This window comes from Myxocyprinus asiaticus, chromosome 11 (genome assembly GCF_019703515.2).
Source record: "Myxocyprinus asiaticus isolate MX2 ecotype Aquarium Trade chromosome 11, UBuf_Myxa_2, whole genome shotgun sequence".
Classification (NCBI taxonomy): domain Eukaryota; kingdom Metazoa; phylum Chordata; class Actinopteri; order Cypriniformes; family Catostomidae; genus Myxocyprinus; species Myxocyprinus asiaticus.
Window position 1 is genome coordinate 30,956,327 of NC_059354.1, and position 281,578 is coordinate 31,237,904.

The following is a 281,578-nucleotide window of genomic DNA, read 5'->3' on the forward strand; positions in this document are numbered from 1 at the left end:
ACATTATATGCAATTTATTAGTTTTGCAAATTATTCAAACCTCATCAACCCCTTTTTAACTTTTACCATTTCACCTAAGAGACACACGAAAGCTGCAAGACCGAAACGAAGTGTTGACTGATTTAAGAGCAGAGAAAAAAATAGGAATTCCCGTTTCCCCCCACCATTTAAATATTGTAATCCTAAAGAGATTCTCGAATGTCTCTGGTCTGTTATGACCTCATCGCTGCATCCCTGCGCACGTCACTGTACATATATTTAGCCGACTGTTGCCAGGCGAATAGAGAGATGAAAAGTGAAATTGCCTACTTTAACCTACTTTACAAAAATAAATCTTACATAACTTCAAGTAAACTGAATACCCGAATGTATTAATATATAGCCTACTGTAGGTTATATAGCACTCTGAAGCCTGCAGATATAGGCTACAGCCGAAAAATAGGAAGCTCACTCTGAAATGGCGCCAATGTGTTATGTAATCTTTCTTCTTCGATTTTCTATAAACTAATTTAATATTGTCTCTTTGTAATAATGAGACCGTTTTCAATCTAAAATATATCAATTTTATACAAATAACATATATGTTATTTTAAGGGGGAATAAAAAGGCAGTGACAAACACATGTCCATTTTTTTCTGTTTTAATGACTGTGATTCAAATTGTCTTTAATGTTTTGGTTTTGCATTGTTACGTTTCATCTCTTCAGAGGAACTGACGATGCATTGAAAAGGCTATACACAGTTGGAACTTAAATCCACTGTTTTCTCCTGTTTCTTAAAAAGTTGAAAATCTGTTTATAATATATGCCACTAGAGAAATGTTAATATCTATCTATACATACATATATCTGCACATTTGCGACTAGAATTATGCTCAATTATTTTTTACTTTTTTTGTTAAAATAAATAACATTGCATACGTCAAAAACAACAACTTATTTAATAAAACATAAAAGGCTATTTTTGTGCCCTATAACAAAACAACAAAAGGTGAACATGGATTGTTCTGTTTCTTTCTTGCAGACACTGAAGAGGAAAATCCGTTTTAATTAGGGTAAAGCAATGCAAGAATTGATATTAGAGTTTATATTGTCACTATATTTAAAAAGTTCCATTTGGATTTCTTTTTTTCTTCTTCATTTTATTATTTTTTAATATTCTATTTTATGCCCCATGCACTGTCATGTCGCGCATACAACTTTGCATGATATAAATGGAAGCATCAGCACTTAGGTTATAGTTGTAAATGTTACAAAACTCTATAGCTTCAAATTCTGATGTTTTGGGAAAGAAATAGATATAAAATATTTTTCCATAACAAATGTTAACCTTTATTCAAATAAATTTCCCTGCATTTGAGATAGAAAGGGGCCGTCCGGACTTGAAACATATTTTTTCTATAGCAGGCTATTAAGAGAGCATGACAGTCACCAGATGTATGAACTCAATTTTGAGTGCTGGAAGATTATTAAAGTAAAATCTATTTGATCCAACTCTAAGTTGTCCCGACTCACGCGCGCTTCAATATACAGTCGGCCTTTTTTTCCTTTGGAGTTTCACCCAAACACATTGACCAGTAACATGAAGTAGCCTAATGCAAAATCAGTCTAATCACAATTAATTAAATAAAGACAAATTACTGTCCACTCATTTGTGACCGTGGCGGAGGGTTTAACCCGTTTAAAAGACATCAGAATTGAAATAGCCTATAGCCTCCATTTTTACTTTCAGCCACACACTAACAGGGATTTCTAGAGAGCATCATCCCACAATAAAAAAGGTGAGGGCGGCAAATGAAATAATGAAAATGTGGTTGTCTATTTCAAATTAAGCCTAATAAAACGCATCCATTAGAAATGCGTCTGCCACAAGCTGTTCATATCAAATCATCTATTTGCTTAAATCACGTCAATAACATACATTTATTCCATTAGAATTCACACTTAATTTGATTTTATCCTGACAAACTTTACCACTAAATCTTTAAAATTGGTGTTTCGCCATAAATGCATCATTTAAGACAGCTCTATGATACTGTGTAGCCCACTGTTCCTACATTGTCACATTATGACCATCTTTAATTAATATCGAAAAGTAGGCTATCATATGACTAAAATGAAGCATCAGAGATGAATTCGACGTGTGTCAAAAGTGGTCGTGTTACGAGTTAAGGGCAACAACGGTTTAGCTAATGGCAAATTAAACACAAACATAACGTCATTTCTTTATTGCCAAGGATACAAGATGTGACAGACGCATCATTCAGACATAGAAACCACAAATGCTCAAAAGGGGCCTTATAAAAGTATATTCAGATCAGAGCCAAAGTTACATATTTTGACCTCGGAGGAAAACAATCATTTTATGTTCCAGCAGGCTAATACATGATAAGCATTAATCAAAATGCAAGTTTCATTCAAATCGTGGTCACGTGCTGTCGATTTACTTCTATAGCAAAGGTGATGCGTATTTAATAAAAATAACGGCAAGTATTTCGATGATATCAGAGCTTTGCATTGCGTGATACGGTCCCTTTCTCCTTTTTTTTTTTTCATTCCGACTCAAAAAGCTAGGATTAAACTAAATGTCATTGTTCTGAAAATTATTTTGTATTAGTAGGCCATTATATATAATCTACGGACAAATACTTACGCAACTACTTTTTTCTGTTGACACGAAATGACACTAAACCGTCTATTAGTACAACTACCGGAATGACTGACAAATAAATTGGCCTCAACAGAAATTCTGGGTTATTAGCGCTTTAAAATACATGGAGGCTAATATTAATATTTAATAAATATGATACACGTGCAGTACGGAGACTTTTCTTTTTTATATACAATTGGAGGAATCTCCCTGTGAGTAAGACTAATATTTATATGCAGTCCATTACAACAACCGGATTTAACAACCGTTAAAAATTGCTTTTATAAAAAATAAAATTGTAAAAAAAATTCCTTGGAATGATAAAGAAGTTAAAAATGAGTATGCCACAAGTCACAGTTTTTCCCCCTTTCTTTTATTATTCCATTCGATTATTTCTTTGCATTGACAGAAAAATTATTTTCAACAGCATATTTAGTAAAATCTTACTGATTTCAGAAGAATATCTAATGTAAAACAGATCTGAAAATTAAAACTGAAAAAGAAAAAAATGATACAGTATACATTTACATATTGAGGACAGCAAACAGTTAAAAAAAAAAAAAAAATTTGGCATAAACAGAGAAAATGAAAACTGTCAACTGATTAAACAAAAATCTACTGAAACTGTCACCTTCACTTTTTCCAATGAAAACTAATCACTGTGTCTATCTTTACCTTAGAGCATTCAGATTGCTCCAGTGAAGCTGAGCGTTGTCCTGACTTCTGTATGTTGGATTGATGATTCAGTCCATGAAGGTATTCCAGTAACAGTGAGTCAGCCACTACCAGTACTGGCTAGGCCCTGGTAGCTGTTAAAAAAAAAAGACGATGTGCACATGCTGCTTGGTGACTTCTTGCTTCAGCAGCACGAGCAATATTGGAGGCATTGGCCAAGGAGTAACTCCAATATTTACATGCTGCTAAAGCAAGACAACACATGCATACGCGTTCACACATACACACTCTCTTTCCTGCTGTGTAGGTCCTAGGAACTGATGCTGCAGCACATCACGGCCTGCATCTCTGTATCACCACAAACCATTCTGTGCTGCTACACCACCACCTAGAGAGGGTCCCTTTCTCTCTCTTGCTCTTAATCACAAACACTCACACCTTCAGCAACATGACCAAGCACTGCCAGAATCAGAGCGAGTGACTCTTCTCTCCTCTCTCTTTCCATCTTTCTTTCCCTCTGCAGGGCTTGAGGTTTTCCAGGACTCCTTCTGAAACACAGAAGAGAGTAGGATGCTTGAGTGAGACAGACAGTAGCTGGATGTGAAGCTGCCAGTTTGAAGTAAAATACTTACTGTGATTACCACTATGTTTGCCTACAAACTATAATATGTGTAGTTTGTACATTTGTGTGGAGGTCATGGTAATTAAATGTACAATGAAGTGATTATATTTTGCAGAATTACGAGCTCACTAATCATGTCAGTGCATGTATGAAATGTAAGTATTATGCCATGAAACTTCATGCTGCACCAAGTACCAAGTTCTGGACCAAACTGAATCACCAAATTTTAAACATCTTGCTTTGCACTTTAAACACACTGTTGTTTTGCCTTGTTTATAATTAATATTTTTTTTGGGACAGGACACAGGAGAGGACTCAAAAGTTAAACATTTTCAGAATTTTTGATTTTACATTACCCATGCGCTTACATTATCCTTTATCCATAATTTCTATAGACCAGGCTTGATGGAGCTCATGGCAGAAACAATTCTCAGCACCCTATATTATACCAAGACCTGGCCTGTTGCTACTCATCAAAATGCAACATCAAGGAAACATGCAACAAGCACAATTGTCTTCTAGACCAAACTGGATTTAGTCTAACCTCCAAGATGATGTCTGATTCAGCACTGAAAACATCCAGCCTACTAATCATCTTCAACATCGGAATCAACCTGCCACCAGATTTCCAAAGTGGTATCGAATCCAACATCAGTATATACCTCCACTAGACCAAAACATATAAGGAATCTGTTGTCCTATTTGTATCAATTTTTTAATGTTAAAAATCTTTAATGTTAAGTGTTTACCATGTGGGAGTCGACGAGAGACATCATTAATATGTTTGAACACCTCAATATGAAGTACTAGTAATATTAGTAATTAGTAATATTTGGACTGAATACATGTAACTGGCATTTTAATACTAAATGCAGTAACCAAGCAGCAGTTCCTTGACATATCAGCTTTGTGAACACCTAGAAACCAGTTATGAAGTAAATAAAAAAAAAATTTCATCAGCCATTGGAGAATTCTGAACAATCATTCCAGTAAATTGCCTGCCAAATAGTACCAAATGGTTGAGCAATGAACTGTGGCAGAAGGTGGAAGCTCCTGCATGCCACATGACCACTTTATTTTAAAGCCAACATTATAAATACAATAATAATTAAAATTATGTATTAGCTAGTTGTTATCCACTGTTATACATTTATTCAACTGTATTTTTTGGAAAAGCGAAGGATGGCAATAAAAACTTAATTATGATACTGTATAAAAATAACAGTAATACAAATATTCATGGTAATGAATTTGTGAAAAGATTTTTAAGCAAATAAATGATAGTCTAAACTATCACGCTTTCTTTATTAGGAATCTTAAGAGGCTTGCTAACAGAAAGGTTACAACCTTACTAACATAATCATGGAATTTGGGTCACTGATGCAACACGGCTTCACGGTCAAGACACAGGCCATTGTCAAAATGCAACATTATTGATATCTATGGCTTGGCTCCTGATTAAATTGCTGACCACAGAACACTTTGCATTGTTTCTTTTATTTAAAAAAAGTAATACGGGAGATTCTGACAGCAAAAACTAAAACCTACCTGGCCCCAATAAAAGCCTACAGCCTATTTGTGCTATAAGATTGACAGTAATGCAACTAGACCCTCAAGATCTCCTGCACATGGCATGGTCAATGCTAAATTAATAATAAGAGCCTATGACCTGCATGTGATATTGACAACATATTTGTCATGGCTTCTAAACAAGAGCTGGCATTTGAAATAATTTTTTTTGCCAACATTTACTTAAGTTTAAGCACATCAGAAGCAAAAATAAAACTACCCCACACATTATTTCAATTAATTTACACTTTCACAGAATCTGGAGCCAAATCTCTTCTACCCGAAAAATGAGCAATTTGTTGGTGTTGGTATTTACCCAATACAGAATAATGACCTTGGCAGACAAATACAGACCAATCAATTATCCAATTATTTTCACATACTATACATTCTATCAAGTTTAAAAACGGCTTTACACTTTGCTAGTGCAAACAACCTCTGTGTCGATCTAAAGCAGACATTTAATTGCTTAAAGGGGATTTTATAGCTTTAATACCACGATGGCTTGCCAGATGTCAACTGCTTAAAATTATTCAATGGGACTACAGCACCTGAACTGCTCAGTCTCTTTAAAAAGACGTTTTAGCATCTCTCTTAAAACAATTAACACAACATATCAGTCAAACTGCTCAGACGCTATTGCAGTGATTTTTTTTTAATTAATATTATTTTTTGCTTCAACATCACAGTAAGTCAAATTCTGAGGGTAAAAAGGACATCACATAGACTTTATAGCCACATCTACAGCACTTAAGATCTGATGCAACAGACTGCAGTAAAACTAGATTAAAATAATCTAAACAACACATATTTAAAACAAAACCTATAGTTAGTTTAACAGTAAGTGTATAAGTTAAAGCTGGTGTAAAATATGTGAATGTGTGTTGCTTATGTCTTCAGATATTTCTGGAGTGTGTGTGTGTGTGTGTGTGTGGTGTCACAGTATTATTTAAGGCAGTTAAACCTTAAATGCCCCTTTACATGTACCTTTCCATTGAAGCTCAATTTGTATTTACCCAAACAAACAAAAAACACTACACACACAAATAGGCCTGATTAACTGTCTGCCTGGTCCAGTAGCATATAATGGCATTCTAAAGACATAAAAGGTGTGAAATTTACATTTACATTTCTGACTTTGAAATCCACTCTATTTTTTATTTTATTTAGATGGCAACTAGAGATGGACATGTGGCACTAAAACTGACTGAGAAAATGTTTACCTCCTTTCTTTGACTGCCCCGGTCTCTCTCCTTCCCCCTCTCTGCCTCACACAGCAAGCCTCATGTAAGATATTACAACTGGGTATCTTTTCAGGAAGTATCTGACCACATGAATTTTTATCATGGAGAAAAAAAATGGCAATCAGACAACTATCAAGAGTTTAGAAAGAGAGACCGGAAAACAAACAAACACAAATACAGTGTAGTTAGAGAAAGAGACAGATGCAATAACGTTTTATACTCTATAATTCAAACATATTTAAAAATGCGTTCTTTTTGAGCTTGGTGAATCTGTATTTAAGATGGTTAAAGAATGGTAATTTGCTGAAATATATTTGTAAAAAATAATGCCATTAAGAGGGGGAAAAAACAGTAAAGTTCTTTTAGTGTGTAGTTGGTCTTGCCTCCATTTTGGTGTTTAATCTTGAAGACTTGCTACATTGTAATCCCACAAAATAAATGCATGTTATGTGCACCATATTATGCCATAATTTTAAATTGTGCTGTAATTATATAATTTGATTATATACACAACAGTGCATCAGAACAAAACTCTCCCTTATAATCTGAAAAATGGTCATGTGTGTGTGTGTGTGTGTGTGAGTGAGTGAGGAGAACCTTCAGGGCGCCGGAATGAGTGTGTGTGATAAGAGGGGGTGTGAATGAATGTATAACTTTTAACCTTTCTCTGCTTGTGTTCAACTGAGATCGCATGACCTCAGGGTCAAAGGGTATCACCTTCCACTCCTCAATCAACATCAGCATCTGACATGCTCACACACTCCGAGACTCGCGCTCCGAACAGGAAACCCTCCCAACTAATTATTTTGTCATAGTTGAATGGTCAAAACAAAATTTAGCAAGACCACAGTTTTATTTTTGCAAGTATAACTTCAGATCACATTATAAGGACAAAAAGTGAACTTTGTTAATAAAAAAGAAAACAATACAAAATACAAAAAATAAAATAAAATAAAAAAAATCATTGAAAGCAAATAATATCCACCCTACATTCAGCAAAAACCTGTAATGTAGCTACACTCCTGTACTTGCAGTAGTGATAGAAGTGTGTGTGTTGTTTTTGCAATGTAAAAAAAAAAAAAAGAAAAAAAAAGAAAAAAAAAGGGGTAAATATTTAGTTAAAGAAAGAATGACAGCCGGCAAGCCTGCACACCTGTCTGACACTGCTGCACACCTGTCTGACATTGCTGCACCCGAGTAAGGCATGGTGGAGCTACACACAGCAACACACACTTGTACCCTGACTGCAACCTCTCACTGTTACACACACACTTACTGACCAAAGAAAACTCACAACTCTACAAACAAACAGCATCTACAACAGCTCGCATCCAACAAAAAACTAAACTGTATCATTAGCCAAGCGAGATGCTCTAATCAGTTAATATCTGTTCTGTAGTTCTCAGAGTTCAGGCTGGCTTGCTTTTCACACAAAAATTAAATAAATAAAATAAAAAAACAGCTTTCACATACATACACACACACTACTTTCCCTATAATCATTAAAAGAGCATGGGTGATGTCACAGAAACATTCTGTGTGCCTGTGACCGCACATTTGCAGCTGCACATTACAATGGGCCAAAACAAGTAGAACACTAGGGTTTCCAAAAAAAAAAAAAAAAAAAAAAAAAACAACCTCACTTTGTGTCATGTCACCATTTTTAACAGTTTATTATTCCACATAACTTGGCAAATTCTGAACACCTTGGTGTGGTGTAAAAACACCTTTTAGGCTTTCGTCTCATAAAATTAACCACACAATTAAAGGATTAATAAGTCCCATAATAAAAAGTGTGTGTTTAGACTCTGGTCAGGAGATTTGAAGTGTACGACTTCATTTCCTGCAAGTTCATGTTTACACTCTCACACTTGTAACCATACAAAGCATGACTGCCTCAATGCATTCTCTTAACTGGCCATTTAATTCTTTACACCTCGCATTTTAAATTAAATCATTTATGTTTTTGCTTTTAAAACTCACAGCAGAGCTGGCACCATGAGAATTTGACTTTTTCTTCATCCAAAGGCCAGTCCTGGTTACAGAGAAATGTCACAATCTCTTGTCTTGACATGTTTTCTTGACAATATGTTCAAACATATTTGAAATTCTTTCATCAAGATTAACTGGCCCACTATAACAGTCATCTGGTTTTTTTTTACATTAACTGCCTTACAATATATATGTCTCTAAGATTGCAGACCAAAAGGTAGAGGACAAGTGAATGAACACACAATTATCAAAATCTACAAGTGGAGAACTGGTACTATTTCTTCCAATCTCTTAAATGAGACAAGGACAAAAAAAAAAAAAAAAGTGCATAAAATACAACTCGCACCAAAATCTGGTATAGATGAGTGATGCATATCAACTCAATGCATAAAGTGTGACCTACCTAACATAACCTGTAAGTTAATTGATCACCCATCATGATGGCAATTGATCAGGCCTATTTTGTCAGTTTTATGGAGTGCATTCATTTTAGCTGCATATGCAGGATTAGGCTTTAAAGTGTTTCTAATAGTCAACATACAGAGCTGGACTTAAATGGCATTTACAAAGTTTAAATATAGATATTACAATATGACCTACCACTAGTAATAATAATGTAATTATGGAGCCCATTGTTTGTCGACTTCGTAAAATATAATATGGGAATTATGACAAATTTGTTTATTGAGTGTTCAAAAAAACAAAACCCATTGCAACTGTTAAAATAATTATTATAGTATTAGAACTTCTACACTAAAAGACTAAGGGACATTTGAGTGTATGATGTGCCTGTTGATTGCAAACTGCACTGTTGCGAACATGATAGAGAGAACGTTGTGGTTTACTTGTGGGGGTTTCCCTACGGTCCCAGGCAGGATCAACTCATAGGACAAAAAACTGCCAGGAAATTAAAAACAACACAAAACACTCTTAGTGCTAATGCAGAAAAAAATTAAAAATAAAAAAAAATTTTAAAAAAAAGAGTATAGGGTGTTTTTATTTATTGACTCTCAATATAATAATATTCAGTACTGAGCTATGCTGATTAAAAAAAACAACAACAACAACAACAATATCAGGAAATTAAAAATTACAGAAAATAAAGCACTCTTAGGACTGGTGTGAAGGTATTTTTTTACTCTCTCTGAAAAATACTGGGCTACTACTAATAATTTAGTACTGTGCTATATTGACCATGCAAAATAACATTTTATTTTTTTCTTTTACATTAAAACCATGTGCATCTCTCTCTGTACAAGACAGTTTGCAAAATCTACTTGACTCTCTATTTGAATCAAACTGTTTGTTAGTTTTTTTTACTTGACCAAATATATTTTCTATTACTAATGTCATTTCTAATACTAGTATGCAAAGAAATCTTGGTTGCACCTCAAATGCAAATTCTCTGCAATGGTAACATTAAGACTGACGGTTTGTGTTAGGTCATTTATGCTGTTATGTATATATTTTGTTATAATGTAAAGTTTCTGTTACAGGGCTGTGCTGATTTCTGGTGTAACCAGTGTCACTAATTCTTTATGAATAGCCATTAAACAACTGACTCCAAAATAACACATATTATGCTATTTAGGCTAAAACAGACAGCATTTAAACTTTTCAGACATAGTAGATAGGCCTAAAAAGTCAGTCCCTCTATTAAAAACCACATGTCTAAATGCTAGAAAGTCTTTCATCTGGTGTGTTAAAAGAAATCCTGTATTTTAAAACACAATGTAAAAGCTGTACACACTTTTCATACTACAAAGTTTAGGGTGATGAATTTAATTATCCAGATTACATCTCTCTGATTCTCTGAGCTCACTGGCCTTGTACAGATTTTATTTTTTAGCCTGTTTGGGTTCAAACTGACCCTTGGGCTTCTTGCAGGGTTAACCTCCATGACATCACATGATATGGTAAGGCCTTTACATCAATCAACACAATTAGGGGGTTAAAACACCATGATAATGACTTCATGACCTTTCAGCATGTGACCTCTAACAAAAGTGGCCAAAGTGCCACTTTCCATTAAGTTGTGGGTTTTCACTATGGAGTCGAGTGCAATGTAAAAACACCACCAGAATTACTTTAAGAGCATATAAAGGGGGAACATCTGCGTTAGTGCAAGAACTGAGGTGCATACGCTGACACAAAGCTTTTTATGAATCCTCTGCAAAATAAGCGACTGCCGATAAACGATTCGCCGTCTCTCTCACTCACACACACACACACACACACACACACGTTTATATAGTTTCACCTAATATCACTCTAAATGATGATCAGCAAGCGTTTTCGTGGAAGCTGACATTATTGAATACAATTTTAACAAACACCTGAAACAACGATGAACAGCCGCACTTCACTGTTATACAACTAGGCCTTAAATTATTCGACAATGCAACTTTGTATGTCATTTCAATTTATAGGCCTGCATCGGGCTTCTTGTATATAAAAGTATGAATACGTGTCCATAATACTTAGTGTAATTGCAAGGGGAAATGTAACAGTAAAGTTGAGAGTCTGATGGCGCAATCGCGTGGTACTGTAAATCACCACATTATGACGTGTGTGTTCGATCGAGATGAAACTGTTCGACGAACTAATCAAACTCACTTTCGTCTATTCGGGGTTGTCTTCTTCATTACCGTCTACAACCTCAATTTACTTTTGTTAGTCAGAAATCACAGCACTATTTTCTCCACTTTGGAGGTTACCTGTCTAATATTTTAATCAAGACTCTACAACATGAATCTTTGAATCGTTACATGTAATAAACAAAATAAATCATATTCTTAGTATGCAAAACGTCACACTTACCTTAAACACCTGAACACTGTAATCTTTGTAAATCCATCAAAAAATCTTTCGCAACGGAAAATTCAAGACGGCGCACCATTTTGTATATAGTTAATGTAAAAATAAAAAATAAAAATAAAAAAACGGGAAGAAAATAAATCTGTACACTGGTCACCACCGCTTATTTCAAGAAGAGAGAAAAACGGAGAAGAATCGGACAGTGCTGTTCTGATCCCGGTGTATCGCTCGCTGATAGGCTGTCGGGCTCGCCGGTCGTCTCGCTCTCATCACCAATCCCGCTCAAACACAACGTTTAAAAAATGCACAAAACCACCTCACTCCACCAAGCAACACACACCAATCCATTCCTCATCGCATGCGCTAATTTTCCAAATTTTTTACAGATTTTTCCGAGTCGTCCGTGTATTTGTAGGATTTTTTCGAATAATAAAAATAATAATGTTTCGTTTCCATAGCGCGGCTCCAATCGGACGCCCCTTCTCGGTTTGAGATGCTAGCCGGATTAGCCTGCTAGCTCATTTCAGTCTTCACTTCACTGTTTGTAGTCACTTCACACCGTTTTTTGTGTCTCCCCCGCTCAGTCACAGGGAAGCAACTACCTCAAATTTGTGCTCAATTTAAGGAAAAAATATCCCTCCTTTGCTGTCCGAAACAAAAAGAAAAAGTATTCCCACGCTCACATTACTGGACTGCCGTACGGAGCCTCTTTGAGCAGCTGCTGATGCTGTAGCTGCTCACTCGAAAATGGCGCCGAAAGCTCCAGTCTTCATTCAAATTGGCCGGAGCCTCCCCCTGCCCGCATTGGGCATGCCGGGACCTAGAGCACCACGCCGGATTGGTCGAGACGAAATGCACCCTCAAACCGGCTAGCAACCCAGAACCCACGCACAATTACACCGCCAACGGAGCACGGTTTAACCGTAACTCTGCCGGCCCGTGACTGAAACAGAGAATGTTATGGAGAGCGATTGTTGCATTTGCAATGACCTATCGGCTTTACACCATTGATAGTTTAAGACGAGTGTACTTGGCGGTACAACGCTATGATGAAACCAACCTAGAAACTACAGCTGATCTGATTCGTATACGGTCAACTCATTTAAATGTACATGAAATGTACGTATTTTCTGCATGGGATTTTCCAACGCCGTAGTGCGAGTGTATGGCAAAGCTATGACGCGATGTACGATTTTTCTTCAAGCTTGAATTTAATAGTGAAATCAAACATTTGTATGGGATTAGCTGTTTAGATTTTTGCATGTTTCATTATAGTCTCTAATGACCTGTTTAAAACGTGCATGTGCAATTACTCGAAGATATGCACCGAGAAGCCGAAGCAAACGATCACACTAGATGTAGCTTGGCAACAGACTCTTCGCTTTACTAGTACAGCAGGCAGAGCAACTGCGAACTGCGTCACTCACACCACCAGCAGCGTGAAGGTTGATTGGGAGAAGAAAGAAACTGCGCTCCATCTGTCAAATCCGCCCCTTTCAGATTACTGCCGACTGCATCATGCGGATAGTGACTAAAAATTTGACACCACTTTGTAGCTATTTGACGATCAACCTCTGATGATTCATTTGAAAAGATTTAAAATATCTGGCGGCTATGTGACTATATTTCTTTCTAAACACCAGCCTTATTTTACCAGGATGAACTAAAAATGTACAAACCAAGACTAGTTTACATTTACTCTTAAAGGCATAGTTCACCCATCACAAATGTGTAACTTTTTTTCTTCTGCAGAACACAAAGATACAGAACAAAGAAAGAACATCTCAGCTCTGTAGGTCCATACAATGCAAGTGAATGGTGGCGAGAACTTTGAAGCTCCAAAAAGCAAACAAAGGCAGCATAAAAGTAATCCATATGACTCCAGTGGTTAAATCTTAATCTTCAGGAGAGATGTGATAGGTGTGGATGAGAAACAGATCAATATTCATTTTCATTTTTTACTATAAATCTCCACTTTCACTTCCACATTCTTCTTGTTTTGTTTTGTTGGCGATTCATTTTCTTTGTGCACATCTCCACTTACTGGTCGGGGCTGGAGATTTATATTAAAAAAACAAGGATTTAAACACTGGAGTCATATAGATCACTTTTATGCTGCCTTTATATGCTATTTTGAAGCTTTAAAGTTCTGGCCACCATTTACTTGTATTGTATGGACCTACAAAGCTAAAGTATTCTTCTAAAAATCTTCATTTGTGTTCTGCAGAAGAAAGAAAGTCATACACATTTAGGATGGTCTGAGCGTGAGTAAATGATGAGAGAATTTTCATTTTTGGGTGAACTATCCCTTTAAGAGTCTGGGGTAAATGGCTTCAAAATGTAGAATTTTTTGCTATCTTGAGGACTTTAGTTTAAAATATGCTCTAGTCAGCCTATGTGAGCACAAACTGCCCACTTTTCAGCTATAATAAATCGTCGGCATCATTGTATCATACATACAGTATATCCTATATTTAGGCACACCTACATAATCTCAAATAATGCTGTTGACATAAATAGCCATGAAACATCTGAGAGACATTTAAGAGTGGCTTCCCACAATGTCAACACAATGTGTACAGTATGTGTAAGTCTAATGTATTATCAATGGATGTAGATAGTGAGATAAGGAATTTTGGTAACACTTTATTTTACAGTGTCCTTATTACACATATTACATGTATTGACTATAGTAATAACAGTCAATTATGCATAATTATAAGCAACTAACCCTAAACCAAACCCTTACCCTGACCCTAAACCAATAGTAAGTAAATGTTGTTAATCAGTAATAATCAGTCATTAATTGTGTAATTACACTGTAACAAGGACACTGTAAAATAAAGTGTAACTGGAATTTTGACCTCTTTTATGTACAGACAAGCTGGTAAGGACAGGAAGTGTGTCAACAGCAAAAGAAGTAAGAAAATAATTGTTCTGTACTTATCAACCATGGATGACTTCACTGTTAGACCTTGCCATACTTTTTTACAGTAACTAACTGGCAACACTTGTGGGAGCGCATTCAACGACTGCTACCGCGGCCTTAGATAATGTGTAAAGTGTGAGAAAGGACAGCCAGTGGACCCCCCCAGGAGTGTTGGCCCTGACTTGCCAGCTACTGTAAAAAACCTGATTACAGTAAACTACTGCAATTGCTGTGCATAGTTATTTGCTGTTTACTGTAATTGGTACCTGAGGTATATTAGCCAAAATGCTACTGTGTATACTGAATAGTAAGCACACCTCATGAGCCTCTATTAAAGTGAAAACCTTTATGGTCAATTGTATGCCTTCTCCAATGAATTCCCCCGTATCTCTTAAAGGTTTGTCTAACTTTATCTGAACATTTAAAGGTAGATATACTAACCTTGATAACTTTATCCAAACATTTAAAGGTGGATATACTAACCTTGATACACTACACAGTGTGCTCACTTGTTTTTTTGGCCATCCTTATCCTAAAGGCCAAAGTATACTTAGTTTGTCTACTTTGGTGATCCCTCCGCGCACAGTATTCATGACGCAAATCTCGTCATAAGCACCTTCCGTTGAATGTACTAAAAGAGTATTGCCAAACAGTGGTAGTGCACATGCATCGAACATCTTCGCATTCGTTCACGGTCAGAAGATTATACTTTGAAAGGCAACGCATACTTCGGTTGTTCGCGTTGGTGATCACTCCACGCACAGTATGCATGAAAAAAATTTCGTCCGCATGGCCCAGATTTTCTTGACATGCGACAGTCCTCGTCTGTGCGCATCGTTGGCGTATGCTCCTGCCACTGACTGTACAAAAAGAGTATCGCAAAGCAGTTGTAGTGCTCATGTGGCCAGCGTGTTCGTATTCGCTCCCAGTCAGAAGAGTATACTTTGAAAGCCAATGTGGTCGAACAACCGCGATCTGATCCAGAATGGACAAAAACGAAGTATACGCAGGACTTAAGATAGTACAATTACATTTTAATTTGTCCAAATATTGTTTTGATGTATATCCACACAACTCTTGGCCATTGTTAGTTCCATTCCAAACAACACTTTGAACTGCAACAAAACCTCAATGTTTAAGATGAAGTATACCATAAGTTTCTCTCAATACGGTTACATTTTATTTGTTTTGTGTCCAAAACCTTGTTTAAACTCTTTTCTTTTCCTCCCACCATCATAGCAGGACACTTTTTAAACATCTGAATAGTAGAATCACCATCCAGAACTTTCAAGGTATCACCGAAGTCACTATTATAAGTCAAAACTCGATCTTCTCCAAAACTCATCCACGTCGTATGCTTCTTAATAAAATCACCTAGTACTGTACTTAAAATAATTTACCTTTGTTCTTCCAACACAATTGTGGAAGTGACCAACCCCCGCTAAATTTACTTCTACAAAAAATAGATAGTTTATTAACCTTTCTTTGTAAACATCTAGAACTTTTCCTTTTAAAAATGCAGAAAGAGCATGCTTCGTGTTTTGATCCGTGACAGTTTTCATATCCTATCAAAAGAGAAAGTAACAAAGCGGGCTGCAGGCAAGTCCAGACAAGCGAGTCAATCTTCACGGATGTCCCGCCTCTCAAAGGCAGCCCTCCGATGATGTAACGCTTTCCAAATATAGCGTGTTGCAGAAGCGACAGAGCCACGCCATTGGTGCAGCTCACTGTCAATCAGAGTACGTCACGAGGCTAGTGTTATTATTGTAAACTGGGTGCTCGCTTTCCACGGGCTCTCAGGTCCCGAGTGCTACGCGCTTCTTTGTTCACTTGCTGGCTGAGAAGATCAACAGGACAAAAGACTACTCAAGAAAACTCATTATACATGACACAGACCTCCTGTAATAGTTTGCGAAAAACAAGTTAAAACAAGCATATTAATAAGGTCCTCAATCAAACTTGTTAGAAACTTCTAAATGACACATAGACAGGCACGTATAGCAATACTTGTTCAAGTTTTGACAAGTAGTGTTTTTTTATTTAATATGGTATTGCTTAATCTAAGTGATGTTCTTGATTCACGGAATACAACAATTTAACGACTTTTAGAATAGCAACAACATGAAGTGAAACAGCGATGCAGTTAAGAGTAAAAACATTTTGACAAATATGTTGACACCGATAGCTCAGTGACGTCTACTCCCACTCCTGCGCATAACAGCGTGTGGCATCATTGTTTCAACAAAAACATGAGCTTAACACAACTCAAGAGTTTTGCCTTCTATTGTTGCACCGACATCGGAGTTGCAACAGTTAACAAAATGCTAAAGCATCTATTGAAATAGTTATGTTAAAGTCTTAATAGCCGTTCACACACACACACACACACACACACACACACACACACACACACACACACACACACACACACACACACAGTGCGGATAGACTGAACAGTACCTAAAAGTTGACATTGATGGCACTTACCTAACGCGCCGGGGGACATTTGAGGATGTGTATGAAGGCATCACTTGACTTAAGGGGATGTTCAACTAAGTATTGACTATTACCTCCCCAAGCAGGTTAACACATTTCAATTCGCACCACAGTTTCAGTTTATTTTCTGTCCTTTCACAAGGTATCGAGGAAGTTCTTTTGTTCCAGTATTTATACACAGCGTCAAAGTTGCGCGTTGAGGAGGCGGAGCGGCAGCTCTGCGCGAAAGGAAGAAAAAAGATCGAGCGCTAGAGCTCGACCGTAGATACTCAAGACTCAGACCCTGCGACCCAGCCTTACAAAAAAAAAAAAAAAAAAGAAAAAAAAAAAAAGCACTGGTTCAGATGAGGTCACGTGCTGCAGAGCGGAGACCGAGTCCTGTGTCATAACTGCTCTAGACAACATGAGAGGGCCAGTCGCAGCGCGCGCCCCCAGCACTGCGTGCGAGCAATTCTTTACCTTCAGCTGCGCGACAGACACCAAGTGCAAGTTCAGATGACTCGACTTTACATATGGTCAAGTCTTCTTCCAGTGAGACATTTAATCGAATTTATGATAGAGATGCGGAAACTTCCGAGTTCGACCATGTTTTTCTCTTCGATTTGATACGTTAAAAATCAAAGTATTTTCCTTAGAACATATTCAGCAATTATTAAAGGATAATACATCGTTTGATTCAAAATATGAGGTTGATTTTTTTTATTTATTTTTTTTATACAGTGCCTGCATCAGTTGTGTCTTGTATGAGAAAGTAAAAAGATAGAACTCACTACGATTTGAAACAGCTGTTTTCTACTATTGGGTGGTGTTCGGTTATACCTGCGGTGCATAGTGTGTTCAACTAAAGCAACTGTGCAACTAAAGCCTGTCGAAAATCGTTAGATGCTGAGCCCCACATTGGGGCTACAGCATCAGAAACAGCATGCGCGACCTTTAAATAGTAGGAAGTAAAGCAAGACTATTTAAGCACATATGTTTTTGGCTTAATCTTTCATATTTAGCACTAAACCTTTGATGGTTTAAAAAGGTTAACGTTAAGGATAACATATTTCTGCCGTCCCATCTTTGTGAATTATTAATATATCCTTATTCAGATAACCAGGTTCACCTTAATGTAGGCTATGTTTTATTTATATGTAAAAAGCAGTAAACGACATTCCTCCTTAGATTATTAAAATGCAAACTTTTTGGGCATGCAAAGACATTGATTTCGAAAGTTAGGGTAACAGTAATCCAGCAGCTATAAACAAACAACAAAGGGGATTCGTACAATTAAAATCGGTGTGCTGTGCTAAATGTTGCATTTAATTTGAAAATTTAATTTGAAGGATTTAACGCCACGTGCCATCCAAAATAACTGTTACCTTAACTTCCTAAGGAAGTTAATTTGAAAGTGGGGCTATTTATACCAGGGAAAAACACACGGCCTGTTGACACAGCTGAGGTGAGGTTTTCAGCATTTTCCAACCTTTCCTCTACTCTCTCTCAAACGAGCAAATACAGGTTGACGATTCACTACGTGGGTGTAGGTGATTTTACGATGAAGTAAAATAGATAGGCTAAACAGGTATCCAGCAAAATAGCTTAATCTGATAAATTTAGACAAAATAGCTTAATCTGATAAATCTAAACAATGCAACGCAAAATAGTTAAGCTTTATGCCGTGTTATCACGGAAAAATGCCAGATATAGTTTTCTGTTTTCGTTAAGATTAGTCAGTTTTTTTTTTAATTACTATTTTGTTTGATTAGTGAATCAAATCATCTTGACCAATTCCATACCTAAACCGTCATCATCAGTCGTGTCTGCTGGTATTTTATAGTCTACTTGAGATGTTTTAAATAATAATAATAAAATAAAAATGTTTGAGCGTTAAAACTCTGCTTGATTTCAAGCTGCTGTAGAACAAATTAAAATGTAGACTAACAAATTCCCTCCTTCGACGAATTAATTAATATATATATATATATATATATATATATATATATATATATATATATATATATATATATATATATATATATATATATATATATAAATAAAAAAACCGCCTCTGCTAATAACCAACGAATTTCTTCGTATTTTTTCACTTACCAGTGAATCAGTTCCTTTTGCAGTTTTAAAGTGTCAAAATGCATGTGTTAATAATCCATTGGCACATCCGTAGCCTATAGCTGGCGTTCAACGTTTTAAATAAAGTAAATGTAGTCAAATAACAAACTTATTTATTAAATATCAGTATTGCTTCAATCTGGAATCACACTCAAAGATTGAAATGTTGACAGCACTGCACAAAATGGTAGGCTATAGGTTTGTTTTCTATGCATGGACGCCCCAGACTGCTTCTCCAAGATTTAACGTGCAAATATTTGTTTTAGACTTTACGACTCAATTTTGGGATGCTCATGAGGTTGAAACAAAACCCTCGTTCGTATTATAATTACGAAGAATGCTATTTGCTGTCGCGCTGAATGTCGTGAAAAATCCGATATTCCCTATATGATTCATTAGACCTCGAGTGACCTGTAATGCGAAAAGACACGACCATCCCACATAGCTAATTCCTCGAAAATGAAAACCAACGATTAGTTCATTGCAACTTATATGCAACGCTTCTTAGCCTCAATAATTTACTCACCCATCGATAAACTGCCAGATGTTTCTCACATTAACAAGGAAGCGCGTGCCTATTTTCAGTTGATGAGTGATGGTGTAATATTACATGTTGTTTGGGACTCATTCCTAAATACCCTGTGATATGAGCGTGTTTGTGAACTGATGTGAAGAGATTACTTAAGCAACTTCTGTAATTCAGTTTGGGGTGTACAGTTGAAGTCAGAAGTTTACATACACTTAGGCTGAAGTCATTAAAACTAATTTTTTAACCACTCCACAGATTTAATATTAGCAAACTATAGTTTTGGCAAGTCGTTTAGGACATCTACTTTGTGCATGACCCGAGTAATTTTTTCAACAATTGTTTACAGACAGATTGTTTCACTTTTAATTGACTTTATCACAATTCCAGTGGGTCAGAAGTTTACATTCACTAAGTTAACTGTGCCGTTAAGCAGCTTGGAAAATTCCAGAAAATGATGTCAAGCCTTTAGACAATTAGCCAATTAGCTTCTGATAGGAGGTGTACTGAATTGGAGGTGTACCTGTGGATGTATTTTAAGGCCTGCCTTCAAACTCAGTGCCTCTTTGCTTTACATCATGGGAAAATCTAAAGAAATTAGCCAAGACCTCAGAGAAAAAAAAAAAAAAAAAAAATGGTGGACCTCCACAAGTCTGCTTCATCCTTGGGAGCAATTTTCAAATGCCTGAAGGCACCACGTTCATCAGTACAAACAGTTTTACACAAGTATAAACACCATGGGACCACGCAGCCATCATAATGCTCAGGAAGGAGACACATTCTGTCTCTTAGAGATGAACATAGTTTTGTACAAAAAGTGCAAATCAATCCCAGAACAATAGCAAAGGACCTTGTGAGGAAATAGGTACAAGTATCTATATCCACATTAAAACGAGTCCTATATCGACATAACCTGAAAGGCTGCTCAGCAAGGAAGAAGCCAATGTTCCAAAACTGCCATAAAAAAGCCAGACTACAGTTTGCAAGTGCACATGGGGACAAAGATTTATTTTTTGGAGAAATTTCCTCTGGTCTCATGAAACAAAAATGGAACTTTTTGCCCATAATGACCAGCGTTATGTTTGGAGGAAAAAGGGTGAGGCTTGCAAGCCGAAGAACACCATCCCAACCGGGAAGTATGGGGGTGGCAGCATCATGTTGTGGGGGTGCTTTTTTGCAGGAGGGACTGGTGCACTTCACAAAATAGACGGCATCATGAGGAAGGAAAAATATGTGGATATATTAAAGCAACATCTCAAGACATCAGCCATGAAGTTAAAGCTCGGTCGCAAATGTGTCTTCTAAATGGACAGTGACCCCAAGCATAAGTTTTGGCAAAATGGCTTAAGGATAACAAAGTCAAGGTATTGGAGTAGCCATCAGATAGCCCTGACCTCAATCTGATTGAAAATTTGTGGGCAGAACTGAAAAAGCGTGTGCAAGCAAGGAGACCTTCAAACCTGACTCAGTTACACCAGTTCTGTCTGGAGGAATGGGCCAAAATTCCAGCAACTTATTGTGAGAAGCTTGTGGAAGGCTACCCAGAACATTAGACCCAAGTTAAACAATTTAAAGGCAATTCTACCAAATACTACCAAATTGTATGTAAACTTCTGACCCACTGGGAATGTGATGAAAGAAGTAAAAGCGGAAATAAATCATTCTCTCTATTATTATTCTGACATTTCACATTCTTAAAATAAAGTAGTGATCCTAACTGACCTAAGACAGGGAATGTTTTCTATGATTAAATGTCAGGAAAGGTGTATGTAAACTTCTGACTTCAACTGTATGTTGTGAGTAAAACTTTCACCAAACCCCAGTAAAATGTAATTATTTTCTTTTTCCTGCAGTGTTGTGGGAGCAAGTGTGTGTGCAATGTATTGTGGTGTGTTTGCTTAATTTTGCATGTGTGGGTGGAGGTAAGGCTCAGATGCAAAATTAGAATCATTATTCTGATCTCCTCTGTAAAGTCTGTTGATCACTCCAACAAACAGACCAACAAGTCAGGTGTGCCTGTGTTGCTGAACCATGCATGAGCTTCTTTCCAACCAGCTTTCATTCTACCTCTTAAAACATCTTAGAACACACGTTGCATAAAAATGGCCTCTGTGTCTCTAAGGAAAGGGGAAAAGAGAAATTCAGTGGATGAGGGGGTGCTAAAACATTTCTTTTAGACCGAGATTAGTAAGAGTTGTTATAGATGGATTTAATATATGAAGAAAGCTTTCAGAGCCTTCTCTTCTCTTCTCTTCTCTTTTCTTTTCTTCTCTTCTCTTCTCTATACATAATCATTGATTTCATATTACTTAACCCTATCTCTGATCATCCTACATGAACTCTGTTTTTTATAGCATTTTGTCTATGTATTGCACTTTATTTTACATTTAGCACTTTTATTGAAATGTCTTGGAACAATGTCTAGAAGCTTTTTGTGGGTAATGAACTAACAATTAATTCGCAATGTTTGCTATAGATGGGTGTGGGCTACTAACAACTTTGAGATCGTCATTCCATGCATTTTATAAGACATTGACGCCATCTTGAGGCAACTGATAGAAACGGTAATGATTTTTAAAAAGAGGTTGATATGTTCAGTGAAATATTTGAACATTTTGTGCTGCAGTTGGTTGATTAAATTAAAAGCTTGATCAACAGGTAATCTGCAGCGTGATCTATGTTAATAATTAGCACGAATGTAATATGTGTGATAATAGGCTAACAACAGATTAAATTGATCATTGTAAATGTATAATTATGCGACATCTCAGGTGTGTTGACGTTTAAATAAATATAATTTTACACATGAAATTATTAAACAATGCGAAGACTATTAAGGAGGATGCTCCAACTTTAATTTTCAAGGCTCTGAAACAAATGTGCTAGTATGTCTTTAAGGAATTCTGGAAGAACGTACTATTTTTTGAGGGGCGGCTGTAGAAGCGATTTCAAATGAGGTGCTGTTTGCTAAGTTTTGGCAAAGTTTGCGAAGAGACACACTGGATCAGATACATTTTTAGTCTAGAATTGTGAAAGGTATTATGTTGTAAAGCCATACTTAATATAGCAGCGGAATAAAACATTACTCCGAGTTTTCACGCCCCTATCTCAACTGTAAACAACATTTGCCGCCATTTCTCTGGAGGTGGTGAACCCACTGGTGCTGCGCTCTCATATTAGACAGACAAGCAGTTTTACAATTTAACACCTAGTCCTTGAAATGACTACTAAAAAGAAACGCTCTGCGCACACCGATGGCGACAGCTGGGTTGTCATTGCGCCAGGTACGCTACATTTACTGTGTTGCATGCTACACGTGGTTTTGCAAAAAAGTTGCTGCTGACTGCTTTCGTGAATTGACGTTGTTAAAGTCTTTAAAGTTTTTTTTATTTATTATATATAACTGAGGATTAATTGCTATGTCTTTCACCCAAAAATGATCATAATTTACTCTCTCATGTTGATCCAAACCTGTATGACTTTCTCAGGTGGATCACAGAAGGAGATGTTAGGCAGAATGACAGCTTCAGTCACCATTGACTTTCATTACATCTTTATATATATCAGTAAGAGTGAATGGTGACTGTCAGTTCCTAATAGTTTGCTTCAATTCATTGTCTCCATTTCATAAAGGAGAAAAGTAATGAGTTCGAAACAACATGAGAATGAGTAGATGGTGACATACTAAGAAAAAAAAAAAGAAAACGTCCTCACTTTCAACTGCTTTTATTTTTATGTGTAAATATTTGTATGAACAAAGATTCAACAACTAAAACATAATCTGAACAAGTTTCACAGACATGTGACCAACAGAAATTGAATAATGTGTCCCTGAACAAAAGGGGGATCAAAAGTAACAGTCAGTATCTGGTGTGGCCACCAGCTGCATTAAGTACTGCAGTGCATCTCCTCCTCATGGACTGCACCAGATTTGCCAGTTCTTGCTGTGAGATGTTACCCCACTCTTCCACCAAGGCACTTGCAATTTCCCAGACATTTCTGGGGGGAATGGCCCTAGCCCTCACCCTCCAATCGAACAGGTCCCAGACGTGCTCAATGGGATTGAGATCTGGGCTCGTCGCTGGCCATGGCAGAACACGGACATTCCTGTCTTGCAGGAAATCAGGCACAGAACGAGCAGTATGGGTGGAGGCATTGTCATGCTGGAAGGCCATGTTAGGATGAGCCTGCAGGAAGGGTACCACATGAGGGAGGAGGATGTCTTCCCTGTAACGCACAGCGTTTGCGTTGGCCTGCAATGACAATAAGCTCAGTCCGATGATGCGGTGACACACCGCCCCAGACCATGACAGACCCTCCACCTCCAAATCGATCCTGCTCCAGAGTACAGGCCTCGGTGTAACGCTCATTCCTTCAACAATAAACGCGAGTCCAACCATCACCCCTGGTGAGACAAAACCGTTACTCGTCAGTGAAGAACACTTTTTGCCAGTCCTGTCTGGTCCAGCGAAGATGGGTTTGTGCCCATAGGCGACGTTGTTGGTGGTGATGTTTGGTAAGGACCTGCCTTTCAACAGGCCTACAAGCCCTCAGTCCAGCCTCTCTCAGCCTATTGTGGACAGTCTGAGCACAGATGGAGGGATTGTGCGTTCCTGGTGCAACTCGGATTGTTGTTGTTGCCATCCTGTACCTGTCCCACAGGTGTGATATTCGAATGTACCGATCCTGTGCAGGTGTTGTTACACATGGTCTGCCACTGCAAGGACGATCAGCTGTCCTTCCCGTCTCCCTGTAGCGCTGTCTTAGGCGTCTCACAGTACGGACATTGCAATTTATTGCCCTGGCCACATCTGCAGTCCTCGTGCCTCCATGCAGCATGCCTAAGGCACATTCACTCAGATGAGCAGGGACCCTGGGCATCTTTCTTTTGGTGTTTTTCAGAGTCAATAGAAAGGTCTCTTTAGTGTCCTCAGTTTTTATAACTGTGACTTTAATTGCCTACCATCTGTAAGCTGTTAGTGTCTTAACGACCGTTCCACAGGTGCATGTTCATTAATTGTTTATGGTTCATTGAACAAGCATGGAAAACATTGTTTAAACCCTTTACAATAAAGATCTGTAAAGTTATTTGGATTTGTACAAAAGTATCTTTAAAATGCAGTGTCCTGAAAAGGGGATGTTTATTTTTTTGCTGAGTTTATTTAATTTTGTGGGTGAACTATCCCTTTAATATGACAAATGTTTTAAGTATGAACATGATCAGTTCAGTGCTTAGGAAGGATAAGTGAAGTGTAACCTTTAATACTATCTAAAGCTGCATGCTGTATTGTTATGCGCTTGAGAAATAAAAGTTGGATTGATTCTCTTTCAGATTCAGTACTGGACACAGGCAGTTCTGCAGACAATGATCCAACATTTATCAAACTAAAGAATCCTGCTACAGGTTGCTCATCCTACTTATATTTAGTGCTACTATACCAGTTTGATTCATTGTAACTCCAACTGCAACTGACTGAGAGTTCTTTCATTGTAAATGAATATAGGAAGTTCTTCACTGTACCTGTTTGGCAGTGGTGATGTCAGTGTTTATGAGGTAAAGGCCTTTAATGAAGAATTCCGGTCTTGGTTTATCGGACAGACAGTACAAAGAGGTAAGCTCACCTCACAAAAAGTTGACCATGATCATGGATTTTTTGTTGCTCAGTTGAATTACTGTTGTTGTTGAATTGTTGCTTAAATGGACTAATGGCTGTCTTATGCCTGCATGTGCTCAGATGGTAGACTGCTGTATGTGACTCCCATTGATACTTTATTTCTACTGTTGCCATACATTAAGAGTGCTGCCACTGAGGTAAACAAATAATTTAAATATAAAAACAAAAGCACTCTCAGATGTCTTTGTGCAGTGAGCAGTGTCACCCTTCTTATAGGGAAAGTTCCAGCCATTGAAGCAGATGGTGAAGGATGCGGATTTCCCTGGATGCACTAGGCTTCTGAAATGCAAACAGGGATTGGATTCCCTTCATCATGTGGCAGATGAGAAAGGTGTTTCTATGTATAAATGTGACGGCATATAGATAGCTAAATAATTTACATATATAGTGTTGTGGTACAATATGCATATTTTGCACCCATTGGATAATATCCAGATTGAAACTGTTTTTCAGAGGTTGGTGTTCTGAAGTTCCACAGATATAACCAGGAGAAGACCATGGAGTGGCTTAAGAAAAAGGTTCTTACAAGTTGAAACATATTTTACAATCAAGTGATGTCAAGAAAATTGATCTTGGTGTTTAATGTAAAGTTGCTAATTACTGCAGGTTGTTGATGTGAAAACCATATCCCACCAACTTTATCTGTTGAATAATTGCTAGCTTGTTTGGACTTAATATTCTGTGTTATATCTGAAAGAGATTTTGAAATATTTATCTCAGGTTCAAAGGACAGAACACACACTCAAAAAGAGCAATATATCTGTTGGTGGAGGAGTGAAGTCCAGCACATTTGTCAGAGTCAAACAGGAAGCAGATGCTACAGAAGGTGAAAAAAAGGGGTGAATTAGTAGGGGTGGAGCATGCTTGTGTGCAGTATTATTTTGGCCTGATAAATTTTGGTTAGGGTTTTTTCAAAATCCCTAAACCGAGACCAAAATTTCTAACACTAACTCCTCTTTGAGCTTTTAAGCTACATCCACCAAACTCGGCACAGACCTTCAGAATGTTCTGAAATAGTGTGCTGTGTCTTTTCTAACTAAACGGGCTCACGGTTTTTGCTCAGATAAAGATAATGGAAAAATCCCATAAAGTTACATTGACAGAATGTTCATAATGGGCCAACTTACACTGATCAGCCACAACAGTAAAACCACCTGCCTATTATTTTGTAGGTTCCCCTCGTGCTGCCAAAACAGCACCAACCCACATCTCAGAATAGCATTCTTAGATGATATTCTTCTCACCACAATTGTACTGAGCGGTTATCTGAGTTACCGTAGACTTTGTCAGTTCGAACCAGTCTGGCCATTCTCTATTGACCTCTCTCATCAACAAGGCATTTCCATCCACAAAACTGCCACTCACTGGATGATTTTGGAATATTTTAAGATATCAGGAAGTTAAAGCTCAGTCACAAATGGGTCTTCCAAATGGGCAATGACCACAAGCATACCTCCAAAGTTGAGGCAAAATGGCTTAAGGACAAAGTCAAGGTATTTGAGTGGCCATCACATAGCCCTGACCTCAATCCGATAGAAAATTTGTGGGCAGAATTGAAAAAGCATGTGCAAGCAAGGAGGCCATTTCTTTCTGGAGGAATGGGCCAAAATTCCAGCAAATTATTGTGAGAAGCATGTGGAAGGCTACCCACAACATTTGACCCAAGTTAATCAATCTAAAGGCAATGCTACCAAATACTAACAAATTGTATATAAACGTCTGACCCACAGGGAATATGATGAAAGAAATAAAAGCTGAAATAAATCATTCTCTCTACTATTATTCTGACATTTCACATTCTTAAAATAATGATCCTAACTGATCTAAGACAGGGAATGTTTTCTATGAATAAATGACAGGAATTGTGAAAAACTGAGTTTAAATTGATTTCCCCATTCAAGTATATAGGCACTGTACTTGTATGCCACTTTTACATAGAAAAATAGCGGCCCAGCCTGCCCAGGAGCAATCCAAATATGGCCGCTGAGTGGACTGACTTTGTTCATACTCAGATTGTCAAAAATTCTAATGTAAACAAACCCACTAAAAGCCTTTAATCTGCTATACATTGTGCTCTCTCTCTCTCTCTCTCTCTCTCTCTCTCTCTCGCTCTCTCTCTCTCTCGCTCTATCCATCTATCTACCTGTCTGGCTTGCTGGCTGATTGTCTTACTGTAATATCTGTATAACCATCAAACTTAAAACCTTTAAAACTAGTTTAAACTCTCAAACAAGGCTTTGTCAAGCCAACATCTACAAGTTTGTCTTGACAAACTTTACCTCTCTAGTTTGCTAATAGGATTCTATTTGTAATCATTTCAGAGGACTACTTGCATTATGCACATGGTCTCATATCAGAGTACATCAGTGAAGACCTGAGCAAAGATCTCCTCAAGCATCTGCAGTATGTACAGGGACACTCTGTAAAGCAGCATGCACTCATAGTATATACACTTGCATTCAAGTGTTTTCATACGTTGGTAACTCAGTAATGGCATGTCACTGCTTATGTAATATATTTATACTTTAACCATGTTATTACATTTACATAGGTATAATATTGTTTTTGTCTCTCATGTTAAAAGGTTGCCTGAGATATCCAGCCCTAAAGAGACAGTGCCTCCCTCTAAGGTAAATCTTTTTGCTAGAAATACCAGCGTTTTGTGCTTAACTAATCTGCATTTTACTGTCATGATTGAATGTTAATGATGTCTGGTCCTGCTTTACTTGATTTATTGCTTTGTAAGTCATAGCTGCTTGTGATTTCGTAATTTTTTCCGATTTCTATCTCTTTAACTCAGTCAGCTTTAGTCATCGGTTCAAAATGGCACCATAATGCCTTGCTTCTGAATGGAGGTTAGAACAGTGGTGTAGTTGTTCACTTAGATGTTAAATATCAGTTGGTGGTCTTTATGGTGTTGTGACGGCTGTCTTCCATTTGTTAGAAACAAAAACTGACAGATAAACCAGTAGAAGCCGGAGAAGACTACACCAAGTTCAACAGTGCAGACTTTGCACGAAAAGTGAGTTAGAAGCACAGACACAGTGATGATAGTAGTAATGATACCAGCAGTGAAAGAAACATCATGAAACACTATGAAACACAAACCATGTTAAGCTTACTGTGTTTGTCTCTCTCTGTCTTTTTCTCATTGTCTGCATTAAAAATCATTAAAAAATAATTTGGCAGTTCAAGCTTCATATGTTCATATTTCCCACTTAAATGAGTTAATTACAATCATTAAAATATGGTTGATGTTATTTCAGGCTCCAAAAAAGATGACTGCGGCTCAGAAGACTCTTGCCAAAGTTGACAAAACTGGTATGAAGAGCATGACAGCGTTCTTCAGCCCCAAAGTTAAGCAAGAGAAGAACTAAGTGAGTGTCAATGTGTTTATTTTTTGCTAATAAAGTTACTAAAAAAGACATTGTACTCTAGTCTTTCATTTATTTACTGCTCTGCATGTGCTGTATATAATACAGTGCTTCTGTGCAAAATGATAACACATTATTTGCATATGATGTGAAGTGTGATAGTTTCAGTTTTGAGCTTAATTTTATTAATTGTAATTTCTTGTTAAAATATATTGCACCTGTTTCAGTGTAAGGTGTATTGTGAGGTTTGATTTGCTTTTGTTATGGTTTCTTTATGTAATACCCAATTTCTTGCTTCCTTTTTTTAAAGAAACAAACTGCCCCTTTTAGCTTTGGATTCAAACACATTAGTTTCACTATAAGTTTTAAAGTAAACATTTTCTTTTTTAAAAATCGCACAATCTGTCTCGCTAGTAGAGTAAATTCATAGCTTGAATAATTTTTTAGTTAAAGGGATAGTTCACCCAAAAATGAAAATTCTGTCATTATTTACTCACCCTTGTGTTGTTCTAAAGCAATATTACTTTCTCGGTACACAAAATTTATTATGCCCTCTGTCATACAATGGGAGTGGATGGTGACCACCTCTTGAAGCTTCAAAAGGATACCAAAGTATAACTCTTAAAATTATTCCATGTGACTCATGCCTTGTTTTGAAGGCATACAACATATGGTGAGAAATAAAACAAAATCTAATGAATTATTTGTGAAAATCTTGACTGACCATTGCTCTCCCCTGCACATTCATGAGTGGGTACGAGAGCCCCCTGCTCATGAGATGGGCAGTTCAAGTAAAAAATCACTTCGTATACCACAACAATTGTACAAACCCACCAACCAAGGAACTTTGTATCGGTTTCATTGTTTTGGATTTGGATTTTTATATAAAGAATCATGGCCACTGCAAATTAGCCACAAAATTTGTACTGTACTACACTGTACATCAGCCAGAACCAGAATGAACAAATGTAGAAACTACAAATGTCAATTTTGCATTCAGTTTATTAAATTATTGGTAGGTAGTGTTTAATTGTGTTTCTTATCAACTATCGTAACCAGGCAGTAAAGACCTGGCCCCTTGGCCTTGATGTGTTGTACATCATCCATCCTTATTAGCTGACTGGTTCATCAGTTAAGTCATCCTTTGATTTGAGTTATTGTGATGAAGAAATTTCATTTCCATTCCAAATTTGCTTTGATGGAATCAGTGTAAGATGATTTTCCTGTATCTAGCAGAGTGGTTACCAGTGTTGCCAACTTAGCGACTTTGTCACTAGATTTAGCGACTTTTCAGACCCCTTTAGTGACTTTTTTTTTCTAAAAAGCACCTAGTGACAAATCTAGCGACTTTTTGGACAAATCTTAGCTACTTTCTGTAGAAGAGTCGCCAGTATTGCCGCGCGAGCGCGATGTTTTGCTTTCCTGCTGCAGGCATACCTCTCTCTGTCTACTCCGTTCAGTGAGTGGCAGACAGAGGAGCAGCACATTCAGTTGACCGCACGGCAGCTGACACAGACGTGAATGAGCTGCACATGTGCAAACAGAGTTGCCAAAGGCCAATCAATAATCTGTATGGTTTGCTCCTCCTTTGTTTTAATTTAAACAATTTAATTTGACCATTATTTTTCTTGCTTATCACTCACTGTTACCCAGACGGAGGCTGTGCGCTGTGTGAGAGAAAAAATAAGACATTCTGTCGCTTCTAACTTTCTCTCTGAGTGATCATTTTACATGTAAATATAGACAAAATCACAGCACAGCCGTTGTCTTTAACTTATGTTGTAAAATCAGGATTTTAGCAGTGCAGAGCAGCAGCTTGGAAATTGCTTGGAAGTGACTACTGGTTAACATGTAGTCTTAATGGGTGGCGTTTCAGTCACTATTTCATACTCGTTCCATTGTCTGACAACAGAAACAGAACAAATATGTACATGAGAACAGCTTTATTGGGAATTCGGCTGTATTAAAATACAGTATGTGAGCACAGATAGTAGGAGAGAAGCAAACAGATGTAAAGGGCTGACACAAGACAGAATGCAAATACGACGTGATGACATAATGAATATGCTAATTAACGCATGACATCATCTAGCTACTTTTAGCGACTTTTTTAGCAGGCTTTAGCTACTTTTCATTGAAAGTAATTGGCAACACTGGTGGTTATGCTCTGTTAATGGCCTTAAGGGTTTGCTGTTGAGATCTGAAAAAGAGACTGATCTGCTGTGGATAATTTATGAAGATAGTGCATTGAGTACGCTCTAAAACACTGACATTACGTCACAGATCTTGTATCCATATACCACAACACATCTCTGTGTAGTTTTACCCTATGGGCTGAGTCAGTCTTCTCAGGGTGGCCCTTAGTTTTTATTCCCAGTTCAACCTCACAGTGCACAACTCTTGGTCATACATGAAAAAGTTTAAGTTCAGGGCCCTAAACCTGGAACGTAACAGTGCTGCACCAGTGGAGTCTTTTAAGCAGCTAGTCTTTCTTCTTTAGCTTGGGTTTGAAACGCAGTGTCTGAAAGGCACTCTCCACAACTTTTGGCAGGTGGATAGGGTTCCGTTGCAGACATCTCCTACTACCGGTGCTCCCCTTGTCTCCCTTCCGCTGGGCTTTCTGCCCAGGGCTGATATCTGAAGACTTGGGCTGTGACTCTGTCAGAGAGATTCGACGAGGGTCCCGCAGCACCCAGTTAGAATGAAGGTCATGCTCACATGTACTGGTTGCCACTAAGGAGAGATTTAAATGGGTGGAGGGAGAGAATCAGACATAGAACAAACACTATATTCAACAGAAGGCCGAAAAGAACAAAATACTTCCAATTTGACCAGTGAGGTTAATTAAAAATAGTTGGGATTCCTCCTTTTAAAGGAATTGGGATTCAATACAAGTTAAGCTCAATTGACAGAATTTGTAGCATAATCCTGGTTATCACAAATTCATTTTTTAAAATAAATAAAAAAATCTAAAATCTGGGCTACAGTGAGGCAACCAATTTATGGTGGAAATGAATGGGGCCGATCTGTAAACATTAAAATACTCCCCGTTTCAAAATTATAACCACAACACATAAACAACATGCGTGTTAATATGATTTTAGTGTGATAAAATTGCTTGCATCCAGTTTTACAACTTCGTTGCCATGACGACATAACAGTAACCCTAAAATGACCTTTAAAACAATAATTTAAACAACTTTACAGCTCTTTACAGTTAAGTTAACAAGAATTAATGTAAGTGCTTTTATAAAATTATAAGATCCCTTTTCTGCCTTTAAACCCTCCAAAAATTGGCCCCCATTCACTTATTGCAAGTACTTCATTGTAACCTCAATCTTTGTTGTCTTTAAAGAAAAGGAGGGAAGAGTCAAAAAAAATGTTTGTTTTTTTTTGTGGTAATCAACATTATGCTATAAATGCTATTGATTGAGCTTAACTTAAACTGAACCCAGAATATTCCTTAACATTGAGAATGCTTTAAGTTTTCCATTAAATTTCATTCAATTCGTAGACTGCATCTTCTCAGCTGCCTCCACAATAATTGTAATAATGTCATTTAAATATTTAAAGAAATATTCTGGGTTCAATTCAAGTTAAGCTCAATCGACAGCATTTGTAGCATAATGTTGATTACCACAACAATTTATTTCGATTCATCCCTGCTTTTCTTTAAAAAAAAGCAAAACAATTGAGGTTACAGGGAGGCACTTACAATGGAAGTGAATGTGGCCAATTATGAGGGTTTAAAGGCAGAAATTTGAAGCTTATAATTTTATAAAAGCACTTACATTAACTCTTCTGTTAAACCTCATGTAATATTTAAGCTGTAAAGTTGTTTGAATCATCATTTTTACAATCATTTTAGGGTTTGTTGACGTTACATCGTCATGGTAATGAAGTTGTAAAATTGGCTATAACTTTACACAGAAAAGGTTAGTAAGTAATTTATCACTCTAATATCATGTTACATGCATATTGTTTATGTCTTGTGGCTAAATCTTTGAAACGTGTATTTTAATGTTCAAAAATTGGCCCTCATTCACTTCCATTGTAAGTGCCTCACTGTAACCTCGATTTCCGTTTTTTTAATTTTATTTATTTATTTTTATAGTAGAGATGGGAGGCCTGAGTAGCTCAGTGAGTGTTGACGCTGACTACCACCCCTGGAGTCACGAGTTTGAATCCAGTGCGTGCCGAGTGACTCCAGCCAGGACTCCTAAGCAACCAAATTGGCCCGGTTGCTAGGGAGGGTAGAGTTACATGGGGTAGCATCCTCGTGGTCGTGATTAGGGGTTCTCACTCTCAAAGGGGTGTGTGGTAAGTTGTGCGTGGATCGCGGAGAGTAGCATGAGCCTCCACATGCTTCGAGTCTCCGCTGTGTCAAGCACAACGAGCCACGTGATAAGATGTGTGGACTGACTGTCTCAGAAGCGGAGGCAACTGAGACTTGTCCTCCGCCACCGGATTGAAGTGAGTAAGCGCGCCACCATGAGGACCTACTAAGTAGTGGGAATTGGACATTCCAAATTGGGAGAAAAGGGGATGATAAAAAATAAAATAAAATAAAAACATAGGAGAGACGAGGAAAAATAAATATTTGTGGTAATCAATATTGTGCCACAAATGCTGTTGATTGAGCTTAACTTGTATTGAACCCGGAATAATCCTTTCCACGCTCACCTATAAAGTCCACGTCTGCATGGCCATTATCAACATGTGGTTTTCGATTGGGCTCTGGGTCACAGCTTGCAATGACTGTATCAAAAAACTGGAGTGTGTCTTCCTCATTTGGGATAGGTGGAGCAGAAGGTTCCGGCCTTGAAATCTTTATCCAGGAGATAGGTGTTATGAATATTGTTAGTTGCATTGCTGATTTAGACAGTAATGCCCTTCATGATTAACATTTTTTGCAAAGTACAGATGAAGCACCAAACTAAAACCATTGTATCTCATGTCTCAATATTTCTGATGTAGGCATATTGAAATGACTTGTTAAAAATGAATAATTACAGTATAATCTTCTGACCAAAATATAAAATCACCACTTCAAATATTAGGTTTTGTTGTCATAGTGCCAGCATACACAAGTCAATGTCAGTATAAAGTTCTACTACCACCGACGTTGAAAACTATTGCACTAATTTTCTCACCTGTGTGACTCTATTGTTCGGTGGCTGGGGTGCGGGTTTCTTGTGAGATGCGCTATCTTTCCGTTCGCCATTCTTGAGGTCGCCGATACTCTTGGTGTATTGACGTCTGAGTGCGACCAGTTCCTGTAAGTAATCCAAGCAGTTCTGGTTCTGGGAATATAGCCATATTCGGTCCTCGCGGCTCTGGTAGTAGTACAGGGCCATACTGGACTCGACACTCACGACGCTCACGCTCCGCTTTAGCGTGGAGTCCTGCTGCACGCGACTGCTCTCTCCGACCACGAGCATCGACGTACTCCGGACCAGTTTCACTGTGCACGCACTATGGTAGTCCTCCTTTGGCCTGAACCCGTCCCGCGCGCGATGGCCATTGTTCGGACGGAACACTGCGTTGATTTTCTTAAACATTATGCTCACCTTCTGGGTGCTGTTGCGTCGTGGTTAAATATCTGGGCTTGTGACTGAAAGCATGTAGGTTCAAACCACACGAGGTGTCTATCACCATTGTGCCCTTGACACTAGACTTTCTCGAAGGGACCTATAATTGTAATGTAATCCACTTTACATAAAATCATAATGCTAAATTACTTAACCAGAGTTCTTAATAAGCTATACATAATCACTACTTAATGAAAATCAATCGGTTCTTTTTCTTCATATCCCTTTCCACTCTGGCCCAAATACCTTTTCTACACGTGAAATCTTACTTCATATCTTCGTCAACACCGCTCAGAGTAAAAATGGGAGTTTTGTTGGTTGATCTTGTCCAGGGTGCTGAACTCCTATATTGATCTAAATGGCTTGAAGACACGATTACAGGCGATGACCATTTCCTATCCGTAAGAAAGAATATGGTAGGTTTCTGATGCAGCCATGGTAACGGTGCATTTGTAACCCTATGCTAAAAATTAATAATTAATCCACCTTAGACAGATTAGGTTACACACATAAGATTTGCTGGGCATTACAGGCAATATCCAGGATGTACCTTACATAATTTACCATAGTAACCATGATTCCTGCCAAAATACCTTACTTACTACAGTGATACTCAATTGGTAGCAGCCAATGAGCTTCAGTCATTGATCAATAATTCAAATTAGTACAATTAGTCGCAAAACTGAGTATATCAATATCCACATAATACAATGACCAATCAACAACAATATAAATTTACAAAAAAAAAAAAAAAAAAAAAAAAAAAAACACTATTTACACACTTAACAAATGTCATGCACTCAATTATTATTATTATTATTATTATTATTATTTCATCTAAATTGATAATGAGACAAGATAAACAAGTTAAAACTCACATAATTACCCCAGATGATGGAGCATGCACAATATGAAGAGTGAATTTTCAAAAAACCTCATAAAAAAAGGAGTTAAATCCAATTCGCCATTTAAACCCGGATACATTGTGGCACGTAATGAGTGGATCCAAAAAGACTCCCTTTGTAGTAAATGTTTTAATCTAAACAAGGATCCCTTAATCAACACTTTCAAAAAACGAGACTTGTGGATAGAAATTACTTAATAAAGAAAAATCACAGACCCTTCAAATCAACTTTATTTTGTTACTCAATATAGTACAGAGGCATACAAAATAAAAAAACATCATAAAAAGAAATTGGGATATATAGTACAAAGTTATCATATATTAAGGGAAGTGTTTCCTGAGCCACCAACAGTCAGTTTTAGACGAGCACCTAACATTCGGGACATCTTGGTACGTAGTTATCTTCTTCCTCCTTTGTCGCAAAACTGGCTTACCCAACCTATAGGTACATACCCATGTGGACATGGTAATCATTGTAATGTATTAAAAATAAAAACCTTCCCCGATGTACATAAGGGTATTACTTATGATATGAGACATTTTGCATTTTGAAACTTTCTATGTTGGCTGTACAAAACGACACCTAAAAGATCGATTGGCTGAACATAAGCACACTATTAGACCAACGAATGAAATTTATCCTAAATTAAAACATTTACTACAAAGGAAGTCTTTTTGGATCCACTCATTATGTGTCAGTGTATCCGGGTATAAATGCTGAATTGGATTTAACTCCCTTTTTACGAGGTTTTTTGAAAATTCAGTGGACTCGATCCCTCTTCATGTTGTGCGTGCTCTACCCTCTGGGGTAATTATGTGATTTTTAACTTGTTTAAAATATGTATATTTTTGTTGATTTGGTTGTATTATGTGGATATTTATATACTCAGTTTTATTGATCAATGAATGAAGCTCATTGGCTGCTGCCAATTGAGTATCACTTAAATAAGGAACTGGTTAAATAAGGAACTGCCGATTTGCGTTGAATTTTTAATGTTTTGTTGCCTATTAAATAAACACTCTGCACTGGAGATTGATTGCCTTGTTCTTTTGCTGTCAATTGGCATTTGATGTTTTGATAGTAACCCCATGTGGCAATGAGTACCTCTCCTTGTGATTCTTTTCGGATACATTTTTAAACCTAAGTAGCAGTATACATTTTCTATTCCTATTATTGTATGTATTTGTATTTATTTATTTGGAATTTTGTGACGTGAACCTTTTTTTGCGATAACGTATAACATGCGAGTAAGGGCAGCCGGTGGAGTTTCTGGTGCTCCCCTAGGGAGTTGGTGCCCTACGCAGACTGCATAATATGTGTATAGGGAGCGGCGGTATCAGCAGTTACAGAAATACTCAAACCACCCAGTCTGGCACCAAAAATCATGCCATGGTCGAAACCACTGAGATCACATTTTTTTCCCCATTCTGATGGTTAATATGAACATTAAATGAAGCCCCTGACCCGTATCTGCATGATTTTATGCATTGCACTGCTGACACATGATTGGCTGATTAGATAATCCCATGAATAAGTAGGTGTACAAGTGTATTTAATAAAGTGATCGGTCAGTGTATATACAGTATATATACACTAGCGGCCAAAAGTTTGGAATAATGTACAGATTTTGCTGTTTTGGAAGGAAATTGGTACTTTAATTCACCAAAGTGGCATTCAACTGATCACAAAGTATAGTCAGGACATTACTGATGTAAAAAAACAGCACCATCACTATTTGAAAAAAGTCATTTTTGATCAAATCTAGACAGACCCCATTTCTAGCAGCCATCACTCAAACACCTTATCCTTGAGTAATCATGCTACATTGCTAATTTGGTACTAGAAAATCATTTGCCATTATATCAAACACAGTTTAAAGCTATTTGGTTCATTAAATGAAGCTTAATTTTTTAAGTCTTTGTGTTTGTTTTTGAGCTGCCACAGTATGCAATAGACTGGCATGTCTTAAGGTCAATATTAGGTCAAAAATGGCAGAAAAAAAAAAAAAAGAAACAGCTTTCTCTAGAAACTCATCAGTCAATCATTGTTTTGAGGAATGAAGGCTATACAATGCTTGAAATTGCCAAAAAACTGAAGATTTCATACAAAGGTGTACATTACAGTCTTCAAAGACAAAGGACAACTGGCTCTAACAAGGACAGAAAGAGATGTGGAAGGCCCAGATGTACAACTAAACAAGAGTATATGTACATCAGAGTCTCTAGTTTGAGAAACAGATGCTTCACATGTCCTCAGCTGACAGCTTCATTGAATTCTACCCACTCAACACCAGTTTCATGTACAACAGTAAAGAGAAGACTCAGGTGCAGGCCTTATGGGAAGAATTGCAAAGAAAAAGCCACTTTTGAAACAGAAAAACAAAAAGAAAAGGTTAGAGTGGGCAAAGAAACAGATATTGGTTCAACAGATAATTGGAAAAGAGTGTTATGGATCTTAAACCCATTGAGCTTTTGTGGGATCAGCTAGACTGTAAGGTGCGTGAGAAGTTCCCAGCAAGACAGGCACATCTATGGCAAGTGCTACAGGAAGCGTGAGGTGAAATGCCACCTGAGTATCTGGACAAACTGACAGCTAGAATGCCAAGGATCTGCAAAGCTGTCATTGCTGCACGTGGAGGATTTTTTTGTTGATCAGAACTCTTTAAGTAGTTTAAGAATTTCTGAATTTTGTTTTTCAAACTGTAATAATAATTTTTCACTTTATTAATGTCCTGACTATACACTGTGATAAGTTGAATGACACTTTGGTGAATAAAAGTACCAGTTTCTTTCTTTAAGAGCAAAATCTGTACATTATTCCAAACTTTTGGCCGCCAGTGTGTGTTTGTGTGTGTGTGTGTGTGTGTGTATATATATATATATATATATATATATATATATATATATATAAAAGAAAAAAATATTTCTTGGTTTTAGGAGGACATTTGGCACTTTAATATAGAAACACTACATTTGGTCACCAGTCTCAACAAAAAGAGTACTGATAAACTGCAAAACAGTTTAAAGAGGTCAAATCATATACATTTTTATTATTATTTTTTTTTCTGAGGTCCACTTGTAATGTAAGTGAAATTTTTGTGCCAATACAATAATGTAGCCATCCTCCTTATAACCATGGAGGTCTATAATACCTGGAGAGTGTAATCTGTTAACATTCCCATTCATCTCAATGGCAAATGCTCGGCTGGCGCATGCGGCCCAATTCATGGTCTTTTTGGACTGGGCAGGAAGTTTTGAGTTCTGAAAGTTAAGGTATGTTTACATAGTACAATACAATATTTTATCTCAAACGATCAAGGAAAAATTTATTCCTCATGATTGTTCATTATTCCGTCATCTTGTGTTTTATTTTATATCGAATTCTTGTTTAACTCTGTGGTCAACATGTTTTTTGTTTAGCACAGTAACTGAAGATTTAAATTAGACTTTTATTTCCCTCACAAAGAGGGATAGCATCTCAAGATCATTTTAAATACATTTAGTAGAGGTTGTGCTTGTTTACTTGTTTGTTTTAATTATTAGATAATCTTTCATTTTCTTACATTTTATATACAGATCATCACATGAACAATGAACGTCACTGCACAGCATTTTGTGACCCACCCTTTAGCTCATTAGCCCAGGCCACATAGACTGAGATGCATTCAGTTTAAGTGGTAATCTGGTGGTTTAAATTACATTGGAATCGATTATTTGGTTTCAGTGGGGAAGTGATGACTCATTGTTACATAACAAAATCTACATTTCCTACTGCATGGAACAGACTTCAGATTAAAACAACAAGACAAACTTTTAATGCAAGCAAAAAAAAAAAACAAAAAAAAAATCACATTATTATTTATCACTGTTCTGGCATTGCTCTGTTATTGTATGGCCTGAATTAGAGATACAGAACATGAAGATACAGGGTTACTGAAATCTGATATTTCAAATAGCTGCAGGTGCAAACCCTGATGAGTTACATATTTAAGGAAATGTGCTGCATAAAGGAAATGTGCTGCATACAGATGTACTTTCTCTCATGAAACTGCAAAATATAACTCTTCTTCTCACAAGGCATACAGCTGTATAAAGTTGTGTGAGAGAGACAGAGAGTACTGATAAACTGCAAAACAGTTTAAAAAGGGCAAATCATAAATGTTTAGTTTTTTCGTGAGGTCCACTTGTTATGCAAGTGAAGTTTTTGTGCCAGTACACAGTCATAATGTAGCCATCCTCCTTATAAACATGGAGGTCTATAATACCTGGAGTGTAATCTCAATATTATTTTAAATACATTTTGTAGCAGTTGTGCTTGTTTACTTGTTTGTTGATATCAGATAATCTTTCATTTTCTTACATTTTATATACAGATCATCACATGAACAATGAACGTCACTGCACAGCATTTTGTGACCCACCCTTTAGCTCATTAGCCCAGGCCACATAGACTGAGATGCATTCAATTTAAGTGGTAATCTGGTGGTTTAAATTACATTGGAATCGATTATTTGGTTTCTGTGGGGAAGCGATGACTCGTTGTTACATAACAAAATCTACATTTCCCACTATATGGAACAGACTTCAAATTAAAATGTAAAATAATTGAAACAAGACAACTTGAAAAAAAAAAAAAAGTCACATTATTATTTATCACTGTTCTATCAGGAAGACTCACAGACTTGAGTGAAATTTAAGATGACATTTATTTGATGAATATAAAACAGAAATGTAATGTCTCTCTTTGGTGTAAGCCCGTCTGTCGGTCTGAAGAAGTTGTACTTGGAACCGTCATATCCTGCCAGAGATAGGAGGCAGGGGCGAGGAGTCTACCCCCGTGCAGGACGGGACTAAACTGGTGGTGGTGGAGGTTGCCATGTTAGCACACTGAAACAGCAATGTGATAGATTGTGAGCAGACTTATAAAGCATTGGCTTACATGTGATTGGCTAGGAGTTACTTAGCTAATGGTGCGATGATGTCCAGCTGCTAGTCTTCCCGCTAGAACTACGCTGCGCTTACATTTCTAGCATTGCTCTGTTATTGTATGGCCTGAATTGAAGATACAGAACATGAAGATACAAGGTTACTGAAATCTGAAATTTCAAATTTGCTGAAATTTGCTGCAGGTGCAAACCCTGATGAGTTATATATTTAAGGAAATGTGCTGCATACAGATGTACTTTTTCTCATGAACCTGCAAAATATAACTCTTCTTCTCACAAGGCATACAGCTGTGTAAAGTTGTGTGAGAGAGAGACAGAGAGAGAAAGAAAATTGAAGAGAAACTGAGAATTGCAAATAGTGCAGCAATGTTTCGCTAAATGCCCACAACAGCACAAATGTTTATAATTATTTTCTAATTTATTATTCTCTTATTGACAAGAAATACTAATAACTGGCACAGAATTGACCTTTTATATATTTATAGTTAATATATTCCTTCCATCAGGGATATTATCCATTACCTCCTTGCTCAAGCAGGAAATCTAGGGGAAACACAGCAAAGAGGGTGGGGTCTGCTCACTTGAGATGGTAGAGATGTGGGTATTTTCCAGTGCTGCTGTAATGAAAATACTCATTCCATGGTTATGCCTAATAGTACATTAAGAAAAACTGTTTTAAGCTGAACCACATCAGTAATAAACATGACAAGCTTTCACCGTGTCAAGATGCACCAACCAATAACTGTTTCACATAAATAGACCTAAAAATGATTTCAAATTGAAATTGAAATGTACATGGAAGACCGAAATCTCATCACACTCGATGCTTTCACTTCCTCCTTCAGTGGAGCATAAAACTGAAGAACTATAGCATAGGTTTCACTTACAATGAAACAACCAATTACAGACCTAGAGACCCAGACCTAACTGCAAATAGCTAGGGGTGCAGTCAAGCACAACATACAGAGATTCTTCAGTGAAAAAGAAGGTAAGCTTTGGAGAAGTTAAATCTTTTGGATTGGTAGATGATCTCAGTAAATGCAGTTTAAAAGACAAATTATATCTAATCTGGGGGTGGTCCTTTGGACCAAGCATGAATAATAGCACTTTAACTTCTGTGTCTGTCTATCTACAGATGCTGTGTGAAAGTAAGCTGTGGATTTTGATGGTTTGCCCTGAAACAGAATGTGCAAAACCTTCAGCATGCTGCACACTCGCAGCACCATCATCACCTCCACTGAGCTATCACCTTTCAGCCCAAATCCCAGTCCACTCACCTCAAGAGCAGCACACCAAAACAACCCAGTGTGATGCCCATCTTTCCTCTACAACCCCTGTGGCAGGACGGCAACTGTCTCTCAGTGTGGACATCCCCAGGCAGGCAGACTCACCAGAGGCCGAGGCCTTTTTGGTGCCCTCTAGCTGCCACAGCATCTGTCAGCACTACAGCGATTTACACATTGCTGGTGGCCAGGTACTGCCTCTGAGCCCCAGTGCAGGTGATGTGCAGGGCAGTCACAGCCAGGACCTCCAGCCTGGGCCCTTCCTGATGTCTGGAGATGTCCCTATCCCCTCCCTCCTGCCTCCTTTGGTCCATGAGTACCGGAGCTCAAGGCGCTGGAGGGAAGAGAGTGGCCGTGAGCGTGCCTCTCTTCTGCAGTTTGCTCAGCCCCTCTCTAACTCCCAGCTCAATGGCTACCTGGAACAGAAACTTCTGGAGCTGTACAGGCAGTACCTGACAGAGGGGCCTGCGGGGACGAGGCCGGTCATGGCCTCTGAGCTACTGCAGACCAGCCTGGACCAGATGACTCTACAACTGAGCCGTGAGCAGAACATGGAGACAGCACGAGCCAAAGACATGCTGCTTAGCTGTCTTCTGAAAGTCACCAGCAGTTATCAGTCCAGTGAGATCAGCACCCCTCTACTGCAGATCTCCACTGAGACAAAGTGAGTTTGAAAGGAGGCAGAAGTGGGAAATAAAAGACAGTGGGGAGGTAGATGAAAGTTTGCTAAAGAAACGAAAGTTGTGGCAGTTCTTCATATTGTCTTTCAAAAGTACAATGCAATAGCTTGAAATGAGAATGCTAAAGTGATAGTTCACCCAAAAATAAAAATTTGGTTTCTGTCATTATTTACTCACTCTCATGATGTTCCAAACCAGTATGACTTTCATCCGAGGAACACAAATGATGTTTTGCAGAATGTTATGGATACTCTCAGTCACCTTTCACCTTTGCATTTTTTTTTCCCCATATAATGAAAGCGAATGGTGACTGAGTGAATATTTTGTTAGCCTAATGCCTCACAGCCTAACATCTTTTATGTTTCACAGAACAAAAGGAAGTCATACAGGTTTTGAATAAAATGCAGATGAGTAAATGACAGAATTTTAAATTTTGGGTGAACTAAATTTTCAGTTGTAATGATGTTGATCATTGTCATAACACATTTGATTCAAAATCTAAATTTGAAACATAGCCTCTGCATATGCACACATGCACGTTCCATAGCCAAGAGACAATAATGTATATGAAATAAAATAAATACTGATCAAAGGGTGTTCACTGTTCCTCTGAGTCCATTGTAACTTTGCAAGTTTTATTTTTTTATTTTTTTTATAAGAAAACAAGAGGCATTTTACATCTTTTCAAAACTTTCAACTGGTGTTGCAGTAAGGTGTTTATATTTTTATGCTGTGATAAATTTAAGATACAGATTCTCTTTCTCACAAAGGGGATTCTGAGGCTAGGTAAGACAACATATATTATTATTATGTATTTAATAATATTAAAGCTTTGTAATCATGAATTGATTCACAGTTGTCATCAACTTTTTAGCTGATTTCAACTTATTGCAGATGACTTTACAAGTATGATCTTCAGAGGTGAAACTTTGCAACCAACAACATGTTAGATCCAGTCTCTTTACTAGACCTCTCTCTCTATCAGAAGATCTCCAAATACCAGTTGTGCCTGATATCCAAAACCAGTCAACATCAACAGCTTATGTTAACTCAACAAATTCAACAAGTGTTATTATATCAAGCAGAGACAATGAAAAATTGCTGCTTTACAACATTGTCCCGTGAGTTGAAGACCTTGAATTGGAGACATTATCTCCGTATCTCTAACTTGTAAAGACAATATAGCACACAACATTAGAGTAAACAAAAATACAGTTATAATGTAGAGTAAGAAATAATGTAAAAAATTTAATAAGCGGTAATATATAACGTTAATAAAAAAGTGAGTAAATATACAGTATAAGAAATTATAGAAAAGAATGAAAGAAATAACATAAATGAACAACATGTTCTTTGCTTTTGAAGCCATATCACACACTCAGGATGCTTTTAAAACTCAAACTAGATCTTTAGATCATTCAACCCAGATATGGAAATGCTCTTGCAGTAAACCTGTGTGTAAAAGTGTCTATTGGTTAGAGGGTTCAAAAACATCTTTCCTCTCTTCTCTACTGTGTGGCTTTGGTGAAATGCATGCTGTATATTTACATTTGTTTTACCATAGACTAATTGTTAATGATAAAATTTGTCCAAGTGAAATTAAAAAGCAATCAGAGCACATGGTGAAATATTGTGTGTGTGTTTGTACCTGTGAGTGAAAATGAGATCAGCAGGAAAGGTGAAGAGAAAGAGATTGATAAGGAATTCAATTACTTTTTTCAAACACAGTGACTGTTTACAAGATGAAGAATATACAGTATATATACACTGATCAGCCACAACATTTAAACCACCTGCCTAATTTTGTGTAGGTCCCCCTCGTGCCACCAAAACAGTGCCAATCCGCTTCTCAGAAAAGCATTCTGATGATATTCTTCTAGCCACAATTATACAGAGTGGTTATCTGAGAACTCTGTCAGTTCAAACCAGCCTGGCCATTCTCTGTTGACCTCTCATCAACAAGGCATTTCTGTCCACAGAACTGCTGCTCACTGGATGTTTTTTTTTGTTTTTGGCACCATTCTGAGTAAATTCTAGAGACTGTTGTGTGTGAAAATCCCAGGAGATCAACAGTTACAAAAATACCCAAACCAGCCCATCTGGAACCATCAATCATGCCACGCTCCAAATCACTGAGATCATATTTTTTTGTTCATTCTGATGGTTGATGTGAAATTAACTGAAGCTCCTGACCCGTATCTGCATTATTTTATGCACTGCTGCCACATGATTGGCTGATTACATAATCGCATGGATGATTGTTGGTGCTAGACAGGCTGGTTTGAGTATTTCTGTAACTGCTGATCTCCTGGGATTTTCACACACAACAGTCTCTGGTGCCAAAAACAAAAAACATCCAGTGAAGAGCAGTTCTGTGGATGGAAATGCCTTGTTGATGAGAGAGGTCAACAGAGAATGATCAGACTGGTTCGAACTGACAAAGTCTACGGTAACTCAAATAACCACTCTGTACAGTTGTGGTGAGAAGAATAACATGCTATTCTGAGATGTGGGTTGGTGCTGTTTTGGCGGCATGAGGGGGACCTACACAATATTAGGCAGGTGATTTTAATGTTGTGGCTGATCAGTGTATAGGTTACTGCATATACCCGGGTTTTCTCTCAGACACAAAATCAATAGCAACAATAGAGGGAGATATTTTGGTTTGCGAGATTTATGACATTGGATCTTTTAAATAAATTCAATAGCTTTTTCCTGAACACGGAAGTGTTAAACTATTCATAAAGGCTACCTGTTTTCGCTTTCCGGTCTCCAGTGTTTTCACTTGCCTCGGTGTGTTCTTAGTGGACAAACAATATTTAGCATCTTAAATTAGTAAAAGTTGCCCCAAAAGCATGTTTTAACATTGCTTCTTATGGAGACTGGAAACAGAAAACAGTCCAGCAGCAATCAGAATCATCATGGCGCCGCCGAGTGGTTGGTCAGGAAACCCGTGTTTGTGTTCGTGAACTGACCACATGGGATGATTGTCAGTACAAAACCGGTCAATTAAAAGTGAAAATGCCCTATTTCACTCCAAAAAAAACAAAAACATTTTGCATATAGAAATTGAAGCCTATATTTAGGGTCATTATTTTTTACATTTAGGCTATGGCATTCACCACATTTTATCCAATTCACATTACCGCTTATTCCAATATGGATTAAATTAATTATTTTCCTCAAAATTCCACAAACAATACCCCATAATGACAATGTGAAAGAAGTTTGTTTGAAATCTTTGCAAATGTATTAAAAATAAAAAATGAAAAAAATCACATGTACATAAGTATTCACAGCCTTTGCCATGACACTCAAAATTGAGCTCAGGTGCATCCTGTTTCAACTAATCATCCTTGAGATGTTTCTACAACTTGACTGGAGTCCACCTGTGGTAAATTCAGTTGATTGGACATAATTTGGAAAGGCACACACCTGTCTATATAAGGTCCCACAGTTAACAGTGCATGTCAGAGCACAAACCAAGCCATGAAGTCCAAGGAATTGTCTGTAGACCGCCGAGACAGGATTGTATCGAGGCACAGATCTGGGGAAGGGTACAGAAATATTTCTGCAGCATTGAAGGTCCCAATGAGCACAGTGGCCTCCATCATCTGTAAACGGAAGAAGTCTGGAATCACCAGGACTCTTCCTAGAGCTGGCCGCCTGGCCAAACTGAGTGATCGGGGGAGAAGGGCCTTAGTCAGGGAGGTGACCAAGAACCCGATGGCCACTCTAACAGAGCTCCAGCGTTTCTCTGTGGAAAGAGGAGAACCTTCCAGAAGAACAACCATCTCTGCAGCACTCCACCAATCAGGCCTGTATGGTACAGCGGCCAGACGGAAGCCACTCCTCAGTAAAGGGCACATGACAGCCCGCCTGGAGTTTGCCCAAAGGCACCTGAAGGACTCTCAGACCATGAGAAACAAAGACTGAACTCTTTGGCCTGAATGGCAAGCGTCATGTCTGGAGGAAACCAGGCACCACTCATCACCTAGCCAATACCATCCCTACAGTGAAGCATGGTGGTGGCAGCATCATGCTGTGGGGATGTTTTTCAGCGGCAGGAATTGGGAGACAAGTCAGGATCGAGGGAAAGATGAATGCAGCAATGTACAGAGACATCCTTGATGAAAACCTGCTCCAGAGTGCTCTGGACCTCAGACTGGGGCGACGGTTCATCTTCCAATAGGACAATGATCCTAAGCACACAGCCAAGATAACAAAGGAGTGGCTACGGGACAACTCTGTGAATGTCCTTGAGTGGCCCAGCCAGAGCCCAGACTTGAACCCGATTGAACATCTCTGGAGAGATCTGAAAATGGCTGTGCACCGACGCTCCCTATCCAACCTGATGGAGCTTGAGAGGTCCTGCAAAGAAGAATGGGAGAAACTGCCCAATAATAGGTGTGCCAAGCTTGTAGCATCATACTCAAAAAGACTTGAGGCTGTAATTGGTGCCAAAGGTGCTTCAACAAAGTATTGAGCAAAGGCTGTGAATACTTATGTACATGTGTTTTTTTTTTTTTTTTTTTTTAATAAATTTGCAAAGATTTCAAACAAACTTCTTTCATGTTGTCATTATGGGGTATTGTTTGTAGAATTTTGAGGAAAATAATGAATGTTATCCATTTTGGAATAAGGCTGTAACATAACAAAATGTGGAAAAAGTGAAGCGCTGTGAATACTTTCCGGATGCACTGTATATATATATATATAATAGCTAGCAGGTTTTTCTCTCAGACATAAATTTACCATACCAAAACTTGCTTTTTGTGTTGTGACGTCACTGTACACTGTGAAAAAACATTAAAAAGAAAATGATTGTGCCACTAGAGTGACATTACACATTATCTGTTATTAATAACAGTAAATATAGGGTAAACATCTAGCATCCATGCACAGACTATGTAGAGATAGATGATAATTAACTAAGCACCTTTTTCAGAAGTAGTGACAGTGATGTGGTGATTGATTCTAATGATGATGATCTGTCTCCACTTACCAGCAATATTTTAAAAAGTGAACAGTCCCACAGAAATTCTATCCCTATCCGTGATAGCAGCAAATACTTATCTCACAAGAGTTGATAAGAATGAGGAGTAACATCAAGAAATACCTTAATCGTTATGTGTCAAATTTGAATACGCTAGCTAGCACAGATGATATTTGATAGCAACAATAGAGGGAGATATTTTCAGTGAATGGGTTTGTAATTAAGATTATTTTCATTTCTGAATGAACTACTCCTTTAAAAAGTGAAATTAATTTTAAATACTACATATATGTGCACATTTTAGTAGTCTCAACTTTAAGAAGTGACTTTTGACCTGAGCACAACTATTATTCATTATGACAGAACATACATCTTAGCCCGCAGAGCCAAAGAGTGTTAAACGAAAGCTAACTTTTTCTGTAACTTCATGTCAAGAAAAAAAACTGTGATTTACAGAGATTCTTAACTATTAATACACAATTTAACCTCTGATTGAATTCTAACTAAGTCTGGTTTACAGAAGAATTCACTGGTAAGATCACCAAAGGAGAAATGTTACAGCCAACATCAATAAAAAGGAAACACTTTCTCAATAAATGTGCATGTAAAAGAGTGTACATGTGTGGAAGTGAAAGAGTCAGAGAATGACAGCTTTCCACTGTCCCAGCCCAGCTGAACACTGATCCTCTTAAGTTTCTCTTTCACTGGAAGGACAGTTGGTGATTTAGATGGAATATGTGCCTTATATCCAACACAGAAATGCCCCACAAGCCAGATTCCAGATTTAATATATATATATATATATATATATATATATATATATATATATATATATATATATATATATTTTATCCTCTTTTTCTCCCCAATATGGAATGCCCAATTCCCACTACTTAGTAGGTCCTCATGGTGGCGCGTTTACTCACCTTAAATTGTGTGGCGGAGGACAAGTCTCAGTTGCCTCCGCTTCTGAGACAGTCAATCTGCACATCTTATCACAGCACGGGAGGCTCATGCAACTCTCCGAGATCCACGCACAACTTACCACATGTCCCACTGAGAGCGAGAACTCCTACTCGTGACCACGAGGAGGTTATCCCATGTGACTCTACCCTCCCTAGCAACCGGGACAATTTGGTTGCTTAGGAGACCTGGCTGGAGTCACTCAGCACGCCTTGGACTTGAACTTGCGACTCCAGGGGTGGTAGTCAGCGTCAATACTCACTGAGCTAACCAGGCCCCGAGGTAACCTATTTTTAAGGCCATGGAGGTCCATGTTTATTTAGTATCCCTGACTTAGACAATTCTAGTTCTAGTGGGACGGCGCCTATAGCCAGCTGTAAATTATTAAAGCAAAACAAACGTACGTATTTTTAATATTTTAAGATTTGTAAGCTAAATAGGCATTCCATCTTTAATTTAACTTTTACAGAGTTGGTTTTACAGAGGAATTTACTTGTAAGATTACCAAAGGAGAAATGTTACAGCCAACACCGAAAAATGGCAATGCTCTCTCAGTAAACCTGTGTGTGAAAGAGTGTATGTGTGTGTTAGTGAAAGCGTCAGAGAATGACAGCTTTCCACTGTCCCAGTCCAGCTGAACTCTGATCCTCTGAAGTTTCTCTTTCACTGGAAGGATAGTTGGTGATTTAGGTGGAATATGTGCCTTATATTCACCACAGAAATGCCCCACAAGCCAGATTCCACTCTTTGAGAATATTTTATTCTTCCTCTGGGCAGATTCTGCCATCACACCGAGGAACCAGCCTGTGCTGTCTCCGACCTCAACATCCCAGCAGTGAGTCCCTGAGTCAAAACCCTCTGAGCCCAGAACACATGCAAACATATCAAATCTCTCTGGATTATCAGGAAGCATCTGTTCCTCATCACTGTATCTCACACTGGTCAGATCATCAGTTAAAATAAGATTACAGTGAGCAGTGTTGGGGTCCAAAGTCACAGGAGCTGAAGAGAGATGACAGATATAAACACATGCATAAAATAAGACAATAAGATGATTCTGATAAAAAAGATTAATTCTTGTATACTGTACTCACCATATTCAACAGTTTCCTGCATCTTCTGTAACACAGAAAACTTCAGGTTGCTCAGGTGTTTTGGCACATTGATCAGAATTCCTGAAATGCTCTCTGGATCTGGCAATCTACACTGGGATCTGGAAAAACACTGACAAGTCAGTGATGCTGTGGGTTTGGTTTCATAACAACAGAGGAGAGAAACAACAGACACAATCCAAACCTTTTCATGGTGGCCTCATAGTTCTGTAAAAACAAAGGCAGACTGTACAGTGAAAATGAATTTGAGCTTATTTTTACAAATGGCATTTATGATTTTGCATTTGTGCCCAGTATGATGAATACTGCAACTGCTATTTGTTCTAAAAATGGTCATGCTCCATACTTGTATAAATAAAACATCTTCAGCTCTCATCTCCTCCTCTATGGCTCTGATTGTGGCTGAAAGAGATGAAATCTCTTTATTCATCTTCTCAATCTTCTCCTTTACCATCTTAGTCTTCTGCTTTTCTTCCTTCCTCACTTTTGTTATCCTTGTCGTCTCTTCAACACATAGAAACTGGTGAAGTTTTTCAAACTCCTCCTTAATCTGCCTCTCTATGTTTTGGGCCTGAAACTGAAACAAAACACATTGTAGAAAAAGATGGGTAAATGATTTAATGCTCATTTTTTGTCCAGATTTATTGAGATTTTCAAAAATACATAAAAAAATGCAATTCACACAAAACAATTACTTACTTCAGTGATGAACATGTTTTGAATTACTAAATTCAAAGGCTTAAATTACAAAATGTCATGTGGTGTCACTGTCCAGAGACAGTAATAAAATAAATAAATCAGTCTCATTAAAGATTAAATTCTTGGAAAAAAAGAAAAAGAAAAGATAAATTTTTGCATGAGTAGTGAGTAGTAATCTTTCATTATTATATAAAAAAAAAAAAGTGGAACAATTTTGTTTTAAAATATTATTAGTATTTGAAAATCGTTTGTCCGACCAAATCATGTGGTGTAACCAACATGTAGGTTACTATTTTGTTGTCATGTGAAAAAAACAAAAAACAAAAAACAAAACATAAAACAGAGAGGAACCCTTTAGACATTCATGACTGTGTGACATTTGAAAATACATGAGATATTTTGACATTTTTATGAAAAGGCACATTTTGTTCAGGTCATATTGAGAAACACTTGATATTCTTGACTTAAAAATGCATGACATTTGTAAAAAAAAAAAAAAAAAAAAAAAAAAAAGAAAGAAAGAAAAAAAACGTTTTTCCTTTAAAATGTATGATTAATGGAAAAGTGACTAATTTTCCATGTGTTCTGAAGGAATTCAATGAATTTTGGGAGAGAACAGACCAAAATACTGTTACTCCTTTTTCACTGTACATCTTTCTATTACAGTCTCTAGGCACGTTCATGATTTCAAGCTCGATTACACTTCCTAGTGCTTGATGCATGCACAGAGCTCTAGGAACTAGTTAATCAAGCTTGAAATCATGATCGCCAAAGAGACTGCTGATGTCAAGATTTATAGTGAAAAAGTAGTTATATTTTGGTCTGTTCTCACCCAAAATCCAATGGATCGCTTCAAAAGGTGTGGATTAATCTGGAGTCATATGGATTACTTTATAATGCCTTTATGTATAGCTTGAAAATTTGGTCACCATTCACTTGTATTGTTTGGACCTACAGACTGATGTTAATCTTCAATAAAATCTCTTGGTGTTCCGTGGAAAAAACAACATTATACAAGTTTGAGGCTACATACATTTTTGGGTGAACTATTCCTTTAGTTGTGTATACTCTTGTATTCAGGAAAGTTTTTTAATACCTTACTTAATGGTTACACCTCATGACATTTTTAAAATCAGTCAATGAATCAATTTTTGTGGAAAATGCTATAAATGCATTTTTTTTTTTTTTTTTTGTAATTAATAAAACCAAACTGGACACAAAGATTACATTTCAACGAACTTTCACATGTTTTAAACTAGATTTTTATAAGATTTCTCATTTTAATAACCTCAGACAACATTATTTGACACTGACCCAGATGAAGGTAAAAGCTAAAGTATAGGCTATTTATTAATACACATTCTTGAAGCAGCAGTTTTGTACAACCTGAAATCACATTGTTTGATTCTTACCTTAATAAGTTTAGCAGTTTGATCTAAAGTATTTTGAAATTCCTTAAATATTCTTAGCTTGGTCTGTAAAGGCTTTAGTGCAGTTTTGAGGTTCTCCTGGAAAACAAAATGAACATGTCAGTATAAAATTCCCTTTCCCAGTCCCAGCTAGTGTATCACAATATAAGCTAACTAACTTAAACTTAAAGCTACACTATGTAAGATTTTTTTTTTAGAAATAAAAATAAAAATAAAAAAATAAATAAAAAAAAAATAATTAATGATCAAATATACCAACAATCCATCTTCCAAACCATGTTTTTGCCTTACCCTGATTCACTATGGTAAGCATATAATAATTATTAGGGCCCAAACACTGAAAGTGCAGAGACCCTATTGTTCTTCTAAGGATTATTATTATTGTTATTAGGGCACAAGCGCTGAAAGTGCAGAGACCCTATTGTTCTTCTAAGGATTATTATTAGGGCCCCAAGCACTTAAAGTGTGGAGACCCTATTGTTCTTCTAAGGATTATTTAGGGCCCAAGCACTGAAAATGCGGAGGCCCTATTGTTCTTCTAAGGATTATAAGGACCCAAGCACTGAAAGTGCGGAGACCCTATTGTTCTTCTAAAGATTCTTCTTTTCAAGGTTTTCAATACTGTTGGGGTACTTAACATGCGTGAAATCTCTTGAAAGTTTGCACATACATCAGGGTTGTCGGCCATTAGGGCTGGGCAAACCTAGAAGATGGGCATGTTCGGGGGGCTCTGTAGCACATCCCTTTTGAGTTACAGTCACCAAACTTTGTACACATATAGATCTCAATCCGGACAACTTTTGCGCTGACAGTCATAAGCTCTGCCCAACAGGAAGTCGGCCATTTTGGATTGTTTGAAAAATGCATGCTCTGTAATTTGTAATAATTCTCCTAAGGATTTCATGTTACAGGTACCAAATGTTTGCGACATCATGTGAAGACACTGACGATGCTAAATTGCAAACAGATTTTTTATATATCCAACGGTGTTGCCATGGCAATGCAATAAAATGGGGAAAAGGAAGTGTCTCATTTTCTGCGTGCATCGTGTGATTTACATAAAAATTGAGCCAATTACACTGATGTGGCTATTGTGGGTCACGGTTATAGCGCCACCAACTGGCGGAAGTGTGGCACTTTTAACAGACTTTGAAATATCCCTCTTATATTTACCTGAATTGCTGAATAAGGTCAAGACAGTGCAGATTTACAATTCTGAAGGGATTCTTAATATCTTAAACAGTGTTGCCATGGCAACACTTTAAATGTCATTATTCCTTTTTATGTATATTCACATGTTTTTGAGGTACTTGGCATGCTTGAATTTTCATGATATTTTGCACACACATCAGAGTTGTCAGCCATTAGGCCTGGGCAAATGTTAACATATGGGCATGGCTGGGGAGCTCTGTAGCACCACCTTTTGACAAAAGTGGTGGGGTCAATTTCATCTATGGTCACCAAACTTGCTACATATATTGTTCTCATCAAGCCGAGCAACTTTCAAAATTCCAGTCATTAGCTCCGGCCAACAGGAAGTCAGCCATTTTGAATTGAATATGCAATTTTTTGGGAAAATTGCATGCCTGAACTTTTGAATACTCCTCTTAAGGGATTCATGTGACTGGCACCAAACTTAGACAATATTATGCTGATGTAAAATTGTAAAGGGATATTTGATATCTTAAATACTGTTGCATTAGCAATATATTGTGCAAGTGAAAGCAGTTTTTAAAGTGAAATAAAAAAGCTTTAAAAAATTTTCTGTGAATTTTACTGCACAAACGTTTTATTTTTTATATAAATAAAATATAATAAAAATATTAATTGAAATGTAAAAATACTAGAAAATCAAAGCCATATGTCTAACCCAGTTCTGAGTGGCAATTAACTTGTTCAGACGCAGTACCAGAAATGTCCAACAGAGGACAGCCAAGCTCCATTGTTGTATGATTCCAAAAAAACACTTCTCAGTCCCTCCAGGATTTTGCTGGTCATGTCTTGAAGGGATCCCTCTTTTGTAGGTTATGTATAGTTTAAGTATGTGTAACTACATTCATCAGTTAACTATGTTTATCAAAACAACGACATATAAAGTTAAAGATCAGTTTAAGATGGATAGCAAAATAACAAGAGCATGCTCATGAACTACTTTTAATTTTAAACAACATAAGTGTTAATTATACAGTATTAAGGAGATAGCAACATATGTGCCACAGTGATGTACTTGAGGAATCGAGAATGGGCAGCAAGCGCTCCTCGTTGCTGCGAATTCTGCAGTTTGCGCTCTTTTACAGTTGAATCCCATAGAAAAATGCAAACAAATGTGTCCCCACTCAGGATATACATCCACTGAGGTGCGGATGCAATCTTTGTTAATTAAAATATAAAGTTCCATATTGGCGGATAAAACCCTAAACCTTGTATGCAATGGGCGAATTAATTACCACTAGACCACCCCAGTCAGACTACTTTTACCAGCACTGATTGATGTACTTCTCCACTGACTTACAATATCTCATGACCGACAATAGCACACATAGAGATTAAGTTATCAAATGTATTATGTTAAATATTTATTTTAGAACCTGAATTGATCATCAAGAATGACTTTTTATCAAAGTAGACCATTTAAAATTATCTTTTACTAGCGCTCATCGTTGCTGTGCGACTTCAAATGCCATGTACCATGAGCATGCCATTGTTATTTTGCTAGCCATCTTAAACTGATCTTTAATTTTATGTCGTTCTTTCGATAAACATAGTTAGCTGATGAACACAGTTACACATACTTAGATTATACATAGCAGACTGCACATGTGCGAGAAGTTGATGAAAGAGGGTTCCCTTCTAGACACAACTGAATTTGAGATCTTGCAAATTCAACAAATTTCTGCATTATTTGTGGTAGCTGCCAGTTTTTATAATTCCCACAAATTTTCCTCAAAAAAACGTAAATCTGAGGGAATCCATTTGTATCATCTCCATAGTAACAGTGTAAGCGTCTCCTCCATGTTGTACGTTCACTATTAAAATCCTTCTAAACTTTCACAAGACCGCAGACAGCACACATACATCACAGCTAGCATTTAATCTTCACCCTGCATGCTGCGAATGAGACACAAAAACTCGCCTTTATACAAAGAATCCCTAACATTCACTTAAAATCCCCATTAGTTGTGTAATAGAATGTAATTAGAATTTTAAGTGCTATTAATACAGTAGGCTACTAATCTGAAAATGGCAATATATGCTGAACACTTGTATGCTGAAAGTAAATGTTCATATATATTTTTAGTGATATAAAAATCAGTTATATAGATATATGCAACATACAGAATATGACAACATAACAAAAATGTCATTGTGGAATTTTAATGAGTAAATAAATGATCAAAAATAGAATCAGAATGAGCTTTATTGTCAAGTATGCTTACAGATACAAGGAATTTGTCTTGGTGACAGAAGCTTCCAGTGCACAAACAATACAACAACAAGACAGAGATAATAATAAAAAAATAGAATAAAAATTGGATAGAAAGTATATATAGAAAATACACAATAAGACAAAACATTTATATATATATATATATGCGTATGTACAAATGCAATTCTGTTATATACAGATGCAAGGGAATGTATGGCAGAAGAGGTAAGATATGTTGGATAAAAATAAACAGACTAGGCTGTGTATGGGGCAGTTTTAACTGTTCATGAGATGGATAGCCTGAGGGAAAAAACTGTTCCTGTGCCTGACGGTTCTGGTGCTCAGTATCGCCATCCAGAAGGCAACTGTTCAAAAAGGTAGTGGGCTGGGAGAGTGGGATCCAGAGTGATTTTTCCAGCCCTTTTCCTCACTCTGGAAGTATACAGTTCTTGAAGGGAGGGCAAGGGGCAACCAATAATCCTCTCAGCAGTCTGAACTGTCCTTTGTAGTCTTCTGATGTCAAGACTACATCGTAGCTGAACCAAACAAGACAGTTAATGAAGTACAGAGGACAGACTCAATGACTGCTGAGTAGAACTGTATCGGCAGCGCCTGTGGCAGGTTGAACTTTCTCATCTGGTGAAAGAAGTACAACCTCTGCAGAGCCTTTTTCACAGTGGAGAAAATATGGGTCTCCCACTTCAGGTTCTGTGAGATGGTAGTGCCCAGGAATCTGAATGACTCCACTGCTGCCACAGTGCTGTTTAGAATGGTGAGCGGGGTCAATGTTGGTGTGTTCCTCCTAAAGTCCATTATCATCTCAAGTGTTTTGAGCGAGTTCAGCTCCAGGTTGTTTTGACTGCACCAGTGAGCCAGCTGTTTAACCTCCCTTCTGTACACAGACTCATCATCTTGCATGAGGCCGATGACAGTAGTGTCGTCTGCAAACTCAGGAGTTTGACAGAGGGGTCCCTGGCGGTGCAGTCATGGAGAAGAGTAGTGGGGAGAGCACACATCCCAGGGGGGGCACCAGTGCTGATCGTACATGTGCTGGAAGTGAATTTCCCTTGTCTCACTAGCTGCTGCCTGTCTGTCAGAAAGCTGGTGATCCACTGACAGATAGACGTGGGAACAGAGAGTTGGTGTAATTAAGTCCAGAGAATAGCTGGGATGATGGTGTTGAAAGCCTAACTGAAGTCCACAAAAAGGATCCTTGCATATGTCCCTGGTCTGTCCAGATGTTGCAGGATATGATGCAATCCCATGTTGACTGCATCATCCACAGACCTGTTTGCTCGATAAGCAAATTGAAGGGGATCTAGAAACGGTCCTGTGATGTCCTTCAGGTGGGCCAACGCTGGTCTCTCAAATGACTTCATGATCACAGACGTCAGAGCGACGGGTCTGTAGTCATTAAGTCCTGTGATTTTAGGTTTCTTTGGGACAGGGATGATGGTGAAGCGTTTGAAGCAGCAGGGAACTTTACACTGCTCCAGTGATCTATTGAAGATCTGTGTGAAGGTGGGGGCCAGCTGGTCAGCACAGGATTTGAGACAAGTGGGTGAAACATCATCTGGGCCCTGTGCTTTCCTTGTCTTTTTTTTTTCTGGAAGACACGGCACACCTCCTTTTCACATATCTTAAATGCAGGTTGAGTAGCAGGAGGGGGGAGGAGGGGGGTAGCAGGAGGTGTTGATGTTTGTGTGAAGTGAAGGTCAGAGCGGGTGTGGGGTGTGAGCCTGTGCCTTTCAATCTACAGTAAAACACATTCAAGTCGTCAGCCAGTTGTTGGTTCCCTACGTGTTGGGGGATGGTGTCTTGAAGTCAATAAAGTCTTTTAGGCCTCTCCACACTGATGCAGGGTTGTTAGATGAAAACTTGTTTTTCAGCTTATCAGAGTAGCTTCTTTTAGTCACTCTGATTTCCTTATTCAGTGTGTTCCTGGCCTGATTGTACAAGATTTTATCCCCACTTCTGTAAGCATCCTCTTTGGCATGACAAAGCTGCCTGAGTTTTGCTGTAAACCATGGTTTGTCATTGTTGTATGTTAAATAAGTCCTAGTAGTAGGAATGCACATATCCTCACTGAAACTGATATATGATCTCACAGTATCTGTGAGCTTGGTGTCTGCAGCCCCAAATACACTCCAATTAGTGCAGTCAAAGCGGGCTTGTAGTTCCAGCTTTGCTTCATTGTTCCATCTTTTTACAGTCTTTACTACAGGTTTAGTTGATTTTAGTTTCTGCCTGTAGGTTGGAAGAAGATGAACCAGACAGTGATCAGAGAGTCCCAAAGCTGCTCTAGGGTCAGAGTGATATGCATCCTTTATTGTTGTGTAGTAATAATCCAATGTATTTCTGTCTCTGGTGGGGCATGCAATGTGCTGTCTGTATTTTGGCAGTTCACGGTTGAGGTTAGCTTTATTAAAATCTCCCAGTATAATAAATAAGTGAGTCTGGGTATTGTTGTTCCATGTCTGTGATCTGATCAGCCAGCTGTTGTAGTGCTGCATTCACGCATGAGTGTGGAGGAATATAAACACTCACTAGAATAAACGAGGAAAACTCCCACGGCATGTAGAAAGGCTTACAGTTGATAAAGAGTGCTTCCAAATTAGGACAGCACATCTTCTTTAATGTTGTTACATCTGTACATCAACTTTCATTGATGTAAAAGCATGTTCCACCACCTCTCGTTTTCCCCAGTAATGCCGCAATGTGATCCGCTCTGAACAGCTGAAATCCCGGCAGATGTAACACGCTGTCCGTACTGGCTTAACTCAGCCAGGTTTCTGTGAAGCACAATGCAGCAGAATTTGAGAAGTCCTTGTTTGTACGGGTGAGGAGATGTAGTTCGTCCATTTTGTTAGGAAGCAGTGTTGTAGTACTTGAGATCGGTCTTTTTGAAGGTCTTGGTCTTGTCTCGGTCTCAGACAAAGAGGACTCTGGATTTTATTTCAAGACCGGTCAAGATTACAGCTGTGGGGATATCACTAAATTGCCTGTGCATTGTCTGATTTATTTGTTAGCATCATTACTGTGATTGGATGTAAAACTTCCTGCTTCAAATGCAAGCAATAACTTGACTAATTTCTAATTTGAAATGTTTGTTACTGTTAACAGCTGTCACCCCTCCCCGCCCCCCTTCACACGCACTCCAAGAAAGTTAATGCAGGAAACAGGAGAAGAAACTGTGGCTGTCTGAGAGATGTGAGCCAAATCTTCTGTAATACAATTTGGCTACCTAAACCAGTGTTTCCTAACCACTGTGTCCACTAGTGTGCTGTGAAAGATTGTTAGGTGTGCCATGGAAAATTATCAGATTCCTCAAAATAAATAAATACAGTTTTTTCCCGGTATTTTAGTGAAGGCATAGAGATGGTAGAAGAGATTTAAAGTTGCCAATTCAGTATATTTTCCATTACAAAGTATTTTATGCAACCAGTTTAAATATTTTGTCCTTTATTGTTCTAACAAACTTTAGTCCGCTATCAAACGCAGCTCCTCACATGCCCACAAAATGAAGCTTCATCATCACACTTGTAGTAAAAACATTCAGTCAGTGAACCGAATGAATGAATAGGATACAACAGGTGTACTGTTTTACTCAAAGACTAAAAGCTGTTTATTTGTGCACAGTATAGAGTTACAGATATTACGAACAGATGTGGCTTACTTGTCGCGTTTCTCTCATGAAACATAAAAAGAATGTGAGAAACTGTTACATACGATTACTAAAAGCAAATTCTCCTATTTTAAACAAGTCCAAAAACACAGTGATTCGATGTGTAGATTCTGAGGTACTGTAAACTTCACAGAGCGCGTTTGACATCTGAACCAGTGAATGGAGGCCGGGCGGCTGCTCTTGGGTCCTATAGTGCCTGCCGGATCCAACCTCTGTCCGTGCGACTTATGTTTTTTTTTTCTCTCCATCAACAACACGATTTTGACCCAGTGCGACTTATAGTCAGGTGCGGCTTCATTTTCGGAAAATACAGTAAATAAATAAATAAATAAATAAATAAATAAATAAATTATTTGCTGTGCCGTTGCAAGAATTAATTTGCAAGAACAAATCTACAAATTGGAAAAGACACAAATTTGTTGGTTTTTCATTATCCAATTAGCGCTCTTGGCATCTGTGACCTCATTATACAGTGTACCTATGTTACTAGCGTTTTTTGCATAGCCGAATTTCAAACATTATGAGTTCACGCTACTAAGACAGACAGAATACATGGACAAGTTCTTGAAAAGGAAAACTATTGACGATGGTTATGTGGGGTAGTGGTGTGCCATGGGATTATTTAATTGTAAAAAGTGTGCCGTGGCAGAAAAAAGGTTGTGAAACACTGACCTAAACCATGAGTTCATCTGCAAAAAAGCGTCCAAAAGAAAACACACAGCGGTATTTAAATTCTGCAATGCAATGCTTACCAAGATGGCTGGGACCACGTCAAACTTTTATCGGCACTTAGAAAGGAAGCATAAAGAAAGATAAGCTAAGTGTAAGTGTTGCCAACAAAGCTAGCTAGCTAATGTTATCAATCTGCCTCTTGCTGCATTCTATTCAACTCGGAAAGTTACTATATTGTTTAAGAAAAGACAGAGAAAAGTGAAGACTTGGGTATTGAATAATTGTTTGATATATTTTGTACTTAATGATGGTTTCTAGGGGAAGAGTCATCCAGAAAACCCTGATGTGATGCACAAAAATGTTATTGTTTTACGTGGATGGTAAAACTTGGAAAAGGAGCATTGAATAAAGATGGTTGATTTCAGCTCCTTAGTGTTTGTTTATATTTGTTTGCTCACAGAAAACAAAGGAAAATTCACACATATACAGTTCACCTCTGCAATGCCTTTTGATATCAACACATTTCTCATGGTACACTGAGACACACACACACACACACACACACACACACACACACACACGGCAATAAAAGTGGTGAATTGTTTTCTGTGGGTGCTTTTATGGGAATGTAGATCTTTCAGATCAATTTGAGGAGTGCCTATGGTTTGCATGTTCCAGATTTTATCATAGGTGTGTCATGCAGTGTGGGACTCGTACTGGTCTGGTCTTGACTCGGCCTCGCCCTGCCTTGGTCAGGGTTGCTGCAGAGATTCTAAAATAACATTTAAGACTTTTTAAGACCTGAACAAATAAAATTAATACTGTATCCCCATACCAAAACAAACCCACACAATATCAAAATATATCATGTATCACAGACTCTTACTTAAACAGGCAGGGGCACACATTCAACATGGCCTTAACATTGCTTATCAGTAAAACAGGGTAGGCTATATGCAAGTTTAAAATACTCAAGACATGTTTCCACATACTGTATATATCATATTAAAATTGGTTTATGTACCATTACATAAATAAATACAAATAAGAGGTTGACCAATACTGGATTTCGCTGATATGATAATGTGTTTAAAGGCAATTAATCTGCCAATAGTTTTTAAAATTGGTAGCCTATAATAAATGTTCTGAGTCTTTCCTTCCTGTGATGGGGAGGGTCAGACAGAGGATACAAGAGTCCAAACTGAATTAAATTCCAGATGCAGTTTATGGTGCAACACATATACTAATAACCAAGTATATGTAAATTAATTATGTATAATAAAATAACAAAAAAATAAAAATTTGATTCATAGCACGGAACTTTTAACTTTAAAGGCTGAAATACACAGAGGACTCTTATTTTGAAATGTCTGCGCATCACTGATTCTAGCTGCTCATTTAAACGGATAATGGAAATAAAATGAATACTCCTACAATAATCTACAACGTATTACAATATAAACAATTAAAAGTAAACATTGTCATATTTCATCAACATTAAATCATCAACAGTTGATCATTAGTGATCGCTTGTCATAAATTTCCGATATGGCCTTATGATTGCGGACTGCTCAGCAACAGCTGGAAACAATCACAAGCTCCCGTGTGCTTGGAGAAAATACATTAGTCATGTTTTCACTTTGAAGGATGCAGCGCACGCATTTATTTAATTAGATCGTATTCTTCTGAAGTTTGATATTCATATTAGGTCATATCAGGATTCTGTCTTATTGCCTCCAAATTTAAGACATCTTTAAGCGATAATATAACCTTTGTTGTATCATTTAAGATATTTAAGACGTTTTATGACCTTACATTTTGGAAAACTGAATTTAAGACATTTTAAGATTTCTTAAGGATCCGTGGGAACCCTGTTGGTCTTGGTTTCAATCCCTCAAAGTCTTGGTCTTGGTTTAGGTGGTCTTGACTACAACACTGTTAGGAAGAGAGCAGAGATTCGCTAGATGTACACTCAGCAGCACTGTTGGAGCTTGACCTGTGCGCCAGCTCGCTTTCCTTGCTTTCATCTCATAGTAAGCTTAAACCACACAGCTGCGCCTCCGACTAAAATGTCCAGCAAAATGTCAGAACAGTCCAAAACCGGAAAAAGATTGTCTGGTACGTGCTGATGAAAGCAGTTTGTCCCTGGTAAAACTGATTGCAAAAATATTACTACAGGCAAACAAACAAAAACAACAAAATGATTGGAGAGCGGGTCTGCCATCAGCGGAGCCATCTTGAATCTCTAATTATACTGTATTTGTTTGTATATGGCCATATACCAGATTTAAATATCAGACAATGTAATAATGGTAACAGGCCTAATTATTGAATCCTCATTTGTGTTTTTAGTTTACAGATTTATTGCACATTTATTTTAACCTTAGATACGTTTTCTTGCATTCTCTGAGGCAGAAAAGTTTAATACAAAAATAATGAAGGGTCTTCCAGTACCCACAGGTTTCACCTAAATATATGGTATTTTTGTGTGCATTTTTTTTTTTTTTGGTTGCTAACTGCATATTCAGGTATTATGAACTGAAATATTCACATATAATTGCATTTACAATGCAATTACAGTTTCTGTTGATTGCTTTAGTACTATTATCGCAAGTATGTGGTAAAACTTCACAACTTTTAGTACATAACTCCAAACTCATCACACTTGTAATGCAGCCAGTCTTTCATTCAAAACTTGCCAGTGTGCATTAATTTGGATTGTAAACATCTCTTACCACACATCCATTGCTTCAAAATATAAGTTTTACATGAAATGTCATGAGAACATATGGTTTAATCACCAAAACACAACATAATAATATCTTTTCAGTTTAGTCATTTTAACTACCAGTGAATCCAATAACAAACAATGCAAGATACATGTTACAAATTGCCCTAAGAAGTGCTGAAAGTAATATACTACAATACTGTAAAAGACAGATTACACAGTTTTCACATTAGGCAATACACTTACATTACCCAACGTTTACAGAATCTATCATTTCCATTATATCCATCCTATGTGTAATCAAGTTGTGATCAATGAAGACATCCTCTACAATCATTTGGGCAAATTGTGTTTTTCAGATATAATTGTAAAATAGGTATACTCTCTATAATCAAATGTACACAGTTAAATAAAACAAATTAACTAAATGAAAACAAAACATAACATTTAGCACACATTACATTAATTTGGATCAAGCCTGTCTTGAGCATTTGGCCGTAGATTCTCATCCACATCACAATGAATGTCACCATTGTTCATGCACCTTGGGAAAAACCTTTTGGCATGGTGAATCCATGCTTGACATTGGTCTACACCGATGTCATCACATGCCTCATCCATGGCCTAAAGGAGGGTGGTGTGCTCAAGGGATTGGCGATCATAGACCTTCCACCTCCATGCTGAAAAAAATTCCTCACTAGGGTTAAGGAAAGGAGAGTATGGGGGCAGGTAGAGGGTCATGAATTGGGGGATGTGCCTGAAACCATGCTTGAACCACCTCTGCATGGTGGAACCTGACATTGTCCCACACAATTACATAGATGACCCCTTCACCTTGACAGGCCGGCTCAATTTCACTGAGAAACTCAATGAGATGTGCAGCATTGGAGGAGCCAAGTAATGGCCTACGTCCTACCACACCATCTTCAGAGATAGCTGCGCACATGGAGATGTTTCTTTCACGTTGTCAAGGCACTTGGACAGTGGCCCGTTGGCCGATGAGGTTCCGTCCAAGCAACGAGTTTTGGACAGGTTAAAGCCTGCTTCATCAACAAAAATGTACTTGTGATGGTTCACATCAGCATCAAGCATCATCATCCTCTAAAAAATATATTTCGGTTAGTTGTTTTTACAGTGTAGTTCCAATACACATATGAAGTATCCAAGACTTTCACCCACTGTTGCACTTGTGTATATGGTTGTGTGACAATAAAAGTGATTTGATTTGAAGTAGGCGATGCATCAAATAGTAACAGTAATACAGTATATAGTGCTGTACCTGAATATACTCAGCCCTCAGTTGTTTCACCCGGTCATTGCTTCTCTCAAAAGGCACCAGGTAAATGTGTTTCATTGATACCTGGTGCCTCTTCAAAAGGCGGGCTACTGTTAGTAGGCTGATGGATGCCACATTGGCAAAGGTGTCATTGTTCTCCTCAATTGCCTGCTTTATTTCCGACAGCCATATATCATTCCTGGCCCTCACCATTTCCATCACTGCCCACTCCTGCTGGTCAGTCAGCACACGGCCACCACTATGGGGTTTTCTGTCAATTCTAAACATAGAACAGAGTATACTGTCAATAGATCATACTGTAAGAATACTGTAACATGTTTTATGAATTTACATACATTACAATTTACTGTAAATGTAATGGTAAAGCATAGTATATATCCTCCAGACTTACTGGTTTTCTTGGCAAAAAGTTCGGATGATAGACTTGACAGTTGATCTTTTTAGATTCAGATCAACTAATCTGGTAGCCTCTGCCATATTAAGGCCTCAGTTCACCACATGATCAACGCTGATGGCCCAGACTTCATTAGAGACAACAGTTCTGCCTCCCTCTCTCTGACGACCAACCCTTCGACGGGCTGTAGGAAATTCAGAAGTGAAGACCAGGAGACTCGGGTACGTCTTCAGCAGAATTCTTTATTGAGAACATGCTGTGTGGCGCTGCAGTCATCAAGTCCAATTAAGTGAGACTTACATTGTAGTTTCATAGACATTTTGGTGGGCAGTCCTTCAAGTGAAGACAAAATACTCAGTTGATGACCGTTAACAAAGTATGTAAAGGAAGTAAACAGTTGTAAGAACCCACCCCAGACCCTGGAGTGTCACCAGCCCTTAATCCAATCAGCATAACTATATCACTTAGACCACTTCATTATCATAGACATAAAGCAAAGCTCACATCTAAAGCACTGTCTTTACATTTGACTCAGACATTAACCATGGTCGTCAGTTCAGGGATTGGGATGGAGACATCAAGGGCCATCAAATGTGATAGCCTCAGTCACCAATGCCCATTTGACTCAAAATGAGGTGAATAGGAGCTGGCAGAGACCTCCACTTAGCAACTCTGTTTAACATATAATGCAGCTGATGCTGTTGCTTCTCTCTATTCTATCAAAACATAGTAATTTTAAATTTATGTTTCCACAGGCCCCATGCCCACATCTCTGACCTCTCTGTTGGTGCCCATACCCACCTCTCTGTTTGTGCCCATGCCCACCTCTCTGTTTGTGCCCATGCCCACCTCTCTGACAGATCCCTTGTCCATGAGCTCTTCATATTCCTTGCTGTCTATCCTGCTCCATGTTGAAAGAAATTGGCATTGTTTACACCCCCCCCCCTTATATAGTGACCAATTGTGGTTACCACTATGTGAAATCAATCAGCAATAATGAGTATTCATTATGTGTGGTTACATGTAATTTAGATGTTCATACAAACACACATTTTATTTGTGTAGTTCTCAAAATACATAAGCTGTATATAGCTGACAAACCAATTTAAAATCTATAGGTTTACCAAACGGTTCAGTGATTAACCATTAAGAGCAGTTGGATTAAGTGTTGGTCAAATGTATTTACACAAATCAGAAGAGAAACATATCAAAAGTATTGTGAGCATTGCATTGTGAAAGACAATTTCTTCATATGAAAGGTATTTCTTTGATGACACTGATTGGGTGGGTTGAAAAAGTTACTGCGTAATTTTGTGTGTTGTACTTGGTCAATTGAACATGTGATTACATGTTTGAAAAAACAGCCTTTCTGATGATCTGCTTTTAGTTTTACCACATACTTGCGATAATAGTACCAAAGCAATCAACAAAAACTGTAACACAATTAAAGAGGTATATAGTGATGATTTGCAAGTTTTCACTGCAAAAAAACCCCCAAAAATGCAGCAAATTTCATCGCAAAATTTGAAAAAGCCTCAGCAAATTTCTTGGCCTTGTGGGCTGATTACATTGAAGTGTCTATTTGGGACAAGGTCATAGCGCCACCAACTGGCGGAAGTGTGGCACTTTTAACAGACTTTGAAATATCCCTCTTTTGTTTACCTGAATTGCTTCAATTTTTTTAGAATAATGTCAAGACAGTGCAAATTTAAAATTCTGAAGGGATTCTTGATATCTTACAGTTTTTCTGAATTGCTAAAACACTAAACCCCATTCTCTGAACCAAATGCTCAGTGGCCTAAACCCATTTGTCGAATCAGTCACTCTTTTTTCAAAACTAAAACACATTTCACAGTGATGCACTTGTGTTGCAAAATGGTAAACACAGGCAGCAAAAGTTATACACAACTACAACACAGTTGTCATTGTTTTCACACAAAACTCAAAATTGTTCACACTTGTTTCTAATGATGTGAAAACGTGATGCTGAGGCAGAATTAATCTCTCATTGACTTTGATTTTGCAGTTGCATAACACTGAGTTAGTGTACTGTAATTTGTTTTTCATTTAGAGTGTTCTTTGGGGTTTTGCAGTTGGTCTACTGTATTTTTACAGTATGCAAGTGCTGAATATACTGACATTCAATACTGTATTACTTGCTGTATTTACAGTATACAATATATTCACTGTACTACTGTAAGTTGTGATTACTATATGAAGTTCCTAAATGTAAGTTCAGGAGGAGCGAGCCCATCTAATCTTTCAATTAACAGCCAGAGTATATAAGCAGCTGCTTACCTCTCTTTGGTCTCAGCTGTTTCCAGCATTTGGCCCCGCCCACCCACGACAGATCCATGGTTTTCTACCCTGCCTTTCTTCCTTTTTAATCATTACTTGCCGAAGCAGATCCTATTGCGTTGAGGCTGCCTCCGCAAAACTGGCCACTGCTTCGCCATATACCAGTGCTACCACTTCATATGACCGTGCATAGGTACTTTCATCTTAACTGTCTTCATTTATTCCCACACGCTTGATTGTTTAAATCCCATTCTAGTGCACAGGTGTTTCCTCTTAGTGGCGCTTCAGTGGTCTCTCTCCCTCTCGCTTTCTCTCTCTGATTTTCTGGGAGTAGTACGGAGTATCTCCTCACAAAACTATTGCAATGCAGATACATCAACCATAAAAGACGTATACTGTACAACAGGTGGTGTTCATACAGTACTCCTAAGGAGTGAATGGCCACAGTTGAATAATGATTGCAGCACAAATGTGCTGTCCACGTGCCACAACTGTGGTGTCTTTTGGGTCATGCAACAAACTCCCACAACACCACAAAGCAGTGCAAATTTACTGTACAGGTGCCGCAACTGTGGCGTCTTTCGGATCATGTGACAAACTCCCACAACACCACAAAGCAGCGCAAATGTGCTGTCCAGGTGCCACAACTGCGGTGTCTTTTAGGCCATGCGTCTAAACCTCCGCCATGTGACAAACTGCAGTGTGAGATTTCATGTCATTTCACTCCGTAGGCTCTCCCGTTCGAGTGCAGCGGTGATGCAGTAATCTTAAGAGCCTTTAGTATTTCCCGTTAGCCTTCGCATTGGCATTTCTTTCGCTCATGGTTAAAATGAGCCCAACACATAATAAATAGAGCCTGATATAACCTCCAAAATAACCTTGTGCTTTCTTACAGGCATGTGTAAACGTAATAAAGCCATGTGTGCCCCACTTGATTCTGCTGCAGAAGCACCCCACTTGGTACCACCGCAGCAGTGCCCAACTTGGTACTGCCGCAGCAGTGCCCCAATTGGTACTGCCGCAGCAGTGCCCCACTTGATACTGTGCCGCAGCACCTGACCACGCTCGATACTGCCACAGGAGCTCCTGCCTATGGTCGATACCGCCACAGCAGCTCCTGCCTATGGTCGATACCGCCACAGCAGTACCCCTTTCGCTTTTGATATTGCCACAGTAGTGCCTCGACATGACAAACGTAATAAAGTTATGTTTTCATAACTAACCTTTTTCTTCCCTTACAAGTGTATATAAATTTATGTATTCCAAACTAACCATTTGCTTCCATTACAGGCAAGTACAAACATAATTGTCATGTTTTTTTTCCTAACTAACCGTTGCTTCCCTTACAGGGGTTTTTAAATGTAATAAAGTAATTTGTGCCCCACCTGATACTGCCGCAGCAATGCCCCGCCCATGCCAAATCTAATAAAGTTATGTATTCCTAACTAACCATTTGCTTCCCCTACAGGCGCGTACAAACGTAATTGTCATGTTTTTCCTAACTAAACTTTTAGTTCCCTTGCAGGTGTGTATAAATATAATGGTTATATTTTCTTAACTAACCTTTCAGGTGCTTCCCTTACAGGCGCATACACGGAGTTATTTCTATTTTCTCCATAGGCGCTTTCAATGTCTAAGTTCCATACTTTTATAGAAGTGCATCTACAGCAATGGAAACACAGCAGCGCTCCCACAGGAGCTCCTTCACTATGCCCCCAAATACTCAATCCACTGCCGCAGCAGTAGTTTATACTCCGCTCCCGCAGGAGCCCCTCCCCCTTTTTACTATTCCATCTCTTCTACTCCACTGCCACGGCATTGCCTTAACTCTGCTCCCGCAGGAGGCCCACTTTACTCTACTGCCGCAGCAGTGTTTTACCATGCTTCCGCTAAAGCCCTCTGTCTTCGCTTCACAGCAGCTGTAACGAACATTACAGCTGCGGTCACCATCTCCTCCTGTTCATTTCAAGCACCAAATTTCCCTGTCTCTGGGAAGACCTTTGTATGAGGCTAACACCGCAAGTGAGTTGATCTGACAGTATACCTATGGTACAACTCCCTATCATCGTACACAGGTCCTTTATTCTAAACCTTCCACCCGGATTGGGCCCTTACGTGAGGCTGCTTCCGTAAACTGGCTGATTAGATGCAATATATCAATGGTACAGCCCCCTATAGCTGCATAAATGTCCTTCGTCTAAACCTTCCACCCAGAGCAGGCCCTTGCGTGAGGCTACCTCCACAAGCCGGCTGTTTCTTATTCTCACCCATTTGGGGGGGGGGGGTTAAACATTGTGCATAATAAACAGTTCTACTACAGCCTTGGGGGGGGGGGGGGGTAAATTTAGAGCTTGAGTTGAAGCTGCTTCCTCGAGCCCCTCCAAATAAATTTAACCTTAATAGATTAAAGATTATATGGGCAAATGAACTCGTGAAATTAAGTTCCTAAATGTAAGTTCGGGAGGAGCGAGCCCATCTAATCTTTCAATTAACAGCCAGAGTATATAAACAGCTGCTTACCTCTCTTCGGTCTCAGCTGTTTCCAGCATCCCTCCACCTCCACCTTTACCTTTACTAGGCATCATGCCCCATGTAATCATCTCCTATTAAAGGAATAGTTCACCCAAAAATGAAAATTTGCTGATAATTTACTCACCCTCAGGTCATCCAAGATGTATCTGAGTTTCTTTCTTCATCAAAACAGAATTTAAGATTTTTAGGATTTCATTTCAGGCCTCTTCCTTTAAAAGTGAATGTACTAAATTTTTGACGGTCCAAAATGCATATTTAGGGTGCATCAAAATAATCCACACGACTCCAGTCAACAAATAAAGTTCTTCTGAACCCAAACGATTGATTATTTTTAGAAACAAAACAATACTTATATACTTTTTAACTACAAATGTTCACTTCCGTACATCTCTGTGATGTGTGCTCATGAGAGGGATAACGTAAGCTTGTTGGTAAGGTCACGCGTCACGTGGAGGAGGAGGCAGGAAGCACGTCATTGTTTACAAGAGAAACTTGCACAGACCACAGACCAAGCACCGTTCACAAACCAAAACAATTTCAAAACAATATAAGATCAAATATAATTTCCAAGTGGGAGGCGTGACAATGACAAAGTTTTCACACATACCTGAGTTCGCTGGAAAAACAGCACGGGCACAGCCAATCAATTCAGATATCGACCCTTTGTTTCTTTGGATGGTCTGAAATCCTCAGGGGTAAAATGTTCATTGCACAACCTCCAATATTTGAGAGTATGCAGGGGTGTACCGATATCCAGGTTCAGCGCGATAAGCCAGAGCTTCAATAGCACATGATCATGTATAGGCAATCGATGAAAAGTTAATATTTTTCCGGCGTGCATTTTCTTTGGGGTTTCTGAAGGTTGAAGCATTCAGGATACACACACCAAACGACCATTTTGAACAATACACTTATACAAATACAAATCTACAGCAAAGACCATTAAACTTTTGTACAGCGCTACTTCTCTTGTAAACAATGACGCGCTTCCTGCCTCCTCCTCCACGTGATGCGTGACCTTACCAACGAGCTTACATCATCCCTCTCATGAGCACAAATCACAGAAATGTATGAAGGGAATATTTGTAGTTAAAAATTATATAAATATTGTTTTGTTTCTAAAAATAATCAATCGTTTGGGTTCAGAAGAACTTTATTTGTTGACTGGAGTCAACATAATGTGGATTATTTTAATGCACCCTAAATATGCATTTTGGACCGTCAAAAAATGGAGGACATTCACTTGCATTGCTTAAAAGAGGAGGCCTGAAATGAAATCCTAAAAATCTTAAATTCTATTTTGATGAAGAAAGAAACTCAGATACATCTTGGATGGCCTGAGGGTGAGTAAATTATCAGCAAATTTTCATTTTTTGGGTGAACTATTCATTTAATAGTCCCGGGGGGGTAAATTTAGAGCTCAAGTTGAAGCTGCTTCCTCGAGCCCCTCCACCGTGGACAGCAAGCCAAATAAGTTTAACCTTAATAGATTAAAGATTATACGGGCAAACAAACTCGTGAAACTTTTTTGACAGTAATTACAAAATCTATATACAATAAAGAAAAAATTCTGTAACTACATTCCCTGGATGCTGTGTTCTCCATTTTCTGATGTAGTGTCTAATTTTTGACTTGCTGTGTGTATCTGAAAGCATTGTTTGATTCTGAGCACAGATTAAATGGTTTTGAGATGATTGTTTGATTTTGCCGAAGAGTCAGGGGCTCTGTGAATGTAGTTTGAAGATTTGGTTTTGTGCATAAAGTTGTGAGAAAATGGGTGAAGGTTTCAATAAATGTGTTTTAGCAATTCAGAAAAACTGTAAACAGTGTTGCCATGGCAATTAATTAAATGTCATTATTCCTTTTTATGTATATTCACATGTTTTTGAGGTACTTGGCATGCATGACTTTTCATGATATTTTGCACACACATCCATTAGGCCTGGGCAAAAGTTAACATATAGGCGTGGCTGGGAAGCTCTGTAGCTCCCCTTTTGACAAAAGTGGTGGGGTCAGTTTCTTCTACGGTCACCAAACTTGCTACATATATTGTTCTCATCAAGCCGGACAACTTTCAAAATTACAGTCATTAGCTCTGCCCAACAGGAAGTCGGCCATTTTGGATTGAATGTGCATTTTTTGAAAATTGCATGCCCTGAACTTTTGAATACTCCTCCTAGGGGATTCATGTGATTGTCACCAAATTTAGGCAATATTATTCCAAGACATTGAAGATGCTAAATTGCGAATGGAATTTTGATATATTGAACGGTGTTGCCAATGCGAGGCAATAAATTAAAGGCAAAAATTTGAAACAGGAATTGTCTCATATCTTCTGTGTGCATTGTTTGATTTAGATAAAAATTGATCTGTATGTTTGGCCTTGGGGGCCGATCGCATCGATTTGGCTATTGTGGGTCACGGCCATAGCGCCACCAACTACATTTACATTTCCCAAATCGCTTCAAAATCGTTTAATGTCAGAACTAGTGCCCGACCGATATATATCGGTCAGCCAATATTATCGGCCGATATTAGACTTTCACTGATATATCGGTATCGGTGTATATGTTGACCGATATGCGCAGATATGAAAACTTTTTTCAGAACATATAATGCAGAAAACAATGATTTAGAATTGGTGTCATAACGTAGTTTGTCCAGCAGAGCGCGCTACGACTCCATTGTTTACAGAGCTGACTCTGAACTGACGGTAGCTCTGCACACAAGGTGGAGTTAAGCGGTGTGGAGTTAAGCGGTGTCTTCTCGGTAAGCTGCTAACTAGTTTGTGAAATACATACTGGAAAGTCAATAAACAATGACCCCATCATTTTCCCTTTTCAATATAACTAATATAACGTTAACCCTGTCCCTGACAACCATGTCACTCATGTTTATCACATCTGTTTGTTATGATAGCCAGCTATAGTTTGTTAGTGCAGTAAGTAATGTAGCAGAAAGGTAAACATCAGAGCATCTTCTTGCAGCTCAGCAGACAATAGTGCAGTGGTGGATTGTGTCTGTTGAGTGTTGATTTCACACTACGTTGTTACCTATTTGGTGAGACGCAATGCTGGTCCATCTTTTACTCTCCGTGACAATGAGCTTATAGCTAACTAGTTAACCACGTAGCTACTTTCATTGCTTGTCAGATGAGTGGAAGCTAATATGTAAACACGTATTCACCAAACTGTTTTGTTTAGGATTCACAGTTTGGTACCCCCTTCAACCAAACAATTCCAGTCGTTGCATTTATAAAATGTAGTATTTTAAAGTCTGGTTTTCCACTGTTGAAAGTTTCCCCTGAACTTGTATAGCAGAATATGGTGTAACGCCACTGTTTATCTCGTCTCGGCAGGTGTAAATGCTTCGTTTTACAACCTGCCCCTAATTGACTGGCAGTATTAATATAGTCAGCATTTGACTGACACTAAACAGTACTGATGTTTATTTAGCTATTTATTTTATTTGAATGTATTCTTTATTTTACTGGTCAGCATTTGACTGATACTAAACATACAGTACTGATGTTTATTTAGCTATTTATTTTATTTGAATGTATTATTTATTTTAATGGTCAGCAACTGACTGATACTGAACATACAGTACTAATGTTTATTAAGCTATTTACTGTATTTTTATTTATTCTTAATTTTCTCAGTGTTCATTTCTAGAATTTGCCGACAATGTATAATAATAATGTCAAATATTCTTTGATAAAAATATTTAAGAAAGCAGCCTTCTGAGTACCTTTGCATAGTCATATCAGTGCAAAATCGGTGAACAATCCACACAGAAAAGGTCTGTTTTCATTTCTGTCTCTGTTTCAATCCCATATCGGTCTAGCTCTAGTCAGAACACTGCTGATTAAAATTCTTGAAGGGATTCCAGATATGTTAAATAGTGTTGCCATGGCAACCCATTAAATATTATTATTTTTATCTTCTAGCACTTGTCTTGCTTAACCCTTATATTCTCTGTTTATGTTTTACTTTAAAAGGTATTGGGGGGTCAAATTTGACCCCACACACTAACAGTGTGATTGTACAGAAATTAGTATTTTGTTTTAAAAAAATTTTTTTTTTTTTTTTTACAAATATTATATCACTATGTTCAGTTATTTAAAAACTCTAAATTTGTGCTGGCTTTTTTTTTGTTGTTGCCTGATTTACCTCAAAATTACTAAATTATCCTATTAATTTGCATATAAAAATAAGAAATTATGTAAAAATTATGTTAAATTCACTTCAGTGAACATCTATATTACTCAGTTATATATATAGAGATTATGTCATGTGTTAGGGGTGTTAGGGGCGGATTGCTGCCATCTCCTGGTAAGAAAAAAAAACCTTTTTACATAAAATTAAGTGGAATTATGTCTGGTTGTGGCAAACTGATTATTATTATTATTATTATTTTTTAATCTTACCTTACCTCTTACCTAAATAATGCATTTAGATGTATATTTATATGTTTTAATAATACATTTATATATTTTTAGTTATGTATATTTAGTATATATAGTTCTAACCAAGCCGGCAACTTTTATAATTATAGTCATTAGCTTCGCCCAACAGGAAGTTGGCCATTTTGGATTTTCTGAAAATCGCAAGCTCTGAACTTTTAAATACTCCTACTAGAGGATTCATGTGACAAGCACCAAATTTGTGCAACACCATGCCAAGACATTGTAGATGCTAAATTGTGAACGGATTTTTGATATTTTGAACGGTGTCGCCATGGCGAAGCAATAAATTGATGGCTAAAAAGGCAAAACAGGAAGTTCCTTATATCTTCTGTGTGCATTGTATAATTTTGATGAAAATTCAGCTCTATGCTTGATAACAGTAGTTGATCACATTTATGGGGATATTATGGGTCATGGTCATAGTGCCACCAACTGGCAGCATGAAGTATGGCACTTTTAACAGACTTTGAAATAGCCCTCTTATGTTTACACGAATTGCTTCAAAATTCTTTAGAATAATGTCAAGACACTGCTGACGTAAATTTGTAAAGGGATATTTGATATCTTAATTCTGTTGCCATGGCAATGCATTAATTGTTATAATTCCTATATTTGGGTGTTTCTGAGGCACTTGGCATGCTTAAAATTTTGCACACACATCAGAGTTGTTGGCCGTTAGGTCTGGGCAAAAGTTCACACATGGGCGCATGGGGGGCTCTGTAGCATCCCCTTTAAATTGGGTGTGTAAGACGGCCTCTGTAGCACCCCAATTTTCACCTACAGTCACCAAAACTGGTACATATAAAGTTCTCATCAAGTTGGACAACTTTCATAATTACAGTCATTAGGTCCACCCAACAGGAATTCAATTTGTTGAATATTGCAGTCTCTGAACTTTTAAATAATCCTCCTAGGTGATTCATGAGACTGTCACCACATTTAGACAACATTATGCCAAGACATTTAAGATGCTAATTTGCAAACAGATTTTGAATTATCGAATGGTGTTGCTATGGTGAGGCATTAAATTAATGGCGAAAAATGGGAAACAGGAAGTGTGTCATATCTTCAATGTATGATTTAGATCAAAATGTTTGTTAAGAGAGATGTATGTTAAGTCTTGAGGGCTAATCACATGGATTTGACTCTTTTGGGTCACGGTCATAGCGCCACCACCTGGCAGCAGGAAGTGTGGCTCTTACAACAGACTTTAAAATAGTCCTCTTATATTTACTCAAATTTCTTCAAAATGGTCAATGCATTGTTTTCCAAAAGCCACCGTGTGGAAATGAACCAGTTGTGCTTTGGCCCGTCATCACTGCTTGCAGCTATATTTTATATTTTTGAGCTGTCGGGAAGGATTTGGCGGGAAATTGCATACTTCTGTCAGTCATCCGGGTGTGCTTATGGCATGTCTGTAAATAAAGAAAAGAAGGTCCGGAGGTACTACAGCGCATGTATGTGTGTGGTGATCGGTGTGGTAGAAATCTGAAGCTGAAAGCTTGTAGCCACAACAAATGAGCGACATTGACCATGGATCATTCAAAAAGGGCCGCCATATGGGAACGGTCAAGAGCCGTCTGTCACATGAAAGTAAAACATCAAAGTAAATTGACAGATACGGTCTGGAGTCTTTTCCAGCCAGCTTTCAGATTATCTGATTTACCATAAACTTTGGGCAATATTTTAGATGATATAAAAATTCCTGACAGTGTTCCTCCACAAGTTACTTGCAGTTCTATGCTTAATCCGCTAGAGGGCAAAAAGTAACATGGTGTAGCTTTAAAGGGATAGATTACCAAAAAATGAAAATTCTCTCATTATTTACTCACCCAAAAGGACTTAAATGTTGATTTGTTTCTCACCCACACCTACTGATGGCAAAATGAAGCTTTCTGAAGCAATGGGGCTTTAAATACAAATGTACTGAAACTGGGTTCATTACTCAAAGCTTCTGTACATGGTTCAATAAACTGCCATCTGGTGGACAAAAAAATAAAGCACACCCAGTAAACCTCTATGGTTGATGGTATTATTTGGTTTTGAAGCAATACAATTTTATATCAGCGCTATACAGTACGTTGTATTCGTGTTTTGTTCACTTAAGTATTTATAAATACCCTGTACTCCAAGGCTCAAGCAAGGGCTTTGTTTATATAATACAATTAAGTTACTGTTATGTTCAAAAAGTAAAAATCCACCATATGAGAGTAATTCTTCTTTTGGCTGCTCCAGTTAGGGGACGTCACAGCAGACCATCCATGATCCACATGTTTGACTTGACACAGGTTGTACGCCAGATGCCCTTTCTGATGCATCCCCCAGTGGCTGGGGTACTCTCACTCACACCAACGGGGCAATTTAGAGTCTCCAATTCACTTAACCTGCATGTTTTTGGACTTGTGGGGGGAAACCGGAGCACCCGGAGGAAACCCACGCGAACACGTGGAGAACATGCAAACTCCACACATAAAGGCCCAGTTGAGCCAGGACTCGAACCCGGGACCTTCCATATGACAGTAAATCAATTATTAGTATACTAATGAAAATGAATAAGTGAACATGTAGGAGGAAAAAAATATGCTTGTGGGCTGGGCAGTAATATTTTTTAACTGGGAATGATGTGTCTGAACTAGGTTTAAAGCAATTCATGGGGACTTTAAACCTGTGATCAGATTTTTACTAATTTTGAACCAGACACCGAAGCAGTCACATGATTTTCAACTGAATGAAGCTATGGATGTCACAGATCACGTGGTTTTGGCAAAGATTTCATGGTCCGATTCAGTGCTTCAATGTGAAATGTAGGGCCGGAACGACACGTCGACGTATTCGATGACGTCGACTACGTAAATATGTCGATTTGCATGGACTGCGTCGATGTGTCGCACTGTTTACGTTCATACCCAATGATGGCAGCTCCGGCTCCCAGGCATGCTGAAAATGAGACTTTATCCCAAAAAGCTTGAACCCGATCATCAAAAGTGTGGGAATTCTTTAAACATAGACCTAATGAAATGGTGCTCTGCATGCTTTTGTAAAAGTTAAATGGCCTACCACAGCAGCACAAGTGCTATGCACGAGCATCTAAAAAGAAAACATCCTGGGGCTCTCTGACATCAAAAGCTGTTTTGTAAGCTGTTTGTTTATGTGCATATAGACCTATGAAACTAAACGATGTAGATTTACATTAACGTTACGCTCTAAGTCGGTGTAAGCAACAGTTTACAAATAAATAATACAAGTGCATTTCCGATTACAACTGGCATTAGCCATTGAAGTAAATCATACACGACACTATTCATGGTAACTAATGGTGGAATATAGTAAACAACATCTTTCCTAATCAGGCCTACACTGCATAAATCTTAACTTTTGTGATGAATAGTATCATTAGGTAAAAATGAATTCATAGATTTCATATTAAAATGTGTCACTGATTTTATTTTGTGTCTCAGGAAGAGACAAAGCTGTGTGCAAGATTTTTTTCCTTAAAAAGGATGCCACTGTATGCACGCCCCCCATGGCCGCTGGACTCTCTTATAGCATTCTCAACATGATTGTCAAGGATATGAGAACCCTTTCTATTGTGGAGGGTCAGGGCTTCTGTGAGATGGTCAACACATTTTACCCAGGGTATACACTTCCTTCCAGGGCCCACTTTACTAAACTGATGGAGAGGAAATATGAAGAGACCCTTGAGAGAGTGAAAGCTTCACTCAAAGAGGTCAAAACAAAATCACTCTCACCACAGATGCATGGACAAGTATTGCCACTGAGGCATACTTAGACTTCACCTGCCACTTTATTAATGAAGACTGGGAGCTGACTTCATATAACCTGACCACAGTGTCACTTGAAGAGCGACATACAGCTGAAAATATAGAAATTTGGTATATCCATGAGTAAAGTAATGGTTGTTGTACATGACAATGCTGCTAATTTTGTTGCTGCTCTAAGGATGCTTGAAGAGAGGCATGGGGTTACTTCTCTCAGGTGTGTTGGCCATACACTACAGTTAGTTGTCAACCATGCTATGAAGGATGCCCAGATCAGCAAAGCACTCAGTGCTGCAAGACGCCTGGTAGAACATTTCAAGAAGAGTGAGTGGCCAGCACCAAGCTCAAAGCAAAGCAGCTACAAATGGGTACTCCTGAACATAAACTAATACAAGATGTATCAGTAAGATGGAACAGTTCATTCCACATGATCAGCCGCCTGCTGGAACAGAGGTGGCCCGTGACAGCAACCCTTTCAGACCCTGAAGTCACACAGCGAGGGAAGCACTTCATGGATCTGAAGAGTGATCAGTGGAGCCTACTTGAAGGACTGGAACAAGTCCTAAAGCCCTTTGAGTGTGCCACTGTCTTCCTGAGTGGAGAGGCTTATGTCACTGTTTCTGCTCTACCTCCGCTGGTGAAAGGCCTCCAAAAGTCCACACAGAGCACTTCATTTGAGACCACACCTCTCAAGGCTTTCCAGGCTGCTGCAGCACAGGAGATGACTTCAAGATGGGAGCTGGATGATGCACAAAATGTATGCATTATTGCAGCTGCCCTTGACCCAAGATTTCGCAAACTAAAGTTCCTGCCAGTAGAGGAGAGCCTAAAAGTGCAAGTCAAAGTTCAAGCTATTGCACTGCAAGCAAAGAGAAGGGATAGACAGGAAACACAGCAACATCACAGTGTGGAACAGGATGATTCTGCAAGAACCAAACCACCAGTTTCAGAGAGGAGGCCAGTGTTTCTGCTGGACACTTTGCTCGGCTCAGATTCAGATGAGCACAGCAACAGTGAGGAAGACAATGGGCATGTTTAAGATGATGATACAAACACTGAAATGGTGAGGAATGATGTACTGATATAGTTTGGAGAACCACCTATCCCAAAAAGTGAGAATACACTAAAATGGTGGAAGGCAAATGAAGCAAGTTTTCCTACCTTGGCCATCCTGGTAAAGTCATACTTGCCTGTCCCTGCAACATCAACCCCATCTGAACGCCTTTTCTCAGATGCAGGGAACATTGTGACTAAGAAAAGAGCAAGCCTGACTGCAGAGCATGTAGACATGCTTACATTCCTCCACTGTAATGCTACCTGAACTCCTCTTGCTGACCCTTTAGTATTGAGAATAGTTCAATATTGAGGTCAGTGCTGATTCAGATTTTTTTTTTTTTTAGGTTATCAACTTCTTTTGAACTAATCAACATTTCAATTACTAATAAATATATATATTTTTTTTAACTATTTATATTGGGCTGAATTTATGTTGGACTTATGGACATTTGTATTATTGATGGATGCCTTTTAATTCTTGGCACTTAATTTTTTTATTGTGGGAATTTTGTTTTATTTGTAAAGTATTTTTATGAGAAAATGTTTGAATAAAACTTTGAAAGATTAATGGCAGAAGTTACGGTTATTATTTATTGGTAAGTTAACCAAAGGATTAATCAACTAATCAGAAAATAATCGATAAATTTATTGGGGGAAAAATATTGTTAGATTAATCGACTAATCAGAAAAAAATAATAGATAAATGAATCGATTGAAAAAATAATCGTTAGTTGCAGCCTTAGTGAAATGTGTCATTTTTTGACACAAGCTTTGATGATTCGGTGTCGAACATCCTATACACTACCCACACCAATTATATTTCTTCTAAATAGTGCCCGACCGATATCATCGGCCGATATTAGACTTTATCGGTATCTGCGTATATTTTACTGATATGAAAACTTTTTTCAGAATATATAATGCAGAAAACAATGCTTTAGAAATGGTGTCATTACACAGTTTGTCTAGCAGAGTGCGCTCCGACTCAACTGTTTACAGAGCTGACTCTGAGCTGACGGTGGCTCTGCAGACAGGGCGGGTTGAGCTGTGTGTAGGTAAGTTGTTAACTAGTTTGTGAAATGCATACTGGAAAGTTAATAAACAATGACCCCATCATTTTCCCTTTTCAATATTACTAATTTAACGTTAACCCTGTCCCTGACAACCATGTCACTCATGTCTGTTTACTGTTAGCCAGCTATAGTTAGTCAGTGCAGTAAGTAATGTAGCAGATTTAAAGGTAAACATCAGAGCATCTTTTTGCAGCTCAGCAGACAACAGTGCGGTAGTGGATTGTGTCTGCTGAGTGTTGATTTCATGCTATGCTGTTACCTAGTTGGTGAGACACAATGCTGGAAAGTAAAATAAACAACGTCCGTCTTTTACTCTCCGTGAAAAGGAGCTTATAGCTAACTAGCTAATCACATAGCTACTTTCATTGTTGTCAGCTGAGTGGAAGATAATGTGTAAACATGTATTCACCAAACTGTTTTGTTCAGGATTCACAGTTTGGTACCTCCTTCAAACGAACAATTCCAGTCATTGCATTTACAAAATGTAATATTTAAAAGTCTGGTTTTCCACCGTTGAAAGTTTGCCCTGAACCTGTATAGCAGAATACGGTGTAACACCGCTGCTTATCTGTTTAACTTGAATCGGCAGTATTAATATAGTCAGCATTTGACTGATACTAAACAGTAACACTGATGTTTATGTAGCTATTTATTTTATTTTTATTTATTCTTTATTTTAATGGTCAGCATTTGACTGATACTAAACAGTAATACTGATGTTTATTTAGCTATTTATTTTATTTTTATTTATTCTTTATATTAATGGTCAGCAATTGACTGATACTAAACAGTAATACTGATGTTTATTTAGCTATATATTTTATTTTTATTTATTCTTTATATTAATGGTCAGCAATTGACTGATACTAAACAGTAATACTGATGTTTATTTAGCTATATATTTTATTTGAATTGATTCTTTATTTTAATGGTCAGCATTTGACTGATACTAAACAGTACTTATGTTTATTTAGCTATTTTATTTGTATTTATTATTTATTTAAATGGTCAGCCACTGACTGATACTAAACATACAGTACTGATGTTTATTAAGCTATTTATTGTATTTTTATTTATTCTTAATTTTCTCAGTGTTCATTTCTAGAATTTGTTGACAATGTATAATAATAATGTCAAATATTCTTTGATAAAAATATTTAAGAAAGCAGCCTTCTGAGTACCTTTGCATAGTCATATCAGTGCAAAATCAGTGAAAAATCCACATAGAAAAGGTCTGTTTTCATTCCAGCTCAAAAATTAAATATATTGGCCACCATATCGGTAATCTGTGAATTTTCCCTCTCTAAAATCGGTATCGGTCTCAAAAATCCCATAACAGTCGGGCTCTACTTCGACATGGATTTAACCACTGGAGTGTCATTAATTTTATGCTGCCTTTATGTGCTTTTGGTGCTTCAAAATAGTGGTTTTGGTGCACCCATTCCCTTGCATTGTATTGACCTACAGAGCTGAAATATCCTTCTAAACATTTTCAATTGTGGGTGAACTATCCCTTTAATGTAATTAGAACAACAAAATTCCTGCTGACTTTAAAAATGCAATAATGTTTCCCTTTCCTAGACGATTAATGCAAGTAGTATTTTTATTTTTTTCTCTCTACAGAAAACACCCATAGAGTTTCTGTTTACTCTCTATTAAGGGACTTCCAAAAAGTTTGTATTGTCAGATACCTTTGCTGTTGTTGTGTCTCCGGTGACTGTGGACTGTAACGATGTGTATGCTGTATTGTTATCATTACACGGTGTGTCGACCACTTCCCGTCGTCTCTTCACTTCTAATGTAGTCGTTGGTGTTGCACACCGTTTCTCTCTGGTCTTCATCCACATATCGGTAATAAGCATTTTTATTCTTTGTGAGTCTTTAGATACGCGACCGTATCTCAGTAAAAGAGTTTTGCATGAGCTGCAGACTGCCAGTGTTGTGTCCTGAAGTTTGCCAACAAACTCCTCCAAAACAACCGTGTAATCCGCTTTGTTTGTAAGCTTATGTCCGTGAAATAGTCTGTATTTATTACATCTTGATGGGCTGAAACCCAGATCACAAAGTCTACACGCATTTGCTGCTGTCATTGGAGTTACATGTACAACGTTTGACTGAACGTCCTGTTCCATGATTTGAAGAAGATGCTACTACAGCTTCTTCTTTCGTTTTGTTTCAGAGTGGTGTGGTGGTGCATTACCGCCGCCTACCTGTGCACAAACCGTTTTCTATGAGACACAACGTTGACTTCCACAAGGGGGCACTGCAAGGCTAGAAAACAGCCATTTTTCGTTTACTTTTTTGGTCTCGATGCATACGTTTGTACACTAAAACACATACATTCATTCCAAAGACTTGACAATCTTGTGACAATCCCTACTGTTGCTTCAGCTGGAAAATAATTTACACGTGACCGAGTAATGACACAAATAATCTTTAATAGATATTGAATTAAAAATACACAGTGAAGAATTTAAATGGTAGAATTCAGGGGTGTCATGCATGCCCTTTCAAACCATGCCCCCTCAAATGTTAAGCAGGTGCACAGGTGTTTTTTATTTAAAGCAAAAGAAGTATTTAAAAATCGGAGAAAAAGACAAAAGTACAGAAAAGTGTAGGCTACTTACCTTCTTTCAAGAGGGCACAAATTACAATCCCATGAAGTATTGCAAATTACATATTTGAATTTAAAATGTCAAAATTTTAAACTATAGATTTAAAGTTGTTGATTATACTGTATGTATATAAACAATATATGTATATTTTATTGCAAAATATTCAGATATTTGCAAGTATATAAGTAGTTTCTAGTTTGAGAGTGTAAGGAGACCGACTCGATTGCATCATTCACAGTGCATTATGGAAGTGGGCTGTGGCTATCGGGCTTGTTTGGTGGGCTTTGCTGGTTGGAATTCTCTGACAGGTGGATCTTTTTCTCCTGGATCATGGATATTGTAGTTTTTTCCCCCAGGAATTGTGCTATTAAACACAGTTTAAAACAATGAAATTGAAATAACGCAGACTGCTTAAACAGATGCATATACCATTGATTAACAACCTCATATAGTTCAAGTTAGTTCTGTCTTTAAATGTTTATAAGTTATCATTAAAGATCTATCTGCCTAGGTAGACAATGAAAGGGATTTTTTCTTCCGGAACCCACAATTAGCCAATTAGTGAAAAAAGCTGTGGAAGAGGCACTGCATCTATTCAGTTTTTAATCCAAATTTCACCATTACCAATCAAAGAAACAAAATAACCAGTGAAAAAAGGTTCCTGAAAATAACTCTTGTGTCAGGTGTGACGGCTTTAAATAATATTTTTCCTATTTTTATTTAACAGTTCTACCAAAAATTTAGTCATCACCAACTCACCCTCATGCCATTCGAAACAAATATTTTTTCCCCATACCCACAAAAATATTTAGCAGAATGTCAGGCATGTTGTGTTTTCCTGTGCAATAACACTGCATAGAAATTGAGGCTGTCAAGCTCCTGAAAGTACAAAACTACCATAAAAATAGTCCTTAGCTTTGAGGAACAGACCAGAATTTAAGGCCTGGAAATTTTCATTTGAGACTGTTATTTGCAGTGACACAAAGGCCAAGGCAACATGGTGATGCCTGTGCACATGGTGCTTTTATTTTTGCAAAATATCTTTAAAAACCTCTTGATTTTGAAGAGTCCTTTTAAATGTCATAGGGGGTATGCTGTTTTTCATTAAGATTTCTTTAATTAGCCTGGTATGTATTTGATTTGGAGAAATGTTTTTATTTTGTAATACATCACGTACCTTTTCAAACTATTACAGTGTTCCTATAACACCATGTAACACCACTGACAAAAGAGCATGTCAGCTGATGGTAAATAAAATAAAATGTTAATATCCTTTAATTATTTAATGTGACATTGAAAAAATCTTGAGAAAAAGATACATTTTCAGAATGATATGCCACCGCAATTGTTGAATATCCAATCTCCCTAATTTTACATTTTTGTGCCTCTTAAAAACATTGCTGATTGGTATTATAGTCTAGTGATTAAACTAGAAAAGGAAAGTTCCTCAAGGCAAACTCTAACATTGAAAAATGTTGACTTGACAAAGCCTTAAAGGAATAGTTCACCTAAAAATTCTCTCATTATTTACTCACCCTCATGCCATCCCAGATGTGTATGACTTTCTTTCTTCTGCAGAACACAAATGAAGATTTTTGATATGATATGTGTGGGTGAGAAACAGATCAATATTTAATTCCTTTTTACTATAAATTTACTTTCACACAGGCCTCCTACGCACTAGAGTTCTTCTTCTATTTTTGCCAGTTCATATTTTGGATGAACTATTCATTTAAAACTAAGATTAAACTAATTTTAAAAGCTTCAAGTATAAAGGTTCTAGATAAATCTATAACTATATGGACAGCTCTAGGAAGAATTACAGTCAGAAATTTTCAATGGAAGTCAACTGGATCACCAGCTTTTGATAATCAGTTAGGGGAAAACCATTAGTCTGATCAGTTAGAAAAGATGCTACACACACTCTCGGGTTAGGGACTTTGAAAAAAAAAAATGTCTGAGTTATTGATCACATTAAAACAAGTCTATAGACTTTATCACGCAAAGTCATGTCAAGTCATGTCAATGTCATGTTTGAAGTAATACAGAAGCCAGTGCATATGAGATATCTCTCTTTGATTTTTTTATTTAAAAAGGAGGTCATATACCAAGGAATCAGTTTGATGAAAGGGGTTTTACCTATTCAACTGCAGTATCCAGTATTATATAACTTGCTCAAGTTTTTAGCAACTCACCTTGGGCTGTTACCTTGTGTGTTGCATACAGGGAAGCCTCTCAGGCTTTATTCCAGGCCTAATGTTTCCAACCAAGCAAAAGCACACAATTTCACTGACCAGTTTCTAGTGGTTCGTGACTTTACTGTACACAGTGAGAAACAATATAAAAAGAAAAATGATTGTGCTTCTAGAGAGATTCCACATTCTCTCTGTGATAGCCGTTGTTCATAATACAGTAAATATTCAAATAAGAATACACAGCTAGTCTCTATGCATACTCAAGAGGTAAACATTCATACACAATCCTAATTATTTCATAAACAACTTTTTTTTTGCAACTGAATTTGTAAAAAAACAAAAAACAAAGTAAGACAGAAAGCAAATTATGGAATAGTTTCAGATATTTTAAAAAATATTTTTTTATAGTTAGACCTCTTTCAAACCTCTTGATTCTGACATTATGATTCTAGCTTTGTGTTTTTCCCCTTTAGAGTCAGTACATGCTGCCATTAGGAAAGATACAACAAATATATAGTGTTTACTTTGGGAATGTATTGAATCACATTGTATGTGTTCAAGCAGAGTTTTTAAATTTTACACTCTAAACGAGAATGCAAGTATACAGGTCTGTGTTCCTCTATGAAATATGCCAGCATGTATTGAGTTACACAGCAGCTAGAGGAGAAAAAGACAAGCATTTAACCTGTGAGTTAAGACATTAGACTGAGAGTTAAACAGATTAGAAATGTGAAGAAGCTGAAAAGGTCTGTTGGTGGGTCAAAAGTCCTAAACTATCAATAAGTGAAAGATCGAACAAAACATAAAAATGCAATTGATTATTGTTTCATAATCTCTCTCTCTCTCTCTTTTTTTTTTCACAAATGAGAACAATGTAACAAACTGTAGAAAATACCCAGATTCACATATAAGAGTCCTCAGTCCCATTGTCCCAGTGACCCTGTGGTATTAGGGAGAAACAGCACTCTTCAGATATAAAAATAGTTTTCTTGTCATTTAAAATCCCCTTCAGTATTTGAGAAAGGGTGCTGTTCCTTTTGCACATCGGCTGAAAGAAGAAAGCACCGCTCTCTGACCACCTCTATTAACCCCTTTAAGCTTTCATATATTTTGCATAATTTGTGATATATTTCTTTACAATTTTTGCAATTAAAACCATAAATACATCCCTTAACATTGGACAACAGAAATAGAGACAGAACAAAAGGCAGTAGCTTTCAAGCAAAATGACATTAGTAGAATCAAACAAGGAATATTTTAAGTCCATTTAAAAAAAGGCAGATAACGACAAAACAAATCTCAATCAAATGTCCATGTCAAACCTAAAAAAGAGGTAAAAAAAGCATTGAGTGTTAAAAATAAAGACGGCATGATCAAACTGAACATGGAGACAGGAAGACAGTGGTGCTACAAATATAATGCTAACATTTACACAAGACCCTGTATACCTCTGTGTGGTGTGACTTTGTATTCTCAGTTCACGCCAACAGCCCCAGCTAGCTAAGACTGGTATGGCACTATGTAATCACTTGCTGCTGGAGCAATGCCCAAAAGAAGATTTAGCGGCTAACACATCCTCAAACCCACTTACCGCTGACAGAATTATCATTTTGCTCACAAGAACCCACTAACCTCAGTGTGTCCTGTGCTGTATGCCAGTGACATCATCTTATTTAGTGTCCTGTGAGCCAGGTCTGGACTGGCATAAACTGGCTATATCAGCCCAAACTGGGTATGTTCGCTGTCTTGCTCTTGGTATTACCAGATCACGCTGGAGATGCTTGTCTCTCTAGGCAGCAGTGGGAGCATCGCGTTGTTGCCGTGGTGCTCATCCAGGCTGTGTTGCCGCAGGGTCTTGTTGTTGACGGGCCGTTGCCCGTTGAGGAGGGTGAGGGGCAGATTGCAGTAGGTGTGCTGTGGTGGCAGCGTGCCTCCGGCCGTGAAAGGCAGCTCGTAGTCATAGCTGTGGTAGTACGAGTGTTTCTGGCGTGCCAGTGAATGCGAGCGGTACGAGCTCCGCAGGGACGGCCGCAGCTCGGGGTGAGCTGGAGCCATGGCGGCCGATGTCGCTGTCGCCATGGAGATGGCCGAGATGGTCTGCAGGTCGGCGAAGGGGCCGGGTTCGCTGGCGTCCAGCGTGTGGTTGGTGAGGGTTTGCTGGGGTCGGCGGTAGGGCATGGTGTAGCGGAGCTGCTTCCAGAAACGTGAGCCGGGCTTGTTGCTCTGGGGGCCGTTCCAGTGCACCACACTCAGGCATTTAATGGATTGTTTTAACTCCTCCACGTCCTGGTAGTTTATGACTGCTCGCAGATCAGCACACTCAATTAAGATCACTTTAATGTCCCCTGAAACCAGAGAGTTGCGCAGACGAGACTCCAGCTCAAATATACTCCATCCGCGGCGTAGCACGTAGCTCGGAGTCAGAACGATGATCAGACGTTTGCTCATGTCTATACAGCGGGATACATCCTCTATGTATGCTACAGAAAATAAAAATGACAGAGAAATAAAAAAAAACTGTAAGATGAATATTGTGCATGCTGCAAAAAAATATTTTTCTTAATCAGTATTTTGTCTTCAAGTAAAAATATCTAAAAAAACAAACAAGATAAACTTACTTGAGAAACAAGTGCATAGAATATTCAGATATGTTTCAGAGAATATATATTGAATTTAGTTGTTTTATTACTGTTTTAAGGGGATAGTTCACCCAAAAATGAAAATCCTCACATCATTTACTCACCCTCATGCCATTCCAGATGTGTATGACTTTCTTTCTTCTTCTGAACACAAACGGAGATTTTTAGAGGTATATCTCAGCACTGTAGGTCCACACAATGCAAGTGAATGGTGATCAGACAATTGTAGCTCCAAAAATCTCAAAGGAAACATAGAAGTAGTCCATATGACTCCAGTGTTTAAATCCATATCTTCAGAAGCGATATAATAGGTGTGGGTGAAAAAAATAACAATATTTAAGTCCTTTTTTACTCTAAATCTCCACTTTCACTTTCAGATGTGAAAGTGAAACTAAATAGGCACCACATGTGACTTTCAGATGTAAAAGTGAAAGTGGAGATTTAGAGTAAAAAAGGACAGAAATTTTGATCTGTTTCTCACCTACACCTATTATATTGCTTCTGAAGATATGGATTTAAAAACTGTCATATGGATTACTCTTATGTTTCCTTCATGTGATTTTTGGAGCTACAAAGATCTGATCACCATTCACTTGCATTGTGAGAACATACAGAGCTGATATATTCTTCTAAAAATCTTTGTATGTGTTCAGCAGAATAAAGAAAGTCAAAAGGTCCTTACCCACCTACAGTCCTGGTACTTTTCCCTTAGTAACTTTCTAGATAAGAACTCTTACGAGGAATGGAACGCCCAAGAAGACTTTCCCCTGTTGCAGGAAAGTACCATCGTAGTGACGTCATCTAGTATCGACCATTTTTTTTCTGACGTTATTTGAACGTGCGTTTCAATAGCAACAACAACAACACGATTTTTTTTTTTTACAATAAAGGCTTTTATGACTCAGCATAAACTACTGTACTGAAATACTCACTCATTGACTTAAAAAAGACGTCTTGATGCAAGTTAACCACACAGTAACAGGCTCGCAATACTTCCCTCATGTAAACTAGATTTAATGACGGTTTAGTGTATAATAAAGTTCAATTACCCACTCTCGATAAACATCTGATTATTTATATCTGTCATCCCAGGAAAAAGTCGATGTAGTAATCCAAAATTCACTTTATTTTCTGTATGGTCACACAGTACAGATGCGATGAAAACTCATATTGTGTCTCCCCATGAAGTCACGCACACACATACATACATGTGTGAAACAGGCCATTCTCTTTGGATACTTTGTTATATTTTATTTCTGTTAAGGGAATTGTAAAATTAGCACAATCCTCTGAGTAGCAGGTTATCAGCTAGTTGTGCACTAATGGTGGCTGTGGAACTCCTCTCCTTTTTTAATGCAGGTTTTTGTCCAATCACAGGCTGCAGCACCACCCACAGTCTCACAGTCCCTATACGCCCCAAAGGTATCTACCCCGGAGTAGGAGCTAAAAATGTCCTCTAAAACGGCTTCGAGGAACTATAGTTCCTTAGGTGGGAAAGCGTCGAAAAACACTACTCTCGGGAAAAAGTACCTAAAACAGGCTTTGGTACCGCCAGTGAAAGGCCCTATAGACATGGGATGGTATGAGGGTGAGTAAATCATTTTTGGGTGAACTATCCCTTTAAGCATAAATCTAACAAAATATTGTGAGGTTTATGTTTAAAACAAAACAAAAAAAATTGGTTAGAACAAAATTCAAGATAATTCAAGACACATTCTCTCAAAACAAGTTTTTTTTATCTTGCACTATTTTGATTCTTAAGCAAATGTATTTTGTTTTAATGATGTTTAGATTTATTAACTGAAAAACAAGACAAAAATACTGATAAAGAAAATTATTATTTGCAGTGCAATGCATCTGATTATATAGGGAATGAAAATTAAAAACAAAACAGACAATACAAGACAAACTCACACTTAAGACACAACAACCACAGTCATTCATGAACAGATCAAAGACCAATCTACATGCAGAATTAATGTGTGTTGTGTGCACTGTACATGTGTGCTCAGGTGTCAGTGCTTTTGCATTAAAATAAAGCTGTACCTCTAAGAAGATGTGTGTCATCCTGGTAATGTTCACTGCTCAAACCTGGACATAAACATTCAAGCTTTCAGACACGGCACACATACAGAGCAAAAAAACTTAACACAGGCATCAAATAATGATGCAAACAAAAACATAAAACAGTGTCATGTTAACAGGTTCTGATGGCTTGCAATGACAAATAAAAAACGATTTATTTTTAAAAGCATTATGAAACTACCAGCCACTATTTGAGAATATTAAATAAATTCTTGTTTTTTTTTTTCTTCTAAAGAAAGTTTTCACAAAGATGTTTTAAAAATAAACTAAGCTATTTTCCAGTCAACATAAGGTGTTCTGCTTATATTAATGCTGATGAGCAAGTTTAATTAGACTTTAATTACAAATGATTTCATTACTTTGTAGTCCATATTAGAAAGCAAGGTAAATCCAGCGCACTCCTAACATGTTTATGAGCTGAAAATGTCACACTCGATTATGAATTAAAAAGGACTTTTCATTCGTTCAGAATAATGAGTGTTGTTTGTGAAATCCGTGTCTAAGCCACTTTCTTTTGTGATAATTGTGGTTTCCAGAATACGCTCCTAAAACTTTGCAAGCAATAATCCATTTCCCGGTGAAAATGTTTTAAACATTTAATGAGAAAAACATTTACAATCACACTAACCAAGACATAACCACACACACACAAAACACTCATTCTGCACATACTGCTGGTAGGGATTAGGTCTCGGTCTGGTATGAAGAGTTTGTAGCCATAGTGTTTCTCCAGGACATCCGGGAGGATCTCAAGAGCAAAGCGCTCCTCCTCCTGTAATTCCCGACCCCACTGATCCAGCTCTACCTTACTGTAGGACAGGTATGCATCATACTCTTTATTATCTGAGGGAGAAGGGAAGAAAAAAATAATCTGAATATGTTTTACATTACAATATTTCCTTAAGAGGAAATATTATACTAGTTTGCACCCACAAAACCAAGGAAGTCTTAGAAAAGATACAATGAATGGAAAAATAACCCATACATCCAATCACAAAGATAAGAATGATGGGTAAAACAGTCTTATACAAACTACAAATAAAATGTCAAATGCACTTCACTGTCAGTTACAAAGCACATTTCCCCCTTATCACTCCATATCTATTCAAAAGGATGGCCCACTGGCCCAGGGCCAGTCTGAAAAAGTTTCAGGCCAGTTGACAGAACTTATACTTGCCTTATCATGCCAGTTCTGCGTTGTTGCTACATGTTACGATTGTTGATCTTATAATTGTGTTTTGTTTTTTATGCTTTGCATACATAGGATTTGTTTTGTATTACATTTTTATTTTTTTATTATTTTGCGAATTCTGCTGAATTAATCTTCTGACCCAGGTAACATTATCTAGCTGAAATACATAGAGAAGGTTTTGCTGACTTTGTGAGAACTATTTGTGATGGTCATGGAGACTTCAGTAAGAATTAGTTGAAAATGAAAAACAATCAGTAATGTTTTGCATCGTATGCCATTGTTTTCCAGCAAAACTAGTTTATTGTAAAGAAAACGTAACATGTAATGTGAAATACACATATTATTTCTGGCACATTTACAATACATATATTGGTTAAATGGTTAAATCCATTTATTCTGAAGCGATTTGATAGGTGTGGGTGAGAAACAGATCAATATTTAAGTCCTTTTTTTTTTTTTTTTTTACAATAAATTCTCCTCCCTGCTCATTCAATTCCCACTTTACATTCTCATTCTCCTTCTGTTTTTGGTGATTCACATTCTTCATGCATATCGCTCCCTAATGGGCAGGGAAGAGAGTTTATGACAAAAAATGTCTTGAATATTGATCTGTTTCTCACCCACACCTATCATATTGTGTCTGAACACATGGATTTAACCACTGGAGTCATATATATTACTTTTATGCTCCCTTTATGTGGATTTTGGAATCCATTCGCTTGCATTGTGAGGACCTACATAGCTGAGATATTCTTCTAAATAACTTAATTTGTGTTCTGCAGAAGAAAGAAAGTCATACACATCTGGGATGGCATGAGGGTGAGTATATCATGAGAAGTTTCATTTTTGGATGAACTATGAACTATTAAGTTGATCCCTGAAGTATAACAGCTGTCAATCAAAATGCTTCCTCTGAACACATGAAACCCAACATAAGACTTCTTGAAAATTCTTAATAAAAACAATTTAAAAGACTTTTTTTCTTTTTTTCTTTTTTTTTTTAATCATGAATAAGGCTTACAATTCAACACACGGCATAAAACATTCAGGAACACCAGGATTTCAAAATCAAAATTATGTGAAAGAAAGAAAAAAGGAAGAAAGTGAAGAGTTTTATCAATAGTATAATATACAGTTACAGTTATGATCTTCTTCAGTAATAATCAGAAATTAATAATGTAAATGCTGCAGTGCTATACTCAGTAGGGGAAGGTGTGTGCAGTGTTTACCTCCATCTGTATCCTCCCCTCCAAAATGATGCCTGTAGCAGAGCAGCAGCTCAATTCTGTAGCACTTATATAAAGACAATAACAAGGCCAACAGCAGCAGAATCGCACCCAACCCACCAGCCAGCTCCACAGTGTACATCAGCTCTACTGATAGACAAGAGAGATACAGAACAACAAATGATTATAAAGTTCTCTAAACTGACAATGTATCCTTGAAAACATAAATATTAGCATAGCATACATTTGAACTATTTAGCCCCATGCAAATAGCGGGATCATATGGTAATGCCAAGGTACTTTGTTATATACCATGGTACTGCAGGATTACCATATTCATGTATCATTGGTTTTAGATGGTACTCCAAAGTACTTCTAGGAGTAACTTGGTATCACTATGGTACCATTTCCAAAGCTACTTTTTCTGTACTGTACACTATAATATAATGACTTCCATGCTGAAAAGGCCAACAAATGTTATGCTGGGATGGTGGTGTGCTGGTGTCCCCACCATGGTTCTTAAAGGGATAGTTCACCCAAAACTTAAAATTTTCTCATCATTTACACACCCTCATGCCATCCCAGATGTGTATGATTTCTTTCTTCTGCTGAACACAAATGAAGATTTTTAGAAGAATATTTCATCTCTGTAGGTTCTCACAATGCAAGTGAATGAGTATTAAAATGTTTAAGCTCCCAAAAACACATAAAGGCAGCATAAAAGTAATCCATAAGACTCCAGTGGTTAAATCTATATTTTCATAAGTGATATTATAGGTGTGGGTGAGAAACAGATAAATATTTAAAGGAATATTGTGGGTTCAATACAAGTTGAGCTCAGCTGACAGCATTTGTGGCATAATGTTGATTACCAAAATCAATTTTGACTCGTCCCTCCTTTTTGAGGTTACAGTGAGGCACTCTCAATGGACGTGAATGTGGGCAATTTTTGGAGGGTTTAAAGGCAGAAATGTGAAGCTTGTAATTTTATAAAAGCACTTACATAAAATCTTCTAAAACGCAGGTATTATTTGAGCTGTAAAGTTGTTTAAATTGTAATTTTGACAGTCATTTTAGGGTTTCTTGACGTTATAATCTCATGGCAACAAAGTTGTACAATTGGCTTTAACTTTACAAACAAAAGGTTAGTAAGCGATTTTATCACACTAAAATCATGTTAACACAGATATTGTTCATGTGTTTTTGGTATACTTTTAAAAAAGTGAGTATTTTAACGTTCAAAAATTGGCCACATTCACTTCTCACCGACACCTACATTTACATTTATGCATTTGACTCTTACAGTGCACTTATTACAGGGACAGTCCCCCCGGAGCAATCTGGAGTTAAGTGCCTTGCTCAAGTACACAATGGTGGTGGCTGTGTGGATCAAACTGACAACCTTCTGATTACCAGTTCTGTGCTTTAGCCCACTATGCCACCACCACCTAGATTTTGCTTTATTTAAAGAAAAGTACCATTATATTTTGTGGTAATCAATATTATGCCACAAATGCTGCCAATTGAGCTTAACTATTCCTTTAAGTCCTTTTTAATAATACATTTTCCTCCCTGCCCAGTAGGTGGCGATATGCACGAAGAATGCGAATCATTAAAAGAAGAATGTGAAAGTGGAGATTGATAGTCAAAAATTACTTGTTGATCTGTTTCTCAACCACACCTATAGTATTGCTTCTGAAGACATACTGTATATTTAACCACTGGAGTCGTATGGATTACTTTTATGCTGCCTTTATGTGCTTTTTGGAGCTTTAAAGTTTTGGTCACCATTTACTTGCATTGTATGGACTTACAGAGCTGAGATATTCTTCTTAAAATATTCATTTGTTTTCAGAAAAAGAAAGTCATATACATCTGTGATGGCATGAGGGTGAGTAAACGATGAGACAATTTTCATTTTTGGGAGAACCATATCTAGTAAGTTACAGTAAGTAACTAAACCAGCAAGACTTCCGTAGGGGCTGTTAAAAGTGAATGCATTCTTGTGCTAAATTAAAGTTGATGCAGTGCAATGAATTGAACAACACTGGAGTGTCAAGGTGCATTTTTAAAAGTGAATGTTCTTTTTACTTGACACAAGTACACACAGCTCTCCAGCGTGAGTCGCTGAAAAAACAGATGTACGTACAGACGTACGTCTAGTACGTTTACATAGAAAAACAACTGAAAAACAGCAGATGGATGCAAAAACATGTTTGGTGTGAATGGCCACCTTAGTCAACCTGTTTTGCAGAAAGACCATGTTGGTCGACCAGCTTTACTAACCAAGTTTTTCTGGTGAATACTAGTGTGGCAATGCTGTTCAAATTGCAATATCAGCACCTAACCAGCATAAATAAGCAGGGTTGATTTAAAGCAGACTGAATTCACACACTAAATTTGTTTATAAAAGAAAAAAGAAAACATACACAAGTGGAGAGAAAAAATAAATGACTTCAGAATGATTAGGTGCTAATGATGTTCATATTGTTTAGAGCTCCTCTGTGAATCAGCTACAGCTAATGGAGGAAAACACATAAGATACACTCAAATGCTTCAGAGACGCTGAAAGATTCTCAACCTGTGTGTATGTGTGTGCTCAGCGATGAGCTGAACAAGAGAGGGTGTGCATATGAGAGATTTGGTTTGTTTGTGTGAGTGTGTGTTTTGAGATTATCTGCAGGAGTGTGTGTGTATAGCTGAGATGAGTTGAAAGAAGATGTGTGTGTATTCATTTGTGTATGTGTGTGAGAGAGAAGAGAACAGTTGAATGAGGTTTGAGCTGGGCTGAGAGGGAGAGAATGTGTCTGAACTGCTGAAGTTGTCTCCTCCTCTGAACTGCCATTAAAAGAGAAGATAGAATGCCTTCAAAGCAGCTTTTGCAAAAAGAGAGTGAATTTTAGATGCTGATGTATTTCCCTAAAGGAGGGCAAGAAAGAGACAAACAGAGAAGATGAAGATGACATGGGAACATGCTGTGCTGTTTTTGTAAAGAAATCCCAGAGTACAAAAAAACAAACAATATTTAACCCCAAAATGAAAATTCTGTCATCATTTACTCACCCTCATGTCATTCTAAACCTGTTTGACTTTTCTTTTTTTGAGGAACACAAAAGGAGCAGTTTTGACAAAGGTCTGAGCTGCTCTTTTCCATGCAATAAAAGCATACAGTGACTAGGGCCTGTCAAGCTCCAAAAAATAAACAAAAAGCACCACAAATTTATCATTAAGGTACATAAAATCTCTCAAATCTCAGTTGCACATACACATATTAAAACTGGTTTAATGTCAATGACAGTAAACACTATTGGTTTTCACTTGTCTCATGACTGGACGTGACATGCCAAGCTTGAATATGTGGAAGTGTCAATGAAATTCTACTGCTACACCATAGAGAAAGATTTTCAGTGAATAAAAACTTACATTTATCGTATGACTTCAGAAGTCTTGGAATAGTGCAAGAGTTGTACAGACAACTTTTACTGCACTTTTGGGGTGCTTTTTTGTCCCTTTTGGATCACTTTCTGCATTTGTATGGAAAAGAGCAGTGTTAACATACCTTAAAACCTCTCTTTTTTTGCTCCACAGAAGGAAGAAAGATTATGCAGGATAGAAATGAAAAAGGGATGAAAGAATTGTCATAATTAGTGAACAAACCCTTTTGATTAGAAGTCACTGGTATGTATGACAGTCGAGGTTCATAGTTGCATGTGTGCCTCTGTGATACAGTTAAATATGTTACCTCGTTTTCTGATCTGTAAGCTGGCTTGTCGTCTCCCATTGCCATTTTCCGCATAACAGGAATAATTCCCCAGATCTCCTTCCTCCAGTGAATCTATGGTTAGAGTAATAGACACTTCTTGTTCACCCAAGTGCTCTCTGATGGTCCTGACAAAGAGAGCAAGAGAATGAGCTATTACAAGGAGATATTTTAGACTGAGGAGCTTGTAAAGACTAGATATTTTGGGAGTAAGGGCTTTGGGTTTGGTCGGCACTCAACAAATGGATCTCTCTCTAATTATAACAAAACATTCTCTCTGTTGTTTGTCCTGGCTGAATCATTTGAATTTTAATTTTAATTTTAAATCTGCTGACATTGCTGCTACATAACTGCATGTAAATGCAAATGCATTCGGTGCATGGTATGCAATATATTTGGTTGTGTTATTAGGATGTATTCAGCGCTGCTCTGATCCAGCTCTCTTTCAGACAGGGGAATTAATAATAGTGTGTCATCACAGCGACCAACCCTGCTAGATATAAATAGGCTCATATACAAGCTTGTGATATCAGTAATTGAAAATGTACTGTCAACATCTCAGTTTAAAGTGTACTTTACAGTGCACTACCTATCATACTGAATATGCAATTTCACAGTTAGAACTATTAAAAGCAGATTTAGAGAACTATTTTTTTCTTTACCTTCTTAAAAAGTACTGTGATGGTAACAGATGGTTATGCCATACTTTAAATTATACCATGGTGTATGATTACAAATGATCATACCATCCTGATTGATTGCGCCAATGTACTTAAAAGAATACATTGATTTTACTATGGTACATGCCCAAAAACATGGTATTACCATGTTACATGTTTACAAATACATGGTAAGTACATGTACTTTTTAAAATTGATTTGGGAAATCTGTTTGAAAACATGATTTTTGCAGTTATATTTTCATTTGATATCACTAGTTGCACAGAAAGTGTACACTTCAATTTCAATGTGCCATAAGTGACAGGACTGAGAGAACAAGTGAAAGTTGCAACTGCTACAAATGGCTCACAGTGCCATTAACTGAAGTTATCAAATGGCTTGTGGTGAACAGTAGTACATTCATCTATGAACTAAGGCAATAAAGAAGAACCTCTCTCACAACAAAAAATAACAGAATGGGACATGCACATGTGACTAATACTCTTTACATGCATGTACATACAGTATTTTCTGAGAGAGCTAATGCCAACCCTTTTTTTTAAAATCAGCATAGCTGGACACCAATATATGTTGTTTTTATGTTTTGTTTTTAAAATGCTGGTCTCTTGCATGGCATGGTGTCCTCACCAGATTGCTTATGCACTTCTGTGGTCGACCAGCTTCATCAGCTATGTTTTACTAGTTAACAGAATGGCTTTGATGACCCACCAGATAGACAAGCACTAACCGTCATGAACATGACAACCCATAAGCTGGTCCTTTCAGCAGGGTAGATTATTTGATGCGTACTGTAACTCGCATGCAACTCTAATGTCTGCATGTACTCACAACTTTTCAGTTCACATGGGTAGTAATTCATAATTCTTTTTAAAATGGGTTAATTATTTGTGTTTTTACTGCATGTTTACTGTTGTTTGCCTTGTGTTCCTTCTTACTTAATTTCGCTCTCTCGAATACGACTCTGGTCCATGTCCTCAATGAACTTCTCCCCCTTCATCCAGTAAACAAGTGGACTGATGTCACCACTGTACCCAAAGAAAGCTTTGCACGTCAGGTTCAGCATGCTTCCTGTTGAGAGGTTTGTGATAAAACATTAATTTCAAACTTCTTTAGGCCCATGCTGTGTTTATGAAGCCACTAATAGGCTATGTTCAGACAGACCGTATCCAACTCAAGATTTTAGAATGCATCAGATTTCAAGTAGGTTTTTTTCTTCATTCAGGACATGTCTTTCCAAACTAAGACCTACTCTCAGTTATTGTATTATAAAGTCTATTGGCATCACACTGATGCTTACATCATTAATATAACAATGTAACATTATTAATATAATGATGTCAACATAGCCAAAGTATATTTGATATTTGAGGATATTTGAATACATTGACTGAACAAACCGATGAGATTTCATTACTTCTAAAATGACAGTGTAAACAGTCAGAGATCTGAAAACCAAATCAGATTTGCGTGCACAGTGTGAACAAAGCCATAATGTCTCATTTCCCTGCACTGGCCACTAGGGGGTTTCCTTATGATATAGTCTACTATTGTTTTCTAATTGCATGTAAAATGCAGTTAAAATATCTTAGCATTGAATTTCTATAATATCTCTTTGAAACACTTTCATAACATTCTATTCTAGTCTATTCTATTATATTAATTGTTCATAAGGTTTACTAATGATTGATTCATGAGATTCAAGAATGAAGTACCTTGGGAAACACGCCTTAGTCTCGTTGCACTGAAATTAAAACCTAAACCCAAAACAATAAACCCTAAATACAGTCTGTTTACATTTAAAATGTACAAGCATGTTTGTTTAAGAAGACTCTTTAGTGGTTTAAAGTGCTTTCTTTAATTGCGGATAAGGTGGTATCTCTGCCTTAATGTTGAGATGTTTGTCAGCTGTTTGACGTTAATTAGCCGTGTCTTTAGACTGCTAACGAACAGGGCCCAGCACCAGGGAAGATCTTGCTCCGGGCCCCCAAACAAACCAGAAATAGCGTCTGTCTCTCACCAGGATGCTCAATACATGTTGAGCATCTGATCAAAGAGACACTGAGAACACGAGTCTGCAAAACAGCACCATGCACACATACTGTAAATGACATCGAGTCTCAGAATTAAACTGAAACTGGGTCTGTTCTTTTGTTGACGTATAATAATAAATAAAATTACATTTGTAGCAAGTTAAGATACCTTTCAAATGAGGAAAAGCACAAGCAATTTATCATACAGTATCCAGCAATATTAGCACTGCCGCGGTACCGTATTTCAAGATTACACTAGAGAAGTACAAAAGATAAAGTAGAAGTAAAACTGTGGAAGAGTCAAGAAAAAAAGAGGAAGAAGATTGTTTTATTAATAGGAAGTACCTTAATGTATAATTATGGATTAATTAGGTGCTCATGGAAGAAGCATGTCTTCATCTTTATTCGAGCAATCTCGAGATTGATTTTTAAAATCCCAAGATACATTTACTTTAAATTTACTTGAGTTTTGGTTGTGTTAACTATTATATCTGTTAAATAAATAGAAATTGAACTGCATTGGAGCCTGTTGTTAATTTTTAAAATTAACATTTTCGTAATGTACTAAGTCAGAAGGTTTCCTCAAAAATGTACAGCATTAGCTGAGATAATTTATTTTACATGTAATCAAAATGGACATAATAACTGATATGATGAATCAGAATTCAATCAAATCGTACCAAAATTGGAATCGAACTGAATCGAGTGCTTGTGAATCAGAATTGATTCAAATCAGGAAATCTGCATTGATACTCAGCCCTATATGTGCTAACTTTACCTATTTGGTCTAGGTAAACCAACTTTATTCTTTATGCTTTTAAAGATAGTGAATATTAAAGTTTGATAATCATTCAAGCATTATAATGTAATATGCGCAAGTGGATTGCAATTGGCCTTTTTTATTTATTTGCATGCTTTATTTCTAACATCTATTTATTTATCCATCTACAACCATCGTTAAAATGCAAATGTGGTGCCATGTTGTGTTGATTCTCGTGCACAGCCAACAGAAAACTTGGTGCAAGCTGAATGTCATGACCACGGCAATGTTTAAGGTGGCTGAGATGCAGCATTTCATTTACACAGAACCAACCAAAGCTGAAAACCAAAGCTTACCTAACAATGTAACATTATTCTTTTGCTGCCTTGCAAGGTATTTAGTATTTCCTTCTGTGTAAATCTAAAGGCAAATCTAGCTGTTGTCTTCTCTGTCGTCTTCAGCTCGTTATGCAGCCTAATCAGGGGATAACACACTACAGAATAATTTAGGAAGCAGCGAGCTGCAGCAGATATTTAATAAAGGTCTGCCATCAGAGGGAGCTCTGAACCCAATCCAGGGCCATTTTGCTGTTTTCACCTGTGAGTGAGTGTGCTTTTGAATGTGCGTGTTTGAATGAAAGGCATGCAAGTGTACTGAGCTGTTTGCTTGCTGTGTTTCGCTCCATTTACAGACACTGCAGAAACACTGACTGGGCATTTTTTGTGAAGACACACACACACACACACACACACTTTGGTGTGGCTATCCTTATAAGGACTCTGTATACACATCATTATTTTTATACTGTACAAACTATAGATTCTATCCCCTAACACTGATCTTGCCATCAGCCCCTCCCACTGCAACTGGACCATGGACTTTCTCACTAACAGACCACAGTCTGTTAGGATCAGCAACCACAACTCCTCCACCCTCACTTTAAACACTGGTGCACCACAGGGCTGTGTGCTGAGTCCAATCCTCTACTCCCTCTTCATCCACGACTGCATACCTGAGCATGGCTCCAACTCCATAATAAAGTTTGCAGATGACACCACGGTGGTAGGGAAGAAGTACAGCACCTGGCAGTGTGGTGTGCCAACAACAATCTCACACTCAACACTCAGAAGACCAAGGAGCTGATTGTGGACTACCGGCGGACTAGGGAGGGCCACACATACACTCCCATCTACATTGATGGGGACGAAGTGGAGCGTGTGACTAGCTTCAAATTCCTGGGTGTCCATATCTCTGAGGATCCTTCCTGGACCTACACCTCCACTCTGATCAAAAAGGCGCAACAGCACCTTTACTTCCTTAGGAAGCAAAGGAAAGCTCACCTGTCCCCCCACATCTTGCTGAACTTTTACCGCTGCACTATTGAAAGTATCCTAACAAACTGCTTCAAAGTGTGGTATGGCAGCTGCACTGTCTCAGACCAAAAGGCCGTCCAGCGGGTTGTGAAAACTGCCCAATACATCACTGGTGTTCAGCTACCCTCCATCAAAGACATTCACCACAAACGCTGCCTAAGGAGGGTGAGAAGCATTATCAAAGACACCTCTCACCCCAACCATGGTCTGTTTACTCCTCTCCCATCAAACGTTCTGCATTTTTCCATAAAAAAAAACCAAAAAACATCGTTTAGTATGTTTTTTAAGAGATCTGAATTATGGAGACACCAGAAATGTCCTTATAAATCACATTTATAGCATAATACCCTTGTAATTACCAGTTTGTAACCTAAAAAAATGTCCTTGTAAACCACCCAAACCCACCCACACACACACACACACACACACACATTAGCATGCACACACACACACTAGCAAGCACACACACACTAGCACACACACACTAGCACGCACACACTAGCATGCACACACACAACCATGCTTTGCAGGTTTAAAGACACCATACAGCCTTGAATGAATGAACAGAGACCTTAATACACCAACATTCTGGCCTTCAATCAATACAGAGAGAGAGAAAAATTCAGCGCTTCTTCTTAAAAAGCCTGACTATGAATGCACATATTTTTTATTCCTCTTTTTTCCCCCTCCTCCAATTCTTCCTCTGGTTTGTTCTGTAGCAGTGCAACCCAACGGGGACGTGTAAGACTTTAATTATCTATATAGAATAGGGCTTTGTGAACAGGTACTCCTCCGCAGATCTTTTCATCCTCCCTGTCCTCCCCTCATCCTTTCTTTGTGATGTCATAATAGAGACCCTGCCTCAGCACCATGCTCACTGAGCCCAAGATGTTACAATGTGAGTGTGCAGTGTTTGACACTGAACGAGTGTGCAAATAAAATTAGTTACAAAATACAATTAGTAAAGTAACAGCGACTGCACACAGGTGCATAGAAATACATACGTTTGTTTTAAACTACTATAGATAAATGCGCAAATAAAGGGAGATTCCAGTTTCAATACAAGCAGTGTCGGCGTCAGGATGAATTAATTAGGGGGGCATTTGAAATTTCTAGGGGGGCACACATTCACTTTACCATAACTGTAGCTTCTGTTACACGACTTAAATGACTGGTGCTGTTTAGGGATGTCGTCATTATACGGTTTCACCATTAACTGCGTGGTAAAAATACTATATATGTAATATATAAATTAATAATATAAAGGAGTTTTTCATTGTAAGCCTAAAAGTGAAGATATCTTGGGCTTGTGCCTGGCTGGTTACTGGCTGTTGTTCTGGTTACAGATGGAGGCTGTGTGTCGTGGACTGACCGTGCACTTTCAATTCACGTGAAACTGCGCCTTAAACACACAAACTCCAAAATATAAGAAAGGAATTTGATCAGAAAGGAATCTACCAGTCTCATAACCATAAATAGCGACTTAAATCATCTGTTTGGGAGCATTTGAATAACTGACTGAAGATGATCGAATGTAATACATACAGTTACAGAAGTCATACAAAGATACACATCCTACAAATGGGACAGGATTCCACAAGTCCTCCAACAACAAACTAGTGAGTTTATTATTTTTTGCTGTGGTGCTTTTAAAGGGATGAATTGAAAGATGCCATTTTTGTAATATTTAAGCATGCTGACAGCGCGGTGTATTTACTTGTAGTTACTTTCTGCGTGATAAACTGAGAAGTTGCATCTCTATTCATCCTCATTATTTAAAGCATTGCTTGTGTTCAAATTAAATGCATTGAACAGTACATTTATGTTCCTGTTATTATGCATAGTCCACATGTTTATTTGTGAGATGTTGTGGACAAATTAAAGAACAATATTTTTATGGAGTGTGTTCAGGGGCGGATCTAGAATTCTTTTTTATGGGGTGGCATACAGACTATGAGGGGTGGAAACACTAAAGCAAGCCCCCATGCATAGTTCTTATGGATTAAGGTACCAAGCTTCATTGCAACAAGTAATAGTTAATTAATTGGAGTCACTATCAAATTATAAATGTCCATGAATTTGTGATACAACTGCATTTCCACAGGAACCATAGTAACCATTTTGATTTGCCAACATTAAAAAAAACGATATTTTTACATAATAAAAAATAAGTAACAAAATTTCTCTCCAGAGCACCAAGAAATTGTCTATTAAACATATAAACAAATTCTAAATGTTCCTATGCTTCACATATAGAACCGGCAATCTGGACTAAACATCAAAACCTTTGTTAAGTGTACCCGTGGATGGAAAATGCATGCATATCCCATGTTATTTTGCTAATAAAATCCTGTAGGCCTATCACCTTTGTAACAGCTGGAATAATCAATTTGAAAGAGAAGATTAAGTTAGGTCTAAATAAAAATAAACTGTACAGAAAATTGTACTGCAAAAATCATGAATATTAATTATGTTATGCACAGTAAAAGATTATTTTAAATTACCTGTTTCAATCAACTGTCATACTTAATGACCCAAATAAATATTTCACATAATGTGGTAATTTAATTTCTACATTTGCAACTATCAGTCTTGGGATTTTGTTTATCAGTAGATGAATACATAGATCAGCACTTTGATTAAAAACATGACTGATTAATCTAGTGGTAACTTTTTGCCTTTAGTTTTTAGAGGTTTTGAATCCTAATTCGCCATAATATAACTTTTTATTTCAATAAAACAAGATCGCATCTGTACGTCAGTGGATGGGTGTTACGCTTTAAAAATAAAATGCAATAAAAGATGCGGGGAGACGAGAGTAGCAGAAACACAGACATATTTATTGACAGTTCTGTATATGAAAGAACAGAAAACTCAGAAATTCAGACAGTGACAACCACAAATTCTACGCTCCAGCAGCGGGAACCTGGAATGCGCCTGAGCGCCTATGAACGAGATGACACAGTTCACGAACACCCGTCTACCATCACACACCCCTGCCATGAAATACTCAGTTTATATAAGGAGGAAACACACTGTGCGCCGGTGTGCGCCATCAACAATCAGCTCACCTGGTTACCCCACACCTGAGAGCGATTAAGAGAGAGGCAGAGAAAGAGAAAAAGACAACACACACAAACACACACATTACATACACACAAACAATACAGCCGAGAAGGCCATCACAACGGGGGTCACGGAAAAGAGCGTGAGCTGCGGCAAAACTGCTGACACTAAACGATACTGATAAAAGCCGTAACGACCAATTATCATAACATTCAAAATAACACATTCCAGCGCCGGATCATTTCATGTGGATTATTCACATACCTGAAGAAAGCTATTTAAAAAAGTGGTGAGGACATGTCTCACCCATCTCAACCCATAACTGACAGCAATGTATCTAATAATCATTCACTGAATACTTGGAAACAACTGTGAAATTAATCTTTTATCTCTTTTTTTTTTTTGTGTGTGTTTTTTTTTTGTTAGGATACTTTTTTATTTTTACCACGAATTTGTCCATGTGGTCATTGTTGTTGAGGAACACTGTAGACTAAGACTAAACACTGTACACGTGCTGCAATAGTAGGTAGGCAATTGGTTGATGCTGTGATTGGCTGCTGCTGTAAACATTCAATGGGTCTGTTGTCATTTGTGCGTTCGGTGAGAGTTTAGGCAGTTTGACATGAATAAATCCCTACACAATGTCAAAATCAATGATAATATACTGTACTTACATTTATATATATATATATATATTGTATATATTATTATTTTTTTTTTTTATATAATAAAATATAATTTGGAATGTCCAATTACTACTTAACCACTACTTATTAGGTCCTCATGGTGGTGCGGTTACTCACCTCAATCCGGGTGGCAAAAGACAAATCTCAGTTGCCTCTGCTTCTGAGACAGTCAGTCTGTATATCTTATCATGTGGCTCATTGTGCATGACACCATGGAGGCTCATGCTAATCTCTGCAATCCACGCACAACTTAACGCGCCCCATTGAGAGCGAGAACCACTAATTGCGACCACGAGGAGGTTACCCCATGTGACTCTACCCTGGCTGGAGTCATTCAGCACACCCTGGATTCGAACTCGTGACTCCAGGGGTGGTAGTCAGCATCAATACTCGCTGAGCTACCCAGGCCCCCACTTACATTTATATTTAATACATTTGGATAGCCTACTTATACTGGGGTGGCAATGCTTTTTCTTAGGGTGGCATTTACCACCCCATGCCACCCCGGTTGATCCGCCCCTGAGCGTGTTGCTGATTCTTTGTTGGGTTGTCAGACAAACATCGAATTTCTTGAATAAACTTTTGCAAAAGAAAAACCTGTGGGATGCCGTAAAGTAGGCCTATATGTTCACCTAAAATACCTAAAATAAATTTTAAAGCGACTCCAAGCTCTCCAGTTACACTGAAGCACAATATTCTGCCCCCGGGATGCAGATAAGCGGTGTTGCCCTATGTTGGAGCGTCTCTTTATTATAAAGTTCCCCTGGGGAAAAAAGCACATTTTATTTTCTCCCAAAACACTAAATAGCATCAAAAACTACCACCAGACTTTCCTTAACAACTGATGATTATGCTCCTATATACACAGATGAGCTCTTCGTAATATGATAATTAACAATGCATTTTTTCCGAACTCCAAGCAAACACTTATTGATATAAAAGAATATCAAATCAATCATGTACAGACTGATCAATTAATAAAATAATGGAGGGCCCCATTCCAGCTAACAGATCAACTCACCATATGTGAAGAGCAACTCCATTGAAGGACATACTGTATATTTGCGCTCAGTGAAGAAGCCTTCTTCATTGAGCGCAAATTTACAGTATGTCTTTCAGTCTTTCACTTCTGATCCTTAAATAATTTGGGTTTTATTGATATTTGGCTAAATTTCACTTTCTTCATCTGTCGCGTTAACCACAACCAGGCTTGACGATGTAGGCCTACTGACGTGATCCTGAAAGCTTGGCTTGAAAGCTTGACCTCAGATACAGTAATTATTGTTTATTAATGTAGAAGGAGGCAAACATCATTTCACCTAATTTGGCCACATTTTAGGTGGAAACAACTGACGTGGCATCATTTGAAACTAAACTTTTTTTATTATTATTATTGTTCAGTTTACTAAGTGGAGCCTTGTCTTGAGCTGTCAGCCTCCTCTGGCATTTATGCAGCACCTTTCAAACTCACCTGGTCTATCACATATGAAAGACAATAAATGAAATACACATTTTCGCATTAGCCTATATGTATTATGCACACTTCAAAACAACTGTTAATTTTATATAATTTTTAAAATAATTTTTTAAGGCTCAGCCATCCTTGCTACCTGTGACAGACCACCAATATAATACAAAACTTTACTATTGTTATCACAGGACTGCCTGCTGTTAGCCTACTGTGAATGTCGCCAGGCAGCGAGAAACAGTTCAAATTCAAATACCGAAAGACTCCAATAAACCAAGTAAAATTGCAAATGTACAGCAGTGCATATATATGAGTTACTGGACACATTTTATTTTGTGATTTGATTAACTTCACCTGTACTGTAGGGCGCTGCATTTTACTGTATTTCACCACGTTTGGCTTTTAGCAGGTAAAGTATTTTAACGTTAATGGATTGGCCCCATTCACTTCCATTGTAAGTGCCACAAGTCTAAATTAATATCTGTGCTAATCAACATTATGCTACAAATGCTGTCGATTGAGCATCACTTGTACTGAACCCGGAAAAATCCTTTAAAGGAGTAGTTCACCCCAAAAAATAAAATACAAATAAAAATCTGTCATTATTTTCTAATGTCACTCTAATGTCGCTCTAAACACGTATGACTTTATTTCTTCCATGGAACACAAAAAGATAATTTTTTTTTAAGTCTTCACAGGGTTATTTGCCATAATGTAAGTGAATAGTGACTTTAGATGCTTCCGAAGATGAATTACTTGCTTTTAAGGTCGTCTTAAAAAACAATAATTACTTTTTGTAGAAGAAAGTCACAGTGGTTTGGAGCAACATGGGGGTGAGTAAATAATGACATAATTTTCATTCTTGAGTGAACTATTCCTTTAAAACAGTCTCTTAATACAAAAGCAAACACATTTGCACACATACTGACACACGTCCCCTTCCCCAGGCTGCATATCTCCAGAGAATCTGCTTCAAACTCCAAAATAAATCCAAATCCAGATATATAAGCACGTCAGCAGGCCCTTACATATTCAACCCACTGCCTCAGCACTCTCTCTCCTTCTTTCAGTTTTCTTCTGCTGACAGCGGACCCTTGTGAGTTCATGTGTGGAGCTGGATGCTAGGAAGGGTTTTAATCACATGACTTCATGATGGTATGTGACCATTTTACAAGGCTGATTAAATGTGGTGGCAAGAGTTTATTTCACCCTTTTTTTTTTTTTTTTTTTTTACAAAATTAGGGTAGTCTGATCAAAATTCAATAGCACAGTCAATTTAAAACATTTGATTGCAAAAACCAAAGTTGTTTGCCACGACACATCTTAAGGCCCCACGTTTGAATGTGCGCATATGCACAAATGAGATTTCAGAGCTACAGCTCAGATTTTCAATGCATAATGTCTTAAATTTCAGTCTGTTCAGTATTGGACACATTAAAGCACGTTAAAAGCATGTTATGGGGCTTTTATTTATATGGAAAAGAACATTCTGCTAAACTTCTTTTGTGTTCCATGGAAGAAAGAAAGATTTTTTGGTGAACTATTTCTTCAAAGTCTGCTTTTTCATTGACAGCTGTATTTGTATTTGATAGATCTCTCCTCTATCTTGCCCTCTCTTCAGTTCTTTTGAGCTATGTATGAGCCGTCCATGAGAATTGTGCACTCAAATCCCCACAGGAAAGATAATCAACTCTGGATATCTGACAAACTGTCAGGATGGACACAAATGAGGTGTTTTCGGGTTGCAAATCTGATTTGATCTGATTATTCCTCAGGCTGAGCCTAGGAAAAGAAATAAAAATGGCAGTTTGTTCAAGTATGTGTAACTCCCAACAGTTTCTAGATGATTGACTGTGAAACACTTTATGTTTGACACGTGTGAGTGTGTGTGCATGTGTTTAATACTCCTCTTTTCTGAATGCAGGTGAGTATGAGTCTGTTAACAGAGTGATGGGTGGTTTATCTATGGTTTTAGCTATGGCTGAAACTAAACCTCACTAAGGCAAGGGCAGAAAAGGACAGAGATCAAACATTTTATAGAGATGCAGAGGATATGGTGTCAAGGGTTAAGCATCAAAGGGTGCTGAAGAGACAGATTCAAGTAGTTGATAGACAGAGCAAATAGAAAAGAGAGCGTGAGGGAAAATGTCACTTTATTTGTTGTGTTTGAGGTGGTTATATGGCTCAAACAGCCCTTGTATTTTCCTCCATTTAGTCTTTTGTAACCAGACTTTTGGCTATCAGCATAAAGTCTGGTCCACTTTGCAGCTTATTCTGGCCAAGATCCACCTACTTAGGCATGAAGAAATTGTCATAATGACATGTGAAATGACCAACCACACAGGCCCGGTTCTATGGGGACACTTGAATGTGCTAAAGCTTTCCATAAGGGGCAGGGGCAGTGGTAGCTCAGCAGTTAAGGCTCTGGGTTACTGATCAGAAGGTCAGGGGTTCAAGCCCCAGCACTGCCAAGATGCCACTGTTGGGCCCCTGAGCAAGGCCCTTGACCCTATCTGCTCCAAGGGTGCTGTATTATGGCTGACCCTGCACTCTGACCCCAGCCTAGCTAGGATGTGTGAAAAAGAAGAACTTCACTGTATATGTGCAAATGTGTGATAAATAAAGAAAATTATTATTATTAATTATTAACTGCTGGTCTAGGATCAGTTTCCAAAAGCCAAATCCAAACCTTAATTATCAGTGAAACACGAAAGCTGAGTCTAGATCAGTGGCTGCGGATAACTTCTTCCAACATCGCTTGCTTCAATTATGCGCAGAGAAAACATTGCTGCCTATAAATGATTTAAGTAAATGAAAAAAAAAAAAAAAAAAAAAACTTGTCTTAAAAGAAGGCAGTGTAATTTTACTACTGGATCAAATATTAAAGGGTTAGTTCACCCAAAAATAAAAATTCGCTCATCATTTACTCACCCTCATGCTATCCCAGATGTGGATGACTTTATTTCTTCTACAGAACACAAACAAAGAATTTAAGAAGAATATTTCAGCACTGTAGGTCAATTCAATGCAAGTGAAAGCTCCAAAAAGCAGATCAAGTCAGCATAAAGATAATCCATCAAACTCTAGTGTTTTAATCTACAGTATGTCTTCTGAAGTGATCCGTTTGGTTTTGGGTGAGAACATACCAAAATATAATGAATTTTGTACTATAAATCTTGACAGCAGTCTCCTTGGCGATCATGATTTCAAGCTTGATTACACCTCCTATTGAGTCATTTAGTGCTCTGTGCATGCGTAAAGCAATAGGAAGTGTAATCAAGCTTGAAAAAAGGAGTTATATTTTGGTCTGTTCTCACCCAAAACCAACTGGATCACTTCAAAAGACATTGATTAAACCACTGGAGTCTTATGGATTATCTTTATGCTGACTTTATCTCCTTTTTGGAGCATCAAAGTTCTGGTCACTATTAACTTGCATTGTATGGACCTACAGAGCCGAGACATTCTTCTAAAAATCTTCATTTGTGTTCTGCAGAAGAAAGTCATACACACCTGGGATGGCATGAGGGTGAGTAAATGATGAGAGCATTTTTGGGTGAACTGTTCCTTTAAGTTGTTTTGGTAGCATTAAAAATGATTCAATCTTAAATTAAAAAAAATAAAAATAATAATAAATAAAAATAACATTACCACTTCTCTTTATACAGAGTACCCCCAATATTTTCAGAAGCACTTTAGTGATTTTGATCTGGAACTGGGCCTACAGCCACAGTTCACTATGTATTTATTTAATGTAAAATCAAAAATTTTACATAATTTGGAATATATAGGTATAATAAAGGTAGGGTGACCATATTCTGGCTTTCCAAAAAGAGGACACCTTTTTTTTCCGCCGGGGGATGTTGGGGTGGGGTGGAATAATAGGGTTCAAAACAGTTTTAATATGAATGCAGACTTTAATACAGTGAAAAAGACACTCTATTAGCATAACATAAATATATATAAATAAATACAAATTTCAAACATTCTTTTGAATGTCCATGTACTCAAATAAAATATTTGATGCCATGAGTGTACCTTCATTTACTATTACTATTATTTTTAATGGCCATGGAAAATAAAGCAATGTGATAATTTTACCTGGTCGCAAAAAGTAGTCCATTAATTTACCTGATGAACTTTCACCTTTTGCTGACCCTTTATGCTTGGCAGAGCTAATGTGTGCTTCTAAATCACTTGCACCTTTATTAGCAACTGACACATACAGTAAGTGTCAGCTTTACATGTCATACATTCTGCTTCCCACGGATCTCGAGCTGGACGAAAGCATAGACATTTTTTGTGCAAATCTTCTGTAAATTTGCACTTTCGTTTGGGCATTGTTTCCACTCAGCTGTCATTTGCTGATACTGTCAAGCAACTGTTTGATGTCGAACACAACAGCGCTTCGCGCGTTCGCAGAGAGATTGACAGGCAGGAATTTGGCCAATAGTTGCTGCAAGCCTCTTATAATCGACCAACTGGTGTGCGAGAAGGCGGGACTTACAAAGAGGGGTTAAAGCAATGCAAATATGCGCGCACACACAATGAAGTATTAGACCAGAGGCACATCATAACGCAACTAAAGCCGAATCCTGGACATTTTCATAAATGTAGAAATCCCGGCCGGGTGCTTTTTTAAGGTCAAAAAAGAGGACATGTCTGGGAAAAAGAGGACGTATGGTCACCCTAGATAAAGGATATCTAATTTACTTGCTAAAAGGTGTCTAAAATAAAGCCCTTAAATATCTTTAAATATATAATGTACCTCACAAATGTTTTTACTGATAAGAACCATGCCAATACCATGATACAAGATTTTGTTAATTGGAAATACATCACATGGTCTTGCCGAGCTATGTCGGAAGTATGCCATGTGGGGGAGTCCCAAGGTAGGTCCTGCCCTACAGGGGAGGAGTTACTACAAGCATGATGACTGGGGCAGAGGGGCCTCTGCCCAAGGAAGACGCAGTTTGCCAACAGGAAAACTAATTAGCGGAAGATATACGTCGCATGAGGTTACCTACGGGGAACCACCACATGCGGAGCACCTACTCCAGTACAGGGCTTAGTTAGCACGTGTACTGAGCTGGCAGTGAGTCTCTCTGCAAACTCGTCTGCCACAGGGCTCGGAGGAAATCATCCAGGGAACACAGTTTGTGAACACTACCGGGAGTTAACGGCGCATGTCTTCAGCTCAGGGTAGGTGAAAGGCGCTATGCGCAAGTGATACACCCGGCCGGCTATCCCGGACTTACCTGCTTGTGCGTGCCACTACACAGGACGAAACCGGTTCCACCCGGAGATTGTAGAACCTCGCAAAGGTGTTGGGTGTTGCCCAGCCCGCAGCTCTGCAAATGTCTGTTAGAGAGGTGCCACTGGTCAAGGCTCAGGAGGCCGCTACATCCCTGGTAGAATGGGCTCATAGCCCTAGCGGTGCGGCACGTCCTGGGTGTGATATGCCATAGTTATGGCGTCAATGAGCCAGTGGGCGATCCTCTGCTTGGAGACAGTGCTTCGTTTCCAATGTCCACCAAAGCAGACAAAGAGCTGTTCAGAGACTCTAAAGCTCTGCGTGCAATCCAAATAGATGCGTAAAGTGCGCACTGGACACAGCAACGTCAGGGCTGGGTCTGCCTCCTCCTGGGGCAGTGCTTGCAGGTTCACCGCCTGGTCCCTAAAAGGGGTCGTGGGAACCTTGGGCACATAGCCTGGTCGGGGTCTCAGGATCACGTGAGAGTAGCCTGGACCGAACTTCAGGCACGTTTCGCTGACAGAGAACGCTTGCAGTTCTCCTACCCTCTTGATGGAAGTGAGTGCAGTCAGGAGGGCAGTCTTCAAAGAGAGTGCCTTAAGCTCAACTGACTGCAAGGGCTCAAAGGGGGCTCTCTGTAGATCCTGAAGAACTACAGAGAGGTCCCATGAGGGAACAAGGCGTGGTCTGAAGGGATTCAGCCTCCTGGCGCCTCTCAGGAACCTGATGATCAGGCCGTGCTTCCCTAAGGACTTACCATCCACTGTGTCGTGGTGTGCCGCTATAGCGGCTACATACACCTTCAAGGTGGAAGGAGACAGCCGCCCTTCCAACCTCTCCTGCAGGAAGGAAAGCACCGATCCGACTGCACATCTCTGGGGGTCTTCGCGTCGGGAAGAACACCACTTAGCGAACAGACGCCACTTAAAGGCATACAGGCGCCTCGTAGAGGGGACCCTAGCCTGAGTGATCATGTCTACCACCGCGGGTGGTAGGCCGCTTAAGTCTTCCATGTCCTGTCCAGGGGAGACATGGAGATTCCAGAGGTCTGGCACGGGTGCCAGATGGTACCCCGTCCCTGAGAAAGAAGGTCCTTCCTCAGGGTAATTTGCCAGGGGGGGCTGTCACGAGGAGTGTGAGGTCCGAGAACCACGTCTGGGTGGGCCAGTAGGGTGCTACCAGGATGACCTGCTACTCGTCCTCCCTGACCTCGCACAGGGTCTGTGCAAGTATGCTCACTGGGGGAAAGGCATATTTGCGAAGTCCAGGGGGTCAGCTGTGTGCCAGCGCGTCTATACCGAGAGGTGCCTCGGTCAGGGCGTACCAGAGCGGGCAGTGGGAGGATTCTTGGGAGGCAAACAGGTCTACCTGTGCCTGTCCGAATCGACTCCAGATCAGCTGGACCATATGAGGGTGGAGTCTCCACTCGCCCCTGAGGGTAACCTGCCGTGACAGCGTGTCCGCTACAGTGTTGAGGTCGCCCGGGATGTGAGTGGCTCGCAGCAACTTGAGGTGCTGCTGACTCCAGAGGAGGAGACAGCAGGCGAGTTGTGACATACAACGGGAGCGCAGACCACCTTGACGGTTTACATATGCTACTGTTACCTTGTTGTCTGCCTGAACTAACACGTGCTTGCCCTGGATCAATGGCCGGAACCTCCGCAGGGCGAGCAGAACTGCCAGCAACTCGAGGTAGTTGATGTGCCAACACAGCCGCGGGCCCGTCCATAAGCTGGCAGCTGCATGCCCGTTGCAAACAGCACCCCAGCCCATTTTGGAGGCGTCTGTCATAACCACAACGCACCTGGAGACCTGCTCTAGGGGAACGCCTGCCCGTAGAAACGTGAGGTAGGTCCAAGGGCTGAAGAGGCGGTGACAGATCAGTGTGATGGCCACGTGATGTGTCCCACGGTGCCATACCCATCTCGGGACTCGAGTCTGAAGCCAGTGCTGAAGCGGTCTCATATGCATCAACCCGAGCGGAGTGGCCACCGCTGAGGATGCCATATTCCCCAGGAGTCTCTGAAAGAGTTTCAGTGGAACCGCTGTTTTCTGTTTGAACGCCTTCAAACAGGTCAGCACCGACTATGCGCACTCTTTCGTGAGGCGCGCCATCAATGAGTCCAACTCAAAACCGAGAAAGAGAGACTCTGAACCGGGAGGAGCTTGCTCTTTTCCCAGTTGACCCGAAGCCCTAGTCGGCTGAGGTGCGAGAGCACCAGGTCCCTGTGTGCACACAACATATCCCGAGAGTGAGCTAGGATTAGCCAATCGTCGAGATAGTTGAGAATGCGAATGCCCACTTCCCTTAATGGGGCAAGAGCTGCCTCTGCGATCTTTGTGAAGATGCGAGGGGACAAGGACAGATCGAAAAGGAGGACCTTGTATTGATCTGCCCAACCCTCGAATGCAAACCGCAGGAAGGGTCTGTGTCGAGGTAGAATCGAGATGTGGAAGTACGCGTCCTTCAGGTCTACCGCCGCAAACCAATCTTGATGCCGGACGCTTGCTAGAGTGCGTCTTTGCGTCAGCATCTTGAACGGGAATCTGTGTAAAGCCCGGTTCAGTACTCACATGTCCAAGATTGGCTGCAACCCTCCACCTTTTTTCGGTACAACAAATTAGGGGCTGTAAAACCCCTTCTTCATCTCGGCCGGAGGGACAATCTCGTCAGACATACCGGCGGGTGGGGCCTCGCGGCGGGGCGGAGCCTGAGGTGCCACACCGTGTCGTGGCCGTGCTGAGTTCAGGGACATCGAAGTACTTACCTGATTCCTTGTGACCATCCCCGGAACAGCCTGGGACAGGGGAGAAAAAGGCCTGTCCTCGTGACCCATGGAGACTGTCACATCAGGGGGGATTTGTGCCACAGCTGGGCGCTCAGGGGCGGGGAGACTGCTGCTGGAACGCCAAACCTGCCAAAATGGAGTAGTGGACAGTGGTCATGATGATGGCCGTGCACACCGGGAATGTGACCCAGGGAACAAGGAAACCACTCATGCTGAACTCTTGGGTACCGCAGCCAATTGGGTATGCGGCGCAATTAAATGCAAAGGTAACAAAAGATTCTCCTCCTGGCCCTCCACCTGGGGATGAAGTGGTCTGCTTACCAGCAACAGAGCAGCAGGTTTCGTCATCCCTGGGTCACCCGTCTCAGGGGCGCTTCGAAGCCTTTCACGGGTTCTTGGCGGCTGCGAGATGGGTGGCATCTGCTTCCTGCGGTGGGCTCCACGCCGGGGCCGGGCCGCAGGGGGACGCCCTTGGTGACGAGCAGACGGGGTGCGCGATCTTGAGCCGCACCGGGGCAGGATGTGCCGGATAAACTCCGTCTGCTGCTTCACCACTGAGAACTGCTGGGCAAAGTCCTCGATGGTGTAGCCAGACTGGCCAACCTGGGAAATGGGGGCAGCAAGGAACCGTGCCTTGTCGGCCTCTCCCATCTCGACCAGGTTGAGCCAAAGGTGGCGCTCCTGGACCACCAAGGTGGACATAGCCTGGAGAGCGAGGTCGGTCGCCGAGCGCAGCTCCTGCATCAATCCCGGGGTGGAACTACCCTCGTGCAGTTCCTTTAGCGCCTTGGCTTGGTGGACTTGCAGGAGAGCCATGGTGTGCAGGGCGGAGGTGGCTTGACCAGCGGCACCATAGGCTTTGGCCGTCAGGGATGACATAAACCTAAAGGCCTTGGACGGGAGCTTTGGGTGCCCGCGCCAGGTGGCAGTGCTCTGTGGGCATAGGTGCACCGCGAGTGCCTTATTCTCCGGGGGGATTGCCGAATAGCCCTTGGCCGCCCCACCATCGAGGGTAGTGAGGCGGGGAAGCTGAAAGATCGGGACTGGGCAGTAAAAGGTGCCCCCCACGACCTTGTCAGCTCTTCATGCACTTCCGGGAAGAAAGGAACAGGGTGGGGCGTGGCTGTGAGTGGCGCCACGAGCTCAGGAACCAATCATCGAGCCGTGAGGGTTCAGGGGAGAGCAGAGGGTTCCACTCTAGCCCGATGCTCGCGGCTGCCCGGGAAAGCATGTCATCATCTCCACGTCAGTCTGTGACTGGGCGACTGCACCCAAAGGGAGGAGCCCAGCTGAGGCTTCCGCATCTGACTGGACGAGCCCGCTCTCCGATGCTGCGCTCGAGAGCTCATCACCTTTGCGGGCTGCGAATAAGAGGTCGAACTCACCGTGAGACGAGCCGGCAGACACTTCCGGAAGCCCGATCGGGGCAGACGAGCACGCTGGGGAATGGGAGGTCTGTGGGGGGATACCCGACAGAGGTGGTCTCATTGGGGTCCCTAAATCGCCCCCAGTGCTAGCCGCGCTGGCCTCATACCCGTGGGTAGAAGGACCGAGGCGGGGAGCCTCTGGGGTGGCTTGCTTTCTTACGAAGGCAAGCCGCGACTGCATCGTTGCCATGGACATGTTCTCGCAATGAGTACATGACCCATCCACGAATGCTGTCTCCGTGTGAGCAGCGCCCAGACATGAAAGACAGTGATCGTGGCTGTCAGAAGGCGAGAGATAACGAGCGCAACCAGGAATAACACACAAACGGAAAGGCATCTTTAAAAAGACGCATCTTTAAAAAGACGTTCCATGTGTGCCGGTCTTTTAGAGAAATATACTCTTTTAGAGAAATATACTCTTTTATTTCTGCCGAAGCGCCCAAGGGCATTCTCTGCAGGGCACCAGTGCAGAGGGGGGAGAAGCCACTGAAATACGCCATCAGATCCAGCAGAGGTGCACCATGACTTCCGGAAACTGCGTACACTTAAAAAAAAAAAAAATAAATAAATAATAAAAAGGATTTGTCAGACAACCTTAAATTTGTCAAATCTAAATTAATTGGTTTTATTCTAGACAAAATATTTGTATAACATGTGTGAATCAACCTGACGACATTAGGTTACACCAAAAAACAAAAAAAGAAAGAAAGAATTTATTTTAGGTAGATATACACAGCTCTTTTAAGTAACAATTTCTGGTTACCACTTTTCATGGTGTAGAGGCCAGCCAATCAGATTGGATCTGGCCATTTCAGCCAGCTCTTTCCATTTTTGTTTGCAGTATGCATCAGATGGCATGTCCGTAGGGGTGCCTTCTGAGGCTTAGACCATCCTCCATTACCATGCCTGTAACTCCCAGTTGCTTGCACACCAATTCACTCTTTAAAGGGATAGTTCACCCCAAAATTTAAATTCTTTCATTATTTACTCACCCTTATGCCATCCCAGATGTGTATGACTTTCTCTCTTCTGCAGAACACAAAGATTTTAATAATAATATTTCAGCTCTGTTGGTCCTCACAATTCAAGTAAATGGTGACCAGAACTCAGAAGGTCCAAAAAGGACATAAAGGCAGCACAAAAGTAATCCATGTGACTCCAGTGGTTAAATCCATGTCTTTAGAAGTTATATAATAGGTGTGGGTGAGAAACATATCAATATTTAAGTCCTTTTTTACTATAAATCTCCATGTTCTACCAGTCCCAACAAGTAGGTGGCTGAATGTGAAAGCGAAAGTGTAGAAGGGAAAAGGAAAAAAAGGACTTAAATATTTTTGGGTGAACTATCCCTTTAAGGGCATGTTAGAAACTGTCTGCACATGAAAGGTCATGATAGCTCTAAGAGGCATGTTCTTGATTAGACCTTTGGCCTTGTGCACCCAAAATGTTGAACAAATCACTCTGAAGTGGAGCGAACACTTCAGAAAAGAGAATAAGAGTCCTCACTGTAAAAAAGTGGTGCAAATGTAATTTGAAGGAGCTATTGCTACCTGATCTGACTTTTAAAAGTTATTTTAGCTGGTGTAACCTATGAATTCAGTCATATTAAAAATGTCTCTTATAGATGTTATCACATGAAGCATGTTTTTTTAGGTTACATCACAAAACCTTTTACACTGTGTCTAGTAATTTCTCATTTGGTCTCTTTCTCTTTCTAAAATCTTAAATGTAACTTGGATGGATGTTCCAAGATGTGAAACGGCTGATTAAGAACATGCTGCTCATTGGCTGTTACAATCCCTCACTTGCCTACTGAACGTTTCATAGCTATGTCTACTAATGTTGAATTAACAGAAAATGGCATAACAAATTAATCATTTAATTCATCACTTACTCCACAACCATGACCCAATAGCTGAAAATGGACTTGTAAATTGCAAACATCTGGTTCCAGGATATTTAGCTCAAAATCTGATCAAGGGAAACACAGCTTTTGCACATAACTGTTTTTGCACTGTTCCTTTAAGGATATCAGTGTCCAATCTTAACCAATAATAAATTTAAATGTTTATTTCGAGAAATGCCCTCATCTCCCGATGGTTGCTTAGCAACAACTGTATTATTTTGGGCCAGGGTGATTAATATTAAGAAGTGTTCTCTGAATACCTCTGCACAAATCCTCCCCACTTCTGTGTGTGTGTGTGTGTTTTTGTGCCATCTGTGTGAATACATTTCAGTTAAGTATGATTATGTTTAGTTAAAGTGATAGTTCACCCAAAAATGACAATTCTTCATCAATGTTAGCCTCACTAACCATCCACTTTCATTGTATGGAAAAAAGATGCAATGAAAGGCAATGGTGACTGAGGCTAACATTCTGCCTAACATCTCCTTTTGTGTTCCATGAAAGAAAGAAAGTCATATGAGTTTGGAACAACATAAGGGTGAGTGAACTATGACAGAAATTTAATATTTGGGTGAACTATCCCTTTAAGCTGAAGTCTCATTAGTTAGATTCAGATTGATACATTCAAATTTGATTTGTTAAATTTAATTTCATTAAGTTCAGTTTGACACAGATGCGTAAGCTTAGTTCCCTGAAAGTCTTTTCTGCATTTGTGCTATTCTATCTGTTCATCTTGGCTAGCGATTGCATGGAGACACATGGAGATGAAGAAAGAGAAGAAAGGTCACATTATTTTATTTTCGTGCTGAATGTGAGTTAGCTCAGCCTCTTTTCTCTCACTCTTTTCATCTGTATCGCTTGTCTTCCCTTTGTTTGTCTGCAATATTTGAGTTGTGTTCATGTGTGTGTGCGCACATGGGTGTGTGTGCGTGTCCCTGTTGTCATTAATAATGTTTGGATGTGCTGGGTTCACACACAGCATACTCAACCCGTCTCTCCCTCTCTATCCTTCACTCATCATCCCATCATCCATCCTTTCACATCATCATCTGTTCCACGTCTATGGCAGGAAGCATGAAAAATTATTTTGATAGCTCATCTCTCATAATAAGCATGTTTACAGGAAAGTAATGACCATATATCATACATATCACATAGTATTATACAGTGGCATCAACAAATGCTGAAAATAACCTAGTATTAGTCTAGTATTACCTACTATATACTTATAAAAATGTGTGTGTATGTATGTGTGTGTGAGTCTGTATCTGTGTGTGTCCAATAAGATTTCTGCAGGAAATGCTCAGCGAGAAGTGATTCCCTCCTGAAACATTTTAAAAGCATTAAGTATTCCTCCACCAGCTCAAAATCCTGTCTCCATCTCCCAGAACCTCCTCGCTCATTCTTTAGCACTCTTCTCGCCTTCAGAATCACTCTCTCTAATTTCCATCTGTCACTCAATTTCTTTCATTAGATGTCACCTGCAACCCACACCTTTACGCCAAAATATGAGATTCTGATGAACTACAAAATACTCTCATTTGTACTAGGGAGTGATCTAGCAGCACAGTATGTTTTTACCTGCCACAGTATGACTGAAAGCAAGTGATCTGCCTTACCTCTGTGTCTCCTCCTCTAAACTTAAAAGGGTCATATCATGCATTTTTTATTCCTGATTTTTTTCCTCTGAGGTCCTTATTTTAGAGTTTTATAATGTCATAATTCACTTTTTATGGCCAATTTACACCCTCTCTCCTGACTCTCAGAATTAGCCAGTTTTTTTTTTTTTTTTTCTGCTGAGCCTCTTTGCAAACGAAATGAGATACATTTACAAGCTATGAGTTTGCTGTCAGGTTTAAGATAGTTTGTGCTGCTGCATCCTTCAATAACTGCCTATTTGCAAAGCCTGCATTACATTGTCAGGTTCACAAAACAATCTACACTGACATGTACCACAACAGTTAAGATCAGACTGAAATGATCAGGGATCTTGTTAAAAATAAACTTTAGGCACTTATTTTTATCATTGGAATTCTTCAGAAAAATATGCAGAGCGGCAGGTGCTACATACCTACAGAACCGACCACACTACAGAAAAATCAAAAGGTTTGGCCTGTCATCATGTTACTTTACTATGTAATACTTTACAACAGGGCTAGTCAACTGGCAGCAAGCGAGTCAAATCCGGCCCACCAATCATATTTGTCTGGCACTCCCACTGATTTTTGTTCAAATTGTCTTGCCATCTGAAATACCAGAGCGCTCTTTGTGCAAAACTCAGCATTCATAGGCGTAAGCCTTAGCAATCAGCAGTGAGTTTAACAATGCTCAATGACACGTGCAACAGCATTCAGCCATCATCAGACCAGAGCGTGCGTTAAAGCTTTTCTGGCGATTGTTTAGTTACACTGCTTTGCTAAACATGGATCACACTATTAAGGTGAGCATTTTTTAGCATCTTTTTCAATCAAACATTTATATAGAATTGCTTAGTTGTGTGGAGTGCGGTCAAATCTAAAAATGTATCACCACAGTTGTGACAAAAATGTTGTCAGCACATTTGCACATTAGGCAACAAAAGCAATCGATTATGAAAACTAAATGTTCAAAGAAAATGCTCTGAAAAGTTTGCTTTTATTCACTATTCTTGAAGTGTCAAACGATTGTGTCTCATCTGTTCAGGGTCTGTAGGGCTTGGGAAAAAATTATAATGTGAAACTGAACCTGCAAATATCCTGATTATATTTGGTTCAATACAGCTATTAGTCAGCCCTCTCAATCCTGAACTACATCAACTCAGGGGCCGTTTTCAACTAAAAACGGAAAAATTTTTATGCGTTTTGGCTGTTCGTTTACATGACAACGGCGTTTTGGGGCCTGAAAACGCAAACTTTTGAAAACGGGTTTCAAAGTACAAGTTTTTGAATGCCGTTATCGTCTCTGTGTAAACATACAAAAGCGAATTTGTGAAAACAATGACGTCAAACGCACGCGTATTACGTGTTCAGTCTATAGGCATGCGCGCGAGTACTTCAAAACAACACGCGAGACATTCAAAACTACAATGGCGAACAACAGGACTGTGTTTGTGCTGCTCAAGATTTTGAGTTTATTGATGCTTCTCCAGCAAAGTGTAGATTTACTGCATCACTACTACGACCAGCAGAGACGCATTTGTTACATACGCCAAATTATTAACCCACATCTACGCCGACGAAGGGTATTCAAAAGGCGCGTTTGGGTAAGACCTGGGAGGACAAACAGTTGGTGGGAAAACTTTATCAATAGCGTTGATGACGAGCGTGAATGGAAGGAAAACTTCCGCATGTCAAAAGCCTCTGTCGTTGCCCTCAGTGAAGAACTTCGTCCTTACCTCCAGGGCGAACAGACCAACATGAGATCACCAGTTGGAGTCCTTAAAAAGGTGGCGTGCTTTATAGTCCAGGGTCACTTGTAGTATTAAAGCAACCTCATCGTCCGTCCAGACAAAATTGCTTGATGCTTTTGCCATCTTCATTGTTTGTATTCACCGCTCTGTGGAAGAATGCTTATGTGCGCAGGTGCGTAGTGTTTCTTTACAAAGAGACATCGCCAACTACTGGCCTGGAATGCATAATACATTTTTATAATACAGTTTTAATAATTTGTAAATAGCCCTAAAATGATAAAATTATTATTATGTTTTGTTTTTTCAAAGTAAAGTTGATCAAAAATTATTTGTTAGTTAAGAGTATAAGTCATATTTGTTCTTCAGCCAGATCTTATGAAGGAATTTATGGCCAGACTTTAAAAATTATAATTCAATATACAGTACCCTGTGACTATTTTAATATGAATAAATGCACAGTATAAAGGGTGTTTTTTAAGTAACATGTTCCTTGCGATGAAAGTGTTAGCTAAAATAAATATGGAAAATATTTTGGCCCCCGCCAAGTTTTCATCTGGATTAGTTAACATTAACTAACAATGAACAATACTTTTACAGCACTTTTTAATCTTAGTTTATGTCAACATATACATTTTCCAAATCAAAAGCTGTATTTGTTATCATTAGTTAATGCACTATAAACTAACATGAACTAACAAAGTACAATTGTATTTTTATTAACTAACATTAACTAAGATGAATAAATAGTGTTAAAATATATACTGTTCATTGTTTATTTGCGATAGCTAATTCATTCATTATTGCTAACAAATGAAACCTTATTGTAAAATGTTACCATGTTATTTTCCAAAAATGTTACGTTATTTTCATCAGCCTGAAATTTTTAATTCTGAAAGTAACTGTTACAACTTTCCATAGTACTATTAACTCTATCTCAAAAGATCAATAAAATCTGATTTCTCATGATATGACCCTTTTAAATATATAGGTTAGGTATATGTTAATATTCTGTGGAGTGGGATGTGGTCGTGTGTCTGTCACTGGGGAGAGAGGCCTGCAGGTTTGTTTTGTCATTTTCTCTCCCTCATGTTTCGCAGGTGTGCTCAACTGGCATGATCGGCGTTTCCATGGGAACGTTCAGGATTCCACTCTTCGCTCCACCCTTTCTGCTGGGCCGTCAGCAAGACCAGATCGCTTTGGAGGCGATGGCATCACATCTCGCCGATCTAACCTCCTATGTACAACAGCTCCACCCATCTCCGACTCCTGAATCTCCACGGGAGGTTTCCTCACCAGCCCCAGCGACACCTGTGTATTCTGGACGTTTTGAAGCCCGCATTCCATATTCTACCCTGTATTCAGGTGAGGCTGAATCCTGCAGTGCATTCATCTCACAGTGTTCCCTGTTCTTTACGTTGCAACCCTCCACGTTTACCTCGGACACCATGAAGGTGGCTTGTGTCATTACACTCCTCACCGGTAGGGCTGGTAAATGGGGCACTGCTACGTGGGACAACTGACATCCCTGTTGCGTTTCATATCAAACATTCATTTCGGAGCTCTGCCGAGTATTTGATCACTCGGCTCAAGGTCGGGAGGCGTCGAGGATTGTCTGGACTCTCCCAAGGAGATCAACGTGTTGCGGATTATGCAGTCGAGTTTCATACTCTTGCTGTTTCTTGTGAATGGAATGATCACACTATGAGAGACCACTTTCTGCACAGGCTTCTTGATGACATTTTGGATGAAATTTATTCATTGGATTTACCTCCACAATTTGATGATTTGGTGGATTTGGCTATTCGAGTCGATCAACGCCTCGCTCTACATCGCTATCACTGCCGACGCCGCTTTTCACCTACTATGGTGGTAGATCATCCTGCCCGCTCTGCCTCGTTAGCCTACTCATCTGAACCTCGACCTGGTTATGAACCCATGCAAGTCACCAGGACTCAAATCTCACGTAGGAAGAAACAGCAGTGCCTTATTAATGGACTGTGCCTGTATTGTGCTGCCCCGGAACACATTGCTGCCGCCTGTCCGTTAAAAGACATCGTTCATCTGTAGGAGAGGGGTTTCTGGCGAGTGCAACACCTTTGGATAAATCCCCTGGATTTCGGACACTTCTTCCTGCTCGACTGCAGTTTGGATCGGCCTGTCATTCTGTTTGTGCTTTGACTCCGGTGCTGAGGGAAATTTTATGGACCTTGAATTAGCATTCAAATGGCAACTTCCCACATTTCAGCTGGATGAACCTATCAACGCCCATACCTTGAGCAGAACACCACTGTCCGTCATCACTCATTCCACAAGCCAGTCACATTTATCTCTGGGAATCATACGGAACAGTTGTCATTCCTCCTTATTTTGTCTCCATCAGCTCCAGTAGTGTTGGGGCATCCTTGGTTGGTAAAGCACAACCCACACATCGATTGGTCAACCAACACTGTTCTTGCTTGGAGTCATTATTGTCTGTTGCACAGTCTTAACTCTGCTGTTTCCCCTGTCCAGACTTTTGTTGCGGGATGAACCAGTGGACTTATCCGGAGTGCCGTCAACATACCTTGATCTGAGGGCAGTGTTCAGCCACGACCCTTCCTCTTCATCGCCCGTACGACTGTGCTATCAAATTGCTCCCTGGCACTTCTCTGCCTCTGGGATGGCTGTACTCGCTCTTGGCTCCTGAGAGGGAGGTCATGAACAGGTACATCAATGATTTGACAGCCAGTTTCATCGCCCTTACTCCTGGCTGGCAGGGGCGGGGTTCTTATTCATGGAGAAGAAGGATGGCTCGCTTAGACCCTGTATAGATTATCAGGGGCAGAATGACATCATGGTAAACAATAACTTAAATTATGGAGGACCATGTGCAGCACGCCAGGCGGGTGCTCCAGTGACTGTTAGAGAATCGGCTTTTTGTCAAGGCGGAGAAGTCTGCTTTTCATGTACAGTCGGTTCCGTTTCTGGGGTTCATTATTTAGTCGGGTCCATGAGAGAGTGCTCATGGACCCGACTAAGGTAAAGGCTGTTTCCGATTGGCCAACCCCAGATTCTTGCAAGGCCTTGCAGAGGTTTCTGGGGTTCGCTAATTTTTATCGGAGGTTTATTAGGAATTACAGTTAGCTCGTCGCAACTTAGACGGATCTCACCTCCACACGCACTGATTTTTGTTGGTCCCCAGTAGCCGAGGACACTTTCAAAATTAAAGAAGTGGTTTTCTACTGCACCTATTCTAATTACTCCTGATCCCGCAAATCAGTTTGTGGTGGAAAGATACATCCGTATGCTTTTTTCGCATCATTTAACCCTAGCTGAATGAAATTATGACATTGGCAACCGAGAATTATTGGCTGTCCGGTTGGCCTTGGGTGAGTGGCGTCACTGGTTAGAGGGTTCAGTGGTACCTTTTGTGGTCTGGACAGATAATAAGAACCTAGAATATATTCGTAGTGCCAAACGTCTCAACTCTAGGCAGGCCTGCTGGGCATTATTTTTCACACGCTTTAATTTCGTGCTGTCGTATCGCCAGGGCTCTAAAAACATTAAGCCCGACTCTCTCTCTCGATGTTTTGAAGTCCACTGTCCAACTGGATACCATTCTTCCCTCCACTCACGTGGTGGGCATGGTATCCTAGGAGGTGAAGGCCAAAGTCCGCACAGTGCTACGCAACACTGCGTCTCCAGCCGTGTGCCCAGCGGGTCTGTCTTGACGCATGCCTTATAGTGGGGTCACTCGTCTAATGTTGCTTGTCATCCTGGGGCAACTTGTACTCAGACGCTCATTAGACAACGATTCTGGTGGCCATCACTAGCGCAGGACATTCGTCACTTCATTGCAGCTTTCCCCATTTGTGTGACTAACAATACAGGTGCATCTCAATAAATTAGAATGTCGTGGAAAAGTTCATTTATTTCAGTAATTCAACTCAAATTGTGAAACTCGTGTATTAAATAAATTCAATGCACACAGACTGAAGTAGTTTAAGTCTTTGGTTCTTTTAATTGTGATGATTTTGGCTCACATTTAATAAAAACCCACCAATTCACTATCTCAAAAAATTAGAATATGGTGACATGCCAATCAGCTAATCAACTCAAAACACCTGCAAAGGTTTCCTGAGCCTTCAAAATGGTCTCTCAGTTTGGTTCACTAGGCTACACAATCATGGGGAAGACTGCTGATCTGACAGTTGTCCAGAAGACAATTATTGACACCCTTCACAAGGAGGGTAAGCCACAAACATTCATTGCCAAAGAAGCTGGCTGTTCACAGAGTGCTGTATCCAAGCATGTTAACATAAAGTTGAGTGGAAGGAAAAAGTGTGGAAGAAAAAGATGCACAACCAACCGAGAGAACCGCAGCCTTATGAGGATTGTCAAGCAAAATCGATTCAAGAATTTGGGTGAACTTCACAAGGAATGGACTGAGGCTGGGGTCAAGGCATCAAGAGCCACCACACACAGACGTGTCAAGGAATTTGGCTACAGTTGTCGTATTCCTTTTGTTAAGCCACTCCTGAACCACAGACAACGTCAGAGGCATCTTACCTGGGCTAAGGAGAAGAAGAACTGGACTGTTACCCAGTGGTCCAAAGTCCTCTTTTCAGATGAGAGCAAGTTTTGTATTTCATTTGGAAACCAAGGTCCTAGAGTCTGGAGGAAGGGTGGAGAAGCTCATAGCCCAAGTTGCTTGAAGTCCAGTGTTAAGTTTCCACAGTCTGTGATGATTTGGGGTGCAATGTCATCTGCTGGTGTTGGTCCATTGTGTTTTTTGAAAACCAAAGTCACTGCACCCGTTTACCAAGAAATTTTGGAGCACTTCATGCTTCCTTCTGCTGACCAGCTTTTTAAAGATGCTGATTTCATTTTCCAGCAGGATTTGGCACCTGCCCACACTGCCAAAAGCACCAAAAGTTGGTTAAATGACCATGGTGTTGGTGTGCTTGACTGGCCAGCAAACTCACCAGACCTGAACCCCATAGAGAATCTATGGGGTATTGTCAAGAGGAAAATGAGAAACAAGAGACCAAAAAATGCAGATGAGCTGAAGGCCACTGTCAAAGAAACCTGGGCTTCCATACCACCTCAGCAGTGCCACAAACTGATCACCTCCATGCCACGCCAAATTGAGGCAGTAATTAAAGCAAAAGGAGCCCCTACCAAGTATTGAGTACATATGTAGTAAATGAACATACTTTCCAGAAGGCCAACAATTCACTAAAAATGTTTTTTTTTATTGGTCTTATGATGTATTCTAATTTTTTGAGATAGTGAATTGGTGGGTTTTTGTTAAATGTGAGCCAAAATCATCACAATTAAAAGAACCAAAGACTTAAACTAATTCAGTCTGTGTGCACTGAATTTATTTAATACACGAGTTTCATAATTTGAGTTGAATTACTGAAATAAATGAACTTTTCCACGACATTCTAATTTACTGAGATGCACCTGTACGTCCTGTGAACCCCCAACCGGGTTCCTCCAACATCTGCTGGTCCCTTTGAGACCCTGGTTGCATATAGCCATGGATTTTGTAACTGGTCTCCCCCCTCCCATGGCAACACAGTCATTTTGATTGTAGTGGACTGGTTCTAAAAGGTGGCTCACTTTATTCCCCTCCTCAAATTACCTTCAGCGAGGGAGACAGCGGTAGCTATCATTAATCACGTCTTCTGCATTCATGGCCTCCCAGTAGACGTGATTTCTGACAGAGGCCCCCAATTTGTGTCACGTTTTTGGGCAGAGTTCTGCTGACAGCTGGGGGCTACAGTGAGTTTGTCCTCTAGGTTCCATCCCCAAACAAATGGGCAAGCTGAGCAGGTGAATCAGGAGTTGTAGAAAGCTCTGCATGGCGTGGCCTCCCGTAATCCATTTTCTTGGAGCGATCATTTAGTCTGGGTTGAGTACGCCCATAACTCCTTGCAGTCATCGTCTACGGGGTTATCGCCTTTCCAGTGCAGCCTCAGTTACCATCCCCCTCTGTTCCTTGCACAAGAACCCGACATCCAGGTTCCATCCATTCATGCATTTTTGTAGGGTTGCCGACACACCTGGAAAGCCACCAGAGAAGCCCTCATACAGAATGGCGCACGCGTTAAGAGGTCTGCGGACTGGCACTGGGTTAAGGCCCCAACTTACATGTGTGGGCAGAAGGTTTGGTTGTCCTATAAGGACATCCCTCTCCAACTCCCCTCATGTAGGCTGGGTCCCAGGTTTATCGGACCGTTTCCCAATGCCAAGGTCATTAGCCCGGTGGCTGTTAGTCTCAAAATACCTCCTCACCTCAAGTGTATCCATCCAGTTTTTCACATTTCTAAAATCAAACCCATTTTACCTTCTGCGTTACATCCCGCCACTCCCGTCCCTCCTCCTCCATGTCTTATTGATGGCTCTCCAGCTTACACAGTCAGGAGACTGATCAATGTTAGGTGGAGGGGCAGCGGGTTCCAGTACCTGGTTGACTGGGAGGGCTATGGACCTGAGGAGAGGTGTTGGGTCCAGGCTCACGACATCCTGGACCACGCCCTCATAGATGAGTTTAACCTCCGTCAAGGTAATCTGCCAGGGATGCCATGAGGTGGGGGGTGGGGGTACTGTCACGGTTCTGGTAAGCCTGCAGGTTTGTTTTGTTTGTTTTGTCATTTTCTCGCCCTCATGTTTCGAAGGCACGCTCCACTGGCATGATCGGCGTTTCCATGGGAACGTTAATTGTTCTCAGGGCAGTGCCGATCATGCCACTGATTGCTTGTCAAGCAACACCTGTTCCAGCCTGATTGTACTCCCTACATATGCCGTCATGTTTCTCTGTTTCTTTGCCAGATTATTATGCTAAGTTGAGTACTAACCTCGCTCTCCTTGTCTAGCTGGTCCTGTCTTGTCACACTGTTGGCTTGCCTGCATTTTTCGGGTTGTGTTTTGCCTTCCAGTCTTCGCTGAGTTCATCCTGGCAATCCACAAAGGAATTCCGCTCTATGCCCGTGTGCCTGGGATCTACACTTTTGATGTTGCTCGCATTGTCCGCTGGGCATCTCTCCCATTTCCAAGCTTCTACGGAGGATTCTGCCAAGCTCTTCCTGAGTTCCACGATGCACACACTCCACTGACGAACACACTATTCTCTACACTGCACGGTGGCGCATTCCTGACTTTATTAATAAATATTTCTGGAACTGTTACCTCTGCTCCAGGGTCATTCTGTCCAGCACCTACACGTTACAACATATTTTATTTTACTTTGTAATATTACTAGTTTACTTGCACATTTGTTTTTTTTTCATGCCTAAAAGCACACTAAATTGAATTGAAATTGAAGAGAAAGAGAGAGAGAGAGAGAGACAGAGAGATAGTGAAATACAAGGAAAAAATGCATTTCAAGAGCAAAATCCCTTAATTCACAGAGCTCAACTCCACCGCTATCTATTATTACTAGTTAAGCTGCCTGCAATACACACACACACACACACACACACACACACACACCTAATCCTCAAATGACTAATCATGCGGCCAGTGTGTGTCTCCCGTCACTGAGCAGTGTCCTGCTCTCTCCTGCTCTCTCTCTCTCTGCTCATTCTGAAGGAAGAACATGGACAGAGAGCCATCACAATATGCTCCAATATGTTCCTGTTTCCAACATGCCTAGATCCAGCATCTCCGCCAAACAAACAGACGCGCCTCCATCCACCACATAAACACACACACATGGTTCAGTTCAATGCACAAGCTAACAGACCAGTGCACATGCATGAACAAGCATATTTCTGTCTGTTACATATATGAAGGCATGTGCATGCACAAGGAGCTCGGTTCAACACACATACAGTGCATACACACACACTGAAATCCAACAGAGGGCCCAGTGAATGTTTCGGCACCATATGGAGCCACTATTGTTGGGAAACAACAGCAGATAATTAGCATACAGGATTTGCATTTATGAGAATGACTTCCATTCAGAGCGCAAACAACATAGCATCATAATGCTGACTATAGCAGCTATCTGTCTAGCAGGGGAACTCCTTTCTTTGTCTGTATGTGTGTGTGTCTACACACACATAAATAGGCCTACTGCTGCTGCTAAGCTTGTGTAAAACAGTGCGTGGCATGAATTTAAGGATTCTTGATGAGTTTCTTTCAGTCTTCTGAATTACATAAAATTTTCACACATTCGTAGAAACTTGTGTTTATGTGAGTATACTTGTGTTTTTCTCTGTGTTTGAGTAGTCAGTAAATTATTTTTAAATCTCTCATTTTTAATCATGTTTAAAGATGAACACAATTACTTAAAAACACGTTATATTAGGAATTGCATCTTTTTAAACATTATGTGAAACAGAATGCAGTAGCAATGATAAACATATGAAACTGCTACACTGTTTTCACATGACATCACTATGTTGAGAGGGGAATTCCTGAATTGGGAATGAAGAATGAATTGCGTCCACTAATGGAGTCGTTGATTTGCATGCATTGTGTGTGTTATTTTAGCACATGACGCTAAAGGAACTACGTTAATTATGCAAATCAGGTAATGGGGCAAACACACCCACAAAATTTGTGCTGATCACAATTTGGGACAATTAACCTACTTTCTATAGGGCAATGTTAGTGCTAGGTTCTGGAGTATGCAGCAGACTACTATGACCTGGCATACTTTGCTGGGACAATGCAGCATCAGTCCACTAATTTCGCCACCTCAGCTATTGAAAATGCTCTTTAAAATCTGCAATGAAAAACCGTTTAAAGAACTCACCCTGAATGTTTAATTTAGCAAGCCTAGATTTCATCTCGGAAATATGTACAGTAGTTATTTTGCATGTTTAGTCCAAGTTTGTGCAAAATGTCTTAACTTTTGGAAGTAACATCCATTAATGAGTCTAGCAGATTGTGGTAGTTCTGCTGATACAAAATTATGTAAATGAGTTCATTTACATGCACACCAATATGCTGATAATTATTAAATATCAGCAGATTAAAAAAAATCAGACAATATGAGAAAACCACGAACATGAGGCTTGAAATCATCGGCTTACTCTGAAGGCAAAAAATACTGTAGCATTAGGTCAACATACTCTCAATTATTTCTATTCAATAATTCTAAAATGTAAATCATTCGAAAACATAAAGTCATTCAAGCATTCAAGGCCAATTTTGAGTAAAGGGCAAAAAAAAGCAAACCAAAAAAAATAAATAAATAAAAAAATAAAAAAGTGTGCCAATTGTTTTTTGCTTACATATTTATAACATTACCGCTATAAAATAAAATAAAAAAGGTGTTTACATGACCGATAAGATCATGCATGTAAAATAATGCTCAATATCTTGGTCACATTACGATTATATTAAAATTCTTTATGTTAAGTGTATCGTTTTTAAAATTGTATGTATTACTATATTTTTCTCACTCGCTTCTCTTTCATCTGCACTGGACTTCGGTGCTTTGCACAATTATATTCTTAGCTGGTCGAATAGAAACTATTGAGAGTGCACTGACTTACAGTAATGCTACAGTATATTTTGCCTTTAGCCTTGTTCTGTATGGTAATTAATCTACTTTTTCCAAAAAATATTTGTGTGAAAATTTAACACATTTTTTTTTATTCTTGGCATGAGAATATCGACACAGTATTGTGAGGTGAAATATTGCAGTACTTTTAAATATTGTTTTTCCTCCACCCTGACTGCACAGTATATATAGTGCATACTACTTCAAAAATAGTAAGTAGAATACCATTCCATACATACCCTTACACACATACACACAGACGCTGTTCTTACCGAGCTGCACGTCCATTGTGAGGAGCTTGTTTTCAGAGGGGAACAGAATCCTGGGGGGCTCTTCAGTCAGAGGAGCTGAAACAAACACACACAGAGAACGTTATTTTTACTATCAATATCAAGTGGCGCCAAACACCTCTGATGAGGCAATCTCTCTCTCTCTCTGCCCACACGTTCATGATTGGATGAGTAAACTCCGGCATCTCGCCATCAACATCTCAGCGAGAATTGTCTTCGTCTCCCCAGTGCTCTCGTTTCCACTCTTTTTTCTATCCATCAATCCTGCCCTCATCCCTCTCTCCAGATCCTCCCCTCCCCATGTGGCTATGATGCTCCATATTCCAGCTCATTTCCTTCGAGTCACAGAGGTGTGTATTTCTCTCTTTCTCTCTCTCTCTGGTGATTATAATGACTGTGTTTTTTCAGTTGGCTTCTCTCAAGCACAAGATTACTTTAGGTAATACAACAGGCACCATGTGCATAGGTATTTGGCATTATGTAACTCTTAAACCTTGAGTATGTATATTTGTGTATATATGTTTGTTGTGCATCTAGATTGGCTCTGAGCTGCATAAGTATGTGTGATGTGGGGGGAGTGCGCTTAATAGACAGCGAGCTGGTGAAAGTTTAAGCTGCACGATTGCTCATCCAAAATCCAATTTCCACTCGGCGGAGGAAAGCGCACTGGCCACTCCCGACGGATTATTGTGGGTGACTGACGGATTGCAAACAGAAAATTAATGAATTATGCTTCCGGAATATACACATCACACTGCTGACCCACGCCACGCATTCCCCGTTAAAGTTGTAAGGAAAACGCTTGTTTTAAGCAATGAGATGTTTTTTTTTGAGAATGTGAGGGTTTTTAATGAGCCTGTCAAGACTGTAACTATCATAACATGCTTTAAACACAGCTTAAAGGCACGAGGGAGAGAGAGAGAGAGAGAGAGAGAGAGAGAGAGAGAGAGAGAAAGAAAGAGGATGAGTCACTATATGAATTGCTTGCTGTCTGCTAGAACAATTGCACAGCTAATCCAGGCAGTGAGCAATGTAGTATCACCACAACTCGAACCCACAACAGTGACAAACACCCTCAATATGAAGATGCTATTGCCTCTATGTCTAAAAGGGAAAAAAGCGAGAGAGGCTGGGAGAGAAAGAGATGAAGTTAAATAGAGATATTTAGAGGAAGATGAAAAGAGAGCGGAAATTTGGGTTGGTTCAGTAGCAAGGGATGAGTGTGACAGGGGGATGGCATGATGCAGAAGAGGAGAGAAATAAAGAGCTCAGGCGGCACGGTGGGGAGACTGGTTACACTCAGCGGGGGTAAGCTACAGCCCAGATTAAAACAAAAATCGGTCAACTTTTAAATTCCTCCATGCTCTGTTTCTGAGCTTTTGTACACACACACACACACACACACACACACACACACACACAAACACATACGTAGAGTAGTTTTCTGTGTGTGCAATGAATTCACAGAGTTTGTGACTGATATATTGACAGACTGTGAGTAGGAGAGGTGTGATAGCGCAGGCTCCCTCTGAGGTTCACAACTCTTTTCTCTACGACACACACACAGGCACCCACACATACACATACACACACACACACACACACACACACACACACACACACACACATGTTGGTGCGGCTATCCTTATAAGGACTCTCCATAGACATAATTATTTTTATACTGTACGAACTATAGATTCTATCCCCTAAACCTAACCCTCACAAAAAACTTACATTTTCAAAAAAACATAGTTTAGTATGATTTTTAAGCAATTTGAATTATGGGGACACTAGAAATGTCCTCATAAACCACATTTATAGCATAATACCCTTGTAATTACCAGTTTGTAACCTAAAACAATTTCCTCATAAACCATCCAAACCCGCCCACACACACACACACACACACACACACACACACACAAATAAGCACACACACTTTCAAACTCCCACATTTACAAACAGTGGACCCAAAATTGATTTGGACAATTAAGCAACACTTATAATGTGTGGTGGCGTAGTAGACTAAAGCACTGAACTGGTAAGCAGAAGATTGTTGGTTCAATCCCCACAGCCACCACCATTGTGTCCTTGAGCAAGGCACTTAACATCAGGTAGCTCCAGGGGTATTGTCCCTGTAATAAGGGCACTGTAAGTCGCTTTGGATAAAAGCGTCTGCCAAATGCATAAATGTAAATGTTATAAATGAATGTCATTGCATTAGATAACAAAATATCAAGCAGAATTTATTTTCAAGAAAGATACACTTTTCAAACAAAACATTTCAATAAAATAAATTTTAAAAGGCTTTAAAAAAAAAAAAAAAAAAGCATTCTGTTCAAAATTAAGGCAAAAGGTATTTAGACCCTTACTAGTTGTCTAACTTGTCTATAGTTAATGTATTGACCTAAACCTGTGGTCAGGTTGTGATTCTGTCCAAAGTCGAATGCTGGATATTCCTACTTATGCTGTATTCCAGACAACTCGGAACTCAGAATTTTCCCACCTCCTACCTGGAAATAACAGGCTCATCTGTGATGCCAAACGCCTCGCCTTAAAAGTATACGAGAGCAGGCTAGTGCAGTCAGGGGAGGAGTTAAATAAGTGCTGCCAAGTCGGACAGTTCTCACTTCTCGTAGTGGATCATCTGCTACGAGATCAAAGGCAGATATTGCGTGATTCATGTTCATGTGCTTTGTTGTTAATAAAGTGGATGCAATTTAAATTCTGTTGCTTTTAAATGAAAATATTTAAATAAATATGATGAACAAGACAATCAGTGTGCCTGTTATTTAATTCCCCCATAAAACGTGTCTTATTATACATTTTTAGTTTAACAAAGTCATGTATTTTAGATATTTCAGAATTATGATACCAATCGCATATCCCATACAGAGACTGCACTGTCAAAGTGTTGGAAGTGTTGGAAATATTCACATATAATTTATATACATAAAAACATGATATTAGAGGTTAAAAAAATCAAACATTTTAAAAGAGAACAAAACATCACAATTGTTTAAGCCAATGAGCATTAAGCTGTGTCGTCAGAAAGTCATTTCCCATCATGCTTGCAGTTCACTCAGCTCAGAAAAAGCAACTGTGCCACTTGCCTGCTATAACTGCGTCTGCCTCGCTCTTGCGAGAGTATTTTTGGTATCCATCGTCATGACATCACATTAAGATTTCTAACCAGCATGCACCTGCCGGTGATCACCGGTGGTCAGTTCTGCGCAGAACTTGCTCATCTCAAAAGAGCCTATTAACTGGAACACCACCTAAAGTCGAACATCTGACGCAGTGAGAAGCGTCATTTGACGTAATTTCCAGGATGGCGCGACTTCCGAGCATAAACCAGAGCTGGGTTTTGTTAAGCATAAAAACAAACTTTTAAGTATTTTTACCGCATTACATTTTTACTATATATGCAATATTCAATAAATGTACAAGAGGATGTTAAGAACAATTGTTAAGAACAAAAAGTTTTCACCTATTTTGCTCATGAAATAGCTACTAGATAGCCAGCTAGCTAGCATCTGGAAGACTGCATTTGTTATGTGTTCATGTGACTGTGACGTGTGATTGACTGGAATGCACTGAGGTTGGAAGTGGGAAATTTCAACTCAGATATTCTCACCTCCGACTTCATCTGGAACACAGCATTAGTATCTCCGACTTCCGACCACAAAGAAGATCCATTGCTTGATGCCGGAAGATGATGTATAAATTAACAAAATGCCAGTGCTACAATTAGCTTTGCAGTTGTTTGATTGACAACTAAATTGCCGAGGATAAACGATGTTGTGCAGTGCTAGCATTTGTTTTTGCAGGTGAACGATTGTAGTATCAACAGAGAAGATCTCTGTAAACATGTTGTATTATCATTAGAGCTGTCAAAATGAACGTGTTCTAATTGGTAAATGCGTTAATTACCAATTAGATTCTGACATTTTATTCAGCTCTTTCTCTGGTTGCAATAGGGTGGAACCTTTGCAATGTGTCCGGGGACATTACACTGTAGTGATGAGAAGATCGGATCTTTTTACTGACTTGGATCTTTGAGTCTTGTTCAGAAAAACGATTGAATCTTTATTCAAGTCATTTCATTCATTTGTCACTTGACAGCCGCATAGGCTCTACAGGAAACAGAATTAATTAGTTCACCTCCCGAATCGGTCTTTGGATCTTCGTTCATTTGTCACGTGACCACTACTAGGCTCAGCACTCGTTCACGTGTGACAATTTATTTTCTTTACAGTTTACAGTCAGTGTGTTGCAGTTGTTTGTATCGTGATCTTTACATGTCAGTATGGCAATAAATGACATTTTAAAATCATAAGAATTGTCACAATTAATTATTTTCATGTATTTAATGCAGGAAGTGTTGACACAATATTTTCTCCCAAGACACAATTAACTAATCACTCTCTGAGACTTCTCATTCTTCCGAGTTATATAAAAGATTTGTTCAAAATTAACGAATCGTTCATGAACCCACCACACAACAACAATTCCATGTCAATAATCAGGTGAAGAAAAAAAGTTCTTAATGGTGATTTTTGTATTAAATAAACACAGATAGGTCTTGTGACAAAAATCAAGTTCTTTGCAGCCTTTGAAAGGCAGAATTGTGTGGAGTTCAAAGCAACGCTTAACGCTGGAGTTGAGCTGTGTGTTGACACCCTGATGCGAATCATGTGAATGCCCCTTCTTGATTGCTGTAACAAAATGAATAGTCATTGCCTGCCGACTCATTAATACCGTGGAGGATGGGGGTTTAAGAGATTTTATGTACATTGCAATAAATACACAACCAATGGGGACTAGATACAATTAGTCAACCTCCCATTTTTGGGAAAAAATTTGTGTTACTTGAATTGGTGCAATTACAAAAAAAAAAAAAAAAAAATCTTTATACAGCTTTTTTGGAAATTAAAAAAAAATTATACTTTATTGTTACATAATGGTTTGTTTTCTTTCCTAAGAAAGAAAAGGAAGTATGTTTAGAGTTACATTTCAGCACTTTCAAAATCTGCGATTAATCACAATTAACTATGAAAAATCATGCAATTAATTGCGATTCATTGTTTTAATTGACTGACAGCAGTAATTATCATGTAAGGTGGGAACTTTGGATCAGTGAGCAAAAGCTAATCCGGGCAGTAAGCAATGAAATATCACCACGACTCGATCTCACAACAGTGACAAACACCCTCAATATGAAGATGCTATTGCTTCTATATCTAAAAGGAAAAAAGCAAGAGAGGCATAGAGAGTGAAAGATGAAGCTAAAGAGAGAGACTTAGAGGAAGATGAAGAGAGAGAGAGAGTTGAAATGTGGGTTGGCTCAGTATTATGAATACATTTTGACAGAAAAGTAAGTACATATAAAGTTACATTTCATCACTTTCAAAATCTGTGATTAATCACAATTAACTATGAAAAATCATGAGATTAATCACGATTAAATATTTTAATTGACAGCACTAATTATCATGTAATGAAGGAACTTTGTCTCAGTGATGCATTTCATTTGCTAAAAAGTGAAGGTTCATAATTAACTGTACATCACCCTGGATGTCAGAGGAATGGTAGCTATGGATTTCCGTAGAAGTTCAAAGTTCAAATTCAAGTGGTGTTCTTTTGCACTTTTCCAAATAGGAAGTTGGAAATTCTGACTTTTCAAGTTGAATGGAATGCAGTATCACTCTTCTAGGTTACCAATGTGAACTTGAGGGTGACTGAAACAATAAAGTGATAACTACCAAAAAGCCAGCTTACTAGAAATAAAATCAGATAACGCAAGAAAAACATGTTTACGTGACACTTGAAATAATTGGGTTATTCTCCATTTTTTATGTCAAAACGTAAACAGGCATGCGCACAACACTTGTGCATATTGGATTAGCCGGTAAGAACACTTATGAAGGTACTTACATGCACCACAAAATCAGATGCATAAATCTATGTGTTATGCTTAAACTGTTTATGACCTTACCCTGTTAAAGGAAAACTGTTTAAGCCTTACATGCTGTCATTTTATTAAGCATAATTTATGTAAGATTGTGCATGAAAATGCGCTCATTGGCTCTCAATCCTAGTTCTTCTTATGTACCCCACCACTGTACATTCTGAATGTCTCTTTTATCTAACACACCTGATTTAACTAATTAGCTCATTAGTAGAGTAATCAATGAATTGAACTAGGTGTGTCAGATAAAGGGAGCATCTAAAATGTGCAATGCTGTGGAATGCAAGGACCAAGATTGAAAACCACTGCTCAAAAATGACCTTCGGAGCAGTTGGTTTAAAAGACACAGCAAAAATGGCAAAGAAAAGGAAGTTAGGCTGGAGAAAAGTCTAGCATCACTTCTTTATAGATACCACTTGATTTGATATTTTGTTATCTAGTGCAAAGACATTCATACATTTTAAGTGTGGCTTCAATGTCCAAATACTTTTTGGGGCCAATGTAACAGGTACACATTCAGATGTAGGACCTATTTCCTCTCTGATGTTTGCACACACTTACCATTTCTTTATCTCTACCTATCATAGTTCATATTGCATAACTCTTGTAGCCAGTAAGCAATGCAGGGTAAATAATTCATGTTCCCCCCTGACTGCTGTAACATTACTTTTCCATTTCAGATAAACCAAAACCCAAGGCACAACTAATAAAAAGCACACACAATAAACACCCACAACTCCACAAATATGTAAGTACCTCACACAGCTGTCTGCAACACACAACTAATAGTTTTAGCTTCAGCATAAACTACAAGATAAACCCTGTGTGATCTTTAGCCTGCGAAAGTTACTAGCAATGGCCTAGCATTAGCCCAAGAGCATGGTTCCCTAGCAAAACTAGGGTAGATTTGATGCTTGGGAGGACACGAGAATGTATTCACTACCATCACTGCAGCACACTGCACTGGATACGATCAACTTTAGAAGAGCTTTTAAAATAGCTGACTCTATTTTCAGTGATGACAGAGATTTTCACGCTGTGCATTATTCCTGTTCAGATGTCCTTGAGAAATGAACAGCCAGATAAAAGGAGGCGCTGAGGGAAAGAACTACTAGGGTGGTGGCTCAGCGGTTAAGGCTCTGGGTTACTGACTAGAAGGTCAGGGGTTCAAGCCCCAGCACTGCCAAGATGCCACTGTCAGGCCCTTGAGCAAGGCCCTTGACCCTATCTGCTCCAGGGGTGCCATATAGCTTAGCTGGGATATGTGAAAAAAAGAACTTGACTGTATATATGCAAAAAATGTATAATGTGTGACAATAATAAAGGCTTTCTTCTTATGTTGTTCCAAACACATTTCAGTTTCTTTCTTCCATGGAACAAAAAAAGAAAATGTTAATCAGAATTTTATCCACAGGCTAACATTCCTAACATTCAATGCCTAACACCTCCTTTTGTGTTCCACGGTGGAAAGAAAATCTTACGGGTTTTGAACAACATGAGAGTGAGTACATGATGACAGAATTTTTATTTTTAGGTGAACTATCCCTTTCAATTGTTGCACTCTCACTTAGCAGCATCTGTAATTAAGCCTTAATTAAATATGATTATATAACTCTCTACTTATTAGGGGTACACGAGCACACACAAAACACACACACACACACGTACATCTTGTCTTGATTAGACTTGACAGCTGCAGGGTGTTGGGAGCATGTGTAAACTATGTGCGATCACAGTCCCAGTGCACCAGTGGGGGATTTAAAGGTCACTGGGGCTCCAATCAACATGGAGATCAATGGATAAACACAAACAAAACACTCTCTTACCCACATATCATCTTGTAACCACTTAATACCTACCCTGTCCCTCAGCACCAGATCCCTACCAGTCTAGAGAACCCACCATCTTTTCTGTCATCTATGGGTGACTGGAAATCTGAGTAACTGCTCTCCCGTGCCCGTTGCCATGGAGATTCCGAGGGAAGGGCACAGGTGGGTACAGGTGGGAGAGGTAAAGAAAGGTTGCCACTGTCCCCTAAACACTCCGCTGCAAGTCCCTCCCAGCCATGCGAGCTTACAGGCTTGCACTGTTCCAAACCTGCCGTTGGCATAGACACCACGCAAGAGTCCACGGAAACCACATTGTCTGTACTAAATTAGTAAAAGGAAACGCAAGCTACTTTTGGAAACTGTTTTCCAGCAAGCACTACTACTTCAACCAGACCATGCTAACACAAAGCTCTGTATCCGGTTCCTAGATTCCTTAAAAATGGATTTTGGAACCCATTACTAATCATTTAGAAACAACCAAGAGGTTTCAGTGCTGTGGAGGCTTAATGGAGCTATCAGTTTGTTAATTTAAAGGTCATATATGTTTTTACCTCTAAAATACTTTCTCCTATCACCTAACATGCAGAAACAGCATTAAGTAAGCAACTTTTCTGTGGATTTCCCTGTTTTTAAACACTGTGGCTCTCTCAAAACATTGCAATGCCCAACATAGAAATATTTGATCAAGCAATAGAACGAGTTTGGGGCGGGACTATCTGGTTGTCCAATCAATAGGAGATGGGGGAGTGTTCGGGAAACCAGACACTATTTTAACAATTCTTTATGGTGTTGCTAGAGGCAAAGAAATTAGACACCTCACCTTTAAGTATCAACTTTGTCCAATAGTGTTTGATCTTGAAAGAATTTGCTGAGTTTATATAGCCTAGAAATCTCTGACTTTTTATTGCAGAGCAGGTATCTGGGCACATTTGAGCACAATTTGTGAAATTGTTAAGATCTTGTGAAACTCTAAAGGAGGCACATGTGAGATTACTGGTTCCTTTTGTCATTGCTGTCTATGAGGAATAATTGAGATATTAATACAATCTCATTTGTGATTTCTTTTTAGTTTCAATCTCATTTGTGATTTCACAGAAATTCTAATAGTTTAAAGGACATTCCTCTGTTGGAAAAGGCAATTCTAACACAATACCAACTTGAAAATGCAATCCAGCATTTTATCATGTCGTTAAAAAGACATTCAAAAAGACTCAAAACAAAAGCCCTCTACTATATTCTATTCTATATTATACTCTCTCTCCCTCTCTCTCTTTAAATCTATATATATATATATATATATATATATATATATATATATATATATATATATATATATATATATATATAGTAAATCGGGCTGTTTCTTTAGTATATCTTGCTGCTTCCGTTTTTTTTTTTTTAGAAACCAAATTTCGAACCACTGGTTTCAGAGACATCTTTCCCACAGTATGTGATGAATAGAATATAATGAAATTGTTCAAATTTTTCTTATTACAACAATCTGATGTTTGTTTTCATTACTAAGCACCTCAAACATTTCTAACGATTCTATCTTCTTATTAAAAAACATCTCTTATTAAAAAATAGCTGTTAAGCCTTTTCTTCCGTCCCTTTGTATAGCATAATATCTATTTTTCTGACTTCAGGCAAAGCATGATGAATCACTGGGTGAAAGGGAGGGCACCAGACAGGTCAGGCCTGTGTGCAAGACATCTAAATCTACGAGAGCATGGTGCGCCTGTGGCCTGTAGATACAGTATATAATGGGACACGTTGCTGCTATTCAATGACAAAACCCATTTCTCTGACCCATAAATATCATTATCAGCATCCATTACATACAGTATATCTAATGGTCACACCTGATTACACATATACACAGGGATGGAATAGCTGTAAGGAGCACCGGAACTTTTGCTACTAGGATAGTTGAAATTTAAATGCAACAGAAATTTACAAAGATTTAAAGGGAGAAAAATATATGACAGTTTTATGAGATTGTGCTGAGTGACTCCAGTCAGGCTTCCTAAGCAACCAATTGGCCCGGTTGCTAGGGTGGGTAGAGTCACGTTGGGTTATCCTCCTCATGGTCGCTATAATGTGTCTCTCGCTCTCGGTGGGGCGCTTGGTGAGTTGTGCGTGGATACCGCAGAGAATAGCGTGAGCCTCCACACGCGCAAGGCTCAACAAGCCATGTGATAAGATGCGTGGATTGGCTGAGTCACTACGCCACCACGTGGACCTAGAGTGCATTGAGAATTGGGCATGCCAAATTGGGGAGAAAAGGGGAGAAAATCCAAAAAAAGGTAAAAAAAAAGAAAAGAAAAAAAGAAAAAATTATTTTAATCTGACTTAATCAACCTGAAAAATTATGTTATATCAATTAAGGTAATTTGTATATGTTAGATCAAGTAGAAATTGATTCTTGAGAAAACAATTAATGGTTACTACTTTTTTTTCAGTGCAGTTTATTGAAAATTAAATTGCAGTTTCTGGGATTTGAACCGTGGTCTCTGCTATTTTTCTAAGATTCTTACCATGTGACTACCTAAATATTTCACACTATTGATGTTTTTTATTGTGTAATTTTTTATTTGTCTTTTCAATGTAAAAATAGCTACAGTATTAAAGATACTGTATATCAAAGAATAGTGAGAATCAATTTATATCAATTAGATACTACAGCAGGCAAGTGTTAGAATTATTATTATTATTATTTTGTTTTACTTTATGAGGGCATATTGTTTTAACATTATAAAATCCTTCTGCAAAAAATTAAATAAAAAATAAAAAATAAAATACAATAAAATAAAATAAAATTGTGCTTCATAAGGTAACATCTAAATTAACTTAGATGTGTTGATTCAACCCAAAATATGAATTGTCTGAATATCTTAAGTAAATAAATAATATAAAAAAAACAGCGCCTTAAGGCAAATATTGGATGTTACAACTTTTTACAGTGTTGTTATCCTTTTAATTTAAATACTTCGATTTAACCAGTTAATTAACATACATTGTTTTATCTGAATGATTAGGCTGTTACCAGTCAAATTAAATCGAAATCAACCTATATTTTGTGCAGTGGCGAATTCTCAGGGCCAGCAAAGCCTTCTCTGCTGGCCTAACATGCCAAAAAAATAAATATTTTTCATCCTTTCATTCTCAATCACCTTTTTGCCTATGTATTTTAATCGCTTTCCACTCTTAATTAATTTACAAACAAACAGAGAAAAACTAAAAGTTTATCCAGTCAGAATTTATTCCTTGATGCTTACAAGCGAAGCGTGACGGCTGTTCGCATGCCCAAAGCCGAGCTCGTTAGCAGAAGCAGCGCATGAGTCTGAGCTCCTCCCCATTAGGCCTTCAGAATTTCTTCAGAATCCCTCAACAGTGCAAATGAATGGGCAACTAAAGTCAGATTGTCAGATTTATCAGCCAATCAGATTGATTTATTTGTTCTTGGTGGGTGTGATCTTTAGGATATGTCCTGGTCGAGGCCTTCTAGCTGGCCTTGAGTGACGCAATCACGCTTTAAGTGACGTAATTTGAAAGTGAAGAGCGCAAGATCTTGCTGACGAGTCGGCTGTCATCACTGCCGCTATCGCCATTGAGAAAGAGATTCTTATGGATTTAAAAACACGAGATGTTCTGCATGATCGTGTGATTGATTGATTAATTAAACAGGAAAGGAGGACTGATTTTCACTTCAAGTAAATTGGTAAGTTCTTTTTGCATTGTTATAGCAACATCAGGAGTTTTCTAAGTGTAAATTATACTGCTTGAGCATTCAGTGTCAGTTTTGAAAAGTAGTGCTGCATTCCATTCAACTCGGAAAGTCGGATTTTACAACTTCCTACTAGGAAAAGTGCAATGGAATGCATCTTGAAGTCAGAATTACAACTTGTAGGCTCGTGCAGAAATTCTCAACTCCGATTTCGCAGAGATGCTGGGGCATGATGTCACAGAAACATGTCGACACTCAGGGAGATATACAAAGTAAGAAATAAACATTCACTTTATTAAGTCATATCGATAAATGAGTTTGATTCCACATTACATGATATTAAATCTTGTTTAACAAACGCCTGCAGAAACAGGTGTACAGTATGATGCCCAAAAGCATAGGGTGTCTTATTAATTGTGAAACTGTGTTTTCTTAATGGCATGAATCACACTGAAGGCCTAGAGTTTAAATGCCCGGCCCACCACTGATATTGTGGTATGAATAACTAGACCAGGAATAGAATATTAAGAAATATATCAAATATAAAAAACAGGAATTCATGAAAGGGGCATTTTTGTCACTTTCGTTGCCATTTTTGACCATTACTTTCTGATCCTGCAGCAGGCTCAGGATTTTTACTATATGCATACAGTTGAAGTCAGAAGTTTACATACACTTAGGTTGAAGTCATTAAAACTATATTTTTTAACCACTCCACAGATTTCATATTAGCAAACTATAATTTTGGCAAGTCGTTTAGGACATCTACTTTGTGCATGACATGAGTAATTTTTTCAACAACAGATTGATTCACTTTTAATAGAATATCACAATTCCAGTGGGTCAGAAGTTTACATTCACTAAGTTAACTGTGTCTTTAAGCAGCTTGGAAAATTCCAGAAAATGATGTCAAGTTTTTAGGCAATAAGCCAATTAGCTTCTGATATGTGGTGTACTGAATTGGAGGTGTACCTGTGGATGTATTTTAAGGCCTACCTTCAAACTCAGTGCCTCTTTACTTGACATCATGGGAAAATCTAAAGAAAGCAGCCAAGACCTCAGAAAAAAAAATTGTGGACCTCCAAAAGTCTGGTTCATCCTTGGGAGCAATTTCCAAATGCCTGAGGCTACCACGTTCATCTGTACAAACAATAGTACGCAAGTATAAACACCATGGGATCATGCAACCATCATACTGCTCAGGAAGGAGACACATTCTGTCTCCTAGAGATGAACGTAATTTTGTGCGAAAAATGCAAATCAATCACAGAACAACAGCAAAGGACCTTGTGAAGATGCTGGAGGAAACAGGTAGAAAAGTATCTATATCCACAGTAAAATGAGTCCTATATCAACATATGTGTGTATGTTGTGTGCACATAATTAACAGTTTATTCTCCCATTTCAGTCCTCTGCCTAGAGAGTGGAAGTACAATAGCCCTGATTCACATCATCCGCCATGTGTTTTTAGGTCAGTTTCACGCTTCAAATTTTCAGGCACGCAAATGCACACAAAAGCACAAAAAAACCTACTGCTTCAATGTTTGTTGTCAAAAACCATGTCTGCAGTAATAGACTGTGTGTAAGCACTCAAAAACAAAAAGAAAATTTCGTGTTTTTCTGCTAACTTCATCCCTCAGGCACACAAGCAACTCCACCAGATAACCCATGCAGAGATGTACCATCGAGGCAGATTTCTGTAGCAATTATAGAGATGTACTGCTATAACCAGCTCAAAACAAATTGAGCTATACTACTATGATTGTGCTATAACTGTTGTAAGACTCTTAACATGAAATCTATGTCTTCTGTACGCAGGTTTTTAAAAACAGTTTACCCAAAATTAACATTTTGTCATATTTACTCTCCCTCATGTCGTTCGAACCCCATTTGACTTTGTTTAGTCTGTGAATGTGATTTTTTTAAGGAATATCCTACAACACTCTTCTCCATATAATGAAAATGAGGACTGGTGCCGTTAAGCTTCAAAATGACAAAAAAGCACCATAAAAGAGTCATAAAAGGAGTCCAAATGACTTGTGTGCAAGTTTTGCGTGAGGAACAGACCAAAATCAAATCACTATTCACTGAAATCTTGATATTCAGGATTTTCTTTAAAAAATACACATTCTGTGTTCTATGGAAAAAAGAAAGTTATAAGGGTTTAGAACGACATGACAGTATATAAATGATGACAGTATTATTATTTATGGGTGAATTATTAACTTAAATCAAGCTACAGACTCAGTGTTATCGTTAATGGTGGTTTTTCCATTAAGAATCATTTGCAGTCCTGGATTATACGCTCCATACAGGAACTCGTCCCTGAGAGTGTAATGCAGTCCTAAAATAGGCTTTAAATGAGTATGGGAAGAGATGCCCGGAGTCTTTTAATAGGTTTCAACAAAATGAGGGTTTAGGAAAAGAACAAATGTTTGACCTCTTTTCACCTATACGTGCCGTATTACTGACTTACCATAGAGGCAGAAGGGACCAAACTCACGAGGGGACAATATGAATCTGTTTAATTGTTGACGAGATGTTTAAATATAAAAATATTGATGAAAATGACCATTCCATTGCTGGCTTAATTTTGTGTCTGTTTAAATGTCATTCTCTATCTCTCTCTCTATCTTTGATTGTGTTGTTGTGTGTGTGTGTGTGTGTGTGTGTGTGTGTGTGTGTGTGTGTACATGTATATGCTACATTGTTGGGGCCAAATGTCCCCACAAGGATAGTAAAACCTGTGGTCCCCACGAGGGAAATGGCTTAGTAAACACACTAAACAATGTTTTTTTGAAAAGGTAAAAATGCCAAAAGGTTTCTGCGAAGGTTAGAGGATAGAAATTATCATTAGATCTGTATAAAATCCATAAAATGCATAAGTCTATGGAGAGTCCCCACAATTATATAAAAACAAGTTTGTGTGTGTGTGTGTGTGTGTGTGTGTGTGTGTGTGTGTGTGTGTGTGTGTGTGTGTGTGTGTGTGTGTGTGTGTGTGTGTGTGTGTGTGTGTGTGTGTGTGTGTGTGTGTGTGAAAAGCAGTAATAGATATCAAATGTGTGGAGTGGGTAGTGCACATGCTAACAACACACATGAGTTGTTGTGAGCTGTTGTGCTCACAGGAATGCAGGTTTGAATCTAGCCTTGTTTTATTTTTTGATACTATTACCTCTCATTTCCTTTAAAAAAAATAGGTAAAATTTGTGTAATAATGAAGCATTTTATCACTGTATTTAACATTAAAAATTATCCTTATGAAACACCTTTTCCGTAGTTAAATGTGCAGTGTATGATTTCTTTTCCACCAGAGCCAAATTATAAAATATAAATTTCCGTTCAGAAAAAAAAAAAAAAACGGGCAGAGTGGACTTGGGTGCGGTCTTGTGTTGAAAAACAGAAACTGTGACGCAAATTGGAGGTGGGTGGCATTAAATGTTTTCTCCACATTGAATAATTGTTCACCATTTCATCGTGGTCTAGTGTTGTGGCTGTGCACAGTAGATTTCCATTGGCCACTCACCATATGACATTGAGTCCTGATGCATCATACACTCAGAGATTTCCTCTATAGTTACTCTAAAATATAAAATATTTTGGTAACAATTTACAATAAGATTCCATTCAATAAAATTGGTTAATGCATTAGGCATTGTGAACAAACATTTAACAATATATTTTTTACAGCATTTATTAATCTTTGTTAATGTTAGTATAAAAATACAATTGTTCATTGTTAGTTTATGTTAGTTCATGGTGCATTAAATAATGTTAACATATACAACTTTTGATTTAAAAAATGTATTAGTATATGTTGTAATAAACATTAACTAAGATTAATAAATGCTTAATAAGTATTGTTCATTGTTAGTTCATGTTAACTAATGCTGTTAACTAATGTTAACAAATGGAACCTTATTGTAAATTATTACCAATATTTTTTATATCCTCCGTCTAAATTGAATAATTTCACTCTGTCCAATTTGATTACATTTTTTAACTCCAGAGTAACTGAATCATCTCCTTCTTACATCAGCACATCTTACTTCAGTACGTCAGAGAAATGGCCAGTGCAAAAAAAAAAAAAAAAAAACCGGAAAAACCCTCTAAAGCGAAATGAACTGAAACCATCTCAGAAGGTGCTCATACAGACACACAAACACACATTGTTATAGTTGAAGCGTGTCATTTCTGTGCCACTAGCACCACCAAACAGAACTGCAAACATAAACCTTGTTTTTTAACAGCTTTCCCAAATGCATCCTCCATCTGTTGTTGATCAAACAGAAAGATAGTCTTGCCCCAAATTTACGCCATTGGTCAAGCCAATTTTGCTGTATCTGTGAACGGGCCACTCAGACAAACAGCAATTTTTATAATGCCACAGATATATGATGTTTTTTGAGGAAATCAAAGTACAAATGGATTACTTGCAGTTGTCTCTGCATATTAAACTGGGTTAAAAGAATGTATTAAAGCATCGAAAAAGTTACACACTGATTTAAAACACATGAGATGTCACACACAGTATTACCTGTCACGCTCAGGTCGGTCGTCCTCCGCACCTGGAACCCTCCGAAAACAAGTTCACAGGTGTAGTTGCCAATGTCATCCTCCCTCACTTCTTGTATAGATAGTGTGTCTGCAGTCTGTAGTACACTTCTCCTCCACTGCTGCACGTTACACTCCTGAGAGAAATATTACCATATTGGACATCTTAGTTGGGATCTTAAACATGTTTGTGTATTGGGGTAGTTGACGCATAACGCATTTGTCTGTGGCCTATTTTTTATTTTTTTGTCATCAACATCAGGATTTTAGGTAAAGATTTTGAATGAATGTATAGTATAAGGGAAAGTATCTTATGTTATCTCACCATTTTTTTAAATACATTTTTTGCCTTTACTTGTTCATATTAAATGGCCTGTAGTGTGACAAATGAATTTTTAAATGTACAAATATTTTTTATTTTAAAATGTTATGCATGTCACACTGCAGGATATTTACTTTCCAAATGTATTTCATGTCAACTATCTACTGTTATAATGAAAACACATAAGATCTCACACTGTACCTTGTACCATGTTATCTGCAGCTTCTCTCCAGGCTGAATATAATCCTGGATATCAGGACAGGTAATGTCTTTACTCTTGCCCAGTTCTGCTTTCTCACTATAGCGCAGTTTTGAGTTATAACAGCTCGCTGTGTCATTATCAGCAACCAACAGAGTCATTGACACCTTCATACAAAACGTGGAATTCCTGTAACAGATAAAGTATATAATACTTAATGTGCTGTCTGCAATCAGATTAACACATACTCACCCAGAGACACCACTGATCACACATTTCTTATCATCTCATAGAGTTTATAAACCAAACCAATTTTACAAGAGTACGTGTGAAATATAAGAAAAATACAATGTTTGGTTAAAATAATGTATATTTTATTGATGGAATATGAGGATGAAATTGATATAAATTATTTTCTCAAAGGTTTTAAAAGAGTCATATCATATTTTTTAACACTATTTCTTCCAATGAGGTTCACTTTGTGGTCAATGCCTTTTGTGCAACTAATTTAGTTTTCATGATCATTTTCCAACCTCTGTCTGAGGGCTGTTTTTTACTGCTGTGCCTTTAAGACTTCTATGCAAGGGCCCTCTTCCCATGTGAAATGAGTCACAGCACTTAGCTGCATTTATGAGTTGCGGGCTTGCTAGTTGGTGCTGCCCTGTCCTTCAAAAAAAGCCTCTATGCAAAGACTGCATTACACTGTGACAGGTTCACAAAACATTCTGAGCTGATCAGACTGAAATAATCAGGGGCCTTGTTAAAAATAAACTTCAGGCACTCTTTCCTAACATTTTGTTCCTTCTGAGGGATATATGTAGAGTGGCTACAGTCAGGAAACACATTGTTTGGCTATATTTCCTTATTTTTTACTCTTATCATTAGTTCTTCTAGTGTTAGGGATAATAAACTCAGCAAAAAAAGAAACGTCCCTTTTGTACTTTAAAGATACTGTATTACTAAAGATACTGTACCCACTGTATTTTAAAGATAATTTTGTAAAAATACAAATAACTTTACATATTTTTGTTGTAAAAGGTTTAAACAATGTTTTCCATGCTTGTTCAATGAACCATAAACAATTAATGAACATGCACCTGTGGAACGGTCGTTAAGACACTAACAGCTTACAGACGGTAGGCAATTAAGGTCACAGTTATAAAAACTTAGGACACTAAAGAGACCTTTCTACTGACTCTGAAAAACACCAATAGAAAGATGCCCAGGGTCCCTGCTCATCTGCGTGAACGTGCCTTAGGCATGCTACATGGAAGCATGAGGACTGCAGATGTGGCCAGGGCAATAAATTGCAATGTCCGTAATGTAAGACGCCTAAGACAGCGCTACACGGTGACAGGAAGGACAGCTGATCATCCTTGCAGTGGCAGACCACATGTAACAACACCTACACAGGATCGGTACATCCGAATATCACACTTGCGGGACAGGTAGAGGATGGCAACAACAACTGCCGAGTTACACCAGGAACGCACAATCCCTCCATCATTGCTCAGACTGTCTGCAATAGGCTGAGAGAGGCTGGACTGAGTGCTTGTAGGCCTGTTGTAAAGCAGGTCCTTACCAGACATCACTGGCAACAACGTCGCCTATGGGCAAAAACCCACCTTTGCTGGAACAGACAGGACTGGCAAAAAGTGCTCTTCACTGACGAGTCATGGTTTTGTCTCACCAGGGGTGATGGTCGGACTCGCGTTTATCATCGAAGGAATGAGCATTACACGAGGTCTGTACTCTGGATTGGGATCGATTTGGAGGTGGAGGGTTCGTCATGGTCTGGGGTGGTGTGTCACAGCATCATCGGACTGAGCTTGTTGTCATTGCAGGCAATCTCAACGCTGTGCGTTACAGGGAAGACATCCTCCTCCCTCTTGTGGTACCCTTCCTGCAGGCTCATCCTGACATGACCCTCCAGCTTGACAATGCCACCAGTCATACTGCTTGTTCTGTGTGTGATTTCCTGCAAGACAGGAATGTCAGTGTTCTGCCATTGCCAGCGAAGAGCCCGGATCTCAATCCCATTGAGCACGTCTGTGACCTGTAGGATCGGAGGGTGAGGGCTAGGGCCATTTCCCCCAGAAATGTCTGGGAACTTGCAAGTGCCTTGGTGGAAGAGTGGGGTAACATCTCACAACAAGAACTGACAAATCTGGTGCAGTCCACGAGGAGGAGATGCACTGCAGTACTTAATGCAGCTGGTGGCCACACAAGATACTGATTGTTACTTTTGATTTTGACCCCCCTTGTTCAGGGACACATTATTCCATTTCTGTTGGTCACGTGTCTGTGAAACTTGTTCAGTTTATGTCTTAGTTGTTGAATCTTTTTATGTTCATACAAATATTTACACATTAAGTTTTCTGAAAATAAAAGCAGTTGAAAGTGATAGGACGTTTCTTTTTTTGCTGAGTTTAGTATCTATTCTACTTCCTACCTTTACTACCTCAAGTTAATGAACACCAAATAAAACATCCTGTCAGCAGGAGGTCATGAAGGAGGATGTAAAATGTAGGAGGTCATATCTTTTTATCTGTCTTATGTGAGAAAATTGCAAAAGTTCGGCAAGGGTTATTTTTGTTACTTAGTTTCAATAGATGGTCTTTTTGGACTAGGGAGGAAGTTTTGAGTTCTTGAGTTCAGTACATTGAATAATTATTTAAAAATATTTAAGAAAATTAGATTTCTCAGTAAATTACCCATTTAAAGGAATAGTTCGCACAAAACCAAAATTCTGTCATTTATTTCTCACCCTAATATTGCTCCAAACCTGTATGATTTCTTCCGTGGAACACAAAAGGTGAATTAAATTTTAGTCGTTATTCACACTCAAATGAAATAAATTATAAAGCGATAAAATCAAATATGTTGGCTAAGTCGATAACGTCAAACCTCATAATTTCTGCGACATGATGTCATGATGTTTTATTGCGATTAGAACCAATAAGGTTTGATGTTATCGACATCAAATTTGATTTCAGTGCTTTATTAATGATTGATTTGATAGTGAATAATGACTTAAATTTATTCGGTTCATTGGACAAATTGATCATATAGCTTCAGTAGATTTAGAATATAGTGTACAAGTCATATCAATCCTTTCACTGTGCCGCCCCAACACTCTATAACCATGGTAACCCGGTAGGAGGTGTGAGGTCATTACATTGAAAGGTAAAATTTTATATCCAGTTGTGCTCAAAAGTTTGCATACCCTGGCAGAAATTGTGAAATTTTGGCATTGATTTTAAAAATATGACTGATCATGTCTTTTATTTAAGGACAGTGATCATATGAAGCCATTTATTATCACATAGTTGTTTGGCTCCTTTTTAAGTCATAATGGTAACAGAAATCACCCAAATGGCCCTGATCAAAAGTATAACATACCCTTGAATGTTTGGCCTTGTTACAGACACACAAGGTGACATACACAGGTTTAAATGGCAATTAAAGGTTAATTTCCCACACCTGTGGCTTTTTAAATTACATTTAGTGTCTGTGTATAAATAGTCAATGAGTTTGTTAGCTCTCATGTGGATGCATTGAGCAGGCTAGAGACTGAGCCATGGGGAGCAGAAAAGAACTGTCAAAAGACCTGCGTATCAAAGTAATGGAATTTTATAAAGATGGAAAAGGATATAAAATTATATCCAAAGCCTTGAAAATGCCAGTCAGTACTGTTCAATCACTTATTAAGAGGTGGAAAATTCAGGGATCTCTTGATACCAAGCCAAGGTCAGGTAGACCAAGAAAGATTTCAGCCACAACTGCCAGAAAAATTGTTCAGGATACAAAGAAAAACCCACAGGTAACTTCAGGAGAAATACAGGCTGCTCTGGAAAAAGACGGTGTGTTTGTTTCAAGGAGCACAATATCTAGCCTGCTCAATGCATCCACGTGAGAGCTAACAAACTCATTGACTATTTATACACAGAAACTATTTGCAATTTAAAAAGCCACAGGTGTGGGAAATTAAACTTTAATTGCCATTTAAACCTGTGTGTGTCACCTTGTGTGTTTGTAACAAGGCCAAACATTCAAGGGTATGTAAACTTTTGATCAGGGCCATTTGGGTGATTTCTGTTATCATTATGATTTAAAAAGGAGCCAAACAACTATGTGATAATAAATGGCTTCATATGATCACTGTCCTTAAATAAAAGACAGTTTTTTTTGCATGATCAGTCATATTTTCAAAATCAGTGCCAAAATTTCACAATTTCTGCCAGGGTGTGCAAACTTTTGAGCACAACTGTATACTGATATATACTGTATATCACATGCACACCACCTGTACACTCTTTAGCACTGAAGTGTTGCATGAAAACACACACCACTACATTGATTAATGTGCCTCCATTGAAAGTGCATTAGTGTTTGCTTTGTCCAAGGGCTTTGAGTTTAATAGCTGCAGATAAGATTTGTTGAAATTTTACCTTTTCAATATAATGACCTCACACCTCCTACCGATTTACCCTGGTTATAGAGTGCTTGGGGCGGCAACCTGGACTGCACTTTCCTTTTGTAAAACCCATAAACAAAGTTCACAAAAATTAACTATAAGGTCTCTCCATCTGCCCTATCAAATGTAAAGCAAAGGTTTCAAACCTTCGCTAGCACTACTTTTACGCCCTCACTATTTTCAGAGATGCGCCCATGTCAGCATGGACTCATTTTATCACCCTATAAACCTAAAAAGAATAACCCTAACCCCCAGTCTCTCTTACCGACATGTTGTTGAAAACTATTGTTTATGGTTTAATCAGCTCAAAGCCAGTCAAAGCAGAGGTAACAGAACAACAACAACAACAGCAACAACTGTTGGTTGCTAACTGGGCTCTTAATAAAACTCTCAACAGATTTGTTCAAAAACCTGGTGAGTCTTCCTGATAGAACACAACTGATTTTCAACAACTCATGTTGTCAGGAGTTCATGTAAACTGAATGTTCTTGAACAGATGTTTTATGAATGTTTTGTCCGCAGAATGATCCAAAAACACTTTAAACTGCAGTACAGCCCATTGAAGAGACTGTAAGTCTATCCCTCACAGCCTCGTTGTCATTACCATTAAAAATCAAAGATGGTGCTAGCGTGAATAAGGTCTTTGGCGAGGTCAGTTGTGGTCTGATTAACTTGTATACATGCTGGACAATGCCGAGCTACAATCGCATCATCTACTGTAGGTCTGTTAGTTCAGAGTTCGGGTCTAGTCTCAAGCTCGAGCTCGAGCCCTCCACTATGGACAGAGAGCCAAAACTGTTTACATTCACCTCTCAAGGATTACATTAACATGTGAACTACTGAAATTATATAAACGGTAGTGAACTTTAAAATATAAAGGCATCAAAATTACATACCATAAAGCCTGAAACATGGTCACCGTATTTTCTGGCAACCACAGCTGCCAGTATTTTACTGTAAATTTAACTGATTTTTACAGATTTTTTACAGTCTGATCTTTTTGAGTGCAAAGTGTTCAAAGAAAACAAAAACCTAATTGCAAGATGAAAGTTTATATTTGTCCCATGGGAATGCTTTGAATTAAGGCATCATAGTATTTAAAATTCATTCTCTTTCTCTCCTCCTTTCTTTCTTTCTATCTGTCTTCCATGCACACACACACAAACACAAACACACACAAAGTCAGACTCACATTCTGTGATGCAAAAGTAAATATGATGAGAAGATTATGTGCTTTGACCTTAAGTCGGTTGGAACCTGAGCAAATGAGAACCCTAGAGAGTTGCCTGGCTGTTTAATATGAGTGACAGTGGCCCACGGCATTATAGGACAGTGCCAGAGTGTCAGTGTTGGATTGATGGATGACAGAATGTTTCGCTGTCCTCTGCTGTCTCACTAATTTCACTTCCAATTTTACTGTCCATGAAAAGTCTCAGATACAAACACACAACTCTCCAGTGTTATTTAATAAAAACTCAAATAAAAACCTTAACATAACTGGAAAAACTGAAATTAAAAAACATTGCCATGACACAAAAACTAAAATAAAAAATGTGTATACCATTTTTTTTACATTTATTTATACAGTATATTAAAACACACACACACACACACACACACACACACACACACCATTTTTTTTAAGCCTGCCACTTTTCTTGAAGGATTAGAAAGACAATCAAAAACATCAAAAGAGAAAATTAAACATGTTCCTCAATCCAACTAATGTCTCAGAGGCAGAGTGTCTCTCTCTCTGTAGATTTGCATATCCAAGCATGCAAGTGTTCATGCATACACATGTGCTGCCAATGCAAGTTTGTGCGTCCCTCTCTCACCTCAGCACGCAGGAATAAAGACCGCCATCCTGCAGCTCAGCTGGTCGAAACCAGATAGCGTCTTCCTCTTTGCTCATGCGTACCCCGTCAAAAGAGATGGGTTCCTCAAAGTCACCATGACCCAGCCCAGAACTACGGTACCACATCAGACTTAGTCCAATACTCTGGGCCTGGCTGTAGTTGGCTCTGATATAACCATAAAACAGAGCACACTTTATCCGCACTGGCTCCCCATGTAACACTCGGTATTTCAGATAGTCCACGGACCAATCAGTGCAGCCGTCCACTGAAAAGAGAGATGGAAAGAAAAATGTACTGTATGAGTATCCTCACCTTTACAAATTGGCAAAGTTATTTCATTAAACATGAATGTCACCACTAGCAATTCTGCAAAATATCTTCTTTTATGTTTGACATGGGTTTCGAAAACACAAAGTCAGTTCACTGACCGTATGATGTACTGTATATTGCACACAAACCTGGAAAGCACTTTCTCGATCTGGCAAGCTCTAATCTAATTGGCTGATTTAACACAACTTCTTGGAGTTTTTTTAATCAGTCTGCCTGGAAACAAAGTTGTGTTTACAAAGGTACCTGGTTAACACCACAAGCTCTTTAGCAAATGAAATAATCACTGTATTCTTCCAGTTTAGTGGCAACAATCTTTTAGAGATATTCAAAGTTTTGTTTGAAATAGCAGCAAGTTAAAGGGATTGTTCACCCAAAAATGAAAATTCTCTCGTCATTTACTCACCTTCATGCCATCCCAGATGTGTATGACTTTCTTTCTTCTGCTGAACACAAATGAAGATTTTTAGAAGAATATATCAGCTCTGTAGGTCCATAAAATACAAGTGAATGGAGACCAGACCTTTGTAACTCCAGAAATCACATAAAGGAAACATAAAGTTGGAAGTCAGAAGTTTACATACACCTTAGACAAATAAATTTAAACTCAGTTTTTATTACAATTCCTGACATTTAATCGTAGAAAACATTCCCTGTCTTAGGTCAGTTAGGATCACTACTTTTTTTTTAAGATTGTGAAATGTCAGAATAATAGTAGAGAGAATGATTTATTCCAGCTTTTATTTCTTTCATCACATTCCCACTGGGTCAGAAGTTTACAAACAATTTATTAATATTTGGCAGCATTGCCTTTAAATTGTTTAACTTGGTTCAAACTTTTTGGGTAGCCTTCCACAAGCTTCTCACAATAAGTTGCTGGAATTTTGGCCCATTCCTCCAGACAGAAATGGTGTAATTGAGTCAGGTTTGTAGACCTCCATGCTCACACACGCTTTTTCAGTTCTGCCCACTAATTTTCTATCGGATTGAGGTCAGGGCTTTGTGATGGCCACTCCAATACCTTGACTTTGTTGTCCTTAAGCCATTTTGCCACAACTTTGGAGGTATGCTTGGGGTCATTGTCCATTTGGAAGACACATTTGTGATTGAGCTTTAACTTCCTGGCTGATGTCTTGAGATGTTGCTTCAATATATCCACATAATTTTCCTTCCTCATGATGCCATCTATTTTGAGAAATACACCAGTCCTTTGTGCAGCAAAGCACCCACACAGCCTGATGCTGCCACCCCCATGCTTTACGGTTGGGATAGTGTTCTTTGGCTTGCAAGCCTCACCTTTTTTCCTCCAAACATAACGATGGTCATTATGGCCAAAAAGTTCAATTTTTGTTTCATCAGACCAGAGGAAATTTCTCCAAAAAGTAAGATCTTTGTCCTCATGTGCACTTGCAAACTTTAGTCTGGCTTTTTTATGGCGGTTTTGGAGCACTGGCTTCTTCTTTGCTGAGCAGCCTTTCAGGTTATGTCGATATAGGACTCGTTTTACTGTGGATATAGATACTTGTCTACCTGTTTCCTCCAGCATCTTCACACGGTCCTTTGCTGTTGTTCTGGGATTGATTTGCACTTTTCGCACCAAACTACGTTCATCTCTAGGAGACAGAATGCATCTCCTTCCTGAGAGGTATGATGGCTACATGATCCCATGGTGTTTATACTTGCGTACTATTGTTTGTACAGATGAACGTGGTACCTTAAGGCATTTGGAAATTGCTCCTAAGGATGAACCAGACTTGTGGAGGTCCACAATTTTTTTTTCTGAGGTCTTGGCTGGTTTCTTTTGATATTCCCATGATGTCAAGCAAAGAGGCACTAAGTTTGAAGTCAGGCCTTAAAATACACCCACAGGTACACCACCAATTGACTCCAATTAGCCTATCAGAAGTTAATTGGCTAATTGCCTAAAGGCTTGACATAATTTTCTGTAATTGTCCAAGCTGCTTAAAGGCACAGTTAACTTAGTGAATGTAAACTTCTGACCCACTGGAATTGTGATATAGTCAATTAAAAGTGAAACAATCTGTCTGTAAACAACTGTTGGAAACATTACTTGTGTCATGCACAAAGTAGATGTCCTAAACGACTTTCCAAAACTATAGTTTGCTAATATTAAATCTGTCGAGTGGTTAAAAAAATGAGTTTTAATGACTTCAACCTAAGTGTATGTAAACTTCTGACTTCAACTGTACAAGTAATCCATAAGACTCCAGTGGTTAAATCCATTTCTTCAGAAGCATTACAATAGGTGTGGGTGAGAAACAGACCAAATTTTAAGTTATTTTTTTACTTTAAATCTCCACTTTCACTTCTACATCTGAAAGTCACATGTGGTGCCTGTTTAGTTTCACTTTCACATCTCAAAGTGAAAGTTGAAATGGAGATTTAGAGTAAAAAAGGACTAAAATATTGATCTGTTTCTCACCCACACGTTTCAGAAGACATGGATTAAACCACTTGAGTCGTATGGATTACTTTTATGTTTGCTTTATGTGATCTTTGGAGCTACAAAGGTCTGATCACCATTCACTTGCATTGTATGGACATACAGAGCTGAAATATTCTTCTAAAAATCTGCATTTGTGTTCTGCAGAAGGAAAGAAAGTCATACACATCTGGGATGCCATAAGGGTGAGTAAATGATGAGAGAATTTTCATTTTTGGGTGAACTATCCTTTTAATAGATATTTATGAGCAGAACTGAAATTCACCCATGTTTTATATGTTTGTTATATCTGTTAATAAGGATGTCAAAAGTAATGGTTCTTTGATATCAAGGTGATACTACAATTAAAAAGATGTAATGATACTAGACTTTCTGCGGTACCGGAAGTACAGACTCATTTCGATACCTCCAGTTGCAGTTATTGTTCGCTTGCGGATACACACGTAATGGTCAAATACTCTTTAAAATGTATTCAAAATGCTAATCTTGGGGAGGTGTGAGTGTAATACACAGTCAGTTATGTCTAAAGTGAACGTAAGCAGCATTTGTATCAAAATATCAGCTCTGTGCATTAGGACATGTAATCTGTAACTGTATTGCTTGTAATAATTTTTTTATTACTGACTGTTTACCTGTCTATAATAATTACTTAAGAAAGTGAAACAATATTTACTCAATGTTCAAATTAGATAATAATAATTTTTGCTGTGGTATCGAAATTGGTTTCTGGAATCAACCTGTATTGGTACCCACTACTAAAATTGTGGATTCATAACAATCTTATCTCTCAAATAGTCTGTACTGATTACTTTTGGATAGACATAAATTCTCAACACTGAGTCTATAATCATTTTCACTATTTTTTTTTAGATGATTTCAGTACTGCTCACTGTCCTGTATGGAAGTTGCTGCACCATAATTATTATTTTTAGGCCAGTCTATTATTATGGTATAATCTATTTCAGATTTACCCACCCTTAAACAGGGGCATTGAAAACAAACATTAAAAACAAATTAATTGTGGTTGGTCTCATTACATGTTGGCTAGAGGGTCTCTTTCTGTCTAAAGGCCTGAGTATACCTTGGTTGTCCGTGTTGCTGATCGCGTCGCACACAGTATGCGTGACACAAATTTAATCATCAGCACAGTCCGCACCGCCTGACCGCGCACGGCCCAGATTTTCTTGACCCGCGGATGTGATCCTTGTCTGTGTGCATCGTGGGCACATACGCCGGCCATTGACTGTACTAAAAGAGTATCGCGAAGCAGCTGTAGTGGGCATGCATCAAACGCTTTCGTATTAGCTTGTAGTCAGGAGAGTATACTTAGAAAGGCAATCTGGTCGACAGGGCCCGATCTGATCCGGAACGCAAAAAACAAAGTATACCCGGGTCTTAAGTTGGCAATTCTTGGCCAGAATAACCTGCAATGTGGACTAGACCTTTTGCTGTTCAGTCAAAGGTTTGGCTATGAAAGACTAGGTTTTGAACAACATGAGAGTAAGTAAATGATAACTGAATTTACATTTTTGGGTGAACTGTCCCTTTACCTAAGTGACATTTTTATAGATCCAAATGATTTAATTGGAAAACACACTTTCTACTCTTACAGGCACCATCAGATCAAGGAGGTTCAATGAACAAACATTAATTTTCCCCAGTGTAGCCAAAAGCTTTGGACAAAAACAGGCAAATATGTTGCTGTGATAAAAGGTATATTCTGTTCCACTGAAATGCAGATTTTTCGACATAAAATCTCATAATTATTGAGATGTTAAGTCAACATGAATCATAGCTCATTTTGAAGCTTAGTTGCTATAGAGAAGTTAACCCCTGCAACTAATTATACACTAATTATATTTCAATGTTGTAATTAACTGCTCTGTTTTATAATGTTTGTATATTCGTGAATGTGTGTTACGTATTTTTATGCGCATGTGTGTGTGTGTGATGATATAAGCTTGTAATAAAAGTGCTTAATTGCTTTCTGAAACTCTTGAGATGAATAGTATTGAGCTATTAAAATCTGATAGGACTGCCAAATGATAGGAATGTCCCAAATTCAATAATGTGATTTTGCAAAGTGCCCCTAATAGGACCAAAATTTATTTTTGTTTATGTTTATTAGATAATTTGAGATGGCACCTAAAAATGACACGTAAAAGCTATGGCTTCAAAATACTTGGAATATATGTAACACATAAGTCTTATGGACTACATTTATGATACTTTCGTGATGCTTTTTTGTCCTTTTTGGAACTTGACTGTATACTGTAAACCACCATCCACTTTCCATCCACTCAAACATTCTGCCTGACATCTCCTTTTGTGTTTCATGAAAGAAAATACAGGGTAAGAACGAAATACAGAGTAAGTACACAACAAAATGTCATTTTTTATTTATTTTTTACTTTTTTAAGCATATTTGTGCTTAATCGTCATTCTAATTACTGTAATTACTCATGTCCGTGTGTTTCACTTTTAAGCATGCTTGTAATTCCCATTCTCAAAGGGGATTCTCATTAGATTCTCATTACTTTAATACACTAATGAAAATCATCTTGTCTGGACACAATTTTTTTTCTTTTACCCCTTAAAATCACCAGTAATTGAATCCAGTACAACAAATATTACCATGATGCATAGTTACAACTGTAGTTTACAAATGTGCTTTACAATTTAAATATAATTTTTTACATACAGTAAAGAGAATTACATTTTATTACAGTGGGCTACAGAGAATGGGGGTGGGGGTTAAATGTGTTTAATTATCATGAAAATAATGTCACAATTCAAACACCATCTTGATTCTTTCTTGATTTTAGGGTGAAATGTGACTTAATTTCTTGACAGTTTACTGTGAGATTCACAGTAATGCGATGTCCTTCCTAAATTATGACTACAGCTCTTGTCACTGAACACAGTCCTCTGTGTTTCTGCACAACTGCAGTGCCCTTGACCAAATTCACAAACGGCTAAAACTGTCACTGTAATTACTTACCAACTGTTTTCAAATTAAGTGAAACCCATTACAGAACATTTTCTCCCCGCTGTGGAAGACAGAACATCCACTCAATATTTCATTTTCCGTCAACGTTAAAAGGTGGGAAAATAAATGGCATAAACTGTGCAAAAATGTTTAGTGAAATGTTGCTCATGTAAAATATGCAACCCCCAAGAAGTTTCTGTTAACATTACACCGAAGAAGGACAGACATCACTTATGAAAACACTGAGGCAATAGATGGTAGTTTGCTGAATCTGAATACGATTTAGAGAATACAAATTATTTGATGACACGTGCAAGATGGCATAATTTCCAGCACTATATGTCAAATCAATTACATGTAATGTGAGAATTGCATCACCCCTCTCTCCAACTCCATCTCTCCCTTACATCTGTCTTGCATCATTGTGCTATAATAGTACTATCTGAAATGATTCCACTAAACCCTGTTAACCTCTTCATGTGTCAGCACACCCTGCTCTCCATCAGTCCTTGTGTGCCAGTTCTGCTGCTCTCCGTGGTGCTGAAGTCCGGCTGCTTCGTTTAATCACCCTTTGACACATTAATTAAAACATTTTATAAAAAAGAAGAAGAAGAAGAAAAAAAAAAAACAACATCTCTGTTCTTCAAAACAAGAACATAATTATTCTCAATCTTTGTTTTATTTTTTATTTGTATTATGTATATTGAGAGAGTGACACAATGCATCTAGGGTTGTAAACCAATGTAAGCCAATGGCAAGTTGTAAGTAAGCAAAAAAATGTGCCCTTTTAAAACCATTAACCTACATCAATTTTTGTGAACTTAAAAAAAAATAAAAGCATACTATCATAAATTATGATCTCTCCCCGAGCATAAATATGAGGTGTTTGAATGACTGAAGAAAGGCTGCAGGTGTGTAGGCAACCGACCAATCATCACATCCACAACCTACAATCAACCTAAAAAACTGTTTACTTATAGTCTGCATATTAGGCTGGGATATTAGAATTGATTTTAACACTAAACAATTACACACATCAGCTTGTAGTGGACACCATGGATCAGAGGGTTTAATCTAGGGGGCCATGACTTATCATGCTAATAACACAATCAAAGTGAGATGAGACAGTTACACAATCTGTCATATTAAGCTTGAACACAGTGACCCAATAAACTCCAGGGGTACATGCCCATATGGCCTGTGGCTATCAAATGCACACATGCAAACACATGGTTTGCTTTGGTTGGCTGCACATTAAGCAACCATTTCCAGATGCATGAGAGCTGCGATATGTAGAGACAAGCCTCTGCTCTAATATCAGGTACGATTTACACGGTACCCCACTGCTACATAGGGAACTCTGAAATTTTTATGCAGTCAAGAGGGGAAAAGTGCGAGAAAAGGAAGCAGAGAGAAAGATGTTTCATCTACAGTATATCTCCATCAAAGACCTATATTTCTTTGCCCAAGCAATGCTAACAAGCCAAGCTTCCCTTAGGCATTCCGGGTAACAGATAAAAGAAACGAAATGGAATCAAGCTAGATTCAACTGCATTATTTTCTCCCTTCCACCCTCTCCAAAATGCTCATATCACATGCACACCTGAATTCTGCCTCTCTCTCCTACATTCACTTCACAAATATATCCTATCGTCCTCAGCTTCTCTGCATGTACAAGCTTCTCTCCCTCTGGATTCCCCATTCTCTTTTCATCCTCTCATTTACCCCCACCCCATCTATCTATCTTGTTTTTCACTGCTAAATGAACGATAACGAGGTCGGTTGTCTCTGGGGTGAGGTCCCTTATGTAAGCCTATAAAACATTCACATGTTCTCAATCCTGCGCAACCTACTGCACTAAAATAGTCAGAGAAAAACAGGAGGCTGAGAAAACGAATGAGAAGTTGATTGAACATGCTCTCTCTCCGCTCTCCTTCATTCCCATTGTACAAGATAAATCATCCAGCTTGCAAATCATTAAGATTTTAAATGTATTTCATGCAGATTGTGGCTGAATCCCTCCACACACACACTGAAACACATGTGAAATCTCAGGTCTCTGTACCCATGCACTTTCATCTCTCTCAAGCCAAGTGCCAGTCTGTATGTTCCCACTGCAGTGCTCAAATCTGATTTTGTTCCCTCACATGGGCAGATCTTTTTTTATGACATTGTAAACAGAAAATATGACATTGTATCTGACATTTCCAAGTCTGATCTGGGCTACTTTCATATGTAGAAATAAATCATAAAACATGATATCAATGTGTTTTCTGTGTGAACAGTCAGATTAGAATTAATGTGATTTTTATGTCAATCTAACTCAACATTCATCATAATTGTTATCTCTTTTTTGCACATCATCTTTGTAGCCCTCTGCTTCTCTGTAATATTTGTTTTCATAAGCAGAGTAAAAATCTATAAAATAACTGGCCATTTTGTGTCTAACATACAAGCTACTCTCTCTTAACTTCTCGTTTATATTAAAGAATCGCGTTCAGGCAGGACACATTACTCAAGCTTGCAAACAACTGACTCTCAGCTGATCATGATGTCTACCAAAACCAGCCTGGTCGCACGAACATTACGTGACCGTGGCAAAATGTTTGCAAAACAAAATGATGTGCCTTATTACACGTTTGGCTGCAGTTTCCCAGTAAAATGTCCAGCAGGGGGCGCAAAAAAGCGAGGTCGTAATCAGACAAGGTTTTTAAGGTGAATATTAGATGGAGGTTTTAATGAGTAAAACGTATCTCCCTAACCTAAATTTTTACGCTAAACCTAACTAATAGTGATCTAAAATCAAATGAGAGGTAGACACAAAACTGACATCCAGTGCCTAAACCAAACTAAAAAACAGAAATGAGAAGCACATTTTCTGAAGCAACCACGTGATCTTGTGTCGCATCTATGTCTCACATGTCAGCAGAGACTCTATGCCCAACACTCTATCAGGTGAGCTTCCGTAGAAGCTAATCACATTGGAATAAGTGTGTAAATGTAGGCGAGTCTGTAATACCATCATTAAAATGTATAGTTTTTCAAATGATGTGTCATAGTAAGTTTAAGTGTTTCGATATCATAACATAGCAGAGTGTGAGTAATCGTGTGAAAAATAAATGTTTATAAAGTCATATTCCGCTGTTGTACTCGTGATTTGTGTGAAAGTGAATAAAACGTCATGGTTACTTTCGTAACCTCTGTTCCCTGATGGAGGGAACGAGACGTTGTGTCGATGTAGTGACACTAGGGGTCACTCTTGGGAGTCCCAAACACCTCTGCTTTTTTTTAAAAAAGCCAATGAGAATTGGCGAGTGGAATTTGCATGCCACTCCCCCAGACATACAGGTATAAAAGGAGCTGATATGCAACCACTTATTCAGGTTTTGTGCTGAGGAGCCGAGATCAGGTCCCGGCCATTTCAGCGGGTAGTTCAGTGTTGTGGCAAGAGGGATACAACATCTCGTTCCCTCCATCAGGGAATGGAGGTTATGAAAGTAACCATGACTTTCCCTATCTGTCACTCACTCGACATTGTGTCGATGTAGTGACACTAGGGGTCCCTATACAAAACGGCACAACTATCTGAACTGTGTTACGTGAACTGGCAGTGTGTGACGGGCAGACTGCTGTGTGCCTCGTAGCCAGTGCACCAGGCCATCACGTAACCTCCCCCAACACTCTTATGAGAGTCGAACGGTCCTACAGGAACAAGTCGACTGCCCAACAATAGGGACAGGCTAGCCCAGCCGAGGCCTCTTTTCCTCTCTTTTCTCCCCAAAAGGAGTGGAATTTGTTAACCGACTGGGAGCCATAAGTGTCTACGTCGGGGGTGTCCCTCCCAAGGGGAAGACACCACGGAGACCACACCCCGCCCAAAAAGGGGGGGGGTATTTTGAGTCACATGGTCTTACCGAGTCTTGTTGGAAGTATGTCATGTGGAGAGGTCCCATGGTAGGTCCTATCCGAAAGGGGAGGAGTTTTTACAGACCGGGGGCAGAGGGGCCTCTGCCTAAGGAAGACGCAGTTTACCGACAGGGAAACAATTTTGCGGAAGATATCACATGGGGTCGCCTTGGGGGAACCAGCACATGTGGAGCACCTACCTCAGTACAGGGGCTCGTTAGCGCACATACTGGGCCAGCAGCGAGTTTCTCCGCAAACTCAACTGCCAGAGGGCTAAGGAGGAAAGTCATCCAGGGATCACATTCTGTGAACACAACTGGGAGTCAAGAGTGCACATCTTCACCTCAAGGGAGGGGAAAGGCACTATGCGCAAGCAGTACACCTGGCCAGATGTCCCGGAACTTACCTGTTCGTGCCTGCCAATACACGGGACGTGACCGGCTCAACCCAGAGGTTGTAGAACCTTGCAAAGGTGTTGGGTGCTGCCCAACCCACTGCTCTGCAGATGTCTGCCAAAGTGGCGCCACTGGCCAGGGCCCAGGAGGCCGCTACACTCCTGGAAGAGTGGGCTCATAACCCCCTCTGTTTGATAACGTAAAATCCTCTGTTTGGAGACAGCGCTTCCTTTCTGCTGTCCACCAAAGCAGACAAAGAGCTGCTAGGAGCTTCTAAAGCTCTGCGTGCGATCCAAATAGATGCGTAAAGCTCGCACTGGACACAGCAATGCCAAGGCTGGGTCTGCCTCCTCCTGGGGCAGCGCTTGCAGGTTCACCACCTGATCCCTAAAAGGGGTCGTGGGAACCTTGGGCACATAGCCCGGTTGGGGTCTCAGGATCATGTGAGAGTAACCCTGACCGGACTCCAGGCACGATTCGCTGACAGAGAATGCCTGCAGTCCCCTACCCTTTTGATGTAAGTGAGTGCAGTCAGGAGGGCAGTCTTCAAAGAGAGTGCCTTAAGCTCAGCTGACTCCAAGGGCTCAAAGGGTGCTCCCTGTAGACCCCGAAGGACTATGGAGAGGTCCCACGAGGGGATGAGGCACGGTCTGGAGGGATTCAACCTCCTAGCACCTCTCAGGAACCTGATGATCAAGTCGTGCTTCCCCAAGTACTTACCATCTACCGCATCGTGATGAACCGAAATAGTGGCTACATACACCATCAGGGTGGAGGGGGACAGCCGCCCCTCCAGTCTCTCCTGCAGGAAGGAAAGCACCGATCTGACTGCGCATCTCTGGGGGTCTTCGCATCATGAAGAACACCATTTAGGGAACAGACGCCACTTCAAGGCATACAGGTGCCTTGTAGAGGGCACCCTAGCCTGAGTGATTGTGTCTACCACCGCAGGTGGTAGGCCACTTAGGTCTTCCATGTCCCGTCCAGGGGCCAGACGTGGAGATTCCAGAGGTCTGGTCGTGGGCGCCAGAAGGTGCACTGTCCCTGAGAAAGAAGATCCTTAGGGGAATTCGCCGGGGGGGTGGGGCTGTCACGAGGAGCATGAGATCCGAGAACCACGTCTGGGTGGGCCATGGTCATATTCTCGCAATGAGGACATGACTCATCCACGAACGATGTCTCCGCGTGGGCAGTGTGCAGACACGTAAGACAGCGATCGTGGCCGTCAGAAGCGGAGAGATAACGACCTCAACCAGGAATAGCACACAAACGGAAAGGCATCTTTAAAAAGACGTTTCGTGTGTGCTGCTCTTTTTGTGAATGAAAATATACTCTTTTAGAATATACTCTCTTATTTTCACTCTGTCGAAGTGCCCAGGTGCGTTCTCTGCAGAAGGGGAGAAGCTGCTGAAATGCACCGTAAATCCAGCAGTTTTGAGGTGTGTCTTTGGAGGGAATTGAATTCAGTGCACTGAATACAACCGCTCGGCTCTGAAGAGAAAAGTGGTTGCATACCAGCTCCTTTTATACCCGTATGTCCGGGGGAGTGTCATACAAATTCCACTTGCCAATTCTCATTGACCTTTTTTCAAAAAAGCAGAGGTGTTTGGGGCTCCCAAGAGTGACCCCTAGTGTCACTACATCGACACAACGTCGAGTGAGTGACAGATAGGGAACACAGTTGTTGTAGTGTCTATAGTGTTAATTTCACAAGGAAACTGCGATGAAACTTAGAAATCAGCACATAACAGTCAGTTTGCAAAATGTATTTAAAGTAACGTTCATTCTATGAGACTAGGTAGACCAATACATTTTGACACATATCACAGCTGTTCTTTTTAAGTCAGCAATTCATTCATTCTCTCAGCTTCCTTTCCATTGCATGGATGCAGGCTGTAGTTAATACAAGTAAATACGTAAATACAAGTATTTGTTTAACGGAAATGGCCCTGACTTAAAGAACTGTTATCGAAGTGTGTGATCTCATGCCTATGGGTGAATCTGATATTTAGTATTGCTGATATTTAGTACAACAACACTCTTGCTCTTGAGACATTACTTAAATATCTCCACACAGGAAAGAAAACCATTTCACGGGGTCTGTAATGGAAAACATTTTAGAGAGGTTAAATTATGGCTCTGGCCTTGAGACAGATATTAGATTTCTAGTCCAGTTGAGTTTTCTCTCATCTGGAGAGTCATTAGTAAAAATGAGTCATTTGTGATGAGAAATTTACACATTAAAATGCTTTGTTTCTTAATATGAAATTGAATACAAAGAGATTATCTTTCCCCTCACTGTGTGTTTGCACTAAGAGGTTTTTATTTGTTTGTGTGTGTCCCCAAAGTAAGGTACTAATGATCATTTGACAGTTTCCAACTGTCTTGAACAATCATGTTTGTGTGTGTGTATATGTGGGTTAATCACACAAACCTCACTGAGGTTAACACACGCTTGTAGCTGTTGGTAAACGGTTGTTTGGCTTCTTCTGTGTGAGGTGTGTTCAGTGGAAAGACTGAGAGGCTTTGTGTTCAGTGATCCGACCACTGGGGAGTGTCACTGGCCAAGATTACAAATAATCCACAATGATCCAATGCCTCGACACACACATCAACAACAATAACCTCTTTCTACAAAACCTTTCTATACATACACACCAACAACAATAACCTCTCTCTGCTGAAAACCCTTCAACACATCCACTTGTGAACATGGTCAAATACAGTGCCTTTCGCACACAGGACATTATACATGTCTTGCATGTGCGAATATTCAAAACAAAAAGGTGTATGAATATGTAAACATATATATTTTTTAGGAATGTGATAAAAAAGGAACAGTCAGTTCAATTAATTGAGATAATGGGATTTAAAATTGGTTTTGTTAACTTGTTTATCAAACTTTAGCAATTTAGGGGATGAGAAACCATAGAAAATAATTCAAAGAAAATAAAGAACAAAGCACAAACAAAAATGGTGTTTACTGTAATGCACTTTCAATGGAAATCTTAATGTTGTATTCAGGGCCGGCCTGTTGGTTTATGGGGTCCTAAGCAAAATCATAAAAATGGGCCCCACTGGTGTGAAAATAAAGTGTCCAATAAGTTTTTTAACCTAACATGAAGATTTTACACTGAACAAAAAGTGGTAACCTGCAATTTCTAGCTCAAGGATTTATTTCTACTTCATCCGACCTATAAAAATGACTTTTGTTGGTGTAACCTAATTTGTCAGATTGATTTAGTCAGATTAATTCATATTTTGGACTAGAATAAAATCATTTAATTTACTGTATGCTGCCTAATGAAGCATATATTTTAGGTTACAACACAAAATTTGTTTTTACAGTGTAGGTTCAAATGTACATGAATGTGTAGGGAAAAGTGTGTATTTTAGGTGCTGTGAAAAGTCCGAAATTCTTCACCATTTCAAATGTTTCACTGTATTAATCACCTTTTAACTTTTATCCAGAAGTATAAATAAACAAGTGTCTCAATTAAAATGAGGCCATGAAGTATAATGTAGAGCCGAGGAGGGCGGGGCCGGGCTGGAATGAGACACACCCGGTCCCCAATCAGCCTGATGGGGCGCGCGAGGGATAAAGGCGGCCGGGGACGACAGCTCGAGAGAGAGAGAATTACAGACAGCTGTACTGTGTGTTTTTGGTTGTGTGTTGTGTTTAAGTTGTTTATTAAATTATTATTTATATTATTAAGCCAGTTCTCGCCGCCTCCTTTCCACTGAACCCCCTTACACTGGTGCTGAAACCTGGGGAGGAGGAGGGATTCCCGTCGCAGGGTCCTCGACACTGCCGTCCACCCAGGGGAGCGCCGCTGCCGTCCGACGGGGGACGGAGTAGCCCGACCACCCGGACGTGGGGAACGGCCGCCGTCCGCGAGGCGAGTGGGGACGGGACTCCCCAGCCGCCTGGAGCGAGGGAGCCGCTGCCAGGGGCGGAGGAGTGCCCTGCCGTCCCCCGGGAACGCGGAGGGGTCGAGAGAAGACCGCCGTCCACTGGGGGAGGAGGGAAGCGACTCCCCGACCGCCTGGAGTGGTAGGGCCGCTGCCAGGGGCGGAGGAGAGTCCCCACGGGACGCCGGGAACGCGGAGGGGCGTTCTGTCCGCTGGGGGTCGGAGGTCTGACTCCGGTCCGTCCAGGGAGGAGCGGCTGCAGTCCGCCTGAGTGGGTGGTTCTCACCCTTTGGTACTACCTCCTGGAACGGGCTTTCACCTTCTGTTCAGACCACACCCCTGTCCAGTGGCTCCATCACATGAAAGATACCATTGCGTGGGTCAGCCTTCAGCCGTTTATGTTCGAGGTGGTTCACAGACTGGGGGAGTACTGGGAGTCGGGCGATGGGGGTATGTGATAGTGGGGGCATGGTCGAGCGCCGGTTTGTGAGTGGAGAGCGAGATCGGGAGATGACAACGGTGAGAACTATCACCTGTCAATGATTATCTTTAACACCTGTTTCTCATTGCAGTGAGGGTGTGAGAGGGATTTAAGAGCGAGCCTGATGCCAGAGAGGGGAGAGAGAGTCTAACACACATATTAAACCCTGTAGATATTTTTTGAGGCTGAAAAGCGACATCTGTGTGATTAAAATAAAGCTCACGTGGATTGTTGATCCGGTCCCCGCTTCCTCCTTCTCACACACACCAAACCTGTTACACTTCTGTATATATTATTCTGTTTCTAATGCATAATGTATCAATCTTTTAACTCCTGTAATCACCATGTTAAGGTGGTAAACCTTGTAACTTTCACATGATATGCCCAATGATTCCAGAAAATGACTGTTTACTTTAAAAAATTAAAAAAATAAATAAATAAAAATCCTGTAATAGGAATTACATAGCGCATAACCAGAAGTTCATCCACCTAGAACAGAAGTCCTGTCACTAAAACACCACACACAAACAAAGCATATGGACCTCTTGTGAGATGTGTGTGTGTGGTTTAATGTTCTAAATGCTGGCCAGCTGCTGTGTGCAAAAAGGAAGGAAATTAAATAAATAAAAGGAAAAGAGGATGAATAATCCTGTTAAAGATCAAACAACTTTCTCTGTCCTTCTTTCCCCTCTTCGGTCCTCATGGGAAATATAATGCACACACACACACACACACACACACACAGAGAGAGAGAGAGAGAGAGAGAGAGAGAGAGAGCAAATACAGAACCAAATATCAGTGGTATTCCCTGGTCACAACATTGTTTTTCATGACTGCATTTACCTGAAAGGAAAAATTAAACAGGGAAGAGGGCATCAAATATGAAGAAAATACTATGATGTCACTGTTACTGATATTGCTGACTGGTTTTTAATGGTGCATGCACAGGCAAGCATTACTATAAATATTTAAATAATTAGGGTTAGGGGTTTGTTCTAAACTATTACACTTAATTAAATGAACTTCAGCACGTACTGTACATCTGTTTAAGAGAGAAGACACATAAATTTCCATTTGTGCCCACATTTTTGTCATCATATCTCAAATTCTTTAATTTACATCAATTCATTGATTTATATTAAGCCAACTAGAAATTGTAGATGCAACCAGTCACTAAACATTTTGTATCTGGCGAGGCATCTGTCTTTTCAGCAGTGTACAGACAATGACAATAGCATTACAATGTATTAAAAATCACTAGCAACTGCATAGCAACAACCTGGCACTGGCAAATAAATAAATAAATAAATACAATAAAATAAAATTGATTACTGTAAGCACTTACATGCTGTTGTTGAGATGTTGTATGAGAGCAAATTAAATGTATTAAAAATAAAATATAGGAGGAGATACAGAGAGAAAGAGAGATAATGATAGTTCCCTTGCAATTTTCTCTCTGTGCACTTGTTTGTTTATGGGAATCACTCATCTTCAAGGAAGCTGTGTGAATGTGTGTATGTATGTATATGTGTGTGTGTGTGTGTGTGTGTGTGTGTGTGTGTGTGTGTATGTGTGTGTGGTTGGGTGGAGGTGTGGAATTAGCTTAAGTGGGTTTCAGTTGCTTAGATAAGAACCTTGTTAAAATGCTTCACTACAGAGTTTCCATAACTACAGAGAAAGTTCTGAGTAATGAGGTCATAATTAGAACATCAGATTGCTATGCTTATGCCTTAAAATAAAAGACTGCCTACATATGAGAAAAGGAGAACAAGAAAATAACAAACTGTATTCTTAAAGGAATAGTGCATAAAAAAAAAAAATAACTTAAAAAAAACTGTCATCATTTATTCATGTCGTTCCAAACCTGTCTGTCTTCCTTTCTTCTGTGGAACACAAAAGGAGATGTGTGCACTGCTTTTTTCCATTCAGCAAAATTTAATTGGGAAGGGTCCTGTCAAGCACTAAAAATGACAAAAAAGCACCATAAAAAAACTAAATACAAGACTTCTGAAGCCATATAATAGCTTTGTGTAGAGGACCACCATTTAAGTCGTTATTCACTGAAAATCTGGCCTCTGCCATAGCTCTCAAATCACAATCGCATAAACATTTAAATATGGCATGTCAAGACATGTCATGCCAGTTTTGACATCAATGATGCCAAACTCAATTGGTTCTCGATTGTGCTATAATCGATCGTGATGTGCGATTTGAATGTAAATTTGAATATGCCTATGTCCAAATAAGATTTGAAAGCTAAATGTTCAGTGAATAACAACTTAAATTCTGGTCTGTTCTACACACAAAGCTATCATATGTCTTCTGAAGACTTGTACTGTAGTGCAAAAGTCATATAGACTACTTTTATGGTGCTTTTTTGTGCTTGTCACTGTCTGCAATCATTGTGTGAAACTGAGCACCTTGAACAGACTAAAGAATTTCTTTGAATCATTTACGGGTTGGGATGGACATGAGGGTGAGCAAATATGACTTTGTATTCATTATTTCAACAATGAATTTAGTAAAAAGCATTTAGAGAAAAACAAATCACTGGACTATAAGTCTCCAAAAGAGCATCTGTGGACCTACTGTATGGCAGTAATGAACAGAATTCTTTATGATAACAGTTTATCATAACTGAAATGTTCATCTGGTTGGACTGAAGAGGCAGGGGTGACCCCGAATACAGAAATGTAGCCGAAATTGGACGTACAAAAGAGAAAGGAGCGAAGAAAGAGAAAGAAGTAGCAGACAATTTATGAGTTTTTCTTACAGAAGAAAAGTCAGTCATACATGTCAAAATAGCTACTTAAGAGTCGCGTGGCACCATGCGAGGGTCGGACTTGTGAATGAAGAGCTTTGCGCACTTTGCTAGTTTTAATACTTACACAAACGTTTTGAAACACTTGACTGAAATGTTTCTCATGATCTTAAAAATCTTTTGATCTGAAGGCATATGCTTAAATGTTTGAAAGTAGTTTTGTAGACAAAAATATAATTGTGCCACCATATTAATTTATTTCATTATAAAAATAAAATGTAATTAAAAAAAAAAAATGTTTCTGAAATTGATAACTTGGACCAAATAATAAAGAAAAGCAGCCAATAAGTGCCCAACATAGATGGGATCATCCCAGGGTGATACCTCAAGAAGTTGGTTGAGAAAATGTCAAGAGTACATGTCTGCAAATTCTAGGCAAAGGGTGACTACTTTGAAGATGCTAAAATATAACACAGTTTTGATTTATTTTGGATTTTGTTTAGTCACAACATAATTCCCATAGTTCCATTTATGTTATTCCATAGTTTTGATGACTTCACTGTTATTCTAAAATGTGAAAAAAAATTATAATAAATAATGAGTAAGTGTTTCAAAACTTTTGACCAGTAGTGTATGTTTAATACTCATGCCTGGTGAGATTTGATACACGCTGATTCTTGACTGTTCTAGGAAGACAATATGTCAAAGAATTCAAAATCCTTGGGCTCTGGAGACATTAAAATACACTTACGTGCTCGAGCTGATACCCCTGACAGGGCCACAAACCAGGGACTCAGTTTGGATGGTGCGGTGAATGAGATCCAGTGTCAAATGTCGAACATGTCAGTGATGCTGGCGAAGGTCGTTGCTGACTTGGAGGATCTTGCTGCAATACGTCGATCGATCTCTGCCATGGAGACGAAATTCACTGAGATGGTTACAAGAGTGTCGGATGTTGAGAAACAGATTGATTATCTGGAGTCATCGGAGAGGGAATTAGCTGCTAACCCGCTAAAGACCAAGACAGACTTGGAGTGCGTTTGGGAAAAGTTGAAAGACTTAGAGAATTGTAGCCGGTGAAACAATGTCCGAATTGTTGGATTTCCTGAAGACGAAAAAGGTCGAGATATGGTGAAATCCCTGGACGGGCTCTTCCCGAGTCTGCTCGATATAACAGGCCATAAGCTGGAAATCGAGCGAGCTCACAGGGTTCCAGCTTGGAGATCTGGTGAGGGAGACAGGACCCGATCAATTCTGGCCAAATTTCTGAGATCATCCGATAAAGATCTCATGTTATGCAAGGTGAGGTATAAAGGAAGGCTTTCTTGGAAGAACCACAAAATTTTCTTGTTCCCAGACTTTGCGAATTCGAGAAGAGAGAAACGTGATCGATTCAAGGGATGCAAGAAACTCTTACATCAATGGAAGGTCGCTTTTGCACTGATGTTCCCGGCCAAACTGAGAATAGATGCTAAGGATGGCCACAAAATATTTACATGCCCACAGCAAGCGATGTCCTTCATAAAGTCAATGGAATGAGTAAGTCATTGTGTGATTCTTTCTATGCAGCTGAGTGGACCTGACTGAACATTCTTGACTGTCCGATGAAACTGGGTGCCTTCTTCTTTCTTTCCTTTTGTGCTGGTTCCGCCTGGCGGCTGGAGTTTGTTTTGTGGAGGAACACACCTTCGGAACAGTTATGCGGATGAATCTACACATTCTTAGTGCTTATGCCTCCTATTGGCTGGAGTTTGTTTTATAGATTATTTTCTGTTGTATAATTCTGTCTCACAAAATCTGTATAGAAGCACCAGACTTGAGCAATCCGACAGCAAAGTTGTTGCGGGGGCTCTCGTAGGCGTACATGGACTGTTTGAGTTTAGAGGGATGGACGCCAGTTGGCGCTGTCGTGCGCGTGGTTAATATGCACGTTTTTCTTTTTTCTGTTTGTTTGGTTCAGGGGGAAGTTTGGGGTTTGATGCTGGAATGTGGTCGTTATAATTTAATTTTTGACACACAATCTATTTTTTCTAATATGTCAAAATGTCAGATGTTAATATGAGTGGATTGTCTCTCTGCACGTGGAATGTGAATGGGTTGGGGCATGCCATAAAAAGAAGGAAGGTTATTTCTTTTCTTAAACATAAGAAATATGATATAGTGTTTCTTCAAGAAACACATCTTTCCCTGCAGGAAGCTGACAAATTTGGAAAGATATGGGGTGGACATGTTTTCTTTAGCTCTGGCTCAAGTAAGAGCAGGGGAGTCATTACATTGATAAGTAAACATCTACAATTCAAATGTCTCAAACAGATGCAAGATAAATTAGGAAGAGTCATTATTGTTTTAGCAGAAATTCAGGGGCATATATTTACGCATCTAATGCTGATGATCAGGGCTTTTTTATAGATCTTGAAGGGATGTTGCAAGCCGATGGCACCCCTCATTATATAATACTGGGAGGAGACTTTAATCTTTTGATGGACTCAGTCCTTGATCATAGTGAAGAAAAAGTGTGTAAGCCCCTAGAGCAACAGTGACGCTTCACAGGATGTGTAAAATACTTGGTCTTACAGATATTTGGAGACTTTTGAACCCATCTGGTAGGAACTATACATTTTTTTCATCAGTCCATAAGATTTATTCAAGAATAGATTTTTTTTTAATACTTAAGTCCCTCATTTCATCTGTTGTTGATTGTTCAGTTGGAAACATTTTAGTCTCAGATCACGCCCTGGTGAGTTTAGAAGTGTTGCCACATACGGAAAAAAATAAATCATATAGTTGCCACTTTAATGTATCCCTGTTGCAAAATCCTGAATTCCAACAAATGCTAAAAGCTGAAATCAATGTCTATATGGAGACCAACTGGTCCTCAGTATCCTCTGTGGGCGTGGCTTGGGAGGCACTTAAGGCGGTTCTTAGGCGTCGGATCATACAGTATGCATCATTCATCAAAAAATCCAAAGCACGAGAACTTGTGGAGTTGGAAGGGAATATTAAAAGTGCAGAGGCAGAGCTGAAGCTCTGGATGTCATCTGATGGCCTCAGAGAATTGATCCAATTGAAATACAGATATAAGACTATTTTGTCGCGGAAGGTGGAGTTTTGGTTATTCAGGGCAAGGCAGTCATACTTTGAGTCAGTGGACAAGGCAGGGAAGCTTTTGGCTAGATATATAAAGCAGAGAAATTCTTTTTCTACCATTCCCTCAGTGAAATCTGCTGATGGTGATATATTTACCTCGGCCATTGATATTAATAATGCTTTTAAAGAATTCTATCTCGCTCTCTATAGTTCCACATCTTTGTCTACTGATGAAAATATTAGAAACTTTGTGGAACCATTAGAACTCCCTAAACTGACGACTGAGAAAAAAATTGTCTTGATTCTGAGATAACTTTGGAGGAGCTTGGCAAGGTAATTAAGGCCTTGCCTCCAGGGCCAGATGGCTTTGCCGCTTAATTTTTTAGATCTTATGCTACAGAACTGGCTCCACTTTTGCTAGAAGTTTATACGGAATCATTAAAGAATGGGAAGCTTCCGCCAATCCTGACACAAGCCCGGATCAGTCTGATTCTTAAAAAGGACAAAGATCCAAGTGAGTGTACGAGTTACCATACAATTTCCCTGATCCAGCTAGATGTTAAAATATTGTCAAAAATTTTGGCTAACCGATTAAGTAAAGTTATGACATCTCTTATACATATAGATCAGGTGGGGTTTATTCGGAGCCGCAGCTCTTCTGATAGCATTAGGCATTTCATTAATATCATGTGGTCAGTGGTGAACGATCAGATTTTGGAAATATATGGGTTTGTGAATACTTTTATTGGATGGATTAAGTTACTTTATAGATACCTGATAGCGGCGGTACAAAAAATTATTTTACTCTGGATATGGGCACCCGGCATGGTTGCCCTCTTTCCCCATTATTGTTCTGTCTTGCCCTGGAACCATTAGCAGCTGCGATAAGAATGGAGGATGATTTTACAGTGGTGGTGGCGGGAGGTATGGTGCATAAGCTTTTGCTTACACAGATGATATTTTATTATTCGTCTCCAACCTCACTAGATCTATGCCTTGCCTCCACAGAATTATTAATGCCGTTTCTCGGAATTCTCCTTTTTCTCAAGTTCTCGGGATACAGAGTCAATTGGTCTAAATCCGAAGCTTTGGTTCTGACAGCATACTGTCCAGTTATGGCTTTTCAGCCAGGTGCCTTCCAGTAGCCCAAACAGGGCATTAAGTATATGGGTATTTTATTCCCAGCAAATTTCCATGATTTAGTTAGAGTTAATTTTGACCCTTTGATAAAAAGGTTTTCGAGCGATGTGGGCAGGTGGGCTTCATTACATTTATCGATGATTGGGAAGTTTAATGTTATTAAAATTAATTGTATTCCAAAATTCAACTACCTGCTACCGTCTCTCCCTGTAGATGTCCCCCTCTCTTATTTCAATCAATTTGATAGCATAGCGAAGTCCTTAATTTGGAATGGTAAGCATCCCAGATTACATTTCAGTAAGTTACATAGGCCGATTGACAAAGGTGGGCTAGGCCTACACAAGATTTTATTTTATTATTATGCATTCGGTCTCAGTCATTTGGCTCATTGGTCACTTCCACCTGAGAGAGCCCCTCCCTGGTTTTGCATTGAACAGGAAGTTCTTTCCCCTATTTTGCCATTGCAAAGCCTTTCTATCAAATTTTACGGAGAAGTTAAGTCACACCCCGGTATCTCGCATATGCACGCGGTATGGACAAAAGTGTCCAGAGTGTTTAATTTGGACATTTATTTAAATGTTGCCTCGAGCATATGGCTTAACCCAACATTACGTATTAATAAGTCCTCTTTCTGCTGGTCGAAGTGGATTGTGAGGGAGGTCAAAATGCTCAGTGACCTATATGAGAGTGGAGTGTTGAGATCTTTTTAAAATTTGGTTCAACATTTTAGGATTCCCAGATCTCAGTTCTTTAGGTATTTACAGCTGCGCCACCTGCTCTGTACTATTTTTGGGAGTAGCATACACCCCCCTAAAGCAGCAGATACTCTGGAAGTGGTGATTACTGCTTTTGGAAAAGGTCATGAGGCATCAGTGTATTACTCCCTGCTAATTCAGAGTCTGGGGGTCGGAACTTCAACTTCTATCAAGAGATTATGGGAGAAGGATTTAGACTTAGTGTTGCAGGAGTGTGGGCTAGGATTCTAAAAAGTGTCACGTCTACCTCTAGAGTGATGTTCAGGGGGAGGGACATATAACTTTATAAATTGATTCAGTGTATGTATGTTCTGTTTGTGTAATCCTGTTTTTCGAATCAATAAAAATTGGAATATCAAACTAGCTACTCAGGCAAACATATGTTAGATATCCATGTAAACAGGGTCCCAAATTAACAGTGGACATTGGCCAAATGCGAGAAAATATACCTTGGGCGAGTAAATAAAATGGAAATATTCACCAGTTGGCTGGTACCATTATTAGTGACTACATCATTACAAGAATTATAATGAACAATTGCTAATTAAAGTGACATGCACATTTCAAAACAAACTCTTTGTTAACATCTGCAGCTACTCGCACATGTATAATCATCTTTTGACTCAGTGGAAAATGTACCATCAGATGTTTATCTAATGCATTTAAATCACAGAACGTTTTATATCTTTTTGGAGACATTTTTACACTGAATAGTAATTTTTTTACAAAAACTGATAACGTCCTGTTTACTTTCGTAACCTCCGTTCCCTGATGGAGGGAACAAGACATTGTGTCGATGTAGTAACACTAGAGGTCACTCTTGGGAGCCCCAAACACCTCTGCTTTTTTGAAAAAAGGCCAATGAGAATTGGCGAGTGGAATTTGCATGCCACTCCCCCGGACATACGGGAATAAAAGGAGCTGGAATGCAACCACTCATTCAGGTTTTGTGCTGAGGAGCCGAGACCAGGTCCCGGCCATTTCAGTGGGTAGTTCAGCGTTGTGGCAAGAGGGACACAATGTCTCATTCCCTCCATCAGGGAACGGAGGTTACAAAAGTAACCAGGACGTTCCCTATCTGTCACTCACTCGACGTTGTGTTAATATAGTGATACTAGGGGTCCCTATACAAAATGCCACAACTATCTGAACTGTGTTACGTGAACTGGCAGTGTGTGATGGACAGAATGCTGTGTGCCTCGTAGCCAGTGCACCGGGCCGTCACGTAACCTCCCCCAACGCTCTTATGAGCGTCGAACGGTCCATCAGGAACAAGTCGACTGCCCAACTATAGGGACAGGCTAGCCCAACTGAGGTCTCTTTTCCCTCTCTTTTATCCCCAAAAAGAGTGGAATTTGTTAACCGACTGGGAGCCATAAGTGTCTGCGTCGAGGTGTGACATGCAATGAGAGCGTAGACCGCCTCGGCGCTTGATGTATGCTACCGATGCTGTGTTGTCCGTCCGGACCAACATGTGCTTGCCCTGGATCAACGGCCGAAACCTCCGCAGGGCGAGCAGTACTGCCAACAACTCGAGGCAGTTGATGTGCCAACGCAGCCGCGGGCCAGTCCAGGAGCTGGCGGCTGTGTGCCCGTTGCATACGGCGCCCCAGCCCGTCTTGGAGGCATCTGTTGTAACCACGACACACCTGGAGACCTGCTCTAGGGGAACCCCTGCCCGTAGAAATGCAAGGTCGGTCCAAGGGCTGAAGAGGCGGCGACAGATCGGCGTGATGGCCACGCGATGTGTCCTGTGGCGCCATGCCCATCTCGGGACTCGAGTCTGAAGCCAGTGCTGAAGCGGTCTCATATGCATCAACCCGAGTGGTGTGGCCGCCACTGAGGATGCCATATGCCCCAGGAGCCTCTGAAAAATTTCAGTGGAACCGCTGATCTCTGTCTGAACGCCTTCAGACAGTTCAGCACCGACTGTGCATGCTCGTTCATGAGGCGCGCTATCATCAAGACTGAGTCCAGCTCCAGACCGAGAAAAGAGATGCTCTGAACCGGGGAGAGCTTGCTCTTTTCCCAGTTGACCCGAAGCCCCTGTCAGCTGAGGTGCTGGAGCACGAGGTCCCTGTGTGCGCACAGCAACTCTCAAGAGTGAGCTAGGATTAGCCAGTCATCGAGATAGTTGAGGATGCGGACGCCCACTTCCCTTAGCGGGGCAAGGGCAGCCTCTGTGACCTTCGTGAAGATGCGAGGGGACAGGCTGAAGGGGAGGACCTTTTACTGGTACGCCTGGCCTTCGAAGGCAAACCGCAGGAAGGGTCTGTGTCGAGGTAAGAATGAGACGTGAAAGTACGCATCCTTCAGGTCTACTGCCGTGAACGAATCTTGATGCCGGACGCTCGCTAGAATGTGTTTTGCGTCAGCATCTTGAACGGGAGTCTGTGCAAAGCCCGGTTCAGTACTCTCAGGTCCAGGATTGGTCGCAACCCACCGCCTTTCTTCGGTACAATGAAGTAAGGGCTATAGAACCCTTTCTTCATCTCGGCTGGAGGGACAGGCTCTATCGCGCCCTTGCGCAGAAGGGTAGCGATCTCCGCACGCAAGGTAGCAACATTCTCGCCCTTCACCGAGGTGAAGCGGATGCCGCTGCACTGGGCACCTGGCGAACTGAATCGCGTAGCCGAGTCGGACGGTCCGGGTCAGCCACCGCGACGGGTTGGAAAGTGCGAGCCACGCGTCCAAACTCCGGGCAAGGTGGACCAAGGGAATAATCACATCGGACATACCGGTGGGTGGGGCCTCGCGGCGGGGCGGAGCTCGAGGTACCACGTCGAGGGGATTCGAGCTCTGTGGCCATGCTGAGTCCAGGGACATCGAAGCACTTACCTGGCTCCTGCCGCCCACCATAAGATTGGCCGAGGAGGGGGGTGGAGGAGTCTCGTCCCCGTAGCCCACCGGACCCAATCCAGTGTGGGCGTGTTTGTGCCACAGCTGGGCACACAGGGGCGGGGGGACCGCCGCTGGGGCGCCATACCTGCAAAGATGGGATGGTGGACGGTGGTTGTGATGACAGCCGTGCACCCCGAACATGTGACCCAGGGAACAAGAAAACTGCTCTTTTATTGAATTTTTGGGTACCGCAGCCTCTTGGACATACGGCAAAATTAAATGAAAATGAAACAAAAGATTCTCATCCCGGCCCTCGACCGGGGGATGGAGTGGTCTGCTCACCAGCTCCAGAGAAACGGGTCTCCTTGCCCCTGGGTCGCCCGTCTCAGGGGCGCTTCGAAGCCTTCCTCAGGTTCTTGGCGGCTGGCCGTGAGACGGGTGGCGTCTGCTTCCTGCCCTGGGCTCCATGCCGGGGCCGGGCCATGGGGGCGGGCTGTGGCGGAGCCAGTGTTGTAGTTGCAGGAGGACACCCTTGGCGACGAGCAGACGGGGTGCAGGGTCTTGAGCCGCGCTGAGGCAGGATGTGCTGTATGGCCTCTGTCTGCTGCTTCACCGCCGAGAACTGCTGGGCAAAGTCCTCGACGGTGTCGCCAAATAGGCCAATCTGGGAGATAGGGGCGTCAAGGAACCATGCCTTGTCAGCCTCATGCATCTCAACCAAGTTGAGCCAAAGGTGCGTTCCTGGACCACCAGGGTGGACATCGCCTGCCCAAGAGACCGTGCCGTGACCTTTGTCGCCCGGAGAGCGAGGTCAGTCAACGAGCGCAGTTCCTGCATCAATCCCGGGTCAGAATGTCCCTCATGCAGTTCTTTTAGTGCCTTGGCTTGGTGTACTTGCATAAGAGCCATGGCATGCAGGGTGGAGACAGCTTATCCAGCGGCACCGTAGGCTCTAGCCATCAGGGAGGACATAAACCTACAGGCCCTGGACGGGAGTTTCGGGCGGCCATGCCAGGTGGCGGCGCTCTGCTGACACAAGGGTGGCACCTTATCCACCTGGGGGATCACCGAATACCCCCTGGCCGCTCCGCCATCGAGGGTAGCGAGAGCAGGGGAGCTGAAAGACCGGGACCGGGCAGTAAAAGGTGCCTCCCCTGATCTTGTCAGCTCCTCATGCATTTCCGGGAAGAAAGGAATGGGGGCAGGGTGTGGCAGTGGGAGGCGCCCCGAGACCAGGAACCAATCGTCGAGCCGCGAGGGTTCAGGGGAGAGCGGAGGGTTCCAATCTAGCCCGACGCTCGTGGTTGCCTGGGAAAGCATGTCCATAATTTCCGCGTCGGCCTGGGACCGGGCGACCACTTCCGAAGGAGGAAGCCCAGTCGAAGCCTCTGCGTCCAATTGGACGAGCCCACTTCTCCGAACGAGATGTCGAATTCGCCCTGAGACGAGCCGGCGATCTCGTCCGAGCGCCCGACCGGAGCAAGCGAGCGTGCTGGGGAATGGGAGGTCCGTGGGTGGATACCTGGTGGAGGTGGTCCCATTGAGGTCCCCAAATCACCCCCAGTGCTAACCGGCAAGGCCTTATACCTGTAGGTAGAAGGACCAAGGCGGGGAGCCACTGGGGTGGCTTGCTTTGTTACGAATGCAAGCCATGACCGCAACATTGCCATGGTCACGTTCTCGCAGTGAGGACAAGACCCATCCACAAATTATGTCTCTGCATGGGCAGTGCCCAGACATGTAAGACAGCCATCGTGGCCATCAGAAGTGGAGAGAAATCGACTGCAACTAGGAATAACACACAGATGGAATGGCATCTTTAAAAAGACATTCCGTGTGTGCCGCTCTTTTAGAAAGAAAATATACTCTTTGAAATCTTTCTTGGTCTACCTGACCTTGGCTTGGTATCAAGAGATCCCTGAATTTTCCACTTCTTAATAAGTGATTGAACAGTACTGACTGGCATTTTCAAGGCTTTGGATATCTTTTTATATCCTTTTCCATCTTTATAAAGTTCCATTACCTTGTTACGCAGGTCTTTTGACAGTTCTTTTCTGCTCCCCATGGCTCAGTATCTAGCCTGCTCAGTGCATCCACGTGAGAGCTAACAAACTCATTGACTATTTATACACAGACACTAATTGTGTATAAAGCCACAGGTGTGGGAAATTAAACTTTGATTGTCATTTAAACCTGTGTGTGTCACCCTGTGTGTCTGTAACAAGGCCAAACATTCAAGGGTATATAAACTTTTGATCACGGCCATTTGGGTGATTTCTGTTATCATTATGATTTAAAAAGGAGCCAAACAACTATGTGATAATAAATGGCTTCATATGATCACTATCCTTAAATAAAAGACAGTTTTTTTGCATGATCAGTCATATTTTCAAAATCAATGCCAAAATTTCACAATTTCTGCCAGGTTATGCAAACTTTTGAGCACAACTGTACGTGCTTTGTGTGGGTGCACAGGTTTGGTGGCGGGTTACTGCAGTGGATTCCCGTTTCCCTGTCACTGCCAATGTCCACGGCCACGAGAGCTGTTCCTCCGCAGCTGTCTGCACCCACGGTCACTGAGGTCGTTTCCCTGTCACTGCCAATGTCCACTGCAATGGAGGTCGTTTTCCTGCTGTTGTCAGCACCCGTGGTCACTGAGGCCGTTTCTCTGCCGCTGCCAGCTTCCACAGCCATGGAGGCCGTTCCCCCGCTGCTGTCTGCACCTACAGTCATTGAGGCTGTCAGACACATAAGACAGCCATCGTGGCTGTCAGAAGCGGAGAGAAATCGACCGCAACTAGGAATAACACACAGACAGAAAGGCATCTTTAAAAAGACATTCCGTGTGTGCCGCTCTTTTAGAAAGAAAATATACTCTTTTTTTTTTTTTTTTAGAACATACTCTTTTAGTTGTTTCTGCCCAAGCGCCCAGGGGCATTCTCTGCACTCCACGGGGGCAGAGGGGGAGAAGCCGCTGAAATGTGGCGTAGAATCCAGCAGATGAAGTGAATGAACTTCGCGGATGAATTCAGCTTCAATAAATAGAACCGCTCGGCTCCGAAGAGAAAATCTGAATGAGTGGTTGCATACCAGCTCCTTTTATACCTGTATGTCCGGGGGAGTGGCATGCAAATTCCACTCGCCAATTCTTATTGGCCTTTTTAAAAAAAAGCAGAGGTGTTTGGGGCTCCCAAAAGTGACCCCTAGTGTCACTACATCGACACAACGTCAAGTGAGTGACAGATAGGGAACTGCAAACATTCATACCTGAAACTGGAAATCTGCCATAGCAGTATCTATAAAAGCATTTTTAAATCCTCATCCAGTAATAATAAATGACTGTGACTGGCCCATCCTGGCCAGCACTGAGAAAAGTAACAGGTACCACGTGACAGTGGTACCTGTTACCTACATGCAACTTCTGTAGTGGTCTGGACCTCTGGACAATAATTTACTCCTGATTAATGATACTGAAATCTCAAAAAAATAAAAAAATAAAAAAAATAAAAATAAAATAAAAAGAGACAAAAAACATTGAAATAATACAAACCTAAGACAATTTAAAAAATGCTGTTTTGTGGTGCTCCCTCTGAACGTAGTGCCCCTGGGCACAAGCCCAATTGCCCTTATGATTAATCTGGCCCTGACATTAAGCCACCAAAGGAATATGTGAAGAACAAAATCATCATGATTTATTATTTATTTTTTGCTGAGAGGTACAGTTACACTTCATTGACACAAAGAATAAACTGTGATGTTTGTCACTGATGCGCAATGGAAAAAAATAAATTAAAATAAAAATAATACAAAAATGTGTATTTGTTTAATAAATAAATTATAAATTCTATAATTAGTTTAATAATATTTTAAGTAAATTTTGGACCCTGTGTATATGTCAGTTAGCAAGTTAAGACTTGCCAAACTACCTGAAAGGAGTAATGCATCTCCTTCCTCATCTTATGTTAACTTTGACAACAAGAAGTCTCAATTTATACATGTGAATTTGAAATGTATAACTTATTTTGGTATAGGCATTGTTTTGTTGTTGTTGTTTTTTCTTTAACTATTTTATTGCTTGATTCAAAGAATATTTGTGTTTGAAAATAAATTGTTTTTATATACTTATAAATAATATAGAGCTGTTAAATATCCATCTAAAAATGTTTATGTATTAAAATTGTTTAGGGCCCCTAAATTAGTTCTGTGCCAGGGGCCCAACATTTGGTGCTACGCTCCTGTGAAGAGGTCTCAGGGTCACATGGGATGATTATTTGTTATAAAATTTGTTGTTCTCTGCAGCCATCAACCTTGAATTTACATAACTGCATAATTCAACATCTAACAGAAAGGGAGGAAGAAGACACAAAAGCACAGGTCTCGTTTTAAGCCTCGTTTCCTCATTAATTCACCTTAAAATTGGCCATAACTAGGTCTGAATAAATATTTGTCCTTGCAAGATCTTCCGTAATCAATTATGAAATATGCTAATCGACTGCTGTTGGCCTCGAGTTATCATGTTACTGTCGCTAATTGTAGGTCAACTCGTTCCTGGAGGTCTCCTAACATTCGCTCTCCTTCTTTGTCTCACTACCTCTCTTTCTCTTTTTTAAGCAGAAGGCATTCCTCTGTAATATTAGCACAGAACACTCGACCAATGGAGTAAATTACAGTATATTAAATTAACAATTGTATCTCATTCAATTTCAATGCTCTGCTTTAACAAAGAGCAATTAAAGGATATGGAGTATATCCCTCTCTATTACTTAAATTGGAACATCTTAATAACACATCTACAAAAACGTCTGATCTAACATAATTAGGCAGCAGTATGCCACATGCAGTCATCCTGCCACAAGTGCTCAAGCAAGATTTCAGGGGCTCTAAAACACAATCAAAAGGAACTGAATATGTCTAAAGCCAATTTGGAGTGTCAAAGTAAAGAGGGAGCTTCTGTACATGAGAGAGTTTTGTAAAAGTGGTGTTTCAGCTGTTTTTACAATCAATTCATTGCTTTTCCATACACCTAAAAACACAGCATGTGTCATGGTCCAGTCACCTTGTCAGGTTGGGCTTCTGCCTGATGGGACCGTGGCAGTATCGGCCTGCCTCAGTGTTTTGTGAACCCCCTTTGTGTGAGAACACGGGTCCGGTTGTTTGGGACTGCCGTGCACTCTCCAGTGATGTCATGGTCCTGTCAACCGGTCAGGTTGTGTTTTGTCTGACGAGGACCATGACCAGTGGCGATTTTAGGGGGTGGCCTGTGGTGGCCTGGGCCACCCCTGAAATCTCATTGGCCACCCTGTGGCCACCCCAGAACTGATTGGTAGTTCATCATGTTCATCAACACAAGAACCAAGAACCAATGGAAACACCTGTCAATCAAAGATGACGTCTCAGGTCATTTGTTGATTTAGAGCCACACTGACCCAGGGTCAGTTTTATATTTCTGATCATTATAGTAGTGGTGGGACTGAAGCTGTGTGAGCTGATCTTTGATCGCGGGTGGCCAGGCAGGTGCTGCAGGTTGCGTGCAGCATGCGCCAGGTCTGGAGTATAATGGTCGGTTAGAAGCACGAAGCTGACACGAGCTAGCGTCTACCTCCAACTTCCAATGAGTTGACGACGTCGATTTGTGGTCAAAAAGAAAGCTGTTATTTGAGAGGTATGTTCATCTAATCTAACGTTTAATTTATCCCGAATTTCCATGTGAATGTGAAAATATTTTTTCATTGTTACAGTAGCAACGTTAAAGAGTAAGCTAGACCCTACACCACATTCAGCATGTTATCTTTATATTGAAATGAAATATGAAATGCCATGTTTTCTGATTTAATGACGGAGGTGTGTAAAGCATTTTACAGATGTATATGTTCAGTAGCTAAAGTTATATATATGGCTAATCTGTGTGTGAAATGGAAGGGTTTGTGCTGTGACTGTACTTTAAATCTTTACATGAGTTATTTATGAGCTCTTTATGTGTATTATTGGTCAGTCAGACCAATAAAATCTTCAAAGTTTTTATACCTTATTTGACATTTTAAATATGCAGAGGCAGGGCAAATTGCACTTGAATGCCACAAATGATTTGACTAACTATTTTATTTGGTAATATTCAAAGTAATTGAAGCTATCAGAACATGTGGAAAATAAACCTGAGTAGACACTGTAAATAGAGTTTTGTTTTTCACTGTATTCAGAGCTCAATCTGCAATTTTGGGGTTTCCAGACAGACACCTATAAGCCCTCGTAGCCAGTTTCACACACTGATTTTTACCCAATTTAACAATATTTCTGCTGGACAGTGCAGTTATAGCTAATAAATGAATGAATAATTGATTGAATGATTGATTGAATTGCGCCTCAATCAGTTATCACCTGTACTTGTATCTTTTTATGATTATACACAATACCTGATGTTATACGCAGATTAATTCTCTACAATGAGAATAGCTCTTAAAAATGTGTAACTGACTTTTCCTAAACAATTACTGATTTAAAAATGGATGTTATGTTAAAATAACCAGAGATTCCCTGAAACTGTAATAGGTTGAAATAGAACAGGAATAGAAAACTGTCAAATGTCAAAACAACAGTCTGATATTGAATACAAACAATTCAGTGAATGCTAACATAAGTTTAAGAATTCATTTATTCTACATGTGTAGATGTTGAAGCAAAGCAAAGCGATATTTACACATTTTGATCATGTGCCATTCATAAAGGTTCTCCCGGTATCGCCACCCCACACTAGGTCTGTGCCCCATCTTGGCCACCCCAGTAAAAATGTCCTGGATACGCCACTGACCATGACATCATCGTCCCCTGTCTTGTGTTTCATGTACAGTTGTGCTCAAAAGTTTGCATACCCTTGGAGAATTGGTAATATATGTACCATTTTTAAAGAAAACATGAGTGAGCAGGCAAAACACATTTCTTTTATTTCTTATGGGATTCATATTCAACTGTAGGTTATAACAGAATGGCACAATCATAAAACAAAAAATGGCAACAAAGAAAAAAATGAAATGACCCCTGTTCAAAAGTCTGCATACCCTTAGTTCATAATATTGTGTATTGCCCCCTTTAGCATAAATGACAGCGTGCAGTCTTTTGTAATAGTTGTCTATGAGGCCCCAAATTCTTGCAGGTGGTATAGCTGCCCATTCGTCTTGGCAAAATGCCTCCAGGTCATGCAAAGTCTTTGGTCGTCTTGCATGAACCGCACGTCTGAGATCTCCCCAGAGTGGCTCGATGATATTAAGGTCAGGAGACTGTGATGGCCACTCCAGAACCTTCACCTTTTTCTGCTGTAACCACTGGAGTGTCAACTTGGCCATGTGCTTAGGGTCATTGTCATGCTGGAAAGTCCAAGTGCGTCCCATGTGCAGCTTTCGTGCAGAAGAATGCAAATTGTCTGCCAGTATTTTCTGATAACATGCTGCATTAATCTTGCCATCAATTTTCACAAGATTCCCCATGCCTTTAGAGCTCACACACCCCCAGAACATCAGTGAGCCACCACCATGCTTTACAGTGGGGATGGTATTCTTTTCACTATAGGCCTTGTTGACCCCTCTCCAAACATAGCGCTTATGGTTGTGACCATAAAGCTCTATTTTGGTCTCGTCACTCCAAATTACAGTGTGCCAGAAGCTGTGAGGCGTGCCAAGGTGTTGTTGGGCATATTGTAACAAGGCTTTTTTGTGGCATTGGCGCAGTAAAGGCTTTTTTCTGGCAACTCAACCATGCAGCTCATTTTTGTTCAAGTATCATCGTATTGTGCTCCTTGAAACAACCACACCGTCTTTTTCCAGAGCAGCCTGTATTTCTCCTGAGGTTACCTGTGGGTTTTTCTTTGTATCCCAAACAATTCTTCTGGAAGTTGTGGCTGAAATCTTTCTTGGTCTACCTGACCTTGGCTTGGTATCAAGAGATCCCTGAATTTTCCACTTCTTAATAAGTGATTGAACAGTACTGACTGGCATTTTCAAGGCTTTGGATATCTTTTTATATCCTTTTCCATCTATATAAAGTTCCATTACCTTGTTACGCAGGTCTTTTGACAGTTCTTTTCTGCTCCCCATGGCTCAGTATCTAGCCTGCTCAGTGCATCCACGTGAGAGCTAACAAACTCATTGACTATTTATACACAGACACTAATTGCAATTTTAAAAGCCACAGGTGTGGGAAATTAAACTTTGATTGTCATTTAAACCTGTGTGTGTCACCCTGTGTGTCTGTAACAAGGCCAAACATTCAAGGGTATATAAACTTTTGATCATGGCCATTTGGGTGATTTCTGTTATCATTATGATTTAAAAAGGAGCCAAACAACTATGTGATAATAAATGGCTTCATATGATCACTATCCTTAAATAAAAGACAGTTTTTTTGCATGATCAGTCATATTTTCAAAATCAATGCCAAAATTTCACAATTTCTGCCAGGGTATGCAAACTTTTGAGCACAACTGTACGTGCTTTGTGTGGGTGCACAGGTTCGGTGGTGGGTTACTGCAGTGGATTCCCATTTCCCTGTCACTGCCAATGTCCACGGCCACGAGGGCTGTTCCCCCGCAGCTGTCTGCACCTACGGTCACTGAGGCCGTTTCCCTGTCACTGCCAATGTCCACTGCAATGGAGGCTGTTTTCCTGCTGTTGTCAGCGCCCGTGGTCACTGAGGCCGTTTCTCTGCCACTGCCAGCTTCCACAGCCATGGAAGCCATCCCCCCGCTGCTGTCTGCACCCACAGTCATTGAGGCCGTCTCCCTGCCACTGCCTATGTCCACAGCTGTTTCCCTGCTGCAGCCAGTGCCCACACCTCCCATGGCCAATGAGCCAGCGCCTACACCTGCCATGGCCAATGAGCCAGTGCTCATGCCTGCCACGGCCAGAGCCAGAGCCAGTGCCTGAAGCCTCGTCCGTCCCAGATCTAGTGCCTGAAGCATCGTCCGTCCCAGAGACAGTGCCTGAAGCCTTGTCCGTCCCAAAGCTAGTACCTGAAGCCTCGTCTGTCCTGGTGCCAGCATCCTCGGTCATGAGGAGGAGGAGGAGAAGGGCTCCTGTTCCCCAGACGCTGCCAGTGCTCCCAGCCACTGAGGCTGTTCCCCAGTCACTGCCAGTGCTCCCGGCCATGGAGGCCATACCCCAGTCGCTGCCAGCACTCCCAGCCATGGAGGCCGTTCCCCAGTGGCTGCCAGCGCTCCTGGCCATGGAGGCTGTTTCCTTGTTGCTGCCAGCGCCCCTGGTCACGGAGACCGTTTCCCAGTCTCTGCCAGCACTCCCGGCCATGGAGGCCGTTCCCCTGTCACTGCCAGCGCTCCCAGCCATGAAGGCCGTTCCCCAGTCGCTGCCAGCGCTCCCGGCCACGAAGGCCGTTCCCCAATCACTGCCAGCACTCCCGGCCACGAAGGCTGTTCCCCAGTCGCTGCCAGTGCTCCCGGCCACGGTGGCGTCCCCTTGACACTGCCAGCTATCACAGCCACTGAGACTGTTCCCCTGCCACTGCCAGTGACCACAAATGTCATTACCCTGTCTCTACCTGTGTTCACAGCCATGAAGGCTGTTCCTATGCCACTGCCAGTTCCCACAGAGGTCGTACCCCTGTCCCTGCCTGTGTTCACAGCCACGAAGGCTGTTCCCCTGCCACTGCCAGTGCCCATGATCACGGAGGTCATTCCCCTGTGCCTACCGGTGTTCACAGCCACAAAGTCTATTCCACTGCCACTGCCAGTGTCCAAGACCACGGAGGTCGTTCCCCTGTCCCTGCCTGTGTTCACAGCCATGAGGCTGTTCCCACGCCATTGCCAGTGCCCACGACCACGGAGGTCATTCCCCTGTCTTTACCTGTGTTCACAGCCATGAAAGATGTTCCCCTGCAACTGCGTGTGCTCACAGCCATGGAGGCTGTTACCCTGTCACTGCCAGTTCTCACAGCCACAAAGGCTGTTCCCATGGGTGTACTGTCATGGTCCGGTCACCTTGTCAGGTTGGGCTTCTGCCTGATGGGACAGTGGTGGTATCGGCCTGCCTCAGTGTTTTGTGTACACCCTTTGTGTGAGCACACGGGACCAGATGTTTGGGACTGCCTTGCCGCTTTGTGCCCTCCGGTGATGTCACGGCCCTGTCACCTTGCCAGGTTGAGTTTTTGTCTGACGAGGTCCATGGCATTATAGTTCCCTGTCTGTTTTCTTCAAAGCGTGTTTACGTTTTGCCCTTATGTGTTTCAGGTGCTGCTGGCATGCTGAATCAGCATTTCCACGGGAACCCTGATTGTTTCCCTGGGAATGCTGAGCATTACAACCTTCAGCTGCGAGCGGAACCTGCCTCTTGTGTGTTCCCCGCTTATTTAAATCCCCTCATGTGTCATGTCCGATGTTCGGATCATTGTCGTAGTCAATGTGAAAGTGTTATTTGCTGTCAGTGTTAACTGTGCTCTCTTGTAGTTGGAGCTTGCTCATGTGTCTGTTGGTTGCCTGCTTATCGAGATACCTTCGCCGGCACTTAAGCCCTGTTCCCGTGGAGGAGTATTCCTCGGTCTCTGCCTGCATCTCGGGGAAAGATCTCGCCTGGGCTTGTTTGCTTTGTGTTTTAAAAAGAACTGTTTTGTTTATTAATAAATCCTATTGAACTGTTTCCCTCTGTTCTTGGGCCCTGTTTGAACCCCACCCTGACACAATGAAAGTATTCAATTTGACTTGCATGCTATATTGCAAGTCTTCTGAAGCCAAACGTTAGCCTATAGTTCTCAATTTGCATTTATGTTACCACACATTTAAATATGGCTCGTCAAGGTTTTTTGGCACATCAACGATGCCAAAATCCATTGATTCTAATGTGTGTTGTAATATAATGACATAAAGGGATAATTCACCCCAAAACTAAAATTCTTTCATCACTTAATAACCCTCATGTCATTCCAAACTCATTTTATGGAACAAAAAAAGATGTTAGGCAGAATATTAGCCTCCTACACCATTCACTTTCATTGCATCTATTTTTGATAAAATGAATGTGAATTAACTGAAGCTAACATTCTGCCTGACATCTCTTTTTGTGTTTTAAGAAAGAAAGAAAGTCAAATGGGTTTGGAACAACATGAGGGTGAGAAAATGAGTAAATATTTATTTTTGGGTGAACAATCCCTTTAAATTGCAGTCTCTTCTTTACAAAAATCTATCGTATGGCTTTAGCAGACTTGAAATATTGTGCACAAGACACATGGCCTGCTTTCATGGTGTTTTTTTTATGAGCTTGTCTCTAGTCACTGTTTGCTTTCATAGGCCTTAGTCAGGGTAGATGTCTTATTTAATTTTACACAAATGAAAACAAGGCTGTGATGGATAGAAGTTCATTCAATAGGCTGGACTGTCTTGAGATCTTAGGTAAGGTTAATTATCCCAATCCCAACCCATGTTTTCCAGAGTTTTGTCCAATGATTTATCTTTCTTTTTCTTTTCTTTTCTTTTTTTTTTTTTTTTTTTGCAAAGACGTATTTTCAAGTGCTAATGTCCATGAGAGACTTTTGTAAAAATTTATTTTTCAACCATAATTATAATCAACTCAACGAATTCTGAAAGAGCTGGACAAACAAATGAAGAGGAACATTTGTGAGTGCTCTGCAAGTCCTATTTTCCATTAAATGATAGAATGAGAGTTTCAAAGATGAAACAGTTATTTGTAATTGGGAGATAATATATATAATCATGCTTCGTGCAATCTGAAATTCATTTCACCAATCTCGATTGGCTCCTTCATTGCAACTGCACACTAATAGTTATTCTTTTAAGAAGACACTCAAAATGTTGATTTCTAATTTCCTATTCCCTGCTTGAATTTGCTCCGGTAATTCCTAGCTCTGATATTGAGGGCAAATGCTAGTCGGTATTTAGTGCAACAGTAAATGGCTGTTTGCTTTAGAGACAGAGAGCAACTGCACCCCAGTAAAACTGTCATGTTGACTTTGAGTTACCGCTGCTCTCTCAGACACTTTTTGTGTCTTAGTGTGTGTGTGTTTATGTGTGTGTTTGTGCTGGCTTGACGCCATGCAAATCCAATCACCCAGACCCATAAAGTGTGCATTTCCATTTCCTACTGCTTTCTGTAGAGACAGAAAGAGAGTGAGAGAGAGAAAGAGAGAGAGAGAGAGAGAGAGAGAGAGAGAGAGAGAGAGAGAGGGAGAGAGAGAGAGAGGAGGAGGAGGAGGAGGAAGAGCTCCATTGCTTTGCTGTTCTTTATGGTTATAGCTGTTTTGAGTAGGTCATATAAACTCATTATATACCCCATATTTCTGAGCTGATGTGTTTTGGGCCAGTGATTTTAATATTCCACAATGCACAGTTACTCTTATTTACTGTTCCCATGGATTCTTACCACTCTCTCAGAACAGCGATTGCAAAAATTGCTTTGTCTGCCTCTAATTTGTCTTAGTCAGAATCCATCAGGCCAATTGAAGGCATTTCCATGACGATGCATTGTGCCGACAGCACCTATTTTTCTCCGTCCCTTGTTTTGACCTTTTCTTGACCGCTCGCTGACCTTTCCGAGTTTCCAGTAACCTCACAAAGGTCTCCGTAGGACAATAGCATGACTGTTTGTCCCTAATCTTTTCCCATACCTCCCATCCGCTCACCTCTGCCTCTGGTTCGCCATGGCGACAGAGGTCAAGCAGGTTTGTTGTGGCAGGCAGGTGGTTCTATTAACTAATGGGAGAGAAGGATTCTCACAGCTCTGAAGGGAATAGTGGAAAAATTCCTTGGGTTGACAAAAATGGAGAAAAGAAGGATTGAAGTCTATTCTGTTGTTTAAGGCCTTTCATTCACTCTCATAAAGAGAGAGGGGCTACGGGTCAGAGTAACATGACAGAGCGAGAAAAGGGAGACCTGAGAGAGAGAGAGAGAGAGAGAGAGAGAGAGAGAGAACTGAAACAAACATAAGAATAAAGAGAGAAAATCCTGAGGCCAGAGCACGGGCTAATCCATCATTAGCATTTAAAAAAAAAAAAGAGATTGAGAGAGAGAGAAAAAGAGGGAAACTTTCAGTCATTTATAGCATCAGACATTTACATGCTCCAGTGCTATTCACTATGCAAACACCATCGTGAAATATTCACTCACAAATGTAAACACATGCGATGCCACCCCTTAAAGCTACGGAAATTACCTTTAAGCTTTTGTAATTTACGGATGATTGTAATGACACATATGTGAGAATTGTCCCTTGTCATGGTAGATGGCAGATTTAATTAGACTCAAATGAAATCAAGGCTGTGAGGGATGATGTACAGTGCATTTACTAGGCTGTACTGTTGTGTTACTTGGAAATGAGTCATTGAAAATATGGATTTCCAGAAAATTCCAGCGGACAAAAACCATGAAAAACATGGGTTGTGAAAATTGGTTGGACCTTGGACTAGATGCCTATCAATTTATCATTTTTGCGGATCAATCAACATCGTTAACAGCTTTTGGAATTATAATATTTGGAAAAATTAATTCTACACTTCTTTTTTTCTGTTGGCAGCCCTACTGGAGGGTGGTAGGGTACAACTGCAAGTTAAAAACAATCCCTGACTCCTCGTGGGTGTTTGCTGATTTATTCACAAATCAGACATTGCTTCTTCTCTCATGAACTCTTGTGAACGCGAGTGGTAGGGTGGATTTTCAGTGAATAACGAATTTAATTTGAGTCAGTCGCTTACCCAAAGCTATCGTATGGATTCAGAAGAAATTTGGAACCACTTTTACAATAATATTTTTTGGTGCTTTTGCATTCTTTTTGAAGCTTGAAAGCCCCAGTCTTCATTCATTGTAAGTGCATTGCAAAGAGGGACCAGTATACTCTTTAAAATTTATTTTCTGTTTGATGGAAGAAAGTTAAACAGATTTGAAAAAAACATGGTCAGTAAATGTTGACAACATTTTTATTTTTGGGTGAACTATCCCTTTAAGACAGTACAAACCATTAAAGGGATAGTTCAAACAAAAAAAGGAAAATTCTCTCATCATGTACTCACCCTCATTCCATCCTCGGTGTATGACTTTCTTCTGCAGAAAAAAATTAGATTTTCAGAACAAATATCTCAGCTCTGTTGGTCTATTCAATTCAAGTGAATTGTGGCCAAAACCAAAAGAATAAATAAATCATACTTAAACAACAGCCCAGTAGGTGGCGATATACACAAAGAATGCAAATCGGCAAAAAACAGCAGAACTCAGTCCTCTCGTGAACATGCATAGGAGGGCAGGTGAAAGTGCAGATTTAAAGTAAAAAAGGACTTTAATATTGATCTGTTTCTCCTCCACACATATCATATCTCTACAGAAGACATAGATTTAACCACTGGAGTCTGGATTACTTTTATGCTGCCTTTGTGCTTTTTGGACATTCAAAGTTCTGGCCACCATTTACTTGGACTGTATGTACCTATAGAGCTAAGATATTTAAAAAAATCTTTGTTTGTGTTCAGCAGAAGAAAGTCATATACATCTGGGATGCATTACCACCGCTCCCTATACGCACTACGGGGGTACCATCTTACCCAAGGGGGGCACCAGAAACTCCACCAGCTGCCCTTACTTGCACGTTATATGTTATTCAAGGACCTGGTAGCAGTCGCGGAACACAGACGACCGCCTCACAATCGCAAATGCAATTTTTGCACTGTGCCTCGCACAATCTCCAAACCCCCCTCTTTTCTGACGATCCCGGTCCCCTGCATAGGGCACCAATTTGGCCAGCGGCGGCTCTGCTGGGATGACATGAGGGTGAGTAAATGAGTAAAAAAAAAATATATATTTTTTAGATAAACTATTCCTTTAAACAGACTGTACTGCTATCCCTCATCTTCGGTCACTAGTTTTCGTTTAATTTAAAATACAAAACCAATATGATGTCTACCCTAACAAAGATCCATTAGACTGGTATTCTTGTTTTATGAGGTCTTGGCATGCTTCAGCAAAAATCCTCCTAAATGGTTCTTTACAGATTTTTTTTCTTATTTACTATAAGGTTCTTTTCTTATTATCAGAAAAAAAAAAAAAAAAAAAAAGAGTGGTAAAATGCACCCATGAATCAGTTTTAAATCGGTGGTGAGTGTGCATTTCTTTTTTGAGTACCTCTTCATCTCTTAGGAAACTACGGATTATCTAAATCTCATTTCTCAATTCTTTTTTTATGAATCTGCGTTCAACATCTTCATAGTACATAATGCAAGAGAAAATTAAAGCTTGATATTTCATAACCAATCAGAACACAGCCCTGTTCAATTACAGCTGTAAAGTCCTTTAAAACACATCAAGAGGAATCCATGCTGTGTTCATGAGCTGTGTGTTTGTGCTGCTCAAAGTCATGAATGAACACACACACACACACACACACACACACACACACACACACTGATGTTTGGGCCTTGGGCCTCTGTTGAGATGATCAGATGGAAAGGGAAAGAGTTATTTCATATTGAGCTGGAGAGTGATGTTGATGTGTCTGACATTTAATAGTGTCTTTGAAGCTCTGATGCTGTTACAATATAGTCACTGAACGTCACTGAGCTGAACACAGCACCAAGCATAAGAATGGTCCAGCAAACTTTCATTAACAGAATATTTCAGGTTATTTGAAATTTAAGGTCTACCACACATAATAATTTAGACAAGGATTCTTATTTTTGTTAAAGCACATATGAATTTTTCAGCAAAACAAAGCTTATTCCTCGAGCTGTGAAGTTGTTTAAATTGCCTTCTTGAGGTGGGACTATGTGGATTAACTTCTGGTCATAAATTACCAATGTAATTTTTGTGCTAGAGTACTGTTTATATATACTGCCTATTATTTTTTGTAATAAAGCATATGCAACAACAGTGTAACACCTATATGGAGAATTTACTTGGTGTTGCATATAAAATGAGGGACCAGAGAAACTTCTACGTTTCAGTGAGTCATGTGTATTATCCACAGGGTTGGGAGGGTTACTTTTGAAATGTATTCCACTACAGATTACAAAATACATGCTGTAAAATGTAATTTGTAACATATTTCGTTAGATTACTCAAGGTCAGTAACGTTTTCTAAATACTTTGGATAACTTCTTCAGCACTGGTAGATTTTTTCACTTGTTTTGACTATAAAAACTCTGCCAGTACAGTAAGACAAAAACACGTTAAAAATACATTCTCAGAAAAACCTAAATATCTTATGCAGTGTTATTTCTAAAACAAGATCAATCAAATTTATCTTGTTTTAAGGATTTTTTTAAATGTTTACAGGAAAACAATACAAAAATTATCATGAATACGATTTTTGCCCTAATATCAAAGGTCTTACTAACATGAATTTTCCAACATGAATTTTCTTGATAAAAAAATATGATCATGCCTGGTAACACGTGCATGTAAAATGGCTAGAAGTAGCATTTTAGCTTAGCGTATAGCTGACAATTTACACAAGGTTTATTTCTATTTCTCCTGCTCCAAACTTGCTTCAAACTTACTTCTCTGTCTGCTCATATGAATGTAACACATCATAAGAAAGTGTTTCACTGCTGTTCAAATGCATAAAATATTAAATGAAACAAATGACAATAAAATGCAAAGTAATCCCTTAAGTAATCAATACTTTTTGAATGTAACTGTATTCTAATTACCAATTATTTAAATTGTTACTGTAGTGGAATACAGTTACTTATATTTTGTATTTTAAATACGTATTCCCGTTACATGTATTCCGTTACTCCCCAACCCTGATTAGCCATATATAAAGATGAGCAGTGTGATAAATAAACAGTGCAAACAAACGTAAACATACAAAGCATTTACTGTAAAGTCAATATGGATCTCAAATAGTCCACAGTCTTTCTCAAACAAGAGTCTTTGAAATAAGTAGCGCTTAGCTACAAATTGCTCAGTCTCTAGTGTGGTGAATGAGATAAAACTGTACTTAATTGTGTATTGTTGAATCCTTAGTAATCCAAGAGTAATCCACAATGCGATCGCTGTTTATTAACGATGATTGTAGATAGGAGATGGATGACTGAAGAATGAAGATTGATGGACGAAGATAGCAAATTGAAGAAAACTGATCCTTTTAGTCCTGAGGCCTATACTATGAAGCCGGTTTCAGTGGCTAGCCAGGTAAGTTTTAGATTAATTTGCCTAAACCCCACATTTTAGGTACCATGAAAGTTGGTTGGCTTTTAGCGGTGTTCATCTCCATAGTAATTTACGCTACATGGCTAACCTGCTCCATAGCAGGTTTCGTTCTGGATTACAGATCGCTAACAGATGCTGAACCAACCAGCTATGAGTAAAATGACATCTCTGATGCATCAAGTCACTCTCCCATGTCTCTTAAAGCACACTTTACAAATAAAATATTAGAAATCCACAAAATTGACTCTTCATGATAAATTATTTGAGAATCTAAATGTAGATTTTCAACAGAGAGTGTTGTATTTCATTTAAAATTTAATTGCTTTTAATTTACCCTCTTTAGCCATAGCAAAAAAAATCTTTGAAAATATAAACATACTATATTAGGCAATCTATAAAACAGCCAGTAAGATGGATTAATATGATACCTGCAAAAAAATAATCGTTTTTAAAATATTAAAAGCTCAAGATTGCTATGGAAAGGGGTGAATGCCACCCAAACCTCTTCTTTCTTTCATGGACTCGAGATGAACATACAGTATTTTACTTGAAGTTATAATAAGCAATAAGCAGTACACAAAATACATCTTTTATAAAAAGAACAAATACATATTATTGCATACCAATTTTTTTGCATACAGTATTCCAAGTACTCACTTTTTAATCAATAGTAGCCTTTTTATGCTTTTTATTTATTTTTATTTTTTTACTAAAGACAAAATGTACAAATAGTACTTCAACAAAGAGAATTAAAAATAAAAACACGGTTATTTTGTATAACCATATCAAATAACCATTCACAACATATTTGATAAATAACATGTGTAATTCATTCATTTACATGTTATTTTATTTCAAATAAAGTGGAAAGTTAAGGCATCACCTTATATATATATATATACACACACACATTTTAAATGAGATAGGACATCATACCTTGTATTTTAATTTTGTTCAAAAATCAAGAATCTGAAGGAAACAATCTAAATTAATTTATAATATTTTTAAGCAAATCCCATTTATGTTCAGATTCCAGACTTTTTCTCCATTTGATATATTTCCAAAATCGTTTCTCTCCATCTTTGAAATTGTGGGGGTTCTGGTTTAAGCCAATTTTTTGTAATCTGTTTCAAAGCTGCTATTCTGATTACCCTAAATATATTTTGTTCAGTTTTATTTCTTAAGGTCAATGGCATTTTACCCAAAATAAGCTGTTCTGGATGTATTTCTGTTGAGCAGTTAAATATTAAATTAACCTGTCTAAACCACTTCATCCCAATAAGTTGTCAATTTAGAGCACTCATATAGAATTTGACTGTAATGAGCATTTTTTCTCCACAGTTTCTCCCCTTTTACCATGCTATTGTATTTACTTTGAATAACAGGTGTTATTAAAAAAAAAAAAAAAAAAAAAAAAACATTATCTTCCAAGCATATTCCATCCTCTTTTAAATTCCTAAAATTCTTATTGGAATAGTTGTATTGTATCAATTATAAAATTTATTAATGGATGCATTTCCTTTTTTATTCCTTTTACTTTAAACTTCTGTTAATAAATATCTTCTTACCTGTAAATAATTAAATAAATGTGAATTTGGAAGCTCATAATTTTTGCTAGGTTTGAAAAGGTAGCCATTCCTTTATCAGCGAATAGTTGGTGATATCTTTTCAGACCTCTATCTGCCCAAAACTTAAATGTATTATCTAATCTATTTGGCATGAAATCAGGATCTTTTGTAATTTCTTGTTAACAATCTTTAATTTTACCATTTTTCTTTTTTTCTAACCAACTTCTAAATGTACTATTATTACAAATATTATCTATTGATTTAAATTTGTTGCTTTGTTTGGGTAGGAACAGGGATATACTAATTGGTTCCCCCATTTGATAAATTTCCATCTTCCTCCATTTCACTTTAGATTCTTTGTTCATCCAAATCAATATAGGTTGAATTTGGGCAGCTTTATAATAATTTATTAATTTTGCGAATTCTAGTCCTCCAAGCCTTTTTGACAACTTAAGAATTTTAAGACTTTAAGGTTTCCTATTATCCCATATACATTTACAAAGTAGCTTATTCCATTGTCTAAAATACTTTTGATATACTAACTGGTAGATTTTGAAAAAGGAAGATAAACTTAGGGAGAATATTCATCTTTATACTCTATTTGTTTTGAAATCAATAGTAGCTTACATTTATTTGTAATAGTTTTGAATGATATTCAATTCATGTGCACGAGTGCGTAATCTAATCTAAAAGTCAGAATCGAAGCCTGAGCTGACAGAGAAAGTTGATGAGCTGCATCATGGTACCAGTTAAACCTGAATGGACTGGTTTGAATCTGTCAACCTGAAACCAATCCTGAAACCCTGAGTTTATTCAGCAACCTTCATGGTACAGGCCTCTGGTCTTGATAATGGTTGTGCTGGTTTCTCACATATATATAAAAACCCTCTGCATAAAAACAAACGGATAATAAACATATGATCCATGCTAATGTGCTAATAAACCATATTTACAAACCTTGAATATATACAAAGAAAGAAGTTCCAAACAAGTTCCTCAAAACTGCATGAGCATGCAACATCAACGGTGAGAAAATGTCTCCATGTGCATAGAGTCTGACTCCCTACCTAGCTTTTTCTCTTCACCTTTTATAGGCTATCTGGTGGCTCATTAACTCTGGAGCGCCCCCTGGCGTTCAGGTTAAATATGACATATATGACATATATGGCATATATAGAAAGAGGCCTCTGGGACTCATGTGACAATGAAAATGTTAAACACCCCTCCCCTTGAAAAAAAAAAAGTCTGTTAAATGGTTCTGTAAAACTCCTTTAACTTTTCTACATAAGTGTCATTTTGGTCTGGGTTGTCAAGCATTACCATTTTGTAACTGACATTGTTAACCCTTTTCAGGACTTTAGCTGGACCTTGCCATTTAGGTGATAACTTGACCATGAAAGAGTCTGCAGTATGAGAGACTATGGAAATAGTGTAAGGAACATGGAAATAGAGACTCCAGCCACTATTGTTAAATGCATTTCAGGTGCCAGAGCGTCTGACATCAAATCAAATTTACAAGTGCTGGCTAATGCTAAACGTAGATTTTCTAAAATTGTTATTCATGTCGGCACTAATGATGTCCAGCTTCGTCAGTTGGAAATCACTAGAGATAATGTTAAAGAGGTGTGTCAATTTGCAAAAACGATGTCAGACACTGTAATATGCTCTGGCCCCCTCCCTGCTCGTTGTGGTGACGAGGTTTATAGTAGATTAGTGTCACTGAATGGCTGGATGTCTGAGTGGTGTCTGGAGAATAGAACAGGATTTATAGACAATTGGAAGAGTTTTGGGGTAGACCTGACCTGCTAAAGAGAGATGGACTCCATCCCTCCAGGGAAGGTGCTGATCTCCTCTCTAGTAATTTGGCTCATAGTCTTAATAATGATAGTATTTGACTAACTGGGGCCCAGGTCAGGAAGCAGACAAACTGAACGTCTGCTAGCTGCCTTGAGACATCACACAGGTCATATAAACTACAACACATAGAGACTGTATCATCTAGATATCACATAGAGACTGTGTCTGTTCCCCGAACTACCAAACACAAAACCCTCATTACATCATTTAGGACAAAAATTATTAAGGTCAAACTTGAACAAAACAAATAAATTAAAGATAAACACCATATAAAGATAGGGCTACTAAACATTAGATCTCTTTCTAACAAAGCACTAATTGTAAATTAAATTATTACAGATCATTGTTTAGATGTGCTCTGTTTGACAGAAACCTGGCTTAAACCGGATGAATATATTAGTTTAAATGAATCTACTCCCCCAGGTTATTGTTATAAACATGAGCTTCGTCTGAATGGTCGAGAAGGCGGTGTTGCTACAATTTACAGTGAAGTTTTTGGTGTTACTAAGAGGACAGGATATAAAGTTATGTCTTTTGAACTAATAATGCTTAATGCGACATCATCAGATATAGATATAAATAAAAAATCTCTGTCGTCTTTTACCCTTGCTACAGTATATAGATCACCCGGGCCTTATTCTGATTTCCTTGGTGAATTTGCAAATTATTTATCAGATCTTGTAGTTACTGTAGATAGAGCTTTAATTGTTGGTGACTTCAACATTCACATAGATAATGAAAATGACACATTGGGATTAGCATTTATCGATATTCTCAACTCTCTTGGAGTCAGACAAAATGTAACAGAACCAACTCATTGCCATAATCATGTGCTAGATTTAATTCTGTCATATGGAGCTGATGTTGATAATATAGAAATTCTTCCGCAGAGTGATGACATCTCAGATCATTACCTCGTCTCTTGTATGCTGCGATCAGCTAATGTTACTCAATCTACACCACACTATCGTTCAGGTAGAACTATTCTTTCGACCACTAAAGATAGCTTCACTAATAATCTTCCAGATCTATCTCAGACACTCAGTAAACCCCAAAGTCTAGAAGAACTTGATGAAATAACAGAAAATATAAATACAGTCATCTCTAGCCCTCTTGATATTGTCGCCCCCCTTCGATTAAAGAAAATTAAAGAAAAAAGCCCTGCACCATGGTACAATGATCACACTCATGCTTTCAAGAGAGCAGCTCGGAAAATGGAGCGCAAGTGGAAGAATACAAAATTAGAGGTATTTTGCGGTGCATGGAAGGATAGTGTCTGTAGCTACAGACAGGCACTAAATGCTGCCAGGTCAGCATATTTTAGCAAACTCATAGAAAATAACCACAACAATCCTAGGTGTTTATTCAGTACTGTGGCTAAATTGGTTAGGAATAAAGCCTCAACAGAACCAGATATTCCGTCGCAGCACAAGAGTAATGACTTCATGAATTTCTTTACTGATAAAATTGAAATAATCAGAAATAAAATTGGAATTATGCAATCATCTGTCACAGTACCTCAGAAAACAGTGTCTCATAATTTTCCTCACGTGCAACTTCAATCCTTCGCTGTCATATGTCATGAAGAGCTAACAAATCTTATCAAAACATCAAAAGCCACAACATGTTTGTTAGATCCAATACCAACCAAGCTCTTAAAAGAAGTATTCCCAGTAATCTCAGAACCTCTTCTTAATATTATTAACTCCTCGCTATCCTTAGGACATGTCTCAAGAAACTTTAAAATGGCAGTTATCAAACCACTTATTAAGAAGCCACAACTTGATCCTGGAGAACTGGCTGATTATAGACCGATTTCAAATCTCCCGTTTATGTCGAAAATACCAGAAAAGGTAGTATCCTCCCAACTATGTCCATTTCTACAGAGAAATAGTATATATGAACAATTTCAGTCAGGATTTAGGCCTCATCACAGTACAGAGACTGCACTTATCAGAGTTACAAATGACTTGCTCTTATCATCTGATAGCAGCTACATTTCACTTCTAGTGCTTTTAGATCTTAGTGCTACATTCGACACGATAGATCACAACATTCTCTTGAATAGGCTGGAGAATTATGTTGGTTGTTGCATTAGCATGGTTTAGGTCCTATTTAGCAGACTGCTACCACTTTGTCAATGTAAATGAAGAATTGTCAATCCAAACAAAAGTATGGAGAGCCACAGGGATCAGTTTTAGGGCCTCTGCTTTTCTACTTGTATATGCGTCCCCTGGGAGATATTATCAGGAATTGTGGAATAAGTTTCCACTGTTATGCCGATGATACCCAACTTTATATTTCTTCAAAACCTGATGAGATTTCACAATTCTCCAAATTAGCAGAGTGTATCAATTAAATAAAAGATTGGATGGCCAGAAATTTCCTTCTACTCAATTCCAACAAAACAGAGGTACTAATTATTGGACCAAAAACCTCTAAAAATAAGCCGCTAAAATATAATTTGACTCTCGATGGATGTACTGTTACATCATCTTCAACAGCGAAGAATTTAGGTGTTATATTTGATACAAATCTGTCCTTTGAAAATACAATTACCAGTGTTTGTAGAACAGCATTTTTCCACCTAAGAAATATTGCTAAATTACGGCACATGCTCTCTGTTGCTGATGCCGAAAAACTAATTCATGCGTTCATGACCTCAAGATTAGATTATTGTAATGCATTACTGGGAGGATGTCCAGCAAGATCAATAAATAAACTTCAATTGGTTCAAAATGCAGCTGCCAGAGTGCTGACGAGAACCAAGAAATATGATCATATTAGCCCCATTTTATCATCGTTACATTGGCTACCTGTTAAAATTCGTAGTAATTTTAAAATTCTGTTAACTACGTACAAAGCTTTGAATGGTCTAGCTCCACAATACTTAAGTGACCTTCTACCACGCTACATTCCATCACGTTCATTACGATCGCAAAATTCTGGCCAGTTAATAGTTCCTAAGATATAAAAATCCACAAAAGGAGGTAGATCCTTTTCATATTTGGCTCCTAAACTATGGAATAGTCTCCCTAACACTGTTCGAGATGCAGACACACTCACTCAGTTTAAGTCTAGACTAAAGACTCATCTATTTAGCCAGGCATACACCTAATTTATCCTTCAACTCACAATTAGGCTGCTTTAGTTAGGTCTGCTGGAACCAGAAACAGAATTAATAAATTGACCCTATGTAATTTATTAATTCACAATCCTGGTCTTTATATGGTGAAAAGTTAATGGTACATTTTGTCAGAGCTGTGGCGCAGCAGAGGTAGCTCTCCTTCGTCCTACATAATAAATGTGATGATTCATCAGTACATGCTATTTCAAAGAAAACGTTTGTCTTTGTACACTTTCATCAAAATAGTAATAATAACTTTAAAAGGTCCGCATCTCCTGTTGAAAAGAACAGCTTTAGACCACAGCATGAATTTATAGGTGGTGGATCAGCATAGCCATATTGTTCACCAGCAAAAAATACTGGTCAATAGACCTTATTCAAAGGCAGCAGCGCCATCTTTGATTTTTGACGGGAATGACAATGGGGCTGTGAGGGATAGACATACTGTCTCTTCAATGGGTTGTACAGCTGTTTAACCTCCTGAGGCCAGAGTGCGACTGCTGTGTGCATTTTCCATTTCTCTTTTTGTTTCGTAACTAGTAGCCCCTAATAAACATGCAAAGGTTGTCCTCATACGGGGACAGTGGGACTAAGTTGTGAAATTTTAAATAATACCAAGCTATTGAAAGTCAGCTTTTTAAAACAAAAAAAATCTAATTGTTTATTGTGTTTCCAGGATTGTTGGTTATTCATGTTTCTGAGAGGTTACAGACATTACAGCTGATTTTCTGTAAAGCTGCTTTGTAACAAAGTGTATTGGGAAAAGCACAAATACAAACTATACAAATAAAAATTATTTGACTTGATTTTACTTTTATGTTACAATGTTTTTTCTACTTTGGCAACCCAATCTCAATGTTATCTGTTTGCACAGTCAAACAAACTGATAGCCAGTTCTAAATCATTTTACCTATCAGAAATTAGCATAATTAATTCTGATTCAAAGTAATGGCCAGCATCATCCAATCACTGCCATCAATGTTAAAATAAAAGTTTGCATAATAAATTCTTAATCCATGTCCTGATTATCATAGTCCCATGTCTGCCAACCATGTTGAGTGGTCCAAACATAATCTGCAGCCTGAAACTGAACTTTTGACCAGATGTTAGGAATGAATGCACTTGGCTGCATAGGAAAGCTATAGGATGCTCCCTTGCTCCATATTTAGTTAATGACTTAATCTCCAGTGTGCTGTCTGTCTGCAATGGTCTCAGAACAGTTCGAAAAGCACTTTATTTTCACCCTAACTCCATATAAAGCCAATGAAAGCAAAAATTTTCAGCTTTTGGATGGACCAATTGATTCTCAATGTGATAATGCACAGTGAATATACAGTAGGATTTCTAAGGAAACATAGCCCTATAGTCCACATCCATGGTCACTGTGTTTAACAGCATGGCCAGTTCGCGATAAATCTATGAAATCTTCAAAATGGCATATAGGATGAAACTAGAGACTATATTCTTTTGACTCAAACAAGTTTCAATGTAAAAACTTTTAGGAATTGTTCACCCCATCATTTACTCACCCTCATGCCATCCCAGATGTGTATGACTTTCTTTCTTCAGCAGAAAACAAACAGAGATTTTTGGAAGAATATTTCAGCTCTGCAGGTCCATACAATGCAAGTAAATGGGTACCAAAATGCTGAAGCTCCAAAAGGCACATTTAGCCATCATAAAAGTAATCCATACGACTCCAGTGGATTAATTAATGTCTTCGGAAGCAAAACGCTAGGTGTGTGTAAGAAAAAGATACATTTGTAAAACGTTTTTAACGTCATGGTTACTGGTGTAACCTCCGTTCCCTGATGGAGGGAACGAGATGTTGGTGTCGATGTAGTGACACTAGGGGACACTAGGGGTCACTCTTGGGAGCCCGAGACACCTCTGGTCTTTGATAAAAGGCCAATGAAAATTGGCGAGTGGTATTTGCATGCCACTCCCCCGGACATACGGGTATAAAAGGAGCTGGTATGCTGAGGAGCCGATATAAGGTCCGGCCATTTCAGCGGGTAGTTCAGCGTTGTGGCAGGAGGGACCAACGTCTCGTTCCCTCCATCAAGGAACGGAGGTTACACCAGTAACCATGACGTTCCCTATCTGTCACTCACTCGACGTTGGTGTCGATGTAGTAACACTAGGGGTCCCTATACAAAATCCCACAAGGCTGAACTGTGTTACGTGAACTGGCGGTGTGTGGAGGGCAGTCTTGCTGTGTGCCTCATAGCCAGCACACCAGGTCGACACGTAACCTCCCCCAACACAGTTATGAGTGTCGAACGGCCCTTTTTGGGGACAAGTCGACTACCCAAAGATAGAGACAGGCTTAACCCAGTCGTGGCCTCTTTTCCCCTTCTCTTTTTCTACTCCCTAAAAAAGAAGGGGGATTATCCGACTGGGCCGCCAGGTCTAGTCGGGGGGTGTCCTTCCCAAGGGGAGGACACTGCGGAGACCACACCTCGCCCCAAGAGAGGGGGGATATTTAAGTGGAAGGATACATCACATGGTCTTTCCAACCCTGTGGAGAGCCTTCAAGGTAGATCCTGCCCAATGGGGGAGGAGTTACTACAACATGGAGACTGGGGCAGAGGGGCTCTGCCCAAGGAAGACGCAGTTTGCCAGCAGGGAAACGAATTAGCGGAAGATATAGATCGCATGGGGTTAGCCTTACAGGGAACCACCACATGCGGAGCACCTACCCCAGAACCGGGCTCTTAGTTAGCACGTGTACTGGGCCAGCAGCGAGTCTCTCCAAAAACTCGACTGCCACAGGGCTCGGAGGAAGTCAACCAGGGAACAAATTTTGTGTACACTACTGGGAATTAACAGCGCACGTCTTCAGCTCAAAAGGAGGTGGAAGGTGCTATGTGCAAGCGATACACCCCGCCAGCTATCCCGGGCTTATCCGCTTGTTGCGTGCCACTACACAGGACGAAACCGGTTCCACCTGGAGGTTGTAGAACCTTGCAAAGGTGTTGGGTGTTGCCCAGCCCACTGCTCTGCAAATGTCTGTTAGAGAGGCACCTCTGGCCAAGGCCCAAGAAGCCGCTACACCACGGGTAGAATGGGCTCGTAGCCCTACCGGGGACGGCATGTTTTTGGGCGAGATATGCCATAGTTATGGTGTCAACGAGCCAGTGGGCGATCCTCTGCTTGGAGACAGCGCTTCCTTTCCACTGTGCAAAAGCAGACAAAGAGCTGCTCAGAGATTCTAAAGCTCTGCGTGCGATTCAAATAGATGCATAAAGCACGCACCGGACACAGCGACGACAGGGCTGGGTCTGCCTCCTCCTGGGGCAGCACTTGCAGGTTCACCACCTAGTCCCTAAAGAGGTGGTGGGAACCTTGGGCACATAGCCCGGTCAGGGTCTCAGGATCACGTGAGAGTAACCTGGACCGAACTCCAGGCACGTTTCGCTGACAGAGAACGCTTGCAGGTCACCTACCCTCTTGATGGAAGTGAGCGCAGTCAGGAGGGCAGTCTTCAAGGAGAGTGCCTTATGCTCGGCTGACTGCAAAGGCTCAGAGGGGGCTCTCTGTAGACCCTGAAGCACTACAGAGGTCCGATGAGGGAACAAGACACGGCCTGGAGGGATTCAGCCTCCTGGCGCCTCATAGGAACCTGATGATCAGGTCGTGCTTCCCTAAGGACTTACCGTCGACTGCGTCGTGGTGTGCTGCTATGGCAGCAACATACACCATCAAGGTGGAAGGGGACAGCCTCCCTTCCAACCTCTCTTGCAGGAAGGAAAGCACTGATCTGACTGCGCATCTCTGGGGGTCTTCCCGACGGGAAGAACACCACTTAACGAACAGACGCCACTTAAAGGCATACAGGCGCCTCGTAGAGGGAGCCCTAGCCTGAGTGATCGTGTCTACCATCGCAGGTGGGAGACAGCTTAGGTCTTCCGCGTCCCGTCCAGGGGCCAGACATGGAGATTCCAGAGGTCTGGGAGCGGGTGCCGGATGGTGCCCCTTCCCTGAGAAAGAAGGTCCTTCCTCAGGGGAATTTGCCAGGGGGGAGCTGTCATGAGGAGCGTGAGGTCCAAGCACCACATCTGGGCAGCCAATAGGGTGCTACCAGGACGACCTGCTCCTCGTCCTCCCTGACCTTGCACAGGGTCTGTGCAAGCAGGCTCACTGGGGGAAACGCATATTTGCAAATGCCAGGGGGCCAGCTGTGTGCCAGCGCGTCTATGCCGAGGTGGGCAGTGGGGAGGATTCTTGGGAGGTGAACAGGTGCACCTGTGCCTGTCGAATCAACTCCAAATCAACTGGACCACCTGATGGTGGAGTCTCCACTCTCACTTGAGGGTAACCTGTTGTGACGGCGCGTCCACCGTAGTGTTGAGGTTGCCCGGGATGTGAGTGGCTTGCAGCGACTTAAGTTGCTGCTGACTCCAGAGGAGGAGACGGCGGGTGAGCTGTGACATACAACAAGAGCGCAAACCACCTTAGTGGTTGACATATGTTACTGTTGTCATGTTGTCTGTCTGAACTAACACGTGCTTGCCCTGGATCAACGGCCGAAACCTCCGCAGGGAGAGCAGAATTGCCAGTAACTCGAGGCAGTTGATGTGCCAATGCAGTCGCGGATCCGTCCAGAGGCCGGTGGCTGCGTGCCCATTGCAAACAGCACCCCAGCCCGTTTTGGAGGCGTTTGTCGTGACCACGACGCGCCTGGAGACCAGTTCTAGGGGAACACCTGCTCGTAGAAACGAGAGGTCGGTCCAAGGGCTGAATCGATGGTGACAGACCGACGTAATGGCCATGCGGTGTCCCGTGGCGCCATGCCCGTCTCGGGACTCGAGTCTGGAGCCAGTGCTGAAGCGGCCTCATATGCATCAACCCGAGCGGGGTGGCCACTGCCGAGGATGCCATATGCCCCAGGAGCCTCTGAAAAAGTTTCAGTGGAACCGCTGTTTTCTGTTTGAACGCCTTCTAACAGGCCAGCACCGACTGGGCGCGCTCGTTCGTAAGGCGCACCGTCAAGGAGATTGAGTCCAACTCCAAACCGAGAAAAGAGATGCTCTGAACCAGGAGGAGCTTGCTCTTTTCCCAGTTGACCCGAAGCCCTAGCCTAGAGGTGTGAGAGCACCAGGTCCCTGTGTGCGCACAACACGTCTCGAGAGTGAGCTAAGATTAGCCAGTCGTCGAGATAGTTGAGAATGCGAATGCCCACCTCCCTTAACGGGGCAAGGGCAGCCTCTGCGATCTTTGTAAAGATGCGAGGAGACAGGGACAGGCCAAAAGGGAGGGCTTTGTACTGATACGCCTGACCCTCGAACGCGAACCGCAGGAAGGGTCTGTGTCGAGGAAGGATCGAGACGTGAAAGTATGCATCCTTCAGGTCTACCGCCGCGAACCAATCTTGATGCCGGATGCTCGCTAGAATGCATCTTTGCGTCAGCATCTTGAACGGGAGTCTGTGTAAAGCCTGGTTCAGTACTCGCAGGTCCAAGATTGGCCGCAACCCACTGCCTTTTTTCGGTACGATGAAGTAGGGGCTGTAAAACCCTTTCTTCATCTCGGCTGGAGGGACAGGTTCTATTGCGTCCTTCCGTAGGAGGGTAGCGATCTCCGCACAAGGTAGCAGCGTTTTCGTCTTTCACCAAGGTGAAGTGGACACTGCTGAACCTGGGCGGATGCCCGGCGAAGTGAATCGCGCAGCCGAGTCGGACGGTCCGGACCAGCCCTCGTGACGGATTGGAATGCGCAAGCCATGCATCCAAGTTCCACGCAAGGGGGACCAAAGGGACAACGTCATCGGATGTACTGGCAGGTGGGGCCTCGTAGCGGGGCGGAGCTCGAGGTGCCACACCACGTCGTGGCCGTGCTGAGTCTAAGGACATCAAAGCACTTACCTGGCTCCTTGTGACCACCCCCGGAACAGCCTGGGACGGGGGAGGAAGAGGCCTGTCCTCGTGACCTGTGGAGACTGTCACATTGGGGGCGGATTTGTGCCACAGCTGGGCGCTCAGGGGCGGGAGACCGTGCCTCCTGTGACCTTGTCAGCTCTTCGTGCACTTCCGGAAGAAAGGAACGGGGGCAGGGTGTGGCTTTGAGCGGCACTGCGAGCCCAGGAACCAATCACCGAGCCACGAGGGTTCAGGGAAGAGCAGTGAGATCCACTCTAACCGACGCTCGCGGCTGCCCGGGAAAGCATGTCGTCATCACCGCGTCAACCTGTGACTGGGCGATCGACCCCAAAGGGAGGAGCCCAGCTGAGGCTTCCGACTGGACGAGCCCGCTCTCCGATGCTGAGCTCGAGAGCTCATCACTTTCGCGGGCTCCGAGTAAGAGGTCGAACTTGCCGTGAGACGAGCCGGCGGACTCACCCAGAAGCCCGATCGGGGCAGACGAGCGTGCTGGGGAATGGGAGGTCTGCGGGGGGGATACCCGGCAGAGGCGGTCCCATTGGGGTCCCCAAATCGCCCCCAGTGCTAGCCGCGCTGGCCTCAAACCCGTGGGAAAAAGGACCGAGGCGGGAGCCTCTGGGGTGGCTCGCTTTCTTATGAAGGCGAGCCGCGACCGCAACGTTGCCATGGACATATTCTCGTAATGAGAACATGACCATCCACGAACGCTGTCTCCGTGTGAGCAGTGCCCAGACATGAAAGAAAGTGATCGTGACCGTTAGAAGTCGAGAGATAACGAGCACAACCAGGAATAACACACAATCGGAAAAGCATCTTTAAAAAGACGCGTCTTTAAAAAGATGTTCTGTGTGTGCGCTCTTTTAGAGAAATATACTCTTTTAGAGGGGAAAAATGCTCTTTCAGAAAATATACTCTCTAGTTTTTCTGCCGAAGCGCCCAGGGGCGTTCTCTGCAGTGCACCAGTGCAGAGGAGGGAGAAGCCGCTGAAATGCTCCGTCAGATCCAGCAGAGGTGAATGAACAGTAGTATTCAGCTCAATGAGCATGACCGTTCGGCTCCGAAGAGAAAATCTGAATGAGTGGTTGCATACCAGCTCCTTTTATACCCGTATGTTCGGGGGAGTGGCATGCAAATACCACTCGCCAATTTTCATTGGCCTTTTATCAAAGACCAGAGGTGTCTCGGGCTCCCAAGAGTGACCCCCAGTGTCCCCTAGTGTCACTACATCGACACCAACGTCGAGTGAGTGACAGATAGGGAACTATAAATCTTTGCTTCCAGCAAGCTGTAGTTTGCACATTCACGAGGGTCGAAGTTATGGCCACTCTCACGTGACGTAAGAGCACAGTGTTGTTTACAACAGAGGAGGAGGAATGTTGTACAGAAGCTGAATTGTTTTGCTATAGATTTGTATTTGTATCTGTTCTTTTTCAAAATGGTACTTGTGTGTGCTTATCCAGGATGCCTCAGCCTACTAAAAAACCATTAGATTACGTCCGTGGGTATCATCGTATCATCACAGATTCCTTGTCAATGATCCTGAGTGACTGAAGCTATGGCTGCTCGCTGACTCAATTCACCCATTAAGTCACTCAAAATATTGAGGGTGTGCAGTTTTCCCCTGGCGATTTCAGACCAGCCAAGGGATATATTGACATGCCAACATGCTTACGTCACGCGAGAGGCAGTTTGAACTCCACCCTCGTGAACGTGCATACCACAGCTGGTCGGAAGTCAAGATTTATAGTAAAAAATCTGTAAATATTGATCTATTTCTTACACTCATCTAGCGTTTTGCTATTATGGACCTACAGAGCTGAAATATTCTTCTAAAATCTTCATTTGTGTTCTGCAGAAGAAAAAAAAAATCATAGACATCTGGGATGGCATGAAGGTGAGCAAATGATGAGGGAATTAAAATTTTTGGGTGAACTATTCCTTTAATGATGTTTCTTGCCAGATGTAGTTTTGTTGGCATTCCTCCCAAAGACAAACTCCGCTGAGATCGGCGCCATGTTTTTTTATCAAAAAGTTTAACTCTTTACTGACAGCTCAGTGTTTCCTTAACTGAGATCAGTCGGTTTAAATGAAATCAAATTATGCATAACGTTAAGTGAACACAAAACCCACAGTCCACGCATGAGGATGCAGAGTCACATAAGGTTAAAGTGTTTTTGGATCATTCCGCTTACAAATGAACATGAAAAAATATCTTTCCAAGAATTTTCAGTAGACAAAAATCTCCAGACAACATACCTTTTTGAAAATTAGATGTGATTTCAGAGCTTTTTGATAGCTTTATAAAGAGCATGTCATTAAAGAGACTGTACGTCTATCCCTTACAGCCACATTTTTATTGCAGTTAAAAATCAAAGATGGCGCTACTGTGAATTATGTCTATAAGCACGGTCTTTTTGGTGAAGCTGGTTGACCAAGAAGTTATTGATGGTTAAGTTAGTTAAGACACCTGGTGGGGACAACAGCAAACCAGCATTCCATGCAAGGGAAAAGCATCCAAAACACTATACGCTGGTCTTTTCAATACTGTTTTTTTTTTTTTTTTTCTTTTTTTTGCATTATGCTCTGAAACGTCTTTCCTTTTTCAGCTGTTGTCTATTTATTGACTTAGCAAATTTGTTTTCAGGTCTGGCACCATTCTGGTATGGAAACACCCACTTTAATGATTCTATCAATTCCTGATGGACACAGTCAAGTCTCACCCTACATTATTTTCTCATTGAATATCCTGTTTTATTAAATATGTTACATTATGGAAGTAAAATAGCCAGCGAATGCCATTTCATGCTAGCTTTAAGGCAAGGTACAGAATTTGTCCTCAAAAGACTCCCTCAAGTTCCCATCAGACTGAATATGATCTGTTCCTTTAGCCAACAATGAAAAAGGGATTCATATTATTAGATCATTTTCAAAGAACTTCTTGAGTTTCAATAATTGAGTAACACTTTTCCTGTGTTCTCATTATGCTACAGGAGAAAGCAGAAGTATCAGGAAATATATATATATATATATATATCTTTTTTTTTTTTCTCCTGAGGAACATCAGACTGCAGCTGAACTCATAACACTTCCCTGCACCTAATTATCTGGAGTACATGGTGGTCTTGGCTTTCGATTTTTGCTCTTTTTCCCAGTCAGTCCTTCACACACACATACATACACACACATTCTTTCTCGCTCTCTTAAACACCCACGCCCACACACACTCCCCCCCCCCCCCCCCCCCCCACACACACGCATTAGAGTATCACCTCTGACAGATGGGCTGGCACTGCTCTCTTCCCAACCTGTTCTCTTTTACAAATTGTATGTGTGTGTTTACACGTGTTCTCATTTGTGTGTGTGTGTGTGTGTGGTTTGGTGATTATGAATATGCCTACTTGTGCATAAGGGGAAAGCACACATACACACACTGACAGTACACACAAATGACCTTCACCATCAATACCGCATTAAATTAAACTTTAATATGTACAGACATATGGGCCGTGAACACGGTTTAGCATAGCAGTTTTCATTATGGTGTAAAATACTATTAGATGTTACACTTTAAATCGAGTAGCAGGCCCTCTGCGAGTAATGAGAATGAAAGAGAGATAGAAATTGGACATACCTGAGCCTCTCTTTGACACCACCTTCAGAGTCAGAGACACAGAGACACCGCAGAACAGAAACAGCACTAGGATGAGAGCTGTCATCTTCCTCTCCTGCCTGAAAAAGACACAGAGAGAGACTGCACGTCACACAGGCAACATACAGTACAACCACCACCATACCCATTTGCTTTTCCTCAAAGTACAGGATTTAAAAGTGAAGTGTGTCATTTTTTCGATGTTAAAATAATTTCTCCTGTCTCAGCTTTATATGCAGAAACAACCATAAGCAAGTAATTCTGAGGCACTATGAAAACATTGCTCTGTTTGATCCAAATCAAAATCTCCCAAACAGAATAGACATTCAGAACCCTAATGAAGGAATTAATCTGCTCCGGAGTGCAAGTCCACCTTCGGTATACTGTAAGGTAGGCACAAGAGTTTATTTTTTATAGATTTATTTTTGTTTATTTCCTTTTGCCGTGCAGGCTCGTTCTTTTTTTACATGACAGGGTAAAATAGCCCAACAGTTATTTTTTAAATAGCACAGTTTGTGTTATCCTGACTTCCTGTGTTAAGGTGGACCATTATGTTACATGTGCTAGCTGTCTCACTATTTTCTGTCAAAAATGTAATATGAAATACAGAGTCAAATGGACTAGCATCTGTGCTCCAGTTTAAAAAAGTGTTCTGGGCAATATGTTTGTTTGTTCTGCTTCATGGAGTTTTGACGGGTCTTTATGTTTTTTTTTAACGATTTGAAAATGGCATTCCAGCAATAATGTGTAGAGTCTGAAAAAACTGAATTTCTCTGAAATTGTTACTTTTTCTTTCTCTATACATTTGCATGTGTGAATCAAAGCAAAGAGAGATACAATCTTCAAGCGTTTCTTTCTTATTAAAGTATGACTACTTTCTATTTTATCTGATTTAGGTGCCTTCGCACGTAGCCACTCAATCACCTGAGTTCTGTTTAATATTTAAAATCTATTTTAATCTCTGTTTGCTGTCAGTGCACAACGTCTACACCTTTTCCACATCTGAAAGGTTATAGAAGCCTATTTTCAGAGGAAGCCAAACCATTTCCATAATAGAATAAGCACACTTATTTCTTTGTCTTCTCTCCATTCCTAAAGCTCTAATTTTTCAGTGATGTAGGACACACACGGTCACTGAAAAGAAATATTGACATTGGGAGTGTAACATTTTATGAGATTATTCTTCTGAAGCTCCTGGTATTATCTTATTAAGCCAAATAATTTGTGTATAAATCGTTTTATCACATAGATCGAAATAAGACTCCATTAAGGTTTAGAAAACACATGAAAGCAAATATCTATCTGTAACTCATTAGAGGCACCTTCATTTAAATCAAACAATTTAACAAAGAGGACATAAATAATAAAAAATGACATGACATAATGATTTACTCCAATTCATCTCTCTTCAAAGTGAAAGGACAAATTAGGAGAGTGATCAGAGAGACTAACAAAATATCTGAATTCTATGTACAAGCTTCTGAATTCCAGCGAACCCGCAACTGGCTGAAATATTCATCAATAAAGAGGCACAGACTTTAGTGCTTGAATTTAAATGCAAATGTACATGGTTGCCTGACAAACAACATGGACATGAACCTTTTTTTACCCTTTTATAGGGTTAAAATTTATTTGATTATGTACAGGAAAGTGTTAAGTGTTGTAACTGGTCACCATTTCATTTTTCACTATTTGAGTCACCTTTTAGCTTTTTTGCAGTTCATTTGAATGGCCCTGCAGTGTGACAAATACATTTTTCAAAGTAAAATTTTAAAATTATTTTAAATATTTATACAATATAGAGAAATAATTACACAAAATATGTTGTTTAGAATAGACTTAAATTATATATATACTGTATATATAATGTATATATAATGCTTATATATATATATATATATACAGGGTTGGGAGGGTTACTTTTGAAATGTATTCCACTACAGATTACAGAATACATGCTGTAAAATGTCATTTGTAACGAATTCCGTTAGATTACTCAAGGTCAGTATATATATATATACTGTTGTGTGTGATAATCCCAGGAGATCAGCAGTTACAGAAATATTCAAACCAGCCCATCTGGGACCAATAATCATGCCACGGTCCAAATCACTGAGATAAATTTTTTTCCAAAGTCTACGGTAACTTAGATAACCACTCTGTACAATTGTGGTAAGAAGAATAGCATCTCAGAATGCTCGAGTGGCAGCACGAGAGGGACCTACACAATATTAGGCAGGTGGTTTTAATATTGTGGCTGGTCGGTGTATATATATTGCATGTCACACTGCAGGACACTGCTGTCACTGCTTGACAGGTCATGTCAACTTCCCATAATTAGCTTCTGCTTACTGTTTTATTTAGGGACTCCAGTAGATAAGGCACCTTAACAACATTTCAGCTTGGTAATTCTGTTCACAACCCTGTCACCATGATTCCTCCATGATGCACTGCTACTGTCATGTTAATGTGGACCCCTAAATGGCTCCCTGCAGCTAAACGGGATTTGTGGAATTCCCAACAAGACTTTTATATGCTACACCGGATCAAATAACACCTATATACCCTGCCCCCAATCTTTTTAAAATAATTAATGTAAACTTAATAAGTGTGAGCAAACCCTTCCTCTTCAGCTGTAATTATCTTACAATAATATTCTACTGATGATGAATTGCATGCCAAATTCAGACACTGGAAGGTCTAAATGCCTTCAGGAACAGTAGCATCTGAAAGGTTAATAGACTTTATTTTGTGTGTGTGGGAGTGTTTGTGTGTCCACATGTGTGTGTGTTAAAGAGATAGAGGGACGAAAAGAGAGAGAGAGTACTCTTGTGATCTCTTTAAAGGGTTTATCATCCCTCTCCCACACATAATCTCAGGGTTCTCAAAAAGGAGAGAGAGAGAGAGAGGTAGAATACAGTATAAGGACTTCGAGCCACCAATTAATGTGTATGAGGTCACTTATTAAAGCTTGAACAAAGCCATGACACAAAATCAATTAATCTACAACATAATGTCAAGGTAAAGACATCAGTCAGAAATTGATTTGTACATTTTCTGATGAAAATGTGAGTTCCCTTGCAAAACTTGCTGCCACAGTGCTAGGGTGTTCTAGGTGGTTGCCAGGGTACTACTATGCATTTGTTCTGAATGATTTTTAGAGTGTTGGCATGTGCTTGCTAGGATGTTCTGGGTAGTTGCTGGGAGGTTGCTTACTACAAAAGTGCCTCTAAGTAAAACATACAATATTCTGTTTCCTAAATATGGCAGGGGTACCTTTAATGTTAATCTATGTTTATGTTTTATAGTACACCAGATGAAAATTGTCTGATAATTAAAAAAACTAATCAAATGATGGAGAGAAGCATTATATCCAGACATGCTTTCTAGTCAAGCAGACTTTTGGTACACTAACGAGATGATTTAGGTGTCTGACTGATGCTGTTCTGTCCTGGCGGATTGTGCCAGATCGCGGTGATCTTCTGCATCCTCCGCTATATAGCTTTCAGAACCGGCTCCCAAAACTGCACCATGCAAATTGCGTTCCAGACAGATCTCACATTGAAATGAGAAACAGCAGGCTGACATTTCTTTAGCTAAAATGGGTCTGTGCTCATCGATATTTGAGACACTGCCCCCTGTAGCCAAAGCGGTAAGTATTGTTGTGCATATGGGCACATGTGAGCTCCATTTTCGGGTGAAATATCCATGGAGGGGTGCCAAAAGTGAGTTGTTTTCAGCTGTACAAGCTGTAAAACAGTAAAGAGGAATGCATGCTTTATAAACACCACCCACCAACCCAAACCCCAAACTAGGGATGCTCTGATCAGGATTCTATAGCCAATACAATCACCGATCTTCTTGTCACCTGATCGTCCGATACCGATCATTTCACCTTTTATCAGTATCTCTGTTATAACTGGCTATATGTAAGCTTTCTGCACACTGTCCCTGTTAATTGAATTTTCCTCTTCCCAGTAATATCACTTTGCCTAGTTTTCTGACAAAAACAGTTTAAAAAGTTTAAAAGGCTTATTAAAAAAGCCTCTTTTTTTAACAAAATATTCTCTATATTTAGACATATAGCTCTATAAAAAAATGAAGCTTTGTGTCAAACTGAAGACAAACTTATAACCCATAGGAGCAATTAAACGTAATGTGACATTTTTGGTTATTGATTCATTGTCATTATTTCATATAATTATTATTATTCCTTATTTTATTTCTATTTTATTTTGCATTATATTTAATACATTATATTATGGTATCTTAATATTTTATAAAGAATTATTATATTTATAAATTCCTTCCATGCCTTTTCATTTAGTTGGATGATTGTATTAATAGTTAATTTTTCACTTAAACTTGAATGAGGGCAAGAGATGAAAGAAAGCGGAGAAAGAGCGCATGTTTCTGGACTCTACAGGTGCTACTATTGTTAATGCCATTTAATCAGGAGATATTTAATCATGGTGTTTGAATTACACCACATCTTGTAACTCGCATTATTACTGAGAAGCCTATGGCTGGCGGAGACTAAGAAGCTGCCGGTATGAACCACAATAAGCTTGCACTGTTTTCCCTTTGCCTTGTCACGTGTGAAACGCCACATTAACAATACAGTACACAAACTTTTCATATTCGTCTTACCTCTCCCACTACATCGTTCTTAACTGCTGAATCAAGTTTGTTGTCTTACAACACTACTGTATGCCAGTATTCCCCACACTCCGTAATGCCATGACAGTGTTGCTGAAGTCTTAAAGAGCCGCATGTCTTTTTCGACATGAGTTATCGGTTTATGTGATCACTGATCGAGTCATAGGATGTGAATATCATGCGATACTGATTGGTGGCCAATCAATCTGAGCATCCCTACCCCAAACCTAAACCTAACCATCAGTGGAGTAAAAATGAAATGTGAGGGGAAAATTGCAACCTCAGAATTGTGCTCGTCACTGATTATGCAAACACACTTACTTCCTGGTTTCAACGCAGGATCCAAACCCTTCCCAGATAGCACACGTACATCTCTGAGATGTCTATTTAAGAGCATTTCATCTGGAAAGCATTGAAACATCTGATAAACATCTTAAAAAGATCAGATTTACAAATATTCTAAATCATAGACATCTCAAAGACATCTGCTGAATATTTTATTGACATCTGACAGGAAATGTCTTATAGATGTATTGCAGATGAGCAAACAACCAGATGTAAACACACACATCAAATAGACGTCTGGGTGATGTACGTGTGCTATCAGGGATGTCTCCTATGCTGCTGACGCAACGTACTTCCGGTCGCACAACAAGGGAAGGTAAACATGCTGGAGCCAATGCAAAAATGGCTGATGGGAGATGCCGCTTATCAGTGAGTCGGCATAATATGGCCATTGCTAGGGTACATGCCGACTTCCCATGTGATCATGTTGTGCATTCAGAACAGATATTGTGGGTGCATTTGCACCATTTCCTTATCTGGAAATGTCCTTTAGTGAATTTGGCTCTAAACTAGCGCAAACAGCATGTGCAAACAAAAAGCACTTTCTCCACTTAAGTAAATTCCCCCCAGTGTGTTTAAATACCACACAAACAATGTCTTTATTGAACACCTAAGATCAGCTAGGGAAAAAAAAACATATTTAGTCTTTACATTGCAACACCACATCAAAATGTTCAGTTAAACTATAATGGCTGTGGATTAGTGCTGGGTGATACAGGTAAAAAATTTAATATTCTGAAATGGCTTAAAAAGAGGCAGTCACACTTGGCTTTGAGCATGCCATTTTTTTTCGGGCAACATAACAGACCAGTTGAGTTTCCCAAAATCATTGCAAGCTTAAGTTGATCACAGAGACCACTGGCGCCAATGATTTCTGTGATATACTTAGGCTTACGGTACTTTTGGGAAACGCAGCTCAGGATGTCACGTGGGAGGGCTTCTGGTGTAAGTAAATAATACATCACAAAGTTCATCAAACTTGAACTTTCAATACACAGCATAGTACGAAATTTCTTCGCATGAGGTTGTGTTTCCGGTCTTCCGTGTTCGGATGTGTTTCAATGGGAGTGAATGGACTGTGAAGTGTAGTGTGACTGCCCTTCCGATGAATCCAAGGTTGATTTTGTTTGGCAGATGCTACTTGCACCCTGGTGCAAATAATGGTATAGGCTATTTGCACCCCAGTGCAAAAGTGGCATGTATCTGCACCAAACCGAACGGATACAGGGGCTTCGGTATGGTACACGCAGTCACACGAATGATTACATATCTTAGCATGAATGAAACCAATATTAAATAAAACAACATATAATGAACAACACAAACCGCGTAGAACTAAAATGAAGAGAAAAAAAAATTGTGGAGCAACGCGTTTCGTTGAAGAAATATGCATAGTGCAGTCATGTATAAATGAGCCTTCACAAAAATAGTTGTTGCCCATCAGCCACTGTGTTTTCAAAAGAAATAATTTAAAGAAAGATTCTTTTTTTTTACCTTCTGTACCGAAACTGTACCGAACTGTGACCCCAAAACCGAGGTACATACCGAACCGTGAATTTTGTGTATCATTGCAGCCCTACTGCAGTGTGTTTATTATGTTTATTTAAAGTCCCACAGACATGCTACATTAACCCCTAAACCTAATCCTAACCTTACCTTAGAAAAAATTACTTTGGTTTGATGCAATCTACACATAAGCGATGCCGAGCTGTGGGAATAAGAGGAAGGGAATGAGTGCAATCGACAAACCCCGCCTCCGGATCAAACCCTTTTCTGCACTCCTCGACATTCACCGTGAGCAAATCACTGCGATGAAATCAACATTTATATTCATTTTTATCTATTATTTTAAATAGTATTAAAGGAAATATTAAGAGTGGAAACAGGAAATCAGATGGGAAAAAGAGTGGGATGAAACGCGGATTCAAACCGCAGTCGCTAGGACAACAGTACACATTCACACACCGACTTAACGCTCCATGCCACTGCAGCGGCAACTATTGTTTGGTTAGTTGTATATTTCCCTGGTTCCACCAGACAATTGGGGTGCAAATAGCTGCTCAGTGTGGCAGATGCTATTTACACCAGGGTGCAAATAGACACTTACTGAAGCACCATAATTTAAACCAAAAAGTAAAGTTACAAGGAACAAGAACTAAGTATACAGTAAAAATCTAGTTAAATAGTCAATTTACGCTTTCCACTTACAGATTTTCAATAAATGAGTTCATGGACTGGTTTTTGAGGTGGGTAGTAATGCGCTACATTCACTCCGTTACATTTACTTGAGTAACGTTTTGGGAAAAAAAAATACTTTTAGAGTAGGTTTAAAAGTGGGTACATTTTACTCTCACTCAAGTACATTTCTAATGATTTTTTTTAACTTTTATTTCATTACAATGGGTGGTGTTCCTGTCGTTACATTACTGGGTTTAATTTTAATTAATGTGTAATTTATTGAGAGATTACTGAATGAGACTTTTTTACGACAGCGGAAGTTCACAGCTGCGCACGCTGTCACAGACTGTCACTCAAGAAGAGTCCATCACTGCAGTAGCATCATGCTCTTCAAACAAAGTGAAACACTTTCTTAGCTCTGTACAGTGAAAAAATAATAGTTTTTCATGCAATGCCTTCATTTAACACCAAGACAAGCTAATATTTCAAGATTAAAATTGCAGCTCCAACTTAAGGCAGCACGCTGAGGTATGTTTTGGCTCTAATAATAACGCAGGCTTTTCTGTAACATGGTGATGGTCATTTTCAGGGTGATTCTGTAATTATGGGCTCTTGTGACATCAGTTTTTAAGTGTACATTTTTAAATCTGCAGCAATATATCAGTGCGCTTTGTCCCGCATCCCGCATGTCATAAGCAGGTTACTGGAAACTATCGCAGCTACTTCGGGCTGATTAACTGTATAAATCCATGTAAACATCCACATTAAGTGTAAATGCCTTTTGCTCTGCTGATCACGTTATTGAAAACTGGAGCGCAAACAGACAGCATTTTGCGTGTGGTGCCCTACGCAGGCTGCATACTCTTCGTTGAGGGAACGGAGGTACTACTGTACAGAACTAATTATCTAAATTCTTTCAACACTGAAAACTGTAACTACATTGAACTAACAACTAAAAGATATGAAATAGCAAAAGAAGGCATTAATCAAACATGATCATGCTTTGGTTTATATTTCCCTGTGGACTTTGTTCACGTTTTCACTGTAATAATTACTAGAAAGGTTTCCAAACCTCTCTTCTTATTGAAAAATTCATCCAGATCTGACAAGAGCCCTTAAAGAGATAGTTCACCCAAAAATGAAAATTCCCTTATCATTTACTCACACTTATGCCATCCCAGATGTGTATGACTTCCTTTCTTCTGCAGAATACAAATGTAGATTTTTAGAAGAATTTCTCAGCTCTTTTGGTCCATACAATGCAAGTGAATGGGTGCCAACATTTTAAAGCTAAAAAAAAAATAAAAAATCACATAAGTCAGCATAAAAGTAATCCATAAGACATTTATGTGGATGAGAAACAGATCACTTTCACATTCTTCTTCTTGTGCTTTTGGTGATTCACATTCTTCTCTGCATATCACCCCCTACTGGGCTGGGAGAAGAACTTCTAGCAAAAAATGACTTAAATATTGATCTGTTTCTCACCCATACCTATCATATCACTTCTGAAGATATGGATTTAACCATTGGAGTCATATAGTTTACTTTTATGGTGCCTGCATTTACTTTTTGGAGCATAAAAATGTTGGCACCCATTCACTTGCATTGCACTGACCTACAGAGCTGAAATATTCTTTTAAAAATCAATTTATCAACTTAATTTGTGTTCTGCAGAAGAAAGGAAGTCATACACATCTGGGATGTCATGAGGGTGAGTAAATGATAAGAGAATTTTCTTCAATTTTGGTGAACTATCCCTTTAAAGTGATAGCTCAGCCATAATTTAATATTCCATCATCATTTCCCTACCCTCATGCTGTTCCAAACCCATGTGACCTTCTGTATTTTGTGGAGCCCAAAAGATGTTAGATAGAATGTTAGGGACTAACAGTCTCTGTCACCATTCACTTTCAAAATATATAGAAAAAAACACATTCACTGAAAGTAAATGGTGACCAAGGCTAACATTTTGTCTAAAATCTCCTTATTGTGTTGCATGGAAGAAAGAAAGTCATAAGGGTTTGGACCAACATGATGGTGAATGATGACAGAATTTCCATTAATAATAATAATATTAATAATAATAATTCTGTAATACATGTTAAATGTGTATTATGTAATGGAATGTAGGGAGTTAATGTCCATTATGTCATTTGTGAAAGTAATGAGTTACTCACTACTTGAGTACTCTTTTAATTGGATACTTTCTTACTCTTACTCAAATAATTATTTATGTTAGCACTTTTACTTCTACTTGAGTAATTTTTTTTTTTTTTTTAAGTAATTGTACTTTTACTTGAGTGCAGTTTTTGGCTACTCTACCACCTCTGCTAACGAAGCAATAATGAGCAATAATAATAGAAAAGCAATAGTAAAAGGGATGCTTGCCTATGCACACACCAATCATACAGTCACCCAATTTGACAATCTGCTACAATTAACATTTTTTAAATCAAATCACCCTATCAGCCATGCTTTTTTCTCTGTTGCCACTGGCAATTCAATCACCGTCCGGTGAGAGACGTACACAGAAGGTCTTTCCCATTTCTCATTGGAGCTAATATCCACATACACATGTACGGCTGCTCACTAACATGTGGCGGATGGCCCAGCTGTGAATGATTGATGTGCCGATTTTATGATTTAATCCAATTTAAACTCTTCACATCTCCAGGCTTGACAGTCAACACATTTACCATGCAGTAAATATAACAGTGCCCCTGGAGGAAGAGTGCTGCGTTATGAACTGAGATACACACACTATTAACACACACATACACACACACACACACACACTCTTATGAGAAAGCAGAACGAATGACTCAAGGACAACCAGAGCTGCATCTATACTCAGCCATTACATACATATATGATAGTTCACAACAGAGCCAAATAGACATGTATATGTGTGTGTGTGTGTGTGTGTGTGTGTGTGTGTGTTGCTGCAGGTGTGCACTTGTATTTGTGAAAGAATGAAAAAGAAGATAAAGACCACGCTGGTCTTTGTGGACTCCATTATTTATTGTGGCAGTTCCAGCTTCCTTGTGCCAGCCAAATATCAGAGTCGAAGTCGAACACGCTCTGGGCATAAAGTATGCGTGTATGTGTGTGTGACTGAGTGCATAGGCAAGAAATGAGAAACAATATATACAGGCTCAAATATAGAGTCTGGAAAGATTTTTTATGACATTGGCTAGTTAGTGCACATGTAACCTTGACTACAGGTGCTCTGCAGTGAACATACATCTCCGTCATGAAAAATTCAAAGAACACATGTTACCGTGTTTGAGTGCCTCTAACATGAATTGATGAAATTCAGAAAATTGATCAAGTGTGTGTGTGTGTGTGTGTATGTGTGTATGTATGTGTTTTAAGCAGCCTGCAGACTGTTCACACTTCACTGATTGGCCCTGGCTAACAAGGGACCCCTGAGTACTCTTCCATGCTTCACGCAGCTGATGGTGATTAATTATTGAGTATTACTGCTCTCCTACACCACCTCCAGACACACAGTACCACTAATCCCCTCACCAGACAAACTAATTCTCAGTCAAGAGTCAGAAAAGTAGAGATAATAGATGGTCAAAGGGCTAGCAAAGATAATGGACAGTAAAGGGAGAGAAAAGAGCTATGTGCATAAAAGGTCTTCAGTTGAAATTATGTATGGCATGACTTCTGAAAGGTCTATATGTTTGACCGCTGCAGGGTTCCCACACCTTCTGACCTGCAGATTTTCAACTTGTATGTCAGCCACCAATCTTTGGAAGTACTAGATTGAAATAATTCTACTTATTGTACACATCAGGGCTCAACAATAAGGATGGCCTGCTGGCACAGGGCCAGCATGAGAGAGTTTGGCCAGTTGATGAAACTGTAACATGCCCTTTTGAAATGTATTTAAAATTGATTTAGCTAATTGTGTTGATTTAAACTTGTTACCAAGGTGACATTAGCTGGCTGACAGATAAGGTTTTGTCAATTTTGCAAGAATGACTTGTGATTGTCAGCAAGAATGGGTTGAAAAGTACAAATCAATCAGTAATGTTTTGCATCGTATTCCATTGTGGTCCAGCAAAAGTGTGTATACACTCTCACAACACTCTTGAATTAATCTCAAAGCAATTCAAATCAAATCATTAATAAAGTCCATAAACAGCAAGAACCAATTAAGTGTTTCTGTACTTTGTTAATGATTTGATTTGAGAGTAAATAAAATAATGGCTTTACTTACAGTCTGTTCATCATACAAAGTGATCATATTGCATCAGAAGACTTGGTATAAGTCACACGGACTTTTATAACACTTTTAGGTGATTTATTATGCATTACAATGAGTCACTATATACTGCCATTATATTGATTTCAGCCATCTGGACATTCATTAAATTATTTCCTTTTGTGTTTCGCAGAATACAGAAAGTCACATGGATTTGAATTACAGAATTTTCCTGAAATTCCTTTATCAAGTGAGCTGTGGGACCAAGGCAATTTGTATGCTCAATCAATACATTCTGGTTTACTGTGTTATTAACTGCTAAAATACAACTGAGATTACTACTGTTGTTAGCTGAACTACTTTAGTCATATTCTCCCATAGGACAAACAAAACACAAATAAAATCTATTTTAGTTCTCAGTTGTTTCTCCTTGACAGCAATGCGATTAAAGATAGTGCATAAAGTCTCCTGCTTCTCAGATTTTCTGCTGAGAAAAAGATACTATGATGAAGTAATATCACATATGTCTCCTCTAGACTTTCAGAGGAGATCTAAACAATATATTTTAAACTCTGCTCAGATTTGACAGGTAACCAAAGACTGCAATAAAAAAGTCAAAGATTTCAGTATGTATTTCTCATCACATTCTTCTAAAACCAAATTATCTCAGTCATGCTATCCAGATAATTTTTTTTTAATCTAGACCCATATAAAATGTGAACAACTGTTTGCTTCTATGTTTATTTCTCCTAATCATCTGTAGGAGAAACATATGAGCCAAAGTGATCCTTAAATTAAACAACTGAAAATTCCATTAAGTTTCATGGGCTCTAAAATAGCATCCTCTGAGCAATACAATTTAGTCATGCTTATAAAGCCATTAAATTTAAATGAAAAATGAAACAGGAGAGACAGTCACATCTGAAAACATTTTCATGACATTAACAGAAAAACACCTCACAAATACACCAAAGTCTAATTACAATGTTTCAGTACACTGTTTTAAAAATTAATACTTGAATGTACAAAGCAACGCCAACGTTAACACTCACCACAATGATACTCCCGTGTCTAAGCCAATAAAATTCCATAAAGAGACTATTTAGCAGAGACGGGCCACTTCTATTAAAATGAATGGGGGAAATTGGAATGCCCAATGGTCAATGGTTGTAGAAAAGGAAATCCCGCCTTACAGGTAAAAAGCCAATCACATTTCAGATACAGACATCGCCTGTCAGTCAACTTGAGAACACGCATGCGCATTAACTCGACAAGCAGGGAAAATAGCGTCTTTTGTTTAGCGTAATCTGAGGTAAACAAGCTCAATTTATGATACCAGTGTTGTCAGATTTTACAGCTGATTTGAAATATGTTCTTTGATCGTAGTCTTGACCAGCTGTTTTAGAGATTTCGGTGTTCCTCCGTTCAAGTAGATAAGCTGCCTAAAAGACTTTGATAACAGTCAGATTTCAATCAAATCTTGCATTCGTAAAATAATAAAATCTTAGCATAGTGCCACAACTATAACCTACCCAATTAAATCATAGAATAACACTTATTGAGTGTTGTATGTGTCAACCTACTGCAATGATTTCACTTAGTAGAAATACTCCAACAAAGCCATACATACAACATGCATGTACTGTATACACACTAAAGAAAGCAAATACCTGAATGTCATTGGCTGAAAGGTGTAACATACTGTAATCCTAATACACTGTTGTTAGGTTATACAATGTGACTCATTCAGGCTTGGTTTGACGTGTATAGCATCATAAAAATTTCATTTTAATTACGGTCTGTCATTACTAAAGGCTATAACTCATTAAAAAAAAAAATGAATCTATAAGTGTTAGTTGTAAGTTATTCTATCTTTAAGTTGTTGACTTTTTCCCTGTGATTGTTTTTTTCCTATGGGAAATAAATTTTTTAGCTAAATACAAATCTTTATCCTAACCAATGTTTTCAGAATTACTGTGATTGTCATTATGGGAACAGTTGTCTGACTGATAACTAGGTTACTGACTCAGTTTTGTCAATATAATTGACTGCACCATCTCATCTACGGAGAGAGGATGGAAAATGGAGGCAAAATCCATCAAAGGTTGTCAGCCTCAGAATCCAGAGAGTTTGTCGTGAACTTATATTTCAAAGTTAAATGATGAGAGTGAACAAAAATGAGGCTTTCATCAAACTGCAGCCACTGCAAGACACATGAATAAAATGGAAAGATTTTGTGGCCATAAATAAAGATCAGGTGTTTTCCAGTAGCTACAAGCATCTACAAATCTTTAAAACAGGATAAAATTGTGTAAGATATTAATATTCTTGAAATCTTGAAGTAGGTTTGTTTTCTTACCACATTAGCAAATTATTTGTTCTTGTTTTAAACTTAAATCTAAAAAAATATATTGAGGTCTATGCTTAAAACAAGAAAAACAACTTGCCAATGGGGTAAGAAAAATAATTCAAGGCTTATTCTCTTAGAAAATTTTGCTTCTCAAGTAAATATTTTACATGATAACAAGACAAAAATACTGATTAAGAAAATGATTTTAACTGTGCTGCAAGCGCCCTATTACTATCCTTGCACATGAGATTAAACTGAGCCTACACAAAAACAAACTCGTATGGATTCACACATGCCAAACACACGGCAGGTTTCAATACTATTCTGTGGGAATCAGTGAGGGTTCTGACAGTTTGACAGTCTTAAGGGAGAGAGAAAATGACAGTAATAGAGAGGGAGAGAGCTAGAGAAAAAAAAACAAGGAAAGATTGCATGTCAGACTTCATTGGCAACAGGAAATACAGCAGTAAATGAGTTTATGTGTGCACGCATCAATGCTAGTTGAGTTGCATATTGTGCATGAACAAGCATACAAAAACATACACAGTATGCTCATTGTATTTTTTATTTGTGTGCATGTGCATCCTTCAAACTCAAATTCCCTCAATGAGTTTTAAATATCTGGGGTGCAAGGGCTCAGATGATTGTCTTACCTCCAAATGTACGCTCCAAACAATGCATACACACATGGCATCAAGGTCGTCTTGCTTCCAGTATGGACTTTCCCAAAAGGCCCACAACTTCTTACCAACCCAAATCAATGCATTCTCTTCTCTTATTACCAATTGATTATTATTCTTTTGAGAAACCAATCAATCAGCATGAACCACAGGCCACAAACATCACCTGATCAAGAGTTGACAAGAGACCTCAACCCAAAGGATTCCAATAGTAGTCATTACTGACAAGACAATAGAGGATGAGCTTATTGTTTCAATCATCTAGCAATCCACCTGAGTATCCTCTAGTCGCTTTCTCACTCTCTCTTTCTTTCTCTCCTTGACTTTAATGGCCTGAGAGCTCAAACTGTTTTATAATGAGGGCTTTCCCACAGCATCCTCTCCTCATTATGCACACAAACACACACACACACACACACACACACACACACACACACACACACACACACACACGCATAGATAGCGAGAAGATTCCTATTGATATTGTGCCCAGTAAAGTGGTCCCTTAGAAACCAGGGGTCTCAAGAGTGTTTTATTTGCCAGGAAAACAATACAACTACAGTATATCTCCTACATGTGAGCACTCTCACACACACAAACCTATACACAAACTTTATAAGTTAACGCCATCCAAGATTGAGAGCCGTTGTATAGCACCATTTGGTTCTGTTACACAGTAAGTACATTTATATGCAGTGGGTTTTGCATAGTCGAGCAACAGTCTTCATCTATCTGTCCAAGTAAACATGACAATGCATAAACAAATATTTTAAGTAAGGATGCAGCTGACAAAGTGACGTAAACATTTTCCAGCTGACCATTAGTGCAAAAACAAACAAAACAAATCTGCTATCTAGCTTCTCAATAGCAATACTCACACAATAGTTATAATGAGCGATCGTGAGACAAACAGACCCAAATGCAGAGAAACAGTTCAAAGGATTTATTTACAATAAATGTGAGCAGTCACTGTGGATGTAGAGGATCCCAGCACTGGCTGCAGCAGTGGGGAGAGATGACAGGGAAGCACGTGCGCTGTGGCCGCGCCCAGGTTAATCCGTGAAGAATGTGTTCGTAGAATGACTGTGTGCATTGTGGAAGTCAGGAATAGACTCATGGAATCCTCTGTTGAAGCTTAGTGAGGTGCAGAACGACACCAAGCATGGTAAGGTGACCTAGCTCACGACACGAGGGCAAAGACGAGGTATCCTTCGTGGAAACCCAGCTGACATGCAGCGAATTGGAAAGCAACCACCCACCCGACACATGGGCAACCAACAGATACATGAGACAGGACCAACTTGGAAGAGAGAGTAAGGTTAGTTACTTCACACCAAACAACAATCTAGCAAAGATACTGAGAACACGAAGGGCTTAAGAAGGGAGTGAATTAGAGGAGAACAGGTGTTGCTCGGCACGCTAATCAGTGGCATGATCAGCCGATCATACATGCCGTGTCACGGTTCTGGCATGTGTGTCGGCTCTAACTGTTGTTTGTTTTTCTCTCCCTTTTGTCTCACAGGTGGAGCTGGCATGCGTGATCAGCGTTTCCATGGGAACGCTGATCAATTCTGTTGAGACGCTGATCACAGTGATGAGTTTCATGTCTGCTGCCACCTGCTTTTTCCTATTTGCACTCACTTCTTATTCCTCATGTTTCCTCTCCTTCTTTGCCAGTTTATTGTTCCCTGTTACTGTTGACATGTGTATTGTTTACAGTGAAGTCTAACTTCTCTCTTTGTATAACTGGAACGAGCCTGAGTATCTGTTAGTTGTCTGTCTATTGAGGTGCGGTCTGCTTGCATTCACTCTCACCAGCTGGTGCCCAGGATTGTGGAGGATGATTCCTTGATTTTAGCCCACGTCTTGGGAGATCCGTCTGGCCTTTGCTTGCACCCCACCGGCCTCTACGGACCTCGTTGGATGAGCTCGTGTATCAGTTGGCTGCTGGTCGATTGAGGTGCGGTTACCTGTCTGTTTGCATTCACCCCCATCACTTGGTGCCCAAGACTGTAGAGGAGGATTCCTCAATTTCTGCCTGTGTCTCGGGGAGATTCGTCTGGGCTTCGTTTGCACCTCATTAGCTTCAACAGCCTTTCATCCGAGTGCTCCTGACTTCAGCACGCACACACTCCCCTCACAAACACACTCTTTTTTCTAGCCCGGAGCAGCTTTGCTTTCCTGCCTGCCTCAACTGGCGCTGGCGCGCTTAGACTTGACTGCTTGAATTATAATTAATAAAGTTGAACTCTCTCTCTCTCTCTCTTCTCTGCTTTTGGGTCCTTCATCCTCCCCCACTCCCCATCTATGACAGATAAAACCGGCCAACATGGACCCAACGGAAGAGATGATGCTACACTCCGGTCTCTCACAGCAAGGAGCTTTGTTTGGACAACAGCAAGACCAGATATCTGCTTCTAACCGGGCTCTAGAGGTAATGGCTTCTCAGCTCGTGGATCTGACCACGATGGTTCAGCAGCTTCGCTCTCTCTCTGAATCGAGTCCAGCGCAAGACACCCCACTCCTCTGGCAGCTTGCCAAGCCCCCTGGCAATCAGATGTATGTGCCATCCCTCCACCACCATTCTCAGTTAAGGGGTCTGTTAGGGCTTTCCTCTCACTGTTCTTCTCCTTGCAGCCCTCCATGTACTCCTCAAACACTATGAAGATTGCATGTACCATCACACTTCTCTCTGGAAGGGCTGGAGAATGGGGAATGGCAATGTGGGATAACCGGCATCCATGTTGCTCCTCTTATGAAGCTTTCTCCTCTGAACTTCACCGAGTGTTTGACCGGGTGGCTCAAGGTCGGGAGGCTGGGAGGATATTATCTGGACTGGCTCAGGGAAATTGATCAGTCACCGATTACGCCATTGAATTCCGCACCCTGGCTGCTTTCAGCGATTGGAATGGTTCCATTATGTGGGATTTGTTCTTGTGAGGACTCTCAGACTCTATTCAAGATGAAATCTACTCTCTGGATCAACCCCCCCCCCCAGCCTATCACCGTTTGACTCAACGCAATGAACATTGTCGCCACCGTTCATCTCCTTCACAGGCAGTTAAACCTCACTCACAGTCCACACCTGCTTCCAGACGTTCCGGTTCCCCTCCTGATTTTGAACCCATGCAGGTGGGAAGATATCCCATGTCCCGTAATGAGAGGCAACGACAACTTCAAAGGGGTTTGTGTTTAGTCTGTGGCTGATCGGGCCACCTTGTTGCCTAATGTCCATTAAAAGACAATGATTGTCAGTAGTTAAAGGGTTACTGGCGAGCACGACACCCTTGGACAAAACCTCTGCACATCGCAGCTCTCGACTAGACTGTTGGTTGGCACAGATAGTCATGTTATCTCAGCACTCGTGGATTCCAGTGCCAAAGGGTATTTCATTGACTCTGACTTGGTTTCCAAATGGAGGATTCCTAGGATCCTTTTGGACAAGCCCATCACCACTCGCACGCTTAGCGGTACCCCCCTTGCAGCCATAACTCATATAACTAAGCTGGTCACTTTGATCTTAGGAAACCACACCAAACTGCTGTTCTTCTATCTCATCGATCTACATCGTCCCATGTAGTGCTGGGACACCCTTGGTTGGTCACACAACCCACACATAGATTGGGCAACCAACACTGTACTTGCTTGGAGCTCATTTTGTTCTTCACATTGTCTTAACTCTGCTGTCTCCCCTGTCCAGTCTTGTGTTTCATTACAGGATGAGCTGGCTGATTTGTCAGGAGTGCCGTTGGCGTACCATGATCTGAGGGCGGGGTTCTGCAAGTCCCCCACTGCTACCCTTCCTCCTCATCGCCCGTAAGACTGTGCGATTAAACTGCTTCCTGGCACTTCTCCTCCTTGAAGGTTTGGTTGATTCACTCTCGGCTCCCGAGAGGGAGGCCATGAACAGGTACATTACTGATTCTTTGGCAGCCGGTCTCAGCCACCCTTCCTCATTGCCCGCAGGGGCAGTGTTCTTCTTCGTAGAGAAGAAAGACAGTTTGCTCAGACCCTGCATAGATTATCGGGGGCTGAATGACAGCACGGTAAAGAATTGTTTTCCTTTGCCGTTGATGTCTTCAGCCTTCGAGCTCTTGCAGGGGGCATCCGTCTTTACGAAGTTGGACTTAAGTAACGCTTATCACCTGTTCATATCAGGAAGGGGTATGTGTGGAAGACGGCGTTTAACACACATAGGGGACACTTTGAATACTTGGTTATGCCTTTCGGAATGGTCAACGCCCCTGCCGTCTTCCAGGGGCTCATGAATGACGTGCTTAGAGACATGGTCAATCATTTTGTCTTTGTTTATCTTGACGACATTCTGATCTTCTCCCAGAATATGCAGGACCATGTGCGGCATGTCAGGCAGGTGCTTCATTGGCTGCTTGAGTTTGTCAAGGCGGAGAAGTGCACTTTTCACACACAGTCGGTTCAGTTCCTGGGGTTCATCATTTCATCCGAGGGAATACGCATGGACCCGGCAAAGGTAAAAGCCATCTCCGAGTGGCCAACCCCAGATTCTCGCAAGGCATTGCAGAGGTTTCTGGGGTTCGCCAATTTTTATCTGAGATTTATTCGTAACTATTGCCAAATCGCTGACTTTAGTTGGTCCCCATGGGCTGCGGGGGATAATCAATAACCAAACTTAAAGGGGCTTTTCAGCATAACACTCTTTAGCTTAAACTCAAGACAGTCTCTTTCAGAAGGGTAGCTCTCTCTCCCTCGTCTCTGGCATGGTCCCTTTTTATCGCTCTCCCCAATGCTTACTGCAATCAGAAACAGGTGTTAGACATTATAGCGCTCAGGTGTGTGCACCTTTACTGCTTTCTCTCCTGACGAACGCTTGACCATGCCCCCACCACCACAGTACTTAAAGGAATAGTTCACCCAAAAATGAAAAATTGCTGATAATTTACTCACCCTCAGGCCATCCAAGATGTATCTGAGTTTCTTTCTTCATCAAAACAGAATTTAAGACTTTTAGGATTTCATTTCAGGCCTCCTCCTCTAAAAACTGCAAGTGAATGTCCTCCATTTTTTGATGGTCCAAAATGCATATTTAGGGTGCATCAAAATAATCCATACGACTCCAGTCGACAAATAAATTTCTTCTGAACGCAAACGATTGATTATTTTGAGAAACAAAACAATACTTATATACTTTTTAACTACAAATGTTCACTTCCGTACATCTCTGTGACATGCGCTCATGAGAGGGATGACGTAAGCTTGTTGGTAAGGTCACGCGTCACGTGGAGGAGGAGTCAGGAAGAGAAACTTGTGCTGTTCACAAACCAAAACAGTCCAAAACAATTTCAAAACAATATAAAAATAAAATAAAAAATAATTTCCAAATAATTATAATTTTAAAAAACGTAAACGCGCTTCCTGACTCCTCCTCCACGTGACGCGTGACCTTACCAACAAGCTTACGTAATCCCTCTCATGAGCGCACGCCACAGAGATGTAAGGAAGCGAACAATTGTAGTTAAAAAGTATATAAGTATTGTTTTGTTTCTAAAAATAATCAATCATTTGGGTTCAGAAGACCTTTATTTGTAGACTGGAGTCGTGTGGATTATTTTGATGCACCCTAAATATGCATTTTGGACCGTCAAAAAATGGAGGACATTCACTTGCATTGTTTAGAGGAGGAGGCCTGAAATGAAATCCTAAAAGTCTTAAATTCTGTTTTGAAGAAGAAAGAAACTCAGATACATCTTGGATGGCCTGAGGGTGAGTAAATTATCAGCAAAGTTTCATTTTTGGGTGAACTATTCCTTTAAGCAGGTTCCAGAGGGCACTAGCTACTAAATTGCAAATTATGACATACAAATAATAGGGCTGTCAATAGACTGAACTAAAAAACATAGCTAAAATTAATTAATTTGATTACTGTACACATACTCGCACTTGACACATGTGCAGAACGCTGTACACCATGCATGACCAAGCGCGAGGAAGTGTAATCAAGCTTCTCTCATGAATGCACCAAGGAGAATACAGATGTCAAGATTTATAGTGAAATAGGATGGGTGAGTAAATGATGAGCGAATAATGATTTTTGGGTGAACTATTCCGTAAATGCTAATTTATATCCTGTGTTATCAGTTAAAATTAACGTTTTTTGGTTTGGTGTCGATTATGGGGTACTTGAGCCTTATGATGGAGCTGTGGGGGTACATAATACAAAAACGGTTGGGAAACGCTGCTGTAACACCGCCAATTCAACTCAAATCAAAAGAGCAACAGACTCAGAACCTGTAACCTTATTTACTCTGACTGCCCCTATAAAAGCAAGACTCTTTCAATCTGCAGTACAGTTTGAGTGTGTATTCTGCTTAAGCAAGTTCTGAAAGCTTTAAATTACAAATGAATGCTTTTATCTCAGTGCCGCAGACATGATATTTAACTTTCCATAGATCAGCGGCAATAGTCAGAGTGGTTTTGTCATATAAGTGAAACGTGATCTCGAATTGACCTGTTGATGTATCAGAGCAGAGAATGTTCTGACAGATGAATTCATTCAAACAGGGAGTTGTCCTTTCAGGACTACTCACAATCAAATAGCCACATCACATCAAAGTATATTTTTACGTTTATTGGTTTCGTGCTGGTTTTCACAATATCTTCTTCACAGATTTTATTGACAAGTAGCTAACCAGTGCCCCTGGCAAAATAAGCCCACGAAAGAACGTGCCTTATTTATTAATAGGGCATCCAAATGCCGCTGGTGATGGCACACACTATAGCCAGATCTCTTTGGATCTCCTCTCTCTTAAGCTTAACCAGAGAAAAAGTGTGTACGTGTGTGTGTGTGTGTGTGTGTGTGTGTGTGTGTGTGTGTGTATAAGTGTCCATCTTAAAATTCACCCTAGGCAATAAGAGCCCCACCATGGGACTAGATGTATTCATTATAAACGCACACACACACACACACACACATAATACACACACTGCCCGATGCCACCTCCAAACCTGAGTGACAGTTCCTTTAAAAGGAGTCAATAGCACTGTCAATGCCAGTTTAGCCAACTTTTTATCTGTATCTTCTTGGCACATGTTTAAGGGAAAACCTTACGTAATCACAGGATTAAGATATTGCATTATTCATACTGATAACACACCAACTGGAAGAAGTCTACACATTAGACTGAGAATTTTTGTGGGTGGCATGAGGGAAGGAAGGGCAGCAATGTGTCTTCACTGGAACAGAATAGAAGGTCTTCATCCATGACAAGCTTAATCCCTATGCCTTGGGTTTGTTCTCACATGAGTCTTAGTGCTATTTTCTGGGCACAGAAGCACACTGACCTTACATTGTGACTGCTAACATCCACCAAAACCATATGAGACACAAGGAACTTTAATGGTCTAGCAGCAACGGTTACTCAGAGGAGATAGAAGTGGATTCTAACTGCAGTAGCAAGTCGGCCAAAAGTCTTTCCACTACACTTTACCCTTGGTTAATGTCTTTTTAATCCGAGTTTAAGGTCTCTTTTAACTCAGGGTTAAGTGACACTTCACATGTGTAATTTTGATTTTGGTGCCATAGGTATACAGTGAAACAAAGCAGTGCAAGAATGTTACAGCCAGTCGTTTAGCAACAGGTAACCAATCATAAACTAAACAATGCTTGCCTCGTTAAATACTCATGCCAACTGTATTGTTGCATAAACTTTAACACGCTGTGTTTAGTGTCATCGTCTGAGGAAATCTGTTAATTGGAGTGATGCAAGTCAGTATCGTTTTTACCATTTTTGCCCAAAAGGTCTATTCAGCCAGCAAGCAGTGACTAAAAAAAATAAATAAATAAATAAATAGAATAATAACCCACAGTTTACAAATGTACAGTTTGGAACCATTAAAACCTGCCCATGACTAATTACTAAGTATGAACTGTGCATAGCATGGAACAAGTTAACCAAGGGATAACAATGACCCTGGCGGGGTGGTTCTAGACCATTTTGTCTGGGGTGGGGGGGTGCTTTTAGGGGGGCAACTGTATAATAACTTAAATGTCCCCTGTACACATATAAAACATAATTTGCTGTTTTAATATTTGCGGACATGCAATTTTTTTTAAAAGACAACCAAAGATTCACCACATTTCAGTAAAAACTTTGAATATATATATATATATATATATATATATATATATATATATATATATATATAAGCAAATAGGCTCATGACAAATGTTTCAATAAGTCAATACACACTAACATTCTGGTTTTACCCACAAACTTTAAGCCATGTTGCCATGCTGTTCTTTAGAATGACTAATGCAGTAAAATTCTTAATGAATGAATTCTCAGTCAAATTAATGATAGGCTACACATCAAGATTTTAGGTTAGAATTTAAGCTGTAGGCTATAATCAGAATGTACAAGCCTTGTAAATGGTCACCATTTCCTTTAAGATTCTTTTAAGAAGCACATTTTTAAATTCACTAGTTCATTTTAAATGGTCCAGTGTAACAAGTGATTTTTTAAATGCATGTCTCTATCTCAATTACCATGAGTTTAACAAAGTTGCATGCATCGTAATTATAAGTGACCAGTAAGATGGCTTTAATGTGTTTTTTTTTTTTACATTATTATGTCTGTCGGCGTGTGTATGCTTTCCATATTGAGCATGCTTGGTGTGCGCCTCTTATTAGAGAATGCGGTTGCTAATATTAAGCTCAATTCTCTATTATTGATCACAGGTGTGCCTCTCCCTTGTGATTGGTGCGTTAAGTATTTGATTGATAAATGGTGTTCCTAAAGAGGACGTTACATTTGTTTTCTACCCTGTAAACTGTTTAGTGCATCTCTTGCACTTTGTTTGCAAACGAAGCAACAGGAACAATGCTGTTCTCTCTCTCCCAGTTAGTTGCACATTTGCTTTTTATTCTTGCGCCTGTACCCAACAGCACCAATATTAATCTGTATAGATTACTAGGTTGAAGAGCGTTTATGTGGTGATCTTAGTGTATGGTAAATGCCTTTCTCACTGAAGGCAAGTTATTTATTTGGGCTTTAGTGGGGTGTTTTATAAAATGTTCCAATTTTATGTTTAAGTGTATTCATAATACATTTGCCATTGCAGGTGAGGTGTGGCCCTGTATAACGCTAGCTGCTGTTTCTTCATACCTATTTCTTTACATCTGTTCCTACGTGCTGTTTCATCATAGTTGTTTGTTTGTTTTGCCTAACTTGTTGCACTACATTTGTCCTGTTTCTGCACTGTACAGTACAAAACATTGAATTAAAGACAGTGGAAAAAAAATACCTCATTATAAATAACATAAGTGTGTAGCCTACTGTCTGTTGTTCAAGAAATGAAAACCTGACAGATGTATACATACAACAAATATTTTGTAATGAATGTTTGCCGAATAAGAGCGATCTCATAAGGAGTTGGGCTCAGGTGCATTCAATAAAGCAGAAAATCCGATCCGGATCGGGTTTTGTGATAAAGTGGAAAGTTGCCCTGTAAAAGTAACTTACCTTACACTTACATTTACACCAGCACCCACATTAAGTAGAACTGGAGCTGGCACATCCAAAGATGTGAAATTTATCTCCAGAAGTTGTTGGCTCGTTAATCGTTTGACATTCGGTTTCTCTGACATCCACGATCTCTGTAGCTGACAATTTGACAATAGGGCAGGCCTATTGACAAGGGGGCACTGGCCCAACCCCCCCACTGGCTCACAAGTGATCTACTGTAAACTTTACCATTACTGGCACATTACTCTCTCTCTCTCTCTCTCTCTCTCTCTCTCTCTCTCTCTCTCTCTCTCTCTCTCTCTCTCTCTCTCTCTCTCTCTCTCTCTCTCTCTCTCTCTCTCTCTCTCTCTCTCTCTCTCTCAGCTGTGATCAGATGCCACTGCAGTGAATGAGTGTGTGTGCGTGTGTGTGTTCTCTCCGTACCATTGCAGGAGGGTGCAATACACCCGCAAAACATTGCGTTTTCTACAATGGTTTAGATTCGATACCAAAATATGAGATCGTCTATTATACTGTGGTATAATAGCGGTTTTGCACACCTTGCGCACCTGGAATAATAAACGTTGAACCTTCATTTGTCAGTAATGAAAAGATAACGATTAAACCTTGTCTTATTTTTGCGTGTATGGAAAGTCGTGGCTCACATTGAGGTGTTAACTGAATTTCACATGAAATTTGATCTAATAGTAAAAGGTGTATGTCCGGGTTATATTTCACCCCAGAAAATTAAAATAAGAAATGATAATCGGCATCACGGAAATGAAGCCTACTTTTTTGCATTGTGATAGCCTATTTAGCTGGCAGTTAAATATATTTCTCATTCAGTTCTCATCATTGTAAAGCGTCCAGATGATTTACTTTGAGTTTGTTTGTAATTATCAATATTCCGATTTAAGATTCTCATTATGTTTTGATTACTGTGATTGTGATATAATAATCGTCCTCTCCGGACACAATGTTCTAAATCGGCATAAATTAAAGGCAGTACAGCAAATACCACCATGTCAACAATTTACAAATATTTCTGCGCATTACAGTAGGCCTAATGAGAATGGGGAGGGGGTTGTACTTAATTGTCAGGAAAATGACAACAATAAAAAAAAAAAAATATATATATATATATATATATATATATATATATATATATATATATATATATATATATTTCTTTAAATAGAATACATATTTTTCTTTAAATTTTTGTTGTACCGGTCATGTTCTTAACAGATTTCTCAAAATTCTCGAATTTTACCTTCAAAATGAAAATGAATTGATAGAGTTTGAGCATTAAACTCCACAAATTATTAGATGACTGTGATATCTTGCAAAGGTTCGAATACATTGGCATCTTCCAGAGCTACAGCAGGTCAACTCGCCACCCCCGCATCGCCACGAAACCTCTCCAAAAACACACACACATCAAACTTCAAATAGGTAACTAACACAAGCTTACCGTCAGCCCACGTCCAAAAATTGATCCACGGTCAGTCAATAAGACACTTGGACTTGAAATGAGCACGCATCACAGTGAATGAGGAATCTGACCAAATCATCCATCCGAAGAGAGAGAGAGATGTACACCAGATGATAGTTTATTCCAAAACAGATGTTGCCATATGACGAATTCAAAGGGTTCCAGGGGTCTCTATGACTCTGACATCGCAAAGCAATAAGAACTCAAAGATGAAGAAGGGGGGTCCCATGGTTTGACCGCGCGCCCTCATCCAGCGGAGAGTCGGATGCTCCTGCGCATTCCGTGGCGCGCCGTGCGCTCGTCGGTCAGATGCGGCTCGAGGAAGGGGATGATTTGAGATGTCTCAGGTATCCGACAGCGAGAGCTCCTGTGGGGGGTTTTCTCTTCAAGACGCTCTGTATGCGCTCGCTGCTGTGGGAGAACTCTCCTTGGTCCTAAAGTCCGCCTTTAAACCCTTCGAAAAACGACTGTGGTGGTCTGCGTGGCTTTAGGAACACCTTAATTTAAAGGAATAGTTCACCCAAAAAAGAAAATTCAGTCTTTATTTACAGTACTTACTTTATGTATTTATCCTCATGTCGTTAAACTTAATTTCTTCTGTGGAACACAGGCAATGAAAGCATATAGGACTACTGATTATCAAGCTCCAAAAGCACCATAAAATTTGTCAACATTGTACTTGTGCACTATATTCCAAGTCTTCAGAAACCATATAGCTTTTTCTGAAAAGCAGACAAAAATCATTATTCACTGAAAATATTAATATCACATTTGCGCTTGTGCATATTTAAATTTGGCACATGAACATGAGTTGAAGAGATGAAAACGGTCACAAGACACACAAGAACAATGATGTTTAGAGTGATGCATCTTGATGCGGCATATTTAAAATTTCGCAAATGCAAATGAGATTTGAAGGCTATGGCAGAGGGCAAGATTTTCAGCGAATAATAACTTAAATTTCAGTCTGTTCTTCACACAAAGCTACTGCATGATCTTAGAAGACTAGGAAGCCGCATGGACCACTTTTATTATGCTTTTTGGAGCGTCACAGCTACTGTTCCATTTACCTTCATTGTATATAATTAGCCAGAACATGATGCAAAATAAACCTTTTTTTGTGTTCAGTGGAATAAAGGAAGTCATACAGGTTTCAACGACATAAAGATGAATAAATTATGATAGAATTTTCATTTTTGGGTAAACTATAACTTTAACTTGTACTACTGAACTGAAAAGAGACAGCCTTGAGACCCAGATGTGTGCAGTGGTGTGTATGTGTGTTTGTGTGTGTGTGTGTGTGTGTGTGGGGGGGGGGGGGGGTGTTTTCCAAAACACTTTGCTGTCCTGTCCAGGGGTGAGTCTCTCACTCTGTGAGTTGCATAACAATGAGGAGGTTCACAGCAGAAGAAAAGCCCACTCAGAACACAAACACACACAAACACACACTTTTTCTCTGGTTTTGCCTGTTTCTATACCTCACTCTCTCTCTCACCCATCTATAAATCCACACACATTTCTCACTGTATATTCCTCCTTCTCTATCCTTGCCCAAGGGAGTGAGTTCTCTTCTGCAGTTACTGTCCACAAGTTTTTATACATTCCAGTATCTGCTGCCCACTCTGCTAATGTCATACAGCACAATCTTTTGTAAGGCTGATTCTAAACTGTATATCTACAGTGATAATATCACTACATACAGCACAAAAAAAAAAAAAAAAAAAAACGTATCCAGCTACTGGACTGGACTCCCAAATATGCTGTTCAACAACTAAATGCATTTATCAACTGTGCAATTTTTATCCATGTATCATTTGAACCTGCAATTAAACTCTTGTTTCATTTGTTGTTGTACTCTTTGCAATGCTCAACATGGTCAGTTTCGTCCAAGTATGCTGCATGTTGTTAAGTGTTATTTTAACTTATTTGTCATTTACTTAAACGTTCAAAATTCATGAGAGTGTTCTGTTCTTTATTCTCTCTGTGTCTTGATCCGTCTGTCTGTCTGTCTGTCAGAGTGTCCAAGTGTAAAATAATTTTTTACAGAAATTAGAATGGAAAGGTGAATGTCATGAGAGACTTTAGCAGCTATTTTAAGCTCCTCTTCAAATAGACAGAACTAATTTTTCATTGGGTCCTTGAGGGTTTATAATCAAATGCACACAGATATTGGGGTGTTAGGAGGTGAAGATGGGCACAGTTACAGAAAGGTTCGAAAAGCATGTCTGTAATATACTCGATGTTCTGTAGCAGAGCTGATCAATTTAGCAAGAAAGTCAAAGAAAGTAAATACAAAAGACAAAAATGCTGATATGTCATTTTAAAAAAGACATTAAACCTTGAAACAGCATTATGGCAACATGCAGATGTTATGATTGTTAAAGTTTCAGGATATTATATCTCAAGGCATTGTAATGTGCTGTCAACCTATACACACCACCTAATGTTGCTGAACCTCATATGGTGGTTCAGCAGAGGAATATTTGTGTTTTGTACAATTTCAAATATTATAACCATATTGTAAAACATAATGTGATTGGAAGCAAAATTAAGGTATACTAACAAATGATGGGTAAGTTACTCTAAAAAAGCAACTAATTACAAACTACTAATTAATCTTCTACAGTGTAATTAGATTACTGTACTAATTACTCTGTCTGAAAAGTAATTGCATTACTTATTACTAATTACTTTCTAAAATCCTTATCAACATCGACCAGATGAAAAATACAAGGATAAACATGAAATTGTTCATTTAACTCTTTCAAATAAATCGTATAAAATCAAATAAATTATTCATGAACTGGCCAAAGAATTTAAGGGGGCTGCATTATATTAAACAACATACATTTTAACATTAGATGTTAAATTTCTATTTTAAGTTCACTATTGTTTTACATAGAATTGTTTTATAGTCTATACAGTATTTAACACAATTACATCAGAAGTAACTGTAATTAAATTACTGAAAAATTAAAGAGTAATCCCTTACTTTACTTTTTTCAATGAAAAAGTAAATTAATTACAGTAATTAATTTCTTAGTAATGCACCCAACACTGATACTAACACATTTCAGTAGAGCTATGCATGTTATGATATAATCATGCATCATAATATGTACATTGATTGGATCCAATCACTATAATTTAATTGTGCCCATGTTTGTCATATGTTGTCATGGAGATAAGAGACAAAGAACACAGTAATGCGATTTTATGTTTAATGTGATCTCCACCCTGCAAACCACTCATATGTTACACCACATTCAACTTTGTGTTAATAGACAAGGACTATTTTAGGAACAGCAAATTATTTCTGAGATGAATACTGGACCTCACTTGTTAAATTAAATATGCAGTGTAGAGAGGGCATGTGTCATCATGTAACAATGTTTGAAACTAGCATTGCATACTGGATACTGTTTCACATACATTAGAAAGCACTAGACAGTATATATTAAATACTATGTAGTAAGCAGCATGCTTGTATTCCAATCTGAATATAACCATTCTCTCTTTGCCTTGTTTACTGTACCTGCACAGCGTGTTTGCGTGTGTTAGTGTGCAGTGATCAAAGCCACTTAGATGCGTGTGTTACGTGCTAACATGTGGGCTCCAGAAGTGGAATATGCGTCATTCAGTTGAGTTTTTACCTTCACTTCTGTGATCTCTGTTGACTGGCTGAATCTTGGAGCTTCTCACTTTGCATTTCCTTCACTTGCAATGAAGGATTCTCTTCTCCTCACCTCTACTCTGATCTATATTCTTAATACATGGAGTTCATGAATAAATGTTAGCAAAGTTCACCCCAATATTTATTTGTATTCATCATGTGCGCTTGTGGCAATTTCTTGTGGATGAAGTGAATTGTGTTTAATTTTTGCTGACTTGACATCCCTCAGGATTATGGGGGGGGGGGGGGGTTACCGGTAATATTAAAATGTCAGAAAATGATAAGTCTTAATTAAGAGATAATAACATATTAATAATTCATAGATTATAGTATTTCTCCTATACACATGCACACACACACACATACTGTACACACACATTCACACACCTTAACCTCCACTGAGAATTAAACACAGAAAGAGTAACAAAGTTAATTATCTTATTCTGGTTATTTGGGTTAATAGGCTTTTTTTTTTTTTTTTTTTTTGGCTTTTTTTGAAGGTTACAAGATTAATGTGAGTCTATATAAAACCCTTCAGCTCTTGCCAAACTTGAGTTGAGTGTCCATTGGATTCCAGAACTTTCTGTGGGCCAGGGATAGAACTGCACAGTATTAATTAAATTTAAACATTTATGTGTGTGTGCGCCAGTCTGTGAATAAACATATATGAATAGTTCACCAACATTTTTTAATTTACATACCATCAGGTGCTGAAAAACAATTGGATTCTCTTTTTCCTTTTATAGAATGTCCAATAGTGTTTGAAAGTTTTGAATTCATTTCAGAATCATGAATGAGATTTAAGAGCTAACATGGAAGGGAAGAGGGAGGGAGGAGTTTGGGTGGTGCACGTTGTCAACAGTGCGTGTAGCTGTCGGTGCCTGTTGTGGTCCCCGTCGTTAGTGATCGCGTTTTAGGGTCCCCCACAATAGCGATGCCCTCCTTGGAAAATCCCACTCGGTACAAAATAAAGGTTCTTTATCAGCATGCTTGGCTCCTTGAAGAAAATGTAACATCCATGGAACATTTCCATTGCACAAAAGGTTCTTTGTAGTGGAAAAAGGTTCTTTAGACCAGAAAAAGTTTCTTCAAAATGGTTCTTTCAAGAACCTTTCACTGAAAGGTTCTTTGGGGAACCAAAAATGGTTCTTTAATGGCATCGCTACAAAACACCCTTTTTGGAACCTTTATTTTTAAGAGTGTAACAATCGCCGTTCAAGGGGTGGGGGTCGTGTTGGATTATGACTGCCGTGGGGCCCCTCAAATCGGTTGCACTGCCCTAAGGACGGCCCTGACCAAGTCCCTAGTTTTAGGTATCATCCAATACTGAGTATTGATACAAGTACTATTTTGTTTGCATACATTTGCCATTTTATTTTAATTTGATATCTTGATATAGCTTATATTAGCATTTTCAATAATTAAAAATGACAATTCAGGACCGATTTACCAGGCAGTTGCTTACCTTTAAAATGAGCCCAGCTAACAGGTATACTACGTTATTAATGCTTTAACAGTGTTATTTTATGAATATTGTTCTGGGCATTCATAGAATGGGCAAGGCAGCCTAATAATTTATTGTTCTGTTTTTTTTTAGTTGTGCCTGACAGTGTTCGACATTCGTTTGATTGCTTTATCCTGTATTGTTGTTGGGCTACTGTAAGACAATAACTTGTATTCATTTTCCAGCATCTTCTTTACACATAACACATATGATTTTTTAAATCACTGTATTTAGGACAACAGTGAGCATACGGAAAGTGCTCTTTTGCTCTCCCTCAAACACAAGTGTGTGGAGACAGAAAGAGAAGCCACATATATCACATGAAGGAGGATGAAATGAAAACTTGTGTGCTAGTTTCAAATGGTTTGCTTTCTTTTCTTGCTGTTTTTTATCTGTCAAAATGACGGAAAACATTTGGAATTATTCGTAAAGAAAATCATGGATGACTGACAAGCACTTGTGAAAGCAATCTCTCACTATTCTCCTCTTTATCAGGTAAAGATGGATAACATGAAAACTGATATTCTAGATTTAACTATAGCACATTAGTCATATGGACTACTTTAATGGTAGTTAGGGTTAGGTGATCGATGCTTTTTTTTTTTTTTGCTTTCCTTTTTTGAAGCTGGACAGCCCCAATGCCCATTTACTTACATCATATGGAAAAGAGCAGCATGAACATTCTGTTCCACCTAACATCTCCCTTTTTTGTCCTTTCCTATGAAAGAAAAATCCTAAAGGTTGAGAGCGAAATGATAGTGAGTAATTAACGACAGAATATACATTTTTGGGTGATTAAAGGCTAAAACTTTTAAGACTGCTGTTTCCAGTTACACCATTAAAACACAAATATGTCTTCATAGTTCTTTATCCTTGTACATTCATTGGGTTCTAAAATTATAAACTCCTCAGTTTAAAAATAATGTGTTCATAAAAATAATGTGGTATTATGTAAACATTGAATGCATGTTTTTTCAATCAGGAATCAAATGCAGGAAAAATGAAATTAAGGCAATGATAGATTTGTTACTGGGATATTTATACTCTCCTGCAGCTTTTACTTTTCTGAATATTACAGATGGTGTTTAGACAGCCTTGTTTATGTACGACTACTACTGTGCAGAAAAATGCATGTTGAGTGTCTCAGTATTGGCGGCTTAAGGCTCTGCATTTAGAAATGAAGCTGCAAGCTGCGAGATGAGTTTCGGAATGGGCTCTCAGTTTATTGATATCACACATGGTTTATTGATTCGAGTCACATTAGCAGATAAAGAATTCAAAGTTTTGGCATGTTGTCTTGATGAGTAAATTGACTGTTTCTTTCCTCCTTCTCCGAGAGCACACACACACACACACACACACACACACACACACACACACACACACACATACACACACATGTTGGTGCGACTATCCTTATGAGGACTCTCCATAGACATAATGATTTTTATACTGTACAAACTATAGATTATATCCCCTAACCCTACCCCTAAACCTAACCCTCACAAAAAACTTTCTGCATTATTACATTTTCAAAAAAACATCGTTTAGTATGTTTTTTAAGCAATTTGAATTATGGGGACACTAGAAATGTCCTCATAAACCACATTTATTGCATGATACCCTTGTAATTACCAGTTTGTAACCTAAAAAAATGTCCTCGTAAACCACCCAAACCCACACACACACACACACACATCAGCTGGTGCAGATTCAGTTGGTTGGTTTCACAGTCTGTTTTTCCAGATGAGTCTTCACCAGCGATGCCCAGTGTGTGAGCATGTGTCCGCCTGTGTGCATGTGTGTGTGCTTGTTTTGGCATGTCCTTTAGTTTAACAGCACTCCTGTGCACGAGCCACAGGCTTGGCTCTGTTTGATGATCATAGCCGTGGTATATGAAGAAGTTTAACCTCAGTAACGGTATCTGGTTAACAGCAGGGAGACAGAGAATGAACAAGCCCTCCCTTCACACTGACACACACTTACTGACCCAGAAAGGAGAGATGGGATAGGGGGAGGCAAGAGCTTTGGAAAAAGCCAAGAAAACAGCATAAGCACACACTGAATTGTGCAGAATATCACATTAATCCATGCTAGAAACACACTGTGTGCAGACACGCTTGACAGTGGCATTTTGCGTGAAGCATGAGTTACCTAACACAGAATGTTAGCAACGAAAGGCCTCCGGCTTTGAGATGAAATATGGACCGGCACATCACAGGGATGTAATTTCGATTGTCACATCCTCAAGGTACTAATGAATGCCAGCTCTGTCATTGCATTCTCACAAGCACTGTCATGGCAATCCATAAAAACAATGCATTACCCATTTTATTCGAGGGAAGATATTATAACATTTTCACGTTGCATGCATTAAATCGGCTCATATATAAAGGTGAGCTGTTTTAAAATCAGCATTACACAAAATCTCTGAAGAGAGGAGGAGAATCAATCATTCAAGAATCCATAATGCTAACTGCTCTGTTGACACGCGGCATTTAAACCCAGATACAAATAACTTCTGCTGACAAGTGAGGGAAAGAGAGGGAGAGAGAGAGACTGACAGAGAGAGATATTGCAGACAGAAAGCAAACAAACATATTAGCTCCGGTGAAAAGATCAGCATAGGTCATCTGGTCACATACTGGACCACAGTATGGGATGCTGGTGTGATTGTATAACCAGCAATACTTCCTTGGTGAACCACCTTCACCAAAAAGACCAAGCTAGTCAACCAGCTAGACAAGCATTAACCAGCATAAACAAGCTTGGAAATTCATGCTGATTTATTCTAAGTTGGTTTTAGAGATGTTAAAAATGCATTGTTCTGAAAATGAAAATTCAATGCATTGATTACAGAATTTAAAGGATTATTCTGGGTTCAATACAAGTTAAGGTCAGTTGACAACATTTTTCGCACAATGTTCATTACCACAAAAAAATAATTTGACTTGTCCCTTCTTGTCTTAAAAAATTTTTTAAAATGGAAGTGAAAGGGGCCAGTTTCTGAAGGGTTTAAAGGAAGAAATGTGAAGCTTATAATTTTATAAAAGCACTTACATTAATTTTTCTGTTAAAACTTGTGTAATCTTTGAGCTTTAAAGTTGCTTAAATCATTGTTATTACGATTGTTTTAGGGTTTTATGATTTACTGCGCTTTGTCGTCATTGCAATATATATATATGATTATGCAACAAATGCTGTCAAGTGAGCTTAACTTGTTTTGAACCTGCAATACTAATTTAATAATCGATTACTATTTACTGTAATACTCAATGTATTACATGTTTATTTCTTAATCAAAATACAGTTCTTGAGTTTTATGAATGTATAACAGTCCAAAATGTTTCTCCAGTTACATTTATCACTTCAGCTTATTTAAAAAATATATATGAAGTGTACACAAATAATCATATTGAATCATGACCAAATTTTAGATTTTGTTATTCATTGCATCAGTTAATAAAGAGTCATAAACAAGTATTTACACCTCTTTGAGTATTTTGGACTTCACTAACAAAAGCTATGTTAAAGGTTTTTAGAATGTGTTATTAATGACTATTTTGTATTTGTAGATAATGAGATAGAGAGAGAGAGAGAGAGAGAGAGAGGTGGTATTGGCTGAAGTCCTGAGGGAGTGTTTAATATGTGTGGGGCTAGTTAATTATATTAGCATCTGAAGGCCAGCTCTAATAGAGAACATATGGAACATTCACAATAAGCACTTCATGAGCACTTCACACAGAAAGAGATTAGAGGGTATGGGAGAGAGTAATAAAAACCACAGAGATTTTGTCTAGGATCCTTCTTCTATTCAACACTAGACAACACTGCTTTGAATTTATTATTTCATTTTTAAAAGTCTTCGTCCAGAACGATATAACTCTCATTTGACTTGCATTTGGGAAAGCTCACTCCTGCAGAGCTTTTCTTTCATCAAACAGTCTAACCACACAATGTGATTTCTTGTGAAATTAAAAAATATGTTTTTCACTAACAACAATATGAGGTAACTTTTCATAAACTAACCCCTACTAACCCCTGAAAAAGGGTCCATTCTTTGGCAACTTTCATAATATATTATATATCATACTTATATATAATTTCATATAATTTTCTTTATATATGATGCCAGCATTATTTACAGACACATGAAATGTATTATTTTTATGCTGAAGATACACATTTATATCACTGCCTAACAACACAAACTCATTAAAGTAACTTTTCGAGTCTGAGTGTCTGTCCAAAATCTTGCAATAGAAAATGAATGAAGATAAAACTTAATTTCTTATTGTTGGTACAAATCACGAGAGGGAAAGTGTAGCAACTGTACTCGGCACTCTTACTCTACAGTCAAAGACTGAAGTGAAAACGTTTGTTGTCATTATAGATAATGAACTGAGTTTAAAGTAAACAAAATATGTTACTAAGACTTGCTTTTTCATCTCAGAAATATGCTTGAAATTGACCTTTTGTTTCACTGGATGATATTGATTAATGCTTTTATTTTCTCTTGTCATGACTATTGTGATGCACACATTATATTGGTTTGACAAAGAACTTTATTGAAAAACTACAAATGCTGCAGCTGCATTGCTGACAAGATCCAGAAAGAGAGATCATATTCTATCTATTTGAGCTAATTTGCATTGCAGGTTGCATGTTAAGTACTGTACACCATTGATTTTATAAGGTAGTTATTTTACTGGTTTCATGACTTAGTACATTCATACATTTATGACAAATTTTTAAAAATATGTTCCAAATTTTGGTTTAAGGTCTTCAAATACTGATCTTTTAAAACACTGTCAATTAAACCATAAGAGACTGAAGCCGCTTTTAACCATTATGCTCCAAAAATCTGTTACTTTTTCCAATTGAAATTAGACAAGCTCCAAGCATTCACATTAAAAAAGCTTATGCAGACATATCTTTTGAAGTTAGAGTTTGCTTAATACATTTGAATTATTTTTAGTCATTTAATTTAATCCTCTTCTTTTTAAATTAATTATGCTTTCATTGTCATACTTGCAGTTTTTTAGTTGATTTTATTTGTTTTTGTTTATCTTCCTATATGTTTTATATTCTGATCTGTGAACCACCCTGAGCTGTATTCCTATACAGTTTCTATACAAATAAAAATTCATCATTACAATAACTGTAGCCAAGTGGAGAAATTTAATGTAATTTAATTCTAGTAATAAATTGGACATGGCCCCTTTAAGAGTTTTGCAACACCCGCTTTCCGGCACTCTCGTGTAGAGACGTGAAAGCAAACGTTGTGCAAGAGAGCTCCTGGTTTTGTTCATTGTTTGAGAATTCTTGGGTAAATATCACATTTTACTCAAAATGCTTATAAATTGCATTAAATATGTGTTCAGAAGAGTCAGTGTTTGTTATGGATCATTTTTAAAGGATGTATATGGATTGCATGTGTGGAGTTTGACCACGTTTTACACTAGTATTAATCATATCTTATTTAATGATTTATTGCCCAGAGTGTTTTCCAGTTTGGTGAATGAGTGTAGTATGTGAATACATGCCAACACTCCTAATTTTACCATGTTTCTCCCACTTTTCCAACCCTCCTCCTGCTGTACTCCCGATGTATGAATACAGTCACTGAGAAATAAAGACAAGAAGTACAGATGAAGGAAAAAGATAAATAATTAAAAGTAAATAACAAAAAACAAAAACAAAAATACATATAAACCAACACAGATGAATAAATAAAGAAGATAAATTATCGAAGAAATAAAAATTATTATATTTTTAAGTAAGTATTATATTTATTATAAGTCATGCGAAAAAAAAGAGAAAGTTCTCAGCATATAAGAAAGTATATACACTCAGGGTTGGGGAGTAACGAAATACACGTAACGGGATTACATATTTAAAATACAAAATATAAGTAACTGTATTCCACTACAGTTACAATTTAAATCATTAGTAATTAGAGTACAGTTACATTCAAAAAGTATTTTGATTACTGAATAGATTACTTTGCATTTTATTGTAATTTTTTCATTTAATATTTAGTCCTTTCAGATGGAAAACATTTATACATATAAATGATGTGATCCAAAGTGCATTTCAACAGCAGTGAAACACTTTCTTGTGATGTGTTACATTCATACGAGCAGACAGAGAAGTAAGTTTGAAGTAAGTTTGGAGCACAAGAAATAGAAATAAACCTTGTGTAAATTGTCAGCTTTACGCTAAGTTAAAATGCTATTTCTAGCCATTTTACATGCACATGTTACCAGGCACGGTCATATTTTTTTATCAAGAAAATTCACGTTGGATCATAATTTCTTTTTTCTAGTAAGACCTTTGATATTAGGGCAAAAATCGTATTCTTGATAATAATTTTTGTATTGTTTTCCTGTAAAAATATCTAAAAATCCTTAAAACAAGATCGATTTGATTTATCTTGTTTTAGAAACAACACTGCATAAGATATTTAGGTTTTTCAGAGAATGTATTTTTAACATGTGTATTTTGTCTTACTGTACTGGCAGAGTTTTTATAGTCAAAACAAGTGAAAAAATCTACCAGTGCTGAAGAAGTAATCCAAAGTATTTAGAATATGTTACTGACTTTGAGTAATCTAACTAAATATGTTACAAATTACATATTACAGCATATATTCTGTAATCTGTAGTGGAATACATTTAAAAAGTAACCCTCCCAACCCTGTATACACTTTTCATTATTAATTACTCAAAAAGTATTTAGTGCTAAAACTGTGAAGGATGTTGTAAGGGACCATCTGAATACACGGCCAATTTCTCTGTATTATTCATCTTCAGTGTAGTATTACTGACCGGTACCGCTGCTCCCTATATGCATATTCCCCGCACATACGAACCACGCACATTTTTTGAATATGCCCCCATCGACTGCCATTTTTTTTTTTTTAGAGGGAGAGTTACAAATGAGGGGTTGGCAGACCAGACCACCAAAACAATCACCTTTAGCTTTAGACTCATGGTTCTATCACAACTGCAGAGCACTTCAGAGGGTCAGCAGACTCTTTGTAGTTCCCCGTTACTCACGCCAATCCACATTAACAACTAGAGTTAATTGTTTAACGGCAAACGCTTTTTAGCGAGGATCGCTTTTTATCAGTTTTCACTGTTTGTTCTCTCTCCTTCATTCACGTTCCTTTTCTCACAGCACAAGTACACAAAGGCAACTTTTCCTCCTTGATCGTCTCTGCACCATTCTGTTTCACTCCACGCTTGTCACACACAACATGTGCACTATGATGAGCGGCCATTTTATACACTCTCACATTAGGGATTGGTGGAGGATCCTTAAAGCAGCAAGGTGGATTTTCACTCCGCCACAAGTTATTGCAAACATTCTATAGCCATAAACAAATGGAAGGCGAGGATGTTTGTACTTATTCTCATGCTTTGTCTCAAATTCTGAGTTATATCCTGAATCAATCATCAAATGCAATATCAAATGTGCATTTGGTAATCCAAGATCAATTCATTGAGGGGATTAGGACACAGGCCTTAGAAGGGAGCTTCGTAAGCTTGTGAGAGACAAGCCACAGTCAACACTAATTGAAGTGTGTTATGAAGCTCTTATGTGGTCTCTAGAATATCCTAAATCTCGTGTCACAAAATTAGTCAGCAACAGAAGTGTTGTGTCTGAGACAGCAGAAGCTCAGTGTGCAGCTGTTGGTATACCTGAGAAAAACCTTGCTACTCTTGAAGAAGTTTTAAAAATTGTAGCGGAACAAGGAAAAGCTATAGGAGAGCTAACACAAGCTGTTGAGAAACTCACTTTGCAGTGCAATAAGTCAGAACCTATGGCTCACAGTAAAGCTAAGATGCAGCCAAGGTTTCCAGATGATGGCCAGCCAATATGTTTCCAGTGTAATGATGTAGGACACATAGCTAAAAGGTGTGTGAAGAAAAACAAACAGACTGTCACAGAGAATGTTACATCATCAGTGCAGCAGCTAAACTTTCATCCTCACTTGCTGTGAGCCAGGCAGTGCAAGGGCAGTCCATAGGCTCAACCAATATAGATACTTGTCATGACCGACTACTCCAGCATGCTGTGGGAAAATGTCCTGTTGCACGACATACTAGTGTACTCACCCACTTTCCCTGAGCACTTGCAGAGACTGGAAGTAGTTTTCAACAGACTAAAAGAAACAGGTCTCAAAGTTAAGCCTGAAAAGGGTCATCAGATCTTAGCTCAAGGTATTGGTACTGATCCATGTAAATTTGAAGCAGTCAAGCAATGGAAAATTAGTACAGTTAAAGAATTATGCTCATTCTTAGGGTATAGTTTATTGAGGGTTTTTCTAGAATTGCCGGCCCCCTGCTTGATTTAGTGAACCTGTGTATCAAGCAGTTTGACACCACCAAGAGAGAGTTTAGTGCTTTGTGGTCATCAGAGTGCCAGTCAGCATTTGAGCTGCTGAAGGAGAAGCTTACTTTTGGTCCTGTGTTAGGGTATGCAGATTTCAGTCTTCCTTTCACATTGGAGACTGATGTGAGCAGTGAAGGCCTGGGTGCTGTCTTATACCAGCAGCAGGGTGAGTGTAGAAGGGTTAGCTTATGCCAGTAGGAGACTTCGTAAAGCAGAAAGAAATGCACGAATGTACAATAGCATGAAGCTTGAGCTACTGTTCTTCAAGTGGGGTATCTCTGAAAAATTCTGTGGTTATCTGAAAAATGTTGTGGTAATCTGCTGGGTTCCAAGTTTATGATCATCACAGATAACAACCCTCTGTGCCATCGTTCAATTAGCCATCTTTGATTTTGAGGTGAAATACCGCCCAGGATGGCATAAGGCATCTACTGATGCCCTCTCTAGGCAGCCATCAGCAGGGGAGCCTGCCACTCCTGAGGATGCAGAATATGATGATTGTATTGCCATCTGCAATATAATAAACAAAGGAACATCCTTAGAACCTGACTTAGTGATGGCTGGTGAAAAGTGCTGTAGGATTAGACAGATTCGTGCTTTAGAGTGTGTAGTAGTGGAAGGCAGTAACCCTCAAGGAAGTACGCCTACTCTGCCGGGTTATACAACAGCTGAATTGAAGGAATTTAAAATGAAAGATCCCACTCTCAGTTCGTTCAGAACCTTTTGGGAATGTAAACAAAAGCCTACCACTCGTGAGAGATCTGGTCTATCAATGTCTGTACTGTCACTGATAAAGCAGTGGAAGTGTGTTAGACAGCTGGATGGCTTGCTTTATTGCATTGTGAATGACCAACATCATGGTGAATGTCAACAGCTGCTCTTAACCTCATGTCTAAAAGAACAGGTCCTTGAAAGTGTTAATGACAGTATGGGACATCAGGGCATTGAGCTCACGCTAAACCTGTTGAGGCAACGATGTGGAGCAGTGGATCAAAAAGTGTCAATGGTGCACCTTAACCAAGATGCCACAGCCAAGGATACTCCTATGAAGCCATTTCTGAGTTTAAGATCCCTTGAAGTAGTGGCAGTAGATTTTACTTTGCTTGAACCTGCCTCTGATGGCAGTGAGAACATTATGACTGATGTTTTCACAAAGTTCACACAGGTGTTTCCAACCATGGATCAGAGGGCTGATACCACTGCCAAGATCTTTCTGAAAGAGTGGTTCATGAAATATGGTGTGCCTGAACAATTACATTCTGATCCGGGCAGAAATTTTGAAAGCAACATGATTGATGAGCACCCCTTGACGGTGGTCCTATAAAGAGAGTCCAGAGAGTTGACTTACGCCCTTATGTTAACTCTTTTCCTGAGCCAGAGTTGACTGAAACCCATTCTCCCACAACATCACAATCAAGGGGAGAATCTGTTTCTGAGCAGGCTGAGGTTGTGCATTCTGATCCTGATTTTGGTGCGTTAGAAGAGGTCTCATATCATAGTCTGCAAGAGACAGAGAATATGAACCCTGAAAACCCTGTGTTAGCCACTGAAGCCCTTATAGGTGAACCTGTACTGATTTCAGGGAGCAACAAGGTTTGGTACCAGAGAGAGTTGAGTCTAGCAATGACACTGCTCCTAGAGTATCTGGTCCACAGAGTGTTGAGCCTGCACAACTCCTAGAGTGTCTAAACCAGAGATGAAAAAGCCTGTACCAGCACCAAGAAGAACTAAAAGAGCCAATGCTGGCATGCACTCAAACCTGTTTTATGAGCCAAAATCAGCATGCAATGCTGTTTTACTTAGTCCTGAAGTCTCCTCACAGGTGGTAACAAGCCTGGTAGTGTGTTCTTTAGAGAATCTTTAAAAAAAAGTAAAAAATATGTATTAAGTCATCGGGGACAATGATTTTTAGCAGGGGAGAATGTAGCCAAGTGGAGAAATTTAATGTAATTTAGCTCTTTTCATCAATTGGACGTTGCCCTTTTAAGAGTTTTGCGACACCTGCTTTCCAGCACTCTCTGGTGTAGAGACATGAAAACAAATGTTGTGCAAGGGAGCTCCCGGTTTTGTTAATCGTTTGAGAATTCTTGGGTAAATATTACATTTGACACAAAATATGTGTTCAGAAGAGTTGTATGTTAAAACTGAGTGTTTGTCATGGATCATTTTTGAATGATATATGTGGAGTTTGAGCACATTTTTCATATGTAAGGACCGGGTATGTAAATTTAGTATTAATCATATCTTATTTAATGATTTATAGCCCAGAGTGTTTTCCAGTTTGGTGAAAAGGTGTAGTACATGTTATATGTGAAAATGTGTGATGAGTATTCTATTGTTTTGAACTGTTGTACATGTCCTTAAAGCCTGGTTAAAAATGCATAAAATACTGTAAGTGTTTAAACATGTGTTAAATGCATAGAATGCTTTGAGTGATTTAAGCAAGTACTTGAATGTATAAAATGCTGTGAATGATACAGGTATATTCATGTATTAAAGTTATGTATGGGTAGGCTAATGCCTTGCTTGTATTTTCTTTTGACATTAGCCTCTACCGTATTTCATTACCATATCTCATTTCTGTATTTAATTTTTTTGTAATTCATCATTTTCTTTTTTCTTTTTCTTTTTCTTTCTTTCTTTTTTTTTTTTTTTTTTTTTTTGTATACGGCCCCATCGACCGCTGTTTTCTTTTTTTTTTTTTTTAAGCAGGCATCAGAATAAAACCCCAAAAGATATTTTTGCATCTGTGGTGATTATTTACAACCCACTGGCTACATAATAATAATAATTATGATTAATAATTACTGATCTGACCCCTACAAATTACTTTTGCTGGTGACAAACTAATGAAGTCTGATCCAGACATATTAACTAATATCTTTGACTTGAATAACACCAGTTAATTTTGATGCTACAGCATGAAGCACATATTTTAGATTTATCTTGTTTTCTCACATTGGCTCAGGGTTTGAGGTTTAGACAATTCCATGCCATCAATATCTCCTTGTATTTTATGAAAAAGGAAACTCATAAAGTCTTGCAGTCACTGCAGGTAGACTCTGCAGCTTCTGATAATATACAGGCTACAATAAACACACTCAAGCAAGGGCCACTCTCTCAATAGTCCGCCTTGGAAAACAGGTGCTAGAGATAGATGACCTCTCTGATCCATGCCCTTGGTTAACACACCATAACTCCTTCCCTGAGCCCAGATTTGGGTCATAACTCACATCCGGACACATTCAGAAAGTTCATTGGCCACATTTCACTCAGAAACACTAAATCCTGCACTCTGTCAATGAAGCAAAGAAGGAAGGTTGCTATAGTTACTCTTTTGTCAAGGTCCGCCACTCATCACACTACCAAAGATGGAACTGTGTATTGCAATTTAACACAAATAAATCAGTAGAAACACACACAAATACATGTACATAAAACACACAAATGAACACACACACACACACACACACACACACACACACACAAACTGATTTATTTTGCAACCTCTATTTTTCTACCTAACAGTCTATATCATTCCTCAAACAGTCTTTTTTTTTAGTACAAATAAGGCTATTTTCAGCCTTCCTGGATTTCAAACAAAACAAATGGCTTTCCAGCAAGATGACTTCTCTCGTATATAGAAGTCAATATGCGTAGAGGTGGATGTTGAAATTGCCCCTGTCATTTCACACTTAGTTGGCTGTGTTCATGTCCGCTCAGTTGTAAGGATCCGAAACCTTGAACGGCAGCCCAGATGACAGGAGGTGAACAGGTGAAAAATGTGTCTGTCCACACACACTCAGTCCTGCCGACACCCTTGGCACCATGGAGCATAAATACACTCTGAAAGCAATCAACTTTCACCTTAAACAACCATAACAACAACATGACTAATAATAGTGCTAATGAAAAGGAGAGAAAGATATGGAGGAAATAGCAGATTTTTTGGTTCTCTATCTTTATCTCTCTAGTCCTGGCTCAATGAATTGCCAGCATATGGTCTGGCTCATGTACTCGAATATGTGAATGCTAAAACAATAAAATCAGCAGCTGCTCTGGAGAAAAACAGATCTCAAAGAGGAAAACAACATAGAGACAACTGCACAAGCACTGCAGACACTGATTACAGACTTCACTCTAGCAAATACAGCCAATGTTCAGAATGGAATATTATAATACTGATTATTGTATATTAAAAAACTATGCAATGTATGCGATGTAAATATTTCAAACTAGATTGCATGTTTAATTCAAGTGGCGTCTAGTTATTGATGATGAAAATAAATACATACATTAAGTTTTTTTTTTTTTTTTAAATAATCTAATTATGTTTAAAACATGTTTTTGCAGTCCTTTTTGTGGTTAAAAAATGTGGTTGATATCACTTCAGGTTAATTCGTCACACTGTATATGGAAAGTCTAGTTAATAAGGGCATTATAATATGGCATACAATATTTTAGCAAATTTAGGCTAGTAGTTGTCCATCCGGGTATTCCATACATACAGAGAATTTGCATACTTTGCAGCATCTACAGCAGAATAGCATGAGAAGCTTGGTAGCATGCCATTATGAAAAAACAATCTGAAAAGTAGTGAGAAAGAGATTAAATCATAATCATAATTGTGCTATAACATACGTGCCCAAAATATTTGTATTTGTACTAGATCTGTGCTATATGCATGTCTGATATAGGCTCTTCTGTTAGCTTTTAGATAATTCCAGATCTCAGAGTGTTAGAATAATTGTACATCTATGGCTCATGAAATAAGTTTCAATATGAAACAGGTAATGCATAGCAGGCTGTCAGAACTGGCCCAGCTGCTTGTTGTTGTCATGGTGATCTTAATCACCACCCAAACACCTACAGAAGGACAGAAACTATAACAATCACCCAACCGGAGGCTCATAAAGAGTGTGATTCTGGAGGTCTAGAATCATAATATATAATCATCTGTAGACAAGCCTCTCTCTTGTAATGTTTTTGCTGGTTTCTCCATTTCTTGCTCCTCTAGTTTCAAAATGCCTGATTAAAAACAGAAAACACTAATGCTTGTGCCGCCCATTGCAAGAAAACTAACAAACAAGATGACATATGCGAAATAATGCATATCATATTGATAGTTAACACAACACAAAGAAATCCATACCGTGTGTGGTAATTAACAACAGAATGATCTCCGGTGCTAAGAGTTTCCAACTCTCTCTTGTGTACAGGCTAATTAAAAACTAATTAAGAGAAGGGGGAAAAAATCAAACATTGTTTGTGATCAAGCGCCGCATGCCGAGGGTGGGCATAATTATGGTACGCCATCGAGAGGGTCATGTCATCACCATGGCTACCTCTCAACATCGATTAAACTCATGCCTTATCAGTGACACAACCAGAGCAATCCACTTCACAATCAAAGAAAGACAAGGGACGGACACGGGCCGTCTCAGTGGACCGCCAATGACGTGCAATTACTCTGAGAGAGTGTGAAAGAGTGGAGCGCAGGAGGGTGGTTATATTAACTCTTATACTCTTGCTCAAACGTACAGTCGCCGTAGTTACCAGTCTATTCTGGGATGTGAGCCCAGCTGACTACATATTTATCTCGACTCTCATCTGTGAGCCATACAGGCTTGTGTAGGTGGGCAGAGACAAGTTCTGAAGCATGGATGAGAAACAGGGCTGATGCAAAATTCGCACAGGAGCAAATCAGGAAGTAGTGGTAACGATATACGCACTGCGTTTTAGTAGAGATCCCCGGTGGTCGGCACAGTTAGAGAAGCATCATAAATGCATCATGTATTGTGCACTATTCTTTTATCCACAAATTATATCAGACTAGCTTGATTTCAGGCACAGAGAGGCAGATTTACACTAGTGAGTGAATAAAAATGGCATAAGAGTGAGGGAGGACACCAAGATTAATGACACACATCTACATTTAAATTATGTCTGATTCCTCATTAACTCTCCAAGTTCACATCGCCTCCCTGCACCCCCTCAAACTTACCCTTTGGTGGAGTGGTGTGGTTTTACAGAGAATAAATCAGCCCCAATGATAACATGACCCCCTGATATGGCCATAGACCAAATGGCAGCTAATTAGGAGGAAGTTCACCCTGACTGCTAGAAGCCATCTGATGGTGGTCACACTAGGATGTAGAGGTAATTTGAGCCTAAAAACAGGAGGACAGTGGTCCTATAGGCTATCATGGTAAGATTCCAACATTCATACAATGCTGTATATTATAATGTTAGCATATATTTGGAGGTGGTGAAGTTTAGTTTATAAAGATACAGACTGGAAAATGAAAAATTTCCCAGAAGGGTTGATTTATGAACTCTCAGAAGAAAATTGTATTGCCCTGTGTTTGCCCTTTCATAGCTCAGGAAACTCAATGGGATTCTTTTTATGTTATGTTTGTTTCATTTAAGTATGAACTTTGTCTCTGATGTTCCTTCTAAGAGAAATCTGAAGAAATAAAAATAGACACAAAATGAGACTGTCGAATTGTAGATATACAATTGTATAGAGCTGTAAAATTTATGTAGATAGCATACCAAGCTTAGATAAGTCTTAGAAGAATTTGATGCGAAATGTTCATTCTAAAAATCTCTGACTTTGGAGTGCAGACTTTGATATCTTGGATATGAGCACAGTTTGAGACATTGTTGAGATCTGAATCTCTTGAGACACATGTGCGATTAATAGTGAGTCTTTTTCTCAGGAACTGGCAAACATCTCCATTTGCTTTCTATCTCATTGATGTCTAGTAGAAAATAATTTATTTTAAAAACATCCCATTTGTGATTTTTATTTCCTATGAACTCAACATTGTGTCCTTGATCAAGACACTGAACTTCAGGTTACTCCAAGGGCACAGTCCCTGTGATAAATGTACTGTAAATTACGTAACAATTTATGATTATGTTGATGACACCCAGTAGCAGGGCGGAGGGCGGGGCCGGGTCGTGATTCCGCACACCCGGCTCCTAATAAGGCTGATTAAGCCCGAAAGGGATAAGGCCGGAGATGGCAATGTGTCAGAGAGAGAGAGAGAGAGTTACGGACAGCTGTCCGACACCTGTGTGTTTGTGCTTTTGTTTTAGTTAATCATTAAATATTATTTATATTGTCAAGCCGGTTCTCGCCTCCTCCTTTTCATTGATGTGTTACACACCCATATTTCAGTGAATACAAATAGAGGCAAACAGACACTCTATTCTCCGTTCATGCTACACTAACATAGTCTAAGATCTAAAAGTGAGAACACACTAACAAAAGGAAAACAGTAGCACTTGCCCCTCAGCTGCAAGAACCTTTTGCTCTGGACTGGCATAAGACATATTCTCGGTCTAAACCTCACAATTAATCACCCTCCATTAATTATGAAATAAATAATTATTCCCCAAAGTAGTCTCAGAATGATGTGATTAAACCAGACTAATTAATGTATTAATTGATTTTATGTTAATTTAATTTTCTGCTAGAATGGCCGTATCTGTGGAGAATCTAAGTTTAATACGGAACCTGATGACAAAGGTCAGCTTTAAGCCAAGTTTACTTTAACAAAATAACTTGGACTGTATATATATATATAGTCCAAGAATACTGGTGAGTAAAACATTCTGTCAAAGATAAAAAAATTTTACCAAAAAAAATTGAGGGACAAAAGAGTGAATATTTAGGGTTCAATACAAGTTAAGCTCAATCGACAGCATTTGTGTCATAATATTGATTACCACAAAAATGTATTTTGACTCTTTTCCTTTAAAAGGAATAAAACCTTTTTCTTTAAAAAAAAGGAAAAATCTGTGTTACAGTGAGGCACTTACAACGGAAGTGTATCGGGCCAATCCATAAACGTAAAAAAAAATACTCACTGTTTTAAAAGTTTAGCCACAAGACAAACAATATGCATGTTAAAATTATTTTAGTGTGATAAAATTACTTACTAACCTTTTCTGTGTAAAGTTATATCCAATTTTACAACTTTGTTGCCATGATGATGTAATGTCAACAAACCCTAAAACAACTGTAAAAATTACAATTTAAAAAACATTAGAGCTCAAATAATAAATGAGGTTTAACAGAAGAATTAATGTAAGTACTTTTATAAAATTATAAGATTCAAATTAGGTTCCAAGAGTTTGTTTTTCTTTGACAATGTCTGGAGGCACTTCTTGGCTGTTGGATCGGTGAACTGCTCTGACCAAAATAACAAATTAAAGAGAAGACTGGAGAGTGGGTTGTAAGACTGTTTTAACACCCAAAAATGTAACAAATGAGAAATTATCAAGAGAGGTTATACCGTATACAATGGGGCTAAAAGCACCCAGGAGTAAAGGGCACTTTTTATTTTATTTTCTTCCAAAACACTAAATAGAAAAAACTACCCTAACTACTTCTAAACACCATGTTTGTTACAATGTACTGCAAAATGAACTGCATACAATGTCTTAAACTTGATTTTGAAGTAATTTGATCTAACTTTTAATAATTTTTTTATATATTGCACATTTATGCAGCTAATGTGAATGCCTAAAATGGTAAGATGTATTTTAAGACAAAATATTTACTTGTAATTTTCAATTTTAATTTAGTTTTGTTCAAGGTCAAAACCGGTCATTAAAGTCATTAAACTGTCAAATAAGTGAAAAGATAGTATTTAGGGTAAAAAGCCCACTTGTTGCAAGGGCTTTTTCACACTCCGGGTTTTGGAATGCGGAAGTAAACATCTGCAGGGTAAACTTCGACAGCAGTGAATGTGAATGGGAGATCACAACAAATATTATTTTCACTTACCCATTTGTTCCAAGACCAAAAGAAAAAATCCACTCTTATGTTTGAATAACTTTCCAGAAGAGCAAAACATTTTAAAAAATAAATAAAAATAGAGAGAATGGTGGATTAAGACAGTAAAATGGAAGAAGATGTCACTCTCTCAGCAGCTGCAATAGAAACCCCCTCGCAGCTGTGGTAATTTTTTAAAACTAATTCCAGGGTAATATAACACAAAGCATAATGTTATAAATTTACACTCAATATTAAAAAAATGTATAATATAAAATATTTTGCGAGATTTATGCTGCTAAATAAGGCGGAAACACGCCATCACAATCTGTGAAAAAGGTCTATTTGCAAACATTATCTTAAAGATGACCTCCTTACCACCTTTTTTTTCTTAATAATTTTAACCAAAACAAAATTCCATTATTATTGCTTTTCACACAAATTATGCTGCTCCATCAATATTCGATAATAATAAATGTATTGTTTTATTTTTATATACAGGTGCATCTCAATAAATTAGAATGTCGTGGAAAAGTTCATTTATTTCAGTAATTCAACTCAAATTGTGAAACTCGTGTATTAAATAAATTCAATGCACACAGACTGAAGTAGTTTAAGTCTTTGGTTCTTTTAATTGTGATGATTTTGGCTCACATTTAACAAAAACCCACCAATTCACTATCTCAAAAAATTAGAATACATCATAAGACCAATAAAAAAAAAATTTTTAGTGAATTGTTGACCTTCTTGAAAGTATGTTCATTTACTGTATATGTACTCAATACTTGGTAGGGGCTCCTTTTGCTTTAATTACTGCCTCAATTCGGCGTGGCAAGGATTTGATCAATTTGTGGCACTGCTGAGGTGGTGTGGAAGCCCAGGTTTCTTAGACAGTGGCCTTCAGCTTATCTGCATTTTTTGGTCTCTTGTTTCTCATTTTCCTCTTGACAATACCCCATAGATTCTCTATGGGGTTCAGGTCTGGTGAGTTTGCTGGCCAGTCAAGCACACCAACACCATGGTCATTTAACCAACTTTTGGTGCTTTTGGCAGTGTGGGCAGGTGCCAAATCCTGCTGGAAAATGAAATCAGCATCTTTAAAAAGCTGGTCAGCAGAAGGAAGCATGAAGTGCTCCAAACTTTCTTGGTAAACGAGTGCAGTGACTTTGGTTTTCAAAGAACACAATGGACCAAAACCAGCAGATGACATTGCACCCCAAATCATCACAGACTGTGGAAACACTGGACTTCAAGCAACTTGGGCTATGAGCTTCTCCACCCTTCCTCCAGACTCTAGGACCTTGGTTTCCAAATGAAATACAAAACTTGCTCTCATCTGAAAAGAGGACTTTGGACCACTGAGCAACAGTCCAGTTCTTCTTCTCCTTAGCCCAGGTAAGACACCTCTGATGTTGTCTGTGGTTCAGGAGTGGCTTAACAAGAGGAATACAACAACTGTAGCCAAATTCCTTGACACGTCTGTGTGTGGTGGCTCTTGATGCCTTGACCCCAGCCTCAGTCCATTCCTTGTGAAGTTCACCCAAATTCTTGAATCGATTTTGCTTGACAATCATAAGGTTGCGGTTCTCTCGGTTGGTTGTGCATCTTTTTCTTCCACACTTTTTCCTTCCATTCAACTTTCTGTTAACATGCTTGGATACAGCACTCTGTGAACAGCCAGCTTCTTTGGCAATGAATGTTTGTGGCTTACCCTCCTTGTGAAGGGTGTCAATGATTGTCTTCTGGACAACTGTCAGATCAGCAGTCTTCCCCATGATTGTGTAGCCTAGTGAACCAAACTGAGAGACCATTTTGAAGGCTCAGGAAACCTTTGCAGGTGTTTTGAGTAGATTAGCTGATTGGCATGTCACCATATTCTAATTTTTTGAGATAGTGAATTGGTGGGTTTTTGTTAAATGTGAGCCAAAATCATCACAATTAAAAGAACCAAAGACTTAAACTACTTCAGTCTGTGTGCACTGAATTTATTTAATACACGAGTTTCACAATTTGAGTTGAATTACTGAAATAAATGAACTTTTCCACGACATTCTAATTTATTGAGATGCACCTGTATTTGCAACCAGAAAAAAAAGCACATTTTCCTTTAGGGGTGCCTTTAGCCCCATTGTACTCTATATGACCACCACCCTCCTGAGGTGACAGTAGAAGTTGTAGGTCTCTGTGTAAAAATATATGTAAGCAATATCACACGAGCAAGAGTGCGATATGGCCCTACATCAGCACTGCTGTGATTCGGCCACAGGCACAAGGCCGCAGGCAATCACAGCAGTGCTGATTTAGGGCCATTATTGCTTATATACAACAGTTCAATGAACAAGTAAATTTAAAAAAATTAGGAAAAACTGAGTACGGTCATAAAAACGCATTTGTGCATGGAACTATTTTCTTACGCCACGGATCAAACCAAATGATGCATCCAAGCCTTCCTTAGTAATTAAAAAATGTCACTTCAGAAATAGTATCACGGCTTGTGCTGTTTCTAACAAGTTATTGGATAAACAAGGATGGATGTGTGTGTGTGTGTTTTTGTGTGTGTGTGAGAGAGAGAGAGAGAGAGAGAGATGGAGAGGGAGTGTGTGTGATCACCTGTTGCCACACCCAAGCAGAGATGCTGTCAGCTTTCTCAGTGGAAAAGTAGCCATCCAAGCGAGGGTATTCCTCTCTATTTCGCAGTAGCCGGTGCGCAAGACTCATTCACTATAGAAACCGATACGTCCTTTTAAACAGTGTGTCCACTCCAATGTGGAAACTCCGGTGAGAGGTAAGTGCCTTGAGTTTGTGCAATTAATCAGTCTGTTGTGTCTCTTAGCTGTGATGAGCGTAATGCTGAAGTTGTTAGTTTAAAGCCGTTTAAAGCTATTTCCTAGCTTTAGTAGTAGTAATACAAGTGATCACGGTGCACGGTTGTATGTAAACACTGGCTGACGCGGGTTCACTTCTGTCACCTAACTGGCTCATATTACACACAAAAATGATGTTTTGCCATCACCTGCTGGCTAACATATGTAATGTAAAAAAAAAAAATACATGTAAAAAGAGAGACATACAGTAGCTCTTAAGACATATGCACTGCTCTTACACTTTAGTTTAGAAAGGCACGAACACAAGCGGAGTGATACACACAGTGAAGTGTCCGAGTGCTGATGTTGTGAGACCATCAATGCTCATGGAACGTTTCTCGTCCAATCAGATTCGAGGACCGGAACTAACTATTGTGTGCATATATATATATATATATATATATATATATATATATATATATATATATATATATATAAACTTTTACGTCTGGATTATAATTTAAATTGGGATTATGTTATGTTTAATGATAGAATTTAGCAGGTTCTCTTGTTTAATTTGCTATGTTTAATATGCTTTCAGCTAGCTACATGTTAAAAATTGTAGAAATATCATGGCTGACCAGACAGAAAGAAAGATCCATCAATCAGAGAGTCACGGCAAAAAAAAAAAAAAAAAAAAACGGTGGCAAATGTGCTCTGCAGCAACCGCCTACTCTCGTAGCACATTGTGAATGACTCAGTCAAGTCGGTCTATCTGAATATCTTTCAATAAAATAAAAAATAGAGTTTCTGTACTTACAACCATCAACCTAAAATCCATAGTTTATGTATTGCCATTGTTTTTACTTCGATTATGTCATTTGCAATGCTTCACCGGATTGTAGTTCATGCCTTCATGAATAACGTTACAGTCTTGTACCTTTTTCTTTTTGTCCGATTGTCAAATACTTTTTTGCTTCAAATCAAAGTTTGCAATGTGATTGATTGAGCTGGTTGATTTGGTTCATGGCTTTTGTAAAGAACTTTATGAAATCCTTATTGGAAAACATGAATGGGAAAAACACTTCAGGAACCAAGATTGCTGAAAAAGTAGCACTGATCTATTGTAATGAGATCATTCTGGATTTTCCACTAAAAGCATTATTATTGGTAACATCTATTATTTTAGATCATTTTGCTGAGGTTACTTGTACGCACACACAAATATACCCATAATTCATCAGTAAGCAACTCCAGCTAAACATAATAATTGACACATGAGGGTTTAATTGCCGTGATTTACAGAGAGGGGACATAGGAATAGGCGTGACAAATCAGCTGTTGCTCTCAAACTCATTTCCACAAATTGTTCCAGAAGCTTTGATATCCGCAACCGCAATCACAGAGCACTGAATTAACATTCAAATAATGCTAATGTTATAGCAAACTAAATAATAGATCAAAAGGCATTTATCACATCTGTGAAGTCCAGTGAATAACCCTGTTACAAGTGTGGTATTTCAGTTGAATAGCAGCCTTCAGATTCACAGTGATGGAATGGATTGTGTTTCTGTTCAGAACGTGAATGCTGAAGACTGCCATACAAATGATTTTGTGAAGTGTTAAAATGGCAGATTCTTTGCAGACTCACTGCAATCTGCAGCTCACTAAATCCACGCTCTCCAAGTCAGAAAGAAGAACTAGAAAGAATGCCTATATCACACCATTCCCCGTTCAAAACACTTCAGACATATTTACGTTATATTTCAGCATGCTAAGGCAAGATGAGAGGTGTATATACTTTACTTGGTTATTTCTGAGAAAAAACACATCATGTCATCATGTCCGGTGGGTGATGATATCATGATGGTGTTTTCGTTACACAACCATCACATGATGAAGATTTTGTGTCTGTTGAGCTGTAGTGAGGTCAAACCAGAGGGTTGTTACTGTTGTTGTGAAAGTGGGAAGTTAATAATGTGGCTGTGACAGCATATCCATGGAAACCCTGAGATGCCACAGGATCTGTGAGAAGTGATGCATTTCATTTTGTCAATGGAGGGCAATGTTGGGGAGCATTGTGAACATTGTCATTGTGTTACTCCTAATAAAAACAATTCGTATTACATTTTAACTTTTGAACTAATTCCATACTGTGTTACTTAAAATGTACTTGGGTTGGCTGTTTCTGTAAAGACTTTACCCTGCATCTGAAGCAGCATATACCAGGAAAAATAATGTTTTTAACTTTTTAATGTAATGCAGAGGAGGCATAAATGCATTTACACAGGGTGGCTCAGAACTGGCATATTTAACTCAAATTCCTTTTTTATCTCCACTTTAATTTGTTTTACTTTCACCTTCTTCTTTTGTTTTTGGCAATTTGCATTCTTCGTGCATATCGCCACCTACTGGGCAGGGAGGAGAATTTGTGGTAAATAAGGATTTAAATATTGATCTGTTTCTCACTCACACCTATCAAATCACTTCTGAAGTCATGGATTTAACCACTGAAGTCTTATGGATTCATTTTATGCTGAATGTTATGTGATTTTTGGAGCTTCGCAATTTTGGCAACCATTCACTTACATTGTGAAGACCAAAAGAGCTGAGAAATCTAATTTATAAAAATCTTCATTTGAGTTCTGCAGAAGAAAGAAAGTAATTCACATCAGGGATGGCATATGGGTGAGTAAATTATGTGAGAATTTTTATTTTTGGGTGAGCTATTATTTTAAATAGGCAATGCAGACACCTTGGCCACATACACCATGCCGCTAAAAGAAATGCGTTTACTAAAAATTTGTCGCTGGTCGCAAATGTTTCTTTCATCAGTAAACATTACATTTTTTAGCGAATGACAGTTTAAACAGTTGGCATCCATGTTTGCTGTATACTGCCATGTGACTGTCAGTCATCGCAACTCCGGGACTCCTGTACTCTATGGACACACAGAATGATTATTTATTGGATTCACACTTGTATTTAAATGCGGCTGTCACTCCCAAAACTTTACAGTGTAGCTACGTGAACAGACTTCGCAATAATGGATTTCAGATTTTTTCTAACAAATGCACTTTTAAATTTTTTTATCCAAAAGTACATTGAATAAAAAGAACTGAAGTAACTAAAACATAAAAAATAAAAATAAAAACGGAGGTATTGCATTATAAATTCAAAATGTAACGTGGTACTTTACTAATTTGATTACTTAAAGTAATCTGATTAAGTAATGCAAAGTACTTGCAACTTCTGAACACTGCTGGAGGGTGGAGTGATACCTTGGAGAGTTTGATTATGTCATAGAGTCTGTGAAACGGCCGTGATGTCACTGTCTGTGGAAGTTTGATAGTGTCACAGTGTCCTTAAAAACTCAGTAATGACTGTGCTATCACTGCACGGTGCAGGATTACGGGGGTTGGCATGCTGAAACTTCATCTCAATAATCTCTGTCCGTACAAAGACCACACTCACAAATCCCCTCCAAAAGATTGAGCCCCAGGAGTCATCAGCACGGCTGACTGCTTTTCCATCCTGCTGCTTTTCCTTTACTTACCTTCCCTCACTCATGTCATTCTTTTCTTTGTCGACCGTGGTCAGGGGAACTGTCCCAGAAACAGCACAGGGAGGCCTGATCTCTCTCTCATCTGTTCTCTCCTGTTCCTCGAAAAAAGTCCAGGTGGATGACTCTAAAATAACTCAGCTGAAGGGCACGCACTCCTGTTTTCTTGTAAAAATGAGTGGGTGTCCTCCTGGACCCCTTGCCTTCGAACATCTTTATACAGGTGATAGGAGAGTAGGTGACTTTCTTTCAATGAGATTAATATAGAAATTAATTTAACTCTGGCTTGCATATAATTCACCAAAGCCCTAGTGAGTCTGAACACATCCCAGCTTCATCCTAGAATATAGGCCTGTTCTCTCACCTATCTTCAATGTGGACTGGGACAGTGTTCACTTGCATATACATTAGCTCCATAAAGAACCATCTCATTTAGAATCCCTGAGAATATCCTATATAAGTTTAAACTAAAATTAATATCGACATTTATTTTAAGTACAAAGGCTGTGGGGGCCTGGGTAGCTCAGCGAGTAAAGACGCTGACTACCACACTTGGAGTCGCAAGTTCAAATCCAGGGCGTGCTGAGTGACTCCAGTCAGGCTTCCATAGCAACCAATTGGCCTGGTTGCTAGGGTGGGTAGAGTCACGTTGGGTTAACCTCCTTGTGGTCGCTATACTGTGGTTCTCGCTCTCGGTGGGGCGCATGGTGAGTTGTGCGTGGACGCCAGAGAATAGCATGAAGCCTCCACACGCGCTATGTCTCCGTGGTAACGTGCTCAACAAGCCACTTGATAAGATGCGTGGATTGACTCTCTCAGATGCAGAGGCAACTGAGATTTGTCCACTGCCACCCGGAATGAGGCGAGTCACTACTCCACCACAAGGACCTAGAGCACATTGGGAATTGGGCGTGCCAAATTGAGGAGAAAAAAATTAAAAATACAAAGGCTGTGACTCTGAAAAAGGGGCAGAGACCTAAATTAAGCAATTCATTCTGGGATATATACATATCACAAATGTAGTCCCCTCTCTTTGCTAAGCATTTCAAACCTAACACTGTGATCCAGCTGACATAAGTTGCACAACTACAGCTTAAAGCAGCTGAATTAAAGTGGATTAAAAATGTTAGACATGAGAACAGAGCAGATCTCAGCAAATTCATATCCTGCACTAACCAAATGAAGAGATGTTTATTTGCTGCTTTTATTACTTATGAGTCAATTATTACTATAATTATTTTCTTTCACTCTCTGTTTACAGAAAAGAATAAAGTCAGCTCTGTTCATTTTTAAGCAGCGTTAATTAAAATCTTAAATCTCCTAACAGATCAACATTCAAATACTATGATGATGATTAGAATTTTAGGCAGAGCAGTAATAACATCCGCTAACAACTTTGCAGTGTTAATAGAGACATTTTAACACTGTTAAAACTACAGGTCCCAATAAAACCAAAAGAGTTTACAGTCTGATACCAGCAGAGAATATTTCCACAAGCAACTATCTTGATCTTTTGGAAACTCATCTATGAAACCAATACACTGATCTGAGAGATTTCAAGTTGGAGTTGGAAGATGAACTATCGTTAAATAAAAGTAATACATCTATACATGACAGGGCATCTAAACAGTTCAAGTGTCTACACTAGGATCATTTACAGATAATTATCATAATGACTGCTTTAGAAGTAGCCATCATTTGGATCCAATACGGCCTTCATGAAGACTACAGCCCCATTTATTAGAGCTGACTCTGAAGTGTCAGCTTGTGTAGAGTTTAAGATGATGCTGGAGTGTGACAGATTGCATTAAATGGCCCATGAATAACTGGGGAAGAAATAGCAAGAGAATGCCTGTCAGAATAAACCTTATGGGTTAACAGTCATGACTTCACTGATACTGTGTTTGAACCCTGTCTATGCCTTTGACCTTTGCCCTGATTACAGCTGCTCAGGTGCATCATGGTTGAACAGATTCAGTCTATGGCATATAGAAGGGAATGATAATACATGTGTCCCAGTGTCAGAAATTAACCTTGTTATTAAGAGCCAATATTTGCAACATTTTGTTTCCTTTCTGATGGTATTTATTCTAAGTATATAAAACAAAAGTATGCTTTCGTTTATGTCTAATACTTGAATCAATTAATTAAAAATAAAATCTTAACCTGAATATTTATGGCTGTAAATTCTAAAATCAATTAAACATTCAATACAAAATATTATATTGTATCTTATTATATTATAGTAAATCTACACTTTCACTTCCATATTCTGCTATAGATGTGACTTTCACCTTGACATTCAGCCACCAACTGGTTGGGGCTGGTCAAAGGTGGAGATTTATAGAACAAAATGACTTAAATATTCATATGTATTAAACCACTAGAGTCTTATAGATTCCTTGTGTGCTGCCTTTATGTCCTTTTTGGACATTCTGAGTTTTGGTCACCATTTACTTACATTGTGAGGACCAACAGAGCTGAAAAATTATTCGGAAAATTTTTGTTTCTGTTCTGCAGTAGAAAGTCAAACACATCTGGGATAGCATGCATGAGAGTGAGTAAATGCTGAGAGAATTTTCATTTCTGGGTGATCTATCCTTTAAATGCACACCAAGTCGCTTTGGATAAAGGCATCTGCCAAATGCATACATCTAAATTTTATTTTATTATTAAATTAGAGTTATGACCATGCTGGTAATATCTAGCATGTAGCTGTACCTCTGTGTCAGGGCTCATGCTTGATATCCTCCATGCTCTTTTAACAGTGTATGTTCACAACCTGTCATAGTGTGGAATGTGGATCACGGTTCAGGTAACAGGTGCTTGAATGGATATGACAATAAAAGGCATGCATGGAGGTCAACATTTCCTCCATTTTAAAAATGCAGACTGTAATTTGAGCAACTGACAATTTACTGGTTCTACAAAAACTACCAAATAATCAGAACAATAACAGCTAGGTGCTTGTAAACAATGACTTGTTTTTCAATTGCTGAGTTTTGTTTTTATCCTAAGAGCAAATGCCTTGGGTTCAGGTGGCATTATGATAGTGTTTTTTCTAAGGAAATCAAGTCATCGTTTAGTTGCTTTCTAGCTGCAAGCATTCTCTAGGCACTCTTCACAGCACAACCTGCCAAACAACGACAGGCTTTTCTAACAAACCTTTCATCATAATCACCAACTCCTAATTACATTTATTCTAATTAATTTATTGATGTTTTAGCCCTTTGAACACCAACACTGTTCTAATAAAGGTTAATTTAGGGAGGAAGATTAATGTGTGTGTGTTTGCATGTAAACGGGCAAATGTACCCACAGAAAGGTCATCAGTAGAATTAGCATTGTAATGAATTATTACACTTTGTTCCAGAACACAGAACAATATCCCATTTCTCAAACTGACAATAACATACTAAAACAGGGTGATGTCCAGAAAGGTTCAGGGCACAGAAATGAATACACACAGTCATGTAGAAGCTCTCCTAACAATTAAACACAATGACGCTCTTTGTTGAGCTGTAGGGTGTTGTCTTGTTGAACCCACTGACCGGCATTGAAGAGGTACTTTTTTATGGGCTCTGATAGCACAGTCTGGTCCTTATACTAAGTTCATGTCCTGCTGAAAAATCCAGCTAATACCAGCTTCTGATGATATCTGGTTCTAGGTGGTCAGAGTTGGTCAGTAGATGGTCCAAGCTGGACTACACTTTGGTAGGTTTCAAGGTTGACCTTGTAGACCATCTTGGTCAACCTGATTTGGGCTGGGCCATAGGCCACCTTGGCTAATCCTGGCTCTGTGTAACGGGAGCCAGCTGATAGATAGCTGTGCAGTGTGTATAAACCTCACTTTCTTGACCTCAAGAGGTGCACTAGCAATTGCCACTACAGGCTGTAACCTTTAGCCTCCTTGTTAGTGCACCCGCCTCCCATGCCGGAGACGCTGGTTCGAGTATCGTATGGAGCGGGTAGAACAGGAGCATCACATCTGCATGTTTGGCTAAACTGGACATCTATTATATTATTGCATTTATTCATTTATTTGGAAATGTTTACCATAATATAACTGCATTTATGCATAAATAACACAATCATGATTTGTATTTCTTTTTTTCAGACAAAAATAAAAACGGCAATGTTTTATAGAAAGGGTGAGAAGAGTGAACGGTTAGTCCTTCCAAATGAACCCTTTTCACAAACTGTTTTAATTTGTCTTATTTAGCAGCATAAATCTAGCAAACATTTTTTTACATTTGCAATTTTAAAAATATTTAGTGTAAATTTATAACATTTAACATTTGCTTAGTGCTATATTACTCTTGAATTAGTTTTAAAAAATGAGTTAACACATCATGCAATGAGGTTTCTAATACAGCTGCTGAGAGAGTGACAGTAAATTTGCCATCTTCTCTCTTCTGACTGTCAATTCATTGCTCTCTATTTCTTACCTTTATTTGAAAAATAATAGAGATGTTTTTCTTTTTATGTCAGAGCAAATGGGTAAGTTATATATGCCATGGTCTCCTATTCATTCCCATTCACCACTATTGAAGTTTACCCTGCAATCATTTACTTCCGCGTTCCAAACCCCAGAAGTGTGAAAAGGGTCCATAACAAAAGCTAGGCTTTAGTGACAATAAAAAATGAAATTGATAATCGACAAATATTGAAAATGCATGATAATGATTCACTCAATTTAAGGAGTTCAAAGTGTATAAATACATAAATTAACAAATATAAATTTCCGGAGAAATTGATAAGCAAAATTAGTTTTTGTACAATTTTCCATTGTGGTACAGAGTTGCCACATGGAAATGTTTCACAAATTTTCATATTTTTGTAATTATAATTTTTGTTATTAGAGCTATTTTTGTTCAGAAAATCAAATATGGGAAAAAGTATTCTATTATTAGAATATATGCGTCTTATACTGGGATAATGTCACAACTGCGAGTTCCAATTATAATGGAATGCATAATGTGTTTAATACTACACTGCAGTTTTAACAACAATGTATAATGCATCAACTGTTAATAATTTTTTCAAAGGTATTTTTTCCATGGATACAAATGGCATAAAAGTACAGCTCCTATCTTCTTGAATGGGGAAAGACCGAAATCTCCAAAACGGTTGGTCAAGATTACAATGATCAAATCAGCAGTAAAATCTGACAACAATGGTATCATAAATTGTGCTTCTTTAGCACTGATCACATTAAAAAAAGCAATTTTTCTGGCTGGTCCAGCTATGCGCATGCACAATCTCGAGTTGACTGACAGGTGATGTCTGTCTCTAAGAGGTGATAGGCTCTTTTACCTGTAAGACGGGACTTCCTTTTCTACATCTGACATATTATATGTTCCAATTTCTCCCATTTAATTTAAAAGTGGTCCATCTCGGGCTAAATATTCTTTGCTGGTATACAACTTCAAAGCTGCAAGAAGATGTTCAGAAGACACTAATAGTGCTGTGGAGATGCCAGTACAGATGCCTGGACAAGTACCATTTCTCATTTCTTCGTTGACACACATTCAAGTTCTGTTTGTGTCATGGGATTATTCAGCCCCGGTTTGTTTTGTGTGTCTTCCCTCGTGTTGTTGCGGGTGTGGCGTTAACCACTCTGCTGTGCTCAGAAACGCTTATTACCAGCCGCTGCCTGATTAACGCGACACCTCCACGCTATCTCCTTTCCCCTTCATAAGCAGCCCTTTGTGTGAGTTGTGTTTGTCGGATCGTTCTCGTGTGTTGTGCTTTTTCTCTCTCGTGCTCATGCTCTTTTCTTGTTTTTAGTTGGATTTACCTTAACCTGTTTTCCTGTGCTCCGGTCATATATCTCTCTCAGTACCCTCTGCATTTGGTCATCTTTGCCTTCATCATCCCACCTCACTGCAGTCATTGCCTGCCAGGCTTCATTGTCATCTTCATCATCATTGCCATTTGGATTACTCTTGCTGTTGGATTGTCTGCTGTGTTTAACCACTCAAATATCATTTGAACTGTTACCTGCATTTGGGTCCTCTATTTATCATAACAGTTTGTCTGTCTACATCAGTTTTACATTCTGAGTGCCCTACTTCCAGGTGTTGGGCCACTGTGGGCATCACAGCTTGAGGTCTCTGGCAGTCAGAGGTCCCGGAGCACTGGCCCCATTGGCCCGAATTATAAACCATCCTTACCACCAACTTCTGAGCACCAGTGGTGTATTAAGTTCAGCGTTCATACTTAACCTACCATCTCCATCAACTTTCATTTCTGCTTCTCACTTACATGATAATAATGAGTTATTTATGCCTGGGAACAATTAAGCAGAGAAGTGTATATATTAATATTGCAAACAATCATCTGAGGGCAGGCTCCAAGACGATCAGAGGCCAGTGACTACATATGACAGTGGAAGCAATAAATCTCAATAATTGATGGAACAAGCTTCGTGAACAAAGAGAATGTAGTTCATTCTCTTCTGACCTATTTCTCTTTGCCCTGCTCATCAATAATGGATGAAGACTATGAGGCTTCCTGGAATCCATCTGGAGAGGACCAGGCCTGCCTGGGTTCATTGGCTTCACTCATATTTAAAAAAAAAAAAAGAAAAAAAAAGAAAGATATTGAAATAATAACAACATTTCCTCCAGCTTTTTCTCAAGATGCTCCAGATAAGCTTTCATAAGTCGACCATGTCACCAACTTGCGAGCCGCCTCCGGTGAGAATCAAAGATGCCATAGAGTTAAACGAGGACGTGATGTGTTGCAGCACAGGGTGGTTTGTTTGCTCGCTTGCTCGCTTGTTTGTTTGTTTGTTTATATATGGCTCAGAAAACTCGTTTTAGCATGGTTCTCTTTTGTGGGAGCTATAGTGCTTGAGTTTGATCTTTCACATGGTAATGAATGAGTCACAGACGAGAATAAGGAGAAAGAGGAGCAGATTTTTTTTTGGTGCTCATCTCATAATGATGTGAGCTGGTACAGTGTGAGCACATGGAGTCAAGTTTCAGGGACAAAAAGAGATATATTTTATTCAAAGCCCACTTCTTGATAGAGAGAGCGAGGGAGGAACGGATTGAGAGAGTGTGGAGACAGAAAGGGAGGGAAATAATAATAAAGATGAAGAGGAGAAAAACAGAACTCAAGAAAGGGAACATGAGAAACAGAGAGATGGAAGACAGAAAGATAATGAGAGAGAGATAATGATGAAGCAGATTGTTGTAACCAGCATTTCCTTAGTTGAGCAGCTCTGTGATGTGTGCGCAGAAGACAGTTTCCTCCTGTGTACAGTCACTGTTATTTTAGGACATGAAATCATGGCTATTGTTCTAAAAATGTATGACCTGAATGTGGGATGATGGCAGAGGACAAAAATATAAAATCAATGTCAGCGTATGACCTCAAGAAGTGTTCAGTCAGGATCAACAGTGACATCTCAAGATGTTCCTAGCAGACCTCTTTCTCATTGTATGGGAAAGATTCAGCACAGCATTTAAAGGGATAGTTTAAATTCTCTTATCATTCACTCATCCTCATGCCATCCCAGATGTGTATGCCTTTCTTCTGCTCGCTAAGAACAAAAAAAAATACTGAACTTCGGAGGGTCCCGTTCTGTTTCAATGAATAACTACATTTAATCATTGCCCTGACATAACGTGATTTTTCCTGTTTATTCATCCTTTAATTAGTAAGAAAACACTGTACAATAATGTTGTATTTGTTAACATCATTTCACTTCATTAGTTAACATGAACAAACAATGAACAATACTTTTGCAGCATTTATTATTCCTGAGTAATGTAAATATCATAACATAAACTAATATTTTTTTTTTATTAAATAAAATAAAAATTTCACAGTATGTTAACATTAGTTAAAACATGAACTAGCATAAACTAACAATGAACAATTATATTTTCATAAATTAACATTTACTAATATTTATACTAAGTTGTAAAACAATACTGTTCATTGTTAGTTAATGATACTTTGATGAGGAGGAGTATGGGGCCAGGCCGTGAGGACACACGCCTGGCCCTGAATTGGGCTAATAAAATTTACGTTGACTGTTCAGCCGGTTCCCGCCTCCTCCTTGCCCACCTTACCCCGTTACAGATACCTAATATATTTACTAATGTTAACAAATAAAACCTTATTGTTAAGTGTTACCAATTAGTAACCGATATTGATTTTCTGTCAGAAAATTTTAAACATGCCCAAGTGTGGTACGCACTATTTTGTGAAGCATTTACAGAATGGGACAAGCATTTTACATATTCATATGATAAGTCTAAAGATTTAATTTTGTGATTTTTACTTGATACACTACATTGAATATAAATTTATTTAATTCAAGAGCTTTCATTTAGTCAGCAATGAGATTAAATCAAGAGCAAATAAGGGCTTTTGCTTTTAGTCTCATGCTTCTTAGATTGTTCTCCTGAGAAAAACCCCCAGGAATTTAAAAAAAAAATTCTGAAGCTTCACAAAATATCTCTAAAACATTACAAACTGTGCTCAAATTTGCCAAGATACCAAAGTCTGCATTCAAAAGAGATTTTAGCATGAACTTAAACATTTCTCATCAAATTATTCAAAGACCATATTATCTGAGCAATGCTATCCACATTGGATTTATAGCTCTTATTCAACTGGCTGCCTGTGAGCCAAATCCGGCACATTTGAAATTGTCAGTGTCCCACATGAGGTTGCCAGTTAACCGCAACCTAAACAATAATGAAAATTAGATTACTGACATATTAGTAAATTGTGGATCAAATGTGGGTAGTATCCAATACTGTAGCTTATTTCTTCCAGACTGTTTTTCATAAGGTGGATAAAAGCATTTTAATTTATGCATTACTATTTTCTGTTGTGCACACCTCCACGTTGTATAGAGTATTAGACTCAATTGTCAATCATTCAGTTTTAAAATTAGTGTGGCAACTCCATCACCATGACACTTTTCAAGCCAAAGAAACATAAAACAGCTAAATTACCTACAGCCGATTGCAAGAACCTCTTAAAGGAATATTTCGGGTTCAATACAAGTCAGCAGCATTTGTGGCATAATGTTGATTTCCACACACACACACACACAAAAAATAACATTATTTTGACTCGTCCCTAATTTATTTTTTAAAAATGGCAAACATTGCAGTTACAGTAAGGATCTTACAATGGAAGTGAATGGGGCTGGTATGCTTTAAAGTTATAAAGGCCTACAACATTACAACTTCGCTGCCATGATGACAAAACCCTGTAATCCCGGTACTGGATATAACTTTACACAGATAAGGTTAGTAAGCGACTTCATCACATTAAATCATGTTAGCACGTCTAACATTTTGTATTTTAGGGTTTATGGACTGGCCCCATTCACTCCCATTGCAAGTGCCTCACTGTAATCACCTTTTTTATATATAAACAAGGGATGAGTCGAAATTGTATTTGTGGTAATCAGCATAATGCCACAAATGCTGTTTAGCTGTGTGTCACTTGTACTGAACTTGGATTATTCTTTTAAGTTAGGAAAACTAGCCTTATACAATTGTAACGGGTTTGTCACGTTTTGGTATAGATGAGGCGAGAGAGCAGGATCTTTGTGCAATCCTTTAATCCACAATCAAAAGAAGACGAGAATACATAGAAGATGATGGTAACAAAACAAGACAGTCGTTTGAGGTAACATTTAGCCATGCAACAACGAACAAGAACTGACAATCATGGAACAAAACTAGAGGGTAATTATACAAAAAGGTGCTGATGAGGGAATGGAGAACAGGTGAGGGAGATTGGGAACAGATGGCTGTGATGAGGGCCGTGCATCCTGGCAAATGTAGTTTGGGGGAAATTAATGACAAGACAAAAACTATTTCAAAATAAGAGTCCTTAGAACAATGGTGACTGTGAAATTACCCCCCCCCCTCCCCCCCCAAAAGGCGATTCCTGGCACCTAAAGGAGGAGGAAGCAGGTGACAGGTGAGGATCCAGGAAGAAGATTATGGAGTTCAGGAGGGATTGCCGGACAATCCTTTGTCCAGGGAGGAGTCTGGGGATGACCATGAGGCCAGGGAGGTGACCACAGGACAGGGGTAGAGTCAGGAGGCCTGGGAGGCAGCCGCAGAGCAGGGACAGGGTCGGGAGGCCTGGAAGGCGGCCTCAGGGCAGGGACAGGGTCGGGAGGCCTGGAAGGCGGCCACAGAGCAGGGACAGGGTCAGGAGGCCTGGGAGGCGGCCACAGAGCAGGGACATGGGGCCTGGGAGGTGGCCTCAGGACAGGAGCCATGGGAGGTGGAGCCAAGGGAGGCGGAGCCATGGAAGGCTCGAGGGACAGAGCCAAGGAAGGTGGAGCCGTGGAAGGCTCAAGGGGCGGAACTGGTGATCTTAGTGCCTGGAGAGCAGCCGAAGGCTCAAAGGACCATGGTGGAACCGGAGGCTCAGAGGACCAAGGCAGCACCGAAGGCTCGGAGGACCAAGGTGGAGCTGGGGGATCAGAGGACTGAGGTGGAGCCAGAGGGTTGGAGGTCCCCGGTGGAGACAAAGGCAGAGACAGGTGACCGAGGGACCAAGGTAGAGCTGGAGGGATGAGGAACCCCGGTGACGCTGATAGTCTGGAGGACCACGGCGAACATGAGGGGACGCAGAGCAGAGGTGATGCTGAGGGATAAGGTGGAGTCCAGGGCTTGGAGAGCCAAGGCGAAGTTGGAGGATCGACAGATCCCCTTGTCTGGGAAGTCCCTGGGGGTGATGGTCGAGCCATTGACTTGGAGGGAACTGGCTGATCAGAAGGAGGAGGAGCCGATGTCCTGGGCGGAGCCAGTTGAGGAGAAAGGGCTAGGGTGCTGGACAGAACCAGCGGAGGAGGAAGGGCTAGGGTGCTGGACAAAACCAGCGAGTCCATGATGCTGGACGGAACCAGCAGAGTAGAGGGGCTGGACAGAACCAGCAGAGGAGGAAGGGTACTCGGGGTGTGCACATGGGCAGGAATCCATTCTAGGGCTATTAACTCTGTGAGAGCTGGCTCTGGGAAAGATGAGGCTACAGACACTGGCTCTGGGACAGGCGAGGCTACAGGCACTGGCTCTGGCTCGCTAACTGTGGCAGGCATGGGCGCTGGCTCGTTAACTGTGGCAGGCATGGAAGATGGCATATTAACTGTGGCAGGCATGGGCGCTGGCTCATTAACCGTGGCAGGCTTGGAGGAAGGAGCCGCGGGAGGCTTGGAGCAAGGAGCCGTGGGAGGCTTGGAGCAAGGAGTCGTGGGAGGCTTGGGTGCAGGTTTTAGCCCGGGGTTCCCACCATAACCCACAGTGTAAGGGGAACCGCAAAGTTCTAGAGCCTTCTCCACATACTCACAGAGTGTCCAGTGAGGATCAGCCGGAGGCATTTGTTCCTTTAGTATTCAGACCATCCCAGAAGTAAATCACCAGAGAGTCATCATAGTGCATTAAATTCACCAGTTGGAGAAACTCACAGACATGATCCTCAACTGGATGGTCCCCTTGCTCAAGGTGGAGAATCCTGACAGCCACTAGATCCATTTTTGTAGGTCAGTTCTTCTATCACGTTTTGGTATAGATGAGGCGAGAGAGCAGGATCTAAGTGCAGCAATCCTTTAATCCACAATCAAAAGAAGACGAGAATACATAGAAGATGATGATGGTAACAAAACAAAACAGTCGTTTGAGTTAACATTTAGCCATGCTAAATGAAGATGCATAGGTGCTGATGAGGGAATGGAGAACAGGTGAGGGAGATTGGGAACAGATGGCTGTGATGAGGGCCGTGCATCCTGGCAAATGTAGTTTGGGGGAAATTAATGACAAGACAAAAACTATTTCAAAATAAGAGTCCTTAGAACAATGGTGACTGTGACAGGGTTTTCTTAACTTAGGGGTTTCATAAGCAACCAGACCCTGACGATATCTACATTTTAGTTTTCTAACTATAATGCTGTTATCTAGGACTGAAGAGTTCTTTTGTGGGTCCTCCTGCTTTATAAACTGTTTTAATGGCTAATAGCATACTTTCCATCAGTCTGATTTTTCTGTTATGGACTAATTTATGTATGGACTCTGTTATGGGCTAAAGCACTTTTTGGTTTATTGTGTAAAGTGTTTTTGTCTCCAGTTTAACTGTAATTTTTGTCTGAATTTCCTTCTTGAACTGTTATCCAGATAGTAGCTTTTTTGTTGACAAAATATTCTGGCTCAGCCCGCATGCCTCAAAGAATTTTTCCACTTGTCCCACATGTTGGCGAAGTTGAATAGCCCTCTTTACAGAGTTACTGTACAGTATATACAACAGTTGTCTCATTCTGTTTCTATTTTTCTTTTATTTATTTATCCAATGCACTTTCAGGAGAAACATGTGAGACAAAGTTGATAATTACATGAAACATACCTGGGAACTCCACTTAGTCTTGTTGGCTATAAAAGGGCAACCACTGAGCAATCATTTGTTTCTGAAAGGTTGTCACTTTATTGCAAATAAGCCTAAATTTTTTATTAAATGCACACTGAGCATGAATAGCTGATCCCGTCCTGAACCACAGTGACTGCATAATCAGAGTAGAACACTGTGTGATATAAAAGTGAGATAAATTGCACTTCAAGTGAAGAATATGTATTATAATACACAGAATGAATTAGCATTATGAGTTTCACAATAAAGGTCCCTGGTAAACGAGGTCCTATTTTGACTTTATTACATATTTGCTCTTGCTGGCATTGCTTGGAATTTTTCACCGTTTTGGGGTTTCTTATGGAAATAAGTTTCAGTAGATCACTTGGGACATCTAGTATGCATGTCCTGAAATTTCCTTCATTAGGAATATTGATACAGAGAGAGAAGGGGGGGAATAAAAAGCTTATTTATGACTGAGACTGCAAAAGAAGTTGAAAATACTGTTATTGATAGTCTTTGCTTAGCCACATGAACATTAAAGGGCATGTTTGTGTATTTGTGTGCTTGTCTTTTGTTTTGTTTGACATGCATTATAGACAAAATGCTTTTTGTTACAATGCTTTGTGTATAGTGACACATCATTATGATAAATCTGTTGTTTGTTGACAAGATGATGTACACTTGAAAAGACAGATGATTTCTCTTTCTCCTCCCCTGCCACACATACATACACACACACACACACACACACACACACACACACACACACACACACACAAGTTGGTACTTTATCATTACAAGGACTCTCCATAGATATAATGATTTTTATACTGTACAACATATCTAGTATATCCCCTAACCCTAACCCTACCCCTAAACCTAACCATCACAGAAACCTTTTGGTATTTTTATATTTTCAATAAAGAGAAGATTATTGGCTTGTAGTGGCTTGTAGAACTCAGGGTTAGGGCTCGATGGGTAATCTCTATGCAGATCTTCCTTGTTTAGTATGTTTTTTAAGCCATTTGAATTACAGGGACACTATGGGTGTCCTCATAAACCACATTTATAGCATAATACCCTCGTAATTACTAGTGTATAACCTAAAAAAAATATCCTCATAAACTACCAAAGCCAAAACACATATACACACACATATACACACACACACTGACCTTGGTGTGTGACCAAGATAGATTGCTGTCAAAAGGACAGACACAATAAATAAACAAGCGCAGCCATAACAGGCTATTTCCATGCAAATCTGAATACATCCATCAGTAATCACCTGAACATCCGCAGGCGGGATGTATCTGTGTGATGTCTCAGTGTGGTAGTATACGACTGGGTTATGAATGTAGTTGTCTTTGTAATCTATCAGGGCTGAGTTTTAACTGCAGTCTGCCTCTGTGGGGGCCAGGAGTGTGACACAATGACAAATGCAGCATTTTACCACTCATCAAGTACCGCTAATGCGCTCCAAAAAGAGCTTAGAGACTGCTTCCTGTTCTGTCTCTCTTTATTCGTCGTGATGAATTTACGCCACACAGTGAGTTGCTAATTTATTATTTTTTTCTTTGCAAGTGAACATCTGCCTTTTCGCTAATTAGTTGTGTTTACATTAGGGTGGCATTCACAAAGATTGCTAGATGAGTACATAAAATTGTAACACTTTATAATAACAGTACATAAATAATCATGAATTAATACCTGAATTAATAGTTACTTCCGCATAAATTAATAATGAGTTAAGGAATGGACTAATCAGGAACTAATGAAGAGCTAACATTAACTACAACATGACTCATGAATTCATGCTTTAATAACAGCCACCTTAATTTCATGTTATTAATTAATATTAGGGAATAAACTAAATCAAACAGCCTTTATAAGAAAAAATGTGAAGTACTTCAACCTTGAATTATACATTCATATTTAATATTGTTATCATTAAAATCTTTTATAATTTTAGCTGTGTGCAGTTTCACCACAAAACATCACTGAATGACACTAGATAATTCCGCCATTTTTTAAATGGACATAAAAAACTTATGATCAAAAAATAATATTGATCAACAATAATTTTTATCTCAACCCATTTTACATTATTCTCCATCCCTTTTATTTCATACTCAACCTACCAATCAATTCGCTCCTCATCTGGACCATAGAAATAGGAAAGGTTGTCTTTGTTGCTGGATCAATGTTTGTTTTTGTTATATAGGCTTTATTTCTCAGTATTTTTATTGGTTACTTTCTGAGTTTTTTCAGTACTCAAAATCAAAATTCACAGTGATGATAATGATTGGATCATCATCATCTTCATCATCGTTGTTAATTATAGTTATTTGTTTTGTTCATTTTTCTGTAGACATTTGTGCATGTAAACATTCAATCATTTATTGTGTAAACATCATCCATTTCAGGTGCAGATAGTTTGCTACATTTCTTCCCAGAACTACAGTATGTGGAGAGTTTGTTTCTGATGGGCACTTATAAGCGGCGCTCTCTAAGTGTTGGCTGGCTGCTTGCCACTATTTCTTATGGTAATGCTGACATTTTTAATCTAAAATTATTGGTTGTTTTGTTGAACATAATTAAGGATTGAAGTCAGAGTGTTCATAATATCAATGTTGATGACGTTATGTGCAGTATTTGAATTAATTTTGTTATTTGAATTGAACGTATTCAGTGCTAACATTAGCATTTTTAGCATTTCCGATTTGATATCAGGAGATATAGAGAGAGACGAAACTTATAAATCATTTAAAAGTGTATTGTATGTTTTTAACAGGTATGTCTAGATTTTCTTTTTAGTCTGTATATGTTTCAAAAGTGATTTCATTAATTTAAAGCATCTTGGTGGAAGATTGACCCTTGACTTTCAGTGTTGTTGTTTTTTTCTTCACATTAAAGGAGCTTCCCCTTAAAATGATGTGTTTTTTAATGTCATATATGCTGGTGAATTTGTATTTTCAAATAAGCAGATCTTTAAAAAAAATCTTGGTCTTTATTTCACTGGTGCAAAAGGGTAAGGATCACCTTAGTGCATGTGTATCATTACAAACTCTTTATTAACAGCCCATGAATCCATGACTTGTTAATGCATCATCATGTCATGACTTTACTTGGTGGGGCACATCATTATTAACTCATTGTTAACTACTCATGAACTGTCATCATCTGATGACTTGTTAATGCATCATCATGTCATGACTTTACTTGGTGGGGCACATCATCATTAACTCATTGTTAACTACTCATGAACTGTCATCAACTGATGACTTATTAATGCATCATCATGTCATGACTTTACCTGGTGGGGCACATAATTATTAACTCATTGTTAACTACTCATGAACTGTCATCAACTGATGACTTATTAATGCATCATCATGTCATGACTTTACCTGGTGGGGCACATAATTATTAACTCATTGTTAACTACTCATGAACTGTCATCAACTGATGACTTGTTAATGCATCATGTCATAACTTTACTTGGTGGGGCACATCATCATTAACTCATTGTTAACTTCCCAATCCTGTAAAATTAGCCTAAAATGCCTATTCAAGGCAACCAAAATAAATTTAAAGCTGTTCTTGAACAATTTGGAGTATGCATGGTTTTGGTCTCTTTTGAAAGGTGACACTCTGAATTTTTACCCCAGCAGTCAGAATCACTGTAAGTGCTACTGGTTTTGAGTAATAGAAGTTTGAACACACTGAAATAGAAGTTGTTGTTTTTCCGCCTAAATTTTCTTTTGCATACAGATGCCTGCAGATGACTATAACTGGGAGCTATTAGCTGGAAAACACAATGGGACCACAGCATGAAGCCTTACCTAGTCCAAGTTCAAATTGGGTATGTCCAGGCGTTTTCCAAAAGTGCCTTTTGGATACTCCAAAGGACCCTTGGTAACCATGGCCACATACCTATGATAAAAAGGCTACTACTTTGGAACGCTTTAACATACAGTCATAATTTTGGGCTCTAACGAAAGGTGACACTTAAAGCTATCATATCCCATATCCAGATCCACTATTAATATTGCTGACACAGAGTAACTGAAGCATAAACATATTAGAGTGCTTTTTTCCTTCTTGAAACTAAATTTTGTGCATAAAAAAGAGTCAAAACAAGTGCTATGGTGGAAAAGCAGTTTATATAAGAAATACACACCAAACTATTTACATACTTTTTTACACAACATATTGACATACCATTATACCTTTTACATGTTTTTGGCAACATGCCAGTCATTGTAGCAGTCACGTTTGGGGACAATGCACAAAGGCACATCACAGGAGGAGCACTTTACTGGGTGTCTTAGGCATGGCACTGCCTGCACTTCAGTTGACCAGCGGTGCTGAGTCCACTGATATGCACTGACATGTGATGTGCTCTGTGTGGAGCAGGAGATACGGGTCTGGCTGTGGAGTGAGACCCCAACTCTGCCAGCTCCTCAGCATGGGTCTCTCTGAATGCCTTCTGGTGCATAGGTAACTCTCCTTTACCTTTTGCAATGTCTTTGTGGAGGAGGAAGGTGTTTACAATTGCCATGTCCATGAAATGATAAAACAACATCTAAACCTGAATTTAATTAATGGTTAAAGTACTTCACATTTTTTTTTTATAAAGCCTGTTTGATTTAGTATATTTCCTAATGTTAAATAATGCATTAACTATAACACATGTACTAACACAGTGGTTCTCAACCTTTTTTTCATACAAATTCATATGAGTGCAGTCGTACAATATCATACGAATTAGCCAAATTTAGAAAAGTCGTATGAATCCTTGCGA

General features: G+C 39.3%; 4 protein-coding genes and 1 long non-coding RNA gene across 13 annotated transcripts; 1 reads left to right on the forward strand and 4 right to left on the reverse strand.

The window, feature by feature from the left end:
• Positions 1-22,560: 22,560 nt before the first annotated feature.
• LOC127448180 (ribonuclease H2 subunit B-like) lies at positions 22,561-43,876 on the forward strand. 4 transcript variants are annotated; one of them, XR_007898475.1, is made up of 12 exons: positions 22,561-22,914; positions 24,963-25,034; positions 25,135-25,242; positions 25,366-25,442; positions 25,522-25,636; positions 25,759-25,823; positions 26,026-26,131; positions 27,627-27,708; positions 27,890-27,935; positions 28,106-28,160; positions 28,250-28,327; positions 28,572-28,682. XR_007898475.1 is itself a non-coding variant. In XM_051710525.1 (12 exons), exons 1-11 carry the CDS (start codon positions 22,851-22,853, stop codon positions 28,680-28,682), a joined length of 924 nt encoding a protein of 307 aa, XP_051566485.1. In that variant the 5' UTR covers positions 22,561-22,850; the 3' UTR covers positions 41,256-41,395. The 4 variants fall into 4 exon arrangements, 3 of the variants coding, with proteins under 3 accessions (XP_051566485.1, XP_051566486.1, XP_051566487.1); XM_051710525.1 differs by lacking the exon at positions 28,106-28,160 and adding an exon at positions 41,256-41,395; XM_051710526.1 differs by lacking the exons at positions 28,106-28,160; positions 28,250-28,327 and adding an exon at positions 41,256-41,395.
• LOC127448181 (uncharacterized protein C13orf42) lies at positions 28,778-35,032 on the reverse strand. Its single transcript, XM_051710528.1, has 3 exons — positions 33,833-35,032; positions 33,363-33,507; positions 28,778-31,412 (listed from the first exon to the last, which is right to left on the reverse strand). The coding sequence occupies exons 1-3, from the start codon at positions 34,238-34,240 to the stop codon at positions 31,162-31,164; spliced, it is 804 nt and encodes a 267-aa protein (XP_051566488.1). The 5' UTR covers positions 34,241-35,032; the 3' UTR covers positions 28,778-31,161.
• On the reverse strand, positions 39,411-41,531 carry LOC127448183 (uncharacterized). The gene is made up of 3 exons (XR_007898476.1): positions 41,398-41,531; positions 40,643-40,737; positions 39,411-40,226 (listed from the first exon to the last, which is right to left on the reverse strand). It is a non-coding gene; the product is annotated as an uncharacterized LOC127448183 (long non-coding RNA).
• Positions 43,877-48,370: 4,494 nt separating the features above from the next.
• On the reverse strand, positions 48,371-80,847 carry LOC127448184 (E3 ubiquitin-protein ligase TRIM39-like). Of its 3 annotated transcripts, XM_051710529.1 has the most exons (6): positions 80,384-80,847; positions 51,266-51,361; positions 49,501-49,731; positions 49,339-49,361; positions 49,137-49,255; positions 48,371-49,044 (listed from the first exon to the last, which is right to left on the reverse strand). In XM_051710529.1, the coding sequence occupies exons 1-6, from the start codon at positions 80,822-80,824 to the stop codon at positions 48,506-48,508; spliced, it is 1,449 nt and encodes a 482-aa protein (XP_051566489.1). In that variant the 5' UTR covers positions 80,825-80,847; the 3' UTR covers positions 48,371-48,505. The 3 variants fall into 3 exon arrangements, 1 of the variants encoding a protein (XP_051566489.1); XR_007898478.1 differs by lacking the exons at positions 48,371-49,044; positions 49,137-49,255; positions 49,339-49,361; positions 49,501-49,731; positions 51,266-51,361 and adding exons at positions 60,624-62,835; positions 63,075-63,351; positions 63,484-63,819; XR_007898477.1 differs by lacking the exons at positions 48,371-49,044; positions 49,137-49,255; positions 49,339-49,361; positions 49,501-49,731; positions 51,266-51,361 and adding exons at positions 60,627-63,351; positions 63,484-63,819.
• Positions 80,848-83,380: 2,533 nt separating this feature from the next.
• On the reverse strand, positions 83,381-236,020 carry LOC127447984 (interleukin-1 receptor accessory protein-like 1-A). Of its 4 annotated transcripts, none has more exons than XM_051710263.1 (12): positions 235,630-236,020; positions 210,228-210,325; positions 151,938-152,223; positions 145,628-145,814; positions 145,088-145,241; positions 129,009-129,083; positions 96,020-96,152; positions 94,387-94,532; positions 90,648-90,791; positions 88,899-89,069; positions 88,188-88,232; positions 83,381-85,982 (listed from the first exon to the last, which is right to left on the reverse strand). In XM_051710263.1, exons 2-12 carry the CDS (start codon positions 210,310-210,312, stop codon positions 85,261-85,263), a joined length of 2,148 nt encoding a protein of 715 aa, XP_051566223.1. In that variant the 5' UTR covers positions 210,313-210,325; positions 235,630-236,020; the 3' UTR covers positions 83,381-85,260. The 4 variants fall into 4 exon arrangements, with proteins under 4 accessions (XP_051566223.1, XP_051566222.1, XP_051566225.1 ...); XM_051710262.1 differs by having other exon boundaries at positions 90,648-90,794; XM_051710265.1 differs by lacking the exon at positions 88,188-88,232.
• Between the last annotated feature and the right edge of the window lie 45,558 nt (positions 236,021-281,578).

Bases quoted from the DNA above. Each gene is read 5' to 3' on its own strand.
- LOC127448180 (XM_051710525.1), top strand. From the start codon at position 22,851: ATGACTACTAAAAAGAAACGCTCTGCGCACACCGATGGCGACAGCTGG. The intron at 25,824-26,025 runs GTTCTTACAAGT...TATTTATCTCAG, and splicing joins TGGAGTGGCTTAAGAAAAAG to GTTCAAAGGACAGAACACAC. The intron at 28,328-28,571 runs GTGAGTTAGAAG...ATGTTATTTCAG, and splicing joins GTGCAGACTTTGCACGAAAA to GCTCCAAAAAAGATGACTGC.
- LOC127448181 (XM_051710528.1), bottom strand. From the start codon at position 34,240: ATGTTTAAGAAAATCAACGCAGTGTTCCGTCCGAACAATGGCCATCGC. The intron at 33,508-33,832 runs GTGAGAAAATTA...TCCTGGATAAAG, and splicing joins CGAACAATAGAGTCACACAG to ATTTCAAGGCCGGAACCTTC. The intron at 31,413-33,362 runs GTGAGCGTGGAA...ATCTCTCCTTAG, and splicing joins TGCAGACGTGGACTTTATAG to TGGCAACCAGTACATGTGAG.
- LOC127448184 (XM_051710529.1), bottom strand. From the start codon at position 80,824: ATGGAACAGGACGTTCAGTCAAACGTTGTACATGTAACTCCAATGACA. The intron at 49,732-51,265 runs GTAAGAATCAAA...GTTTTGTTTCAG, and splicing joins AAACTGCTAAACTTATTAAG to TTTCAGGCCCAAAACATAGA. The intron at 49,256-49,338 runs GTTTGGATTGTG...GTGTTTTTCCAG, and splicing joins TATGAGGCCACCATGAAAAG to ATCCCAGTGTAGATTGCCAG.
- LOC127447984 (XM_051710262.1), bottom strand. From the start codon at position 210,312: ATGACAGCTCTCATCCTAGTGCTGTTTCTGTTCTGCGGTGTCTCTGTG. The intron at 129,084-145,087 runs GTAATACTGTGT...TGTTTGTTTCAG, and splicing joins GACCGACCTGAGCGTGACAG to CTCCTCTGACTGAAGAGCCC. The intron at 88,233-88,898 runs GTATGTGCAGAA...GTTTATGTCCAG, and splicing joins AGACCTAATCCCTACCAGCA to GTTTGAGCAGTGAACATTAC.